At 48.2% G+C, this 288,358-nt stretch overlaps 2 protein-coding genes, 1 long non-coding RNA gene, 1 other non-coding gene and 1 pseudogene across 9 annotated transcripts; 2 read left to right on the plus strand and 3 right to left on the minus strand.

Moving 5' to 3' along the window:
• Positions 1 to 26,229: 26,229 nt before the first annotated feature.
• Positions 26,230 to 26,814, minus strand: LOC119516395 (ribosome production factor 1-like; the record flags this gene model as incomplete). The annotated part of the gene is made up of 1 exon (XM_037812756.1): positions 26,230 to 26,814. A coding segment is annotated over one exon (585 nt), but the record flags the coding sequence as incomplete, so codon positions are not given.
• Positions 26,815 to 27,006: 192 nt separating this feature from the next.
• On the plus strand, positions 27,007 to 27,579 carry LOC119516396 (annotated as a pseudogene).
• A 46,938-nt stretch (positions 27,580 to 74,517) lies between these two features.
• On the minus strand, positions 74,518 to 182,947 carry CYRIA (CYFIP related Rac1 interactor A). Of its 6 annotated transcripts, none has more exons than XM_037813235.1 (15): positions 182,070 to 182,128; positions 171,210 to 171,343; positions 144,055 to 144,178; positions 141,777 to 141,919; positions 109,849 to 109,928; positions 88,859 to 88,980; positions 87,565 to 87,670; positions 85,514 to 85,650; positions 84,986 to 85,063; positions 84,690 to 84,806; positions 84,515 to 84,594; positions 83,350 to 83,476; positions 79,229 to 79,299; positions 77,713 to 77,820; positions 74,518 to 77,365 (listed from the first exon to the last, which is right to left on the minus strand). In XM_037813235.1, the coding sequence occupies exons 5-14, from the start codon at positions 109,916 to 109,918 to the stop codon at positions 77,757 to 77,759; spliced, it is 972 nt and encodes a 323-aa protein (XP_037669163.1). In that variant the 5' UTR covers positions 109,919 to 109,928; positions 141,777 to 141,919; positions 144,055 to 144,178; positions 171,210 to 171,343; positions 182,070 to 182,128; the 3' UTR covers positions 74,518 to 77,365; positions 77,713 to 77,756. The 6 variants fall into 6 exon arrangements, with proteins under 6 accessions (XP_037669163.1, XP_037669162.1, XP_037669160.1 ...); XM_037813234.1 differs by adding an exon at positions 134,172 to 134,273 and having other exon boundaries at positions 74,518 to 77,820; XM_037813232.1 differs by lacking the exon at positions 182,070 to 182,128 and adding an exon at positions 182,793 to 182,947 and having other exon boundaries at positions 74,518 to 77,820.
• Positions 182,948 to 191,385: 8,438 nt separating this feature from the next.
• On the plus strand, positions 191,386 to 195,640 carry LOC119516781. The gene is made up of 3 exons (XR_005213371.1): positions 191,386 to 191,419; positions 191,541 to 191,637; positions 194,558 to 195,640. It is a non-coding gene; the product is annotated as an uncharacterized LOC119516781 (long non-coding RNA).
• A 24,462-nt stretch (positions 195,641 to 220,102) lies between these two features.
• On the minus strand, positions 220,103 to 220,181 carry TRNAI-GAU. The gene has a single exon. It is a non-coding gene; the product is annotated as a tRNA-Ile (tRNA).
• Between the last annotated feature and the right edge of the window lie 68,177 nt (positions 220,182 to 288,358).

The raw sequence follows: 288,358 nt of genomic DNA on the forward strand, positions 1-288,358 counted from the left end.
AGTCTTCTTTTCTGTTTTTTGTTTTTGTTTTTGTTTTTAATCAACTGAAGAAATGTTCTGTTTGGTTACAAATTTCAACCGATCTTTTTGGGTTATAAAACTCTGGAAATGGATTCTGGGTCATATTCGGGAATTAATATTTACATTTCATAAACAGCGAGTGAATGTCCTCCTCCTCACTGGCCCTGAGGACCCTGAGTTATTAAACTGCTCTCCTGATCACTCCCTCCAGGGGGCCAGGATGCAATTTGCTAGTAAATTGGAATCAGAATTGGGTTTTTAAAGAGAACCTTCCCACAGTTGTAAACATCCTTAATTTTTACAGCAATACATTGACTTCAAACCGGACTCCTAATTATTGCAATACTTCCTTTAAAAGCCTGCCTTGTCGCTCCGGTGAGGTTCAGACATCTGCTTCAAATCCAGAAGTTTCTTTGCTTTCTCAAAGGTTGCCCTCCTCCAATTAGCCCCTCCAGAGCCGCACGGGCAGGCGCAGCCCCACAGCTGGGTTCGGGTTTACGGGGTGCATTCCGGCCTCACCCGCATCTCCACACGCCCCGTAACAGCTGCTCTGCCTGCTGGGGCCACCACCAAACGGCTTTTGAAGTAAAAAGATAAGCCCTGAGTCTTTTAAAAATGTCCTCTTGCAAATCATTGATTTATCATAAATGCATGCAGTTTACCTAAAAACACATTCCTGGTGTTTCTATTTTGAGTATTGGGCACAAGTTTTAAGCATGGGAGAGAGAATATTCTTGTTGTTGCTGAGTGGAGTTGGTGGGGCCTCTCTTTGCCCACCTGAAACACAACATTCTGGCAGCTGCTTGGCTGGCGTTGGTGGCTGGAGGCAACGACTGTTATTATCCAAAACCAGGGGCGGTGATGGTGATGGTGATGACAGCTGACACTTAAATCCGCCTTTCATCCCCGATCATTTCAAAGCTCACAATATAAGGCCTCAGTTAGATGCCAGCATGGTTACATGAGTTACTCCAGCTTCAATCTACCTTCTCCAAGAAGCTTCTGCTAAAAACTCATCACTTTGGGCTCCAGAAAAAAAAGGCACGTTTAGATCCCTTTTCTAGTACTTACTATGAATGACCTTGGTGAGACCTTCACCCTCTGAGCCCCAGGGCTTGCATTTCCCTTTCTGTAAAGTGGAGCTTATTTGAGTTTTAAGGGTCAGTATTCATTGTGCCTCTTTTATCAGGTGATCTCCAAGTTTGGAACATATTTGCAGATCGGTGGAGGTGCTAAATGGGTTTTGAGAATGAGGCTCAAGGACAGCCTGTTCATTAACAGCTGTCGTGGGGGGGTTAGGTGTGTGTCTGGAGTCCAGGAGAAGTCTGGGCTGGCCAGAAGACCTGCTGGGGAAACCCTTGTAATGGAAGCCAGGGGCGGAAATGAGGTCATGCGGGCAGGGCTCAGGCCGAGAGGAGACGACAGTGACCAGAGAGGCAGAGTCGTCACCAGGCTCACCCCTCTGGCCTCCAGGTCACAGGAGCTGCACCACTGCGGACGTGCTCTGGCTGGGAGGTGCCATTTGAAAGCAAACCCGCCTCCCTGCTCAGTCCGCTGGCAGCTTTCTTTGGACTCAGGGGCAAGATCAGGAACTCTGCCCAGCTTTGACGAGGGCTATGGTCTGGCTTGCAGATCCCCTGCCTGTACCCACTCCCTCTCACACAGTGTTTGAGCCTGGTTATCAGTAAGCTCCCGCACTGAATAATGTTGGCTCTTTCCACTGCACTTCTCCTATGACAGTTTTCTTTCAATGGCCCAGTTTGCTTGGACTTTGTTGTGCACTCCAGTAACAGCAGTTCTGAGCTCTCCCAGGGTTGGCCCGAGCCTTTGCTGCCCAGCTCCCCACCAGCCTCCACTCAAGCCTTCTTCCTTCTGCCTTCGCCCACTGCAGCCTTTCCTAACGAGCTATCATTGGCTGACTGTACCACCTCTGACAAGTTTCTAAGCCTCAGTGCCCTCCTCTGTAAAACGGACATAATACCTCAGGTGATTAAGCATAAGTGAAACTGACAGAATAAGGCCTACAAATAGTATATAAGTAATAACTCTTTACTTTCATCTTTGTCCCTTCCCCTTTTTTCTCTCTTTCCCTCTTGCACATCCATAACATGGAAATATTTTTTATTTAATTGTATTCTAAATCTTACAGGAAATGAAGAGTAGAGTTACATAGTATGGGTAGAGTAGAGTTACATACTGTTGCGTTTTGCATTTGCCAATGTAATTACCGTTATTGGATATCTTCATTTTTTCATTCTGCTCCAAGCTATAATCTGTCCTTTCCTTTCAACTGGAAAAACTCCCTTTGCCATTTCTTACAGGCCAATTCTCTTGGTGATTAACACTCAGTTTTTGTTTAACCGTGAATGTCTCCCTCGTTTTTATTTTGTTAATGTTAGTTTGCTTTCTCCCTCATTTCTGAAGGACAGTTTTACTGGATAAAGAATTTGGGGCTGGCAATTTTCATCTTTCAGTACCTTAAATATGTCACAGCACTGCCTTCTTGCCTTCATGGTTTATGATGGGAAACTGGTGCTTAGTCTTATAAAGATCCTTGTATGTGATAATCACTTTTTTTTGCTGCCTTCAGTATTCTCTCCTTATCATTGGCATTTGACATTTTGATTAGTGTATGTCTTGGAGTAGTATGTCAATAGGGTTTATTGTGTTTGGACTTTGTCACATTTCTTGGGCATGCATGTTTATGTCTTTTGTAGGATTTGGGAAATTTTTGATCATTCTTTCTTCAAATATTCTTTCTGCCTTTTTTCCTTCTCCTCTCCTTCTGAAAATCCCATTATGTATATTTTGGCACACTTCATTTTGTCCCACAAGTCCTTTAGGCTCTGCTCACTTGTTTTCATACTATTCTCTATCTGCTCTCTCACTATGTGATTTCAATTATCTTGTCTTCTAGTTCTCTGATTCTTTCTTCTGCTTGTTCAAATCTGTTGTTGAATGCCTCTACTGCAAATTTTTAATGTCCGTTATTGTGTTTTTCATCCCCAAAAGTTCTGTTATGTTACTTTTTAAACTTTCTAATTCTTTTAATTTACACGTAGTCTTCTTTATATCCATTGACTTTCTATCCAAATTTAGTTTATTTCATCCATGTTTTCCTTTAGCTCCTTGAATTGATATAGGAGATTTGACTGAATTTCTTTGATTAGTTGTTCCAATATCTGTGTTCCCTCTGGAGTTGTAATTTATTTCCTTGAAAGAGCCATCTCCTCCTGTTTCTTTGTATGGCTTGTGATCCCTTGTCGATGTCTGAGCGTGTGATTACTATATTGTGCTACCTCTGGAAGTCGGTTTCTCTCTCTTGCCTAGGGTTTTAGTGTAGATGGGCTGTGTGTTAAGGCTCTTCTTCAGTGCTTGGCCAGTTTATGCTGAACCTTTGGAGCAGCCCCTGTTTAACTGTTCAGATTTTCTCAGGTCTTTCTGTACCTACCCCTTGCCCTGGGCAAGCACATTAACTTCTAAGATTATTTTAGTATGTAACCTTCCAGGAGAGGATTTATTTTCCTCTGTTCTTCCTCCAGGAGTCCTGAGCTGTTCTCTTTGTTTTTACGCACATTTTCCTCCCCAGCAGCTATGATTTATTCAACTCCACTCCCATGCCTTGTGCCGCCTTTTCACTCCAGTCTTCAGTCCTGAGTCCACTGCCTTTTTGTGTGGCTTTTCTGCCTCCAGGAACTTCATCCTTAGGGGATGCAGATCTAAAGGGTCAGATGAGGTTGATGTTAAAAACACCCAACTTTTTCATTTAGTGACCAGCAATTAGGGACCAGGCTGGGAGTGTGCACAGCTTGCTACTGGTTCTGCTGCATGCAGCTTGGTTTCTGGGGGGCGACTTGGTATGTGCACGTATGCCAACTGCTCAGGCCCTGCCTGGATCTGTGGCCTTGGGCCCCTGTGCCTGAATGTGCAGGGGTCTCTGAGTTGCCCTGTGGTCTGCGGCCGTGGCAGGAGGTGTCCAGGCCAGACACTGCTTCTGCGTCTCTCTCTCTTTTTAACTTTTTGCTCTGAAATAATTTCAAACATACAGGGCAGTTTCAAAAATAATACAAGCCCCATACAGAGAATTGCAACATATCCCCATTCCCCCCAGAAACCCAGATCTACCAGTTTTAACATTTTCCCACCTTGCTGTATCCCTATCTATCATCTATCTATCTATCTATCTATCTGAGAGCAGGTTGCACACATCATACTCCTTGAACACATACTACTTCCTTGTACATTTCCTGCAAACAAAGATACTCACTCATGTAATCACCTTAAGTGGCAATGTCAAGTTCAAGACATTTTATGTTGATATAAAGCTTATATTCTATATTCCAACTTTTCTTGTATCCCAGTAATGTTCTTTTGAAACTCTTCTCCTCCATCCTTAGATTCCACACAGTATAATGTACTGCATTTAATTGTCATTATCTCTTCAGTTTTGTCTTTATATACAACATAAATCTTTCCACCCAACCCCTCTCAAGAATACCTTCAGTGGGATTAATCACGTTCATCATGTTGCAGTGCCCTCACCACCATCCATTACTAGAACTTTCCCTTCACCACAAACAGAAACTTCCCACTCACCTTAATTAAATTCCCATTACCTTTTCCCTCCACCTCTGGTAACTTGTATTCTACTTTCTGTTTCTACGAGTTTGCATATTCTTTGGCATTTTCTTTGTGGTTGCCATAGGGCTTAAATTTAATATCCTAAATGTATAACAATCTCATTTTCTTCAATACCAATATAACAGCTTCAAAAACATAGATAAACTATGTTTCTATAACCCTCTGTGCCTCCATCTTTATGTAGTTCTTATCACAAATGGAATATTTATATATTATGGATCCAAAACAATTGATTTATCATTACTTTTTTTTTATTAGAGAAATTGTGGGTTTACAGAACAATTATGCATATAAAACAGGATTCCCATATACCACCCCACCACCAACACTCTGCATTGGTGTGGAACATTTGTTACAATTGATGATAATACATTTTAATAATTGTACTATTAATTCAAATCCATGGTTTAATGTCAGGATCACTGTTTGTGTAGTGCAGTTCCATGGATTTTGTTTTAAATTTTTATTCTACTACTATATATACAATCTAACCTTTCTCCTTTTAATCATATTCATATATATATTTCAGTTTTGGTTGATTGCATACACGATATTGTGCTACCATTACCACCATCCATTGCCAAAAATTCCCATCATTCCAAATAGGAGTCCTATATATTTTAAGCCTTACAATCTGTTCTAGTTTGCTAAAGCTGCTGAAATGCAAAACACCAGGAATGGATTGGCTTTTATAAAGGGGGTTTATTTGGTTACACGGTTACAGTCTTAAGGCCATAAAGTGTCCAAGGTAACACATCAGGAATCAGGTACCTTCACTGGAGAATGGCCAGTGGTGTCTGGAAAACCTCTGTTAGCTGGGAAGGCACGTGGCTGGTGTCTGCTCCAAAGTTCTGGTTTCAAAATGGCTTTCTCCCAGGACATTCCTCTCTAGGCTTCAGTTCCTCAAAAATGTCACTCTTAGTTGCACTTGGGATATTTGTCCTCTCTCAGCTTCTCTGGAGCAAGAGTCTGCTTTCAATGGCCGTCTTCAAATTGTCTCTCATCTGCAGCTCCTGTGCTTTCTTCAAAGTGTCCCTCTTGGCCGTAGCTCCTCTTCAAAACAGACTCACAGCTGCACTGAATTCCTTCTGTTATGTCAGCTCATTTATATGGCTCCACTGATCAACTTAGACCCACCCCAAATGTGCGGAGCAACACCTCCATGGAAATTATTCAATCAGAGTCATCATCCACAGCTGGGTGGGGCACATTCCAAAGAAACACTCAAAGAATTACAATCTAATCAACACTGATAACATCTGCCCACACAAGATTACATCAAAGATAATGTTGTTTGGGGGTACACCTTCCCATTCCCTATCCTATCCCTACCCCTGTTAACCTATATCCTAGATTCTGAGTCTGTGATTTTGCTTATTCTAATTGTTTCAAATCAGTGAGATCATACAACATCTGTCCCTTTGTATATGGCTTATTTCACTCAACATATCTTCAGGGTTCATCTATGTTGACACATGTCAGGACTTCATTCCCTTTTAAGGCTGAATAATATTTCATTGTATGTATATATCAAGTTCTATCTATCCATTGATCTATTGATGGAAACTTGGGTTGCTTTCATCTTTTGGCAATTGTGAATAATGTGGCTATGGACATTGGTGTGCAAATATCTGGTCGAGCCCCTGCTTTCAATTCTTTTGGGTGTTATACCCAGTAGTGCATTTGCCAGGTCATATGGTTGTGCTACACTTAGCTTTCTGAGGAACTACCAAACTGTCTTCTACAGTGACTGCGTTTTTTTCATTGCCACCAGCAATGAATGAGTGTTCCCGTTTCCAATGAATTAGGGAGCGTTCCATTTTTTGGAAGAGTTTGAACAGAATTCTAGTTAAGTCTTCTTGGTGTGAGAATTAAGTTTAGCTTTCACACAGGGTGGGGACAGATCAGGGGAATGGCAGAGGGTCAAGAAGCCAAGCTATAATCAGTGTCTGGTCCTCCTGTTTATCCACCCACTGTCCTTGCAAGGTGGAGACTGAGGGGGGGGGGGGTAGAGGTTCCTAAAATAGCTTCATAAGTTGTTACCAAACTAGCTCAGACTGGTTCTGCAGTTAAAGAACAAATGAAAGGGGGGTGGAGACTTGTTTCAAATGTTTCAAGTTTGAGCAGGAAACTTTTTCTCAAATGTTTCCAATTTGGGCAGGATGCATGTTTCAAATTTGCATGGGCTAGTTAGGCTTGTGGAATAAAATGTAACCTCTGGAGTATCCAACCACTGGAGAAACAGGGGAGGGACTTGCAGTTAGGCCTAGGGAATAAATACTGCTAAGTCTATTGTTCTGTGCACCAACCCCCCACATTTTGGTTGGATGCCCATTCTTGCAAGATCGTGAATAAATTCTTTTCTTCTCCACAATCAGGTGAGCGTTTAATTCCTTTTTAGGAAAAGCAGCATAAAGAAACACAGTGCTCGTTTCTCACTTTGGAATGTTTGGTAGAATTCCCCTGTGAAACTGTTCAGTCCTGGGCTTTACTTTATTGGATACTTTTAATTACCGATTCATTCTCTTTACTAGTAATTGGTTTGTTGGGATCTTCTGTTTCTTCCTGAGTCAATGTAAGTAGCTTGTGTGTTTCTTAGAATTTATTCATTTCATCTAGGCTATATAATTTATTGGCATTCAGTTGTTCATAGTGTCCGTTTATTGTCCTTTTTATGTCAGCAGGGTCAGTAGTAATGTCTCCCTTTTCATTTCTGATTTTCATTATTCATATTCTCTCTTTTTTTGCTTTATCAATCTAACTGAAGTTTTGTCAATTTTGTTGATCTTTTCAAAGAACCAGCTTTTGGTTTTGTTGATTTTCTCTATTGTTGTTGTTGTTTTCCTATCTATTTCATTCACCTCCACTCTAATCTTCATTTCCTTCCTTCTGCCTGCTTTGGGTTCAGTTTGTTCTTCTTTTTCTAGATCTTCCAGTTTTGAGGTAAGGTCTCTGATTTAAAGTGTTTCTTCTTTTTTAGTGTAAGCATTCAGAACTATAAATTTCCCTCTCAGCACTGCCTTCGCTGCATCAATAAGTTTTGGTATGTTGTATTTTCATTTTCATTTACTTCAAGATCCTTCCAAATTTTGCTTCAGATTTCCCCTTTAACCCTTTGGTTGTTTAAGAATATGTTGCTTAATTTCCACATATTTGTGGTTTCCCTTTCTCCCTCTGTTATTGATGTCTAGCTTCATTCCATCGTGAGCAGAGATGTATGATTTCAATATTTTTGAATTTATTGAGACTAGTTTTGTCACCCAACATATGATCGATCCTGGAGAATGACCCATACACACTCAAGAAGAATGTGTGTTCTGTTTTCTTTGGGTGTAGTGTTCTATATGTGTCTGTTAGGTCTAGTTGGTTTACTGCATCATTCAACTCCTGTATTTCCTTATTGATCTTCTATCCATTATTGAGAGTGGTGTGTTAAAGTCTCTTACTATTAACATAGAACCATCAGTTTTTCCCTTTAAAACTGTCAGTAATTGCTTCATATATTTTGGGGCTCTGTTGTTAGGTGCTTATGTATTTATAATTGTTACATCTTCCTATTGAATTGACCCCTTTATCAGTATATAATAACCACCTTTGTCCCTCATAACTGTTTTGGACTTAAAGACTCTTTATTAAAGTCTATTTTGTCTGACATTAGTATAGCCATCCCCAGTCTCTTTTGGGTACCACTTGCATGGTATACTTTTTCTATCCTTTCACCCTCAACCTACTTATATCTTTGACTTTAAGGAGAGTCTCTTGCAGACAGCATATATTTGGGTCATGCTTTTTATCCATTCTGCCAATCTCTGCCTTTTGACTCCATAGTTTAATCCATTTACATTTAAAATCACACTGATAATACAGGTCCTTTTTCTGCCATTTTGCTATCTAGCCTTTGAAAGTCTTACACCTTTTTTGTCCCTTACTTCTGTTAAAACCTGCTTTTATAGGCTTTATTTATTTGCTTTCTTGTGTTGTACATGTTGACCACCTTCTCATTTCTATCTGGATATATTTTTCATCTGTTTTCCTTGTGGTTACCATGTGGTTAGAACTTAACATCCTAAATATATAACAAACATATTTAATTTGATACCAACTCAATTTCAATAGCACGCACGTTTACTTTTCCTATACCCCTCTGTTCCACCATTTTTTTGTACTTGTTACCACTTATATCTTTGTACATTGCATGTCTAAAAACCTAGATTTATCATCACTTTTTATGCATTTGCATTTTAGCATCTGTAGGAAGTGAGAAGTGGAGTTTCATACTAAACAATACAATAATACTGACATTTATAATTACCCAAAATGGTTACTTTTATTTCCAGTCTTTATTTCTTTATGCTGCTTTCAACCATTGTCTATTGTCTTTTCATTTCAGTTTGAAGAACTCTCTTCAGCATTGCTTGTAGAGCAGGTCTAGTGGCAATGAATTCCCTCAGCATTTGTTTATCTGAGAATATCTTAATCTCTCCATTATTTGTGAAAGAGAGTCTTGTCGGATGTAAAATTCTTGGATGGCAGTTGTTTTCCTTCAGCACTTTAAGTATTCCAGCCCATTGTCTTCTTGCCTCTGTGATTTCTGAAGAGAAATCAGCACTCACTCTAACCGTGACTCTCTTGTACATAACACTTTGCTTTTCTCTTGCAGCTTTAGGAACTCTCTCCTTGTCCTTTGGATTTGATAAATATATGATGAGGTGTATTTTTCTTCATATTTATTCTCTTTGGTGTTTTCTGAGTTTCTCATATGTGCATATGCATGTCTTTTGCTAAGTTTTTCATTTCAGTTGTTGTGGACTTCAACTCCAGTAGTTTCATTTGGTTCCTTTTAAAAATTTCTCTCTCTTTACTTAGACTCTCATATTGCTTATTCATTGTTTTCCTGATATCCTTTAGTTCTTTCTTGTACTTTCCTTCATTTCCTTGAGCATTTTTAGCATCAATTTTTTAAAGGCTTTCTTCAGTATGTTTACATTCTCAGCTTCTTCACTGGTATTTTCCATATCTTCATCCTCTTCCTTTGGATGGGCCATCATTTCCTGTTGCTTTATTTGTTTTTGAATTCTTCTGCTGCAGGCTGTACATTTTAACAATTTCAAATATCAACTCTGGGATTTACTGCCTAGTATGTCTGTTTCTTGGTTTTGTAACCGCCTGGTGATAAGACAGAGATTTTCTTGTTCTTCTGCCCCCCTATCAGGAAGGTCTGCCAAGAAGAATGCAGTGTCCAGGGTTTCCTGTCTTTCTGGGCCTGTGTCTTGTCCTGGGCTTTTGCTTGTTAGTTGTTTTGGAGTTCCCCTGTTTACAGGAGTTTGGACGTCCCCTCTGTTTCCCAGGAGACAGCCCTCCTTCTCCCGCGTATTTGACACTGACAGGTCTTTGGTCCAGACCTTCGCCTCTGCAGTTTTTTACACTACTTTAGTTGTCTCGGCTGTTTTGCCTGGAAGGAAAATTCTGGGAGGAGAGTCACTCTGGGCATGATTTTCCCAATTTGGTCTTTCTCAGCCAAAACAGGGTCAAGGACCCATGAGATCAGCACAGACCAGCCCCAAGGGGCCTGGTAGAGGGGGTCAGGATGGGCACCAAACTCTCCTCCAATGGCTCCCCAAAACTGAGCTTTCCCTGTCTGCCCAGTAAATGCAGCCTTCCAGCTAACTGTATCCCACAGCCATGAGGATGCCCTGCATCTTTAAATCTCCACTGCCTCCTCCCTGCCCTCAGAGGCTGCCACCACCTCTGTCCAGGGCAGTTGAAATAACAGCTGCCCTCAGAGCTGGGACCCAGCAATCCAAATGCTTTGGATCAGTGATCGGCTATGCACATCCCTGTTCTTGGAGAAGAGGAGTTTTCTGTCCCTTTCTGTCAGCTGCAACTAGCAGGGACTAGACCCCACAGCAGCCTGTCCCAAGAGCAGGCAATGGGCACTGGTAACTGCTGCATGGAAAGAGCAGTTTTGAGTTCTTTATGGTAATTGATCAGCCACTTCCTCCTGCTCTCCCCAGGATGCTGTAGTGTTCTTCTGGCCTCTGGTATTTCAAAATAGCTGTTTCAGACAGTTCCTTCCTGCTTAATAGCTATTTTGGTGGAAGGACTGAGTCCTGGAGCTCCCTATTCCACCATCTTCCCTGGGAGCCCAGCTCCTCTTGTTTATACTTTTGCAAAAGTCTTCCAGGTGTTTTTCCTTTTCTAGTCTCCCACTTCTGCTCCATTCTTTGATCCACCCTCACTGCCCATTCATTGTCCACACTAGCGCCAGAATGATCCTCCTAAAACACAGATATCAGCAGTTTACTCCTCAGTTTAAAACATTTCAGTGGCTTCCCATGTTCCCAGGAGGAAGCTCAAGTCTCCTAACAACCAGCAAAGCCCTGCCCTGGATTTTCAGGTCCTGCCACATTCCCCTGCAGATTCCATTCTCCACATATATTACATTCTCCAAATACACTTAGCTCTTTCAAACCTCAGTCCTTTGAGATATGTTTGCCTGGAAAACCCTTTGCCCATACTCTTACACTTAACTGATGCCTCTGCCAGATATGCATCATGCCAGGGAAGTGCCCTCTCTGAGTCCAAAGGAGTCTATATAAATATATAGTCCTATTAGAGGATTTGTCACCTTCTGTTGCAGTGATCAGTCTCGAATCCTGTCTTCCCCACTGAAGCTCCTGGAGGATATGAATCAACTCTTCCATGTCTACATACCCTAAGAGGCTTAAGTGGTCCCAGACATGTACTATGTATTTAGTAAATGGAATGAAAGAATAAATAAAGTAAGCAGTGAAAAAGAATTCTATGCTCTGGACTGGCTCTTTGGTGAAACTATATTACTTGGCCTTTTAAGTTCTCCTATATGAGTAGTCATTATCTCCCTAAGTTTTATAGATATTAGAAAGCTGAGAAGAGTGTGTGTGTGTGTGTGCGCTTGCACAGTTGCCAGTGTAACGGTGTACCTTAGTCTGTGTTGATCATGGACATTATCTGGGGCATGTTCTTTTTTTTTTTTAGGAAACAAAACTGTTTAAATTTTGTTTTCAAAGTCTAATTTTAATTTCAGACTGAACAAACAAGCAGAAAAGTGAGAAAGCTAACTGTATTAGCAGACAAATGTACCAAATGTAAAACAGTGGATTATTAACAGAACTATTTACATGCATATTTACAAGCAATCCGTTTTTACATAAGTTTTCTTTTAGTTAGTTGGAAAAAGATTTTTGACAGTAAGTAAAAATATTAATTAAATAGGGCCGAGGTGAAACCACATTATAGTAAACATATTAGAAAAGTGACCCTCAAGGTGTATAAATCATAAAGCAGATGAAAACTTGAGTGACAAAGATCTAGTAAAATTCTCTAGTAAAAAAGTCAATGCAACTCATGCTACCAAACAAAAATTAGGAAGCCATGTAGAGCAGTTCTTTTGAAAGAAAGCATGTGCTTTTGATGGCATGCTTAGGAAACAGAAGTGAACGTGTCTTGGGACAAGAGCGCTTCCTTTGGAAATGTGGCTGTTTCTATGGAATGCGATCTCATTCAAGAACAGCAGATTCAGGATGAAGACTTTCGATTTGTAAACTGAATCCATTGATGAATGTGATTCTGATCTGCAAAGTGGCATCAATTCGCAGCTTTGATTAGACCAGGTCTGCCCTGTTATGTGAATTAATATTTAGGCTCCCAGGGTGACGTCTCCAATACCGTATATTTAACAATTCAATTAGTCATTCCCAAGTGAAGCATTCTAATTGATTGTTTTTCAGTCTCTGTTGGTGATAAAAATAATGGATGTTTTGTGGAGTAAATTGGCTTCCTTGCTTAATATCTCTTTCTTGATGTCATTGCCCAGCAAATAAATGTTGAAGTGTGTTGCTATAAATAGCTCAATGGCTGGCAGAAGAAAAAAATAGCTGTGTTTCCTGACAGTGCACATTTCACACTGTTTTAATTACCACAAACATTCACTCCTATCTCAGAGAGCTGGGCAGGAAGCTGGGAATAACTGAATGTTTGTAGACCCTGCGGGAACGGCGGGCCTGGGAGACGGCCTCCACCAGTGTGGCCAGGGACACGGTGATGTTCTCTGGGCCCTCAAACTCTGGGGGCAATATGGGCCCTCAGGAGTTAACCAGGTGAACTGGGAAATGTGTCTGCCATCTGTGCTGTAGCTGCTTTTTGGAAAGGGAGAGACACCTGTCTCCCTAAAATAAACTATTTAAATTTGAAAAAAAAACCCACAAAAAAGCAAGAAACAAAATCCATGCAGAGTGCTGGAATTTTGCTATTGAAGCAAACACCTACACACATTCGCAGTTGACGATCCAGGCAGCGTTAGAGAAGTGACTAGGATGCAGGTACCTCAAGCAGTTTTCTGACAGCGCGACTCTCTGTCTGCCTCCACCGAGCAGCAAGGCCCCGTCTCCTCCCACTGACTGGACAGCACCCAGGCTGCCCGTCCACTTTCCCCGGACCCTGCCCACTGCCCGACTCTCCCGAAATCCTGCCTCCACAGGAGAACGGTGTGAAAGCGTGTTTGCTCCAGCCCGACAGATCCTACTCTTGGGCCTGCCGCTGCTTTTCTATTTAGGGTGAGAAAGCGCTGACCTCAGGCCCCAGGATCTCTGCAATACTTTTTAGCAACAGAAAAAGCATTGGTCCAGACATGTATAATTTACTTCAACCTCCCTTTCAGTTTTTCAAGTATGACTTTAAATCTTATTGGATTCAGATCCAATCAAATTGAAAACAACAGCATCTCATAATCACTCAGAGAGATTTCAAGGCTTAGGTTTGTGGTATAGAAGGGAAAATCTCCATTTCGTGTAGCGGTAACGGTGTAATTTCTTTACAAGAATAGAGGACGGTAGGTCTTCCAGGTTTAGAGAAGCCCAGGAGGGGATGGCAAGGGCCAAAGGGGCAGCCGGTGCAGCGGCTCCACTGACGGAGGGGAAGGGCCTCCCTGGCCCGGCACAGAACAGGTGTTGAATGAAGATTAATTGATTGAATAAATGAATGTCCAAACTAAACGACTGCCACCAAAGCGTGCAGCATGGATTAAAAACAATCTTCTGGAAGTTTTCATTGAAAGTAAGCTGAATAAAAGTCACCAATGTGACATGACATAAACCATGATATCAGGCTTTAGGGCCACAGAAGTGTCCCAACCGAGGAGCATGCTCTGTGATCCTACTCAGCTCTGTGCTCAACAATAAATGAGGAGAAGACAGGTTCTAAGTGTTCTCAGAGATAAGCTCTAAGACCACCTTGGTGGAAATTGCAGTCAGATGTCAGCTTGACATAAAGAATTGCATATGGAAGCTGAGAAGTCGCAGGGTATCAATTTATTGTCCCCTAACTCCAAATTCCCCCTTTTGCCTACTCTGTAAAAAAGGAGCTGAGCCCTTTAAATGTTTTCTTCTTTGTCAGCTGACCAGGAAGATGGATGTTTAGCTTTGTCATGAGGGGCACTGGGGAAACACTGCAGGGGAATGTCTTTTGCTCCCTGGTTGCAGGGGGCTTGCTCTCTTCTCCAGCTTCTGGTCTCCTGCAGCACAAGCAGCTTCTCGAGAGCTGGGCTCCGCAGACCCTGGCCTTCTGGGTCCCAGACCCTGCGGTGCATGTGGCATCCTGTGCTTGACGCCGCCACCCGTGCAGTTTCACAGCTTCGCCAGGGCCCAGCTCCAGCAGTGCGTGGAGGACAGCAGCACCCCGGGGCTGGCACCCCTGGCACACCCAGCCTGGGTGGTTTTGCAGTAAAGTGCCTCTGGCGGATGTCTCCCCAGGAACGGCTTTCCCTGGCACCCTAGAGGGTGGGTTTCCAGCAGGTTCTGCTGGTGCAGCTCCACGGTGACTTCACTGTGGCCATGACCTTGGCTGTGTCCTCCAGTGAGGTCTGGATCTCAGCCCTGGGGGGCACTTCCTCTGCCTGCACCCTAAGAAGTGGCTGCTCCTTATGTCCACTCTCCCTGTATTCTACGGAGTTCTCTTCACCTCTTACTGATCATGTCTCATTAATCATTCCCGACATTAGGTTTCCCTGTTCAAATTCCTGGGTGGTTTCTCTCCTGATTGGACCACATTAGACACATCCAGCAAACGCTCTGGGCCTGAGGGATGAGCAGAATGCAGGTCAGCACAGAGGAAGGAGAATATATTCCAGACAGAATGAAAGGATTAAAGTACGGATTTTCTTTGTCAGTACTACTTCTTTAAGTATGAAAGACTAGTGATAAATATACCTAATCTGATTATACGCTCCTTGAGGCAAGCACCATGTCTGATTCTCCTGTCTCCACGGCCTTCCAGAAGACACGTGTTGTACAAGTACTTGGTGAAACAACTAAATCTTCTGGTCTTTGACTGGTCAATTGATTTCTCCATTACTGAGACCTCGGGAGAGAGGTCAGTCCTCATTGCAACACTTTGGAAATAATAATGATATCAATAATAAAAATTAATAATGTTAGATAAAACGTATTGGGTAATTACCATGTGCCAGGCTTTACAGCAATAAGTTCATAAGTAAGGCTCCTCAAAACCTCTATGAGGTAAATATTATTGTAACACCTGAAACACACAGAGGCCACATGTCTTGTCCAAGTTCATGCAGCAGATCAGTGGCCAGGCCAGGATTTAAACCAGAGCTCCTGCCCTTGATCACTATCCAATACTTCCCAGCTGTGTTTGCGATTGTGATTGTACGCCTCAACAAAAAAGACCTTTCCCTTCAATATGCTAGGAAAGCAGTTGACGGTCTTGATATATTAAGGCAGGGGCCTTTTTCTTTGAAAATCTAGATGCTTTCCCCTGAGAATAAGGAAGAGGAAGCATTTCAGAACTCTCCTGCTTCAAGTGCTGGGGAATGAAATGCTGTGTACATTAATTAATTCACTTTCATGGCAGGAGTTGTACAGTCCTGGGCTCCTACCCTCCACAGTGCTTCCATTTTTATTCTCATCCATAAGGAGCTGTGGCTTTAAACGTTTGCTTCCTAAAGGAGATGCAGAGGGCAATGGGCAGAGCAAAGGGTCTTTCCAGACCCCTTAAAATGACCTCTTCTAATGGCACTGAAGTCCTGCCTGACTTCCTTGTCAAATGACGAAGTTGTTGGAAACCCATGCTAGTCCACAGCCAATTTTTCCATCTCTGAACAATGCATTTTTATTCTGGAGAATTTGGAATCGAGGACCCGTCTTCTTGAGTCCACAGGACCCCACTTTGGCTAAAAACACTTTTGAATGACGTGCACGTATTGCTTCTTCCACCTGGAGCCCTTCACTTCGTGTTTCCCCGTCTTCTCACCCTACATGACCCACTGAAATAGGATATATTTTATGAGGCCTTTTCCAGCCCCACGGAAGAATCAGAGTTCTCTGAAGTGTTCCAGAACACTTGACACATATCTCTCGGTTATGCCTTATCATATTATACAGGGATTGACACATGCCTGCCTCCCTCCAGATCGGAAGCTCCGGAAAGGTAGCAGACCATGTCGCAGCCATATGTGCTTCCCCAGGGCCTGACGTTATGACGAGGACAGAGTGCGTGCCCTATAAATATTTGTTGCTTAAATAAATGAGTGAATGTGTGAATGGATTTGTGGCCTTTCCCAGTCCATACAGGATTTGCAGACTTGGAAAAATCATGTCACTCCCTATAACCTTAGCTTAAAATGAAACAATGTGATGAGATACATCTAAGTCTCTTCAAATTCTGGATTTTATGGATATGTGATTCAGTAACCTTTACATATCCAAAGGCTGTTATTACTCCAAATGTTCTATACAACTTCAACTCCAAATCTTTCAGATAGAACAGTTAAGTTCATCTGCACTTCAGAAGACACACGGGCTCCAATGCTCATAAAACCCTCTGTACCGTGACAAAACTCCTCTGGGTAGTATAAGAGAAAAGTCACCATTAACTAGTTAGTCACCTTTGGGGTATCTAGTCCCATCAGTCACTGCTCTGGAACTTCTGACTCCAACCTGGAAGTCTGAGATCAGGGATGGAACCGGCTCCTTGGATCCTGTTATAAATACCTACAGCCTGTCCTCCTCGCTCTCACTGAGAAGTTTGGAGAGGGACCAGCTGCTCACTTGCTGTCCTTATATAAGTGGTTGGGGTAGAATCTCTATCCCTCTATCTCTCTATCTCTCTCTCTATCTCTCTATCCCTCTATATCTATCTATCTATCTATCTATCATCTTTTTGTCAGAGTCTGAGCCTGAGAGACTGGAGAGGAGAAGTCATTCCTAGTTGCTGTAGGTTTGAGACATTTGCATACAGAACAAATTCCAGTTTCATGCAGAAGCCATCAGAAGGGGGCTGCACTCCGGGGGACTTCTCTCTGTCATCCCCGCAGCAGGCAGCCCAGACCCCTTGACATCCCGGGATCCTGACACAATCGGGATCACATCCTTGAAGATTTTCTGTCTGTGAGAGAAGCCATTTTGGTCCCTTCCTGAATTTAGACCAGTTATTGCATTATTTTCATTTTAACCTCTTCAAACTATGAAATCAGCCATTGGATCAAGAAATGGCACAGTTCACAATAAAGCCCCACTCTCTGGAGGGCTCTCTCTGCTTGGACTGCGGCCGCGGAGACGGCCTCCCCCTGTCCCGCAGAGGCGCGATGCCCACCGCAGGCCATTGCCAAGGATGCCCGGGGGCAGCACCCCCACCCGACCACACGGGAGAGGCCGGAGAGCAGGTGGAGGTGAGTGCGTCCTTCACTTCGGGGAGGAAGGGACAGGCGTGGAGAGGGCCAGCGGCAGTTCAGTCACCAAGCCGGGACCCCACTTCCAAAGTCGCGCTGTTCTGCATGTGCATGTCCGTATTTAAAACAGCAACTCCTAGCCATTACTCTGTTCAAGTCCACTGCTTTTGAAAAAGGGGAAATGGAGGCGAAGCCTGCCCTGTACCGGCTGGTCAGCAGCGGGGGCGCAGCCCGTGTCCCTCGGGTCTCGGCGTCTGGGTCCCTGGCTTGTGGGGCTGGGTCCGGGGCGCCACTCCTCCAGCCCTGATTTTACATCTCGGTTTTGCCAGGGAGGGAATGAGGCTCGGAGACAGTGACACTCCACACGCACTTTACAAAGATTATGTGAGACAATGTATGTTGCGGGGCCGGTGGATTAGGGGCTCAGCTAGTCTTATCTCCCTCCGTCCTTACACAGGGCCGTGCTTTTACTTTAGATTATTATTATCATCATAAAACTAAGCCATGCACATGGCAAAAATTTTTAAAAGATCCATAAAGTTAATGGAAGGAAAAGGCAACTGTCCCTCCAAATCTCCTCCCCAGGGATAATCGTTTTAACCATTTCTTATTCCTGTTATGCTGGTAGTTAGCCCTGTCATTCTAAATACTGGTTCTTTCCCTTTTTTTAACCATTTGGTTACTTTATTCTTAAACTTTTGTTTCTTATTCTGTCAGCTATTGGTGGAGTCTCTTCCCTCTTAGGACAGGGTGAGAAAATCGTCTCCTTTATCCCTCATCCATTCACATTATCCCCCAGGGAAATATGGCAGCCCTGGAATAACTTTTACATTGTCAGGGTTTGCAACATAACTGTATTCTGTTATGTTACTATTATCAGGTTTTTCACTTTTTGTCTGTAGTTTGAGTCTATAAATGGAAACCAATACATAGAATTTTAAATTTTGATTATATGAATGTTATTCACTCTTAGACCAAGTAGTATATCTGGACCAATAAAGAAAAATACTGGCATCTCTTGTCACTAAAGCTGTATGGTTAAGAGAATGATCCAAACAACACGTTCGGAGCGATTCTTTATTTTTTGTTTTATTAAATACTCCCAATTTTTCCATGTTTTAATTTGCTTTATTTTTTGTTCTTAAATTTAAATTTATAGTAGTTTTATGTTTCTCTTGTTTCCAATTGCTTTTTTTCCTTGATTACTGAAGAAATATAGACTTTCTTTGCTGTATCTCTAATAATACCCATAGGTTTAATCAATCATATTAATTATATAATGGCCTCTGTTGGACTGATTCTTTTCCAACCTGTCACATTATGGTCTGACTGGATTTTTTTTTTTTTTTCCACAATCCTAGTGTAAGTCATTTCACTGTCCCTTGAATCTCATGTTTTCCTTTTTAGGATATTTGTATGTGCTTGTTATTGATACCATCTATCTTCTGTTGCAATATACCCTGAAGTACTTTATCTCCAGAAATGATGGAAAGTAACTTTCTGAGTAGTTGCATAAATGAAAATGCCTTTATTCTAAAAATTTCAAAGACTTTTCCATTTTCCTCTGTCTAACGTTGCTGATGAGAAGTCTGACGACAATCTGATTCTCATTTTACTGTTGTTGTAGTTTGTTTAATTTTCTTAGGTTTTGGTTGCCCTTTGTCTCTCTTTCTGTTCCTTTATGCATCTAAGTTTGTCTTTTCACTCAATGTGGTGCACTTTCATGAGGATGCATGTGTAGTAATGTGAGTCATGTTTCATTCATTCTGCTTCTGGACCTTTGGTAGACCTTGCAACTTACAGACTGGAAGTCTTCAGCTCTGGAAAATTTTATTCTCTTATTTATTTGATAATTTTTCCCCTATGTTCACTGTGCTCTTTTGTTTTTCTGAAACATCTGTTATTTCCATCATTTCATTTCTATTATTTCTGGATTGTGGATACCCTGAACTGGTCTTCCTTGTCTTTTGATTTTCCTCTTTCATTTCCCTCTCCTTGAGTTTTTTTTGACACTCTGGGAGATCTCTCTGATTTTCAAATGACTTTTTCTTCTTCTCCAAGGGTTCCTCTTTTAGTCATTTAAGAAATAATCTCAATATTATCTAAAATCCCTCCACTGATAATAATTATACTTTTGCATTCTCTTTTGTTCCTTGGATTATATCTATTTTTGATGAAGTGAGTTTTTCTCATTTCTTAGTTATTTTTACCCCCTCAAATACAGGGCAAATCTTAGTTGTCCATTCATATTTATGAATAAAGAATTACTAGACTGGTGTAGATAGCTGTCATGGGTTTCTTCCAAAATTGTGTTGGTTTGCTTCCCCAGCAAACCTTTCTGCTGAGCCATGTGTGCATGTGTGTGTGTCTGCTGGGCTGGCAGGACGTGGAGGGGATTCCGGGAGCAGGCGGCCTTGCTGCAGCTCCCACCCAGTCAGGCTGCCAAAGAAGGAGGCCCTGCCCCGGGCCTGCTCTTACACGGGGCAATCGTGAGGTCCCCTGTCAGATGTTCAGTCCCTCCAGAAGGGAGCATTCTCCTCCTGGGGGCGAGGAACCGCAGGTGGCTCTGTGTGGGGAGAAAGGCTGAGTAGCTCAGGTACTCCACGGAGCCCTTTTATGAAATGGCACAGAAACTGCTCTAAGGTCCTTGGCTTCACGAGCCCAAAGACTCCAAGTCGGGGGCCTGTTCGGGCCTCAGTAATTAAAACAGCTCGTGCTTCCTCCTTGGCCTTCTCCTCTCCATCTTCAGCAACCTCTCTCTCCACTCTGGATTAGCCATTAGTTAACATTTAATCTGCTTTCCATCTTCCAGAAATTTGTTAAGTTTCTAGGTATGCTGGTGGCCAATTTCTGTTCTCTAGGTTGCTGTGGTTACACACCCTGTTGTTTATTTTTGTTGTTATTTCAGTGGAAACCAAGGAGGAAGAGGAGGTGAACATGCATGCTCAGTCCTCCATTACAAACCAGAATCCTTCATCTATTTTAAAATTACAGTAAAATTTTGAAGGGATTACATAAAGTCTTGGCATTTTCTCTGAGACCTGTAACCAGTCTATCATGATGAAAGGGAAATTAAAAATATGGGCTACATTATTTAATCCCAAAGTAATATTACACTTGGATAAGATCTAAAATGTAGTACCCAAAGCATCTCTGAGCATTAACTACTGAAACTAATTTAACCTGTGATTTACAAAAATGGAAAACAAGACAAGGAACTCAGCACTGGAGGACGGATGGACACAGACACGCACTCACAAGCTTCACGTGTGCACATGTGCTACACACACACTCCTCTTTCCCCATGGGGACAGGATCCTCTAAACCAGTGCCCTCAGCTTCTGGCCACACACAGTAGTAGTCAGGACTTGCTGGGCCTTATCTTGTTGGCAAGGGCAAATGGGAATTAAAATAGCATTGACAGCCTTCTGATCTGCCTCCACATAATAGAAAACTCAGATGAAGGGACGATTGTGCTAACAGGGGAGATGGTCTTGGGTGGGAGGGGCTTTGTAACGATGGCTTGTTCGGTTATCAGCTGACATGTAATTTCTGTGGTGCAATATCCTGCTTAATGGGCTTTTCTTGATTATCTCCAGTGACGGGAAACTTGTAACCTCCAGAGGTAGCATTTATATCTTTGGACAGCACTGCTCAAAGGACCTTTAAATGTAATTTCAACGGAGCGCTGTGCACCTCCCAGTTGTATTCACCCGATGTGCTCTCTCTGACAATGAGTGCAAATCTAAACCACTGTCATAGGAGAGGAGTTGGATATTTAGTGTTTAACAAGACAGGTAAGAAAGAGATCTTTTTAACATGAGGGGCAGTTGTCACTCCCTATCTAGAGATGCGTGCATTCCTCAAGCAAGTCTTTACAAAAAGTAAGCCTGTTATGTAAAGGCTGTAAAAATAATTCCATTACCTGCCTTACAAAGACAGAGTGACAGCTGATCATTAGAAGAAGAAAGTCTTCACAGATGACGCCCAACTTGCAAAAGAGACCATTTCACCCATTATAAAAGGGAATGTATGATAAATTCCTATCAAGACAAGCTGTGTTTCCCAGGGTAACAGATCATTCTGTCGCTTCCCATTATAGATGAGATCCATTGCAAGGCCCCCTCACACTGTTAAAGAAGGTCTGTGGCCACAGGGAATTTGGGGGTCTTGAAATACCTAGAAATCCAGCCATCTCCCTGACTGCTGGTGAAGAGGCTATTGGGAAGTTCAGGAACATGGAGAGCCAGTGCCGCAGTTCCTGGCACAGATGTGCACCAAAGGCTAGTGTTCCATGTTCTGCCCCAGGGGTGAGCCTGTGACGACAGACACCCCTCCCCGAGGATCAGCATGAGCCAGGTCCACGCAGTGCAGAATGGGGAGGCCCTTGGAGACATTCTCTCCAATTTCCTCATCATGTCTGTACTTGGCAAGACTGAGACCCAGAGAGGGGAAAGTACAGGCCTGGAGTCATTAGAAAGTCAGCAGCAGTGAAAATACTGGAATCTGAGGTTTTCCAGGCAAGGATTGCTTTTTCCCTCTGTACGATACTCTCCTATTGTAGCCTCAGGTCTCCATGACCTTGACCCAGCCCCCTCACTGGCTTCCTTCCCTGTCGCTCTCCTTGCTCATTTTCTCCCACCACACTGGCGTTCCTGCGATTCTTGAAGCAGCCCAAGCAGGCTCCCACCCCAGGGCCTTTGCATGTCCACTCTGTCCACCAGAGCACGCTTCTCCCTCATCGCTGCATGGACCCTCCCTGACCCAACGTCACCTCCTCAGAGAGGCCCTCTCGGCTTCTTTCATCTAAGACAGTCACTCTCCATCTCCCTTTTCCTTCTGTAGGTTTCTTCATAACATTTATCGTTATCCTAACATTATATTAGATATCTAAATAGTTATTTATTTCTGTCTCACACCAATGAATGTGAGTTCCAGGAAGACAGGGACTTTTTGAGTTTAAATAAATATTTCTGAAGGAGTAATGCAGTAAGATCTTTGAAAGCATTCACTGCTTATGGGGTGAGTTAATTGACAGTGCCAATGGCACAGACCCCACCCCCCACTACTGGGGCCTCCATTCGGAGCCCGCATCCTCCCCAAAGATGAGGTGGAAAGCTTAGTGCCTCCTGGTCTTGGGTCTCCTACTCTAATTCCCAGTTCAACTCAAATTGTTGATGAGTCCCCATCCTGGTTGGTAACTGTTCACGCCACTGGGAAATCAGGGTTTAAGGAGACCCAATGCTTGCCCTTTAGTTCAAAGTCCATTGGAGACGAATATATAAAAAGAGGACATTATAAATCACTTGTAGGTTCAGAGGTGGAGAATTAAAAATGAATTAAGGCAGATGGAGACACTGGGGAAAGGAACAACCTGGCCGCAAATGGTCTCCTGATGGAGAGGAGGAAAAGGTAGCCGAGAGAGGGGGTGAGGACGTTTGGAAGTGCCAGAACCATTTGAAGAAACTCGGAGGCAGAAGCAACTAAAAGAGGGCAGAGGAGGGGGAAACTTCTGTGCAGATAGTTATGTATGGACGCTTAGAGGCTGGGAAAAGCCTTGCCCGGGAGGCAGAGGAGCTGCGGCCCAGCTCTCTTCGTTCCCACTCCATCGCCCAAGACCCCAAAACCCCATAAACCCACAGGGCCCCCAAAAACTCAACAAATGTTCTTAAAATTAAGTAGTGACTACAGGACATGATGTAAACGGACCATTTTAGTAGAAGTAGCCCAGCGGATGGGGCATCAGGGCACCTGGCCCCTGCTCCACCACCCGCTGCAACGGTTTAGGCAGATCCCTTCCCCTATCTTCACCTTCAATTAATCATCAAATAAACAGTAAAGGGGGGGATACAGATCAGTTCAAAGGGCTTTTCCAACTCTGACATCCTAGAATAACATGAAATATACTCTTAGGCTATTTTCTTCTTGCAACTGGCTAGTGTTAATTGATTTTAGAAGTACCACTGTATCTGAAATCCTCCAGGGAATTCATTCTCTACCACAGAGCTGGCCAAGACCCTTTCAGGTAGCCACAATTAGACCCGTTTATCCACAGGCCCATTTCCCAGCAATCTGACTCATTTAGGACCTTTTGATCTTGAACCCTTCAAAGAGCCCCCTAGAAACCCACAATCAGAAAATTCCAGCATTAAAGTTTTTGTGCATTGCCCCGTGTCCTCTTTGAAAGCCTTATAGAGTCTAAATTCTTGTTTCCATTAATGACTCAAGCACACTGGTTCCTCTGCTGGCAGTGTCTCCCCTATCTGTTCATCCTGGTAAATATGTTATTTGAAACCCAGCTCAGATTTCCACTGCCCCTGAGATGCCAGTCCACCCACCTACTGCCTGCAGAGTTGGTTGTTCCAACATCTTCTATGTACTCACGCCAATACCTGCTGGCTTTCATTACAGCCTTTACCATCCTGTACTATGGTCATGCTGGTTGAGAGTTTAAACTTGTCAAGGCTAGTGCCATGCTTTACCTACCCTAGTCCCTAAAAAACCTTAAACGGGGCCTCTCATCCAGGAGTGTGCAGGGAATGTATTCTGGGGACTACTAGTGATCTGCTTTCCCGGACCTTTTTGAAAGGAGAACCATACTCCAAAAAGAATAGCAGAGAAAGCATTCGTGAGGGGCAGATACATGAGCCCTAAGCACAATCACAGGTGAAGCCGCTCGACTGAGACGGGAGACAGACAAACTAGAACAGAGACAGAACTGCAGCTCAGCTGAGGACGCTGACGCCTCGTTAGAATGACATCCCGGAGGGATTTTGAAACTATATAGTTGTGTTTGGCAGGTGGGAATTGAGAATTTCCGGAAGCGTTAAATGCATTTCAGAAAGATGTTTATTAAAAAGGGATTACTATACTTGCTTGATGCTTGACAGGCTAAACTTCAGTTTTCTGGGAAAGGCCAAGATGCCAGATGAACCAGGCATTTCCTCAAAACAAACTAACAAGATTTTATCAAACACTATCATGCGTTCAGCATTATACAAAGTGCACAATGCAGAATCAAAGACTGGATTCTTGAAGAATCCAGAAGATGATGCTGAGACAGCTAAAATGGTCAGACAACAAGTTACCTGCACAGCCCCCTAGAGGAGGGAGAGGCCAGGTGGGCTGGAACGGATTGGGAAGGGAGGGCTTCCTGCCGGAGGTGTGGCTTGGGCCAACCCTTGCCTACTCATAAGATTGAGATCAGAAGAGGTGGAGAGAGGGCTCTCCAGCTCATAGAGACCTCTCAAGCAAAGGCCCTGGGAAAGCGAGACCAGCAGAGCTGAGTGGAGTAGCAGATAGGATAGGTTATCTCATTGTTTAGCAGATCTTGAGTTCTACTGACAGTGGGCAGAAGTACTTGGCTCTGCTCTAGTTTAAGGAGGCAAGACAAGGAAACTCATCAGCTGACAGGTGAGTAGGGCAACTTGTCTGCTCTAATTCCCACTCCACAGTCCAGTCACAAAGCGACCTGGTTATGTTGCTGGGCAGGGAGGACAAAGGTGCCTAAGGCAGAGTCTCCCTGCTTCTCTGTGTCCTCTCCCTCCGCCGTGCCTGGGAAGCAGGTAGCGGCGGCACAGACGGCACCGCAGAGACTAACTGGCTCTGCTCTCCACCCTGGGGTCCTGCCTGGAATGACTCATCTAAGAAAGGTCCAACTCGCTCCTTTTACAGATGGAGAAACCGAGGCTTAGAGAAACAAAGTGATTAACCCAAGGCTATTCAGCCCTCGTGGAACCCAAAATGCGGTCTCCTGGTCTCCTGACTCCCAGTCCGGGCCCATTTCTATGGATCCATTCCTCTTTGTAGTGCCAGCAATCTACCTAGATCCCAGCAGGAAACAGGTAAATGCTATTTACCTAAGTGTAAGCAGGGTGAAGGGCATCGAAAAGGGAAGACTGTCAACCTCTGGAGGCCTTTACCATCCCTAGGCCCGAGAGTGCACTAGAGGAGGAGCTGTTTCCGGAATGTGGTGAGAGCTGCAGCTTTAGGAGGGGGCCGCTGGGGCTGAGGGTGAAGGACCCCAGCCATTGCGAACCTGAGGTAGGTGTTGGGGCAAACACTCTGATTTCTCCTCCTGCTCACTAATTTCCTGGCAAACCCAACTGGAAGCTGGAGGGCAAGGGAGTCAAATAGAGCACGAGCCAGGGCACGGGGCAGGGAGAAGAAGGACGAAGGACGGGTGTGGAGGAGCAGGGGAGAGGATTCCCTCTGTGTTCTGTGACTGTGCCTCCCAACCTCCTCCACCATTCCCACGTCTCGCTTCCCAAGACTGAGAGTAATCTCTCCCTTCCCGTCTTCCTCTGATAAAGTAGAGGCCTGGGCACAGGAGAGAACAGGGGCCCTGTAGGGTTCTCATAAAAGGCTTGTTGAACTAAATTGATTGGCCAATGGGGGATATATGAAAAATTTATTAATTTCTCCAAGATTCAAGGACCCGGAAGCACTGACAGAGAACAGTAGACTTATGGATTAGTATAAGACGTGTCAAAATGCTAGAAAATGTATCAGTGCCGTATCTACCTTCCCAAGTGAATAAACAATGCAAGCAATAGCAGTGGAGACAGTGACCCGTGGGGCCCACAGCCATGAAACAGCATTCCGGGGCTTTGGCACTGGGACAAAAGGTCCAGGTCTTCCCAGCCTCTCCCATTCCTCACAGCCCGATGACTTTTAATTGTATTTGCCATCAATAAACAGTGGCAACTCATGGCACTTTATAATTTGTCCAGACAGGGAAGAAGGTTTATGAAAACAGTAAATGCCATTTGGAAAAGGATCTTCTTTCAAAACTAATTCACAATAGTCCTTTTAGCAAAATCCAATACTATTTCCTCAGTACTTTATAAATGGAATTTTCTTCTACTTGTATCCATTTCCCGAGGCTTATGCACCCATTCATATTCTCCAAATTTAGAATCAAAGGTTCCTTTCAGAAGAGATCTTAATTTTAAGGTAAAACATGATCCAAGCTCCTGAATTCCTACTTTCTTTTCACTCTTGAATATGTATCTGTGAAATCTGAAGAAGACATAATCCTGCTGACTGTGGAATGTAGCAACCTGCCGTCGGATAAACTGAGGATTATGGGGAAACAGAGATGCAAACATACGTCCAATAGAATGGCCCAGTCGTGTTGTAAAATTACTCAGAATTATTTCAGGAATGTGCTCTGTGGGGTCCTTACCTCTTCTCTTGATTTCTTTATGCAGATGAACACTACTTATTCTAAAATGAGCTATTGGACCATCTGGCAAGTGACTCAAAATAAGTCCATTTGGTATTTTATTATCTTCATTAATAACGATCAGATCTGTGAAATCTCTAGAGATGCACTGTGGAATAATTTTTTTCTGAGCCAGTCCTCTTCTGCAATAAACATGTGAGTTTGATGTAACTGTAGAGAGCTGTTCGCAGAGCAGCCGAAATTTTGCTCTGCCAGAAACTTTGAGGTCAGAGGACAAGACCAGTCAAAGGGCACCTGAGCTGTGTAACAGACGTGCACAGAGCCCTGCTCTTCAGAGGAGACTCTGGAGGCCTCCGGGGCCACCTGCCCGGTGAGGAGGGAGCCGCTGTGCTGCAGTGGGGTCCCGAGGATTTGGGGGTGGGTGGGTAGGGGAAGTGTCAAGGGCGATCAGAAGGAAGAGCAGGCTGGCAACACCCTGGTGAAGGTGGAGGATAAGAGCAGGGGCAATGGGAAGAAAGGCCTGAAATGGAAAGCCGCTTCCGAAGAATCTCAAGAGGCTGCAGTCACTGGGCATGGGGCGGCGGAAAGCGGGGTTCAACCCCCGAGAGCGGCTGCCTTCTCTCCAGGCTTCAGCATTTCAGAGATTAAGAATCAGCAGCGGCAACTCTTAATGTTCACACAGTGGAAACAGCAGCAGCGGGAGTAAAAGTTAGCAGCTAAGAAAAAACTTAAAAAGGAGAGAGAGGCTCCTCGTGATCAGGCTCCACAAAAGCCTACACCCAAGACCATCGGCAATCAGCGAGTACAGGATGAAACCGTCGTAGACCCTAATGACGAAGAGGCTGGTTATGATGAAGCTACAGATGAATTTGCTTCTTACTTCAACAGACAGACTTCTCCCAAAATTCTCATCACAACATCAGACAGACCTCGTGGGAGAATAATACAGCTCAAAGTTTCTGGGAGCCACCCTCAACAGCATTCCAAGACAAGGATGGGTCCTTAAAAGGGAGACTGACAACCACTCAACTCATCTGGAATAAAACAAGAATTTGTGGGAATCTCAGGAGCTCACATAGTCTTTTGCTTCTTTCCAAAACCTCTTTGTGGGTCAGCAAAAAGGTTTCTCTCTGGCCTGTAGAGAGAAAAGGGATCTCTCCTCTCAGATCTTATTGAGGACCCCTACCAAGGCCTGGGGCGACAGTTGTCCCATGCCTCTCACTCAAGGTTGGCAGGAACAGCTCACCAGCAGGAGGTCTGCAGGCTCCTTGCCAAGGCTATGGTGCTGTGCAGCCTTGGGCTTGAGTATTGATCCCAATTTTTTTTACAGGCTAAAGCCTTGTCAACTCATTGCATCTCAATAACACTGAGGAGGTGACATTTTCTTTCTGCCGTGACAGTCTGCTGTCTGGGCAGGGACTGGGAAGTGCTTTTGAGATAAACCAAAGACCACGCAGAGGCACCATTTGTCTCCCTGAAGTCCTCTGCTCCTTTCAGCATTTCCTACTGGAAAGACACTCATGGAATATCTCTTCAATAATCAGCTTCCAGACAGATCTGGTGTCTCCATTGCTGTATTCTTCTGACTCAGGGCTTTTTTAAAAAATGAAATACATTTATTATCTCACAGTTTCTGTGGATCAGGAATCTGAGCACTGCCTAACTGGCTCCTGTTTCAGAGCCCCTCCCCAGGCTGTGATCAAGGTTGCGAGTTCCCATAGTTGTTGGAGGAATCAATTTCCTCCAATGTGGCTGGGCTGAGGGTCTCCGTTCCTTGTTGGTTGGGGTCTCAGGCCCACTTGTGTGAGCAGCTCCTCAAGGATGCTCACTCCATCCAACCAGGAAGGGAAGACCACGTGCCAGCCAGGAGGAAGCCACAGTCTTTTGTAACCTGAAGTGACGTCCTGTTACCTGTGCCATATTCTATCCCATCCTATTCTCGCTCTCTCAGTTCAACCTTGGAGTCCTCCTTTCTCTCTCTCACCCATCAGCACTTCTTGGCATCTGTTCTAGTTTGCTAATGCTGCCGGAATGCAAAACACCAGAGATGGCTTGGCTTTTATAAAAGGGGGTTTATTCGGTTACACAGTTACAGTCTTAAGGCCATAAAGTGTCCAAGGTAACACATCAGTAATCGGGTACCTTCACTGGAGGATGGCCAATGGCGTCCGGAAAACCTCTGTTAGCTGGGAAGGCACATGGCTGGTGTCTGCTCCAAAGTTCTGGTTTCAAAATGGCTTTCTCCCAGGATGTTCCTCTCTAGGCTGCAGTTCCTTAAAAATGTCACTGTTAGTTGCATTTAGGGTATTTGTCCTCTCTGAGCTTCTCTGGAGCAAGAGTCTGCTTTCAATGGCCATCTTCAAACTGTCTCTCATCTGCAGCTCCTGTGCCTTCTTCAAAGTGTCCCTCTGGGCTGTAGCTCCTCTTCAAAAGTTCACTCTCTGTTGCACCGAGTTCCTTCTGTTTGTCAGCCCATTTATATGGCTCCACTGATCAAGGCCCACCCTGAATGGGTGGGGCCATGCCTCCATGGAAATTATCTCATCAGAGTCATCACCCACAGTTGGGTGGGGCACATTCCATGGAAACACTCAAAGAATTACAATCTAATTAACACTGATAAGTCTGCCCACACAAGATTACACCAAAGATAATGGCGTTTGGGGGACCTAATACATTCAAACTTGCACAGCAGCTGTCTTTTTAAATCACAGCCCCAGACCAATCATTTTCCACACTGTCCTTAGCAGAAACCATCATTTCTCCCCTAGATCGTTGCAGCCAGGCCCTAACAGGTCTACACTCTTCCACCTTTGTCCTGATTCCATCTAGAACACATTGTGCTTTTTGAAACTCCATCCAGGGGCCTCCCATCTTGGTGCAGGGCTCTGCATGAGCGGCACCTCCCTCCTGCCCCCGTCCTCCCTGCATAGCCTCCACGCTGCTCCTGGAGCACCCCGAGCACCCGCCACCCCAGGGAGTTTCACTTGCTGGCTTTTTTTTTTTTTTTTTTTTTTTTCCTCTGCTTGGAATTTGTTTATCCCAGATATGCACATAATTTATTTCCTCTTTTCTTTTCAGTTTTGGTCAAATATCATATTATCAGAAAGGACACCTCTAGCCGTCCCATGTCAATAGCACCTCCATGGAACTCTGTATCCCTCTTATGCTGATTCCTTTTTTTGTCCTAGCACTTATCATCAGCTGATGCTTTATATATTTGTTTATCTGTTTACTGTCTTTCTCTGCCCCCCTGACCTCCCACCCAACTCCTGAATGTTGGTTTTTCAAGTAAACTGAGATTCTACTTTTCACCACCATTTTCCTGGTGCTTAGAATGATGCCTGGCACATAAAAGGATTCAATGAATATTTGAATATTTGTTGTTGTACGAGTGAGTCAAGAAAACATTTGTGAACCCATAGAAGGTTTCAAGAGACCCAAGAAATCATGTCCAATGTTATGTGTTATATATATTTTTCCAAATGGTTCCCCCAAATTTTAGCAGATTCTCCAAAGGGTCTATGACCAACAATTTTAAAGAGCTATACAGGACTCAAGCAGACAGCAAGAGACCTGCACTCTTCTGCTGGCTATGGGACTGTACCCACCCCAGGCTCAGTTTCTTTCATCTGTAAAATGGGCATAGTAATACTTACTTCATTTCCATTACTTTTGCCAGGCCCCAAGTTGTGTTCTTTTGGATTATTTCATGAATCCTGCCATGAGGATAGTGCCAGGGTCAGATAATGAGCAAGATGCCCACCCTTCAAGGAACTCACAGTTGAGACCATGTACAGGGGAAACTGGGAGAGCTACTGAGATCCCGGGTAAGGATTCTCACTCAGGACCACTCAACCACAAAGAAGGTCTTCATAAAAGGGGAATTCTTGTCCATCCCAGCCACACCCCTCCATATTCTGGAGGAAGTTTCCAGGGCCCCAAATAGCGACCAAGCAGGCATTTGTCACTGCTGCCGTCCTTAGCTGAACCTCAGCATGGAGTATTTACACAGTGAGGACACACATCGGGTCCTCTGGGGCTACCTGATAGGGGTCATATGATCATTAAACGACATGAGCCCCATACAGGGCTCAGTACAGTGCCAGAAACACAAGTATTACTGTCATTTTAAACCCACTAAATTTTTACTAATGGTGGAGATGATGTTTAAGTGGCAACACAAAGAACATGGAAAGACAGAAAGAAAGGAAAAATACATATTGTCTGTTTCAACTGCAAACAAGCTTTGTGTATTTAATCAATCAGGTTTTCACTGAGCACCTCTGGAGATCATAGAGATGTGCAGGACCCAGACCCTGCTGTTGAGCTATGGTTTAGAAGGAGTAACTCAGCTGTGTGTGTACGAGCTTGGAGCAAGGAGATGCCGAAGGCAGGAAAACGAGGCAGGCGTTGGCTGCAGTAGTTCCGTGAGGAATTGTATGGGCTTAAGAAGGTGGTTATAGTAGGATAGTGAAGCAATGATAGGGTTTGCTGGCTCTAGTTAAGTGTGCATTCATTCAGCACCTTTTCCTGAGCTCTTTCTCAGTGCCAGGCCCTGCAGTGTCTCGGGACTTGGAGGACACAGGTGTCATGGTGGGCTGCATTTGTTTTCGCCTCCCAGGAGTCAGGCACGGATTAGGATGTCTACTCTGCATCATGACGGTTAATGCTGAGAATATTCCTGAAAGTGGATATGGTGATTCCCACTCGGCACCTATGGAATCTGGAGCTCAGAGATGGAGGATAAACAAGGTGTTCAATCTGCATGGCCAGGCCAAGCTGGGACTGAAACCAGGTTTGTGGGGTCTGAGCCTGTGCTCTCTCTACAGCATCAGAAATGACGGGGGTGTGGCTCCGTCACCGAAGAGGCCTGAGTCTAACGAGGGGAGGTGGGGGACAACGAATGAAAGGCTGTGACAGGAGCAGGCGCACAGCATCTGGAAATGGAAGCATTGAAGGGGAGGAAAATCCCAAGATGCCTAATCTGCTGGTGCCAAAGAGCTCTGCCTTGTCGCTGGCTCCACGAGAAGGCACGGGGCCGTCTGGGAAGGGTCCGGGGCTGTGCCTCTGAAGGTCATGGGGCTCACCCTGGCTCCACCGCTGCCCACCGCTGCCCTTCCACTCGGCCTGGGTTTTCTCACCTGCCTGTAAATCTGAACAAGGGGCCCCACAGTCCCTTCCATCTGGAATCTGGTGGTGGCACGTGGGAAACTGAATTCCACAGAGGAACAATGAGGCACATGCTGAGCAATGAGAAGGGGCCAGGGGAGGATTCAGCTAGCCTGTTGAGTCTTTTCCTTTTCTCCATCCAGTTCATCCCTAAAATGGTGGGGACCCTGGAAGGATGTCTGAGGGGATTTCATGGGGAAGCTGAGAGAGGCCCTGGACTGGGCCTTTTCCTCTGGGGTCCCTGACATGACTCTGAGGTTTGGGGATCAGAACGCCCCACTGGCATCTGACTGGAGCGGCAGGGTCGTGGAGGACAGAACACCCATGAACAGCTGAGCTCCTCTAGACGACAGCCTGCCCCCCGCCTCGGTGCTGAGAACGGGGAACAGACAAGCGTATGTGGGGGACACTCACGTCTCCCCGCTGTCACCCTGGGCCTTTCAGCCAGTGCTCCGTGTCTGTGAATGGGAAAGGAGAATACCTGCCGCAGCTGAAGGCTGAGACGGTGCCCACACCTGGGCAGGGGCAACCCGGGGCTGTCCCGGCCGGCGGGACGTTCAACGGAGGCTCCGAGTCCTGTGAGGGAGGAATGGTATGGGACAAGAGACGCGAGGAACGACAGCAAGACAGGTTTCTGATCAAGCTGCAAAACTTTATTGAAGAGGCAGGGTATATATACCCTAAGGTAGAGGGAGTGGCTAGTACGAACGGGTGGCGGCCTAGGATTGGTGGCTGCAAAGGCGGGTGGCGGCCTAGGATTGGCTGCTGCTGTTGCTAGGGCGGATGGCAGATGTAAGGCTAGCACAGGATTGGTGGCTACTGTTGCTGGGGTAGACGGCAGGTAGTAAAGCTAGCACTCTAGGCGCGAATCTTAGGCGCAAACGGCTATCACTTCCGTAGAAGGCTGAGGGCAACTTAAACTGTTGTTACATCAGCCCTAGCGGTCATGTTGCATATCTCCGGCATCGCTGAGGGTGGATTTTATACATGCTACCTTAATCGTCCCCAACACGGGGCCTCGAACGGACTTCTGTTCAGACAGGAATTTCAGACGGTTTGGCGCCTGCACTGAAAGTTTCTGTTGGCACAAAGAAACCCAACCTGTCCTTACACTCTCCTCCCACCTCCTTTCTTCGTCTAGCTCCTTCCTTATACTTGACTGAACTATATCAAGAAAGAGTATGTATTTTACCCAGTTGCCAGAGCAAGTATATCAGCCTCTTGGCAGTGGTGTGCTGAAGCCAGCTCTTCAGCTGATTGCTGCATTTTCAGGAATTTTGCTAGCTGGTTGTTAAACACAGCCATTACTAAAATTAAATTATATAGTTTACAACTCAATAAATTGTGGTAAAGACAATAGCAATATGTTTAAAATCCATCACTCACTAATGATTTTGCTATATTTCATGATTACCTGAGCTCTTGAGGTTATGTCTATCGTATCTGTCTTATGAGAAGGGTGCACACAGCCCTTCCCTGCTTTGTGTTCCGATAAGTCAGCTTAGTAGACTGAAACTGGTCAGGATTGAAGGAATTTACACCACAGGGATCTGCAAGCATTACAGATCAGGATTTGATTTATTGATTTGTGCATTGTCTAGACTTAAGGAAGGTATGGATCCAATGTTAGTAATGCAAATTAAGAGTAAAATGTGCCATGTCTGGAGCAGATATGTTGTGAATAACACAATAATTGAGGAAATATTATTTAAGTATTTAAAAGATTACTGAGTCAGCAAAGAGGCTGCTCCCATCATTGGTGAATGAGTGAGAGTCCAGCACGCATCATCACAGTTAGACTTTCATCTTACTTGTTGACTGAAATGAAAATATCAAGGAATATTCATGTGTAAACTACATTCACTGCTCATCAACAGCAACCGTGGGTTGGCAGTAGGTAAAAGAGTGTGGTGAAAGTCAATGAAAGTATCTGTGAGAATCAATTAGCTATATGGAATTTACAATAAAGAATGTTGCAGATTTTATTATTATAGATTGTATACTGTGCATCCTTTATATTAGTATAATTTCTAATCAACTTATGTACAAATATATACATACTTTTTTCTTTTTTTCAGAGAGCTGGTTGGTAGATCTCTACTAGAATGCCACTGGATGTTGGGTCATCACTTCAGTGGGGAAAGGGAGGTTGTACCCTGGTCTCTGTTTGGGATATTGAGCCTGGACAGCCTTGGGCCCAGAGTACAGTGACTTGGCAACTATCAAAGTCTATACTGTTATACATTCTATCATTGTTAGCTCCTGTGTTTTCCATTGACTTCTTAAGATAGTCATTCATTCCTAATATCCAAATAAAAATCTCAGACCTCAATCTTTGATGTGGGGAATCCTATGAGGACAGAAATACGACAGTGAGCTGGTGAGTTGGAGCCAGGAAGCAGAGCTCAGCCAGGGGAGAGAAGGCTGGGAGAAAAAGCCTAAAGGGTAAGCTCTCGCTTGCTCACTTGAAAGCTGGGAGTCCTGGGAGTGAGAGTCTACACCCAAACAAGCAGGGGGACACTGCTAAAGTCTAGGTTCCTGGTGACCCACTTGCACTGAACTATTTTACCTCTATCTGGGTATACAGTAAGCACTTTATAAATGCAGAGTCAACCAGGAGTCAACCCAAGACTGATCAACCCAAAGCAGTTACTCTTTATCAAGAACTATCTATTATGCCCTGCTCAGTGCTTGGTGCTTCCTACGCACTCACATTCACCCCTAAATAGCTCTCTTCATCCCATCTATGGATAAACAAACCGAGGGGCAGAAATGTGAAGTAGCTTTTACAGCTAATATTTGCCAGATCCAGTTATTAGTTGGCCTTTGTCTATGGGTCTCTCCGACTCCAATCCCTATCTTTTTACCCCTGTCCCATCATAAAGGGAGCGGTCCACGGGGAGGGAAGGCGACTGTATATTCTGTGGTCCGCGTGTAGATAGGAAGGGGAAGGACAGAGCCTGCGTTGCTAGAGGCTGTCCTCAGAGATGGCACTCCGACCAGCTTCCCTGTCCTACAGAAACAGAAGTGACTAGAGAGAAGCCCGGTGGCCTGTGAGCCTCAGTTGCTGCGCTTTGAGAAGCGAGGGTGCCCCGCGGCTGCGTCCCAGGTGGGTCTCCCAGCTTGCTTCTTCAATGAACTTTTTAGGAGACAAGAATAACAATAAAAATAATAATAGCAAATATTTATGTAGTGTCAGTCGTGAACTAGCCACCATTCTAAGTGCTTTACAGATATTAAAATAATCGCATCCTGAAAACAACAATACGACACAGATAATTGTGACAGAGCCTTTCAGCTGTTTCCTGAAATCCACTCTCCTCTCCTTTCTGGGCACGCAGCTAGGACAGTTCCCCGGCCTCCCCGGGCAGGTGGGGCACGTGGATGAGCCTGGCGAAGGGACTGTGAGTGGCTCCCCTGTGCTCCCCCCACACTCTCCTCTCCCAGGTGTCTTTGGAAATCAAGGTTTACAGTCGGTAGAGCAACTGTCAGCCTGAGTGTCCCAAATTCCTGAATGACTAGAACAGAATCCCCTGTTCACCTGAAACTGCCGAGGACTATTTTGTGAGTGAGAAATGAACTTATATGTGGATCAAAAGCCTGTTTGCTTCCCACATCTAACCTGCTGCAACCAAACATTATCCTGTTAGTGACATCCCCATTGTGCAGATAAGGAAACTGAGGCACGGGTAACTTGCCCCAGGTCACATGTCTAGACTGCGGCCCAGCTGGGGTTTACACTGGGCGGTCGGCTCCAGAGTTCATGCTCCTTCCAGCACAGCTGTGCCCTTAACTGGATGGAAGAGGGGGTTCTGGGCAGACATGGACCGGAGTGGGGGGCTGGCCGCCACAGGGTCTCGCCTGCGCCAGTAAGCAACTGAGTTATCAAGAAGGCTGGCTTCCCCAAGCTTCCTGGACAGGCTGGTCAGTAGGGAGGGCTGGGATCCGGGCCTCCTGACCCACTCTCTCTGCGGCAACCTTTAGCCCGGCTGATAAACCACCGGCATTACCTACCACACAGGTGCAGGGTCCCCTAGTGACGGAGCCTTCTTTTGACCTCCCTCTTGCAGATGGGGGGAACAGAGGCTTGGAGGCAGGAATTAACCTACCTAAGGCCACTCATTTCGTAAGCCCTGTAGGGCCAAGGTTCAAATCCAGTGCGACTGCAGAGCTGTTATTTTTAACCAGCACCCACTGCTGCGTGACAGATCAGAAGTATGAAGGGGAAAGCTGGGCAGACCGATCCTGCAAATTCAAAGTAAAATAATGTGAGTCTTGAAGGGGCTTTAAAGTCGAGCTCCACCATCCTCATTTAGGGGTGATCACGTTCCCCGCAGTCCTGTGGTTTTCGAGGGCACTTTCAAGCTTTCCCTTCTCTGGGGCCCCTCCTGTCCCCCCTCTCTCCATGTGCGCCCCTGAAGCACCTCCTCCAGGCCGGCCACCCGCGGGCCGCCTCAGGGCCAGGCCGCGCCTCCCTCTCCGGGAAGCCCCCCGGGCCCGCGCTGTTGGAGAGCCTGAGCAGGAAGCGCTGGCTGCTCGTGGAAACCACCCCGGGGGGCAGAGGTCAGTCCCCCTGTTACAGGTGGGGGGCCAGCCCCAGGGGGCCGAAGCTGCCGCCCCTTTCCGGCCCTGGGCCCAGGAGAGGCGCGCGCCAGAGGCCCCTGGGCCGGCGAGAGGCCCGAGGATGCTTCCAGAAGAGCCGCTGCAGCAGGGGATGCTGTGGAGGAGCCCCTGGGACCCCCGGCGCTCTGCCTCTGTCCGGGTCCCACAGAGCCAGTGCCTGCCCGCGGCAGCAGCATCCAGGGCCCCTGGGGCCGCCCCCGCTCCCCGCCCTCATGCCCTCTGCACCTCTCATCCCCAGGCGCGTCCCAGGCCCTGAGAGGGTTGAATAACCTGTATCCAGGCGCGCAGCGTCGCCGGCAGAGACAGGGATCCAAACCCTGCGCCTCTACGCCCCGAAGTGCGCGCTCAAGCTGAGCCCCTTGGACGCGCTGCCTGGGGGGGCGCAGGGGCTCCTCGTGGCCAGGGAAGGGCCGGCGCCTCGCTTGGTTCTTCCCTGTGCTCTGCTGGGTGATCTCAGCAGACCTCGGGGCCTCTCCGAGCCTCAGGGGTTTCACTTCACTTTCAGGATCCTCCGAGGCCCCCCTTTCCCCCAGGCAGATGCGTGTGTGTCAGCCACGGGAAAGCGCCTAAGTCAGAATTCAGTGCGAGCAGGTCAGTGGGATCCTGTGAGTCACCGAGAGGATCGAGAAGAACGGGACTCTGAGAAAAGGGCTGGCCCCATAAACTTGCCAAATTATTGTTCCCACAAACCCGGAGCTCCATGTCCCGGCAGGCCCTGGCTTGGGGCCTGCAGCCCAGTCATTATCTCCATTTTACAGCTGAGAAAATTGAGGCACAAAGGGACGTAGGTGTTTCCTCAGAGCCTTGGTCCGGGGTGAGCTGAGCCTGACCTCACCGCCGGCCACCCTGCTCCCCCGCCCCGGGGCTGGGGCTTCCCGCAGAGGGCTCTGGATGGCCTGGAAGCAGCCGGAGCCTCCACTGAAGGGGGCTCCCCAAGTTAGGTCACGGCAGGAGGAAGGAAGGGAGTGCTGGGCCTGGGGTGGGGGGGAGGTCCCTCGGGAACAGGAAGGCTGCCTCTGAGGCGCAGAAGAGCTGACAGTGGAGAAAGGATGTGTGGGTGGACGGCGAGGGAGCGGCAGAAGCGAGAAGGTGAAGCCTGCTGCCACGTGGCCAGCGTGGTCATCTCTCCCCGACACTGGCTGGGTCATCCTCCCATTTCCCCGCGGCCAGTGGCACAGGCTCCCTCGATGACCGCGTTTATCCTGCGCTCCAAGGCACCCTCCAAGGCACCCTGAAAAGAGACCCGTGGCCGCCAAGACCAAGTGCGGGACTGGTGACAACTCAGGGCAGGTTTGGGTTGAGACTCAGGCCAGCCCAGGCCTCCTTGGGAACCGCTGAGCCGGTGACTTGTACGGCCCCCCCAGTCCATGTCGGTGCTAACCAGCCCCTCACGGGCAGCGAGCGGGAGTCTGTTTCCCAGAGCCTAAGGAAAGCAGAGCCACTCGCATTTGTCCTTTCTCTGAACCACGACCTGGGTCACACTGTAAAGGGGTCTTGGGCTTTCACTTCTCTGCCCTACATACCCCCAAGTTCTCCCCTGGCACAAAGCCCACAAGGAGCCACGGTTTTCTAGAAATACTGTTGAAGTGATAGCAATATTCTTATTGCCTTTTTTAAAAAAGTCAATTTTATTGAGATATATTCACATGCCATACAATCATCCAAAGTGTATACTCAGTTGTTCACAGTACCATCACCATAATCAACTTTTGAACATTTTCATTACCACAAAAAAAATTAAAAATTAAAGTAAAAGAGAATATCCAAAACATCCCATCTCCCCATCCCTCCCGATTATTCATTTACTTTTTGTCCCCATCTTTCTACTCATCTGTTCGTACACTGTATAAAGGGAGTGGGAGCCACAAGGTTTTCACAATCACATGGGTACACTGTGTAAGCTATATTGTTATACAGTCATCTTCAAGAATCAAGGCTTGCAGTTGCAGTTCAACAGTTTCAGTATTTCCTTCTAGTTGTTCCAATACAGTAAAAACTAAAAAAGGGATATCTATAGAATGCATAAGAATAACCTCCAGAATGTCCTCTCGATGGTATTTGAAATCTCTCAGCCCCTGAAACTGTATTTTGTTTCATTTCTCTTCCCCCTTTTGGTCCAGAAGGATTTCTCAATCCCAAGATGCCAGGTCCAGATTGATCTCTGGGAGTCATGTCCCACATTGCCAGGCAGATTTACACCCCTGGGAGTCATGTCTCACGTAGGGGGGAGGGCAGTGAGTTCACCTGCACAGTTGGCTTAGAGAGGCCACATCTGAGCAACAAAGGAGGTTCTCTGGGGGTAACTCTTAGGCACAATTATAAGTAGACTCAGCCTGTTCTTTGAAGTAACAAGCTTCATAAGGGCAAGCCCCAAGATCAAGGGCTCGGCCTTCCAAATTGGTAGTCCCCAATGCTTGTGAGAATATCAGTAATTCCCCAGGTGGGGAGATTAGTATTTCTACATTTTCCCCCAATCTTTGAAGGGGTTTTTGCAAAGACATTTTTATTCTCTGCTGAAATTACTCTGGGATGTATCAGGGCTTCACACTAACCTGTACAAACCAACCAGCTCTCACTCCCTATTCAAAGTTCCATGTAATTATGGTGTTTGAATAAACTGATCATACAAGTTAAATTATATAGTATGCTACAGAAAACATAGATTTTGCACCAAATAAACTTCTCTTTCTTTAGTCTCACACAGAAGTAGAAGTTCTAAAACACTGTCAATGTCATCCTTTACCCTTTAATCTGATTTACCTTAGTCCTAACCAATTCCTTTCATTCATATATCTAATTGTAAGTCTGATCTCTTTCAGCTTCCTTAACATTTGCTGTATGGGGTAATGCTGGCATTCATAGCTGCCAAACTCTGGCTCTGAGTTTCAGTTGTCACACAGATACCTGAAGTTCCAGGGACTGAACAAGTTATACACAAGGAGCTCAGGATTTCAGAATTTAGATATAGCCATTACGACTCAGAAATAGATGTAACTGATGTAAGAACTTACAATCTGGGAACCTTTACCATAAGCCTTTCCCTGATAACCTGTGCTCTCAGATTCAATTCTCAGAGTTTGCACATTATAGTTAGTTCATATTAGTGAAGCATTATATTATTTGTCTTTTCACTTCTGGTTTATTTCACTCAACATACTTTCCTCAAGGTCCATTCACTTAGTTGCATACCTCACAACTTCAATCCTTCTTGTAGTCACTCAGTATTCCACTGTATGTATACAAATTTCAACATCCCGTTCATCAGTCAATGTACCCTTAGGCCACCTCCATCCATTGTGAATCATGAATGCTGCCACCATAAACCCCACTGTGCAAATGTCCATTCATGTCCCTGCTCTCGGTTCTTCCAAATATATACCCAATAACAGGGTTGCAGGACCGTATGGCAACCCCATACTTAGCTTCCTGTGGAACCAGCACACTGCCCTCCAGATGGGCTGTAACATTCTACTTCCCCACAAATGGTGTTTACGTACATCCCTCTCTCCACATTTTCTCCAGCATTTGTATCCCTCTGTTTATTTTTTAAAGTTTTATTCGCACACCATAAATTCTCTCCTAAGTAAACAATCACAAGTTCCTGGTATAATCATATAGTTATGAATTAGCCACCACAATCAATATGAGGACATTTCCATTTCTTCCACGAAGAAAGAGGAAGCGCAGAAAAAAAGAAAAAAGAAAGAAAAAAATGACTTTAAAAAGAGGAAAAAATAAAATAAAAATAAAATAAAATACAAAAAAAGGTCAGACAACAACACCAACACGAAGAATCCCATACCCCTCCTTTATATCCCCCTCTTATACATATTTAGCTTTGGTATGTTGCCTTTGTTACAATTAATGGAAGAATATCACAATGTTCCTGTTAACTATAGGCTCTGGTTTGCATTGATTGTATTTTTCCCCAATACCACCACATATTTAACACCTTGCAAAGTTGACATTCATTTATTCTCCCTCATGTTAAAACATTCTTATATTTGTACATTTAATTACCATCATTGACCACTCTAGGTTTCACTAAGTTATACAGTCCCAATCTTTATCTTCTTTCCTTCTATTGTCATACATACACCTAACCTGCGTATTTCAACCATGATCACAGTCATCTTTGTTCAGTGCACTTACAGTATTGTGCTACCATCACACAGTATTATGCTATCCATTTCTGGATCTATACAATCAATCCTCCTGAACATTCTATACTCCTTCAGTACCAAATGCCCAATCTCTACCCTCTTTCTGACTCCTGATATTTTAGGTCTCCTGTTCATGAACTCTCTCACTCTCTGTTTATCTGTAAATATTTTAAACTCTCTCTCATTTTTGAAGGACAGTTTTGCCAGATATAGGATTCTTGGTTGGCAGTTCTTCTCTTTCAGTGTCTTGAATATATCATACCATTGCCTTCTCGCCTCCATGGTTTCTGCTGAGAGATTTGCACTTAGCCTTATCTAGCTTCCCTTGTATGTAATGGATTGCTTTACTCTTCCTGCTTTCAGAATTCTCTTTGTCTTTGTCATTTGACAATCTGATTAGTAAGTGTCTTGGAGTAGGTCTATTTGGATCAATTCTGTTTGGAGTATGCAGCACTGTAATTTTATGTCTTTCACTAGAGTTGGGAAATTTTTATTGATTATTTCCTCTATTATTCTCTCTGCCCCCTTTCCCTTCTCTTCCCCTTCTGGGGCACCTATAACACATAGATTCATGCACTTCATGTTGTCATTCAGTTCCCTAAGACCTTGTTCATATTTTTCCACTCTTTTCCCTGTCTATTCTTTTGTGCGTAGGATTTCAGATGTCTTGTCCTCTAATCCTTTCTTTTGCCTCTCCAAGTCTGCTGTTGTATGTCTCCATTGTGTTTTTCATCCCTTCTTTTGTGCCTTTCATTCCCATAAGTTCTGCCATTTGTTTTTTCAAGCTATTAAAGTTCTTCTTTATAAACACCCAGTGTCTTCTTTATAGCCTTCATCTTTTTGTCAGTTTTCTTTCAACTAGTTGATTTGATTTAGAAGATTTGTTTGAACATCTTTAAGTAGTTGTTTCAAGTCTTGAATCTCAGTTGAAGTGTCAGTTCCTTTGACTGGGCTGTATCTTCATGTGTCCTGGTGTGGCTCATGATATTTTGCTGTTTAGGCATCTGATTTTTTTCATTAGCTTATTCTGGAGGTGGTTTTCTCTCTTTTGCCTAGGCTGATCTTGTTGGTTGTCTTTGATTTCTATCTTTTCTTTGTTTCTCTTTCTGCTCAGTTGTCAGATTGGCTCCACCCCTCAGTTTTTCCCCCCAAATCAGGTGCCCACCGTGGCCTGCCACAAGGAGGCGAGTAGGCACTGGGCACCCCAGCAAGTTCACTGTATGTGGTAATACAAATCTGCTGGCTTCCAGTGGTGCTCTGTTTTCCACTCCAGAAAGACCTGGGTTTGTTTCAGAGCCCTGCAGTATCAGTTGGGTCTTCTGTATTTCTCAGCCCAAACAGAGCTGGCTTTCCACACAGGGTGTGCAGACCAGCTTCTGTGGTCTTAAGGGTCTGAAGCATCTTTTTAAAAGTGTTTCAATTCCCTTGCACCTCTGGACTGTTCAGCAGATGGTGCTGTTTGGTAACTTAATTGTCCTCAGAAGATGCTTTGCCTCCAAGCACAGGCTGTGTCTACACAGGTGAGTGAAACTGTAGGAATCCTATGCCCTCACTTTGCCAACAAAAATCTGGCTCGATGTGGGGCTCCACCTGTGACAAAGTACTCCCTCAGATGACCCAGTACTCCAGCCATCCCCAGGGTAAGGAAGCAGCCACTGGCTGCTGCTTCCCTCAAGAGTGGGGGAAGGGTTTTCAGACCCAGAACTGGAAAAAGTCTCTGTCCATGTTTTCTCAATCTGTTTGTCCGTCACTGGCCTGGGCCTTGAGATGTCCTCCCCTGTCCCCCAGGTCTTCAAATGGTGGGGGCATGTCTCACTGCTATATCCCTGGTGGGGGTGGGGGGGTCCCACCTGCAGATTCTGTGCCTTTCCCACACTGAGAGTGAGTGCAGGGGAGGGGTGCAGACTGGCTGGTATGGAATGGAAGATTCCTACCTGATATTTCTTCTCTTTCTATAATTTGGCATTTGTAGCACTGTTTTCCAGCCTCTATCCTCCTCCACAATTTCAAACAATTCAGAATTGTCCTTTTCTCCATTAAATCTCTGGAGAGAAGGTCTCAGGAGCTGTTTATGTCACCATGTTGACGACGTCACCCTCTTATTGGGTTTTAACCCCTTCCTCCTATCTAAAGTCTCTCCAAGGCTCACTGTCACAAACTTTGCTGGACGCTATGCTCAACCCAGATCATACCTGACGCATTCTCCCAACACACCTGCACAGCACATGGTATTGACTCTTCTATGCATGTGCCTGATGAGGACTGTTTCACCAGTGTGGGAGTGGATCCAGTCTAATATTGCCAATTGTTTCCAATTAATTATCAAGTCCCATTTGCCCAACTTAGCAGGAAGTTCTTTATCTCCCTCTTAGTCCAACTTCTACCCCATCTCCAGTTGTCTACCACTGGATACCACTGTGTCAAGAATTTTTAGGTCTTACTCAATCCAAAGGGATCAGATGAAGAAAAAGCGGGAGTCTGATGAGTACTATAGTGGACTTCAGGGGAAAATGGTCTTGGAGAGACTGAGAAGTCCCCATCCACTGTTTCTATGTTGTCCTTACTGGCCTGGTTCCTTCTGGGATTTCAGCTCACAGGCTCAGTCATGAAGTGCCATCTTCTGGGTTACGAAGTCTTGGTCTGGAGGGGTCCCCACTGGTCCTCGGTCACGTATGCTATAAGACCCCCACTCTCCTTCCTAACATGTCCAGTGGGAGGCCTGGGTCTCTTGGCTACCCTGGGTCTCTGGGCCTCCTGATAGTGAAGTGCAGAAGGGGCTTTCCCAGCCCACCAGAAAGGGTCTGATAAAAGTGTACCTCAAAAGAGAAAAGCTTAGGGTCCTAGCCTGTTCCTTTCCAGAAGGTTCCTTGACCTACTGCTTTATCATGAATCAACTCTGCTGACCATGGGTATCCAGAGATGCCAGCTTTGTTAGGGCCAGAAAAAGTCCCATAGCTCCCTTCTCCCAGAGTGGTGGGTAACCATGTACCTTATTTTTACCTATTTGCCTGAAGAGAGCTGCTGGGCCTTTAGATAGAGAAGAACTGCAGCTCCTCTCACCAAAATAAGTAAACAAGCAAACAAATAAGCAGTTCTGCTTCACCAGGTGCCTTGCCATAGCGGATGGGGCAGCTGTCGGTCAGCAAGGCCGGGTGCCTAGCACGAGCTCATGCAGCTAGTATGTGGGAGAGCTCAGATTCAAATCCAGGTCTGCTTAGCCTGAAAATGTGTGTTTTTTCTAATCATTATTCTTTCTGTTGGGGATATTCTGCTGTCTGGAGCCACAATTGCAGCCTGCTGGAGAGCTGGTGTTTTTACTGCCAGTACTATTTAAGGGACAGCTTCCTGCCTGCCCAACCCCCAATCTCTGGTTGAAGTGTCTTGGAGCCCTGGGCCTCTTTTTGCTCTCTGACCCCCCAAGGAAAGCCTGCAGCCTGTGGTGGGCATTGCATCACACTGGCGGAATAAGGTTTACCAGGACGGTACCTTAGCCGGACCTGAGCCCAGAGTAGGCGTCCGTGTGAACCCGACGTGGCTCTGGACCTTCCTCTCCATGCACAGACAGTCTAGTGGGGGGACTTGTCCGGTTTCTTCTTTGGACCGTGTGTGTCCACCTCTCTGTGGGGTGAGTGGTAAAAACGTGCTGGGCCTTGTCAATAATGAGAAATGAGCAGGGACAGAGGGTCACAAGCCGTCAGAGGGAGAGGAGTCCCCACAAGGCTTGTGGATCGTCCCTTTCGTTACACCGTTGGAAAGACCCAAGGAGGGCCGTGATTCCATTACAGCCACAAAGCAAGGCTTCGCTCACAGAAGTGAGCATCACAGAGCCTCTTTGGTTACGCACTATCCTCTCTGGATGTTGTCTTTTAAAGACGGTATCACGGAGACGTACGCAGGTGCAGAGTCGCAGCACTAATTTGTAAGTGAGAAGCCTGGGGCTCAGGCAATGCAGTGTCCTCCTCAGGTCACCTGTCAGTAGTGGAGCCAGGACTCTCTGTCCCTTGGGAGAAAAGAGGAGGGCTATTTTGGGGCTATTTCAAAGGAGCTGAGCTGCAGAAGCCCACATTGCCCCACGCCCCATACCCACTTGCCTTTGGTCTGTAGATGACAAGGGATAAAGAGCTCAGGCTTGGTGCCAGAGAGGCTTAGCATAAACCCCGACTCCATTTCTTGCCAGTGGCATGATTCTTCAAACTGAGCATTGTTTCCAGTTCCTGGCGGCAAATAAACACGTTTGCTCCTTGGCTTCTGTTGCTTTGTCCCTGTCACATTGTCCATGTACCTGTTTTTAGGCCTGGGGTCTGACGCCATCCCTCCAAGTTGCCTCCCAATGGGCATGAAGCTTTTGGGCCAGCAGGTGCCAAGCCAGGTTGGCAGTGGCCCTGTCTGATTGTCACACTGGGCCCAGGGGACCCTTGGTTCTGCCTGCTGATGAATGGACCAGGCCATCGGCCCTTTAGCAGTTGTCAAGAGGCACGTTAGCTAGTCCAAACTCAAGATGATTGCTCAGTGGCTTCCAGGTCCATGGCCACAGGTGGACCTGGGCCCTTTTAGAGGCCAGCGGCCCAGAGACAAAGCCCAGGTGGGGTGGAGGGCACCGGCAGAATGCTCACTCAGTGCTAGGTCATCTGTCACTCATGACATCTATTATTTTTCTTCCTTTAACCTTATTCTACAAACCAGCATCCGTACAAGGGTTCAGATTGTGCCTGAAGAGGAGAGAAGAGCTGGGGAGCTGCCTCTACAGGGTTTAGGGGCTGGGAACATGGCCAAGAGATCTCTGTCCTCTTGTCCCAGGTTATTGCCCAGTGCACACACTTCCTGCTGCATGCCAGGGGCAACACCCTGTCTTCTAAATGCCTCCTTCTGTTCACACTTTGGGTATAGTGGAGTCTGAGGAGGTCAGCCCTGGGAACACCCTTCAGGTTAAACTAGTGAAAAATCCTCCCTCTATGGAAAGCAACCAAAGCCCAGGGAGGGTCAGCAACTTGCCCAAGGTGGCCCAGCTCACCTTACTGCCAGCGTCCTGCCTCCTGGTTAGTTCTCTTTTCTCCAAAGCACACCAGAGGGAGGGCTCAAGGGATCTTCAGAACCCCACTGGCAAAGTAAAATACTGAACCGAATAAAGGTGAGTAGCTTGTGTTAGTTCATAGAGTGACCAAGTCACTTAGTGGCACCGTGGTCCCTCTCTAGGAAGGAAGACCCAGGCAGAGGCTTTAGCTTATGTCCACTGCCGTCTGCCACTGACGTTTTGGTCTCCTGCTCATGAGCATATTAAGAGCAGGAAGGAGAGAGAAAAACCAGATATGAGTAAGTGTATTTCCAATAGACTCAAGGAATCGTATAAAACAGAACATTTCCTTGCTCCTTCTGCTTCTACTTTGTGAATGGAGAATCAGAAGAGTTAAGAGCAGAAAGGTGGGGACACTGATCCCTTCCCCTCAGCTCACTACCCCACTCCCCTCGGCTCACTGCCCGCCCCCCTCTGCTCGCTGTCCCCTTCCCCTCGGCTCCACCGCCTGCTTCTCCTAGCTGAGGGGGAAGGAGAGTTCGGGAGAGCAGAGCCGAGGCCCACGTGAGGAACATGTTGTTTGGTGGATGTTGGCTACCAAAGAAAGAAGGTGTCAGGAATGCCAGAGCCATCAGACTTTTGAAAGAGATCCAGGGTATTTTATTCACAATGGCATAGAAAGAATAAAATTATCTGGGGATAACTTTAACAAAAGAAGTGCAATACTTACGCTGTAAAATTTATAAAGCTTGGCTAAGGGAAATTAAAGAGGGTCTAAGCAAATGAAGAGACATTCCATGTTCGTGGATCAGACGACTCAATATTGTTCAGCCAAATCGACCTATAGATTCCAACAATCCCTACGAAAATTTCATGAGACTCTTTTGCAGAGATTGACAAGTAGGTCCTGAAATTTAGGTTGAAATGCAAACACCTAGGATAGCCAAGACAACTTTGAAAGAGAAAAAAAAAAATCAGGAGAACTTTCATGACTCAATTTCAAAACTTATTAGAAAGACACAGTAATAAAGGCAGTGGGTGCCGGCAAGTACTGGCATAAGACTCAATGTAGATCCGTGGACCAGAATTGAGAGTCCGGGAAGAAAGCGGGACAGAGGGAACACCGGAATTGTGCATCTTGCGGTGGTTTCCATCTTCCCCTCAAGCATCGAGGTCAATGAAATGAAAGCCACCATAACAATGACAGACGGCAAACATACGGCGCTTACTGTGTGTCAGCATGTCAGGCATGGCTCAGAGTGCTTTCTATGTATTATGCCACTTCATTTTTTTTTTTTTGTCACTTAATCTTTGCAACAGAAAGGACAGTTTGTTCAACAGGTGGAACCAGGACAAGGGGATGTCCCCATGCAAAAAAGTGACAACACACCCTCACCTCATACTATACACAAAACTAACACAAATTGGATCAAAGACTTAGAGGTAAGAGTTAAAATGATAAAAACTTTCAGAAGAAAACCTGGGGGAAAAATCTTTGAGACGTTCGGTTAGGCAGAGATTTCTAGATGTGATATCAAAAGCACAGCCCAGCCAAGAAAGTTTGATAAATTGGACCTCATCAAAATGAAAAACTTTTACACATCAAAAACATAATTAAGACAAACATAAAAAGGCAAGCAACAGGCTGGGAGAAAATATTTGCAAAATACATATCCCACAGAGGACTTGTATCGAGGATTTACAAAGACCTCTTACAACTTAATGATGAGAAGACAAATAATCCAATCACAGGTGGGTGAAAGAGAAAACAGACTTTTCAACAAAGAAGATATGTGAATGGCTGATAAGCACATGGAAATTTGCTCAACATGGATAGTCATTAGAGGAATGCAAATTAAGACCACAATGAGATACCACTTCACACACGCTAGAATAGCTACACTAAATAAGAAAGACAATGAAAAGAAATGAAAAGATCTAGGGCACATTAGAAGGAACTACTCTACATTAGCTTGGAGGAAACCAGGGCGAGAACAAAGAGTGACTGAAACCTAGTGATTCATGAAAAAAGAATGACACGGTACTTAGTTTCTTTTTTTTCAACTTTGTACTATAGTGTCTCCATAATTAAGGGCCTCTAAAAATACCATGCTTAGCTTATTGTTTAAAAATCCACTTTTTATTTTAAAGAAAAATAAGTGTTAATTCTTTTGTTCTGATCTAAATCTCAAATGAATGCATGGGCCTTGTGGTTGCCCATTAAAACAGGTGCAAGGTTTGCCCAAAGGAGCTTGCGAAGATGAGCACCTAAGCTCGCTATCGAAATGTCACTAGTTTGTTTCCTAAACACCTCCAAGTATGATTTTTTAAATGGGACTGGAGGAGAGGCTGCAGTGTCTGTGAAATACACTAGGTGGGGCGAGATTCTTGCAGGAGCACCAGGGATCAGAGAAGAATAGTCAGTAATATCTTTGGAGAAGGTCAGCCTTTCTTAACTCAAGTGAAAATGCGATGACCTGATTCTGGGTGTCAGGGCAAGAAAGTCTTGGCTGAGCCTCGGTCCCTCTTGAGCAAGTCAGGGTGTGCGAACTTCCAACACGCCTGGTGCCCTGTCGTGTTTGTCCCTCCACTGATTGTCCAGAAGTGAGTTTGATGAAGACAGGATGTCTCCTGTAAACGGATCATTATCCCTGATCAAGGAAGTGTGAACAGAACCTGGTCTGGGAAGCAGGCTCTTTGTTTCTCCCCAGCACAGACAAGCAAAACGCGGGGCTCTGGGGATTTGCTGGAGTCTGGAGTCGATAATGGAACCTCCTGGAGCACAGGGGAAGGCCCAAAACTGGGGAGGATGAAAGCTTCAACAGTATCTTCAGCATTAGATCTTATTCCCCAAATTGGAAAGATGGAATTAAAGCAAGAATAGGTAAGCTTACTTTAAAAAAATCTTAAAATGCTGATAGATAAAGGGTCAGAATTATATCATAAAAGCATTTACTACAAAAATATTTTAAATTATAAGTTCCAGAAAGTACGGAGTGGGATTCAATTTACTTAAAAAATTAACATTTTTCTCTCTCTATGCCCTTAGACAAATCATTAAAATGTTTTATTCTTCATCTTTAGTACACGCTCTATTTACTTATTAGGATTTGTCTTGTTCGATGAAAATAAAACTGCTTTGACAATTATGAGGTGCCAGGTAAATATAAAGGGGTTATATTTATGCCACGTCTTGCACATAGTAGGTGCTTAGTCAGTGATTGCTCTTGGAATGTTAGTTAATTATCGTGGCCGCCATCATTCTCATCGTTTAATTACCTCTGGGTAAAGTGACGGATGTACATACATTCTGATTATTAATGGAATAATGGCCACCTCTTATTGATGGGGAGCTATGTGTCAAGTCCTTGAGCTTCACATGCAAGTGAACATCTCCGTTATCTCCAGAACCCCAGAGAAGGACATCGTTAGCATCACTCTACTGAGGCTCAGACAGGTCACACGTGAACCCAGTCTGCAGGGCCTCCGAAGGCGCCAGGGTTCAAAGCTGGTTCCATCTGACACTGCTCCCCTCCTACATTTGCTATTCTGCATCTCCTGTTTGGGAGATGCTGAGGGCACATTTTGAATTATTCAAGTCCCCCCACCCAAATGTCTGCCATTCATACCCAACTGTCAAGCCTGCTGCCATCTTGGGCCAGCGTCCTTCCTGAAGTCCCTGTAAGTTTAGGGAGGTCTCTTCGGAAAGCTCCAGATGCTTGTTGCCATGTCCTCATCCTGTGCTCACCTCCTTGGTCCCTGCTCCAGCACTAACGGGTCCTCAAGTCTCCCCTCCAGAAGTGGCCACCAATTGCCCGCAGCTCCAAGCTCCACTTTGGAGGAGGGAGCCGGGCATGGGTGGGACATGGCAGATGTGCCTTCTGTGTGTCCAACGCCAGGAAGTGGCTGCCCATCAGTTCACACGCAGCAAAGTGCTCCATGGATACACTTGAACACCCCCAATACTGAGAAGCTCACTACCTCCCAGGGAGCCCATTCCATGAGTGAAAAGCTTGGTTGGTTTGGAAGCTGTATGTAAGTGTTTCCTTACCAAAATTAAGGGAACACAAAATAATACATCATTTATGGAAGACAATTTATCAATATATATCAAGAGCTTTAAAATTATTGCTACTTTTCAATCAGCTAATTCTGCTCCTGGAAATTCATGCTACAAAAAGAATCCAAATTAGAGGAAAAAATGTTATAGGTATTAAAATTACAGCATTATTTATAGTGGCTTACATATTAATGAACACATGCATAATTAAGGATTTCAGTTGTCTTAATTCTTGCTCAGACAACATTGTATCTAAACACTTAAACTGGACTTTCTCAAGTGGTATTTCTTCACCTTAACCACCTGATAGAATGTCCCAGACCAATTAGTTCAGAAACTCTGGGGATGAACCCTGGCACCGATATTTTTCCGAGCTGCCCAGGTAGTTCTGGTGTGTGACCATGGTTAAGAACCATGTTCTAGAAGGGGTTTTGTAGTCATCAGAATGGCTCGTTAAGATGTATTAGCTCATATTCTCCAGAAAGGCAGGCCGGAGCAGAAGGCAGGGCCAGCTCCTCTCCACGGGGCTGGGTGAGACGTGAGTGCCCTCCCGGTGAGGAGACCCAGCAGCTGGTGTTCTCACTGGACCCCGCGCACACCGGCCACCACAGCCCCCCGTGCTGGGCCCCGCAGAGGGACGGTTTGAGGAGCAGGTCCAGGCCCCCGGGGCGGCTCTCCTCACCTGCTCTGCAGTTCTGCAGGTGTCGCTTCCAGACTCGATGTGCTGTGAAGGAAGGAGAGGGTGGGGACGGAGCCACTTTTGCTCTGTACACGATAAAGTGGCTTCCACAGCCACAGGCAGTTGGCTGGAGCAGAGAGAGGGAGGAACGGTGCATTCCCCGTCCCGAGGGCCAGGCCGTGCTGCACTAGTCCGGTGGGCCCTTGTCGGCGGCTGGACCCCTCTTCCCCTGGCGGAGACCCTGTGCCTTCCTTCCCACGCCCACATCGGAGCCCATCCTCCCCGTCCCAGGTATCGTGCTCTCTCTCACGTCAGACGCAGGGGATCCAATTCCCAGTGATATCCCCTTGGGTAATTTTCTTGCACAATTTGGAAAATGCTTCCACAGGGAAACCCACTAGCACCCCTCCCCCACCCCAGTAAAGCTCTGGACCTTCGCCACAGCTCGAGGCATCACTCCATTTCTGTCCCTTCAGCTTCTGCGTCCCTCCAAGTGGCACCAGGAGACCAAAGTGTGACATGGGGGAGCATGTCTGAGCCTTGCTGATCTAGAGCATCTGCACACTCACACACACACACACACGCACACACACAGTGTAGGTCACTTTATGCCCCCTCACCGGGCAGTCTCAGGCACCTGGGAGCATTCTCGGTGGGCACCTGGGTCGAGTCAGAGGACAGAGAATGGGGAGGAGAAGGCAGAGACTCGTGCTGATCTGACACTTGCTCAGCACCACCGCCCCCACCCCGTCCAGGCCGTGGTTCTCTCCCCCGATGGCCGCTGAGCCCCTACCGCCTCCTCCCGCTCCCACTCCCCAGGCTGGTCTCCACCAAGAATCCAGGGTGCTCTTGAAAAATGCGGTTGACATGTCGCCCCTCTGCTCAGAAGCCCGCAGTGACTCCCCACGCCCCGAGAGGGAAAGCGCCCATCCCTGCTCCCGGCTCCTGACCCCGGGGCTCTGCCGCCCTGCTCATCCCCAAGCACGGCGGGCTCCTCCTGCCTCCAGGCTCCGCGTCCCTGTGGTGAGGCCGGTTACGGCTGTGGAGTGAGCGAGGCCTGAGGTCTGGCCTGTGAGGAAGCGGCTCACCAGGGATGTCCTGCTCTGCTTTTACCTGCACCCAGGCACCTGGCTGGGGTGTGAAAGAGGCAGACGTGCCTTTGGGGGCTGCTGGCGGTGGGTGCCGGCCGAGGCCCGCCATGTGCTGGCTGGTGTCATCTTCGCTTGTCATCCTTGGGTTAAGGTTCAGTTACTTTGAATTCAGCAAGCATCCGTTTACACCAGCTCTTTGCCAGACCTGTGCTGGGGGCAGGGGATGAAGAGGTTAAGGTTCCCACCACCAAGGACCACCGGCCTAGAGGAAGGGACAGGTGCAGTCACAGGTCATTTTCCCCAGTGCACAAAGGACTCCAGAATGGAGCCCAGGGGCTGCCTTCTAGGGCGCGCCCCAGAGCCGAGTCGGGGTCCTCGGTGAACCAGGGCTGCCGAGGTGGCCTCTGTCCGGCAATGAGCCGCAGCCTAAAGCTGCCTTGTTTAATCTGCCCACGTTAGGGTGGAGGGTGAGGAGAAGAATTTGAGAGCCAAGGTGTAGGGGCCATGCCGGTCTCAGCCAATGGCAGTGTCCACGTGTTATTAAAATAAAAAAGCAACTTCTTTGTATTTGAAAGCTCAGTGTAACCCATGGGCTAATCCAAATCAGGAGTTTTACCTTTTCTGAAAAGAGACCCTTCCGCTGCTCTCTCTACTCAGCATTTAAGACTCAGACCAGGTGCCCCCGCCCTCCTCTGTCTGTGAGGGTGAGGGTCACCTTGAACTACGAGGTCCCCTCTCACCAGCCAAGCTGCGCCATGGCCCCTATGGCACCACGCCCTGGCTCTCCAGATCCGGGAGGCCACACAGCCCGGATGGAAGTGGAGGTCCTGCTCTGGACAGTGGGGATCTCACATTTTTCACACCCGGGTGTGGTGCCATCTCTAGACCCTCTGGGGAGAGAATACAAGGACCCTCAGTGCCTGGGATGGGGGAGAGCAGGGAGGGGGATTGCCTGGGGCAGGTAGTGCCAAGCCTTTGGCTTTCCATCCGAAGGGGCACAGGAGACATGAGACAGACGTTTTCTGGCATACAACGTCCTGCCCTCAATCCATACACCACGCAGCTGGATTTCAGGCCAGGAAGAGCCCCCCCTCCCCACCCACCCCAGCTTTGTCGTGCTCCTTCTATTAACGCCATAATGGTTTTAGTTTTGGTTTTGCCTCTTGCCTCCTCTTTCTTTCTTCCTCATTCCCTTTTCCTCCCTGCCTTCTTCCTTTTCCTTTCTACTTACCCATTTCCGTTTCCATGGCTTGAAAAGGCCTGGGCCCCAAGAGACAAAGAGGAACTGAGAAGGGGCTGGGGGGAAGGGCTGGCCTTGTTGCACGCACAGTGGGCCTCGGGCTGAGTGGTGTCCAGGCACTGTCCCACCAGAGGCTCATTGCCACTCTGTCGGGTCAACTTGTTTCCAATGAGAATCCCTTTTTAGAAATTAAGACTCCTGGAAACAGAGGAGCCAGGCCTTCTGTGGTATAGGGACTGCTCATAATAATTATTTTATAAGACACTAGAAAAAATGATGATGGTCCCAGACACATGGACCACTGCCCTTTGGCCCTTCAGGTGACCACTGTCCTCCATTTCCACTCCCTGCAAGGTAGCTTTGCACAGGAAAAGAGATAGGAACTGGAAAACAACACAGGCAGTTCTGCCCCCGTCCGCTCTGGGCAGGGTCTCCTTCCGGGTTCCGTGAAGTCTTTGGCCATGGCGGTTTGCTAGCCGCGTGGGCCCGTCTCTCTGCTGGGGAGGAAGAGGCAGGACTCTGGGCTCAGGCCGGAGCTCTTCCCGCTGCACACGCTGCCACGCGACGATCTCAGAAAGCCGTGCCCCGGGTCTGTCTGCATCTAGAACCCGGGTTCAGTGCTGAGGTGGTGCTTCCGCTGCCTGCAAACTCTGGGGCTGCGGGTGGCCGAGCCTCTCTTGGTGGCCGCATCTGTGAGACACTGCGTGGCTCTGCCCCTCCCAGCTCAGGGCCTCTCCCCGAGCACATCCCCTGTGTCCAGGTTCAGGTTAGAGTCCGGAGGCCGCAAAGAGGGTCCTGACTTAGTCTGTCTGGGCAGGCACTGGCACCGCAGAACCAGCCCAACTCACACCGAACCTGCTCAACAGCCGGATGTGCTCCTTTGGCCACAAACTCACTCCTGCACTGTGGGCAAAGCTGTGCAAACCTTGTCTTGCCCACGGGGACCTGGGGCTGCTCCTGGGCTCCTCCCTCCCACCCCACCTGCAGTCAATCCCAGGTCTCCAGATTAGTCTGTGCCCCCTGCCCCCAGCCCTGCCTGCATCCAGCCCTGGGCTCTTGCCTGACTGCCTGGCCTGCCTCAGTTTCCCTTCCTGCTCAGTCTCTACTCCGTGGCCAGAGCTTGGTTCGTGGCATTGCCTCCATAAAGCCCGTCAGTGCCTCTCCGTCTCCCCCTGGGTCAAGCCTGCCCAGCTGTCTGGAAATCAGACGCTGACCCTGGTACAAGCTCATGGAAATCAACTGGATGCTTCCCTCTTCCCTGGATCCATTTTCCTGGGCCTCCCCTTTCCTCCAGAGCTGCGTCATTCTGCCCAGAGGGTATCTCCGTTTGCGTCTAGTACCTCACCCGAGCACGACGCCACTGCCTACATGCAGCCTTCCCTGACTTCCAGTCTGAAAGGATCTCTTGTTTCCCTAAATCTCTCTAAGGCATCTGCAGGAGCATCATGGATAGAGCGGAGGCTTTAGACGAGACAGGCTGGACCTCAAAGTTCTATTAAGATGCTGAATAGCCACATGCTCTTAGGGAGCTACTCAACATCTCAGAGCCTTAGTTTTTGTTTAGTTTTTGGTTTTTAACCTATGAAATGGGGAATGGGCATCCCTTTGGCATTTATTGTGAGGATTAAGGATAATAATATATGCAAAGCTCTGAGCCTGCCGCACACAGTAGGTCTCGACTGTGGGTAGGTGGCACTCTTGTTCTTATTCGTCTGTGCCCATAATTCTGGGACATCTTTCAATTGGGGCCTTGGCCAAGGCTCGTGGCCCTGGGCTCTGAGTCCCCCACAGGGTGGCCGCCCCAGGGACCCCCCGGCGGTGACGGGTGAAGGGTGATGGCCGCTCTGGGCTGCCGCGGGCACGGGGCGGTCACAGGAGGCAGCCAGCCAGGGCCGACGTATCAAAGACCCGAGGCCCCATGAGCGTCAGCTTGTTCCAGTGAAACAAAGGGAAGGGTTTCCTTGAAAATCCCACTTTTTCCTCCCCCAGATTTCCTTCTTGCTGCTTCTGTGGCCACACATGTTTCCGATGAATCCACATTCAAATGAATTTCGGCTGACAAATAACTCGATACAGCTCTTTGGTGGGAGAGAATTCCTTCGGGATGAGGTCATGGTTTGGCTACAGTAAAATTAAAAATAACCTGGGCCCCCTCCCCACCACCGCCAGCACCGTGCATTTGGGAACCATTATCGGGTTTATCGGGGCAGCGTATTGCAGAAAACCTGCTTCTGTTTATCGACCATTTTATTATTCCGTTTTGACATTTCCCTTTTTTCTCCAACCCTTTTTCCCCTTAAGCAAATATCTATTAGACTGAGCTGAAATGTGATCCCACCAAATATACTCTTTTTCAACTCCAGGCTAAAGCGGGTCTGACTAGAAGCAGAAACGCTTAAGTAAAAAGTTATGATTTACTTTCTTTCTAAAGGGAAACAGTGTCAGCAGGAGAATTTTATGTGGCCGGGAACTCCTGGTGTGCAGTGCGGGGCCAGCGGCGGGCACAGACCCCCCAGGGAAAGCTGGGTGCAGGTCTGCCGAGCGTGGTCGGGGGCAGTCCGGGACGGTGCCCAGGCCACACCGGAATTGGCTTTAAAAATGACGGAGCCCTCGGATGGCATTGCAGGCCTGCGGCTGGTCAGATGGGATGAATCTGATGAATCTGAGATCATGTCCTCCTGCACCCCCTTATGTTACTGTTGGGTAAACTGAGGCCCATGCGTCTGCCATGGTTTGCCCGAGGTGACTGGGCTGAGGCCTGGGCTGGCCTTAGGCTGGAACTCAGAAGACTGGTGCTTGAGGACCAGCTCTGCCACCTTCTAGCTGTGGATCTTCCCCGAGAGACTCGGCCCTTTGGTGCCTTAGGTCCAGCGACTAAAAACAGGCATAGCCGTGTGATCCACACCTGGGTCAGACAGTTAGGGAGGCTCAGATGAAGGAACATCTCATCTAATGCACGCTCACTGAGCACTTTCTGTGTGCCACCCACGTACCATTTGAAGCCTCTGCATAACTCACTCTCCTCCCAGCAGGTCTGCAGATTCGCTCCAACAACAATCCCCAATTTGATGACGAGGGACTGAGGCATGGGGGGCTACTGCACTCCTTGGAAGATGCTGGACTGTTGATTTGAATCTAGAGCGCCTGATGCTGGAGCCTGGCTCTTCCCCACGGCATTCTCTGGTCTTGCGGCCAGTCCGATCGGAATCCAGGTGCCACGGTGAAAGTGAGACCCAGGCTGAGCCAGAACAGGGATCCTGATTTTGTTCTGGGCTCTGAACGGTCCCAGCTTCTGGAGGTGGAGGCGGTCCAGGCTGCTTTCCTGCCCTTTCCGTCAGGCCCGGAGCAACTGGTTAAACTATGAAATGGAGAGTTGGTTTGAGTTCTCTTTGAATGCATCAAAGTACAGGCTCGAAAGGAATGTGGGCTGGGGGGAGGCATGGGGGAGAGGCCGAGCCTTCCGCGAAGCAGCACAGCAGTCTGTGAGCGCGCCCATCGCCGGATCAGCCTCCTGGCATCACATCTGCTGCCCTCCCTTTCCCTCCTTTCTCTGCTGCTGATGGTTTGAGGCATGACCATCCCCCAGCATCATCTCGTCACTGTCCCTCTTGATCATGCCGCACGTACTGCTCTGTCTCCATGTTCACTCTTCTGCTCTCTGTGCTCCAAGTGCACTACTATGTGTATATGTGTGTGTGCACATGTGTGTATCTGTACGTATGTGGTATGTGTACAAATATGTACTTGTGTATGCATATGTGTTTGTGTGTGTGCACAGGTCTGTGGGTATACATGTGTGTGCATGGGCAGGTATGTGCATGTATCCCTGTATATGTGTGTGCGTGTGTGTGTTTATGTGCATCTGTATCGGTATGTGTATGTATGTGTGTGTCTGCCTGTATTCGTGTGTACGTGTATAGGTACATATGTGTATGTGTGTATGCATGTGTGTACATGTGTGTGTGCATGTGTGTGTATCTGTACATATGTGTGTATGTGTATAAATATGTATGTGTCCATGCATATGTGTTTGTGTGTGTGCACAGGTCTGTGGGTATATGTGCATGTGCATGGGCAGGTATGTGCATGCATCCCTGTATATATGTGTGCATGTGTGTGTTTTTGTGCATATGTATCGGTATGTATATGTATGTGCGTGTCTGCCTGTATTCATGTGTACGTGTGTATGCATATGTGTTTGTGTGTGTGCACAGGTCTGTGGGTATACGTGTATGTGCATGGGCAGGTATGTGCATGTATCCCTGTATATATGTGTGTGTATGTGTGTGTTTATGTGCATATGTATCAGTATGTGTATGTATGTGCACGTGTGCCTGTATTCGTGTGTACGTGTATAGGTACATATGTGTATTGTGTGTGCATGTGTGTGTGCGTGTGTGTGCACATGTGTGTGTGTTGTTGCTGTTGTGTTTGTTTGAACTCCTTGAATGTACCAACCTCCTGGCTTCCTCGGGGCTGGTGCCCAGAGTGCTGCATCCTCTGCTCTTTGCCCAGCTAACGCCAACTCACCCTCAGGCCTTGGTGCAAACGTCCTTCCTCATACACACCCCACGTGATCCCCAGTCTTACTTAATTTCTCCCCTCCATCCCACCATTTCTCTCACAGAGCCCATTTCTTGCCTGAGCCCTCCTTATGCTTTGCACTCATTTACGTTTTTGCTTCTCTCCCATCCCTTCCTCTAGACCAGGGACCAGCAGACGGTTATCATCACTATGATGAACCGGTTATCACAGCCTGCACGGCCCATTGGCTAGGAGTGGCTTTTGCATGTTCAATGGTTACATTTCAAACAGTTATATATGACCCCACATCACATCCTGGGTTTTGCTTCTCGGCCCTGCAAACCTGGAATGGTCATTGTCCCTTCAGGATAAAGACTGTAAGCTCGGCGAGGGCAGAGGCCGGTGCCCGACTGAGTGGCTGGGACATCGTGGGTGCTCAGTAGATAAGGGTCCCCTGGGGTAATCAACGACTTCTCCCTCTTTCTGCTCCCCCCGAGGGCAGGCAGGAAGTTCAGCAGGGAGAGCTCGTGCTGCATCCGAAACTCTATTTGAACTCCAGTCGGCTTCCGTGTGTGGACTCCAGCTCTGCTGTCTGCTCGTGGTGGGACCCTGGATAAGTCACATTCCGTGAACCTCAGCTTCCTCATCCTGTAAACCAAGCTAACAATTGGAGGGTCAAATAATAAACGTAAGGGTCTTTGACAAACTGTGAAGGCTATACGAAACGTTAATGGTTACCACAATTGGTGCCGTTGTGCGGAACATCGCCGCATTGCCCCGAGCGTCAGCTCCCCTCCCTGCACGCCTGGCCGTCGTGGAGCTGCCTCCCCGTCAGCGCGCACCGCGTCTGGCTGTCCCGGTAGAGGGCGCTGGAGGGACGCGGCTGGAGGAAGGGCCTCCTGTCTAGTGTGTGTTTTCTTGCTCCTTCCATCTGCACATTTGGGGGGACAGTCCCATGGAGCTCTGGCAGCCCTTCTGTGGATGGCAGCCCATCCAGTTTCTGTGGGACCCTGTGGGCAGATTCCTAGTGAATCTCACAGGCTCTCGGTGGCCGGCAGCCTGGGAGGGTGTTTCCAGCATCCAGGCAAGGCTGGGGTCTCCTGCGTCTGGCTTTGGGTCATCAGCACCCCCGGGGGCAATTTTCTGCTTGCCCACCCTGGCTGTGGGTCCCTGTCCACCAGCCTCAGCCTACCTGTACCTGGGAGGAGAGTTTCCTGTTCACCTGTGTCGGCCATAGTTCTCCGTCCACCAGCCTCAGCCTGTTGGCTGTGGACCAGCTCTGGTTGGGGACAGCCCAGGGAATTTTCTGCCATCTGACAGACTGCAAACCGCACATTTTCCAATGAAGTGAATCCTAGGCTTGGGGATATGGCCTCTGTCTTCCAAGTTTGCTTCTTTCTTTGATGCTCTCCTTCAGCCTCAAGGAAGTCTTTAGAGTACTCTTTACCCCCTTCTAGTTAATCTTTGCTAGATTAAATTTTCCCTGTTCAAAGGACCCATTTCCCCATTTGTGTCTCCTGCTTGGCCCCTGAGTGATGTAGAATTGGTCCTGGGAGTGGTCTCAGGAGATGGACACAGAGAAATGGGATTTGGAGACAGGTTTGGTTATGCTGTTGACCTTAAGTGTAGTGTTGTTTCTTGCCGATGGGCAGTGGGATCCTAGTAATCCATGGCCTGCTCTGGATTGACTAATCAAGTCATCACCTGTGGTTGAATGTGATGAAATGTCAACGGAAGCAAGTGCCTTGGGAGCTTGAGTGGCTACAGCATTGGACTGCTAGGACAGTGATGACGAGTATAGAGACTGTGGTGTGGAGTGGACTTTCCTGGTGGCACTTGAGTAATTTCAGAAAGAAAATGTCAAATCTTGGTCCTTTAACTAGAAGCTTAAGTCACAGATTGAGAATCAGAGAGCCTCCACAATAGCCCTAAAATATGTTCTTATTTCTTACAACCACAGGACTGATGTTGTTGAAAGTCAAACACAAAATTTCTAGTGCAAGTTGTTGAGTTACAATGGCAGCTGAATTCAGAGTCTTGCCAAGTTTCTTACATGGAAATTAAGATATTTACTGGGAAAGATTAGGATATTGTAACTTGGAATGAGAACACCTGGTTGGACCCAGATGAAACTGACAATCTTTAATCTCCAAGTCGCTCTGAGTTCCCCATGCCCCTGGCCTTAGCTTGCCCTGCAGTGTCTGAGGAGACCAGGCTTCCTTTGACTAAAAACCTTAAGGTAACCTTTCCTGGAGAAGATGATGCCTCAGTAGCGGATGATCAATCTCCTCAAAACCCACATGACTATCCCCGGTTGCCACCAGATGCGTAACTAGGTTCACTTCTTGGCAGCTGCAGAGATTCAGTACACAGTAGGACCTGGTGGAAAAAGCTTACACCAAAAGGGATTGCAGAATTTTGCTAATATATATTGGCAGAAACCTGGGGAACATGAGTAGGAACGGATTCTATGGGTGCTAGACCAAGGAGGATGGAATATAACCCTAGATGGGATTCCAGATTCAATGTGTGAGGCCACGCAGCTGGAGGCGGCTCTAACAGCTGACTTGGTTTGTTGACTGAAACTTGGTCTCAGTAGTGTCCTTCATTGGGGATTGGTAAACTATGGTCTGGAGGCCAGCTGCCTGCATTTGTAAATAAAGTTTTATTGGAACCTGGGGATGAGAGAAGCGGTTAATTCCACCACTAAAGATTTGAAAGCAGCAGAGCTGGTGTTAGCTACTGCATGCCCGTTAAACTCGGTAGTTTGGCCTCTGCAGAAGTCAGGATCTTGGAGAATAACTGGATTATCGCAAAATTAATCAGCTGGCAACTGGCATTTTAGATGCTGTCCCAATTGTATATCACTATTATAGTAAATCAAAACAGCCCCTAGCAATTGGTATAAAGCTGCTTACCTAGATCATGTCTTTACCTCCACATCAATTTTTAGGGATCACTAACACCCACTAGTTTTCACCTGGTGCTGCCAATAGTACAGCATCCCAGGCTTGCCTCAGTGCTACACAAATTCTCCATTGCCCATGGAGTCATTTAACCTCCAACAAGACGTGATACCAATCCACCGCATTGGCAACATTACTTTGATTGGATCTGTTGAACAGTAAATAACAAGTACCATAGATGCATTTAGTAGGACATAAATTAATTAATGGGGGGACATATCCTCCATAAAATTTCAGGGGCCTACCACCCTAGACTCAGTGATCTCTGGATGTTTAATAATCCAGCCCTTGTGAAAACATCACCTCCTCAGTAAAAGACAAGTTGATGCACTTCAAACCACCTACTACAAAAAAAGAGGTGCAAAACTTGGTAGGTCATTTTGGGTATTGGAGGCAACACATACCACAGTTGACTGTGCCGCTTTGACCCGTCTTTGGAGTCGCCTGGATCACCGCCAGCGGAACAGAGCAATAGAAGGCTCTGCAGCAAGCTCAGGGTGCAGGACCAGCTGACTTACCACTTGCTCCTTGTGATCCAGCAGATCCAAGGATTCTTGAAACGTCCATGGAAAACGGACATTTATGGAGGCTGTGGAAGGCACCCATAGGAAAATCACAGCATGGACTTCTAGAATTTGGGAGCAAATCTTTGCTTGCTACTGCAGATAACTGTTCTCCTTTTTGAGAAACAGCTTCAGGCTTGCTGGGATTTGGTAGGGACTGAATCCCTGGCCATGGTACAGGGGACCCATGAGATCCTAAACTAGGTGTTATCTATAGGCGTACTCATTAGATTGGGCTTGTGCAGCAGCAGTCTAGCAACATTGCAAGCCGTATAGAATATAAAAGCCTGAGCAGGTCTAGAAGGTGCACATGGGTTGCATGAGCAGGTGACTCAGACTCTGGCAATGACTCCTGTCCTATAGTGTCCTGCCCCTCAATCCATGCCCACGGCCACCTGGGATGTGGTTTATGATCTACTGACTGATGAAGTGGAGAACTCAAGCCTGGTTCTTTCCAGGGGCTAGGGAAAGAGGGGAATGGGAGTGACAGCTTAATAGGTTTGGGGTTTCCTTTTGGGGTGATGAAAGTTCTGGAACTAGATATTGGTGATGATTGAACAACATTGTGAATATACCCAGTGCCACTGAATTGCGCACTTTAGAGTGGCTGTGTGTATTTTACCATGAGGAAACGTCAATGTTAAATCATTAATTTACCAGGGTTCCCCCAGAGGCATGAACTCCCCCTCTGGGGTGTGTAGACATCAGTAGGGTGCTCCGCCCCTGGGAAGGAAATAAAGGGCAGTTCAGAACTGCAGAGAACCGGGAAGCACATGGCGAGCCGTTGCTATCTGGATTTAGGATGACCAACCACGAGACGGATGTATGGTGGCCGCCCGGGGCTGCGTCACTTCACTTACTACAGCACGGAAAGGGGCACTTCCTCTACTCGTGGGCTCATCTCTGAATTTCATGGATATTACAACTCTGATCTCTCAGTACCTTAAGAATTTTTTTTAAGTAAAGTACCAACTTATGAAAAGAAATGAGAAGAGAGAGAAAGCTGGATGGCTGCCACAAGGTTAAATTGGATATGTCATGAATGATAAAATAAAGATGAAATATCTTATTATTTGCAAATTTTAACTAAATCTATTAGAAATATTTGATTACAGCTATAAAAGTTGTCATCAGAATGGCTTACCCTCATATGAACATAAAAAGACTAGACAAATGAAATCTTCATTAGTTAATTAAAATTTCTTAATTTAGTGACGTGTCATTCTGATAGATTAAGTTAAATAAATATGGTATGCCCTGTAGTTTACAAATCAAACTCTGAAAATAAAAACAGTTTAAAAGAATACCAATCTTTTTGTTTCGTTTTGTTCATTCATTCATTCATTCAATATGAAACCCTCATTTGAGTTAAATACAGCTTGCATGCTGTCAGATGTCTGAGCTGGAAGGACGTAGGGAAATGGATGGAACTCCATAAACGTTTTTGCGTGAACAGATGGAGATCGTCTACTCCAGTGCTCAACCACGGCACACCCAGAGCAAGAAACACTGTGCTGAAAGGACTTGCGTTTTACTAAGGATGAAGGGTTCCATTGAGAAGGGTCTGGGTCTAATGGCCACATTACAGACATCATCAGAGATATTTGGAGGAATCGCTTGGTGTAGATGCCCGTGACTCTGTGCTAGTTTGAGCCTGGGGTGAAAGAATGAGATGACTGATACGCCCGTCTCCCTCTACTGTGAGATAATCATCTCTCACAGATTGGCTGAGTGAGTTAAGAACATTCATTAACCAATGCAAGTCCCAGCCCAGGGTTTGCTGCCGGTGATACAACAGCACTGGCTCCTGTGGGAAAGCAGTAACCTCAGGAAGCCGGTAAGAGGCAGGCTTCTAACCTTGGGACACGTGCTGTGCTAACCAGCTGCCACATCCAGATCCACGTGGGGAAGGAATCTCTGTCCCCCTCCCACACAAACCCATACTTTGTGTGACGTGATGGGTGTACATCTATCCACCTGAGCACCTCTCTATTCTAGAGCCAACCTTCCAACATCAGAAGTTGGCTGAAGTCACCCGGTCACCAGTTCCTGACTGTCCAGTCACATCTCCTCACCGTCTCATGAAGGGCTCTCTTTCCCTGATTCTATAACATCCCAATCTCCAGCCTGTGATGACCCCAAATTCCAAGTTTGGGATTACTTTGGGCCATAGTATCAGTTAAAGATAGACTGTTGAGGAGAACACAAGAGATGTGTGATGAGAACCATGAAGAACTGGAGACTCAGAGAAAGCAGATGACCCCATTCCCACTCCCCTTCAGCACTGGAGTTTTTGGTCACTGAAGCCCCTCAAGGCGGAGCGCTTCCAACTTTAAACTTTCATGCATATTAGTCTTTAAGACTCCCTTGTTGAAAACACTACCCATGTGTCCATTCGAGTTTATAGATCACGGCTCTAGAAAGATGGCCACACAATTCCATTTTCACTTCACCGACTTTTCCTAAATGCCTCCAGCTTTTTTTTTTAAAGGGAGTTAGAACCTCAGAATTGCTGGGAAGGGCCCATAACCTCTGAACCACTGGTTTTCAAAATATGAAGTTCACTATCTTCACCCTTGGGTGTTCCATGGAAACTGCTGGCAGACAGGATGGGACATCAGCAATTAGATGCCCAGGCCCTTCACACCCACCAGATGCACTTTTATCTGTTCACCTGCTGGGATTCTAGGTGAGCTTTTGTTTCAATAAAAGTATCTTGAGGCAGAAATGTGGAAAAAGATATTTCTTGATGGAAATCATGTAGGCATGTGTTAACAATGCAGATTCCTTGACTCACTGCAGAGAAATTCTGATTGATGAGGTCTGGAATAGGGCCAAGAAACACACTTCACAGGAAGTTGTCCAGGTGGCTTCAACATGGACATTTCAAGGATTCATTTACAAACAGACACACCCTGTCCCATAGGACTTTCTGCCAGGATGGAAATGATCTCTCTATGCTCCATTCTAGTAGCTACTACATGTGGCTATTGAGCATTTGAAATGTGGTCAGTGTGACAGACAAACTAAGTTTTAAATTTTAATTAATTTTACCTAATTAAAATTTAAATAGGCATATATGCTCAGTGACTACCGTCTTAGATGATGCAAGAGCAGTGTTTTCTCTGTGTACGAGTCTGCCCTATGGCGTCTCTGACAGGCAGTCACAGCTCCTGAATTTTTTTTTTTTTTTTTTTTTACTGTTGTTGTTCAAAGTCTCCTTTGCCCATGCTGGACACTAATCTCAGGGTTCGTGTCATTAGGGCACACATTTATCTCACATTTAGTATGTGTCTGGGAATATATAGATACATAAATCAGGGTCTCTTTCTCAAAAAACTCACAGTTCATTGGGGAAGATAAGCAAGGAAATGGGCAATTCCAGACACATCAAAGGCAGATTTATTGTAATTTATTCTGGACCCTTCAGCTTCTAAGTTCCATAATGGTTTGATATCAAACAAGTTTCTACTTGAGAAGTTAGAGCCACTGTGGAATTCCAGGAAAACTTCCTGATGGGGCAAAGCACAGAGCAGCTGAAAGAATAGGCTCTGGAATGAGAGCACTTGGCTCCAAATCCTCTCTCTGGCCTGTGTTAGCCGGGTGCCTCAATTTTTCATCAGTAAAGTGGGGATGATTCTATTACCCACTGCCAGCCATTGTGGTGAGGAGAAATCGGGATAAAGCACACTAAGGGCCCGACATACCTGCTCTGCGGAGAGAACTTTCAGCTGCCTTCAAATTCGAGTTCATATTGCAAGTGGTGGTGAGCACGGGGCTCAGCTGCCTGGCTTAGGATCTCAGATCTGCCACATCCAGTTCTGAGACTGGGGAATTTACTTGTCTCTGCACCTCAGTTTCTCCTCTATGCAAATAAGATTTGCTGAACAGTAGTGATCCTAGACAGGCTCATATACATAATTCACTTAAACAAAGCCTGGGTCCTGGTAAGTTCTGGATAAACGTTTCCTTTTGCCCTGACCCCTGGTTTCCCGTCTTCAATCCATATTTTCCAGTCATCCCTTCCCCTGTAAGGCACAATTGGACCATGTCTCATCTCAGATAAAAGCCTTTCAATTTCTTCTTCCACCCCCAGGATTCCCAGTCCCTTTGCCCAGCAGGCGAGTTTCTTCACCGCACCCCTTGATGTCTCTATCCAACCTCCTCTCTCTCTGGGTTCCCCTAATATATACCCTGATCACTCCCCTTTGTTGCCTCTAACTATCACTGTACCCCGGCCACACAGACTCCCTGCGAGTGCCGTGCCTCCTTCTCTTGCACACGCTACTGCCTGCATCTGGAGATGTCTGCCCTCATCCCACGACCCCTACATGTCTCTCTACACCTTCAAACTGGAGCTCGGCTGAGGAGCCAGGAAGACTTCCTTGGCTGCCCACCCCCGACTCAGAGCAGGCTCGGTTCCCACATCCATCCTACTACATGACTTTGTGTTTATCACTGGTAATAATGGTCAAATTAAATCATATTTGTGTGCCGATCCATCCCCAGCCCCCAACTAGAATGTGACTCCTTTGGCTTTCATCACCGCATTCTTAGCAACTAGCACTTGGTCTTATGCTCAGTAGAAGCAACACAGAAACTGCAAAATGAGCACATGTGGGTGAGTGGGGTCCGGAGGAGAGAAGGGGGCTTTCCCTGAGACCTGCCTCCTGTCCCCCCGGGTTCGTGGTCTTCACTTACAACCACAGAAATTCAGAGATGCTAATCCGACAACCCTGTGAAAACACATGGTGTACAGATACCTCTAATTCCACGGGCCTGGCCTAACAATCCTGAGGACACCAAATGAGTTAGTAGCAGGTAGTTTAACTCAACCTCTGGGCATGGCTGCTTCTCAAACAATTCAACTCCATCTAAGGCTAGAAGGGGACATGTATTAAAAACACTGGCAAAGTCTGTCAAGTGAGAACCTTGCCTATCCATAATTCCTACCATCTGTAACATCTTATGTTACATCAGATCCCCAATTACCAGTAGCAGTGTTAATCCATCATCTGTCCCAAATATGTTTAGATGTTCTTTATATACTCTACTTAGCTTCCTTTTCTGTTTTCATAAGTGTTATGTTCATTACCTACCACAATTAATTTTATACTGAATTTATCATATTGTAGGACCATCTGAAATCTTTTGGGAATGATTTTTCAGAACTAGTATAGGGTTTAATAATTCATGTTGTCACCAAAAAAAAATTATAAGTCTATTAGTTAAGAAAAGGCAATCAAGTATTTCCCTCTCATCTTACAATATTGCAAATATAACTTTTGGGTTTTTTTTCCAACTTGGATAAGAAGTCACTTCAAGGTTAGTGTTATTATTTGTAATATTAGGAAAGAAGACAGTATTTTGGGGGAAATCACTGAAGCTAAAGATTTTGGAATGCATCTATTCTCTCCTCAATTAACACTGGAGTTATTTACACTTCAAGCTCAAGTTCTACATTCTAAAACCTCATAGACAAATAAATAAGATAGATTGTTTGTTAAAGAAGAATTTTAGAACTGTACTCCTAGTTATTTCAAAGTGGTAAAATACTATTATATTTTCCTAAATAGAATTGACTACCTTGTCAGGTAAAATATAATAGTATTTTACCACTTCCCCAGCACCCAGGGCTTCAAAGCCACAGTTCTGGAGCTCTCTACATGGTTCTCAGAGGGTCGTGAGAGGCCTGAGCTCTCAGCAGTGACTCGCTCAGGGGTGTATCCGTTACCAAGTCTTCCTACTTCCCAGAGTCCTGCTCTCTGCTTTCCTGCCCCTTTCTGAGCTCACCTCCCAAAGAAACAGCCCATGCTGGATCCCGGTGCCAGGCTCTCCTTAGGTGGCAAAGAAAACCTTGGGGAGTTCCAAAATGGTAGCGATGGTAGCGATAGTATCGATCACACATTCTGATCATGATACAATAATACTTGATATTATTAACAAAGTTATCATACAAATCTCAACAAAATCCTCAACTAAGTGGATATTTGGAATCACTCCTAAGTAATGGTTGGATTGAAGGTTATCCACTGACTATAAAACAGCCTAGTACAAATGATAATGAGGTACAGCTAAAGGCATTGTCATGGATGAATGCATTTCCTGAAATATTTTTCCGTGAAACCAGAGGAAAAAGCACAAAGTATTCCCTATAAGAAGTTATAAAAATAATAAGAAAGTTAAACTAAGAATGTAGTAAAATAATAGGGATTAAAATTACTACTCCAGAAAATAGAAAACCAGTAGACATGTTAGTATTTATAATTTACAATTACTGATTGGTTATTATATGGGAGGCTCTTTGTTAGGTTTTTATAATTAGTATCATTTTCCAGATGATAAAATTGAGGCACAGATGAAGGTTGTCTAAGATTACACATTAAGTCAGTAACGAGACCTGGATGAAAACCCAGGATGTCTGGATTTAGAAAGCCTCCCTCTCCACCATCAACCATTGACAGCTATTAAAGAGCTGCTTCTTCCAACACACACACACACACAAATTCATGTACACATGCAAGTTGATAAATTACATTTGTCTAATCAAGATGAAATGACAGGAAAACACAAATTTAAAGTTATTAGTTATGAAGAGGATATAACCACAGGTAAGGAGAAAATAATAAAAATTCAGAGAACATTGTAAAAGTTTTTGGTAAAATATTCTAGAAGTGAATAAAATGGATCATTTTATATGAAAATATAAACTACTAAAATTCAAAATAAATGTGTCACCACATGAATGAACCTCACAATATGAGGGAAATAGAGAGCGTTGGCTAAGTGTTTCCTTAAGAAATAGCAGGTTGATATAGTTTCTTAAGCAACTTGTTTCAGATGTTCAAATTACATATAATTCTTTAGTTCTGTAAAGTTCTAGGAGACAGAACTCAAATTTGTCTGATTCTCTTATAGAAGCCAGCATAGACCCTGTAACAAAGATCACATACCTGCACATGAACGTACAACTGGGTTATAGCACTATTCATACTGATAAAAATCCTAAATAAAACTAAACCAAAGAGAAGACAGAAGTATATTCTATTACACTATAAAAAGTACACAGTATGACTATGTAACATTCATCGCAGTCTGTATGAAAGCTACAATATTAAGAAATTGGCTATTGTTCTTGATGACATTTTATCTCAAGAGGAAAAAAAGAGCAATTTTCCCATTAGATGTAAAAGAACATTAATTCACTTAACAAAGAAGTTTTTCAGGCCTACTAAAGGCAAAACATTTCATTACACAGTAGAGTGGTGAGCAAGACAGAGAAGGACCCTATTTCATGAAGCTTATAGTCTAGTAGAGAAAATGAATAATAATAAAGCAACTATATGAATGATGTGTGTTATGAAAGGAGAAAGTATAGTGGGTTAAGGAAACATATACCTAGGTTGGATTGAAAAATCTGAGGATTCAGTATGGGTCTTCCCCAAAGAGTGATGGATAAGTTCATATGAGAAGATTGGGAAGGACTTAGCTAGGCCAAGGAGTTTGCAGGAGAATGAACATCATTCAAAGTCTTCCAGAAAACTGAAAAGGAAGGAAAACTTCTCAATTCATTCTATGAAGCCAGCATTACTCTGATACTAAAACCAAGCAAAGACATTACGATAAAGACATACCACAGACCAATATCCCTCATGAAAATAATGGTAAAAATTACTGAAAATAATTTTAGCAAGTCACATCCAACAATATGTAAAAAGGATAATATCACGAGCTATGGGATTTACCTCTGTAATGCAAGTCTGGTTTAACATTCAAAAATCAATCAATGTAATTCACCACAGTAATAGACTAACAGAAAAATGAAATGCTTATCTTAATAAATGCAGACAAGTCATTTGATGCAATTCAAATTCATTCCTGATAAAAATTCTCAGCAAATGAGTAGTAGAAGGGATGTTCCCAACCTGATAAAGGGCACACACATGAAATCTACAGCTAACATCAATCTTGATGAAAGACTGAATGCTTCTCACCCTATGATCAAGAACAAATAGGGATGTCTGTTCTCACTACTTATATTCAACAGTGTTGGAAGTTTTAGCTAGTATAATAGCACAAGAGAAAGAAATAAAAGGGATTCAAATTGACAAGAAGAAAGTAAAAGTGTCTGTATTGTCAGATGACATGACAGTCTGTGGAACATCCTATGGAATTAAGGAAGACCTAAATAAATGGAGATATGTACTACATTCACAGGCCAGAAGACTCAATATTGTTAGGAAGCCGATTCTTTCAAAACTAATCTAAAGATTCAATACAATTCCAATATGTCAGCAGGGTTTTTTTTTTATTTGGTAGAAGTCAGCAAGCTGATTCTAAGATTCATATGGAAATGCAAAAGATCTACAATTGTCAAACTACTTTGAAAAGAAGAACAAAAGTTGGAGGATTTGCCTTATCTGAATTCATGATTTATTATAAAGCTATAGTAATTGGGACAGAATAGTATTTGTGCTAAGTTAGACAGTTAGATCTATGGACTTGAATGGAGGTCAGAATTTATTCACACATATGTGGGCAATTTGTGTTTGGCAGAGGTGCAAATGCAATTCACTGAATAAAGGACAGTCCTGTCAACAAATGATGCAGGAACTATTGGACATTCATATGGAAATGGTGAAGTCCAAACCATACCTCACATCATATACAGACACTAACTCAAACTAAACATAGATCTAAATACAAAACTAATAATTATAAAACTTTTACAATAAAAACAAGGAGCATATCTTTGTGACTTTGGGTTAGGCAAAATTTTCTTGGGTATATACCAAAAGTGCAAGCCATAAAAGAAAAAAGATTGATAAATTGGAAATGATCAAAATGAAGAGGCTCTGCTTTACCAAAGACACTGTAAAGAGCAAGTTGGGTAGTGCCACTGGGGTCAGTGATGTAACCTTGTAGCTAGGTCCCATTTCCCTCCCTTGTCCAAAGGTGTCATTGAAAAATAACCCATATATGCAGTCTCTTTAGTTTGAGAGTCTTGGGAAAATGTCTTATGTGACTGTCCTATCATAGATTCTGAGGGGATTGATCTGAGAGTAGCAGAGCGATGGAGAGCCAGACACACTGGCAGAAGTGGCAGGGATCCCATGGTTTCTGGAAGGCCTGTAGCAAGGCTGTTACAGGTCATTCTCAGCACTCTGAGGAAACAAAAGGTGTTCCTTCCTCCAGGCCGATGCAGCCCATGCGAGGATCCATGGCTTGGAGAACAAAGCCAGAGCTTGGCTACAGTCCTCATTGCCATGGCATCTATTTCATATCACACATAACACCTGGGAACAGAGTTCTTGGCAAAATGAAGCCCCACCCAGAGAGAGACCAGTTAGGCAGAGTTGCATTTGTGTGAAAGCATGTGAGTCCACCCTGCTTTGAGGGGTGGTATGGCCTGGGCTTCAGCCTGGGATGACATGAGAGAATTAATTTTAAAGTGCACCAAGCACATAATAAGTGCCCAGGCATTCAGCTAGGTCATGTAAGTAGAGAGATAAAGTAGACACTGCCTTCAAGAAATCCACTGTCCAGTGAGAAAAAGATGTCTCCAAGTCCTATCATTGAAAACTTTAGCTTGTGAGTGGCTTAGGAATGGTTAATAAAATGCACCTCCCAATTTGAAACAAAACCATTCTGATGAGCAAACAACCTAATGTGTATGTGTGTGTATATGAGACAGAGAGAGAGAGAGAGAGAGAGAGAGAGAGAGAGAGAGAGAGAGAGAGAGAATGGGGAGTGTCCCCCCAGAGTGATTACTCTGCTTGGGTGGGACATGGAAAATTTCAAAAAGGAAATGACATCTGAACAATGTCTTGAAGGGTGAATAGGATTTCTCCAGGCAGATGAGGGAAAATGGAATTTCAGGCCAAAGGATCAGCATTATCAGAGATAAATATGAAAAAATAGATAACGTGTTCAGAAAACTGTGGACAGTTTGGTAGCATGGGGAAATGGGATGCATGTTTGAGAGATGGTGAGTGAGATGGGAGGACTAAGTGCAGCACAACTCATGGAAAGGCCTTATATCCCAAGCAATTGGGCTTGACTTATCTTATTGACAGTATTTCTTCATAATTCTAATGTCTGTGAGAATGTATAGATGTTGTATGAAATATAAACGAGTTTCTGTAGACAAATGCATTTGAGAATTGCTATTTAATATATGCCCTGACTTCCTATGGAGATTTACAATGTATGCAAAAATTTGGTAGCAATATGAGCAAGGAAAGAAAGTAATTTCTTTAAACTTGTTTCAAAAGTAATTGAAAATTGATTTTTTTTTCATGAACACCAATTAACATCTCTGATAAAATATTTTAGGAAGCAAAACTAAAGGCAATAGTGTGCCACTGACATGGTCAGATATATGTCTCGGAAAGGTGAGCAGTGGCTGTGTGGAGAATGGATTGGAGAATGGAGAATAAAGGCTGGTGATCTTCATTCTAGAGAAGAAATGATGAGGCTTGGAGTAAATAAAGCAAACACAGTGGAGAGAATGAAAGATTCTGAGAGCTCTTTAGAAAGGTTATTTTTAAAGATTTGATGATTGACTGGAGGCACGGAAGTAGTGAGGAAGAAGGAATAGCCCTTCCTATGAGTTTGGCTTGACTCTTAAAACACCATAAATATGAAACCTCAAGATGATTCTTGAGCTTTTCCAAAACTACCTTCTGCCCATCTTATGTAATATTCGTAAGTCCCAGGACAAAGAAAAATGCTTTCCAAGCTACCTAGTAACTTTATTTTTAGAAGGAACATATTATTTTTGATAACTGGAGTTCTAGAGAGGAAGTTGATTCAACCAATAGGGTTTGTAGATTCCAGCATAAAAGGCTGTAAACTGTTAAGACATCAATGCTCCTGGGTTGCTATCCAAGGTGCTGAACCAATTTGTTCTGTTGCCTTTCTGCTTCTGACTGCCTTTAACTCAGCTGACCTAGTAGTAGCCATGCCCCAGACCAAGCAAAAACAAATCTGACTAGCATGTTGGCCGACTGCCCTTGCCAGGATTATCTGACTCTGATTTTTTATCAAGACCACAGCCTGATTCCTCAGCTGGACTTCCGGCAGTTCAGCCTTAATCTGGCAGTTCAGCCTTAATCTGGCAGTTCAGCTCTCTGTGTCCACAGAGGTTAAACAGTATTCCTGATAGGTAAGTAAATATTTCCTCCAGGAATAAAACTGGTCAGCCCAGGGAGCAGATTATCTGCTACTGAGGATGCTTGGTGAGCTGTAGAAATTAATTCACGCATTTCATTTCAGCACACTAAGGTTTCCAGACTCTGAAATTTCCCTTTTGCAGGCAGTTTCTATTGCTCACTGGCCTGTGTTGACCTTGGTCATCTGAGGGACATTCTGTGCCCTCAAGAACATAAAATCTGGTGGAAAGAACAATCATAGAATTTAAAATACTGTGCAGTGGACAATACTTAGTCCTACATAAATTAAGTACATCAGGGACCCAGCAGAGAAGAGAGAGGGATTGGCGTGGGCTAGGGTATTTAGGGAAAGCTGCTTGAAGGTGTTGGAGGATGATCTAGACCTTGACATTTGGAAGAAAATAATTTGAAATACTCTCCCAAACCCTTCTGACATTTTCTAGATGCATGCCTCTTCAAAGCGTAAAGAGCCTCTTACAATTATTTGTCTTTAAGTCCTATCATTGAAAAACTTAGCTTGTAGGTAGCTTAGGAGTGGTTAATAAAATGCAGTTCCCAAGCTGAAACAAAGCCTATCATGGCACAAACAAGGGAAATTAAGAAATGATCGGGAAGTTCAAGCAGGGTGGAGGAAGAATCTGGAAGTGTGTAATTTGATGGGGAAAACTGGAATATTTCATACAGAAAATATTTTCTTAAATGAGTGTGTAAAAACTTTCTGCCTAAAGTTGAAACTTTTCAACAAAACTATGGGATTTCTCTAAAATACTATTTATCATAATTTCAGAGGGCATTTTGATGGAGATATTTTGCAAAAGATATTTGCAGAGTATCCACTTCCAACATTCACAGGAATTCCAGACACTGCCTTCTGAGACAACAGACACAAGAAAAGCTAGAGCAGTAAAAATACAGTTTCTGGAATTTGATGTAACCAAGGCAGAAAAGCTCCGTTCTTAGGAATCTGACCCTTGAGCTAAAGCAAACTGAGTGGCTGAGATCTACTTTCATTTACTATTTGGTTGTGATCAGCTGGGTGTTAGACTAATGGAGACCAATATTTTGGTATTGGATAGATTAATATACTTAACAACTATAAATACATTAATCAATATTAATTAGTATTATTTAATCAATTACTTACAGTGTGATGACCAAATACACGAAAAACCTTTCCAACAGCAAATGACAAATTCTACTTATTTATAAGCCAAAAGGTGAAATCAGGCATGAATACACATTGCAAATATTCACCAGATTTAATGAATGTGGCCATTTACCCCCACCCTTTCCAGGAGAACCCTAAACAACAACTGACTTTCTGACTGTTGTGAAGGTTATTATGAATCACATCCCTCAAGTCTCCATTATCTGTATTCCTCTTGACAATCATACGCAAACTCTGCTCCCCATTTTCCATAGCTTTTGCCTCAACAGTCATTGAGTCAAAGACACACACACACTCACACATGCACACAAGCCCCTTTTTTAAGGGCCTTTTCTTCTCTCTTTCCAGCATTTGTCCATTTACAATTTGTTCATTTGCCAATTTAAGGAAGTTTTCTCTTACTCCTTTCTCTCTGCTAACCTACGAGCACTGAATAGTCCCAGTTACCGTGCCTTTCTCTTTTGAACAGGGCAGTGTGGACGTCTCTCTTGGGGACTCTGACCCATTGAAAGCATGACAACTAGATTTCAGGCAATCGGCTTAAAAGCTGCAGGAATTCCAAGTAATGTTCTAGAGCAACTGCAGTGTTCAATAGTCAAAAGAATTGTTTTAGTGCTTAAATTGTCTGAAAGATGTTCTCTGTGGAATAGGTTATTGCTATTCTGCCAAATCCACAGAGTGTTACTGCACTCAAAAGAAAGAATTCCAGAGCTTTTCCTAGTCACCTTTGATCAGAAACATGGATTGTAGCAGGGGTTGATTAATAATTTTTACATCATCCTCAAAATTCAGATCATATAACCCAATATATTCATATTTAATAGTAATTCATAAAGGCTTATTCTCTTTAAATGTGTCTAAATGTTTTTAAACTATTTCTAGAGCACTTTGCTGAGAAACTGATTACCTATTTATATGCAGGTATATAGTAATTGATAGCCTATTTATATGCATTTATGTGCAGATGAATAAACAGCATTGCTATCTAATTTCATACACTTACCCCTTTCAAACTCCAAAAGGGGTGTGTGTGTGCACATGTGCGTGCTTTACTGGGTGCAGGTTGTAGGGTGGAGTTTCTTAGCATCCCTGAGCAAATACATCTCCTGTATCTCTAGTTATCCATGACGTTTGTTTATTTTCTGCCTTTTTTTCATAATGATGAGCCTTTGCTGACATTAGTAAAACACAACCAGGCACCAAGAGTAGTATGTTTGGATACTTGTTGCTGTATTTGAGGAAACTGAGGCCTGGAGAGGTGAAGGGGACATGGTGTGATTTCCTGGTCCCCAGAGCAGGTGCCAAGCAAATATCTACGTGGAATACTGATCACGTGCTTCTCACCCACTCAACCTTGAGTGGAATATCCAATAGAACTGTTTTTTTAAAATATATGTACCAAACTTTAATTTTCATTTCATACTCAAAACTTCTGTACAAAAGAAGAGGCAAAGCAGGCAAAAGAAATTACATGACTTGAGCAAACAACACGTGACACCTTTAAAACAGCTTTGTTTGTGCAACAGCCTTTATAGATGCAGCAGGGAAAACAGGTTCCAAAGTTTTTGGTTCTTTTAAGATAAAATCCCAATGTTTATCATTGACATCTAGAGCAATTAGTAGCTGTCTAGGACGCAAGATTCAATGAGAAATCTCTGAATTCCATTGCACATTTGGGTCCTAAGATTGAGCAAGCTTCATTTTTGAAAGAGCAAAAACTATTTTTACTTAAATGTAATGATGTGTCAAAAGCCTCAGTATACCATTAATATCTCGATACAATGGTGGTGACTGACAGCAAATGTTAATGAAGCATGAGATTAGCTGATCGCTGGAAGATAATATCCAAGACTTTCTTTCTGGTTGTTACTCAGCACCTCAGTCCTAATGGATCAGCACAATTCAAAACATCCGTTCCCACTTGTTTTTTTTATTACTGATTATTAATGGCACATGAAAGATTTCTGTGAACAACATTATAATTCCAAAGTAGCAGTGCATCTGAGAAATGTAATTTTCACCTTGTTGCTTGCCCAAAATAAATATCTGAGCCATGGCAAACACTCTTTATTTGAAAACTGTGAGACACCGAATATGAAATATGGTTAACGCCGACACTGACAACAAATATAGCACTTTCCCCCAACCCACCCACAGGTCCTAGACCTGTGCATGCAGCACACAAAAAATCTGTGATTGTTCAAGGACTCCTGATGCCTGGCGGACAGTCCATTAAAAGAATCTGTCTCCCACAACAGCTCTGGTGTGGACCCAAGGCCCACCACCTGCTAGTGATCACAGACATTCGATTAACCTGTCCTAGCGCCAGTCAGGCTCGGGGTTTTCAGAATCCATGTGTTGGTGCCTCCTGGCCAGGAGACATGGTGGCCTGGCTAACGCGGTGCAGTCCAGCAGCCTCTCCCGTACGTTTGGTCCCATTTGATAGGTGTTAATTATAAATTATAAATGCACTCAACTATTTACTCTGCTATATCTTTTTTCATTTTAAAAAAATTGACAGATAATCCTAACATTTCCTCATTCAACCAGTTGAGAGGCAGCTGTGGTGTAGACAAACGACTTGGGTTTAAGTCCTGGGTCTGTGCCACATGAGTTCTGTGATGGTTGACAAGTCCTTTCCTCTCTCCAAGACGGAATTTTCCTACCCAATAAAGGAGGGAAATGGACCCAATGAGAGTAAACACTAGACACCTCCATGATTCTGGTCTTGACAATTGATTGCCCAAGCATAACATGTGACTGCCAAACAGAAGAACACTCCTTAAACTGAATATTTAACAAATTTGCACACCTGGAGTTATCCCATTTTCTGGCTTCCTCTAGGGTTTTAGAATCCTTAAGTTTGAAAAGGTCTTGAAGGCCATCTCATGTAGCTCTGTTCTGATAAAAGAACCCCCAAACAAGCAGCTGTACTTGTTCAGCTTGAAAAGCTCCAAGGAAAGAGGCCTTGCTTCTCTCTGTTGACTGACATTTAGCTATAGACCAGGGAATCTATAGAAAAGTACCATCTTGACACTCAACAGCATTTCCTTGTTCAAACAAAACAACAAAAAGTGTTTTTCCCCTTTTCTTGGAGGACTCAAGGGAATGCCAGCTGGCCACTAAGTCTGGAAAGCAATGGTATCTGACAGCTCATACTTTGGGATGAAGCTAATGACATCAAACACTGATAGGCCAGACCTAACTTCTGAACTCTCATAAATTGACTGTTTGTGCTCTTCTTTTCTTCCAGCAGAAACAGACAAATAATTATATAGGCCAGATTGAGGATGCACTAGAGGGGCCCAGCCTTGCCCTGTGTTCTGTATCCGTAGGCCACAGGGAGGGAAAGAGCCTGAAGTCAGGAGTGAGGCATCCTGGGTTCTGGACCCACAGGGTGGGAGAGCCACTGGAGATTGGAATAGAAGATTCCTAGATCCCATTCTCATCTACACCTGGGCTCTCCCATCTACAGACAGAAAAATGACTAGGGACCTTGCACCCTAGTTGATCCTCAAGGTAAGGTGAGGGGCGCTTCCTGGACTCTACTTACTGAGGACAGTAGGTGGAGTCAATCATTACGTTGGCTCATGGCCCTAAAAGGGCTCTTGGAGATGATATGTTTTAAGTGTCCATTGTAAAGATAAGGAGGATGAGATGCAGACAGTTGGAGCAAATTTCCCAAGAATGCACTGTGGATTGTTTCTAGGGCTAGGGCTGTGCCAGGTACTCGCAGGCCACAGCTTTACCTGTTCCAACAGGCTGGGGGGAGGGGCTCTAGGGTGTTAGAATCCCTAAGTTTGAAAAGGTCTTGAACTACAGGTGAGCAGGAATCCAATTCCCCCATTCTCTGGTGACCAGTGACAGGCCCTGCACCCCTGTCCCCGTCCAAAGGGGCTACAGAGCACAACGCTCCTGTTAGGAGGGGCTGTCACCAGAGCTCCAGGAAAACCAGGTCAAGGAACTTGCCCATGGCTTCAGGGTCCTGTCCCCAAAGACTGGGGGTTGAAGCAGAGACGGCAGTTGCCTGCCCCTCCTGACGCCCACCTCCACCTGCGTCTGCACGCCGGTGGCCGCACAGCTACCCATTCCTGCTGTTGTCTCAGCGATGCGGTAAAACGCAGGCTGATTTTCCTCTTGCAAAATTAGAAGCAAACGTCGGAGGGCTACAAATCCAGACAGAAAAGGGCATATGCTGATAAATAAAACACGTGCAAACGGAAAACGTGCACGTCTGGCTCGCAGTCTGAGGAAAGAGGGGGCGCGATGAATCCCAAATGCTTCGGTTGGACACCCCACACGTGTGTTTTCCTTCGTTTCCTCCCGCTCTCCAGGGATAGCGGGTGCATTTCTTGTAGCTGAAATGACACAGGAAATCAAATGCTTTGTGTCTATAACACTATGTCCTGGAGAGAAAACACATCTAGAATTAAAACACTACCAGAGACAATGTGCGATTTCTGATTGTTATAGGTATGGTTAAAGGATGCCAATGACAAAGACGAAAGTCTCCAAATTTGGCCTTTGGGAGCAGGGTTTTGTTTCAGACATCAAAGGTGAGGCTCTCCAGTTAATTTACGCTGTGCTGGGCTGAGTCCGTCAGGATACAAATTAAGGTCCATATATTTTCAGTGACAAGAAGGAAATGGTTATGTAAATACACAAGTATTAACATCAATCTGTATTAAATTATGTAAACATGTACATCTTCTGAGGTCAGCACACAGATCCTCTTCTTGGAGCAGAGCTCTACTGAAGCATTGCTCGAATCTGTTTGGAAGTTGACTCATCATTCAAGTGCTTTGTAGTGAACCTGAGTGGAGAGAGAACGATGGAAGTCAGTGGGTGCGGGCACTTAGCGAACGCGTCAGCTATGGCGTGCCAGCCCTTCTCTACCGTGGGACACACATTGATATTTAGAAAGCAGACCCTGGCTTGGTTCTCTAGATAAAGAGACACGCTGTGGGGTCCAGCGTATTCTCAGATTTAATTTTGTTTTTTCCTTCCAAAGGAATTTTGTATTATGGTTATTAAACAAGTAGCTCACTGAATTGGATGCTTACACAGAGGAGAAATAAGCAATCTCGTTTTCCAGGGGAGACTTGGCATGACTACGTGCAGCAAACCGACCATCTCTGCTTCCCCTGCTGAGACTCAAATTTCAGAAAATGGATTTGCCCACCACCATTACCCAAAACATAAATGTGTATGGTTTCCTCCTTTCCTGGCAATTCTTATCCTCACTGCCACCACAAGGGGGCACAACGCAGGGAAACGAACAAAAAAGCAAGGCAGTTGCTATGGAAACATACTGAAAAGAAGGGAAAGGGGAATTCACTTGCAACAAAACCTTGGCCATGCTTGGGACTTCCTAAGTTTTCATCTAAATCCTCACAAGTTATACACCTTTGCAGGAGAGGTTACTGCCTCCATTTTACAGATGAGGAAACTGAGGTTCTGGGAAGTTAAAATGACCCACTCCCGATCGCACAGCTAACGATTTGTGTTTTGTGAACAATGTGGATTTCTGATTTAAACCTAGGTCTGGCTGCCTCAAAAGCCCACTCATTTTGCTTTGTCAGTGTCTACAGGAGACGCAGATGCCAAGCCCCGGTGGAGCCTGTGGCCTCGCTGTCCCTCGTTCCTGAAGCGGATCAGGTCACATGCACCTGTGGGGATGCCCGGGCAATCCTCATTACAGTGAGGAGCCGTGACAAGCCACGCAGGGTCCCACGGTGCATGGCCAGGTTCCAGGAGCCGCTGCACGTGGGATCTACCAGGGAGCTCCAGACCAAGAACGCATCCCTGACCCCACCCAGAGATTCTGACTCATTCAGTCTGGGTTGGAGAATTCACCTCACATCTAATTCTCACATGCAGTCAAGGCTGGGAACATGGGCAAGGGAAGAAATGTAACCCAGAAAATCTCTTCTTCCAAAAAGTGTCCCCCTAATCACAAAGCAGTGGCTGGGAGCTGCTCCTGACCTGGGGGTTAAGTCTTAGCTTGGTCATTTACTGGGTGACTTTTGGCAAGTTACTGGATTTCTATAAAACTCAGCTTCTCCCATCAGTGAAATGGGACGATAGATACAGTGCCGACCTCATCAGGTTGCTGGGAAGATTAAATGTGCTAAAATATGCACGGAGTTGAGCCCTCGATCCCAAACGTCTGCTGCTTCTGCAACAGCTCTGAAGGGGGGCTGCTGCCCAGATGGGCTCACCTGAGGGCGTTCAGCAGCCCCTCCACGCTGTCGGGGGCCTGCTCCTTCAACACCTTTATGCAGCCTTTCATCTAGGAGAAAGCACAGGGACTCATCAGTGTCCATAATGACTTCTGTCCATAACATGTTATTTCTTTCCATGGAAATCAAACACAGGGATGAACACAGACGTTTCCGACCCCTGAGGCAGGTGGGGAGCAGCTCCTCTGACTTCTACAGGATTCTGTGCTGAGTCGTGCCACTGTTGGCACTGTACTGCAACTGTACATTTTACTGGCCTGGCATTTGGGGACAAAGACTTGAGATGATTTTCTTGTCTTTATACTCCAGGGGCGAAGTGTAGGCTTTCCCTGTAGTAGGTGCTCAGTTAATATTTACTGAATGAATTTAAACCCTGACAACTTTATACCATCCCTCTGCCCAGAATTTTCCGCTCCCTTGACTCTTTGGCAAACCTGTAACAATTTTTCAGGATTTCGTCAAAGTTCCCTGATTCTAGGAAGCCTTTCCTGACCTCGTTATCCTCACCTCTTTGTGCTCACAATTGTCCTCTGGCACCTGTCAGAGAACCACAGAGGTTTTGGTGCCCAGACTAATTTGCCCCCTCACCAGGTGCCGAGCTCCTGGAGGTATAGGACTATGTCTTCGCCATAGTTCAGGGGCTTAGGTGAAGGACACTTGCTAAGAACGCAAACCACAGGGGACGGAAGGCCTGGTTTCATCCAGACTTGGTGGGTCAGTATCTGCATGAACCTAAGCTCGTTTCATAGCTTTGCATGCCTTTGGAACACAATTTACTCGTAATTTGAGAAGGGCATGAAAACTAAATTTATACAAGTCACATTATATTATGCATATCCTGGGATGTTTTCTGGCAAAAGAAGAATCTTTCTGCAAAGAAGATGGTCAATCATTTTTAACTCAGGGGCTTGTGCCCTGCATCGGATCTGCTCATACTAAGGGCCCCTTTTATAATGATCACTTCTAAACATTTTCTGCGGGTCTGCTTTTGGACTCCCAAAGGTTTTATCTCGGAGGCCTGATGGACCCAGACAGACTGACGGAGGCAGTGGGAGCACAGGGCTGAGAACCAACTGTGGGTCATGGTCAGGCCCATCAGGAATGTCACGGTCAATTAGGGACGCCTGTCCCGGGAGATGATGTGGCCCTGTCAGGGACGTGCCATCGCAGGTCGGCTCAGCACAGGGGTGGGGTCAGGCTAAGGGAGGCAGATTTGGTCCCTCCCACAGAGGGGCTCATGTCTAGTGGAGAAAAGAGATGAGCAGCTCGGTTCTGAAGGGTGATGATGTTCTTGTAGAGCAAGTTTCAGGGGCAGTAGGAACAGAGTGGAAAAGGGGTGGCAGAGGAGTGGGTGCACGCTGGATTTCTGGTTCTGCTTCAGGACTGGAGCAGCAGCCAGGGAAGCAGTCGGGGCCAGAGCACGTGAGGACTTCACGTCATGCTAAAGAGTCTGGGGTCTTGGCTGGTACAAACTGGAGAATTCAGGGTAGCTCTTGATAAACCATAGTGCAAGTGATCGATACGGAAAGGATCAGAAAGAAACAAGAGTGGAGAAAGGAGGCCAGGTGGGGCCCAGTGAGAGCCCCTGGGGGCAGGGCAGTGGGAGCAGCAGTGGGGAGAGAAGGGGAGGCGGCGGGTGGATCTGTGGCAGTGTGCACGATCTGAAGGCTGGCAGGGAGGACACGGGGGCGGCGCAGGGGAGGAGCGCGGGTGGGTCCCAGCCCCCAGCGGAGAAGCGTGCGTGATGGTGGGGAGAGGCCTGGGGCAGACATCCAGGAGGAAGAGCAGGTCTGGGGCCAGGAGAACCTCCAGTTTGCAGATCTTGTTTTGGGTGTTGGGAGGGTGCGAGGTCTGGACTTGGGTGGGATTGGGGGTGATGGCTGGTGGGTCACCTAAGGAAATCAGCTGAAAACTGATTCGGGTGCCCGGCACCCCACACCATCACCCATCCTCGCGGCGCCTTCCCCCAGGGGCCGGAGAGCTTTGCTCCCAGGAGGGTCTCACCTGGAAGAGTCCTTCCCTCGCCCATCTGGGGAAGTCCCACACCTTCCTCAAGGGCCACCTCCAGCCTCACCTCTGGCCCTGTCCCTGCCTCTAAGCAGAAGGGGCTCCTTCCTCCTCTGGGTTTGGAGGGGGGTGCACACAGCTCTTTTGCACCCCAGGGCCTGTTCCTGTAAGTGCACCCTCCAGTACCTATTCCAGATCTTGCAAATAAGTACCGATTATCCACCGGTGATTTACACCCTGAGGATTTAGACTCGGGGCTTGTAACCGCCGGCCAAGAGGCAGACGAGGACCTGGGGAAGCCCTTGAGGCATCAGAGAAAACGGCCCATTGGAACACAGTTGTCCTCAGTAAACCCAGAACTTTCTTAGAGACACAGGCAGACGTCAGTAGGAACAAACCTTTCTTAGCGAGACCTGCGTGAACAAACAGACTCGATGGAAACCCTGTGTGATTCGATTTACCATTAAACGCCGGCCATGCACTCAGCAAGTAACGTGGAAAGCCAAGCTTACTAAAGATGAGGGCAGCAAGACATGATTGCACCCTGTATTTTTAGTTGCTGACTGTGAAAAGTGAAAAAATAACTATGATCAGAATGTCCTATGGGTACCAGATACCGAAGTCAATCTACACTCAAGTGATATTTCTGGAGTTAGTCATAGTTATTCATACTCAATCTACAGTCTAGAGATGTTAAAGCTGCACAGACAGTACAGCAAAAATGCCTATTGATGGAAAAATGTCCATAATGTACTATTATGTGAACAAAATAAGTTTTAAAATAGCGTGTAGAGCATGGTCCCGACATATTATGTGGGTACATGCACGCACACAAACATCCACATAAAGAACGGACATACGTGCGCTGATATTTTCACAGTGGACATCTGCGGAGGGAGGAGTTCTTACAGATACATTTAATTTTCTGTATTTTGATTTTCCAAATTTGCCAATTTTTTATAGTCTATATTTATTCTCTTGGTAGGTAATAGATATTTATATTACAATACAAAAGTGATGGGGACTCCCTGAGGAGCCACGACCAGCTGTGCCAGGAACCCAGAACACCAACGTGAGTGCCCAGGTGGTGTTTCTCCTCGACACTCAGACCCCTGGCCACTGGCCAGGGCTGCCCCTCTGCGCAGTGCGGGAGCACGGGGGACGCTGTTCCCTGCGGGTGAATGAATTGAGGCCGAGTCAGAACACGTCAGCGCAGGGGGGGCCTAGTCTGCACTGAAGGGCTTTAAATTCCCCCCAGGGTACACTGTGGGTGCCGGGGCTGCTGGCAGAAGCTGGGCTAAGGGGAGGCGCGCCTCACGCCACAATCAACCGTAAACCACCACGCACCCAAATCCTGTATTTTCCAATTCTACTCATTCATTCCTTCACTCACTCATTCGCTCAGCACCTCCTGTGGGCCGTCCCTGACGTGCCGGGTGTCAGGCCAGGGGGTAGAGCAGACATCAGGCTTAGGGGCCATGGGCTCTGCCCGGTAAGGACCTCCTGAGCTTCGTACCGTGAGGGAGCCGGAGAGTCCAGAAGGAAGGTGTCGGGAACCAGAGGAGAGGGTCGGCTCTGCCCCATGTGGGCCAGGAAATGTGTTCCAGAGACGCTGACGTCTGAGGAGCGTCTTAAAGGCAATCTCCCCACAGAGGGGAGGAGGAGGGCACCCCGGGGCGGGGAAAGGCTTGAGCCTGTTCCAGGGACAGCAAAAGGCACGGGAATTTGGGTGGGGCAATAAGCAGGGGGTGGCAGGAGAGAAGTGGGATCTGAAGATGGTGTCTCGTACCCAGTTTGTCCCACCTCTTTTCACAGTAAGGCTTGTACAGAAAATAAAGAATATGCTGCGTGAAGGGGCAGTGTGGAGCCCAGTGACCTTTCCTCAGCTCAGCTCCACCCAGGGCTGAGGGGATCCCCTCGGCATCTGGGCCTGCTACCTTTCCGAGGTGGGGGGGGGGTTGTTTCAAGCCTGGGGAAGAGACTGGACTCGGCACCATGAGGACAGCCACCACGTAGGGGTGTATTTGGAAAGATCACTGTCAGCGGGCGGTGGAGCCGGGAGGGTTGGAACGCGCGTTCCGTGGCCAGCTTACATCGATCTTGGACGTCTTGCAGAAGGCTCCCACGGGGTGGACGTGGTCGTAGAGGATGATAACACCCACCATGACCCTCATGCAGAACATCAGCGTTTCTTCACTCGTGAACCTGCTCCTGTACTCCCTGGAAGACAGGACAAGGCCACGGCCTTACTCCTTGGCAGAGCTTAGCACGCTCATCTTTGGGCTCCACAACTGACCACTTCAGAGTCCTGCAGCCCTCTCCAGAGAACAATCCTGACCTGCAACCACCAGGTTAATATGCTCTTTAAGAAACCCACGATGATAATTCTCCTTGAATCTATCCAACTGGCAATTCAGTGCAAAAATAAGGTAAATTTAGAGGGTAGTAAATTCTCTTCTCATCTGCCCTTCAGCAGGTCAGCCCATCATGTACATCACTTCTCTGCACATCAATCTTGAATATTTTATAGCAGGTCCCTCTGGCTGTCCAAGATTATAGAGAATAATGGCTTCATTACAAAGAAAAAGAATCAGGCTCATTTCTACGAAGCAGCTATCATGTCTCCAGCCAGAGTAACTTCCTTTGTTAAGACATAGGCTGCAGATCGAATTGGATTGGCAAAGAGATCTAAAAGAAATCATGCACCATTCATTTGTGGAGTTTTAATTTTGTGCCCTTCTCTCGATAGGGTCCCTGATGTTCGGGTGAGTCAGGCCGATCCCCAGGGTCCTCTTAGCACTCGTTCTATTGTGAATTGGCCCTACCAGGAAGATGATGACTTTCTGTTTGGGATGAATCCTGAACTTTGACATGAATGAAATATTTGAAATTAATACCATCTTACACTTGAGCAGAGCATCAAATTGCGAGAAGCACTGTGATGCCTTCGGCACTTCCAAATACTCTGCCACATCAGTGGCGCTGTGGGTGCCCCCTGGGTAAGGAGACTAAGGCTCGCGGAGGTCAGGCCACCCGTCCACAGGCATGGGGTGGGGTGGGGGTGGGTCACAGCCGCAGGCCGAGCTCAGGCCTGGGCACGCAGACTTCCCCATCCCTGCGCCACCTCGTCCTCAGTAACTTCAAGCCTTTTGTTTAAAGCGAGTTGGCATGGGGACAAACTACTAAAAGAGAGAGAGACAGAGAGAGGCCCTGGCTGGGTGACTGTGGACAGCGAGTTACATTTCTGAACTCACTTACGGAGTTTCCAGCATCACTTTGCAGACACTTGTCATGGTACTGAGGCAGTCCGTGGTGTTCTCTATGGGCAGGGTTTTGTTCTAAACGGGAGACACAAACGCGCATTAGTCCTGTTTTCCACTTTTACGTGCCAGTAGGAAAAAAGCTCCTCGTGTAGTGGCTCAGCCTCACTTACTTCGGACACAAAATGCATTGTGGCATTGCTGAGGGTTTTCAGCATGGGTGTGGCTTCTGCATAGAAGAGGGACATTCGGTTGGCCATTTCATTATTGACTTCATTCTCAATGTCTAGCTGAATGAGAAGAAAAAGAGAAGGTACAATTTGTAAGGAGATGGCTAAAATCCCAAAAGAACGCCCTCTGGGAACGGAGTGACGGACATGTGCTCAGTCTTCTCCTTGTGCCCTTCCAGAAGCAGAAGACAAAAGAGCCCCGGAGAAGGGGGCACAGGCCCAGAAAACCCACGGCTCACGTGCATGTTGTTGATCCTATTGCGGCTGATTGTCCTCCTGTAGTAGCTGAAGTCGTTCTGAATGGCTGGGTTCCGCATCTGCAACCCAGAGAGGAAGAGGGTCACTGCTCCCCACCAAGCCTGGGTGCTGGATGCTGTAACTACCCCAAGACTCCTCTTTGTAATACAAGAGCCAAAGCAACCTCTGGTTAAAACAAAAGCATGTATGTAGCTTCATTATTGTAAAATATGCCCTGTTTTTACAGTGGGCCAGAGTCTAGGGAAAGTGTATTTTTCTCAATGAGGAATGACACTTGTAGAGGCTTTTCTTACCCCATTTGGCAGATTTTGGATTTCCATGTACAAGCCACTCTCTTAAGTTACCTTAACTCCATGGAATGTAGATTTTACCACATTTGATACATATTTCCAGGGCTGGATCGAGGCCTTCCTCATCTCCGCATCCCCCCAACCCCCCAGCACTAGCCCACATGCCGTAGTACTCAGGGAAGGCTCGTTGTTAAGTTTTCAGAATGTTTTGATCCTAACCTTCAGTTCATCAAATCGGAGGGTGAAATGTAGTATTTCTGCAAACTCCTTCGCCAGGGCCTGCTCCCGCTCCAGGTGCTGGGTTGGTGTGTACGGCGGACAGGTCAGAGAGTCTAGTAAACTCTGAAGAGCTTTTTCTGCAAGTCAAAGGGACAAAAGAGCCTACAGAAATCCTTCAAGAGCATCACTCTCAGCCCCACTGATGACCTGCAGACACCCTGCATGGAGCCTTCTCTCCGCTTCTTTCCCAGTAACTGTGAGTTGGGTGGGGACAAGAAGGGGGGGGGGGGAAGAAGAGGAGATGGAGGAGAAGGAGGACAAGGAGGAGAAGGAAGAGATGGAGGAGAGGGAGGATGAGGAGGAGAAGGAGGAGAACAAGGAGGAGAAAGAGGACAAAGAGGAGGGGAAGGAGTGCTCCAGATGCCTGAGCCGGCTGCCTCCCCTGCAAATGTCTCTCTCAGCTCTGCTTATTTAGTGATCAATAGCAATTCCTACAACCCTCAGAAAGCCACAGATCCGTGCTTGCGGATCATGTGAGAGAGTGAGCCCTCCACGGCGCAGGATGAGATGAGGCAGCAGCCCTGAACACGCGTGTCAGATTGTCCGCTTGGCAGGAAAGACTCCTGGTCCTGGTCTCTGCCTCTAACGCTAACCTGATCCCAGGACTATTTTTCTACACATCCATTGGCAAACTTTCCTCCACTCTTGTCCTTGCAGCAGTCTCATCACCCCCACTTGTCCATTTCAAACCCTCCCTTCAGTTTTCTCTTCAATATACTTCTCACGGCACTGAGTCATTTAGCCAGGCCTCTACATCAGGGGTTGGCAAACTGGCCCACAGGCCAAATCCAGCCCACTGCCTGTTTTTTTTTTTTTTTTTTTTTTTTTTAAATAAAATTTTATTGGAACCCAGCCATGCTCCTTTGTTTAGAGACTGCTAATGGCTGCTTTGGTGTTACAAAGACAGAGTTGAGAAGTTTTAAAAAAGATAGTATGGCCCATAGTGCCTAAAATATTTGCACTTCCCAAAAAAGTTTGCTGGTACCTGCTGTATATGGTCCTTAAATGCTTTCCAGAGCATCTGCACAAGAGAAACTTCTAGTCTTTGTTAAACATTTCTATCTCTGGGATCTCACTGTACTCTCCTTGGCCTGCTCTGACCTGATGAATCTTTTTCCTTCTCTTGAGCTAAACTTGACTCATAAAGGTCTTAGTTTTTGGGCCCTAGAACTACACTTTGAGGACACAGAGAAAGAAGTCAATCCCCTCTTCTACCAGAGAGGCTTCAGAAGCCCTCTCCTTCTGGAAAACTGGCTCAGTTCACTCAGCTCCTCCCCTTGGATGTGATGTCCTGTCAACATCACAGCCATTACTCCCCCAAAGTATTTCAACTCATCTGTTTTCTTCTTAAAATATGGGCACTCATTTTATGGCAAAAGCAGAGAAGAACATGACTCTCTGCTCCCTTATTCTCCATCTACCACAGTGACTCACATAACCTGATGGAGCTTTCCCGCTGGGGAGGACAGTTATAGCACGCTGATCGTCATGTTGAGCCTGCTGTCAACCAGACTTTGCTTTACTCTTGCTTTTGCAAAGCCATCCTCTACCTATACAGATTTTTTAAGCATAAGCAGAACTTCATGTTTGCTTTTTTTGTGTATTTCTTTATATTAAGTTGATCACATGACTCCAGGCAACCAAGTTCTTTTGGGGTCTAGCAGGTAACTTGGTCCTCCAACTTCTCTGTCCTACAGAAAAGTCATCAGCCCACAGTGAAAGTGTCAAGAGTTGGACATACCTGAGAACAAGACCAAAGGGACGTCAAGCAGTCGAGACACTCTAAAAGTGCCATTAATTTTAGGGGAGGAAACTCTGGGGAAGATTGAAAGAAATGAAAGTGACAGGCACTGCTGTCCATGAACGCCTCTCCTACTGCCCAGCAGGTGGAGGTGGGGTCATTTGTCGGTACATCAAGCCCTCCGGCTACCTTCCCAGACACAAGACAGAGCTGCACAGGTGGGGTCTGAGAAGTGCAAACACATACTCACCGAGCCTTATGGAAAACTCATAAAATCTTTTTAGTCTCACAACCAGAGGACACACCGCATTCCAAGCTTTCTCTTGAAGCTGAATGTCATTGGGATTTTGAATTGCCTACAAAAACATGATAGAATTGCATGTTTAAAAAGAAGCAAAAGCTCCACATTAAAATGCCCCAAGACTGAGCAATGATTTTAGTGAAAAATACAATTCCCACTGTACTTTGTTAACGTGGACTACTTAAATCAGTAACAGTTCATCAGACTGTCCTCCAAGGTGCTCCATTAAGATGGAGATATTAGCACTCGAGCATAATGAAATTGGCTCTACAATTAGGTGTCATGCACCTCACTCATTTCTGTTATCCAGAATGGAAAACTGAAAAAAAACAAAAAAACCCTGCATATCTAAATTGGAGGCAATTTGCCCCTCACCATCACCATTTGATTCAAGCAGAGCTTCATGCTCATTATGAAGTGCAAATTCTGTAGATATTTCCTTTCTCTATAATATGTATGACATTCCTGCTAATCTGCGATGTTATCTAAATTGTCTAAATTAAATGGTGACCCCTAAGTAGAAACATAACCTCTTCATAGGCTGCTGCTTTCTTAGAAATACTGTCTTGCCTGGGTTTCAGCAGCTGGGTGCTACGATGGGAGCAGTGTTCTTTTCAAACGAGTGCCAGAGTGGTGGTGTGTGTGTGTGTGTGTGTGTGAGTTTGTTAATATTTCTACAAAACTAACTTTTTCAAATAAAGAGCTTGTGAAGCTTCTTGCCTTTAAAGGCATTATTACAAAGGCTCAAAAGTCAAACTGGCAGTTTCCTTTTTTTTTTTTTTTTTTGGTTGCTATTACTTATTTAGTCTCATATTACAAGATGACAGACCTGCATGCTACTTAGAGCAAGGCCGTTTTGGCTTGTGACACGGGTGGGACCTGCCAACATTATTATAGTACATTGGAAAGTGCATGCAAGGCCAGACCTCACAACTCATATTTCAACGCTGCTCAGAGACTTTCTGTGTACGTTTCCCTTTCTGGAAGTAATATATTGGCAAATTATTGTCTACATGTGAGCCCTGCATTATCCAATGTATGTCCAAGGAGAGAACGGATACATTTGACATGGCCTACAGCAGTGTGGGCTGAGATGAATGCAGGGCATAGAAGGGGCCTTTTGCCCATGTCCTTAAGGCCACACTCCCCTCCTTGTTCTCCCAGCGCTCTAGGAAATATGAGGGCATGACTCGATCTCGCTGCGTGTACGTGGGCTCCCCGTCCTCCCCTGTGGCTGGCGTACGTCTCGGATCTCCGGGCCGGCGCCCTTGTAGGCCTGCAGGTCGGCGAGGATGCTCTCAGAGTCCTGGAGGACCGTGCTGATCTGGTTCCACGTCTCCCTCTCCCCCTCGGTGGGCTGGGCATCTGCGTGGCAGGGAGACCAAGCACACGGGGGCTCAGGGTTACGGGCAGAGCGGAAGAGAGCAGCGTTCCGTCCTACCTGAGACGACGCTGTGTTCCCGTGCGCTTTATATTTACGCTTTACCATAAACTGCTGGGAAGGGAAACGAAACTTCTGCCCATTCCTCCATTCAAAATATTCACCACTCTTTCTGCACTCACTAAACTGAGCATGCTGGATTGGCAGCAGCCACTCATTCATTTGTGCAGAACACAATTTTTGCACACCTACTATGTGACAAACTGCAAACTAGGCAATAAAAGGAATAAGCGTTGTCTTTTAGGATCCACTTTTAATAGGAAAAGTCATTGACTATTTCAATTATGACGGAAAATCTGTGAATCTGAGCATAAATGGGGGAAAAATCGCCCTCATATTTCCTTACAAAAATAACCTTAAAATTGGATAATTAATCTGTGGGATCCATGGCCCAGAAGTATCTTGTGGGACACACCAGTCCATGGAAAGCACCGAGACTTCTCACCGGACATGAGCTCTTGCCCAAGAGTTTGGCAAAGAAGTGCAGGGAGTTCATGTCAGAGACTTGTTCTGTTCACTTTCAGTGCTGATCATGTTACCCACAGAAGAAAATGACACCTGGAAACTGACACGAATGAAGAAAATATTCTAACAGCCACAGAAGAGACTCCTCCCAGCTCTTCAGTGAGATGCCACTCGCTGACGTCCCCACAGTCCCCACAGCAGTCCGCGGGGGCTGGGAGGAAGGGGCGAGGGGTTACTTGCCTGGGCTGGTAAGGAGTCAGCCCCCCCGATACAAAACAAAGGCCCTGCTAATGGAGAAAGGGGATGGATGTCATAAAATTCCATTTTTAAAATCCAAATCTAAGGCACAGAAGTCTCTCAGCAGAGGGCGGAAAAGTTAGACCTGGTCTAACACTTCCCAGACCATATCCCAGCTTTGACTCATCTTTGTGGGAGAATAGAGGGGTAAGAGTTTACTGGTGTAACTATGGGAATATAATATAGATGAGTAGAACAGACACAAAGACAGACAGACGGATGGACGGAAGACAGAACATATCACAGAACAGATGAGGTCTAAGCAAGGCACTGCCGTGCAGACTGGGTCACAAGAAACAAGCCTTCTCCAGAAGGGCTTTCAGAGTCGTAACTAGGGCAGACGTGGCTTGTCCTGTTTCTAGCAACACCTGCTGGACCACAGAATTCCAAGGCCAGGCCCTTGAGCAGAGATGCTCTAGAGATCTTTAGAACACTTTACTTAGCACATCCTGCCTCAGACTAAGAAACTGGCAGAGCTACTTGAGAAGTGAAGGGCACACTGCACTGTTACATGGTAATTTCCCCTCAAAAAAGCACAGGCACTCACAGGTTATCCAGAAACCCTGTGAACTACCTTCCAGGAACGAGACAGATTTCAGCCAGGGAATAAGCAAGTACCGAGGGGCACGTGCAGCAGGGTTCGGAGAAGGAAAAGTGAGTGTGGCCTTTGAGTGAGAGTGAGGAAAAGGGGGGCGTGGAAAAAGCTTAATGTAAGCGATGGGACTTGAGCTGGGAGATGGAGGCCTGAGCAAATGCTTCCCCAAAGAGACTGCAACATGCAGAAAGTTCGGCAGATGGATACAGGAAAGCAGGGCCCGGAAGAGGAAAGGGACTTGCAGGTTAAGGCTAGGGTCTAGCCTGGGAAGCAGGAAGGAGAAAGGAACCCTATTACTTTATGCCCCTTTCTAACTTCCATTGTTTCCCACATTTGGGAAGTTTCTTCAGGTACTCTGTAACTCTCAGTAACGATGCATGTCACATTTTATCTGTCCCTGCTTTCCCAAAGTGTTCTCAAAGTGCTATGGGTGTCTTCCACAGAAACCCATAACCATGGAAGCTTGAAGACCATACTGGAGAAAGCATTTCAGTAGAACAGAACTCCAGGTTAAGGCAGGTAGTTTCCCAGTCAGAATAAAGTCAGGGGAGAGAACAAAGAGAAACGTGCAAAGCAAAGATCCAGGGAAACCGAGGGCCCTCTGAGGCAGGGAAGGCAGTCTTCCAATATGGCTCCATCTTAGCAAGTCACCACTTGATGAGCTCTAGACAAAACAGAATCAAAACCAAGTGGGTCGGGAAGGAGAGCTGCAAACGCAGCACCACTCTTCTGATGACTACTTGAACACAAAAGGAAAACTTTCAAAGTCAGTTTTTAAAAACAGAGGCCTTCAAAAATAAAACCGCTTCCAACAGGGTGGTCGAAAAGAGGCAGTGGCCAGAGAGAGAGGCAGCTCCTCCAGCCATCCCAGGTGAAGTGACGCACCCTAACACATCTCAGTACTGACCTGCCCGTCTCACAAAGGGTCCCCTGGCCCCGGAGCGTGGGGGGCGGGGCTGCTCCCACCCAGAGCCGGCAGAGTTGAAGGGCTGTGGCGTACACTTTCCAGGAGGCAGGGACTCCTTCCTGGCACACCCGGTGACTGTGATACCGTGTCCTCAGCCCCCAGCCTCCCTCTCTGGGGAGCGGTTTCTTTTGGCAGGGTTCCTGGGGTCAGGTTAGGAAGGTTTCTCGTGAGGCCTGGTTTAGTGGCGCTGGGGTAGAGTGGGGGAAATCCAATCCCTCATCCCTCCTTTCATCTGGGCTTAGGAATCTGTTGGCTCATTTTCCTCCATAATTCGTTAGTCTCACTGGACACCATTTCTTCCTCCTTCCCCAGTCTTGGAAACTGAAGCCGCCACCCCTTCCAGCTAACAATTAGGCTCTTGGGGCCAGAAGCACGAGCCCTGGGAGCCAGAGGTGAAAGCCCAGATTCTCAAAGGACTCAAATCACCAGTGGCATCAGCTTCCAGGCCGGAGAGTGCTGGTTGGGAGAAGCTCTAGTCTGTCCGTCTGTCTGTCTGTCTTCCTTTTCAAATGGGAAGAGGACTGTGAATGGGAAATGGACATTTAACATTGACCCGACTCTCCATGGAAGTCCACAATCTATCCTACTTTCATCACCAGACTGTCAGGACAAGTTAATGAGACTCGTCTCCCCTGGACAGTAGTTCTCTGGCCGTATCTGTTCACTTGACCTTGTATTTCCAAGGTCTACCACAGTGCCAGGCACCTAGAAGGGATCGAGGAAATAATGTTGAATAAATAGTTGGAAGAATGACTTACATATACTTCTCACACTATGTTTTGTGATGGTTTATCTGCTTGTCTGAATTCTAGGATCTTTGGAGACGGTGTCTCCATTCTTGTCCGCAGTGTCCCATACGAGGCCCCCCACGTGGGCGAGAGCTGTCAAACCAAAGTGCCCTTGTCTTTGTGAGTCAGCTCAGGACTCACTCTGCCTCCAAATGCACCAGGAACACACCTGCCCCCTCCCAACAGCCTATTTAGGGTTCTACAGGAAATTAACAGAGAACCAAACAAATTAACCTAAGATACTGAATAAATGAGGAAAGGGACTAGGCGAGAGAGAATGTCAGGGGAAGGGAAGCACTATTCTTGATCCTCTCCTCTGTCTCTTCTCCCCAAATGGCTTTTGTGTTATTACGTCTCTCACTGTTACAAACAAGATATATGTATCTGTCTACAAAATGTGGCTATTCCACTTTCAGTAATACTTGTTTTTTAAAATCATCCATTATTTATCTGTGGCGTCAATGTCTCCTCAGTATGGTTGGCACTAACACGGGGTGTGCTGTCTGGCAGAGTGAAAAACTGCAGTATGTTGACTCTTTCGATCCTATGGCTGTTATTCTGCTTTGAAAATATCCCTTTAAGAGGCTTTGGAGTCTAGAGTTTGGCATTTTCCAAATCGGATCCATTGGTGACAGAGTTTTTAGTGTTTATCGTGTTTCCAGATGTCAAGGAAGGTATCCAGAGACCTCAAAGAACTGGTGATGGAAAAGGTTACCAAACTTAACCTGTTAGCAACCCCCTAAAGTATTTGCTGAGCAAACAGGAACTCTGGACTATGGGTTGGTTTTCTGCTCTTACACAAAGATTGACTTTTAGTCAAAGACACACACTCCTGTGCACACACTGATCACCTTACGGATGGAGATGGGTCCCGATTCCCAGTTGTGGCCAGTGAATTCTTTGGTCATGTTTCTTGTAAGAGGCATTTTCTAAACTTCTAACCGTTAATAATTATTTCATTGAAATTGAGGAGAATGGTTACAAGAAGCTGGGGCTGCTCCTGCCTCACGATGAAGCTGTTAAAAATCCCCGTGATTTACGCGGGCAATTTCAGAAACCAATACTTGTGGGCGCCCTGGAACAAGCCTACACAGGCCATTATGTAGGTGATGATTTAAACCCTCTTCCGGATCAGCTGCTGAGGAAAGGATGAAAATGTATCATGTGCACTGAGACCTTGCAAACATGTATTTACCGTCAGGGAACTCACCAAATTCCAAGCACTTAGAATTCTTAATGGGAAAAAAGTCATCACTTATCAATTAATATAGTTGACCAGGATTAACTGTATTTGCAGGGGACATATTTGTCCTACTTTGGCTCAATTTGCTAGTGATGCTGAATATTAACGTCCACATGATGGTGTCACCAGAATGAGACCTGCGGATTTCCTTGGGAGCCACAGTGATATTTATCTAAAGCAGCGTGGTTAGCATTCCACTGCTTGAAGGAGAGAAGGTGGTGATGTGCTCTGTTTCTCAGGAATGTCTTTGATGAACCTACTACCGGACACAACTGCAGGCTCAAGCTGGAGAAGGGCTGTCAAATCAAAGTGCTCTTATCTCTGTAAATCAGCCAAGGGCTCACTCTGTCTCCAAATACACCAGGAACACACAGGCCTCGTCCTAACAAGCTATTTAGGATCGTGTGGAAAATTTGACAGACAATCAAACAAATTAACCTAAGATAATGTGTGTAGAAGACAATTTATTTGGAGTTGTCTCTGGTTACGAAGGAAGCGATGGCATTTCATCAATAGGATATATAGCCATCGCTGCACCCCGACGACGGCTGTATAAACACTGAAGAAAGGTACAGCAAAAAAGGATCTGCTAAAGTCATAAATTAAATCTATAGCTCTTCTTTCCCGCCCACTTCCTCACTCCTCCATCCCTTCTCCCCTTCAAGATAAACTAAGAAATATAAATAACCATCTATTATTAACATTCGGAGATGTAAAACGGTAATGATTTATAACACAATATTAACTGCTTACAGACACAACATAAAATTGCGAAGGTCCATTGGAAAATATAAGTGTGACTGGGCTGACATATTTATTTTTACAGGAGCATTAGTCACCCCACACTAGCGAGCAGAGCTGTTTCCTACGGAGCAGTCGGACAAGGGGCTGGAACGAACTGGAAGGATTAAGGTACTGGAAGGGTTGCCCATTTCTTTCCCATTCAGTGGGATCCCTGTGGTGTCATGAGGGCAGAAGTGGGAGCCCGGGCTGGGGGGTTGGGGTTGGGGAGTGGTTGGGGGTTGGGAGACTGGGTCCCACCCCATTTATCACTCACTGACCACAGGAGCTGAGGCAAACCAAGTAACCTCTCTGGGCCTCAGATTAGTTCCTGTTAAACGGGAAGAAAGCTAGCAATGGCCTGTCTCTTCATTATCAGGTAGGGTCATACTGAAAATGTTGGCATTAAAGACTTAGCATCTGAGAAACAGAAGAACTAAAATTTACGGGATCATTGTGACTTAACTCCCTGAGTTTCCATAAATGAAGTGTTCCCCAAGCCTGATCTGTTGTTTTCACTTATAAAGTGAGGCCACTAGATCAAAATACTTCTCTTATTTTCTCTGTTTCTCCTTTCCCAAAATCATCTTGCTTCCTCTGAACACCTTAACAGATAAAACAATTCCAGAGAAGGAGAGATGAAAGAAGAAACCAGCAGTGGCAGGAAAAAACAAATCCCAGATGATGGGCTAATCTGACTCAGTCCCTATGGTTTAATGAGGAAACCGTAGTTCTGAAAGAAGATTGTCAAAATGCTCAGAGCTTTTCAGAGAGTACAATGATTTGGAGGCTTTAAAATTTCCTTCTTTACCCCTCTTACCTCCCTTTGGTGTTCAGAAAGATTCTGCCCATAAGGATAGATTTGTCTTTTAAGAAACCATTTCTGAGCCACTATCTTCCAAGAAGCGTTTCTCCCCAGACCAGTGTCTGGACATCTGGCTAGCTCTTTCCTACCCTCTGTTCTAACAATGGAGGATACTTCTCTCCTATCTGCACTGCTGTCTCAACTCTTCCGTGTGCTTGCATCTCACCTGCCCAATAAAATTATATACTCCCTGAACAGCAGATCATGCTCTTCTAACGTCCCTATACTCATGTGCCCTGTCCCACCAGCTGACACCTCCCTCTCCCGACAAGGACAGCCCCTCCCTATGCTTGGAACGAAGGAGCCGCTCTGCATGCAGTTACTCAACAGCTAGCATCAGTCAAACCCAATGGTCCAGCCCCATGCTGGGCACTGGAAAAGACACCCAATAATATGACTGTAAGATGCCACCTACATGCTCACCCCAGGAGGTGAACACTAATAGGAGGATACAAATACACACTTGCAGAATAAAGCTAACAGCGTGTGACCACGGGCAGTTTTCCGGAGAGCAGATGATTAAGTGGTACTGGCTAAGAGACTGACCTCTGTCTGCAGTTGTAACTCTAACAACTGACCAAATAGTCTACTTTTCCAAAATAGTACTCAGACAAGGTACAAAAGGAAGAAAAAATCCAGAATTGAAAAGAGGGAGCAGAAGATTATAAGCTAATAGGAAACCTACCAAACATATTTTTTGAGCATCTATGTGTTAACGACAGAAACAAGCAGTTTTGGAAGGTACAGGGCCAAATATACAGTTCTTGTTCTCAAGAACCATAGGAAGGCAGAATCAGGATCATTTGGTTCAGGAAATATATACTGAATAACTCTGTATGTGCTTGCTATAGTGACAGATAACCAGGAAGATGAAGCAATTAAGAACACAGGACTGCTATTCTTGAGAAAAGTTAAACAAATGTACAAAAGATCAATAACAGTTTAATACAACAGCACAAATAAAGTCATCGTGCAGGCTGCGTTGCGGGTTCGGTGGCCGTGACGCGTTTCTGTCTGCGGAGAAGATTGCTTGCGCCATAGCTTTGAGTCGTGGAGTTGCTTGAGCTGTAGGCCGTCGGGAGCGGTCGGGAAGGCCGCAGCCTTTCGGTGCTGTTTGCGGCGTTTTGGATAGAGGCTCGTTATGTTGCTGCTGTGCCGTTTCGTCTGTGAATTCTTTTGAACTGCGGTGGGAGCTCAGCCTCGTCCAGTAGCCGGTAACAAAAAGAAATAGTGGTTCATCTTCACTCAGCACCTCCCAACCAAGAACCTGGTCCATTCCAAAGAAGTAAGAATTCCTATATCAAACTCTCCTTCAAAGAACTTGGCCAGACTGAAGAAAGTAGGTAGAAAGCCAGGAACTGCGTGGACTGGACACCACAGAGCAATCTGTCTTTGGGCATACTTCATACAACACTCATGAAAATGTTGAACTGCTGAGATCAGCGAAATCTACTGGGAGCCTCCCTACACAGCCCAGCAGCCCAGAACTTCCCTGAGGGGACGGCACTCACCTGTGACATAGCACAGTCATCCTCAACAGAGGACCCGGGGTGCACAGCCTGGAAGAGGGGCCCACTTGCAAGTCTCAGGAGCCATACGCCAATACCAAGGACTTGTGGGTCAGTGGCAGAGACAAACTGTGGCAGGACTGAACTGAAGGATTAGACTATTGCAGCAGCTTTAAAACTCTAGGATCACCAGGGAGATTTGATTGTTAGGGCCACCCCCCCCTCCCCGACTGCCCAGAAACACGCCCCACATACAGGGCAGGCAACACCAACTACACACACAAGCTTGGTACACCAATTGGGCCCCACAAGACTCACTCCCCCACTCACCAAAAAGGCTAAGCAGGGGAGAACTGGCTTGTGGAGAACAGGTGGCTCGTGGACGCCACCTGCTGGTTAGTTAGAGAAAGTGTACTCCACGAAGCTGTAGATCTGATAAATTAGAGATAAAGACTTCAATAGGTCTACAAACCCTAAAAGAACCCTATCAAGTTCAGCAAATGCCACGAGGCCAAAAACAACAGAAAATTATAAAGCATATGAAAAAGCCAGACGATATGGATAACCCAAGCCCAAGCACCCAAATCAAAAGACCAGAAGAGACACAGCACCTAGAGCAGCTACTCAAAGAACTAAAGATGAACAATGAGACCATAGTACGGGATATGAAGGAAATCAAGAAGACTCTAGAAGAGCATAAAGAAGACATTGCAAGACTAAATAAAAAAATGGATGATCTTATGGAAATTAAAGAAACTGTTGACCAAATTAAAAAGATTCTGGACACTCATAGTACAAGACTAGAGGAAGTTGAACAACGAATCAGTGACCTCGAAGATGACAGAATGGAAAATGAAAGCATAAAAGAAAGAATGGGGAAAAAATTGAAAAAATCGAAATGGACTTCAGGGATATGATAGATAATATGAAACGTCCAAATATAAGACTCATTGGTGTCCCAGAAGGGGAAGAAAAGGGTAAAGGTCTAGGAAGAGTATTCAAAGAAATTGATGGGGAAAACTTCCCAAATCTTCTAAACAACATAAATACAGAAATCATAAATGCTCAGCGAACTCCAAATAGAATAAATCCAAATAAACCCACTCCAAGACATATATTGATCACACTATCAAACACAGAAGAGAAGGAGCAAGTTCTGAAAGCAGCAAGAGAAAAGCAATTCACCACATACAAAGGAAACAGCATAAGACTAAGTAGTGACTACTCAGCAGCCACCATGGAGGCGAGAAGGCAGTGGCACGATATATTTAAAATTCTGAGTGAGAAAAATTTCCAGCCACGAATACTATATCCAGCAAAGCTCTCCTTCAAATTTGAGGGAGAGCTTAAATTTTTCACAGACAAACAAATGCTGAGAGAATTTGCTAACGAGAGACCTGCCCTACTGGAGATACTCAAGGGAGCCCTACAGACAGAGAAACAAAGAAAGGACAGAGAGACTTGGAGAAAGGTTCAGTACTAAAGAGATTCGGTATGGGTACAATAAAGGATATTAATAGACAGAGGGGAAAAATATGACAAACATAAACCAAAGGATAAGATGGCTGATTCAAGAAATGCCTTCACGGTTATAACGTTGAATGTAAATGGATTAAACTCCCCAATTAAAAGATATAGATTCGCAGAATGGATCAAAAAAAATTAACCATCAATATGTTGCATACAAGAGACTCATCTTAGACACAGGGACACAAAGAAACTGAAAGTGAAAGGATGGAAAAAAATATTTCATGCAAGCTACAGCCAAAAGAAAGCAGGTGTAGCAATATTAATCTCAGATAAAATAGACTTCAAATGCAGGGATGTTTTGAGAGACAAAGAAGGCCACTACGTACTAATAAAGGGGCAATTCAGCAAGAAGAAATAACAATCGTAAATGTCTATGCACCCAACCAAGGTGCCACAAAATACATGAAAGAAACACTGGCAAAACTAAAGGAAGCAATTGATGTTTCCACAATAATTGGGGGAGACTTCAACACATCACTCTCTCCTATAGATAGATCAACCAGACAGAAGACCAATAAGGAAATTGAAAACCTAAACAATCTGATAAATGAATTAGATTTAACAGACATATACAGGACATTACATCCCAAATCACCAGGATACACATACTTTTCTAGTGCTCATGGAACTTTCTCCAGAATAGGTCATATGCTGGGACATATAACAAGCCTCAATAAATTTGAAAAGATTGAAATTATTCAAAGCACATTCTCTGACCACAATGGAATACAACTAGAAGTCAATAACCATCAGAGACTTAGAAAATTCACAAATACCTGGAGGTTAAACAACACACTGCTAAACAATCAGTGGGTTAAAGAAGAAATAGCAAGAGAAATTGCTAAATATATAGAGACGAATGAAAATGAGAACACAACATACCAAAACCTATGGGATGCAGCAAAAGCAGTGCTAAGGGGGAAATTTATAGCACTAAACGCATATATTAAAAAGGAAGAAAGAGCCAAAATCAAAGAACTAATGGATCAACTGAAGAAGCTAGAAAATGAACAGCAAACCAATCCTAAACCAAGTACAAGAAAAGAAATAACAAGGATTAAAGCAGAAATAAATGACATAGAGAACAAAAAAACAATAGAGAGGATCAATATCACCAAAAGTTGGTTCTTTGAGAAGATCAACAAGATTGACAAGCCCCTAGCTAGACTGACAAAATCAAAAAGAGAGAAGACCCATATAAACAAAATAACGAATGAAAAAGGTGACATAACTGCAGATCCTGAAGAAATTAAAAAAATTATAAGAGGATACTATGAACAACTGTATGGCAACAAACTGGATAATGTAGAGGAAATGGACAATTTCCTGGAAACATATGAACAACCTAGACTGACCAGAGAAGAAATAGAAGACCTCAACCAACCCATCACAAGCAAAGAGATCCAATCAGTCATCAAAAATCTTCCCAAAAATAAATGCCCAGGGCCAGATGGCTTCACAGGGGAATTCTACCAAACTTTCCAGAAAGAACTGACACCAATCTTGCTCAAACTCTTTCAAAACATTGAAGAAAATGGAACACTACCTAACTCATTTTATGAAGCTAACATCAATCTAATACCAAAACCAGGCAAAGATGTTACAAAAAAGGAAAACTAACGGCTAATCTCCCTAATGAATATAGATGCAAAAATCCTCAACAAAATACTTGCAAATCGAATCCAAAGACACATTAAAAAAATCATACACCATGACCAAGTGGGGTTTATTCCAGGCATGCAAGGATGGTTCAACATAAGAAAATCAATCAATGTAATACAACACATTAACAAGTCAAAAGGGAAAAATCAATTGATCATCTCAATAGATGCTGAAAAAGCATTTGACAAAATCCAACATCCCTTTTTGATAAAAACACTTCAAAAGGTAGGAATTGAAGGAAACTTCCTCAACATGATAAAGAGCATATATAAAAAACCCACAGCCAGCATAGTACTCAATGGAGAGAGACTGAAAGCCTTCCCTCTAAGATCAGGAACAAGACAAGGATGCCCGCTGTCACCACTGTTATTCAACATTGTGCTGGAAGTGCTAGCCAGGGCAATGCGGCAAGACAAAGAAATAAAAGGCATCCAAATTGGAAAATAAAAAAAAAAAAAAAAAAAAGTCATCGTGCAATGAAAGATAAGTGAAAATGAATGTATAGACCTTTCGGATGAGCAAACAGTGTGGGCTAAGAAAGTTTCCCATAAAAGAAGGCATTTAATGTGTCTTAGATCATTGAAGCTATAACATTACCCATTCTTGGAAGCCTTCCCAGTGTGGTGGTTTGAAACTGCACATGCTCAGAAAATCACGTTCTTAAAGCTAATCCATTCCTGTGGGTGTAAACCCATTGTAAGCAGGACTTTTGATGAAGTTACTTCAGTTGAGGTATGGCCCAGGATGAGTCCTTTATAAAGGGGATGGAGAGAGAGAGAGATGGGGAGAGAGAGAGAGAGAAGCAAGAAGCTGAAAGCAACAAAACCCAGAAGAGAAGGGAGAGACCAGCAGATACCGCCGTGTGCCTTGCCACGTAGTGGAGGAGCCAAGGGTCAGCAACATCCCCTCTATGGGAAGAAAGCATCATTTGATGAAGTCTTGATCTGGACATTTTCACAGCTTCAACACCGTAAGCTTGTCAGCTAATAGATTCCCATGGTTAAAGCCCACACATTTCATGCTATCTGCTTGAGCAGGTTAGCAAACTAAAGCAGCAGGCCTGTCCTTCCCCAACCCTCTTCTATCTTAACTCAGATCTAATTACTCTCTCCTGTGAGTCTTATAACATGGGATGTGTCCCTGTTAAAGCATTTATCAACGCTGAATTGCAGATGTTGCCTCACCACACAGACTGAGAGCTCTGCAAGTAGGCCAAGTGTTAGCCACACCACAGCTACACAGTGCCTAGCATATTGGAAACCCTCCATGACAAACTGGAAAATGGAATCAAAAGCACTGCGGCCAGGAGTTCTCTTTCCATCTAAGATGTGTGAAAGATCACAAAGCATCTTGATCTCACTCTAACGAAGAGTGCAAGTTAGATAGCCTACAAAATCCTTGTCAATTTTAACCTAAAGAGAACTGAGGTTGAAAAATACCTCAATGAACTAAAATCCAAAAGGTGGCTGGCCTTTCCTAGGAGATTTGAGGCCACAGGTACTTTCAGGTTTGGCAGAACAGTGGGAGGGAGAGAGATGCCGTAAGTGAGGTAAGAAGAAACTAGCTGCAATTTTAGCACAATTTAAAGGAGGAGTGTGGGCTAGCGTGATTGCTTAAAGACGGAGAGCCCCAGATGGAAGAGGAGTCTGCATCTACCTGCCAACTCATTCCCACTGAACCTCATCGGTGCTAACAGGAACTGTGGGCGGGGAAGGACAATGGGTCTGCTACAGCCTGAAGGTGCACAAGGTAGAGCAGAGAAACTCTCCGACACGTGGGGTCCTAGACAAGTGTCAGGCGGTGGCCAGCTCCTACCAGAGGTGAGGAAAGAGTGCAAGGCACAGGCATGTGGCAGACAAAGAGGAAGGGGGAGAAACCCACCAGCACCCCGATTCCCTTCCGCTGGCGAGGAACAGGAGGGCTCAGGGAATGGAAACTGCTGGAATTTGAAGATAGAGCAGGAGAACTGAGACAAACTCTACATATCCAAAGCTCTCCTAAAGCGACTGCTCTGGCCCCTCCATCAGTGATCCGAGGCTTATGGGAAACAAATTCAAGCAGCAGCGAAGCCCAGATCCAGACGGGACTAGCTCAACCCCTCCTGCTAAAGCCTGCAGAAGAAAGGGCACACCCTTTTCTGGGATAGAAGTGTCATTTATGTCAGTCACTACACTTCCTCAGTACACAATATCTGGCATTCAATAATAATAATTTTAAAAAGGCTAAACAAACAGAAAGCAAGAAAATACCATCAAGACAGTAAAGAGTCAATAGAACCAGACCTAGAGATGACCCTGCTGCTGATTTAGCAGATGAGGATTCTTAAATAACTATGATAAATACATTCAAGGATCTAGTGGAAAAAGTGAACAATATATGTGTACATCTGGGAAATTTCAGCAAATCTGTCACAGCTATTAAAAAGTGGAAACGCTAAAATGAAAATTTCTATATCATAAATGCTAAAATATTTTAATGGGCTTATCATCAGGGGAATGTGTCAGTAAACTTGAAGACAAATAAAATTGTCCAAACTGCAACATGAAGAGAAAAAAGGAATTTTTTAAAAAACTGAACAGCTCAATGAGATCTGTGAGACAATATCAACTAGTACTACATATAGTCTTACATGCATGCAATTGGTGTCCAAAAAGAAGAGAAAAAGAATGGGGCAAAATAAATATGTGAGAAGATAATGGTCAAGAATTTCCCAATTGAAAGCCAGTAACTCACAGACCCCATAGCTCTGAGAATCTCAACACAGGTTAAATAGAAAGAAAATATACCCAGGCACATCATAGTCAAACTGCAGTAAAACAACAATAAAGAGCAGATCTTGACACCAATTAGAGAAAAAAGGTACATTGCATTAAAGGAAACAACAATAAGAATTATGACTCACTTCTCATCAGAAACAATGTAGAAGATAATGGAGTAATATCTTTAAAGTGTTGAAATTAAAAAAAAAAAAAAAAGGCACCCCAGAACTCCTTATCTAAAAATAAGTATCCTTTAAAAGTGAAACTGAAATAAATACCTTTTCAGACAGTTAGAAACACATGGAATTAGTCTCCAATAGATTTCAACTAAAAGAAAAAGTAAAAGCTCTTCAGGCTAAAATGAAATGACACCAAACAGAGTCAGAGTTATGTAAAAAGAGTGAAGAACACCAGAATAAGTAAATATGTCAGTAAATATAAAGGATCTACTAAAATTACACATACACACATGCTTAAAAAATTACTGACAGTTTAAAGGCAAAATAAGAACAAAACAAGGAAATTATAGGTAGTTGCAACATAGACAACAAGAAAAGCCAAAGACTAGAGAGGTGGTAACTGGAAGTACAGTGTGATAGGGTCTTAAATTGCTTCCAAGGTAAAAAAAAAAAAAACATTTGAGGGTACATTGTGATAAGTTAAAGATGCATATTATAATCTCCAAAGAAAGCACTAAGAATCATAACTAAAAAATCAATAGAAAAGACAAAAAGAATGCCAAAAGTTAATTGATTTATGCAAAAGTTTTAAGAAAAGATCAAGAGAGAGCAAATACCACAAATAGAAATCAATACCACGATAGACTCAAATACAAACATTAATTAAATATATATACAATTGTCAATTAAAAAACTAAACACTGATTAAAAGGCAGCTATATCAGGCTGTATGAAAAAGCTAGGCCCAATTGTATGTTGCTTAAGAGAAACACATTTTAAAGACAAAGACACAGATAGGATGAAAGTAAAAGAATAGAAAACCACATGCCATGCAAACACTAAGCATAAATTAAAGCTGATGTGGTCCAAATATGAAACGTTTATGGCTATATTTAAGAAAAGATATGCCAGCCCTCTACACCGAAAACACTGCTGAGCGAAATTAAACATACCTAAATAAATGGAAAGATATACTATGCTCATGGGCTGGAAAAATCAATCTTGTTAAGATGCCAATTTCCCAATTGATTTACAGATACAATGCAATTGTAATCAATGTAACAGAAGGCTTTTTTTTTTTTTTTTTTTTTTGGTAGAAATTGAGAGCGGAACATAAAATTTATTTAGAAAAGTAAAGAAGCTAGGATGGCCAAAACAATCTTGAAAAAGAACTACAAAGTTAAAGGACTTACTCTTCTTGACTTTGAGACTTATTACGAAGCTATAGTAATTAAGAGAGTGTCTACTGGTGAAAAGATCAGAGAACAATGAGAGAGAACTCAGTCCAGAAACAGTCCCACACGTTACACTTTAATGATTTATGATAAAATTATTAAAGCAATCCACCTGTACTAGAGCAACTGCACATCATGTTAGAAAACAACAAACCCTATGCTTATCTGACCATATGCAAAAATTAGTTTATGATTAATCATTGGGCCAAATATAAAGGCTAAAACTACAAAGCCTCCAGAAGGAAACATGGTAGAATATTTTGATGACCTTGGGGTAGACAATGATTTCTTAAAAAGGATAGAGGAAGCACTTAGCATAAAAGGGGGAAAAAGATAAAATGCAGTCCAACAAAATTAAAAACTTCAGTTCATGAAAACACATCATTAAGAAAATAAATAGGCAAGCCACTGACATGGTGAAAGTATTTGCGACACATCAGTATCTCACTAAGTACAGGTATGGTAATATACCAAGAGCATTCTACAATTTAGCAATACAAAGAAAAACAACCTAATTAAAAATGGGCAAAAAACTTGAGCAGACATTTTCTTAAAAATATATGCAAATAGCCATTAAGTACATAAAACATTAACATCACTATTTATCATGGAAATGCAAATTAAAACCATGTACTCATTTACAGTCCCTCTCCGTTTCCCCCCAACACCTCCAGCCCTAGAAAATCACTAATCAACTTTCTGTCTCTATAGGGGCACCTTTTCCAGACACTTCATTTCAATAGAGTTACACAGTATGTGGTCTTTTGCCACTGACTTCTTACACTTGCCAGAATGTTTTCAAGGTTTAACCGTGGGGAAGCACGTATGGGCAGCACCTCGCTTCTTTTTGTTGCTGAGTAATATATCGTGGTATGAATACTTCACATTTTATTTATCCAGGCATCAGTTGATGGACTTTGGGGTTGTTTCCACTTTAAGGATAGTATAAATAATGCTGCTACGGATGCTCATGTTCAAGTTTTTGTGTGGACACGTGTTTTAGTTTCTCTGGGGTATACACCAAGCAGTGGAGCTCCTGGGTCATATGTTTACCCTTTTGAGGCCCTGCCAGACTATTTCCAGAGAAGCTGCACCATTTTACCTTCCCACCAGCAGTGTAAAGGGCTCCAATTTCTCCACATCCTCACCCAACACTTGTCACTCTCTGCCTCTTTTGATTACGGCTCTCCTAGTGGTTGTGCAGTGGTATCTCATTGTGGTTTTGATTTGCATTTCTCTGATGGTGACTGATGTCCAGCAGAACATCTTTTCATGTGTTTATTGGCCATCTGTTCATGCTCTCTGGAGAAATGACTATTCAGATAAAAGCAGAGCTTTGGGAGGCACGTGAATAGATCTTAATCTACCTGAACTTCTACCTATCTCAGGAGCTCCACTGCCAGGCAGACAGGGTATGAAGGCCTGAGGAACTGGACACTTCAGGGTTAAAGCTCTAACAGAATGTTATGTGACCTGCCAGCAAGGGAAAATGGGAAAGAACCAAGACAGGCTCCCTGTGACCCATTCTGGAGACCCCCAGCTCTGGATCTTGGAATTCCAAGAGCTGCCTGGCTTAGCTGCCCCTTCAAACAGCAGGGGGCCAGTGTTTCACTGGATGCATTAGTTAAGCCTGATCCCCACACCGGGCTGCTCATCATTTGGGAGAAAGCAGATCCTTAGGTCCAGACCACTGAATTAGAATGTTTGGGTGCAACCCAGACAACTATATCAAAACAACATTCATTAGCTGTGTCTAAGGATCACTTTGCTCTGTGAACCACAGGGACGACTTCGCTGCAGGGTTATCCTGCGCCCGCTGCGGTGCCCCAGTGGACAGAAGTGACTGAACTGTCATCAGCAGAGCCTCGAGCTTCCTTCTTCCCATTCACTGTCCCTAAAACCACAACTCCTGAAAGATCAGGGGGCTGCTTTAACCTCTTCTTCCTCCCCTGTCTTTCAGCTTTCAAAGAGGAAATGGAGACACGGGGAGGAGGTAGAGAGAGAAAACGAAAAAAAAACAGCGGGATGAAAAAACAACAATGAAAAAGACGTTAAGTGGTTACATAGAAATGTGAGCATAGGTATAGAAGTCTCCACAAAGGTCGAACAAGAATTTAAATCACATCTAGGCAACTAGGAAACCTAACCACAGATGTGTCTAATTTTGTATTATGTTTTGACCCAGCTTAATTATATCTATTTGACCCAGTTCAATTAAGTTCCATCGCCTACTTCAAAGAGAATATTTAACACTCAAGCTAGACGTGACAAATTCATTTAAGACATTCCTGCACCCTGTCCAGCCTTCTTTGCACCCTCTTCTCCTCACTCCTTGACTCTTTGCAACCCAGCCTGTGGACTCGAAGCAATAAATCCTGAACCTGTTCTCTGCGTGGTCCATGGTGGCTGGACGGCTCACTGCCCAATTCGTCGTTGCCTTTTCAAGCCTTTTCCTCTTTGCCGCTCTGCAGCATTGGGCTCTGTTAACACTCCCTCCTTCCTGAGGGTCTGTCCCCTCCCGGCTGCCTGGAGCTACCCGGCTCCACTCGCTTCCTTCAGGAAGCAGCACCCGGTGCTCAACACCCCAAGCTCCACACGGGGCCGAGCACTGGGTCACAAAACTGACCTGCCCTCCAGAACCTAAATTCAGCAAGTTTTCTTCCTTCCTCCCCAACGACCCTCTCCTGAAGTTTCTTTCTCTTCATACTCTCTTTAGTCACAAGACTCCTAAAGCCCGTGTTGACTCAGCCCTGTGTGCTCTCTGGTTCTTTTGGAGGTGACCCCCCATTACAGACCTCAGCCTGGCACCTGCACCTGCCGCGGCCCAACCCCAGCCAGCCTTCGGTTTCGACCTCCATTTCTTTTCGACGACTATTTGGTGCTCTGTGTGAATCAGGCCTCTTGCTGTTCGTCAAACATGACGGCTGACCACTGTCTCCATCTCGTGGGGGACACCTCTCCCCATCTGTGCCCAGAGAAATCTTGGTCACCCTTTAAAGCCCATCCACGTGCCACCGCTCGGAGGACCTCCCTGTGCCTCTGTGTCCCTCCATTTCCAGAACCGGATGTGCACACTCCTCTCTCCTCCTGTGGCACACTGTACACCTCCTGAGTCCTTTATTTTGTCCTGACCATGTGTCCCTTTTGCCCTCCACCCCAGCCTGTGATTGACCGGGCAGTGCCCGCTCCTGCTCAGCCCTGTATCCCTGACGGCACATGGCCGAGGCCTCGCTCAGAACCATACTCAACACGTCCTCGCTGGCTTCTGCGGAAACATGCAGACTGGGGGAAAACTGTGACCACGCTTCCCCACCCTCCCAGGCCATCCTCAGTCCTTCCTGAAAATCACTTTTAGGAAATATGGTTTCCAGGATCAAGACACGAAAAATCAGTCTTTTCCCCTGAGATGTGGACTACTAAGACGTCGTTCTCTGGCCAGGCACTGAATGGCAGATGCCGCACCCCGAGGAAGCTGCTGGTGACCAGCTCTTACGGGGGCAAAGCACGGGGAGGACCCTCGAGAGCCAAGGAGAGCTGGCGCCCACCGCAGCTCCCCACCTGTCCCCGAGTGACGCAGCCAGCCATTTGCCTTCTCCGAGTCTTGTTTTCCCGCTGCAGAAGAAAGATGGCCTACTCCTGGGGATTTATGGGGAAATGAAGAGGGCCTTACAGATCTTATGAATTTATATTTTTATATTTTCCTAACGCTACAGTGCTAGTCCTAGTAACGAGCCACCAGCCACAGGAGTTTAGTCCACACTTTGTCTTCTTAAAGAAATTGTAGTCGATCTGCAAATGGAGTTTGGCACCATAAACCATTATCGAAATTCAAGATTTTTCAACTTTCTCTTCGGCCGCCATAACCTTCCCTTAAGTAAAACGCTGGGAAAATGTCTAATGCACCATGTTGAGCAGACTGGGGCACTCTGGCTCTCGGGAGAGGGGGAACCGAACGCACCCACAGGCTTCCCTGAACCCATCCCGGCCTGCTTCGGAGGGGGGCTGGGGGGCCTCTGAGCAGAGCCGCAGAAACCCGCTGCTCCAGAGAACACTTCTGGAAACCACGGCTTTCAATCCCTGCAGATTTTCTTTTCCCACTTTAAAGGCTTTAAAGATTAGTCCTGACAAATAACTCAACACCTGTCAGTCCTTGTGGAAACATGGAAAGCCAAGAAGCTAGGAACGGCTAATAGGCAAACGTGGTCTCAGATTTCTGGGAGTGCTGGGAGCATGCGCAGCCGGGTGGGATTCAGGGCTTCCGGGACAAGGACAGGGACCCTCACCACCCCGTGGGCCTCCGCGAGCCCGCAGCGTCGGGGACAGGGACCCTCACCACCCCGTGGGCCTCCGCGAGCCCGCAGCGTCGGGGACAGGGACCCTCACCACCCCGTGGGCCTCCGCGAGCCCACAGTGTCGGGGACAGGGACCCTCACCACCCCGTGGGCCTCCGCGAGCCCGCAGTGTCGGGGACAGGGACCCTCACCACCCCGTGGGCCTCCGCGAGCCCGCAGTGTCGGGGACAGGGACCCTCACCACCCCGTGGGCCCTGCTACCGAGGGAACACAGCAGCGTGAAGTGCACACAAGAAGGGGGCGGGGGCAATTAAAAATGTAAATGGCAAAATTAGGGTGGTAGGGTAAGAACAAATTTGCTTCTACAAATTCTCTGAAGTTATTAATAGGTCATCATTTAACCACAGCACCACAAGTTACATTTTAGACGAGTGGCAAAACCTACACCAGTGAGAAAGCACATTCCAGTTAAAGTCTCAGATCAGTCTGGCTTTTGAGCTCCCAGCAGCTCCCCTTACCAAACCAACCAAACCAAACCAACCAAACCAAACAACAGCACCATCAACAACAAACTGAGTTAAATCAGAAGGAAGGTCTCTTTCACTGAATATAATCTAGATTTTTTTTTTTCAGAATACATGAGCTTTAAGGGGCACTTTCTCTTTTCAAGTAGCTTTTCAAAACACACTTAAGAACATGAAAAGACACATCTAGGGGGCTTTCACCCTTTGGATTAGCGTCCCTTGGAAGGGTCTTCTAGCATTTATTCTAAAAATCACTTTGTTAGAATGTTTAACTTATGTGTAAGGAAGTTCCAATTATTATTTTTAATATAGATAAAAATTCCTTCTGAGAAATGAAAGTTTAAAGCAGAATAAAGTTTGCAACTGATAGTATATACTAAGGAAAAAACCCATTTACCTGTGGCTGCTATTGTGGAACTATAAATCATGGAAAGGAGGGTATCCAAGTGAGGGTGGAAATAGCTTTTTCTGATGAAACGAGAATGTATTACTCATTTGTAAATATATTCAGTCAATAAACAAGATAAAAAAGAATACTTGTATTTACTCTATCATGATTCTGCAGCCATTTTATCTTTAGAAAAAATCTCAAAGTTTTTGATTAGACACATAATTTTTCAGATTGAAGGAGTATACCTCAGAATCCTGAAATAGTGTTGTACAAATAATGATGACTCAAAGAATAAATCATCTGAAAACTTTACTTTTGGTTTTGGTCATTTTTTCTTTTCATGTCTAGTTGATACTCATTTTAAATTAATATGCATAAATTACAATGCTTATTTTTTTCCTTTGGAATGTGACACAGTGATTCATGAAAATTATTAGGAAAATATATGCTGATGATTTACACTAGACCTACAAAAGCTGGTCATTTCTAAAATCAAAGAAGACCATGGGACACATTAAAAAGATTTTCCACTGAGTTTTTAGCAAGAAGAAAGAAGGAAAATGATTTTCATTTGAAGACTCAAAGAAATGCAGAGTGATAACTGGATTTGGTTCAAATATCATATAAAACCTTTAAGTTAAAATCTTCTCATTAACAAGCTATAAAGAAAGTGAAACGTTTCCATCATTGTCTTGAAATTTTTGGAACTTACTTTCAAAATCCAGGAAAAAATGTGGATAGTTTTCAATTTCCCTGGTAAGGACTTTGAGCAGGTTCCCCATCCCAGCAAACCTAGGGAAGGCAACACAAAATCAGACACCATCAGCAGCTGAAAACAGACTTGTTCAGGGGTTGCACATACCTGACTGATGCACAGGAAACCACTGAGCCCACCCACAGCTGCCTCTGAAGACTAGGTACGAGGGTCTCCGCACTGCGGGACGAGCAGTGAGTCAGCCACCTGTCCACTAAGTGGTGAACGTCTCTAAGGTGTCAGGTACCTGAAACTTAGGACATTGACTTAAATTGTACAAATGATGACAACGAGAGAAGTGTCATAAGCTCTCTCTGGCGAATACACTTGCACACTTATCTCATTCACTATAAAAATTAACCAACAGACATTCTACCGCAGGCATTGAGGGTTTCAGTTACAGGTGTATGTTCTCTCACCTTTTCCTCCTTCACTAACCCTCTGTCTCCTTACACCTAGTATTTCGGCTTGCTTTGCCTCCTTTCCGTTGACGTGGAAGTGTACCATATCAATGGATAAGCACAGCAAAGAGGGTGTTACTAAAATAACTGTTTAGGAAGGTGAGTTTCTTAATGCTCCTCAGCAATGGAGCTGAGGAAACACTGATGCAGAGTCCCAGGGGCTCCTCCTGGCCTGGATTTTCTGGACCCTGGAGCCGGAGCCTCTGGACAGGTCAAAGGCCCGGGAATCTGCCGAGTCAATGGCCATTTGACTGAGTATTTCATGAATCAGAAAAATGGAAAGGCATAATATTCAGAAAGTCATTCTCAATGAAACTGTGGCCTAGAAAGTTTCCAAGGGTGTGTTAAATCAAGAGATAAATACAACTTTGTTCCATATCTGTAGGTTTTTTTGTTTTTTTTCCAAAGGATAGGGAGAATGCAGTTATTATTAAACAGCAAAATTTCTATTGCTCTCAGCTCTAGAAGTTGCACTATCTTCTTGAGGAGACCAGCCGTGAATTCATTCATTCAACACACATTTGTAGGGCAGCAGCTGGATGCCAGGCTCCGTGCTCTCTGGAAAGCCTTCCTCTCACTGGGGCAGTGACTTCGCGTGACTCAGATACTTCAGTTAGTGAGGATCAAGTTGAAAAATCACTGGACAAGTAAAAGAGAACTACAGGGCTGCAGTTCCCTAGGCACCCGGCTTCTGGCCATCTGTTTATGGAGATATGAGGGGTCTTTAAGCTGCACCATCATAAGGAAGAAGTGATGGGATCAGAATGCCCTAAAGGATGACTCTGCATCTGAGACTACAGAGTGGGCAGTTCTCTGGGGTGCAGAGGTGGGATAATGTGGTGTCTGTAATTCTGAGACCAGATTACTGAAAAACCGTACTCATGCGCTTGCCAAGATGACCCTGTGACTCAGCATCACCCCTACGTGAAGCTAGAAAACCGCTTGGGGGGCCCTGTCGAGGCAGCTGCCTGACTGCACTCCCAGCGCTACTGTCCTACGAAAGCTGCTTCATCTCTCCAGACCTCAGTTTCCTCGTCTGTAAAATGAATTTTTGAAAATCAATTTATTGGGAGGATTAATGTGATAAAAATGCAACCTGCTTAGCCTAGCACTTCTAGGATGTCCTCAAAAAAATGCCACATGCTGTTACCTTTAGGAGGAGGAGGAGGAGGATGATGATGATATCATTATCATCATCATCATCATCAGTAGCTCCTAATGTCCTTCAGGTAAATATTTAGGATCACTCTATGGGGGAAGGAGGACTGATGAGGGAATAACAAGGAAAATCTTCATTCAATGTCAGGGAAAACTTTTTAACAATTGGAGTTGCCTCAATATTATGTGATTAATTTTGTGCAACAGTTGAGCTTCCTGTCACTGGTGGTGTTTAAATAGGGATATGTTATATCTGCATTTAACAAAGTTGGCAAGATGAGTTATGTGTTGGACAGAAGGTAGTACTAGGTACTTCTTGGATCTCTCCCACCTCGGGGTATAGGAATATTTGGACACACAGATACACACACACACACAGACAAACACCGTATTCCTTTCTTTCAAAAGAACCTTCCTTGTCCTTTTTGTCTTTCCTCCTTCCCCCTGCTGCCTTTATGCATATTTCCTTCTAAGATGTTTCGAGCAAAGCCCTGCATGAGGTAGGTTCTGACATATAAAAACACAGAGCCCACACAGCCCACCCCTGCTGCTGGGCAGCTTCACATCACCACCGACCCCTCGCTCTGCCCCGGGGTCCCTAGGAAAGAATCTGTTTCCAGCCTAATGAGCATTTTCATCTCATACCCAGAGGCGCTTTTTGTAGGAATATGATTCTATTTAGTAGCAGCCCCAACTTCCATACAAAATGCCTTAAAGGAAGTTAAATATGCTTAATATCTCCAGTTTTCTACTATTACTGCATCACAAGAGAACTGCATGGATTTAGCTTCTTCTTAAAATTCTGCCCTGTGCGTGATTTTACTGTCATAGTTCCTGGGTGGGAAATACATCAAGCCTTTAAAATTTGTTAACAGAATGAAGAGAACACATGTGGCAATGCCTCCGAACATTAGCTGCAGAATGCTCTCTCTCTCTACAAGGTCATTTGAGGTGATTGGCTGATCTGGTCAACTATTTTGGAACATGATTCTAACATTAACAAAGATCAATTACCAAGAATTCCTAGTGTTCTAGACATGGTGTCTGATTCCAAATAGGAATTGTCTGCAACAATGACTGTGGGGCATTATGTAGCATTAGGGGTCAAGCCTAGCCCCATTGAACCTAGAAAACGTGTTTCAAACGCAACACAAGCTTCATTCCTAAATAATTGCAGAAAGATTTCATCTCATCTCCAGGATGGCAAAAGGATGTGCTGCTTTCTGCCCCCTCCAAGGTCGTTAAGAATTCATGGGCATATATTCTGGCTCGAGAAGACCTATGAAGGGAGCTGACAACACACAACGGCACCAAGAGGAGTCCACAGTTGTTTTTCACCCGACCAGCACCGCACGTGGAATCCACCCTTCAGCCACAGCCACGGAGATGTCCACCTCTTCAGACATCCCCGAAGCGAACTCAAAACACATTGCTATGCTCCACATTACTAGTGAGATGGCTTAAAGATATACAGATTTTTAAAAATACCTTATCTTGTTCAACAAACAAATTTAAGATAGTTTATTATGCACGATTAGAGCATGCAAATATTTAAATAATGAAAGTTGGGGGAAGAGAAGAAGAAAAGCAGAATGAACAGTAAGATGAAGGCAGAGATGCACATAGGGCATGAACCCCAGGCCACACAGCAGAGGCTCTTCCCGTTCCCCGGAGACGGCTGATCAAGCTGGATCCCGGCTTCCGACAAACACCAAAGCAAAGGAGCAAAAACAGCCCCTGACCAGACTCAGAGCTCAGAAAACAAAAGCAAACAGGTTACAATGGAGAAGTAAAGCTTCTCTTGATAACCAGGAAAAGAAAAAGTGATCTTGGCTCTGAGATAGTCAAGGTGAAGAGAAAGCTCCTCCAGCTGACCACGTGGGGCTGCAGCACTGGGAAGTCAGGAGTGCTCCTGCTGAGCCTCAGTGCTCCATGCGGCAGAGGGGCCCGGTTGGCAGTCCATGGGTGTGTGCCAGCCCACAGGTGTGCTCCAGTCCACGGGCATGCCCCAGCCCATGGCTGTGCTCCAGAAAGCCAGGGATCTGGTTTGCACGTTCTGGGAGACTCCATGGCTACAATCCTGATGTGACCTGCTGCTGGGTATGCCCCAGTGCAAGGCAGCTACTGGCCCCTCCCTTACATCGGGCGGAACACGGCAACCCAGCAGGGGTTCTGAGCCCCCAGGGCAACCTTGGCCTGACGCCCTCAAAGCGCTGATGGAGTGAGAAGCTGCTGTGCAATTCCAGGGGGTATGAAAGGTCTCTCCAACAACAAAGGAGAAGGAGATCCACGTGCAGAAGGAAAGTGAGGCAAAAAGTAGAGACACACAAATACCAAGATATAAGAATGAGGATTCCCAAGTTAGAATGGTAAGAGGTATTCTAGGCCTAAAATGGTTCAAGTAACAATTTGTAGAGCAGGTTTATTATTTAAAACTAGTATCTTATCTGTATTATAAAGCTTAGGCTTACTTTAAACACACACACATACAACAGTGACTCCCCTGTCATCTTCAGAGATCGATCTGAAAGGACAAGTCCTTCTCCTACAATGGTGTGGCTGCCTGTGCCGACATCTAAGTGCATCCCCGACAGGAGGATACGGTAGGGGTGGAGCAGGGAAGACGGCACCAGGTCTCCTCTCCAGATGAGGATGCGGGGCAGGAAGCATGTGCTGGATGAGTGCCCCTGAGGGGTGGGGCCCTGCAGAGAGAGCCCCTGACCACCTTACTGGGAAAGTTTCCTGCTTCGGTGAATGGCATTGGAAGGGGGTATTCCTTTCACCACTGCCACTCCAGATGGCCGTTTGCTCTGACAAACATCGTTCTTCCCCCATGAGTGGCTCTCCCAGGACACTGGCTGCTTCTCCACCAAGGTGAAGAGGTAGGAGCATCTGGGTTACTGGGCACCAGCAGGATGGGCCTGATTTCCCACGACACTGCAAGCTGGGACTCAGCCATAACAATGAAGACACAGCCTGGAGGATCCCAAGTACAGAGGAGGCCAAAAGAACAATATGGCCAAGTGATGTTCTCAGAGGATTTATATAGTGTATGTAGTAGATGGACGAGATCCCAGAGAAGAGAGTTTTAAGAGCTGGACAAACATCAGGCACCCCCCACTGTTCCGGCGAATGTCACTTCGCTGTGAGTCTTGGGCTCCTCGTCTGCACCGTAGTCATACAATGACGTCCCCTGCCCAGGACACTGTGAGGACTGAAGATGAGTGGACAAGCACTGTCAACACGTAAAACACTGTGCAAATACTAGCATTAATTATTCAACATTACAGCCCATTTTACGGTTTAAGACAATCAGGGAATCAAAGAAATGCACATAAAATCCCCAGAATCATATAATTTGCCTTTTTATTTATCGTTCAGGTCCTGTCTCCTAAGATCCATGATCCTTGGTGCACATGCCCTTCACACCAAGTTACCACCAGGTACATGCTCGTAGGTGTCGATGGCCAGCAGGAGAGGAGAGATTTCCAGGTGCCATGCACAGTATTTTAGATACACTTTCTGATTTCACCCTCAAAATATATGAAGGAGGAAGACATATTTCAGGGATTAGAAAATTTAGGCTTATGAAAATCAAGGGTAGAAGCTGACTGAAAAATCTAAATCCTTATTAAAGAAAACTATCCTTTTAAAATAAAACCTAAAGTAAGATTCATATAGGTGTGTGATCATTAGATGGTTATCTATTAGCTAATGATTAGAAGCTTGGGTCTTCAAATACCTATATATAGACTAGGTCTCATTTTTCAAGTGAAAATTCTAAGCATAAACAAATGTTTTTAAATATATGAATAGTGAGGATACCTTTAGTAAATGCTTGAAAAATTAAACAAGAGTTGCATCTATGTTTACCACATTTCATAAACACAGCATAAATTCCAAGGAAAATACAAATATCAAAAGAAGAAAACCCCACCTAAATGGCCCCTGGAACACCCTATTACAAAGGAATGAAATGCCAAAGGACAAAGGATTGTCATGTGTTCAGCAGCGAACCAAAGAAGATGCGTTTGAACTTACCGCCTGCTCTGGTCCCAGGAAACCTGATTTATGAGTGAGTCACCTTCCTGAGCACTGGATCTCTTGGTGACCAAGACCTATCTTTAAAAAAAAAGGGGAAAGCACCCCCTACCAAATGGAAAAGGCACTCTGAGACCAGTTTGTTGGCAAATGTCTTCTCCTTTTGTCTTCTATAATTTAAAACCATTAAATTAAAAACCATGCTTTTAATATCTACCTTGAGAGAATTAATCAACCATTTACAACACCCTCAATAAACAGGGGAGGTGACGCTGAGGGAACGTCTCAAAGACGGAACGCGTGGCCTCTGTGCTCAGGTGATACAAACTCTTTTTAGAGAGAGAAGACAAATTTAAATGGAAGAATTTAAGAATGTAACGTACCTGAAAGCACATAACAAAGTTCTAATAAATGGCAAGTGCTCAAAAATGTTAGCCGAATGTGAAAATGACAGTACCAAACAGGGATTATAATAATAATAATTATTATTATATGAGAGACGAGAACGTGGACATTTCTGAGAGCCCACGGGGTGCCTGTGCTATATCTGGAGCTCTCGCACATGTTATTTAATTCAAACCTTCCAGCAGCCCTTCAGGTAGCTATAACTACCTTCATGCTGACTTGAAGAAACAGAGGCTCTGAACGGTTAAGGAACATTCCCAGGATCTCAAGCTAATAAAGAACCAGGTCTCGTTTGGCTTTGATAGTCTGTGAATTCAAAGCCTCGGCTCTTTCCTGCAGGAGAGAAGTGGGGCTCCTGACCTCTGGGAGGTCCTTGGGCTCCCGAGCCACGTGCCCCGAGGGCACCTGCAGAACACTGCCTGGATGTGCTTGTTCCCTGGGGACAGGCTCCGCAGCCTCCCCCAGTCCCCAGGGGCCTGAACGGGGAGGAGGCCGCTCTCAGGGGCTCCGAGGAGAGAGGAAAGTAGAGGAGCGAAGGCCCCAGGGAAGGCTGCTCTTTAGAGGGAGCAAGCTGCCAGCGGGACACGACAGGTGCTGGGAACCGAGGCTGCGAGGAGCCTTCACCTGGGGGAAGACCGGGAGAGCAAACGGGACAGAAGACTCGAGTTGGGCGACCTGTCGGGTCTTCCCCAAAACAAATGGGTCCTTTCCATTTCTTCCCTAAATAGTCTAGAAAAAGAGTGTTCCTCAGACTACTTCAGGAGGGCCAGTAGAGCGACTAAAGCCTGTTTCCGAGCCCCTGCCCAGGGAGAAACGCACCTCGTGGGGTGACAGATTGGGATACACCCACAGTATTTTACAGATCACTCTGGGCTCAAAACCACCTCCACGGGCAGTGGCTATAGAGCAAAACAGGGATGCTCTCAGGGAAATACTCTCCTGGAAATAGTTCTCTGGTAACATTTCCAGTTTTGAAAAAGAGGGGAGAATTATTTTTTAAAAATTGATTTATCTCTATATATGAATCTTCTTTGGAACTGTTTTTGTTGGAAGAAAATAATGAAATGATCACACTAGCTGTATTCCCAGGGTATAAACCAAAAAAATCAACCAGGGCTTTTTTTTTTTTAATGTCATCGTACTTTATGAGGAAATTTATTTGTTTTCTATAAATAAGACAACAAAGGACTGAGGCCCGGGGTGCAGGGCAAGGCAAACAGTGACCTTTGCGTGCATGTGCCAAAATTTCGTTTCTTAATTTTTGTGATTTGAGAGCAAGTGCTTTTAGAAGATTCCATTATTAGCTATGACTATTCCAAAGGAAAGTTCCTAAGCCAATACCTCTTCTTATCAATAAAGGTCAGGAACGGAGAAAAATAAATAAACAAAGTAGTGACTCTACGAGGGTTTCATTTTATAGACTGTTTTGTAAGGTCTGGGTTGATGAACGCGCAAGGCCTCCATCGGGGCGGTCGGTGCTGCTGGCACTTCGCATGAGCCGATACCTTCCCCGGTACCCGTGGTGCAAAAACTTCAAGGAATCCAAGACACACATTCTCTATCTACAACTCAGTCACGTGGAGATGAAGATGACCTGGCAGATCCACATACTTTTTGGCAACACAGTTAGCACAGAAACCCCAGACGGTTCATGGATACGGTGATGGCTTACATTTATGTGGCGCCACGTCTTTGTCAAAGTCACGTCTGGCTGCATTTATCCTCAGCAGGAGACTGTGTCAAAGGTAGGGCAGATGTTATGACCCCTGTTTATAGGGTAAGTGTCCTTCCCAAAGTCTTCCAGAAGGATCCTGGACTTCCTGCTTGGGATCCCACTGAATTCCCAAATTTCATCATTTCAAACCTCTTATTTTACAAAGAAGGACTTGCCTAAGAATCCACAGCACATTCTGGGCAAAGAAGCCAGGAGATGTCCTGGCTCTCGATCGCATGCTCTATTCACCAGCACAAATTGTCAAGGGGACCTCAAATCCATTCTCTAAGACATAAAAGTATAAGGCTCAGTGTACTGCTGTCAGAAGACTTCTGCTCCACTTTGTAGGGTCTTGCCAGAGCTTGCCGGACTCAGAAGGCTCATTGCTAACCAACAAGGACATCCCTGCTTGTGGCTGAGGCCAGCTATGTGCACTTCTCTCCACCCCACCTCTATCACCCTAATTCAGATCCTCCCCATGTGTCCTCCTGAGTCCAGCCTTGTCTCCTCCCATTTACTTCCACCCCCTGGCAGAGCCATCTTTGTGAATGCAAATCAGATTACGTTACTTCCTTGCTTAGCATGCTTCCGTGGCTCCCACCCAGAGCCTGCAGGATAAAATCCACCCAGCTGCGGAGAGAGCCTGCCCTCTGACCCTACCCTCCAGCCCCATGCACCACCTGCGTTCTCTGAAGGACCTCACTCTTCCTTCCACCGCCTCAGAAGCACATGTTGCTACTTCTGCTTAAAAGCAGACTGACAACTCTCATTTTTTAATATGGAAGACAGAGTGATGAGAGCATTTCACGTACTGTCGTATTTTAATGTCCACAACCACCATATAAAGCGGGAACTGTGCTTATCCCGATTTTGGAGAAGAAACCGTCTTACATCTGGGCTGTAGGCACTGACTCTGGTAACTGCCTCCCCGGCAATCCTTGTCAAGTCTTAGTGTGGAAATCAGGTACCCTGGCAGGACGCCCGGCTCTTGCCTGCCCTTCCACGCCACCCCCAGCTAAACACCACCTGCTCCCCCGAGAGAGCCGGTCTCTCCCCTTGGCAGGCTGAGCTTACCGCGTGAAGGGCGTCTCAGAGCGCACGGGGATCATAAGCCTGTTCATGGCCTCTCTGGACGTCAGGTTTTCCTGGGCAGGGCTGTTTTTACACCTCATTACATTCCCAGCGTTAACCACAGGGTCTGGCACGAAGTAAGTGCTGGGAAAGAAATCCCTGAGATGAGTCTGTCCGCGGTTCCCAAGCATCAGTCGGTCCAAGGCAAAATGAGGAAAACTGATGCTATGTCACGAGCATTTCAGAGAGGTATTCAAGTGCGTTTGTTTTTATTTATTTTAAAAAATGATGGTGGTAGTTGCATCCTACATACCCCAAGTTTATTTCAATGTTTACCGGTTTAAGAAATCCAAAAGTCTAGAAACTACCACCCTAGTTGGTGACTTGCCGAGCTCGGGAGCAGAGCCACACCTGGTCTCATGTCCCAGGCCAGTGCCCTCAGCTGCCCCTTGCTTCGGGGCTTCCTTAGTTCTCCTCCAAGTCTGACCTCCTAACTGCGATGGTGCCCCTAGAGATCCCCCAGGAGAATGGGTGAAGGCAGGCCAGCTGTGGCTCGGGAAAAGTTTCTGGGGACTAGATGAGATTTCAGGAGGGCTATTAGAACAACCTGATCAACAATGTCCAGAATTGCAAAACTCCTGAGGGGCAGCCAAACAGCTGGGAGCTGCTCTCGGCCACCCCCTGCCCCAGGCCCCAGACGTGAGATTCACCCAGCCAAAGATGCTCATAGGCACTTCCTTCTGGAACCCCGGAACCCCCGTGCCTAGCATCCATGTTGCTTGATTATTTTGAATTCCACGTTTTCGCTTTATAAACAAAACACAATACCAACTTCCAATTAACCATCAGTCTATAATATGTCAGATGCAAAACAGCTGGCATTAAAAAAATACTGCCCAACTAAAGTAAAGGTACATTTCTAAAATGACATAAGCAGCTGTTTTGTCTGGGGGTGGCGGCAGCGGGTGGAATGAAGTACGGTAGTTCAGCTAATAAATTCCGGGAGCCTGGATTTGCTAAACCTGGTGAGCAGCGTTAGAGAGCTGGGCTGGGCTGCACATCCCTTCCCCGCCCGCCCCTTCTGCAATGAAGTCATGAGGTTTTCTGTTCCACGGCCGAATGGGTGGCCAAGAATCCAACAGAGGTTTTCATTCCAAGACGAAGGAGGAAAACTGAAGTGCAGTGAGTCTATTAAGCACTTTCATCTGACAATAAAAATGAGTTAATGGCTAAAATGTGTTTTCGAAACGTTTTAACACCACAAGTAATGGCACTCAAATGGGAAAACGTCTTGAATGCTCTCACTGATCATCAATAGCATGGTGCCCCTCAAAAGGGCTTGGCACCCCATGCAATACAAGCTGCTGGAGTCCAGTCGTAAGGCAATCATGGGAATTCTCAAAAAAAAATAACAAAAGACCATTATGGAATTGAACAATTAAGTGCAGGTTTAAAATAGCCCTTTTGACATCTGAGTTCAGTTCCTCTAAAATAGTCTATTACCTCATCATAGCGAATTTTTCCCATAAACATCAATATTACAGCAACAAAATGTCTCCAAGAAGTGAGTGCAAAATTAGACTCTTTTCTGAAGGAAAGAAAGCCAATGTGTTCCCCAATTTCCAATGTCAGTGAGTATGGGAGCAATCAGACTGCGGCTCAGCTTTGGCTCTGGCTGCCACCTCCCACCCCCCTGTGGGAAGTCATTAGTGAATTTGTTCCCTTTCACGTGTGAAATCAAGAACAAGGTCATGAGGAAACAGCTCCGTGAGCCTACCCCTCACTCGCAAGGAGGGCTGCCAGTCTCGGCCCACCCAGGCCAGAGCGGGCGAGTTTACAGGGAGAGCGGCCAGGGACCCGAGAAGCAGCCCTGGACGTGCCTTTGGCCTGAGGCGTCATGCTGGGCACGACTGTTCACCTGTCTCAGATGCCTCAACTTCACAGTCTATAAAATGAAAGGCAACACCGAGAAGTTCCCCAAATCTGGGGTTCTTCTCACAGGCAGTGACTTAAGTGTCGACTGTCAGTTCTCATGGCTTACAAACCACCTTTCTCCAGAGTTCCTTATCAGGCAACTAAGCAAAGAGCTCCTCTTCTTCAGCTGGAGGCTGCAGAGGCTTGCCACATGCCCTTCGGATCAAACCCTCCTCCCTTCTGCGCTCTTCTCCCCTCTCCGGATGGCCCTTCTTAAATTCAGCTTTCTCCATCCGACCTTCAAACATTGGTCTCCAGGTTTCTCATTCTCCCAAGTGAGACTGTCCTGACTGATTTTAACCAAGAGGCAGACAACTGGTCAACCTCTCCCCCCAAATTAGACCACCTCCTCAGCAGCAGGCCCATAAATCTAACCATAGCATTTAGGGAGGAGCATAATCCCCTCACCTTTTGCCCCCCAAGCACCCTCCTTCTACCTAATTCAGTGAAAGACATCATCATCAACATCCATCTAATTAGATAAGCCAGAAACCTGTGCAGCATCCGAGATTTCTCCATCTACTGTACCCCTTAGATCCAACTTTCATCAAACTTTCCACATCTTGTGGTGCTGTTCTCTTCTCCATGTCCTTCTCCTCACTGCAATCTCTTCTTATCACCTCCAGTCGGTGGCTGCACCTTTCTCTCTCCTCCCACCAATCCAACACCTGACATCCCCCCACCCCAAAAACTCACCCATCTCTGAACACGTGACAGGAAATGCCACATGCAAAATGAACGCTAGTGCATTAAATCTCTTCCTTGTATGTTATCTTACAATATAACTTAAAACAACATCAGCAGGCTTTCTCCTGTCTCTGCCTGGCTTTCACATCTGGGCTTCGCGTTTCTCTGCCAGGTGATGAAATACGACCTAACAGTTCAAGGTAACGAGAGGATCTGCACCACTGAAAGGAGCCCTTCTGTGAAGTAAGAGCCCCCAAAGAATTCAAACAGCCCCAGTGCCAGGAATCGACTTGATTTGTAGGTCCAGGGTTCATACGCGGAGTTTTCTGAAACTGGGACTTGCCTGTGTTCCGAAGGTGGCTCTGCAATTTCCACACCAGAGCAGGGGAGGAATTAGTTCCAAGGTCAAATTTATTTTGGGGGGAGTGGAGGGTGTCAAAAAGGATTTAAGAACAAAGATGGCTAACAAAGCCATTTCACACAGTGAAAGCCTGAAGAACCTGAGGCCCAGGGGTCTCGGCATGCACCGTTAAACTTCCAGTAAAAGCACCGTCCAAAGGGCCACAGCCTGACTTCGTGATCTCCTCAGAGGCAGCAGGGCTCTGCCTTTGCTTCCAAAGGGAAGAACAACAGTCCTGATTCCCAAATGGTCTTCACTGCAAAAAACCACCATGACTTTATAAATGAAATCCCTGGCTTGAATGCTGTTCTAGTTTGCTAATGCTACAGAATGCAAAACACCAGAGACAGATTGGCTTTTATAAAAAGGGGGTTTATTTGGCTAAACAGTTACAGTCTTAAGGCCATAAAGTGTCCAAGGTAACACATCAGTAATCAGGTACCTTCACTGGAGAATGGCCAATGGCATCCGGAAAACGTCTGTTAGCTGGGAAGGCATGTGGCTGGCTTCTGCTCCAAAGTTCTGGTTTCCAAATGGCTTTCTCCCAGGATGTTCCTCTCTAGCAAGCTTGCTCCTCTTCAAAACGTCACTCACAGCTGCACTGAGTTCCTTCTCTTTGAGTCACCTCATTTATATGGTTCCACTGATCAAGTCCCACCCTGAATGGGTGAGGCCATGCCTCCATGGGAATATCTCATCAGAGTCATCACCCACAGCTGGGTGGGGCACATTCCAAGCAAATCTAATCAGCACCAAAACGTCTGCCCCACAAGACTACATCAAAGATAATGGCGTTTGGGGGACACAATACATTCAAACTGGCACAAACGCCAAGTAGATGGCAGAGACCATCATTCCGAGCCTGGGACGGAGAAGTGGACGAAGTGAGCGTTTGCAGAGTGTGCAGGTGAGAAGGGCTTTCTGGGACAGATGCCACAAGGGCAGGTCCGCGGGTGGAGCCAGCCGGGTAGGACAAAGGCATGTTCTAATAGAAACGCTTTCCACGTGGGCTGTCAAAAAATAGTGGGTCCGATTTTTTCCATGGTCTTCAGGGCCATAAGACCTGCCCCCAGTCTCTCTTTTGAGATCCAATTCCTCTTGTGGCGCTCCTCCAAGCACTGCTTAGTTGCACCAGAATATTCTCAGTGGGCCAAGGAGCCTGCCTTACTCTTGCTTCTTGCTTTTTGCTGACGCTGTTTGCTTTCCCTGGAACAGCCTTTCCTTCTTCTCTAAGGATGTTCTGTCTGTCCTCCAGGGCCCAAGCCAAACAGCATCTCCCCTTGCCCCAGAAAATCCCTCCCAACTCCCAAGCAGAAGTGACGGATGAGTTACTGGGAATTCTTCCAGGGGCTACGCCGTATCCATGTGCATTGTGTTGCCCATCAGTGGCTCGTCCCCACTTGTCCACACCCAAGTATCAAGCAGAGGACATGTAGGAGGGGCACTCTTCCTACGGTCCCCAAATGCATCGGAAGTGTTAAAAGTCAGCACACGGCAACGCAACAGAGATGTCACCTGCAAGCCAGCTGAGCAGAGAGCCAACAGGCCAGAAAAAATAAACATTTTCAAAAATACAAATATTTCTGGTTGTTTGACGTTATTTTAGGATCACAAACTACTTTGAGAGATGAAAATCAGCCTTCTTCTCAGAAAGATGCACACACATAGAGCCACATACTTTCCTGTACGGTTCCTGGAGGCTCAGTAAACCCATTGAAGCCTGGGAAAGGAGAGTCATCATCTATTTTAAATCACAAATTTCAGTTTAGAGACAGCCAAGCAGAAGGAGGACGGCGTTTCCCAGTGTGTGGCCCACAGACCAAGTCTCTCTAGAAATGACAGAGGACCATTTAATGGAAATGGCGCGGGTTCTGGAGACACAGGGATCCCGGACAAGTCACTCTACCCGCCCTCATTTGATTCCCAGCCCTCACTCCGCAGAGCTGTTGGTAAGCAAGGTGTGCAGGCAGGCTCCCTGGCGCATACCTGTCATGAAGCAGGCCGTGACCACAGACACCGGTTATCCACCCCTCCTGGGCTGCAGTGAAAGAACTGCAACCCCAACGCCAGCAAGCCACTTCCCTTTTCGTAATAAATTCTGCACCGTTGCTTTGGAGAGAGGGAAGAGAGCAGACACGGACCACCACCTCGGCCAAGAGGTAGAGCGGGTGCTGGGCGGCTGCCGGGGTGGAGCCGGTGCTGGGCGGCTGCAGGGGGCTCATTCACCGGCCACTGGCCATAAAGGGCCCATTTAGGACACACGCAGGTCACTCCCTCCGCAGGACGAGGCACCCGAGCCCCACAATCCAATGAAAACAGAGCACTGTGGGTGATGCGGGTGCAGCCAAGGGCACACACTGCGGACATTGTGAGGCTGTTTGCACAACCCCGCGGTGCTCCTCGCGGATTTCCTGTCGAGGAGACGTTTAGCTCTCACAAGCCCACAGCAGACATTTGCTCATTCAACATGGCTCTGGGCCGCGCTGCGGAAAGCCACGCGCACACTGGCCTCTGCTGGCCGCGCCTGGAACTGCAGGCCAGGGGTGCCAGCTCGGCCGCTGGCTCCCAGCCGTTCTCGAGGAGTGCAGGGAAATCAGCCTGAGCTCCCAGCTCTGCAAAGCCTGCGTGTCAATCTCAGCGGTAACCACAGCACCTTGGAGGGCATCTCACCCCTCGGACCTTGGTTATCTACACGGCCTCCACACAGCTCACCTGTCCGTGGCAGGGTCACCCATGAGCAGATGCTGCCAACCTGCTCCGCCTGCCTCCAGATCAGGGGGGTGGGAGCTGCCACTGGACTTCTGGAGTGAGGAAAGGAAAGGGACAAGAGCCTCTCAGCAACCGCTGGAGATGGCAGCCAGCATTCCAGCAGAACTGTGACCCATCTTCCCGATGGTACTGGTGCCTGCTCTAGCTCTTCCCAGGCAGCTCTCCCTTGCTTTACACCTGGGTGGTCCCTGAGTCCTGGGAGTTGGCATGGCCAGGTATCCCTACCTGGACCACTGCACTTGGCATTGGGACAGGCTAACCATGGGATGGGCTGGCAGAAATTCTCAGCTAACGTGTCGTTTTCAAAACAGAGGAAAGGCCACTCCACTGATCCTGCGATCTGGTGAACTTTGGAGTCAGGAAGACATGGGTTTGGATCTCAGCTCAGCCATTTATTAGCTGGGTGGCCTTAACCAATGTAGCTAACAACCTTTATTGATCCTCCCTAAGCCTGACTTTAATCATGAATAAGAAAGGATTTTTCTATAAAAAATGGGCCAACATATGTAGCCTTTGCCTGCCACATAAATGGTAGTTGAATAATCACCATGACTAATGCTATTCCACCCACGTTCTCAGTTCCACCCCCCGACCTCCTTCCCCCACAGCTACAACCATCTATGAGGGCTTTAAGAGCCGTCCTACAGCGTGCATGTTGATGATCTCCTAATTTAAAACTCACTTTGCCCCTCTTCCTCGAACTCCAGATTCATATGCAGCTGACTACTGATTTCTAACGGGCACACCCAAAACTGAAGTCTTGGTTTCTCCCCTCGAGATCTACCTGTTCCTGTCTTCTCCACCTTAGGAAACAAGTAAATGGCAACACTTAAGTTTTCAGAGGCTCAGTCCAAAAATACTGATGTCCTCCTTGACCTCTCTCTTCCTCTCTCCCTTAGCCAAGCTCTACTTTCAGCTCTACTCTTAGGAGGTATCATGAATTCAACCATTTCTCACACCCTCCATCACCACTACCCTTGACCAAGGCACAAGTCACCGTCTTCTCTCACCCTAAGCATCATCTAGCTCCTACACAGATTCCCTGGTTCCACGTTTGCCCACCCTCCCACCACCCAGTCAGTTCCCCATCCAGCAGCTAGAGGGATGCTTTGAAAGTAGGATCATGCATTCCACTGCTTAGATCCCTTCAAGGACCTCCCCTTTCACTCAGCAAAATCCAAGGTCTTTATCGCAGTCAGCACTGGCCTACATTCAGCTCCAAGGACTCCTTCCTCCTTCTCTCTGCTCCAGCTACCCCAGCGTCTTCCCTATTTCTTGAATTTGTCACTTGTTTCTGCCATAAGGCCTTTGCACTTGCAAGTTTCTCAGCCTGGAAGGCTTTCTGCATGGGTTTTCTTTTGGTCTCTGTTCAGATTTTACTCCCAAGTTGAGCCCAACTTATACAAATAGTACCCCATCCCCATATTGCTGTCCTTATTTTTCTTTTTAAGAGATATTTCCACTCGACATATGTATTTCCAACTCCTAGAAATGGCCTGACACGTAACAGGAACTTCATATGTGTATGTTGAATGAATGAAGACAACACCCACGATCCCCTTGTAGCTTCTCCTTTTTAAACAAAACATCAAGTTTCTTCTTCCAAATCACATGAAAGGGGAGATTCTCAGGTCATTCTGCTGTTCAGTCACTGTCTTGCAGACACACCCTCACTGGTTGAGGCACCCAGTACTGCAGAGTATCCAGAACCTTCTCCACACCTCCACGCACGGCCTGACCAACAGGACTCTGCCCTCCTTTCCTCAACACCACCTTCCTTGATGCCACCAAGCTGGAATGGAGGAATTTGGGCAGAACCAGCTTACGGCCAATAGGTGGTGATTTACAGTCAACCAAACAGGAAACTGCCTATGGAACTGGGTGAAATACTAGCTGCCATGCAGTGCGCATACGTTCTGTGCTAGGTATCACACTAAATACTTGACATACACTGTCTCATTTAATCCACAGTATAACCGCACGGGGAAGCACTACCATTACGCCCGTTTTACAGATGACAACACTAAACCCAGTTGAGTCCCCCGAGGTCACTGGGGTAATCACCAGCAGAACTGGGATTGGCATACGGGACCTGGAAACTCACACTAAGTCACTCTGTTACCCACCTGTCTGACACTCCACAGCTATTCCCAGATGTTTCTGAGAAATGGAAAGTGGCTTAAGTCATGGCGTGTGGCCCCTGGTCAGCACAGGAGGGTGGGGTTGCAGATCCCACACCCAAGGAACTATCAACTATCGCGAGGGCGATAAATCGTGAGCAAATCGGTGCAGGCTGGGGATGACAGAGAACACTTCCGGGGGGGGGCAGAGGAGGGACTGGGCTTTCTGAAGTAACAGGAAGAGCATTTGGATAAGAACGGGGAGAGGACATGCATGACCAATAAGCATGGCTTTTATAAGGGATGGAGCAAAACAATGAATTAGAAGGCAAAGGAAAACTGCTGAGGACTGATTATATAGGATTAAATGGGAGCTTTACTGAGCAGAAATCTAGCTTGGGCCTCTACTGTTCCAATGGTCTGAAGGCCATGATAGAACCCTGGGCCTGAAGGACAAAGAAGATGCACCAGGGACTGAAACGCCACCGTAAGGCCACGAGTGGACAAGGAGTCACGGGCTCTTGTGTCCTCATCTCATTTCAGTCTTGGACAAGCTCACTCCCTGCGCTGAGCTTCATCCTTACCGTATGAACACCAACAGATCTGGTCTCGATGACGTGGGCAACCCTGTCCTGTTCCAGCATTCTGTGGTTTTCAACAATGAAAACTTTCAAAAATTCCCAAATCTGTGATCATGCAACCTAATGCCAAACCATGAGCTCGGTTACTTAGAAGTGAGATGCAACCTGGTAGAAGATGCAGAATTGCACACTGAAAATGCTTCCACGAAGCATCACTTGATCTCGTTCCCTGAAGACCTTTGGATTTCAAGTTATTAAAAAACACGACAACCACAGAGTCACAGCCATTTCAGGGGGACTGTGTTACATCAAAATTGGCCACTGCTTGGATCAGGGAATGCTACAGAGTTTATCCCTGTGAAAACATAGCCATTCAGAAATCAGGTGGAATGTTCAACCTACAGAACAGAAATTGCTTTCAAGCTCTTTTGTATTTTTGAAAAATCAAGTATCATGAAATGCACTGATATGCTTATTACAAGTCATGTTCACATAGTAAAGTACATATAGTGGGCAATGCTTGGTCAGCCTGGTCTAATCTGTCACATTTTCAAAGGGCTACTACTGTGTTTCGCTAATTCAGAGTCTTTCCCTTCAGAATTTGGAAGCAGGTGAGCACCTGCCATGTTCCCGGCCCTGGGAGCCCAAATCAGGTCTTGCTGCAACTACACCAACAGTAGAGTTACAACATTAAGGTGCTAGGTTGGGACATCTGTAAACACCAACGCGATATCCACTGGCTTTCAAAAACACTCCATGAGATGAGTATACAAGGCTATTAAAAAAGACCCCAAGACCTGGAAAGTCTAACTTAAATTGCCCAGGAAATGGTAGCATTTAATTATGATAAGATACCAATGTTTTCAAAGTTTCTAGAAATTATATGGATGACCCCAAATTCTGGTCGGTTAGCAAAAGCTTATTTGCTCTGCCCAGATAACTACCCATGTTCAGTTCAACTCAACTGACACACCACTCCCACCCAAATCCCCCAGCCCCCCTCTTGCCTCCAGGTAGAGCCTTCCTAAGGCCCCAGTACACCCTGCCTATCCCATGTACATTCCCACACACATACGATCCTGCACACGACAGCCTGGGCTCCCGGAGGCCGCATCCTCACCACGGCTCCTCCTCCACCCAGCACGGTCCCCACCACGGTGCAGGGGGTTGGCGAAGAGTCAAAGGAACAAACGCAGAACACCTGCTCCTCTGAGAGAGTGGTGCCAAATAAAACACAGCCCCTGCAACCTGGGAGCACAACCCAGCAAGGGCAAGAAGCCATTTCAAAGGCAAGTTTAAGAGACAGATTCTGGGGAAAGGCAAAGCGTTGGGAAGGGATGACATGGAGGAGGTGACTAACGCGAGCTAGAATAAGCTGAGAAGGCTTCCTGCAGGAGGAGGCCATGGAGCGAGATGAAGGAGGGAACGGAAGCCCGCGAACTCGAGACTGTCAGAGAACCCTGCAGCTGGTGAGGGCGGGAGCCGCGGATGTGACTCTGGGCTCTGCTGAAATCACACACAGCGGGAGAGGGGGTCTCAGAGCTGCCGCGGCCTCGGCTTTGAGTTCCTTTGGCAGATCCTGACTGCTGGTTCCGACAAAGTGGTGAGACCAGTTTTCCTGTGTGGCTTTGACCCTGTTCTGAAGGTAATTCTCTGCCAGGCAAACTCACATCCCTCAGGGGCCCCGGCCTCTTCTGAGAAGCCCACGCAGCCCTGGAGGAGCAACTCCCTGCCCTCCAGTCTCCTGCTTACCCGTCTGCCCCTCCTGCTAGAAGGGGAACATCACCAGGGCAGGAACCGGGCCTTACCCGTATGTGGATCCATATGCATGTGTGCATGTGTGTATGCATGTGTGTGCGTGTGTGTGCGTGTGTGCACGCGCCCAGAGCCTGGCACAAAATAAGAACTCAATCTGTGTTTGTTGCAAAACTGAAAGAATGAATGAGCAAGTGATGGAGTGAATGCTCCATGTGTACCCAAGAACCTCCTGCCTGAGCCCTACCATGTACTTAGAAGAAAAAAAGAGAGAACGAAGAGACGGTGGGAGGGAAGGAGGGTGGGAGGCAAAAGGAGTGAGAGGGAGGGAGGAAGGAAAGGAGGGAGGGAGGGAGGAAGCAAGAAAGGGAGAGCAATCGTTTCACCATTTTCACATCTAGTTTAATAAAGAGAACCGGTTTCAGGCACATGAAGAAGCAGATGGGGAACCCATGCTACGCTTGAAAGTTGAAAGAAAATATTGAGTCATCAGAAAAGCGAAACATGGCCTCAGTGATGCACGACTTAGCTTAGCTTCCGGGAACAGGTGGGGCAGGGGGCACAGCCACCTCCACGGCCGGTAACCCTTTCACAGCAGGGAGCGGGTGCAGGGTAGCGGGCGGGGGTTCGGGGGTCCTGGCCAAGTGGGTGAAGCCGCATTTTGTGGGTGCCCCCAGAACCAAGATTGGCTCAGGGCCCAGCGGCCCAGCAGGGGTCCACAGGGGCTCGGGTGCTGCCTCGGGCAGGGGGGCTGGCTGCCAGGACTCCCTCACAGGTAAGGCCAGTAGGCAGAGCTGATGCAGAAACTGCCCTCCAGGAGAGCCTCGGGGCATCCTTCCTTCACCCCCGCTTCCAGGTAGCCCCCTTAAATAAAACTCTCATGAGCATGTGAAAAGGGCAGCCATCGCCTGCTGTAGGCGCTGGGCTAAGCACTGCACCCAAAGTATCTCAGCTAATTTTCACACTAACTCTCGAAAGTGAGTAATATTTTCTCCATTTAAATAAGGAAACAGAATTCTGAAGAAATTAAATGATTCACCCAAATTCAAACCAGCAGCAAAGCCCATATTCTCCCTACCGTATTATCACACGTATAAGCTCCTGTCTTACTCGTGAGCTCAGTCCTCAGGAATGAGCACTTCAGAAATTTCTCTTAATTACACAAATTAATGTCTAATGCAAATTACAAAATGAGAAACATTTCCCTTAATCCTTAAATTAAGCTTTGTTCCTGGATATTTGTCTTTCACTGAAACGTGGTCAAAGCCAGTTTCTTCTTCCCTTGAATCAAAAAATAAAACAATTGTTTCAGAAATGGTCATGCCAGGAGAGCTACTTCCTGTACTAATTTGAAGATTTTATTTTCACCATTATGTACTAGGATGTGTTTAATTTAAATTTTACACTGTTTTTTAATTGGTACTATATTAACATACTACAAGCTCAAAAGATACAAGAGGGTTCACAGTGAAAAGTCTCTTTCCCACGTCCCTCCCCCCGCCATCCAATTCCATGCTTAGGATTTTCTTGTGTATAATTCCAGAAATATTTTCGCATATAAAATCAAACTCACCTCTATATGTATGTGCATGTATTCTTTTTGAAATCCAATAAGGCCATATTCTATTTAATATCCCGAGCATTACATTTTACCTGTAACAAATAGTTTTGAAGATTATACTGTCACAGCACAAGAAGAATATCTTCATTCTTTTTAATGGCTGCATAGTATTCCACAGCATAACAATGCCAGTAGTACTTAGCCAATTCTCCATGGAAGGAATCACATCCTTTTATAAACTATAGTCTTACAATACTGTTTTGCTACTTTTTCAAATTTTTGTTCTCTTTTTTTACTAATTGCATCAAAAACATAATTTTAAACACTTCTCCCAGCAGTAGTTTTAGAAAAGATAACAGACTTCAATTAGACATGCTGGCTAAATCTTGTATAATCTGAATGCAAGGGTTCCTCTAGTTATATCTATTGTAAAATCTGTATCTTTATCTCTTGCCAAGACCAAAACACTAACATTTTTATAAGGGTCTTTCTTTGTAAACTAGTTTAAACTTATACCTTCCAACTTTAAAATGAAATGCAGCATTTAAAAAGTTAAAAGCATTTGAAAAGTTAAATTATATTGAATTTGGAAAATGTCAAACTGATTAAACCCAATTCGACTGTATCTTTAAATCCAAATCCAACCAATGCTGTTTTCTGATAAGAGGGCGGAGAGGATTTTTTTTAAGAGGTGGGGCAGTGTGAACTAGAAGCGTTTTCTCTCTTTGGTCCCACCTCTGTTGGGAGCAGCTCTGTGTGTTCACTGATGTGCTGGATTCCCCCCCGGAGACCCCATGTGGTTCCCGGGGGCTGTGCCTCCGGGGTCGGCTCTGCTCGCACGTCCCCCCAGGCACCAGCCCTCCTCTGGGTCCTGCACCAAAGGCGCAGGACTGAAAAGCACCCTGTCCCCGTCTCAGATGACCTCTCTCGTGTCCCTCACAACTGCCTGATACCCGTCCAACCCTGCTCCTTCAGGAACCCCCAGCTCGGCCTCCCCTGGCTGAGTAAGAGACGAAGCCTGAGCTTTGACTCTGGTTCAGTGGGTCTGTACTTTCCAAGCACTTTAAAAACCAGTCTAGAGTGCATTTCCCAAGGGAAATGCCCCTGAAGTTCTCCTGAGGGGACCACTGAGTGATGTGACGGACAGGGAAGGCAGCGGCTGCCCAGCCAGCAGACGCAACGGGGAGTTCTAAAGACATCTTTTAAAATCGGCCAGCAGCAAAATACAAAGCATAGGTTTTTTTGTTTTTTTTTTTTGAATTAGAGAGTTCATAGGTTTACAGAAAAACCATGCAGAAAACACAGAGTTCCCATATTCTCCCTCTATTATTAACACCTTGTATTAGTGTGGCATGTTAGTTACAATTCATGAAAGAATATTATTATAACTGCATAATTGACTAAGTCCACAGTTTGTATTGGCATTCCCTGTTTATGGTGTACAGTCCTATGTTGATTTTTTAAAATTTTTATTCCAATGACATAACATATATACAACTTAAAATTTCCCTTTAACCACATTCAAATATATAATTCAGTGCTGTTAATTACATTTATAATGTTGTGCTATCATCACCATCTACTACCCAAAATTTCCATCATCTCACATAGAAACCCTGTACAATTTAAAATTGTGTATTTATACTAAAGCAGAGAGCTTCTCTCGTGGCAGGTGTCAGAGCTTGCAGCTGAGGGCTTAATCCACTAAGGGGCACTGTCACCCCACACTTTAACACCAGGCCCCGCAGGCTGGGTTCTTGGAGCGAGGTATATACCTTTGTGTGAAGGACACGGACTCGAGTCCACGGCCTGCGTATGTTCTCAGCTTCCTTCCCCACCAGCCGCAAAGAGTCATGCTCCCAGCTGTGGCGACAAAGCTCCCTCAGTGTAGTAATTCACTTAATCCCTGCTTCAAGGTCATTTCAAAAACATGAGTCTTGGCTAGTTTGCCAGAAATGGAGCCATGACATTTGGGAAAGAAAAATTAACAGACACAGCCATTTGGCTTAGTAATCAGCCTCCCTGCCCCTTCCGCTAATTTCTTAAATCATGTTTTCCACGAAGGGAAACATCTGCCTGTGGATGAATCAACTTGACTGAAGTCACATGCTATAGAGGGTAAAAATAAAAATAAAAGATAAACAAATAAAAAGGCTGAAATTCTATCACAAGCTTATCAAAAGGAGTTTCTGTATCTCACTTGGGTGAAACTCCCATTGAGAATTTTACTTGACTCTGGTTCAGATAACTGGAAAATACTTTGGACATGCAAGGTGAAGGAGCTGGACAGCCTCAAGGAGTGATCTTTCCTGCAGACGTCGCTTTTGCAGACAGCAGGCAGTGCGTTCACAGAGGATGCCCAGCAGGAAACTGCCAAGTATACAGAAGAAGGCAGGGAAGTCACCGTGGAGCTTCTGTTTAGTTTGATAAACCAAGACCACAATTAGACCAAACAAACAAACGCACACAGTGTATCTGGAAGCTCATGGCTCGCCCAGCCCTGCCCTGCGATGTCTCAAATGCCCGCTGTCCTGCCTCCACCCTGCAGCCGCGTCCTCGGCCGGTGTCCCGGACACAAACAGGCTGAGTTTGGAAAGCTCTGCTGCTAAAGCAGAGCGTGCAGCCCCTACGGACAGATCGAGTAATGTGCCGGCTATTTTTAAATTCCACTGAAAGATAGCAAGCTGTTATTCAGACGCTATGTCTGGAGCGTCCCCTCAGATCCTGCCCTCTGAGGACCCAGCTCGCCACAAAATCACCTAAGGCCACTGGGTGCCCTGCGGCGTCTGGGAAGCAGTGAGGACAGGTGTCGAGTGGCCTGACTTCCACCTGAGCCTTGTGGCTCCGCAGCTTCCCTTTCTGGAGGGCCCACTTGGTGCCAGGCTCCTGGCTAGGCTCTTTCTAATCCCCAAAATCACTCTACAGAGTGCTTGTGACTAATCCTAAATTTTCAGATAAGCAAACTGAGTTACATCGCACAGCAGAGCTTCGTCAAGACGACCCTGCTGTGTGGCTCACGAAGGTGTCCTGGCAAGGCACACTCCAGAATTTATTTATTTTCCAATCGTGATATAAAGTTGTGGGGTTTTTTGTTTCTTTGGTTTGTTTTTTTGGTTTTCTACAATCTTGCTCCTCAAAGTGTGTTCCCTGCCGCAGCAGCACACCCCTGGGAGCCTGCTGGAATGCAGAGTTCCCAGGCCCCTCACTTTAACGACACTCCCGGGGGATTCAAGTTTGCAAACCACTGCACTAGACTAAGGATCCGAAGTGCCAGGGTCAAATCCCCTCTGTATCCCGAATCTCACAAGTAAACGGTAGTTTTAGGACTGGCAGCTAAATTAGAAGTTCTTCCCATACTACACTATTTGGAGATTTTTGTCTTTATAAGATGCTATTTATTTACTGATCCCACAAGGCACAAACAACAAAAAATACCACTCACTGAGCCAGCACTGAAGGCCTGCCTGGCCGTGTGCTCAGCGCTTTGCACACACGATCGCAATCCCTCGGTGCACCTGCACGGCTACAGGGGTCCCCTCTGTGTTACCAGCAGCCTCCCACCCACCCGGCCTCGCTGCCCTCACCTGGCAACGGCGTCAGGCAGGAGCCAGCTAGACCAGGCGGTCTCCCAGATGCTGCCACTGAAAGCCTCCACGAAGTTTTCAAGAAAAAACTATAAATATTTCCTAAAACAGAAAACCCAGGTGAGTTGAATGCAATACTTATTTGTTTAATTAAAAAAAGGAAAGAAAACAACGCATCTATTGTTTGCAGCAATTAATTACTCCGGCCCCCTAAGGTTTCTCGGGGGTCGGGCGGCTCCCAGGGCTCAGCCACGCTGGACGCTGGACGGGACGTCCCGGGAGGGAGTGAGCGCACGGCCACCTCCCACCTCCCGGCCCTGCGCGTGGAGAGGGCCGGCATAGTGACGCCTGAGCGCACCTTCCCATGGCGCCTCTCCTCCCTCTCTCTCTGCCGTCACCGTGTCAGATCTCGCCCCAGGAGGACACAGAAATCCCGAGGGCGCGGAGGGCCGGCAGGGAGAACAGGGCGGCTTTGTCGGGCCCTGGGGAGACAAGGCCCCGGCCGGGCGCTCAGGCCCACGCCCGGGAAGGCCCACGCTGCTCGCCCGGAGAGGACCGGCCAGCTCCGTCCCCCTGACGGGCCCTTCCACTCGCCGGCCCCACGTCCTCTCCCCACCACACCATGGCCTCGGCCTGGGGACTGAGGCCCCTCCAGCTGGAGAAAGCTTCCACGGAACATGTCACCCACACCCACCCCAAGAAAGGAAATCTCAAACCATTTCCTCTCTCCGTTTCCTTTGTCAGCTCCGCTGTCTTCTCTCAGCCCACCGTCCCCACCAGAGGCCCCCGCTTCCACCACTCTGCGGCAGGTGGAGTCTTGCAGCCCAGAAAACACGGGTGCCTGTCTTACTCCATCCCTGGGTGTGAACCCACTGTGATGGGGCCTGCTGAAGATGTGATTTCATCGTGGGTTACTTCTGCCTATTTTTGGCGTGGCCCAACTGAAGGAGGTCGGGTCTGCACCACCCCACTGGAGGCTTTAGGAGGGGAAAGCCATGGGGACGAGCAGAAGCCAGAAATCCACAGAACCTGAAGAGTAAGGCGCGGACGTCACCTCGTCCAGCGCCCTGTGACGGACAAGCCAAGCACCCAGAAATCCACCATCTTGGGGGAGAAACCATCACCTTGCTTTCGATTTTGGACTCTAGCCTCAAAACCATGAGCCAATCATTTCCGGCTGCTTAAGCCACTCACCGTGAGGTCCTTGTGACCCTGGTGACCTTGGTGACCGTGTGACCCTGGGACACTAAGATGCACCCATTGCCCCCCTCCCTCTCTGGACCCCACCACCTCCTGAGCAGCCTCCTTGTTCAGGGAGTGCTCCTGCCCCAGCCTCCTGAAATACTCTGCTTGCTCTGATGGCACAGATGATCTCCGTAGTTACGAGCTCTGACTGTGAGCTCACTTCTTCCATGGGCTCCCGTGTCCAGCCTTGTCCCTCCAGTGTCGGGGACTCTTCCTGGCACACAGGAGGTGCCCAGTAAGTGGCCACTGAATGACCGAACCCACAGCATCCCTGCCTCTTAGGGAACATTCACCTGCATGAGCACCTAGAGCCGTGGCTGGAAGGCAGCCCTCTCCGGGCTCACCTGCGTTAACTCACTTCAACACCACGCAAACCCGACGAGGCAGGTGCTCTCAACCTCCTCATTTCACAGGTGAGGACACTGCTGGACAGAAATGTGGGATGACTTGCCACAGGTCACCCAGCTAGGAAGGGCAGAGGAGGGTTCAAACCCAGGCAGGTGGCTCAGAGTCCACCACCCTAAACCACAGCCCTACACGGAATTACCCGACGATGACAGTGCACGAGAGCCAGTCTCCCCTCAAGTCCCCTGTTATGCACAATATTGTTGTGCGGGATTCCTTAAAACCAGCTTCACGTGCCTCTGCAAACATCAAACTGCCAGCTCCTCATACCCACCCTGTGGCAACTGAAGAGAATTGACAGACGACTATCCTTTCGGCTTCCAGGCCCCAGGCCGGCCGAGGAGAGAGGCTGACCTGCTGGGAAGGGGGCCCCGTGAGGGTCACCATTGGCCACGCTGGGATCTTTGGAGGAAGCATTCCCAGGACTTCTTCTGAACCTTCCCGCCAACAGTTCCTCACACTTCATGTGCCCGTGCAGCTGCACCCCAGGCCTCCACATCCCCCTGCTCCCCAGCTCAGATGACGTCTCCACACGCCACAGAAGGGCAAAGAGGCCCGGGCTGGGGGCTTACGAGTCCCACACAGAGAAAGGCACGCTCCCCGTCAGGGCTCAGGCAAACCCCCACACGCTGACGCTCCTGTTCTCCAACCCCGAGAAGCAACAAAGTCGGAGGCGCACAAAGGTGGGTGCCACACACGGGCCCCGAGCGCACGGCCGGGCGGGGAGATGCAGGCAGAGGCTCCTCACCCTTCAGACCGGGCCAGCGGCTGGGGGCTCGGGGTGGGGAGGGGTGCCAGGACAAGGTGGGGTCTGCTCTCTCGCCGTCTGGCAGGTACCCGCTGTGCTCTCTCGCCGTCTGGCAGGTACCCGCTGCAGACCCACGCTGGGGCGGCCTGGCGCCTGCCGGGCCACGCGGGAATGCAGAAGGGCTCCAGAGCTCTCCCTGGGGCTGGGCATCGGGGCATCGGGGCACAGGCCAGAGATGGGAGGCCCTGGACGGTAGGCCCGGGGGCCTCATCTGACCACAGGGAAGGAACAGTGGGAGGGGACGGGGACAGGAGTTGACTGAGGTCAAACAGGACTCAGTGCCTGCGGTGGTGCTAGGACTCAAGTTTACTCCAGATGCCACTGTCTTTTTTTCTTTCTTTCTTATTCCTCCCACTGCTACACAGAAAAGTGCCCCCGAGGGGCAGCGCAGCGGAGTTTGGGGAGGGAAGGGCTTCCCAGCTGGACTGTCGAGGAGGCTTCCTCGGGGAGGTGGAATTGAAAAGCTATCGGATGACAGCCGGTCGGTTCAGGACGAGTGGGCATTTTACCTGGAGGCACAGCCAGAAGACGGGGGCAGGAGGGCATGGGGGGTGGGGGGCAAATCCCAGGCCACCCCTAAAGAGAGCTGTTTCACAAATGGCATGCTACTCCAAAAGGGAGTTTTGCCCCTTACTCTCAACTGCTTCCTCTTCCTAGAATCTTCCTGAACATCACCTTGTATCTGTTAATGGCCCTGGAAGGAAACACTCACTCTCCCTGAGTAGAGCCAGGGATTTTGTGAGAAGAGGGTCAGGCAAGGTCTCTGTCGAGGTTTTCCCTAGAGGGGGAAAGACGAAACCCAGGGAATAGGCCTTTCCCCTGCCCACCCCATCAAGAAGAACAAATGGGTTCCCCAAGAGTGAGACACAAGAAAGCCCTGGCAACTGGCTCCCCAAAAGAAATGGAGAGGCAGCAAGTCATGGGGCTGCCTGCGTCTCCAGAGGATCCGGTCAGGGCACAGCATCCATCCTTCATGGGATGTTCATGCCAATGAGAAACGAGACATGGTTCAGCTCCTTGATGGCTCTGACAGGAGAAAAGGGGGCTCAATGACTGGAGCTAGAACAGGCTGCCTTTTAAGGTAGTGAGATCCCCATCCACAAAAGTGTGCAAGCAGAAACTTTCAGGGCAAGACGCACAAGGTGCTGGAACTGGGCAGGCCCTTAGAGGACTTCCAGGCACAGGCACCCCTGGTTCCTGGTTCCTCAGAGCGAATGTCACCCACTGCTCTGCCCAGCTCTGCATTTTGGAGCGCTAGGGGAGGCGATGGCTGAAGATGGCTCTTGGTTGCTGAATCTCCTCCTTGGTCTGCCAGAAGCTCCACCTATTACAGAGGGGGTGACCACAGCACGTGCAGTGGAAGGGGGACAATTAGGAAAGAGCTGGAATCCCTACCACCTAACAGCTGTGGACTTTGGAGAAGCCGCTTGTCCCTTAGCTTCAGTTTCCTCCGTGTGAAACGGCACCGCTGCTCCCCGCTGGTATCTTCAAACATGGAATCCCAGGGCGTGCACAGACCCCGCAGCTTGCGGGAAGCACAAGTCTCAGGTCTGCTCTAACCCGAGAAGGGAGACTAAAGACTGTCTGGACGAGGCTCTGTGCCAGGTTCTAGAATAAACTCTCCACAATCCATCCATGAATGCATATGCACAACACACACACACTCAGGCATCTTTTTCCAAGAGGAAGGCAGGACAGATGCAGTTTAAAAAATCCGTTCTAGCTTTCCCTACTAAGGAGCAGCACCAGTTCTCTGTGAAGCTGAACATCACCCCCGAGAGCTACGGTGCACCCTGTGTTGTTGTATCAGTTTCTGGGTGATGGACATGCTGAATGTTCTTCCTCCTCCTCGTTCTATTTCTTTTCTTGGTCCCCCTTTTCTGTTCACTAACACCTCCTCGAGGTCAGAAGAGAACAAATCAAATTAGTCAATTTTCTGCTTTATAGTCACTTTTGGGAACAAGGTAGGAGGATGAGGAGGTGGCGACTAATGGCTTTTTAAAGAGAGAGCAGAGGCATTATCTGTGCGTGACAATGACGCTGGCTATTTCCTCCCCACCACATCACAAAGTCCAGTGTTGGTCTCTATTTTATGGAGGGCTGCTCTGTGTCAGGGACATCTTTCTCCCAGCTCCCAACTCCTACTCATCCTCCAATGCCCAGCCCATCAGGCCCCTCTTGAAGCCTTCCCTGACTTCTCTGAGCAGAGGGGATACGCTCTCTTCTGAGCCCACTCCACTCTGCTTGTGCCAGGCTCCTCCCAGGACCGGACCCGCTGCCTCTGTCACATGTCACGACCCCTTGAGGGGCTCCTGGGACTGATTTTTTCAAGGTTCCCAGGCTTGGCGCAGAGTCTGGCACATGGCAAGTACCCAGGTATTAGCGGTGGAATGAATGCGCACATTTCTGAACAGAACACCCTGATTTTATATCGAATGAGACCCGCTAGGAGACGGCTAGCAGCCAGTCATTCCTGACTAGAAAAAAATGCAGCAAGGCCTCAATTCTATCCCTTCCACCAGGGGCTGCTGCCGGGTCCTCGGTCCTTGCAGGAACCCAGCATGTGTCCCACCATTTCCCAGCAGTCTCCCTGCGTGTACCAACACGCATAAGAAACTGTCAGTGCGAGCATTCAGCAAAGGCACGTGGAGGTGGAAATTCACCCACCAAGAGCCCTCTTGTTCAGCTGAGCTGTGTTAACCTACTGGACAGCTGAGAAAGCCATGATCTTATAGTAGGAAAAGGAGAGGGTGTGAAATAGGGACCAGGGGTCAAATGAAACGAGGCCCTTCGCTTTATAAAACTCAGATCTTGCCAGGTTACCAGTCTCTGCTTGAAAGCTGTTAACATGCCGAGTGGTCCTCGGACAGTCTCCAATTCCTGGGCCCGGCGTCTGCTGCCCCCAAGAAGACCGTCAGCCGCCCTGCCTCAGCCTCCAGGCACACGTCCCCTCACTCTCCGCGCCCCGGCTGCTGTCGACGACGTACCCACGGCTCCTCCGAGGCCACGGCTCCACTCCCCGAGCCCCTCTCACTGGGTGGTCCCCCACTCCTCCCTGGTGTTTCCCCCTCCCCCTTCTCACCTGCCTAACTGCGTCTCTGGCACTGAGTGGGGGCATCTCCCCAGGGAGTTGCCCGGTTCTGTCCCTCAGTCTGGGGAAGGGCCCCGTCTGACTCCCCGAACGCCCCATCCTTACCACGACACTGATGAGTACGTGTTGTCAGGTCACTGGGATGTCTTCCCAGTAAAACCATACACACCGCGGGGCTGGGGGCTGCATCTGAGCCATCGCCCGTCTCCAGGGCCCTACAGCCGCCCTGACATGCAACAGCCCCTCGAACGTTCGCTGGGTGGCTCGATTCTGCCCTCTCCACCCTGAAGAGCCAGCTCGGTAGCAGTCTGCGTACAGACGAATTCCAGGAGACTTGGTGGAAGGGACCTAGGGGAGGCCTTCTGTGGCAAATCTCCACTCTGGAAAACTGTTTCCGCAATGACTAAATTAGAACAGCTGTTTACTTCCATCTGACGTTCCACTGAAACTCCCCCGAGCGGCCTGAGCTGGCCCTGATCTCCGGGCTCCCAAAGGACGGGCGGAGCTGCCTTTATCTCCAGATCCGGAGAACTAAAATCTACTGGGCGAGAGCATCCATTCCTCCATGCAGGCCTGCAGCCGCGATGGGTCTTTGAGATGCTCTGGGGGGAGACAGAGACAGTCCAAGAAAGGCAGGTGGAAGGTCTCAGGACAAGCCCCGGTCTGCCCTACCCCGCTGTGATCTGCCTCCTTCCACGTGTCCCCTCCGTCCTTCCGCTTCAATCCTCCCGGCACTTGCATTTCCTTAAAACCCTAGCCCATTTCCATCTCTGGCTAGTCCCTCTTGCCACGCTTCCTCACCGCCTTCAAGTCCCGCCCCAACGCTGCTTCATCAGAGAGACCTTCCCTCTCCAGTATATGGAAGAGCAACGTCCATTTCCCCCAGCGCCGCTTCTCCCTGGCTCTGCTTCCTCACCTGCTTTCTTGCTTTATTTCGTTACTTACTTGCTTTATTTTTCCCCACAGCACTCAAAGCTGCCTGGCATGATACACGTATGTTTACCTGTTGACGATCGCCCTATTCCACTAGAATGCACATGCCATGAGAGTGGGGACTTGGTTTTGTTGGGTGCTGTATCCCCAGCAGTGAGAACGGCACCTGCCACATGTGTGTGCTCAGTGAGTACTCGTGGGCCGGATGGACGCAGATGACTGACCACCCAGCGAGCCAACGGGTCAGGAAGAAACACGCCCAAGTGCTCTGCAGAGGGCAAGACCAGGAGCGCTGCCCCCAAACCAGCTGGCCCAGTTGCCGGGATATTCTGCTCTCCTGGTCTGAGTGACAAGCCACTGGGAGGGAGTTTGTTTTCACTAAGAGTCATGGGTTGGGCAAGTGATGAAGAACGGAGTGGAGGGACTGGGTCAGGAGCAGGTGAGAAAGGTAACGAGAGAGAACAGAGTGCCGGCGGTGAGGGGGAGGGCAGGGGAACGCAGCTGCCGCTCGGGCACCAGAAGAGCTCTTGGATGACAATGTGATGAGCTGAGTTTATCACTAAAATGCTTTAGCAGGTGGGATGACAGCCAGGCATCCTGACATGAGACTTCAGTTCTCCCCTGTGTGGATTCTCCCCGTGCTCCCCTAAGGCTGGGCTGGGGATGCCCAGAAAGAAAGTCGAGTGTACTTAATCTCAAATGGATCCTGCGAGGAAAAGCAGCTGAAAACGATAGCTCTAAAGACAAAATAAAGCAACAAGGAAATGGCATCTCTAATCTCTCCCCCTGCACGTAGTTCTAAGCTACTCACTCTATTTCATGCCTGAACATCCAAAAGATTTAAGATAGCAACAGACCCCACTCAGAACGCAGCTATAGGACCCAGGGGCCTTCAACCACTTCAAAATTCCAGCCAGGTTAAAATGCGTGCCAATTATCAATTATGCCCTTTCTTATTCTTTTCACATATGTGGGGTTAGGGGGAATAGCATCAATCAAAGTGACTGGCAAGGTGAAACGAACATCCCTAATACTTTCAGGTACCCTATGAGCGTGCGTGTTACACACCCAAGTATTGGCTACCCTGTGCTGTCTGCTCTAGCCACAGCCAGTCGTTCCTCACCTGGAGATCTCTCCTGCGGTTCCGGCTCAACAATCCAGGATGGACCGGCCGAGCCGCTGTCTGGCTGAGGCAAGCCTGTGCCCACGTCAGGACCGTGGCCCCCGGGAGTCCTGCAGCTTCTCTGGCCTTTAATCGCTGATAATCTGGTAAAAGGGAATGCAAGTCATATCACTCTAAGAGCAATTTCCTGTTCTCTTCCAGCAACAATATACATTTTTAAGAAGGGTAAAAAGAGTCACAGAATCACAGGTTACCAGCGCTGGAAGAAATCTGTGAGATAACCCTGTCCAATTCTTTCATTTTGTAGTTGGGGAAACTGAGGCTCAGAGAGGATAGGTCTCGTTCAAGGACTTGCCACGTGGGGCTAGAATCCCGAACAGATCACGGATCTGCCGCCCTGTCCTCGGGGATGTCTTGAAAAGCAGCCCCACAGCCAGGCTGACTCTCAAGCAAGTGGTCACTGACCCTGAACGGGAAGTATTTTTTAACCAGATTTTTTTTAAAAGGGAGGGGCACTCTGTTTTCGCAGTTCTGCCCCTGGGAACGAAAGTAGTAAAACAGGCACCTCAGCCACGTGGTCGGGAGGGTTCTCCCCGTTTCCCATTAGAAAAACAGTGTTCTGGAACACCATGTCCCCTGAGAACAGTGGAGGGCTCTGTTTTAGTGACAGGCACATGCACCCAGTCAGGGTCTGTCTCTGTCTCTCCACATCTCTGTCTCCGTCTCTCCATATCTCTCCATCTCTGTGTCTCTCCCTCTCTCTGTCTCTATCTCTCCATGTCTGTCTCTGTCTCTCCATATCTCTCCATCTGTGTCTCTCCCTCTGTCTCTATCTCTCCATTTCTCTCTGTCTCTGTGTCTTTCCCTGTCTCTGTCTCTGCATGTCTGTCTCCGTCTCTCCCTGTCTCTCCATCTCTGTGTCTCTCCATGTCTCTCTGTCTCCGTCTCCCCATGTCTCTCCATCTCCATGTCCGAGAGTCTCTGTCTTTCCATGTCTCTCTGTCTCTGTGTCTCTCCCTGTCTCTCCATGTCTCTGTCTCTCTGTCTCCGTCTCCCCATGTCTCTCAATCTCCATGTCTCTCCCTGTCCGAGAGTCTCTGTCTCTGTCCACGTCTCTGTCTCCGTCTCTCTATCTCTCCATCTCTGTGTCTCTCCCTCTCTCTGTCTCTCTCTCTCCATGTCTCTCTGTCTCCATCTCTCTCTGTCTCCGTCTCTCCCTGTCTCTCCATCTCTGTGTCTCTCCCTGTCTCTCTGTCTCCATCTCCCTATGTCTCTCCATCTCCATGTCGGAGAGTTTCTCTGTCTCTGTCTCTCCACGTCTGTCTCTGTGTCTCTCCGTCTCTTCGTGTCTCTGTCTCTCTGTCTCTCCCTGTCTGTCTCTCTCTTCATGTCTCAGAGAAGCACACTGATAATGGACATGGAGGGCCCGGCCCGGGTGTCACCTGTTGGGTGATTTTCCTGGCTACCGTGCATTTGAACGGTCACTCCCCCGTGCAGAGAACCAAATCAGAGACACGGAGACGGGCACTCGCCTTAGGAAGTGGGTAACACCCTCCAGGCACACCACGGATACATGATCGATACATTTTCCCAGGCTGTCCTCAAAAACTCCCCGTGAGCTGTCACGAACCCCATTTCCCAAGGAGTTAGGAAACCAAGTGGTTGACAGCACGAGTGAGCTGAAGGCGGGGAAGGGAATTCAGAGCAGACCAGGGAGGGACACAGGCCTGTCCAGTCCTAACTCTGTTTCTTTCCCCATCAAACTGGACCCGGGCGACCAGGCCCAAACACCAGTGGGAGCGGCTTGTGGTCCCAGCGAGCCGGCTCGTGTGCACGGAAGGTTCTCTGGAGACTGCGAGCTGCTGCAGGGATGTGAAGAACCACTCTCGCTCGGTTCTGTCTCGGACAGGGGGGTTCTAGGGCTGCGGCTTCCTGCTGGGCTCCGGCCCGAGCCCCCACACCCCAGCCCCGACCCCCGAGAGGGCCTGTCAGGAAACCATGGTGCTCAACGCTACGCGCTGTGTTCCTGTTCTCAGACAACAAGGGACAGAGCCCAGCAGTGAGGTGGGGGTGGGGAAAGGGGAAGAGAAAACAGGAAGTGAGGGGGTGGGTGGGAAGGAGACGATAGAGAAAACACAGCAACTACGAGAAGTGCGGGCCTGATGAGAAAGTGCTTTCTGGCCCGACGGCATTTTGGGAAACTGGGCCCTGATGGTAATGGGGGACAGAGGGCTGGTTCCCCCAGACTCAGAGCTGGGCCGCAGACCCCACTGCCCACCTGGAGCTGGCCTGGGGCCGCCGCAGGTGCACTCGGGCTCAGACGACGTGGCAGTGACGCTCCGGAGAAGGACCAGTCCTCTCACCTCTTAGCTGGGGCTGGAGGCCGTGCGTCCCAAGCAGATCTGGAAATGAGACAGAAGCCGATGAAGGGATCAGGGTCCAGGGGACGCAGCCCATCCCCACTGCTTTACTCTCCACAAATGCTCTCACAACCGTCACACACTTTCCAGTGTGCGTGAGTGGGGCTGGGCTCACAGGACTGGGCCCCGAGCCCCCCGCTGTGGACGCCCCTCAGAGGAGGGATTCCGTCTTGGGGGGGCCGGTCACTCCACTCCAGACCCCCTCACCTGACGTTCAAGTCAAAGCACCGCACAATTAGATGGGGCACTGACAGCCATTAAAATGGACAGTCAAACAAATGCTGTAAGATTCCACTTACAGGAAATACCTAGAACAGGCAAATTCACAGAGCCTGAAAGTGGCCTGGAGGCTCCCGGGGTGCCGCGGCAGGGAGCAGCTACTGCTCAATGGGGAGGAGTCTCTGCTGGGTGTGATGAGAAGGTTTTGGTCATGGATGCCAGTGATGGTTGCACAACATGTGGCTGTCATTAAGGCCACTCAATTGTACATTTAAAAATGCTAAAATGGCAAATTTTATGTTATGTATATATACATTTTACCACAGTATAATTTAAAAATAAATGAATTAAAAAAAAAAAAAAAAACTTCCTCCCTTCTAGCATAAAACAGAGTCAATCCGGCAGATCACGGCGTCTCCTCCAGGCCATGACTCCAGGGTACTTCCGGAATCTTCCTGTCCACTTTGTCCATTTTGGTTTATAGATGCTACGAAAGCCCCCACTCCAGGCGCACATCACAGAGGCCGGCAGCCACCTGCCCAGGGGAGTGACCCTGCGGACAGACCACCGAAAGGGCACCGTGCAGCCCCCGGTGGCCACCAGGCGGGGGGAGGTGGCAGAGCAGCCGAGGAGGCCAGCCCGCACGGTCCTGTGCCCCCCACTCCAGGGGTCCCCCAAACTGGCTGTGCATCTAGGGAGGCTAAAAAAAGTACGAGCCCCGCTCAGAGCAGGGGCCAGGAATCCTCGGCAGCTCCAAAGCTTCCGGGAGGGCCGGATGTCGCCAGTCGGGCTCTGCTCCCCACACGAGCATCTGGATGAGGTGCATCCAGTCACCCCTCATCCGCCTGTGCCCACCCTGCCCCGATGACAGACAAGCCCCGAGCCCCAAAAGGAGGAGTTTCCACCGGCCCCACAGCTCCTAGCCTCCAGGGATCTGCCCTGGTTCTGTAAATGATTTCCACATCCAAAGAAACCCAGAGCAACAAAACACAGGCACGCCTTTGACAGGAGGCCAAGGTTTTCTGAGCGAGGGCTGGCGGTTTATGCACCAGTCACCCTCGGGCCCAACACCCACGAGGGAGACGGGTCAAGCCACAGAAGAGACCGGAAACCCCCACCCCACACACAGTACAACCTCATGCTACCCACCCATGTGCAGGGGCAGGGGCAGGCAGTGGTGACAGCCAGAGCTGCCTCCACAGGGCCCCACGCCACGCCCGAAGACACAGACCCTGAGAACATGGACCCCACAGACACGGACCCCAAAGACATGGACCCCGAACACACAGACCCCAGAGACACGGACCCCAAAAACATGGACCCCGAAGACATGGACCTGAAGACACAGACCCCACGGACACGGACCCGGAGACACGGACCCCATGGACATGGACACGGAGACACGGACCCCAGAGACACGGACCCCACGGACATGGACCCGGAGACACGGACCCCGGAGACACGGACCCCACAGACATGGACCCGAAGACACAGACCCCACGGACATGGACCCGGAGACACGGACCCCAGAGACACGGACCCCACGGACACGGACCCCGAAGACATGGACCCGAAGACACAGACCCCACGGACACGGACCCGGAGACACGGACCCCGGAGACACGGACCCCACGGACATGGACCCGAAGACACGGACCCCGGAGACACGGACCCCACGGACATGGACCCGAAGACACAGACCCCACGGACATGGACCCGGAGACACGGACCCCAGAGACACGGACCCCACGGACACGGACCCCGAAGACATGGACCCGAAGACACAGACCCCACGGACACGGACCCGGAGACACGGACCCCGGAGACACGGACCCCACGGACACGGACCCCGAAGACATGGACCCGAAGACCCAGACCCCACGGACACGGACCCGGAGACACGGACCCCAGAGACACGGACCCCACGGACATGGACCCGGAGACACGGACCCCGGAGACACGGACCCCACGGACATGGACCCGAAGACACAGACCCCACGGACATGGACCCGGAGACACGGACCCCAGAGACACGGACCCCACGGACACGGACCCCGAAGACATGGACCCGAAGACACAGACCCCACGGACACGGACCCGGAGACACGGACCCCGGAGACACGGACCCCATGGACATGGACCCGAAGACACAGACCCCACGGACATGGACCCGGAGACACGGACCCCAGAGACATGGACCCCACGGACACGGACCCCGAAGACATGGACCCGAAGACACAGACCCCACGGACATGGACCCGGAGACATGGACCCCAGAGACACGGACCCCACGGACACGGACCCCGAAGACATGGACCCGAAGACCCAGACCCCACGGACATGGACCCGGAGACACGGACCCCGGAGACACGGACCCCACGGACATGGACCCAAAAACATGGACCCCAAAGACAGACCCCACGGACATGGACCCGGAGACATGGACCCCAGAGACACAGACCCCACGGACATGGACCCGGAGACACGGACCCCGGAGACACAGACCCCATGGACATGGACCCGGAGACACGGACCCCGAAAACATGGTCCCAGAGACATGGACCCCGGAGACACGGACCCTGGAGACATGGACCCCACAGACATGGACCCGGAGACATGGACCCCGGAGACACGGACCCCGAAGACATGGACCCGGAGACACGGACCCTGTGGACAGACCGGGGCCTGCACTGGGGGCCACCTGGCCCCACAAAGGGCTGCCTGAGGCTGGTCCTTGCAGGCTGTTTTGGGAAAGGAACAAAGCGAAGGAGTGGTCACCCCCTTTTCAAAATGGGGGCGCTGAAGTCCCTGCATGTGAAATGACCCAACCGAAGCCACAGACAGAACCAGGCGCACACCTGGGGACTCCGACTTCCAGGCATCTTGTGCCTCCCAAACCTCCACCTGGGTGCAGAGACAAAAGAATAGCCTAGAACATTCCCATCTTCTGTTGAGTGTTTCTGGAAGCAGAGGCCAGAGCAAGGACAAATGGGGGCGCGGGCGACACAGACGTGAGGCTCGAAGGCCCGGAAGGCCCCGGAAGGCCCCATGCCAACCTCCGGCTTCGCGGACACGGAGCCCGGAGCCCTGAGTGGGGGGCGGCTCCCCCAGAGTCCACGGAGGACGCCGAGCGAGTCCTGCCCCCAACACGGAGCTCTGACCAACACCGAGAAGGAAGAGGGCTTGAGATGATGAAATCGCTGCCCTATACCAGCTTTCAACCCGCTCTGTCCGGCTCGTCACTCCCCGAGACGTCACGGAAGCCTGTGCCCTCACTGCCCCTTCTTACAGTGGAGGAAACTGAGGCACCGAGTGGGTAGGACGCTTGTCCGAAGTTCTCCACTGTCGAATGGGAGAGCCCAGACCTGGATTCAGGCAGCCCGACTCAGTTCCACCCTTATCACCGTGTCACACGCCCTCTCGATGCAGATCCAAACACAGGAGGACGGGGAGAGGCACGGGAGGGAGAAGAGTGGAAAGAAACAGAAATGCAGCAAGTCCACGAGGAACACATGACACCTTCGTTCAGCAGTCAGAGGCGGTGGTGTGGGGTCTCGGGCCGGAAGCATCAAGAGGCTGTGCAGGCAGGATGAGGGGCTTGGTCCGCGGACCCCTGGACAGCGGCCCACTGCTCACCAGGGCCAGCCAGAGCCAAGCGAGCCGGGCCCCGGCCTGGGCGTCCAGCAGCTCCGTCCCCAGGAAGCGACGGTGGCCGGGGCAGGAGGCGTTGCGGTGGTGGGAGGGACGACGCCTTGGAATCCACCTCCCGCGTCGCAGGGTGACGGGTCAGCCGAGCAGGCAGACGAGCCGTTCTCTGCCTCTGTCCTGGCACAGGCAGTGCCCACGCTCTGGGGACTCGGGGCTGTGGGCGGTGCTGCTGGGTCCAGCCCCAGGGAGCTGCCAAGGGGCAGGGCAGGGGTGACCACTGGCCATCCCACGGACGGAGACACTACAGCCAAAACAGCACTGGGGGGAGTGAGGTCAATAACAATCAAATGAGGAGGAAGGAAATAAGCACGATCCCTCATAGAGATCATTGAATAATCCCACCAACTCTCTGAAGTCCGTACGATCATCCTAACTTATAACTGCAGTAAGCTAAATGATGTCCTCAAGGCCGCAAAGCCGATGGCCGGGAATGAGGCTCTGACCCATGTTGACTGGACCCGGGGCCCCGGTCATGCTGGACTGCGCTGGGCCATGAGACAGTGCCCAGACCTACAGGCTGTTCGAGGTAGTGCCCAGACCTGGATGCGGGACAGGGCAAGGGGGCCTGAGGGGCAGCGTCACTGGGGTGGCGGGCATCAGCCGGGACGGTCCCAGGCACAGAGGCACGGCGTCACCCCAGCGTGGCCCTCCCTCGGCCCCGGGGCGTCACCTAGAGCCGTGCCCAGGTGTGTTGGTAGAACCCGTTCCCAGCCACCCCACCCTCCACTCCAGGCAAGCTCACCCCTTTGCAACCACCCCTTCTCCCTTCACTCGCGGGCTGTTTCCAGAGCAGTTGTGCACACAGGCCTCAGACCTAAGACAGTGGACACAACTCGAATGCAAAGAAGCCACACCGTGAGCGAGATGTCAGGTTGTGATGAGGGTCAGGGATACATTTTTAAAGGACTGGTGGGCTTCCTGTGCCCAGCTGCCAGCCTCCGAAGGCTCCACCGGCCTGGTAGCCAGCTAGCCCCTGAGAGCGGGCCCTGTGGCTCTCCTGTTGGGGGCAAAGGGCTGGCAACCGCACAGGGCTGGCTGTGGCCGCTGCTTCTGCTGAGACCCTCCGCAGAAACTGCCGAAAGGATGCAAGGCCCAGTTTCCTCAGGGGCCAGCATGGGCTGGGCCAAGGCCCGGCCGTCCCCCACCACCACAGCACCCACCCCCTGGAGAGGAAAGCGGCAGTGCTTGAAGCTGCCTTCATCTTACTCTTTCCAAGAATCTGCCTGCATGAGAATCTCCAGCCAAGAGGAAGGCGAATCTGCTGATCTTTCCAAACCAGGAAATCAGCCTTCAATCGAACTCACACATCGAGACAGGTGCGTGAAATGCTAACAAGAGAAAAGCAGCCGCTTTTAATGCAGGGCTGTGAGGCTGGGGTCTTCGGGCCTGTGCTGGAGCAGCCGGGGGTCCCGGGGGGGGGGGCTCAGCATCCCGAGGGGCCCGGACCACCAGGGCTCTCCCCACCCTGCGGGACGAGGCTGGCTCTGCACAGGGGCTTCTGCAAGTGACTGCTTTTGGCGAACAGGTAAGATAATTAAAGAGCAAACCCAGAAGCCTGGGCTTCCGCGTGGGAGGCAGCTCAGCCTGGTGGGTGAAAGCGCAGATTCCAGAAGCAGGCCGCCCAAAGCGCCGGGTATATAATAAGCCCCAAGTGGCTGTTAGCTGTTGTCATCATCATTATTATTAAACGTTACTCGGGGCACTGAGGCCTAAGGAGGGAAGGAACTGGCCGAATGCCCCCAGCACGAGGTGAAAAGCAGGGACTAGAGAACACGGTTCTCCGGGCTCACTGGCAGGGTCCTGTGTCTGCACGGCCTCAGGGAGGAGAAAGAACAGCGGGGACACAGACCCGAGGCTGTCGGACCTCCAGGGGCCTAGATGAGGCTGGTGGCAGAGGAGCACCCACTGGCCTTCCCTGAGTGCCAGCTACACGTCGGGCTCGGTGCCAAATGCCCACGTGACGCTCCCCGAGCCTCACACCACACCCTGCTCAGTCCCCGTCCATGTCCCAGAGGAGGAGCTGGAGGGAGGCTGGGCCAGCCCTGGGCTCAGACCAGGAGGCGGGCAGGCGGGCATTGGAGCCGGGTCTGGCTGACGCCCCCTGCTCTAACCCTTTACAAAGGGGCGGGGGGGGGGGGGGTCTGCTTCCATTATTCACAGATAGGGTAAGTGAGGCAGGCGCAGCAGGGCCACTCGAGCCAGGCCGTCCCACCTCCCAGGGTTGTGGACCAGCATCTCCCCGTGGCCTCTGTCACGCCCAAGGAGCCACCCAGGTGACGGCCTCTGTGTGGGCACCCGACAAATGGGCCAGGGCCTCTGGAAAGCCCCCCCCAAATTCAGAGTCCACACTCCCCAAGGAAAGCCACCGGGTGGGGGCCGGGTCTCCTTCTCTTTGAGAAAGAGTTGACAGTGCAGGGTGGCTCCGGGTGCTTCTGGGGGTTGTGAGGGGTGGGAGATGCATTACAGACGCAGCGAGGTCAGCCTCCTCCCCTCTCTGATGTACCCCAGCGACAGCACAGTGAAGCCCCAGCAGGAGGGCATTTCCACATCCCCTCCCTCCCCTTGAGGCTGTAACCACAGGAGATCCCCTTTGGGTGGGCCCAGGTAAGAGGCTCTGCCTAAATCAGACTAGAAGGTCACAACGGACACCTGCCTTCTTCCCCAGTGCGGGGCAGTGGGAACGACAGGGACACTTGGTGCAGACGGGGAGGCTGGGAGGACACCCTGGCGTGGCATGGATGTTCTCCAGGGGTGCAGAAAGCTGGCTCTGTCCACCTCCCCAGCTTGGGCTTGTCAGTGCTGTGTGGCCTTTAGCTAGTCACGTCACCTCCAGATCTGCAGACGCAGCTTCTGTTAAATGCAGATATATGGAGACCTGTGCAAGCTAATGTCCATGGGTTATTTTGAAGATCAAATGAGTTTCTCTTCTAAGCAGTCATGGCTATTTGTGCTCATATTTTATCTCTGTGGAAAGTTCTTCAAGAGGGGACCCAGGCCTTGCTCATCTTTACAGACTAGAGCCCTGCCCATGAGAAGGGTTGATTCTGGAATCTGTAAAATGTCATTTCCTGAAGGCAGAGAGCAGCTCAGTGTAGCTGGGAAGGGAGGAGAGCAGTGGCAGGAGACAGAGTAGAGAAAGGCGCTGTTGTTGGCTGTAAAGGACCCGATTGCACCTCCACTTTTGACTGTGCACACTGCAGCTGAGAGTGCACCAGTGTAACAAATGCTTGAAGTCTTAGAGGAGAACAAGGCTGTGGAAAGACCCAGGGCCCTGCAGCCCGACAGCTGTGACCCCGGTCCCAGCTCTGTGAGATTGTAAGACCTTTGAGCTCTGGCTTCTCCATCTGTAAAATGAGAATTATAGCTCCTCTCAGGGTTGTCAGGCTACCTACCATGTGGCCTTAAACACAACCAGGACAGTGATGGCAGCACAACATTGTGAACTTAATTAACAGCGATGAAATTTACATCCGAGTGTGGTTAAAGGGGAAATGTTAGGTTGTATATATGGTAATTGAACAAAACATTTAAAAAATCTCCATGTAACTGAGCCACACAGTGAACCCTAAGTTAAACCATGAACAACTATTAAAATGTGCTTTCGTCAACTAAAAACGTTCCACACCAATGCAAGGTATTAACAATAGCGTGGCGTATGGGAATCCTGCATTTCATGCATGATTGTTCCGTAAACCCACAACTTCTCTAATAAAGAAAACTCACGGTGCAGGCCTTGGCAGCTCTTGGCCTTTAGCACACGCGGCCGCCCCTCGGGGCACTGGCCAAAGCTGCCCTGTAGGGTCAGATGTGAGTGAGGGCTACAGAGGTTCAAGGACTGAGCTGGCCCAGAGGAAAAGACCAAGAAATGGTGCAAGGCTCTGCGAGCACAATCTCAGAGCCCACCTGGCCAGAACCATTCACTGTCCAAGTTTCCAACCACTCTGGTTTTCTCTGAACCCAGGAGATCCACCTTGAATCAAACCCACACCTGGAGACAAGCATATCGTGCATCACCTGCACCACCCATGCAATAAAAAGCCGCTCTGGGCCTTGTGGCAAACGCAACCTGAGTCCCACAGACACCTCTGAACTCCCCAGGGGCCCCAGGTCGACAGCATCATCAGCAACAGGCGCCTTCTGGGTGGGGTGTGCTGGGCGTTCCGTAGAGAACCCACTCACTCGGTGAGGCTGCAGTGGAAGGCATGGCATCCCGGTTGAGGAGCAGGAGATACGGGATATCATTTCAGCTCCGACCCTAAATCGCTCTCAGACACTGGGGCAAGTCACTGGCTGCCGTGTGTCTCATGAAGGGGTCCCTGGCTGAGCCATTTGGAATCTGGGACCCTTGATGCCTAGAACAGCCCATCAGCGGAGGGTTAAAGAGCTTAACTATGATGTGTACTGCATTTGAGAAAGTTATTTCTTACGAGGCAGATCTCTGCTGAAAAAAATAGCATGAAAAAGGAGCTCTGCTCCAGAATGTACCAATCCCAACTGCACAGAACTGGCTTGGGCCATAAGGGGCCTGGTGACCTTGGGCAGGTCATTTTACCCCTTGGGGGAGGTAATAACATCTGCCTCAAGCCTTTTCCCAGCAAACTGCTTCCTAGCACTTTACAGAAAGTACAAATTTCATCTCACACAGACACCCGTGGGCTGGTCATCCTGCACCCTCCGGATGGAGCCAGATGCACTTCTGCAAGGCAGTCCTGGGGAAAATGCCCCTCATCAGCAGCAAGAGTCCAGGCAGCGGGCCCAGGTGGCCGAGAGGGTGCCCGCGCCAGCTCATCCACAGGCTGACAAAGGTCACCCTACTCTGCACACAACCCCGGCCACTGCGCTCACACAACAGCACAGCCACTCCTGTCCCCAGCTTCCTGCTGCAGTGAATCAGGAGTCACCAAGATGCACGGGTCCTGCCTTCACCCAGGGCATGTTGGCAGGAGGTGACTGCAGGTGCTTATCGGGGCCCAGCACCCACAGCTTGCCGTGGAGAAGGGCAGGGGGCACAGCGGCCATTAGGGAAATGGCTGGGGTAAGATCCCCAAAACCAACTTCCCATGTGAGAACCACCACTTTCCTAAACTAAGTGTCAATCTCTCCATAATACGGGTCCATAGGAATAAAGTAAATAAAACTGAGGCCCATCCTTCATAGAAACAGCTTAAGCGCAAACACAATTTACTGCATCTTCACACTTTCTTGCTTTATTTGGCAGCACAGACTTTCAGCTCCATCCTCTCCACCGTCTTTTGAGCAGCCGTCTCACCTCCTTCAGGAAGCCTTCTCTGATACTCCTGATTCCCCAGTCCACCCTGACCTCTCCCTTGTCTGAACTCTCCTAGCACTTTCCATCTGTACCACTCGGCATTTAGCACCTTGCGGGCTGCCTCGCATTTTTGCCGGATGGCTGCACCAACCTCCTGCCTGGTTTCATCCTGCTTGGAGTGGTCTCCACAGACTTGTGGAAAGAACTTTCTAAAGCAGAGATCTGACGGGTCTTCCCTGCTGGAAATCCTGCAAGGACCTCCCAGCACCTTCAGGATTAAATCTAAGTGCCACCCCCTGCTCCCGCCTCTCCCCGGGGGTTGCCCACATTCCAGTCGGCATCACTCTGCTTCCCAACGTTATAGGAGGTGCTGCCAAGGCAGGAGGGGACCCGGGTCTGCTGACACCCAGCTGAGGTGCATCCCACAGCCCCAGGCCCTCCCAGGGCTAATGCTGGGCCCCAGGTGTGATGGCTACGAGCACAGGGCACAAACCACGTCCAGGTGAAAAAGTCAAGACAGAAAAATCCTTAGACTCGCTGCGCTGACAATACAGTGACAGCCGGCCATCAGCCAGGTGGACTAGCGGGCATCCGGGGCTCAGGGAGGCTGTAAGGCTTCAGGTGCTCTCAGGTGTAACCTGCAGGTCTGTAGAAATCCGAGGTCAGAGCACCTTCGTCTTCCTGAGCATTGTGCCACCCTCCAGCTGCCTGCAGGTCGAGCAATAGGGAGTTACTCTTAAGGCTTCCGGAGCACGCATCCTGATGTGCAGACCCTTCTGAGCCCAGAGACCTCTCAGGTCACCTTGGCAGCTGGATCCCTGATGGCAATAACCGGACCAGAGGAGGTGAGACTGTGAAAGGAGCCCAGGAAGTATCTGGGTGGAACAGAAGGAGAGAAACCAACACAGGCCTGTCCATCTGTCCTCCCCGTTCAGCTCGGCTGGGTGGGAGACACTGAATGGTCGTCCGCACAGGACACTTCATTAGCCCTTTCTATCAACAGTGAACGGGTTTATTTCTCTTTTCCCAGGTGAGACATGAAGGCTCAGTCGTCCCAGCTCATTTCTAGGTTGAAATCCCAGCCAGGGCCCTTCTCCTCCGCTCCAGCAGCCCGTCACCCATCGTTGCCTTGAAACCTCCAAGCACCTCACGCTCAGCCTGTCGAGGGCGGAGGACAGCGCCCAGCATCGGCCAGGGTGGGCTGGCTCTGCCCGAGGGTCCTGCTCCCTGGCTGCTGCCCAGAGACCAGAGCGTCTCCCGGCTCCCACAGCCACTCAGCCTGAAATGCCACAAGAAGAGAAGGAAAACTCCGCCTCACAGCCCTGTAACTACCCAGCGAGGCAAAGCTCCTGAAATGGAGCATGACAGTGACGAGTGTGTCCTGGGGATGAGGGTGGGGAGGGCGTGCTGTCCAGAAGAGCAGGCTGGTGTTTGCACAGAAGCACCCGCAGATCCAGGGGTCCCCCCGCAGGGGCGCCCCAGCTCCCCAGAGCCAACACCACGCCTCCCTTCCCAACGCACATTCATGCAGTCACGTGAGTAGCTGGAACTTAGCCAAGGTGGGAGTATTTACACCAAGAAAACCGGCAAACGCTCCAAGTCAGGGCTTTTTTTTAAAGAGAGCCGGTGATTAACCGTGGAGCAGCACCCCCTGCGTGGATCCGTGGGGAGCACGCTGGGCTGGAAAGACGAGAGAATGTACTGGAGCCGTCCCTCTGCCCAGCTCACTCTCTTCTGGGGCCTCCAGCCCCTTATCGTAACAGAGGAGCAAAGAGCCTTGCTTTCCTTCCACAAAACGATGGCATGAAGCCAGTGGATGTAAGGACACTTTGGAAAATGTAGAGCAGTGCAGACATCTGGCAATGCCAACAGACATTTCTGGGTGTCACAACTCGGGGAGGGGTATGTGTTGCTGTTGGCGACTGGTGGGCAGAGGACAGGGATGCTGCCCAGAATCCTAAAAAGCTCAGGGCAGCCCCCCGTGGTGAAGACAATTCTGCCCTGAACGTCACTAGAGCCAAGGTTGGGAAACCCTGCTGGAAAGATGTTCAAACCCAGCGGCCCGCTCGGGTGCCCTGAAGACACACAACAGCACCCAGAAGAAAAGGCACTGGGTCCGCTTGCAGGCACCCCGGAGGCCGCTGGGTGCGAGCAGGGTGAAGGGTGCCTCGGGGCGGTACCTGGCAGGCGGCAGGTGCGCCAAGATGCCTCGTGGGAAAGCCAGCGGAGGAGGGAGGCACAGCGGCTCCCCGGCCGGCCCCCACCAGTGTGTGCCCCCTGACGGTGACGCCAGGGAGAAGAGATGACAAACGCCATCTGCTCCCTCTGGGGCTGCAGTGGGAAGGGACAGAGTCAAGTCCCAGCCCTGGAGACCCGGGCAGGATGACGATCAGTGGCCTGACTATCCACCGCAGCGACGGTCGGAAGGGCCATCTTATTTAAGTCTCTTTCTAAGGCGGGTTGAAACATCAGAAAGGTGAGATTTTCAAACTCTCCTCTGGGGAGGTGACTGGCTAAAACAAACAGCGGGCAGCCTTGCTTCTGACACATTCAAAAACCATCCTTTTATCCCCTGCACCACTTGGGATTGAAAACGCATTGAGCCCAAACCACCAAAGTGCCACAGCATTGCACAAGAAACGCTGCGGATGCTGGCACGGAGCGAGCAGCAGCCAGAATCTGAGGAGGCCGCAGGGTGCAGGAAGGCACAAGGAGAGCGGGGACAGCCTGTCCCTGAGCCTCGGCAGCTCGCGTGAGCGAAGTGGTGGAGGGACGCTCAGCCACAGGCTTCCGGAAGGCCCCCCTGGCCAGTCCGTGCACCGGAAAGGAGCCAGTTTCTAGGAAAGGAGACGAAGCCCTGTGTCTGCCCGTGCACCAGCTGAGTCACCGAGCCCCGAATCAAAAGCGAGTTAACTCAGAAGCCGCAGGCCCCACCGGCCTCTCGGGCTCCAGGACTGAGAGTGGAATAAGGAGAATAATTCAGCCCTTTGTGTCTGTGAGTGACTCACGCAGCTGCACACGAGGCCCGTGGGGTGCCAGGGCTGGACGCTGCCCGAGCTGCCATGTCGGCCGCCCTGCCCTTCCCGGGCCAAGGCTGGGAGAAGAGACGGTGGCCCCAGGCCTGGACGGGGTGCTGACCGTGAGGCCGGGGCCGCATGTCACTGCCTAAGCTGAGTCGCGTCTCCAGCCAGAGAGAAGGCTCTTGTTCGGGCCACACACGCCTTCCCCGAGGTTTTCTTGTCGTAAGGAACTAGGCGGTCAGCACCCAGCAGGGCCCGGGCTGCTGGAGGAAGGACGGCGGCTGCAGGCAGAGGGATTTCCTCAGTGGCACTTCCCGAGCTCGGCCCCCCTTCCCTCCTCACGGTTCATGCTTCGTGTCCACACCCTGATGGGGACGAGGAAAGGCGGTCGAGTGAAGGAAAGAGCTCCTGAGGCCAAGGTGCTGACAGACTGCGGTGACCCCTATGCACATGTCTTAAACATTTTCTCTACTTTCTTTTAAGCTGTAATATTTAAAGTAAAACAACTTCTTCAGTAATTGAAAATCATTTTGTTATATTATTTATAATCCCGTGATTCATTGGACTGAAAGCTTGAGTTTTTTCGTACGAACATGAAAAATACTAAAATATTTGTGAGTATCCCTTATGTACCAAGGCCTTTAACAAAATGATCTCTAATTATCAAAATAACTCCACTGAGCATCTACCTCACTCGCTTTAGGGCTGCAGAAAGCAAGACCCGGAGCCTGTGTGCTCTTCCTGAGCTCACGCAGCCAGCCCGAGGCAGAAGCGGGCGTCTCGGGCAGGGCCGTCGGTTCTGAAACCTGCTCCGTGCGACCGTCAGCCCTGCTCCGTCCCTCCTGGAAGCCGTGGTGGCGGACGTGCCGCGGGCTCTCGACACCAGCCTCCTCCTCACGCATGGCCGGGGTCATGGTACCAAGGGGTGGGGTCCGCGGGGATGGTGGGGAGCCCCAGTCGGGACCCCCTCTCGGGTCCAGCTGCAGCCACACACCCGGAGGAGCCACAGGACATCACCTAACCTGCCACCTGGGCTGCCTCCTCGTCGGGGGGCATCCAGACGGGGACGGGAACCCTGAGGAGGAAGGTGCTCCCCAGTGTCTTGAGTTTCTTCCACCTCCAGAAAATTCTGCGTGCAAAGCTGGGCATCTAGCTCTTACTCGCTGGGCGCTCCTGGGCTGTCAGAGATGACAAGCACGTGGCGTGAGGGCACAGGCTCAGGCGGAAGCCCTGGGCGGCCCCTGGCCCCTCCAGCGTGGTGGGGACCCGGTGAGGAGAGGCCTCCTGCAGGGGCAGTGCCTGGGCAAGTCCTGGGGGGACACGAGGACCAGAGCGGGGCCGGCAGGGGCAGAGGCAGCGCGCACTGGGCAGTGACAGCGGAGAGGAGCAAGGCAGCGGCGCGGGAAGGGGCTGCCCGGAGCGGAGCGCAGTGTGGCTGGAGCACAGCAAAGAGGTGGGGACAGAGGGAGCCAGGCTCTCAGGAAGTGAGCCGGGGGCTGCGGCAGGCCACAGAGGGCTGGCAAACCCCCCTCCAAATGGGAGGCTGTATCATGGTTTTTATCCTTCGTCAGGGATAGGGAGATGTGGTCAGATTCGCACTTTATATGCTATATGTGTGTCTAGCAGGGATGACCTGGGCCGGTCCTACATCTCCAGTCTGGCTGTCAATTAATTTATCTCTGATAGGTGCCTTCCATGCCCCACAAGCATCGTAAGAATAAAGTGAGATCTTACTAAAGATCAAATAGGAATCTTCTGGAAGGAGTGGCACCTGGCTTCTCTCCCAGGCGCTTACAGGAGAACTCTTCAAGGTAGGCACTTGGAATAGCGGGTGGAGATAGAGAGCAGGGCCCATGACGCAGGCCGCACCCCACAGCCACAGCCGCTGCTGCCTGCCAGGCCCTCCCCGCACTGTCCCCGGCCAGTCTCATCCTGGGCCCGTGGGTTCTGGGCCTCCTCCTTGGTCCATGCGGGACAGGGAAGCAGAGGAAGCAAACACAAAGCAGAAAAAGAATAAAACCAAAATGCCTTTCCTATACGTCCCATCAGTGTTTCCAATTTCAGACAAAATAATTATTTTCACGAACATCGTGCACATTTCTTAAATCCCGGAGAATGGTGGGTGAAGTGTGGTTAATACTCAGATGAAATGACAAGGTTGTCCTCAAAGGGCAGGCACAGGAATGCCACGTGTACGTCCGTTTCCCTGAGGCAGCCCTCACTCTATGGCGTCTTTGGCTCCCACTGAAAGGAGGCAGGACAGAGCCGGGCCAGCTGTGGCCTGGGGACCCGGCGTGCGGGCACAGCGGCGGGGATAAGAGCCTGCACGCAGAGGGGAACCATTTCCAACCACTGCACGGTTACCTTTATTAGCATAACATCTTGTTGTGCATTTTGTAAAACCCTTTCCTCTCCATCTCAGGGAGAGCAGAGCAACAGAGATTGCTGCCACTGGGGAAAAAGCCTGCAAAATTTAAACTGTGGGACATTTGTTCAAGCCTCCCGGGTAATGATGTTCCTTGATGTATAATTCATGATGGCTTTACAGCGTGGCCCACTTCTGACAAAGAGATCATATATTTTGGAGACATCAGGAAGGCGGAGGGAGAAAAATCACTTTTAAATGATTTCACTGTACCTCGCCTTTTGAGGACAGCCAGGGAAGGTTTTGGACCACTCCTTTTTCCACCATGAGAGCGTCCCTGTAAAAGCTTTTTGATTTTTTTCCCCTCTCTGAAATTAAAGAGGCAGCATATCATCCAGTTTCAGTTTTATCTTCTGTAACACCAGATAAAAGACGAGGCTGAATCCATCTGTTAGCACATACAGGCTGCAAAGTGTGTGAAAGCAGGCACGCCCGCGCACGCACACTCATAGATCCTTGCAAAAGGGGGAAAAATCCACACTTTTAAATGATTTATCATCAGCAATCCTACCCAATGCCAACCAGATAGCAGCACTTTTATCCTTTTATGGGCAGACTCAGGAGGAAGCCAGCCTGGCCGCCGAGGCTGCCCTCTCCCGACACCAGCCACACGACCCAGGATGCTGGGCCTGGCTGCAGGCAGCCCCTCCCCAAGCCCCTGGGTGCCCTCCCCTGCCACGTCACAGCCCACCGGGCGGGCGGCTAAGAGAACCGCATGGCAGGCAAGAGGGGGCCGTGCTCTGGGGCAACAGAAGACGAGCAGGGGGGCTGCACGTGGGGGTCACTGGCATTTTCTGTCCACGGCCGATGGGGGTGGTTCCGTGCGTCCCCCTTCTGGTCCTCGAGAGCTGCTTTTGCTCAAAATTCCCTGAAACGCAGAGTGCGACAGATCAGGGCGAAGCTCATGCACTCATGGGTTCAGAGGCGACGGGGTGGGGGTGAGGGTGGCAAGCGTGAGGCCTTCAGGAGGCAGGGCCCTGAGCCCCAGCCACGCAGGAGCTGCCCTCCGATCCCCAGAGCCGGGTCCCGGGCTTCTGCTTCTGGACTGTTGCATCCACTGCCTCCTCTTTATTCCCGCTGCCGCTGCCCTATTTAGGCCCTATTATCTTTCTCCTGACCTGCTTTGCACACACAGCTATTATTGCATCACTCCATGGCTCCAAAACATTCCATCATTTCCCCACTGCCTAAGAATTAGAGCCCAAGCGCTAATTTCCAAGGCCTTCTTTCCTTGGGTCCCTAGCCAAAATTCTAGTCTCTCCCTCCCATCCAGCTCAGGCCCCCTTCCCACCCATATACTCTTAACAATTCTATGTCCCTCACCCTAAAATACTTTCCAACTCCAACTCCTCCATTCCAAATCCTATTCATCCTCCAGGACCAAATTAAAAGCCACTTCAGCCACAGAGTCAATCTTATTTCCCACGAAAATTCCAATGTCCTTTGAACCCCCATAGATTTACTATACTTTGATCAACTTCTTGTGTTATAACAGATTCTATACACCTTGCTCTTCTCTTTAGACTGTAGCATCCTTGAGGCAAGAAGTGTGCCCAATTTACCTTCACATACCCATTGGATCCAGCATAATTCCTGATACACAGCAGGTACTGCCTAACATTACGTAAGTAAACTAGTGGCTGTGGCTCCAGAATTGCAGAAATAAAGCCATTCTGAGGGAGACACAGCTATATAAATGGACCACGTCAAAACAGCAAGCCTCAGAGATGTTGCAGGCTCAGTTCCAGACCACCACAGGAAAACAAATAGTGCAAAAAGGAGAGTCACGAGAAGTTTTTGCTTCCCGGTGCACATAAAAGTTATGTTTATGCTATACTGTCATCTATTAAGTGTGCAATAGCATTATGTCTAAAAAAAAAAAAAACACAATGTACAGACCTTAATTAAAATGTGACAGAGACATGAAGTGAGCACAGGCTGTTGGAAAAATGGTGCTGACACTTGCTCGATGCAGGGTTGCTACCAACCTTCAATTTATAAAAACCACAACAGCTGTGAAGCGCAATGAAGCAAAGCGCAATAAAATGAGGTATGCGTGTTCAGCGTAGAAGAGCCTCGCTAGAGGAACATACAGAATGCACTGGAAAAGTACTGGGTGGGATCAGGGCCTGAAGGAGGACACCGCTGGCCCCCATGTTGCTAAACCCAACAGCCAATTCCCAGTCCTCATCTTTACCAGACCAATCAGCACCCTTTCTAGACTTTATTACTGGACCTGTGGGAGGTCATGGTCTCTTAATTTCTCTTCCAGTTAATGACCGTGCTTTCTCAGTCTCTTTTGCTGGTTCCTATTCCTTTTCCAAAATTCTTAAAACTGGCATTCCTTTGGAATCAGCCCTTAGACTTCTCCACCAGGACCCATTCCTTTGTCGAGCTCTCCTAGTTTCAGGGCTTTTCATATCATCTATATTTTGATATTTCCAGCTCTGACCTCTCCCTTGCCTGCAATAACCGACAGCCGACTCGGACCCCACGCTTGGGTGTCTAACTCAAACTCACCGTGGCCCACGGCTGAGCACCTGGTCTCCCTTCCCGAGCTGGCTTCGCCCACATTCTTTCTCATCGCAGTTAACGACATTTCCATTCTTCCCGTTCCTCGGGACAACACTGAGTCATCCTTGCCTCCTCTTTATTTCACATCCCTCATCCAATCCTCCAGGAAATCCTTTTGGCTTTACCTGTAACACAGATCCCGCCTCCATCCACATCCCCCATTACTCAGCCCAGCTGAAGGGCTGCAGGCGCTTCCCAGGGGGTCTCCCCACTTCTACCCCTGTCCCCCGAAGGCCGTCTGCCCACACGGCGGCCAGACTAACGCTACTCCAACATGGTCTGATCGCACCCCTGCTCTGCTCCCAACCCACCACGCCTCCCCTCTCACTCGGACTAAGGGCCACAGTCGTCACACTGCCCTCACGTCCCCACCCGACAGCCTCGGAGGTCACCGGCACTGCCCCCTCCTCCGGAGCTCTGGGCTCCACCACACCGGCCTCTCCTTTTCCCTCTCATCCATCAGCCACACTCTGCTGGCCTTTCCCACCCCCGGAACCCGTTTCTCCATGTAGGTGTATGCTCCTATTTTTTTTTGGAATATCTTGCTCGAATGTCCCCGTTTCCATGAAATCTGTGCTGACCACCCTTTGTAGCTGGAACCCACCTCCAGCGTGCAAATCCCTTTTGCTCCACTCCATTTCTCCCCCTTGTTCTTCTGACCTTCTAACTCACTAGAAGGCAAGATACGTTACTTTATTACCTTCACTTTAAAGGTATCATATTATTTTATTGCCAACTTTTCTTTTTTCACTGAAGTATCATATCCCTAGTGCCTGGAACTCTGACTCACGGCAGGAAAGAATGACTTGGGCAGTGGTCTCTGAACTGGGGCTTAAATGATGAACAGAATGTCGCTCGTCTTCATTTGGAGAAAGGCTGCCGGACGGCACTCGTAGGCTGGGGGAGCCACCGAGCCAAGACGGAAGGGATAACCTCTTCACCACCTTAAGAGGAAGGTTTCTTTATTCAGCCCTACTTTATAACAGCTGCCCTGGACTGTATGATAACTCTAAAAGGACACAGTTGGGCAGCTTCTGACTTGCCCAAAGAAAAGCAAGGGGCTTCAATGTACAGCTATTTTTTTAACACACAAGTTGGAAATGAAACATACCAGAGTTGGTAAGTACTTACATATGAGCATTCCCTCTACAACTCTGTTTAAATTATATATTTTTACTTTTTATGCTAAAGTATTACCATGATAAATATCCCAAATTCCGTCCATATTAGCCCATAATTAGACGTCCTATTAAGTCTGTTCAGGGCCAGGTCAATGTCAGTCTTGTTCTGACATTGACCCACATATGTTAAGCGTCTTTAAATCATCTGTTCAAGGAATGAAGAAATGAATGATGCCTTCTGAAGGCCCCTGTTGGGAGCAACTCCAGGATATAGGAATGTGCTCTGAGTACACCACCGGACTAGTCCTGGAGGCGGAAAAGCATTCGCCATCACTCTTCTCCCAGAGCCTGGCACCGTGTCCAGCTTCGATGCACTCGATAAGTATTTGCTGGCTAAAAGCTGACTCCATCTCTCTGCAGGCTGGGAGGGTTAAAGGGTACACCCCATGTCCTGGCTCCCTGAAGCAGCATCTCGGGGTTCTTTACCCTGTTGGTTGGCTCCAAGGCAGGGAGCTGACATGGGGTGACGGTGGACACCCACCAAGCTGCCGATACACCCCGTCACCCAGGGAGGCTGGCCCTGAGACCAGAAAGGCTCCAGCCTGAGATCACTTGAGTGGCTGCACTGAGTCACTGGAGTCTAAAACAAGGGCGTCACCAGGCCAGGGTGGCTCCAGGGCCCGCTGGCGAGGACGCGGCAGCTGCTTTGAAGTGTGACCTCACTCTGTTCCAGCTACAGTGGCCATTTCTTCTTCGGACACCCCCTGGCATGTGTCCGAAGATATAAGAAAAAAAAAAGGCCACATGGCAAAGGCCCTGTCCTCAGATGATTTAAATCTAGTTGGGAAAATGGGAAAAGTCCATGTACACACACACACACACACACACACACACAGCAGCTGTTCTTAATGCTTTGTGACAAATGCCAGATGAATAAGAATTCAGAGTGGCCAAAATGGTAAGGCCGGCTGTGTTCAGGAAGGCCTCAAAGAAGTCACCATGTAGCTCCGTTTTTCTCTCTGAGCCTCAGTGTCCCATCTGTGAAGTAAATGCTTGGTCTAAATCAGATTTTTCCAACCACATGGCAAAGCTGTGCTGATCTATGTCTCCAGTGGGGGGGGGAGCAGCTGGTGGGTTCGGGGTGACCAGAGCCCTGGGCCACTCCCTTCTGACCACAATGGTGTCATCCACTTCCCCCACGTGCTGGACAAGTAAAACCACTTTCCACGCAGCCAGGTCCACGACACGCTGAATACCCCTAGTCCAGACAGCTGCCACGAGGGGCATCTGTGAGGGGGACCTTCAGTGTTGCCCTGGAAACAGAGAGGGTCCGAACTGGCCAAAACCACGTGCTACAGAGCCTCAGCCGCTTCCCCCCAGCTCGCCCCGGCCACTCGCGGCCACCCTCACTCCTGTCCGGACGCCCTGCCCTCTCCTCCATCTCTGAATCTGCCAAGGACTCTGGCCTCAGCTCTCTCCACTTTCTTTCCCTTCTGCTTTGAACACCCGCACGCTTCCTTCGGGTGTGGACAGAGCCCACCCCTCAGTCTGCTGTCCCTGAATAACCCACTATCCAGCTTTACTGTTTCCTCATAGTACTCAGCACTGCCCAACATTAATATGCAAATATATATGCAAATATAAATGCAAATATATACGTATGCATCAAAGTGATAAAAGCACGAGGTTTGTTTGGTTCAATGCCAGAAACACAGTCAGTTGTCAATAAATATCTGTTGACCAAATGAAAGGATGGATGGATGGATGGATGGACAGATGGACGGACGGATGGACGGATGGACGGACGGATGGACGGATGGACCAGGCCCAGTCATCCCAGCCCCAACGCTGCCGTGCGTGTCCCGAGGGAGGAGTAGCGAGCTGGTCTTGGGGAGAAGTGACTGTGGGTGTGTGTGTGGGGGGGTGGGAAGGCCTCACACGGGAGCCTGAGCTCCCCCCACTCTGCACACAAGCTGCAGGGCTGGGGGGTGGGGAGGGTCAGTGCGGTAGGGGGTCACCCCTCTGGCCAGCAGGGCTACCTTCACACGGCCACCTTGAGCCACCTGTCGTGTTTTCATTAATACAAATCTTGGTCCACTTCGGCCCCCGGCGGCCAGGACATACAGCGTCCTCAGGAACCCAAGTTGGGCCCGGCCAGGCTTCATGCCCGTCCACCAGCCACACCACCAAGTCTGCAGAGCACCCAGAGCCTCGGCTCCCTCCTCCACAAAAGGGGCAGAAATAACAAGCCGTGGTTCGCAGAACTGCTGGGAAGACCCAGGGGTTGCCACGGGGGCAGGCCGCCCGCAAATCCAGGCAACTGCCCCAGACTGGATCCTGGGAGCTGCACACAGACCGCGTCAGCCCACGAGCACCAGCAAAGGGGAGTGAGTAACATGTAAATAATGGTTGTATTTTCACTGTTATTACTAAAACATGCCATTTTAAACGTGCCATTTTGTCTTGCAAAAAGCTATTAATCCTGGTGACAAAAGAATTCGATGTCAGAGTGGATGCTGAAATGTCTAGACGCTCAGGATGAGACTATTTAAGTGTATTGGAGAAAAGGTAAATCTCAATTATAGAATATAAAGTAGACTGGTGTTTTATTATTTTCAGGCTCATATTGTCGTTCGCACTGGTCTCGCAGAGCGGGATCAAATCGGGGTTTCAGGGAGAAATAGAGAACGACGGTTTGCCATGACCCCCCAGGGAATATTCTATGTGAACGAGGCGTCTCCAACCGCATGCGTTCCCTGGTAAGAGGGATGTCTGTCCCTCAACCCCCCCGCCACCTCGCCTCTCGGGCCCTCTCCCCGTAACCTGGCCCTGAAGGTGTTTCCTGAGCTGTTTTCACAGCGAGGCCTCAGACTTGCATGCTGCCTGAGCACACCTGAGCCAGCCACACACAGACGCACCTGGAGGCCCCAGGTATGTGCAGGCAAGGGCTCAGGGCGCCCGCTGAGCCTCACTGGGCATTCCTCAGGAGCCCCTGCCACGTCCCCACAGTGGTGAGAAGCCCATGGCCACATCCAGAACAGACATGGACTCTCCCGAGTGTGACCACAAGGCCGCTGGCCCAGCAAGCCCACCCAGCCCCTCAGCTGCAACTCTCACAGCCCAGCCTTGCCCAGACCTCATTCCTGACATTTGCTCTCCCTTTCCAAAGGACTAGAGACACAGAGAATCGTTCCCAATGAGTAGCCGTGGCCTGAGGCGTGTCTAGGCTCAGGAGAGGCCTGCGCTCTCACTGGGCAGGCACGGCTCTCACGCTTTTTGTGTGCCCCTCATTAAGTCATCCGGCGACTCTCTGGGGAAGTCCTGATGACTATCATCCACGTTTTGCAGGTGTGAGCGTGAGGCACAGAGACACTGAGCGACTTGCCCAAAGCCACACAGCAAGAGCGAAGGGATGGCGGCTCACGGGTGCAGCTGTCTGGGAGAAGAGCCACCGAAAGCTATGACTTCCGCCACACGCACCACATGGCCCTTGGCCCTTCCTCCAATCGTGGTGCCTGGTTTTCTCCAAATTTAGGAGCCTCCCACTGCTCCTGGAAGAGCAGAGTGTGGGGGGGAAGCGAGAGAGGGGAGAGAGAGGGAGGGAGGGAGGGAGAGGGAGGGAGGGAGGGAGGGGGAGAGAAAGGGAGGGAGAGAGCACGTGCAAGCAATGAGGAAAGACAAATGTATTGAACCGTCCCAGAGAATGATGCCACCAAGGTCAAACACGGCGTTACTCCTGTCCCGGCCAAGGCTGTCATCCCTGCTGGGCCCGGGGTCAGGTGCGCCACGAGGGTCTCTGCTGTGAGGACACAAGGTCCAACATAAGGAAAGAAAAAAGGCTTCAGAGATGCGATTTTATTTGAATTTAAGAAATAAATCTAGAAAATCTGTTTCTCTCTCTAGCACACAGTTATAATATATGCTTTGCCAAATATTCTAGTCTTAAATAGACTAGCAGGGAACATTAATTATATCTGACTTTCTTGGGTTCCCAGAGAATTGGCATAGCTGGGACTTCATGTATGTATTCAGAGCAACCAGCATTACTGAATACTGACTGCGTACCAGGCTTTCAGGATACGGGGGTAAGGGACACAGCATTCCCTCCATTTCTGTGTAGTGTGCCTCACCAAGACACCAGTAACACCAGGTCTAAGCTCAATTCCTAGGATACCATCAAAGGTTATTCTGCCAAGAACATGAGAGACACAAGTTCTCCAGGTTTTGGGGGCAGGAGGGGACCCCACTCCTTCCCCAGCTACTGTGCAGCCTGCACACCCCCTCCTCCAGGGGTGGGGGAGGCGGCCGATATGGGGCTTGGACAGACAACCCATTGAGCGAACCGAATGTGAGTAGCATAAAGAACGCCACTTGCCAGCAGAAACTTCAGGAAGTATTTCAAGGTTCTGCCACCTGGCTCACCTTCCCCTCCGTCGGGAGAACAGCACGTCCCGAGAAGCAGCTGCTCTGTCAGCACTGGTTCCAGGATGAGAAGAAACGCGGAGAGCAGCACAGAAGCCAACCTGCAGCCCCGGAGTGTGGCCTAAGCCAGATGTTTGTGGCTTTCGACCATGGAGATCTGGGGGTTATTTCTTACCACAGCAAAACTGCCTAACACACTGTATCTTCCCAGATTAAATCATTTCATCTTCTCAGGTATTATGTTGAAGTCAGCAAAGAAGGGATTCTGTCCATTTTATGGAGATAGTCCCTATGACCTGAGACTCGTGACATGTTTGCCCAGAAGCAAACAGCAAAGGGAAGACAGTGAAAGGAACAAAATTGTATATTTTATCACAGCAGACGGTGATTAAAAGCAAGACCGGTTCATCTTTAAGGTAACAATCCCTTCTGCAAATGGCAGATCTACTAAGATGCTGGCAAGTCATAAGAGTCACTGCTCTGTGCACCAGTTCCCGAGCTCAGGGATGATGCCCCAAAGGGCACATGTCATCCAATGAAGAAAAGCAGAAGTGAAGGGCAGAGCTTCCAGCCCCATCACACTAGCTGGGCTCCTGGCCTCAGCTCTTCCTCCCCAAGGCCGAGGGGCTCTGCCGGGTTCCAGGAGAGTCTCTGGGGAGATGGGCTGCCGTCCCCCTGCATGGGCAGGCTTCCCAAGCGGGACAGACAAGCTTTGGAGCATCCACCTGGCAAACCACCCCAGAAGGCCCCAGAAGGCACGGAACCGGCCCGGAGAAAGGCAACTGTGGAAGGGCATGGAATTGCACCAGGAAAACAGATTTAAAGGGCCCTGGCCTGGATACCCAAGCAGCAAGCCTGCCGTCCAGGGCAGAGGCTCACAGCGACAGATACAAACACTGAGTGACTGATTCGATTTTCTTGTCCCATTGTTTTAAATTCAAACCGTGGTGTTCTTTTTCCTTTGAAGTATTCTCTTCTTTTTCTCTAACTTTCTCCTTTTAAAAAAGCTTTTATTTCCACAGGGGCGAGTGAATCACCTTAATCATTTATTTAGACACATTTCAGGCTGGCTCTATCAGCTGCGTCCCGGCATGCTGACATATATGGAAGGCTCTCTGCAGCAGCTAAGCTTTTCACCAGAAAACTCAACTTGCAACAGTTATTTTTGGAGGGTCTGGGGGTGTTGGCACCCTGAGTGTGGCTTCCCACGACAATTCACAGTGTTGGTTTCCTACCCTGGCCCAAGCCGGGCTGCCTCTCGCCACCTCCCACCACCTCCTGCCCCCACGTGTCCGCAGGGTGGGTTTCGGGTAGCACCCAAGCCCCCTGTCGCCTGGGCTCCGGCCTCGGCTCCTCCTCCACCGTGTTACATCCACCAGCCAGAGCAGGGGGCCCCCCCCAAGGTACACATGCCGTTTTTGAAGCAGCACCCCGAAACACAGAAACCAAGCACTACATCTAAAATCAGGAAAAGCAATTTGGAAAGCTGGATGGACGCCCAGGCCGGCGGTCGGACACAAACCAGAAGCAGTGTGTGTAAAACACGAGCTGTGAACAAAAGTTCAACTTCGTCCAGAACCTTTCACCAGACACCACTTGAAAACAGAGGTCCCACGTGTGATTAACACCTTGCAAACTGTACAGCGCTTTTAACTTGCATTCAAAGCCTGTTACTTCAGGGTGACCCTGAGATTGGGGGTGGGGTGGGGAGCAGGAACCACCACTGCCCATCTGTGGACAAGGTGAGGGGATCCTGGCGGGGGGCGGGTGTGGCTGGCGATGAGACTCAGGTCCTCGGCAGGGACAGAATTAACCCTCCTTCTTTTAATGTCAGATTTGTGAAATCTTTCCTCCTTTAAAAACAGCAAGACGTCTGGGAGATCAGGAAGACCAAGTCTTCCCATCTCAAGCGGTGAAGAAAGTTCCTTCAAACCAGGCACATCAGCCTGGCAGCTCCACGTGGGCAGCACACATCGGCTGTGTCCACCTGAGCACCTGAAACAAAACCTGCCAGAGGATATCCTCAGTCCGTATTTGCTGAATTGTTAAAAGGCAAGCCTTTTCTTTTCCCTTGTTTTTAAAAATTTTAACACTCTACCACCTGACACCCAGCTGGAAGGGCTGACTGCCCCTCAACTGTCTTCAGTGAACACATCTGCAAGTTTATAACCGTGTTGTACACTCACTGCCACGCACCTCCTCTTGGGCGAAGACCCCGTCTCAGCACTCTCATCAGAATTCCCCAACATTGTCCCACAAACTGCAGGATGTCCTCCAGCTCCAGCTTCCACTCCCCAGCCCACAACGTGCTGACTGAGGGGTGTGGGGTTCCCAAGGGCGGTGGCTCTGCCACTGAAGGGGAGGGACACACTGCGAGGCCACTGCCCGACGGGTCTCCAGATGCCACCTGCTTTGGCTCGGCTCTGCCCTCTTTGCTCCCCTGGCTGAACCCAACTGCAGTCCCTGTGGTTTTTTTTCCCTGCCTCGGAAGAAACCCAAGCTGCTCAGAGAGCAGAGTTCTGCTCTGTGAGGGGAAATTCCCTGCCAGGGGAGAATGCTCTTTTTTCAGAAAGGTCTCCAGGGACAAAAGCCTTCCCCTCGGGTCCCCAGGGCTCTCCTGCTACCCTCTGAGTCAGCACAGCGGTGAGCGGAAAGTCCTGGCCTGACACACTCGGAGGGTTTCTCGAGGGCTCCTCGTTCTAGCCTGTGGTCACTTCCTACACACGACTCCCTGCAGGGAGAGGGCGGCCTGAGAGTCCCCGGGGCTTTCTAGAGAACTCCCTTCCGCTTGGCTCCAGTTAACACTCTCCTCTCCACGGCTCTCACTTCCTGCTTTTTCCTGGCGCCAGGTTCTGCCCCTACCTTGTCCAAAGGCATCCCAGAAAATAACTGGCGGTTTGGGGTTCAGAGCCGGCGTCCGTCCCAAATTGCCTCTTTCATCAAAAGAATTGCAAATACCCTTCAACCAGGCCTCGAAGAAGCCAGTTATCCCTAAAGCAGACCTGCCCCAGGCCACATCAGGCCTACAGAAGCACGGACCTCCCGCACGGGCTGGGGGCCTTCTCTACAGGGTGCGCGGGCCAGCGCTGGGGGACACCAGTGCACTGGAGACGGCAAAATGCAGCCAGGTTCTCAGCTGGGGGGCCCAGCGGGGCACTGGGATCGTGGGCCTGCCCCCCATCCACTTGTCCACTCATTTAGCCTCCTGGCCGTTCCTAGAGCATGCCAGGTACACCCCACGCCAGGCATCTGCACTTGCTGGGCCTTGGCCGGAACACGTTTGCCCTAGTTAGCTGCATGGCTCGTTTTCTCACCTCCTCCAGCTCTCACGCAAGTGTCACTTCCTCGTGTGGTCTTCTCCGACCACCTGATTTAAAACAGCGACTCTTTCCCCAAACGCCCCCTACGCACCCTCACCTGGACACCCGTCTCTGCTTCTGTTTCCCTCTTGGGACCACGCGTTCCATACCTTACTTGTTTACGTGTGGACAGCCCGTATTTCTCTGAGAGAAGATATGCTTCATGGAGGCAGGGAGTTTTGTCTGTTTAGTTCACTGGGGTGACCCCAGAAACAGATCCAGAGAAGAAGCTTGGCTCACTGTGGGCTCTCAATATCTACTGAATAAATGGACAGCCGGATGGATGGATGGATGGATGGACCAATGTGGAGCAGGGGTGGGAGCATGACTAGGAGGATATAACACAGAGCTGAGTCTCAGAGGGTGCACCTTTTGTGTGATGATGGGGAAACCATATTGCAGTTTTCTTTTCTGTAATATGCAGCTAATGCACGATATCTGTATGTCTGTGACGAGCCATGAAACTAACAAGGGAGTTGGGGCCGAGTAAAATGAGCCAGGGATGGTGCAGGCTGGGGCAGGGCGGGACGCGGCAGGAGAAGCAGCCTTTCTGCACAGCCAGCAGACGCAGTGAGGGCCGCGGAGGGCAGCAGTGGGAGCCCAGCGCCAGGACGTGCAGCGGGGGCCCCGGGCAAAATCCGGACGGCAGAGCATACTGTACGCTGTGCACTGTTAGGTCACAAAGCAAGTCACAGGGCTTCCTGTGCTCCCTGCCTCTGGGTAAACAACTGCTGCTCTCTGAGTCTCAATTTTGATCTCCAAAAAATGAACATGATCACCTCTTCTCCCATTTAATGACGCATGTGCAAGTTTCTAGAACAGTATCCGGCACTTTGGAAATGCAAAGAGAGAGTGTGTGAAATGGAAATAGAGTATATTCTCTGCATGGAGCTTACCTCAGGGCAGGGAGGACTCTGGGACTCCAGGAGGCAAAGGAATCAGGCGAGGACGACTTTTCTGAGACACACGTGGAATCGTGACAGGGAAGGGAGTTTATTCTCCTCCTTTGTGGTCTGGCAGCACTGCGGGCCTGTGGAAGGCAAAGCGTGGGACTTGGAGGGCTGGGCAGACTTGAGCTGAAACTCTGGCTCCCATTTAGTCAAACACCTTAAAACAAGCTGCTGTTTGTTTGTTTTTAACCCTTCTTAGCTTCTGTAACTTTATCTTCAAAACAGGACTAAAAACACTAACCTGATAAGTTTGTAGGATGAGAAATATATACAAAGGGGCTGGCAAAATAGTTAGAATTAACAGGTGCTAAATGCATGTGGGATAGTGGGGTTCATTATTATTAATATAATTTAAAACTTAGGAATATCTTGGAAATAGAGGTACTGTGATAGTAGCGGGTACCCCACAAATCACTAGGTAAAAAAAATAATCCACACGTGCCTACCATGAGATAGGAAGTGCGCTGGAGCTATTTTAGTTTGCATGAGCCACTCAAGCTGTTTCCTGAATTTGAAATTTAAGATAAATTTGCACAACCCACAGCCTTCCCAGCAGGCTCCTGAGTGCACAGATAGAGAGGGAGGCGAGGGCTGGAGCCTGACACCCAGGGGTCAAAGGGAGGGGGCATGGGCGATGCACAGGGCTGCCCACTCACCCCTTCATGTGGGGGGATGCGCCGCTGGCCCAGAGGGACAGGGCTCTCAGTTCCAGCGGCCACAGCCTCGCATCTCTTCCCAGCCCCAAGGGCTCCGGGCCGGAGGCTGCAGCCGGGCCCAGCCAACCCAGGAGCTGCCTGAGACCTCGTCTAGGCGGACGTGCTCTTTGGAGGTGGGGGAACTGAGGCTGGGAGAGGGAAGGGGCTTCCAGAAGTGAGGCAGTGTGCTGCTAGCAGCTGGGCTGCAGGCCCAGGAGCTCCTCGAGGCCTTTCCCGGTGCCGAGGAGGCAGTGTCCTGCAGACCCTCACACACTTCTGCTCCCCTGGCCCGGGGCCCCGGCATCCTCCCGAGCCCTGCTCCAGCCTGACCCAGAGGAAGGTGAGCATGGCGTCCACACGGAGCCAGGGCAGTCACGCTGTCACCGGGGCCCAGGCCACCTCACAGCTTCTCCTGCCGGTTTCTCCTCTCCCTCGCCTTCTTTTCCCTTCCAGAATCTTCTCCTGCCTTCCCCCAACTGACTATTCAGAAAACAGAAATATACTCTTTATCTGTTATTTTTTAAACCTGCGTTAGGTTTTACCTTGGTTTCTTTTTTACTCTTGTTTAAGTGTTATGTTCAAATGAGTTGAAACTTTTCAGAAATGCACAGGATAAGAGCTTACAAGTGTCTGTGTTTCTGAAGCAGAAGGATGAGACATTTCTCCCCAAGGAAACATAATTTAGCTGCGTCCTGCCTGTCACCCCCACTGCCTGTCCTGGTGGCCACTGGCCCCTGGAAGAGGAGATTCCCCACCCCAAGGGGCACGTCAGGAGGCGGCTCCTTCCACAGGTGCCCCAGAAGCCGGAGCCAGGGGAGAGGCAGCCGTGGGGCCCTGACGGGGAGGGAGCAGCTCAGCCACCCTGGGGGGGCCTCGGCGGACGGGCCAGAAGCCCCAGACGCACACACACACACGCACACACACACACGCACACATACACACAGGCCCATGCCATACTCACAACACAGACACATGCACCCCACACCCTCACCACACACACACACACACACACGCACACACACGCACACACAGGCCCATACCCTACTCACAACACACACACACACATGTACACAGACACATGCACCCCACACCCTCACCACACACACACACACGCACACACACGCGTGCACACACACAGGCCCATACCCTACTCACAACACAGACACATGCACCCCACACCTTCACCACACACACACACACATGCACACACACGCACACACAGGCCCATACCCTACTCACAACACACACACACACACACACAGGCACATTCACCCCACACCTTCACCACACACACACACACACCACTTACAACACACACACACAACCCTGCACTTTCACCACACACACACACACAGCAGACACACATGCACACAGCCACACACACATGCATACACCCCACACCTATATCCCACACACACCACTCACCACACACTCACACTCACACCCACTGCTATACCACACCCCCCACACCCACACACACATTCTCACACGCTCACACACACTCAAGCACTCACGTAGACTCACACACTAGCACACTCTCACACGCACTTGCACACCAGCCCGGGCCTCTGACACAGAAGGACCAGCCGTCCCCAGAGCAGCTCCCACCACCATGCGCCCTCCGGGAGCCACGTTTACAACCCCCCGGTGTCCCCAGCAGTCTGCGCAGACCCAGGCCTCCGGATCCTAAAACCTAGTGCCGCCTCCCCATCACGGACACCACCTGCAGCGGCCAGGCCCCTGTGCCTGCCATGACGTCCTGCTCCAGGTGGGCAGGTGAGGGCCTCGACAGAGGCAGAGCCATAAGCTTCTAAAACCCATCAGATTCTGAAAGAAATGCTAAACGTTCAGCCTGACAAAAGTCATAATTATAGTACATTAAGCATAAACTCAGGAAGAAAGCACGAGAGAGAGGAGGGTGGGAGGGAGGGAGGAAGGAGTGCGGGCAGCCCCCATCCCCGTCACCCAGCTCTGTCGTGCCACAGACGCCATTCCCACGAAGTCCTCCCCGGTCACATCCGGGCCCGGCCTCAGCTCTCCAGTAGGGAGCTCCCACCCTCCTTCCTGACAGCCCCTCCTGGCCCAGCACTCGCAGCGGGGGTCACCAGGGCCGTGAGGGCAGCAGAGGTGCTGGGGCCCGGGGAATCCCACACGACCGAGCGGAGACTATCCCAAGGTCAGCGGTGCTCAGGGAGCCTCTCCCTCCCCCCAATAGTGTGCGGGCAGGAGGGGCCCCAAGGATGCGGCCCAGTGGGCACAGGGTCATGGCCCCTGGGCACCCGCAGGGCTTCCCCCGGGGCACGGTGGTCTCTTTTGGAGCCCTGGCCGCCACTCCTAGAACCTCAGAGAGAGGAATAAACCATTTGCCAAGAAACTGAAGGCCCAGAGAAGGGAAGTCAGTCAGCAAGATAAGGGCAGACCCAAAATAAGAAGCAAGACCATCTTACACTCTGCTCAGGGCTTTTTCACTTCCCCATACTCACTCCCCAAACCCTGCTTCCTGCTCAGGAGGCTAAAAAGATGAACAGGATTTAAAAATTCCCTCTGTCCATCCCCTGGCCCCAAGGCCAGTGATGAAACTTCATCATGACACACACTAGATCGAAAATTCCCAGCTTATTTTTACTTCTAAGGATTTTTTAGAAATGACTTTGTCCCAATGTCACTTTGGAACCCACGCTTTAAAAAGGGAGTTTTGTTTTGGGGTACCATGCACAGTCATTTAATGTTTCCTTTTTTGTAACTGATAAACTATAAAACTGGCCATTATGTTTTTGATAAGTGTGAATGACCCCACCCACCTGACATCCCAAGGTGGGACAGTCGAAGGCGTCACGCACACCTTCCCACCCCAGGGTGCTTCTACTTCCCTCAGGCTTTTCAAACAGAGGCCCACAAACCCTCCTTCAAAAGCCACTGCTCAGACGCGCTTCCAAACTCAGAAGGTTCTGGATTTCACAAAGGTCAAGAGAGTGTGTGCATCTCCGCGTGTTCTGTACGTCCCCGTAGGGTCTGGGAACTCATCTTTCTGCAGCCAAACGGTTTCACCCTGCGTGTGATAAATAAAAACTAGGAGCAGCCTCATGTCAAAACAGGTCAGTTTCTGCCTCCAAATGAGTTATTACAAACTTTCCATTTTCAGAGTTTTTTGGATTTTGGGCTTGTAAATAAGGGAATGCATACCTGTCAGAGAAATAGCTTACAGACCCCATTTACTAGTTTGAACTCGTGACACTACAGAAAAAAAATACGCTTTGAAAATAAGAAAACAGCTTAGGGTGGGAGAACACTCAGCAGGTCTGACACTTGATCCTGTGGGAATCGGCATCTGCGGCCCCCCAGGAAACAGACCCCAGCTGGGCTCATTTCCAGCGGACGTTTGGGGACTCCGTCAGGGGGAAATTCAAGCGTGTGTCTGCCAGAGAAAGAAGAAGCTCCAAGGCCATTTTCCACCCAAAATAACAAATAAAGAGGAACCTGAGGAAGCAGCAGAAACTTTTCAAATAAATTTTCTTCAAAGATCATGTAAAAAGAGATACTGACGTTTAAGTTATTTAATCCTCACAATATCCTTGAGATACAAACATTATTCATCTTTGAAAACTTGGAGAGGTTAAGGAATCTCTCCAAGGGAAGAGCCAGGGATCCAACCCCGGTGTGTTTGGTTCCAGAGGCATGTCCACCCCCAAGCTCTGGAACATTCTAAAAGAGCTTCTGGGTGCACACTGAGCTCTCTGGAACCCCAGGGGCTGTGGTGGCCAAGTTCTCATCTCAGCCTTGGAGAAGCCATCACCCCCTGCCTCCCTCTCTCTTTCTAGACTTCAGTTCCGGAAGCTAAAGGAATTCAACTAGAGGTGCCCATCCAGCTCTGACAACACTGTCAACCTGTAAGCTGAGAACACGCTTCTCTTGTGTTGCCACAACCTCGAGCTGTCCCAGCGAGCAGCCTGAAAAGTAAGTTACACAAAACCTGCCTCCGTTGGGCGGGATCCACAGCCCAGCAAGACCATATGCTGCACACACGGGAGGCTCAGCTCACTGCTGCAGCCCTGAAGCAGCGGGCTGAGCAGCGGACAGCCGTGAAGGGCATCCGTCAAACACACACGTAAAGTCACGGGGACGCGCTTAAATCACCAGCTGCATTTTTGTTTCCAGTGGTAAGGTGTGAAGGCACAACCGGCTGGCAAGAATTTACTAACTCTTTGAGCTATTTTTTCCAAGACACGTGCATATCGGTTCCATGCTCTACACATAGGCACAGCTCTTATTTACGGTGCAGGTGACAGAGAGATTTGAAGGTTCAAATACCAGCAGTGCAACCTTCCTAACGAACTGACGACATGCACGTTCCTTCTCCAGCCTTAATTTCCTCATCCACAGAATGGGGATAATATGTTTCAAAAGCTGTTCAGAAGGTTGCTAAAGTGGATATTAATTGTTTATTATTATCCACATTGATAATTCCCACATCGTTCTGGAAGATGCTGCTCCTGCCCTTTCCTGCGGGGACATGAGACTCTGAGAGATGAAACGACTTGCCAAAGCTCAGGTTGCCTGAGAGCGGGCAGTGTGGCCACAGCACGCGGCTTCCCTGCCAGCCCAGTCAGCTCCCCGAACCAGCCTCCTATGTGTCCCTGGGAGGGCCTGTGTTTGCCTGCCAGTAGGAGTAAGAGAACTCAGTGGTGTGTTGCGTAGTTGTGAGTTCTCGAGCCTGGAAACCATCAAACCATTAAAAACACACACACATTAACTTAAAACAGACAAGCACACTGGCAGTCACCAAAACACCTCTGAGGTCCCACTCCCTCCGTCTCTGTGTTGGTGGAGACCCTGGGACACTGGGGACGTTTGTGAACGTCCTCCCCTGCCTCTGGCTCCACTGAGCTCCCGTGTCTCTCCTTGCCTCTTCCCCCGTCACTGGCCTTGACTCTCATTTATCAGGACACTCCGGCAGAAAGCGGCTCCCTTTCCGGGAGGGAGAGCAAGGCTTTGAAAATACGTTTGGCTCTCGCCCGCCCCAGCTCCCCAGCTCTCGGCAACCTTGCTAGCTGGGGCTGCCAGGTTTTGCTTCTTCACCTGTCGCCCAGGGAACAGAGCCCAAGGCTTGTTAGATCATCATGCTGGATGTAGAAGGACCCTCTTAAGCCACCCCATCTCCACAACAGTGAAACCGAAGCAAACAGACCCACCCTCGCCTACTTTTCTGATTCATGCTGCCTCTTCGTGCAAACCAGCAAGTGGAAGTCAGGTGTTCCACAGGCAACATTCCATGGCGAGAAAAATGGGCTTGGGTGCAACAGTTCAAACGACTACATTACCCTCTTCCCACGGTGCACTGCACTAGACGTGACTCTCGCCAAGCTCCGCTGGGACACACATTTACTCCTCCGACTCCCTTGTGGAGCGAAGGCTGCCTGAGGGCAGGGACAACTCTAAACTGCTCACTTTATCCACAACATCTAGTGCAGCCTAAGGCCAGAACCCAGCACACATTTGTTGAATGAATGAGCAATTCTATTTTTATGCTGGGCCCATCATAAAACTGCAATTAAACTCTTCGGGGCACTCCATTTCTCTGGTTTCATTTTAAAAATCTAATTATCTATGCCATACAGGATTTTTATTAGAAAGTGAAGTCATTAAGCAAGCAGACAGCAGCCTCAGGCCCGGAGACAACTGCAAACAGAGACTCGTCTGTCTGTAGAGCTAAGCTGGGCCCGGGAAACACCCAGCTGGCGAACATGGCACCCGGGTCCAACTCTTGGAGTCTCTGGGCCGTGGGGTCCTTAAGCCAAGAAAATTAGGCTTCTAAACTACCCAAGGAAGTTTAGTGGGCAATTCTACAATTGCTTTTCCAATACCTCCATTTTTCTAGAATGAGTGATACTGACAGACTGAATCCAAAGCAGCCTTGCACTTGGAGAGCCGTCAACATTTTACAACCTTGGATGCTTCTCCTGCCTCTAGATTTCTGAGCTGCAACCTTCATGTTTTCCATTCCCAAGTTCAGCTTAAAATCTTGGCCTGTCCAAGGGTTCTCTGTATGACAATGACGAACCAGCAGCCCATTCTTGGGCAAAGGAATCAACCTCTAGTGCCATGAAGCACATTTTCCTAACTCAGACACATCAAACTCCCCTTCTGTCCATCACTTAGAAGAGTATAATATCCACCAACTGCAGAAAGCCTTGTTAATGCCGTGCTGAGAGCAAAACTCTAATAAGGTCTCTAAATATTTACTATGAGTCTGAGTTACACCCCTGACCAGGTCCACCCTCATTAAAATCTGCTCATGTTGTCCAAGTGCAATTCTTGGAGGTCACTGACATGCCAGCCAAAGACAAGACAAGACTGTGCCACATGTGCAAAGAGCAGGCGGGACCCAGCTTTAAAGTCTGGCCCTGCCACTTACTAGCTGGCAGCTGCTGTTAAGTGACTTCACCTTTCTCAGTTTCCTTAACTATATAATGGGCATAATAATACTGTGCCATGCTGTCGTCACAATTTGAGAAAATGTTTATATGTGTATATGGTAACTTAAAACAAAAGGAAGCTAAACATGCCCAGGATGAAAAATATGAGACATTCATTTTAAGGGATTCTTGCAGGTAGTCACGTGTTTCTGAAAGTCAGGCATTTGTTGCCATTTTAAACTTGTCCCTTGGAGAAAAACAAAGGGTCACTTGATACCCAGTGTTGGTAATTCTGGCAGCTTATCCAGTTAGAGGTAACTCCAAGATTAAACCTCAGTGCTGGGAACCCGAGCCTGTGTAAGTTTTAACCCTCACAGATAATGAATGGACCCTGAAACCCAGAATTAGTCCAAGAGCTCCCCGCCAAGCTTCCGGAGGACCCACTGAGAGCGCTTCTTTAATCAATATAACTAAATAACAGCAAGTCTACCGAGAGGCAGGCACAGTGCTAGACCCCATAAATACATAACCTCACTTAATTCTTACAAGGCCAGCAGGAATATCCCCATTTAACAGATAAAAGAATTGAGGCTCAGAGAAGTTAGAGAACTCCTGCAGGATTCCACAGCTAGGAAGCAGCAGGAGAGGAATTTTAACTCATCTGACTCCAAAATACATTTTCTTTCCAATCATCATGTTGCCCTTCTCAGGCAATTCACACAGCCCCTGAGAAAGGATTTTTTTAGCCAAGATGAGATGGGAGCTAGAGGTTACTAGGAGTGGATCAGTTCAGCCTCAGAGAGGAAGGCTGGACAGGTGTCTCCTGCCCCGGCCCCCCAGGGCTGACTCGGGGGCTCTCCGGCCATCACCCCATAGCTGTGAGGGCTGCACTAAGGGCTTCCGAAGTGGACAGTGGTGGGACAAAGCACAGCCACTGGCTCAGCCGAAAGGCGACCCAGCCAGGCCCCGGCCTCTGAGCCCCCCTCACCCTGCCCTCCCTCATATCCACCCCGGCTGCCTGACGGGGAGCTCACCACGCCAGTCTTCACTGCAGGACTGTATTCTTTAAAAACAGAAAGACGGTCCATTTTGTATGCTGCAGTTCCCATTCCCCAGACTGTGTGTGGTACAGAGCAGCTGCTCAGTGATGCAAGACGCACCCAGGGGAAACGCAGTTGCCTTCAGGGAATCCCTCCAGCCAAGACACGTCCTGTCTTACTCATTCCTAAGCCAGGCCCCAGTCTCTGGGCAGCGGCTCAGTGGTCTCTGTAACACTGATCTCCCAACATTCTAGAACATCACAGACCCTGCAGGCCTTTAGCCTTTCAACCACTGCCCGAAGCTGTTGCGTTTCATCCAAAAAGAGCAACAGGTCGATGGTGCTGATCCCATTTTAAATACTGTGAGACTGAGGCCCACGCAGAACCAGCTTTCCCAAGGCCACGTCCGACAATGGGGCTGCTGCTTTACCCACTTACTATTAACAAAACTAGCTCATGGGCAGTGTGAGGAAAATAGGGGAGAGGGGGAGAGGGGAAAGGAGGAGAGTTTGAGATCAAGGGAAAAAGAAAAAAGGGAAGGGAGGGTGCAGCTTCACACGAGAGAGCTACTGGGGAGCTGACAGTCAGTGACCCCACCCTGGTCAGCTCTGGCCGCCTCCCCGAGGGTCTGCTCTGCTCTGAGTCCCCGGCTCATCCGGTTGCATCTAGGCCCTGAGTGGAGAGTAAAAGCAAACAAAATTCTTCTTGGTGCTGCGTGAAAACAGGAAGTCACAAGTGGCTTGGCTCTCCTCTCAGCTCGGTCCCTAACAGTTCAGGTCAAGGGTGCACCATGAGCTCGCCCCCAGAGGAGGGGTGGGAAACTGGGGAGCACTTTCCAGTGAGCCTTTCTGGAGCCCGGGTTTAGGGGGATGGGCTAAGGGAGGCTCTCATGTCCCTCTGGGACCAGAAAGCCTAGCAGGGTGAAAACAGAGGGAAGTCCACTTTTATAATCCAACCCCAACGCTTTCCCAGTCAGGCAACAGAAGCCATGGGGTGACTATGTGCTGGCCATCAGCGCAGCCTTGGGAACATAACTCAATCTCTCTGAGCTTAGTTTCCACATCTGCAAAGTGGGGGGCAGCCCCAGCCCCATGGAATTGTGAAGACGAAAAAAGGAAAGAACGTCGGAGAGGCCCCTCCACCAGGCTGCCTATTATTAGCCAGAGGCAGTGGACCACCTCCTGTGCCTGGGGGTGACACTGCCTCCTTCCCAGACCCCAGAGCAGGAGGCAGTGTGGGCAGGCCCCCCCACCCCCAGGAGCCCAGGGCAGGGGCTGAAGCCCTGCCAGCCCCCAGCCTGGGCCAAGCCCCATGTGGATGACTGTTGATTTCAGAGCAAGTAGCCAGGAGAAATTAGAGCCATAAAAGACAGGACAACAGACCAATAAAAACGAGCTCCCAGAAGAGTCAGAAGGAGGAAGAGAGGCAAAACTGTCACCATAGCAACAGGAGACAGTCAGAAACATGCAGGAAAAACAGCCCCTGCTCTGCCCCCTATCTTCATGCAAAGCGAGACCTCAGACCCCCCTGGGGGCACTGTGAAAGCCTCTGATCGCCCCTAAAACCCGTGGCCCCCTGGTCCATGCATCCAGCCTGGCCTGGCTCACGGCCACCGCCTCGAGCTGCCCCAGCACGGTCCCGGCCCTCTGCAGTCCCAGACCAGCCCTCTGTGCTCTGGGGACATGAGGCTGTGCAGATGGCCCCGGCCCTACCCAGAGGAGCCAGTGAATGGTGAGAGGGGGAAAGTTTCTGACAGAAAGAGGGGAGAGCTCCCGAGGGGTGGGGAGACCGAGGCCGCCAGGACCAGCCCCACATCCCCATCCCGGGCTCCCTGGGTGGTGGGTGGGGAAACACGGCTCAGGGGAAGAGACCCTGGCCCAGACCGTGGTCCCCATCAGTACCAGCCCCTCAGCCCCCAGCCCAGAGGCTCGGGGTGATTCTGGGGTCTGGGGGTGGGATTGGCAAATAGCCCTGGGCTCTGTGGACGCTGGCCAGCAAGCCAGGGCAGTGTGGAGGAGGACCTAAGAAGCGGCTGGCCCATTTGACAGAGGCGTTCTTGGTCCTACAGCTGGCGGGTGAGACAGGTGTCACCACCAAAAAAGCATGGCTGGCCTGGGCCCAGCCTTTGGGAAAGTGGGTCAAATTGTTCCCAAAGCTCAGGACCCAAAAAGTCCCTTTGGCCAGACTCAGGTCCTGGGAAGGAGCCGGGTGTTGGCACGGAGGGCTGGGTCCTAGGGACAGCAGCTTGCTGGCTGGCAGGTGGAGCAGAAGGGCCCAGGTGTGCAGGGGCTGGGGGAGGGGTCCTCCCCGCCTCTGGGGCTGGAGAGACTGATGGGGAGCTCTGCTGGTGGGAAGGGGGAAGCAGGGAGCTGGGGGCTCCTGGAAGAATGGGCTTTGGAGCTGGAGCGAGCGGTTGCGGTGAGCGGGTTGATGGGGAGAGGAACAGAGAGAAGGGGCAGGGGGCACAGAGACTGGACCCTCCCCCGCTTCTTCCCGCTCCCTGAGGCTCGCGGGGCTGGCATCGGGGCTGGGGGCGCTGGGCGGGCTCGCCGGGGCCCCCGTCCCGCCCTGCTGCGGCCGGCACCTCCCGAGCCCCGCTCTCTGCAGACCCCCGCCTCCCGCGCTCCCCGCGCTCCCCGCGCTCCCCGCCGCGCTCACCCGCAGCCGCCGCCGCCCGCTTCGCCGCTGCGCGAACCGCCGCCACCGCCGTGGCCGCCTCTCCCGGCCGCCGCTGCCGCCTGCCGGCCCCGGAGCCCCGCCCCGCCCCGGCCCGGCCCCGCCCCTCCCAGCCCAGCTCGGCCCCGCCCCTGAGCCCCGCCCCGCCACGGCTCGGCCCCGCCCTTCCCAGCCCCGCCCCGCCCCTGAGCCCCGCCCAGCCATGGCCCGGCCCCGCCCCTCCCAGCCCAGCTCGGCCCCGCCCCGCCCCTGAGCCTGCGCCGTCCCCTGAGCCCGCCCCGCCCCTAAGCCCGCCCCGCACGGCTCGGCCCCGCCCCTCCCAGCCCAGCCCTTTCCCGCCCCGCCCCTGAGCCTGCGCCGTCCCTGAGCCCGCCCCGCCCCCGAGTCCGGCCCCGCCCCGCGGCCCCGCCCCGCCCCGCCCCCGGGTCCGGCCCCGCCCCCCGGCGCGCAGGCCGTCAGTCCAGCTCGCCCGCCCCGCCCCCGGCGCCGGCCCCTGCGGGAGGAGGCCTGGGCCCCTTCTGCGCGCACCGCCGCATTCCTCCAGCCCCCTACTTCCTTCTAGAAAACAGGTGGGGGCGGGGCTAGACGACGTCTCGCGCCCCCGCGCACGGCCACCCTGCGGCTAGCGCGCCCCCCTCAGCCATGCCCGGCCCGGCCCGGCCCGGCCCGCAGCCGCGCCCCGCCCCTCCCGAGGGCCGCGGTTACCTCGTGGGACCCCCAAAATCGTCTTCCCAATGCTTCGTCCGAAAGGCGATTACCCCAAGGAGACTCCCTGCAAAGCACTTTTTAAAGATCCTGTGACGCAGAATGCAAGGGGAAAGTAAGGGTTTTCACCGCCTCAGGGTCATCATCATTGTTTTAGAACATCTGCCCGGGAGCTGGCGTTGGAGAGAGGGAGAGTCAGGAAACCTGCGGTGCGGACAGGCTGTGAGTCACCGCCCCTGTGGGGTCGCTCCTGCGGGCCCCAGCGCCGCTGCTTCCTCAGGAAACGTGGCGCTGCGGCCACGGGAGGGCCTGGGCTGTGAGCACAGGGGAGCAAGGCACCGCGCGCGAGTGTCGGGAGCCGCGGGAGAACCTGCTCAAGTCCCCCACCTCCGAGATTCAGCGTCCGGGTGGCTTGGTGCTGCGCGAGCTTCCCCGGCTCCCGCAGTCTGCACATGGGACGGGTTTCCGTGAACCGCCTAGAACAACGACGGCTCTGGCTTTTGGCGGGAATTCCGGGACAGGCGACAGGAGGACAGAGCAGCTTGTCATGAGCAGGAGGGGTCTTCAGGATCAGAATGAGCATGTCCTGTTCCTCCATCCAGGCTGCCATGCTCTGGTCCAGCCTCTGTTGAACCCTCCAGAGGGTAGCGCTACAGAAAATCATTCTTGCCATGAGCTAAACTACCATACACACACGCACATGGAAATTTCTGATTTGTTCTGTCCGCCTTGAACCTGGCCAGGCTTTGTGAAGAACAGGAAATGCGTCAGATACAGACTCCATCCATCCCCATAGAACATGGCCTGTTCAGACTGTTTATACCCTTCTGTCTTTACTACCCAGCTTACCTTGGTGAGAAGAGACTATTTGGTGGATGACATCTCGCTTCCATGCCTTTAAAGGCGGCCTCTGTTTTCGTAATCAAGGGATACCTGCATGGAATTGCCTCACCCATTATGAAATAACCGGGTTTTCAGTGTGGCATTTAATAATTAGGTATTTCCTAAGAACAATAATCAGATGAAATGGTCTTTCGACTTTATCAGCAATCCTAATAACAAGCTTGCAGGTTACTACAACAAAGATTACAGTGAAATCCAACTGTCCTTCGGGGGACAGGTAAGTGGGGGTTGAATATTAGATGGTTTTCATTCACAATATTCAGCTTGCTAAAATGAACCTTAATATAGTAATTAAACTAAATTTAAATGGGACTGTCCTAGTTTCGAGGACATCCTCTCCAGGTATTTACCTTTTAAAGAGATTTATTGGGCACTGACAAGGAGCCAAACAGTGTACTGAATGATGGGGTAAGGACATGTGTCCTGGCCTCAAGGAGGGCCCAGACAGGCTGGCAGCCCAGTCAAGGACAAAGCACAATAGAAACAGGCTAAAACAGGGGCATTTGCTCTGTGGGCCCAGAAAAAGCAGGAATTCATTCGGTTGGGGGAAACGGAGACCACATTCTTGAAGAGAATAGCTCTTACACAGATCCCTGTGGGATGAGCCGGCTTTGATGGGCAGAAAATGGGGTCAGGTGCATTCCAGGGGGAGGGAAAAGGGGAGATGCTGGTGGGAGTCGGCCCATGCGGCCGCGCAACGTGAGGCTGGAGAGCGGCGAGGCAGGCCATCCACCTGAGCAGGCAGGACTCCATCCCAGGGGCTCTCAGGATCTGGGTGGCCATGACCAGCCGCTAGTCAAGTAGACGTGATGGGTCCTTGGGGACGGCACATGGAGAAGGAAAAGGTGGCAGCGGCAAGGGTGCTAAGGAGAAAACCACCAGCATTGCCCAGGGGCTTTGCACTGCCCTCCAAAGCTCTGCTCCCTCGTATTTGAAAACTCACTCCCTGGAAAATCCCTAGCACTGGGAGCAGAGTTGGCACATGCAGGTGCCCAGTAATAGTTACTGAATGAATGACAGGGTTGCAGAAGGTGGACATCCTCCCTGGAGACAAGGCCACAAGATCTAACCCCGTGCAGGGTTCCTTTCCATCCCAGGACAGATGGCTCATTCCCTCTTAGTCTCTCCACAAATTACAATTCCCTTTCTCAGTGTGACTCCCTTGTTCTTTCTGCTTCTGAGCCTTTGCTGTTTTCTCCACCTGGGATGACTTTTTCTCCTCTGTCTCCAGCTGTGAAAGATCTACTCCTTCTAATGCTAATGAGGCATTGGTGATGGAGGAGTAAGGGCTCAGACTCCTTTCTCTCCTCTGAAATCTACGAAACTGACAGTCTGAACCACTAACCCCTCTGCAGAATCTCCTGCTGCCTTCGTTTACCACTTGCGTTGGTAACTTTTCACATATGCAAGTTTGTTGTGGATGGGTGCCTTTTCCAAGATACAGATAGAGCCCTCACTACATCTGGAGTGAAAGCTGAGCATGTATCTTGTTTTCGCCACTTACCAGCTGTGTGAACTAAGTTATATAATCCTTTGGCGTTTGGCTTTTCTCTTCTATAAAATGGGAGTAATAAAACTCCTTCAAAAGGTTGACGTGAAAGCTAATGTAAAATGCTTCATAGCTGTGAAAGAAAAGCTGTGTAAAATGTATGTGTGCATGGGTGTGTGTTGTCCCACAGAGCCTTGAATACTGCTGGGTATACAGTAAGTGCTCACTTCAAATTCCTGGTTGAGGAGCTGATTCACAGATGAGGTGGAGTCCAGCAGGGATGCTGTATCATGGAGTCCTATAGTGCCTGCTACCCTACAAGGAAGGACTCTTTATTTTTCTCTCCTGGTTCACTTACCTCACGGCAGGAATTAGGGAGAGCTTCCCCTCGGATGCTCCTATAACAGCTTCTAAGGGTGATGGGTTTTCTGGCCAAGTACTGGCCAAGGGCCCCTTTCTGTAACCAGTGGTTTCTACGGAAACATGGCCCAGACTTCAGAGGGAGCATAATAGATTTGATTATGAACATTGAGCCAATTTTCACAGCTGATGCTGCACCCTTCCTTGTCGCAGAAATCGCAACCCCAACTATATAGAGAAACTTGGAATGGCTGGAAATCCTTGGCTGTGTAGGAGCAGAGGACTTAAGAGTCTGACTTCGTTCCTTTCAGAAGAAGGAGCCTGTCCGCCTCTTAGCCCTGCCTGCCTTTGCTGGGCTTCCCCTGCCTTGAATAACCTTCCCTTCTGGTTCCCTCATGGAGCTCATTGTTGTAAAACCCAGCACAGAAACAGCCTCCACCTCTCCAAGGCAGAATCGGGTGCTCTTCCTGGTTTGCTTTAGCAGCATTTCATTCTCACCTGTACAGTAGCACTCGCCAGGCTGTGTTGAGAGCTTGCGCTTGTATGCGTGCCTCTCGACGAGAACATGAACTCCTTGAAGACAGTGTCTGTGTTTTACTGCCCTTTGGATCTCCTCGGTACCTTGAAGAACATCAAGTACATAAAACATTAAGGCTGAATAAATGCCGACTGAATGAGAGAACCATTCAGTCCAGTCTTGCTTCTCTTTAGGGATTTCCCCAACAATTTATTAACTTACATTAATAAGGCAGCAAGGATGTCTCTGGTTTTTTTTTTTTGTTTGTTTGTTTGTTTTTTTTTTGGTTATCTGAGGAGAGCCCTGAACTTTGGGCTCAGGGAACATTCCATATAAAATAGATCTCTCGTATGTGGCATAATACAGATGCTGGCTTCCAAGATTGATAAAGGATTATAAACACCACACCCGCCTCTCCCAAGAAGAAACTATGGAACAATAAATTCTTAGAATCTGGAAAAAATAGAACTAAATGATGACCAACAATGGAGAAAAAATTCATAGCCCAGACACAGAAAGTGGACCCTGCAGATGAAATACTGATTGGTAATAGGAAAGGAAAGTGGACGCCCTAAGGCAGGGGCATCAGGGGGACAGCACCAGAGCCTTGCAATAAGGTCAGGATTGAAACCGGACCCCTCCCTCCCTGCCCCCACCCAGACAGCAGAATGCCTTTGGGTAGATTATCCCACCTCGCTCAGCACTGGGGCTCCCACATAGGAAATGGTGATGTAAGGACTCACCTGGCAGGGTTGTTGAGGCAGCTGACATTTATGGAGTGCTCACTGTGCCCCAGAGAGAAACGAGAATGAGACAAGGAACCAGAACCCAGCACGGTGCCTGGCCCAACCCAGATACCAGATTTCTAGGGCGATTACAATTATTTGCACCAATACATTTATTTCTGCTCTCATTACCTCCCTCCCTCTCCTCTCTCTTTCTCTCCCCAGTTTGCAAAGTTTTGATTCCTGGTTTCTATTCTCTTCTAAGTCCGGGCAGGTCCTTTGATACATTTTTCATAAGTCAGTTGATCCCAATCTTAGCCTGGCAAGGTAAATTCAGAAATTGTTGATTGCATCAATTTTCAGCACTTTTGATAGAATGAGTCAGACCCTCTAGAGGACTCAACTTCCCCTATCGCAAAGCTCTGACAGTCTCCAAAATCACCACCAACAAAGTAATGCCACGTACGTAGGGGCCTTTTAGCAAAGGCTCAGCACGTTTTGCAGGCCTACCCTAGTCATCTAAGCAGTGTCACAATGAGGCAAGTAGAGGGCACTTTTGACTGTACCCATTTTATAGTCTGGGAAAGTAAGGCTTGATGTAACTTGTTCAATCATCCTCCAAGTCAAAGCAACAGTCAAGAAAATAAAATACAGATGTCATGACTCATGGTTTAGGATCAAGCCTTGAATTCCTTGGATAGTCAAGTTTTCTTTTCCTTTATAAATAGTCTCTTTGCTTTTCAGGAAAGATAAAAGTGAGCAAGTAGACAGTTTTGATTCAGACATAAGCCAGAAGTCTCTCTTTTTACAGGAAGTTCTATCTATCACAGATTTGGTCCAATTTAGGGAGCCGAACAACACAATTTGGGTACCAAGAAAAAGTTAAAAAGTCCCACAAGAAAGAATGGTTGACTCTCCACAGCTTCTTTACAAGCCCTGCTAATTGTATATGAATGCTTCATGTTTAAACGCTCTATAACTACTATGTGTGAAAACCACATAAATGGCAACTTTAATGGTTTCCAAACTTTAACCACTTGAGAAATGCTTTAGAATAGTGATGCTAGTGGAAACTTTGCTATATTAAGAACCCATGTTTATTGAGCGACTGCAAGAAGGAGTGAAGCTGTGAAACACACAACCAGGTGAATGGATCCTGTACACAGTATTTGAGTGAAGTACACCAGAAATAAAGGCAAACACTTTAATGCCTCACCAATATGGACTAACTACAATGTGTAAACTCAGAATTGAATCTTAGAACATAGCCTAACATGGACATAATTATTGTAATAGTCCCTAGATTGTAAGCTTTTACAGCAGTTAGCTCTATCCCTGAATTGTAATGCCTATCTCTAAACTTTGAGATGCTGATCCCTTAGTGTATAACCTGATTGGTCTCTGGAACAATGCGTATCTGTGAGATACCTGAAACTCAGAGCTAGAGCTCGGCAGATATGAATGTCAGTATTAGTGCATACAGCCACTGTTTAAAAAAAAAAAAAGGCTGAAAAAGAGCCCAGACTTCAATTAGTGATATGAATGAAGCAGGTCTGGTTAAGACCAGGGCAAGCCAGGCCAAAGGGTAAAGGTTGAAACTGATTGTGTTTTAAAACTTCAACTTCCATATGAGACCAAGGGAAGAGATATGTATTTGGTACAGGATCTAAATTTTCTAAACGGTACAACTCTACAGTCGATTTGTTCAGACACCACAATTGCATGGAACTTGGAATAGGAAGTGAGATACGGTAGGTTAGTATAGGCTGGAGTGAAATAGTGACACATCCCAGAGTAATGTAGGCAGATAATAAAAAATATATTTACAGCCTCCCCCTCCCTAGCCCTGAGGATCTAGGGGAAGGTGCGGAAGTGTTGGACATCCTCACCTGGACTGGTGCTGATGTTGTCACAAACATTGGGACTGGCAGTTTGATGTGCTGAGCCCTCGATCATGGGACATGCCCTTATGGGGCTCGTTGCTGCAAGGGAGAGGCTAAACTTGCATATAATTGTGCCTGAGAGTCTCCCCCTGAGTGCCTCTTTGTTGCTCAGACGTGGCCCTCTCTCTCTCTAACTGAGCCATCTCGGCAGGTGAACTCGCTGCCCTCCCCCCTACGTGGGACCCGACTCCCAGGGTTGTAAATCTCCCTGGCAATGCAGAATATGACTCCGGGGATGAATCTGGACCCGGCATCTCGTGGGACTGAGAGTATCTTCTTGACCAAAAGGGGGATGCAGAATGAGATGAAATAGTTTCAGTGGCTGAGAGATTTCAAATGGAGTCGAGAGGTCGCTCTGGTGGACATTCTTATGCACTATATAGATAACACCTCTTAGGCTTTAATGTATTGGAATAGCTAGAAGTAAATACCTGAAACTACCAAACTCCAACCCAGCAGTCTGGACTCCTGAAGACAATTATATAATGTAGATTACAAGGGGTGACAGTGTGATTGTGAAGACCTTGTGGATCACACCCCCTTTATCTAGTGTATGGATGAATGGAGGAATGGGGATAAAAACTAAAGGACAAATGGGGTGGGATGGGGGGATGATTTGGGTGTTCTTTTTTCACTTTTATTTTTTATTCTTGTTCTGGTTCTTTCTGATGTAAGGAAAATGTTCAGAGATAGATTGTGGTGATGAACGCATAACTATGTTATCATACTGTGGGCAGTGGATTGTATACCATGGATGATTGTATGGTGTGTGAATGTATTTCAATAAAACTGAATTTAATAAAAAAAAAAAAAAAGAACCCATGTTTATCTCCTGTTTATCCTTCCCTCAGCCACTGCACAGATCAACCCCGTATCAGCTGCCATCCGAATTATTTCAGCAGCTTGCTAATTGGTCTCTTTGGTTTCATGTTGAGCCCAACTAATTGCCACCTTGCAGTTCAAGGGATCTTTCTAGAAGAGATACCTGGCCAGCGCAGTCCCCTTGGTCAAGCCCGTCAGTGGACGCCCCAGCTCGGGGAGAAAGGCTGGCATTCTTCAGGATCCTACGGCGGCTCATCGTCTGCCCTTCGCTTGTCCTTTCAGCTGCATTTCTAAAGTCAGCATTCCTGAACTCAGAATTCTGCGCCCCGCTTCCCTGCCTTTGGCCCTGCGCTTCCTTCTTCCTGGAATGCCTTCCTCGCCATCGTCAAATGGTCAAATCCCAAATTACCCTTCCACGCAGCTCAGATACCTTCCAAAGAATTCTTTCCTGAACTCTGTGATCCCTGGAAGCCATCGCCCCAGGCCGTGTGACTCACGCCCTCTATCTCACAGTTTTGTTTCTTTTTAAATTTATATATGTATATGTTTCTGCCCCACACTCATTGAGCTCCTAGAATTTAGGAATCACACATATATTCTTTTCTCACATCTGTGTTTCTCACCTCTAATGTGCACTTAATAAATATCCACTTAGTTGATCTGAGTTGAATTGAACCAAACTCCCAAGATCCAGAGATTAGAGAAATTGCCCTTTCAAATTATTTCTGAAAAAATAAAGTATATTAGAATCCTTTTTGATAGAAGAGAGATGGGGGGGGTACAATTTTTTTTTTTGATGAACAAAACAAAACTCCCACCATGTGTTTTTCTAGTTGTATGATCTTAAAATAAAATGCACATTAGTGATTATTAATCAAATCCAACAAATAGTTCTTAGCTTCTGATGTCTAAACATTTCTTTTCCTCACATGCCAACACCTCTCCCTTTTTTTCTTTTAAGTATCTAAGACTCTTTTTGTTCTTTCTGGGACATTTGCCTGAGAGGCTAAGGCAAGCTATAAATAATAGTCATCATAATTACAAGAAATATTATTTACACAGACTATTTTTAGAGCTGAAGATGAAATCACAAGCATGCCGATTACCAGCCGGCCAGAGCAGCAGTGGTTTCTTGAGGAGCATCTTGGGCTCTTGGATATTTCACCTGTTTCGTTCGTGTCACTCGTGGGGCCTGGCTGCTAAGACGGCAGCTGCTTCACCTGATAAACTCCATCAAACTGCTTCCCCTCTGCTAGTGGGAGAGGAAATGGAAGATCTTAAAAATTTGGTGATTTTCATGTTTTTATACATAAATTCCATTATTTTTCTGATTTCCACATTTCATCTATAGCTAGGATTCAACAAAGCTATTCAATATGCTTTATTTTTGAAGAAAGAGATGTACCATTAACTGTTTAAACCTATTTAAGCATTTTTAAGCAGAAGGGATCTTAAAGATAATTGAACTAAATTTATACATTTGACCAGTGGGGAAACTAAAGAAGTCCAAAGAGGGAAAGTAAAAAATTTCCCAAGTCATATGGCAATTAAATGACAGAGCTGGTATTCAAAAGGCAATGTGCTAGTTCCAAGCTAGTTCTTGTTTGTCTTCCTGATGCTGAACAAATACTCACCCCACCTTCTTCTCCGAGCACAGTAGTTCTCAGCTCATTGCCTATCTAGCGTGCTAGTCCTGTCTACATGAATTCTCCAGTGACGTCCCCCCACCATTTCTCACAGGTCCCTAAACTCTTCTGCTGGCTGCATTGAGCTCTGCCTCTGAGAGGGTAAGTATAGGGAGAAGAATGCCAGACCAACTGGGAGGAGAAGAATCTGTGACTGTCCCGCAGAGCAGGTGGAGTTAACAGGTGGGAAAAGCTTGTAGTCCCAGGGCCTGGGTTCCAGAAATGACTCTGCTTTATAATTTTCCCATGATTTGGGGCAAGTTAGCAAGGGTCTCCTGTCTCGATGTTTTCGTTTGCTTATTAGGGATAATAAATGCTTGCCCTGACTGCCTTATGGGAATTTGGGGAGAAGCAAATGAAATGGCAGGTGCTAGAAGACTTGAACAGCTAAACACAAAAAGGTTAGTTCATGTAGCCTCAAAAACACAGCAAACTATTTTATTTCTTTTATGGCCAAAGTGACATCCATGCTAATTTTATGCTAATTTCCTGCAGGGAGTCAGGGTTTCTTGGGCCCTTATTTTTCTACTATCCAGTACCACTGAAGTTTGAAAGAATTTTGTACTTTAGTATATTTAAGAAATTATTTAGTACTTACTATATGCCAGGCATTCTGCTAAGTGCTAGGGTATAAGAGAAAAGGATCTAATTATTTTCCTGCAAGGGAAACCATTTGTTTTCCCTTCCCTTTCCCCCTTTGTTTCCTTATACCTCTTCTAACATAGTTCAAGCTCCCTTATGTGTTTGGTTTTTTTAATTAATATAGGCAGAACTTATGTATACATGATATTATGTCTTTCCCTCTATGGACACAGCCTATCACTTTATTGCTCTTCTTTTAAACCACAAATAATTTTTGGTAATATTGTTTGTAATTCTGTCACTTGTTTTCTTTAGATTTATTTTAGGTATTTTATAGTTGTTACTGCTATTGTGCATGGGATCTATTTGTTATCAAAGATGCAGGCTTTCTAATTACTTTTTTCCAAAATGCAAATGAAGCTATTGATTTTTGTATTTTGATCTCATTTCCAGCAGCCCTGATGAAATTCTTTATATATAAAGGATTCATTCTTAATTCTAAGTTTTTGTCTTTAGATTCACTTGTTTTGCTCTCTAGATCAGAGGTTGGAAAACTATGGCCTGTGGCCTGTGGATTAAATCTGGTTCACCAACTTTATTTGTAAAGTTTTATTGGAACACAGTCACATTCATTTTTTGTATATCATCTGTAGCTGCTTTCATACTTCAATGGCAGAGTTGAGAAGTTGCAACAGGGACCAAAGTATTTACTCGCTGGCCCTTTGCAGAAAAAAACTGCCAACCCCTGACGTACGCACTCACATCAATTGCAGCCAAGAGTGGTTGTGATTAACAATTTCACAGCATTTAGCTTCATATTTCTTTTTCTTATTGTATTGCATGGGCTAAGACCATTAGGAAAATGTTGAATGGTGGTACATAAATTGGGAATCCTTGATCCATTCCTGAGTAGAATTGGAATGCTTTTAAATTTTCAGCATTAATTTTTGTGGTTCAATCAGTTCTTGATACCATACTTTATCAAAGTAAGAGCATCTTCTATTCCTTGTTTCCTAAGGGTCTTTCTTATTCATGATAGTAAATTCTATCTAATGCTTTTTCTACATCTCCTATAGGGTTTCTCTTTTAATCCCTTTAATGTGACAAAATATACCGGTAGATTTTCTGTTTTGAACTGCTTTTGAAATCTTGACAGAAAACTTAATTGAAACTGCAGATTTGAAGTGCTTGCATTTTTATTTAAGATTTTTGCATCTATGTTTATAAATAATATTGATATAAATTTTCTTTTCTTCTACTGTCTTTGTGTATCAAAATTATAATAATCACAGAAAATTATTCTGGCATCTTTCCCTTTTTCTGTTCCTAGAAACAGTTTTTTTTCCCCTTAATAAGAATAAGATAGAGATTATCTGTTTCTTAAAAGTAAAACTCACTTGTGAAACCATTTAAGTGAGATGTCCCCTCAGCAAGGGGCAATTTTTAATTATCTATTCAATTTCTTGAATGTTATCAATGTATTCAGAGTTGCAATTTTCTGTGAGTCAATTTTGGTATTTTATATTCCTCAAGAAAATAATTTTATCTAAAGTTCAAATATATTGACATAAAATTTTGCAATGCATTATCATGTATTTTAAAAGTTTCTAGTCTCTCTATAATTACTTTATACATATTTCTAAAAATTTTAACTTATACATATTATTTCTAAAAATATACTTGATATTTTCCTTTTTTCTTTCTGGTCTTCCTTAGTCATGGTAGGGTTTATGTATTTTGTTAATCATTCTAGAAAGTAAGCTTTTGATTTTACTGATAATCATGAATGAATTTCTGTGTGTTTGTTTCCTTTATTTATATTTCAGTTATTAAGAATTGAGCTTCTCATACTCCATGGTTCCTATGTTTCATTTTCAATTTTATTAATTTAACTCTCATCATTTTTATTTCTTATTTCCTACTTTTTGGGAATGTATTATGCTTTTCTTTTACTAGTTCTTGAATAGGAATATTAGCTCACTTTTATTTTGTCTTTTTAAATTTCTGAGTACATGGATTTTATACTACAAGTTATTCTCTAATTTCTGCTTGAGCTACATCCCAGAATTTGTGACATGTGAGTAACCTAAAAGTTGTGCTATGTGGATTTTCATTGCTAATTGGATCCTAAATGTTTGTAGTTTCCAGTTGCCTTTTTTTACAATGATTGTGTATGTAGTGTATAACTTTGAACTTTCTAAAATTATTTTTGTATATTTTATTTTTTCTTGCATTGTGGTCAAAGAACACATTTCATTTGTGTCTTGATACGTTTAATGGCTCCAGTGTGTTTGAAAGAATGTATGGTCTCCATGTCTGGGATGTCATAAGGTTTTTTAATTGAACATATATTTCTAAAATTTGTTTTCTTCTATTGACCTTTTTTTTTTTACTTTGTGATTTGTATTTACTCTTTTACTTTTGCAAACATTTAAAAATATTTATTTTTAGAGTCTTTTAAAAGTTATACTACTATGTCTAGGGTTATTTGCTTTTCCTCATGATTGTTCCCCCTGGTCATTCATCTTCTTATATGGTTTATAATTTTGGCTCTGAGCTCGGTGTCAGTGAGGCTATTCTCCATGGGAAACCTGTGTGACTTGCTTTGGGTGGGGGCTTCCGGTTTGTTTCTGGAAAACTTGATGGGTTTAACTGCTCTGCACCGATGTTTAGGCTAATGGATTTCTATGGATTTCTGAACTACTCAAGTAGCTTAAATTTGAGTCTGGTTTCTTATAGGTGTGTCTGTCCACAGCCCCAGGATGGGGAGCTTCATTGCAGATTTCTCAGAGTGGGGGGGCAGAGATATTCTGACTAATGGCAACGCTGGCGGCTGCAGAAGCTTCTCGGGCCACTCGGTTTCAGAACCCACCCACACGGGGCTGCTGGCTGCGTTCCATCCTCGGCTGAAAGCCTAGTTCCCCCGCTTAAGGCTTCTAACAGGTTGCAATTCCCCTATAACACTTTTCGGTTTTAACTCTCACTCTTTTGAGTTCCCTCTTATTTTCTCAATTTGAGAACTTTTCCTCCTTGGCCTCAAGTTGGACTATGTTTTTTACATTTGCTGGTTGCTGGTTTTCCCATTGTTCGTCCATGATTTCTATGGTGTTTTGAATAAGGGTGGCATCTTCCACATCACCTCTGTCTGCCCTGCTCTCCGGAGGGCAGCAAGCACGTGCGTCCCGAAGGAACCTGTAAAACCTCAGCAGAAAAGAATGGCTCTCGGGCAGGCTGGGCCCTCCATAGGTACATGGGTGACGCTGGGCTGAGCTGGCTTATTTTCGGCTCTCAGATCATTCTACATGACGCTTCAATGTGGAAAAGTGAGCCCTGCTTGGCAACCCGACTGACACTTCCACTCCACTGCCTCTCTTTTGACTGCTGACGGCACTGAGCGCCTGCCCGAGCCTCCCGGATCAGCTCGGCTCCGATTCCCAGCTGGAACGGGCTTCTCAGCCACCCATGTGGAAGGCTCCGTCCATCCCCACGGCAGACACGGCGTCCCCGCTTCGAGCTGTTGCCGCTGGAACACCCAAATATCCACGTGTTCAGAATCAATGTCCTCTTTCTCACCACTTGGTCGGTGGCTGGACTTAATCACTTTAACTAGAATACGAGATTGAAGTTAAAGGTATATGAAGATGTAAAAGACTTACAAAAATTATCAGAGATGTTGTGGGTTTACGGACCAATCATGCATAAAATACAGGATTCCCATACACCACCCCTGGCACTGGTGTGGGACAGTTGCTGTAATTGATGATAGCACTTTTTAATAATTGTACTTTTTTTATGCAATTTATTCCGATATATTCACACATCATACACGTACTGTTTTTTTTTAACAGCAATTACCTTTGTTACAATTGAAGAAAAATTATTAAAATAGTCCTATCGTTCATAGTTTACTTTAGGTGTATGTTTTCCCATATACCACCCTAGTATTAACACCTTGTACTAGGGTTATGTGTTTGTTAAAATTCATGAAAGAACATTCTTATATTTGTATTATTAACTATCATCCATTGCCTATGATAGGGTTCCCTGTGTTATATACAGTCCAGTTTTAGCTTTTGATTTTTATTCTGGTCTTTTATTTTCTGTCTCAAAATTCACAACTTTGAAAAAAATTGTCACTATAGTTTGATGATCTCAGGATTTTGAGGAACTGCCTCCCTTAGCCCACATTTTACAAATTTGTTTAAAGAAAATTATGCAAACCCTGAGGTTACTAAGTAATGAAAATAACACTGTGAGCTCATTAGTTTCTAATATAATTTTTCTCTTTTTTTCCCAATCAGGGAAGCTTTTTCAAATGATTTATTTCAGAGGCTGCAGAGAAGGAATTATGATTAGTTTCCTCATGGCTATTATCAACCATCAGAGACAAATTCAGCTACTTTGCAATTTTCAAAGGAGTTCAGAGATTACTTTGCTAATGTCTATTCAGTACATTTTCTATTTGGGGAATTGAAAATTTGAGTGTGGTTGCCGAGAAATGACGGGGAAAGCTTAAATCGCAATATGGTGGTGTTGCTCCATCTGCAGAACTTCTCTGAAGTTGTTTGTACTAAATGTGAGAATGTGAGTAAGGCCTGTGGCCTAGTCCCCTAGAGCTGCACACTTAACCTAAATGAAGGCTTCTGGGAAAAATCACTATTGTCACCAAAAAAGCATTTATCAGGTGGCCATCTGTGCACAGTCCTTTACGATGGCTGAGAATAAACACAAGTTCAGTAAGAGAGAGTACAAATATGTTGATGCTATTAAAGATAAACAGGGGTGATTATGTTACTCAGAAGACACACAGACACCTGAACAGGTAAATAATTTACAAGAAGAACAGGTGCACTGAAATTCCATATGGGCACTGGGGGTGTGATGGGAAGAGCTGATATGGGAGTCCGGAGACCTGTGTTTCAAGCCTGACTTGATAGCACTTGACTGAGGGAACTTGGGAATCCCCAGCCTCCCTGGGCTTCAATTTCCTCACGTGAAGTTAGACAAAATCAGGAAATTAGAAAGTCAGACAAAATTTATTCACCAAAAAGTCAAATCAATTTACTTTACATATGAGCAGTAGAATACGAGCCCCTACCTCCAAAAACAGTCTTTTCAAGAAAAAAACAGAGTCCCAAGTGAAGTGTCTGAAACCGTGGCAATGGTGGCGTATCTGGCTTATGTCGCTGGAAAGCTGTGGAGCTAGAAGTTGGAGAAGTTTGGGTTCGGGAGGTGAGGCCTCCAGAGGGGGATCCCGGGGAAGGTGTCTGTAAAGACACTCTGTTCCTATGAACAGTAGGAGAAGTAATGCGGATTGGATGATGACATGAACGAAGGCCCAAAGGGAGAACGTCTGGAGCTCAGGTGGGGCTGTGGTAAGCTAGAATCCACCTCAGTCCACCTCAGGGTCTGAGCCTGAGGATGGGGCTGCGGGGAGAGAGGGAAACGGGCTCTCCAGGGTGGCCCTGGGGGACAGCATCTTGGCTAGAGACGGTGATTCTGGGGTGTCCTGGTCCTGAAACTGCACTGACGTGCGATGTGACCTTGGGCAGTTCATTCACACATTTCTGGCCCAGGAATTCCACAAGGCCCTTTTTACTTCTACAAGTATTTACTTTTGAGAACTTCCTGTTAAAGCTGAAAGCTGGGGAGAGACAGTGTCGTCAGGAGTGACAGGACTCGTTCAGCATTTGCAGCCGGGGTGCACGCCTTTCGCTGAGGCTGATGGGTTTAATGAGAAGGGCTGGTGTGCAGAGGCGCTGCGTACCCTTGAACCCAGGTCTGAGAATTGCTGCTGGCAGCAGCCGGAGGATCCAAAGCCGGGGAGCAGCCATGGCTGGGAGACGCTGCGGTGCCTGAGCTGGCAGGATGGGGACAGTCAGGGCGGGTTCTGGTGAGCACCTGACAGGAGAACAGAACCACCAGCCAGGACCTCACGGTAGGGGCAAGCGGGGCGGACAATGGGGCTCTTCCTGGACGGGGGAGAGAGACTCCACCAGGGCCACCGCTACCCAGGGACCACGAGCTCTTCTGTCCCTGCCAAGTTCCCTGGGAGGTGGGACACGAGCACAGGCTTATGATTCAACTCTGCCCACTTTTGCAGATGCTGTGAAAGCAGTTTGGGGCATTGCTGTGTGGGCATGGATGTGGGTGCCTGGCCCTGGCCATCCAGGGCCCTGCAGCAGGACAGCGTCCCCAGAGCCAGCCAGAGCACACGGCCCAGGGGCAAGGCCCAAACCCGAGAGAGGAGCAGGCTGTTTCAATACTGCCAATTTGGTGTGTCCCTTTGAACCTCCTTCCTGATGCCAACCCCCCACCCCAAACATTCCCTGAGGGCTCAGGAATGAGTGGTCTTCAGGGAGACAAGAAACGGAAGGACAGGCCATTCCTCAGTCAGGAAAATAACTTAAAATCCAATGGCTTTTGAAATAGCCATGTTACAGCCACCACATTAATACTCTCGGAAATCTCAAGAACCGCTTCACCATCGTCAGGACAACAAACAGCAGAGCCAGACAAGAGTAAACCCGGTTCTCTGGGGGCTCAGGAGAAAGAAAGGATTGGGGACGAAAGGGGATGGTTTGGGCAGCACATTGGATAGCCCGCAGCACCAGCTGGCGCAGGTTTTATTTCACAATAATTCAAGGGTGTTCCAGGGAACACACCACCAGCCTAGCAGTTTGCCGTGGCCACAGTGCCGTCCATGCCATGCCAGCTCCTTCTGGCCCGTGTGTGCACACGAGAGCCCCTTGGTTGCACATTTACACACTTGCCTTGCAATGGCTCATCTTGCCAGCTGGACTTTCCACCAGGCCGGCATGCCGCAGCAAGAGGGCACTGGAGGGCCGCCGAGGGGGTGTAATAATGGAAGTTCTGCATTAGGTACCCTTTGATTTCGTCTCCTCCTGAAGCCTGACCCCGAGGCTGGCGAGAGCCGCACAGCTGACAAGGCCAGAGGCCACCGGGGCCGGGTTCTGGAGGTCCGGAAACAGGACCCAGCAGGAGCTACTTCCTCAACTCCCAGCAGTGACTGTCACCTCCTGAGGCCTTGTTTTTGGTCACTTGTAGAGATTTCCTTTTGTTCGTTTCTGTTCCCTGTTCCCATTGGATCTCCAGGTCTATGGCAACCTGCTGCTCTGGCTGCTCCCCTGCCTCTTTCCGGCAGCATCGTATGTGCCCACGGAGGCTCGGCCTTGGTCCTCAAGCAGGGAAGGGACGGTGGTTGGAGAGGACGGCAGACAGCACGAGGGGTCAGGAGTGAGAACAACTTGCTCATCAACCCACTGTGGTGCGTTTCCACACAGGCCCGATTTTGGAAGACCTTTGCCTTGGGTAGGGGCTGGGTAAACTAAAGAAGGAAATGGGGCATACTATTTCAAGGTAGGTTGGGACAGATCACTGAGTCGTTGGATGTCAGGATTTTATCCCGGTTTCCTTCTCCTGGTTTCTTCTCCTTCCCACTCGTGTTCTCGTCTCTGCTGTTTATTGAAAGTCTACTGCCAGAGGAGAGCACAAGTTTAACTCTTAAAACAAATTGGATTTGCTGGGAATATGGCAATTTTTAAAAATTATTTTTTAGTAACTAAATGGCCTTGCTCCCAAATCTCCACATATGGGTTAAGAACAATGTAACACACATACACACACACACACACACACACACACACACCCTTATAAAATAAAACAAAAAACTACCAAATCTTACATTTCAGTCTGGTATCAAGCTTAGTCTTATCTGATAATTTAACTTCCCTCGAAGCCTTTGTCACTCTCTCATTGGATACAAACTGCTCAGTCACCACGTTCCTCTCCCTAAAATATCTGGGTATATGGGAGGGGGAGTTGGGGCTGCCTCCCGGCCTTGGGAGAGCAGAGGACCACATCACTTCCTTTACATACCCAGGTCCCATCCTTTGGGTCAGAACCGTGTCCACTGCCCACCTGGCAACCAGGTACCCTCCGGAGCTTGGTGCCAGATTTGCCCCTGGGGGCTGGCTGTGCTTGTGGCTTCAGCAATGCTCCCGGAGGGCAATGGACACCCCCTTTGCAGAATCAGCTTTCCCTGGCACTCACGGGCAGCAGACCATGGCCCTCGGCCTTGTCCTCTCTCTAGGCTTTGGTCCCGCTACCCTGCTCACTCCCCAATTCCTTCTGGGTTCAATATTTTCTGCCATCGTGAGCCCTGGAATCTGGAGCTGTCAGCATCCAGGGACAGCCCGGGAAGGCTAAACTGGAAGGTGTCCTGGTCTGGGCTGGGCCATGCTCCCAGCTCACCCAGGTGCGGCTGTCTGTGCCCAGGTGGACAGGGGCAGCCTGTGTGCCCCGCAGCCCGCCCTGCTCGCCTCACCCCTTCCCCACCCCGGCCCAGAGTCCAGGGCCAAACCTGAAACACGCGATGCTCTCAGGTCCCCTCTCCTCCTCTGCCTGTCCCCTGGGCCTGAAAGGGTGAGGCCTTTCCCCCAGCTCCTGCCTCCTGACCGCAGCGGAATTTCCGGGTGGAAGATGTGTTTTCCTCTGCACTTCCTATGAAACCACAAGTTCAGTTGCCCACATTTGGGTCTCAGTGTGCCAAAGTGGAAGGAAAGCACACTTGCAACACTTCCCATAGGACGTAGTCTGGACGTCTAGGCTCTTGTCTTGCTCGTCTCATAATTCTGTTCTTCTTGCATTTTTGCCTTCCTTCTGCTGCAAACCTCAACTTCCAAGCTGCGCTCTCTCTCTCTCTCTCTCTTTCTTTCTCTCTCTCTCTCTCTCACACACACACACACACACACACACACTCTCACACACTCACACGCATGGATCCTGCAACCACACTACAGTAAACGTCTAGAATAGCCCCACGGGCGCTCATGGGGCCTGAGCCCGCAGCCCCCTCTGCGCTGCGGGAAGGGGGTGGTCTCCTCCTTAGAGGCTGAAGGCCGCTGGGCACCTGGAGGGCCGCAGGGCTGCGCAGGGGCTGTCAGGCTGAGGGAGGGGGAGTCAGAGGATATGAAAAGGCGGATGGTGTTTAGGGCCCCTGGAGGCCCCGCGTGGGATTTTAGATCTAACGCTCTTGCTTCAAAATAGGTAAAGCGAAAACAGACAGAAACTACATAGGAAACAGGCAAACACATTCACGGGGAGCATGTTTCATGGCCTTTCTCTGAAATCAGCAGAGCAAGGAGACAATAAAAAGCACTGCAGCACTGAGTGGCCCAACCCTTCCCCGAGGCTGATCTGGAAATAAAGGAAATAAAGCAGTAACGCTCTAACCCTAAGAATGATTCGTGTCCCATTTGCTTTCATGAATCTGGCAGTTCCTATGTTTTACGAACTGTTCTGGAGCACGGAAAAAGATGACACTTCACAGCCTATTTAATGATGTCCTGATATGTGTATATGTGTGCCCTGAGCGCACACACGCTCACAACTCTCGGCCCATCTCACAAACATACATGCAAAATCCTGAAGGAACACACTAACAGATTGAATTTTGTAGTGGATTAAAATAATAGTGCATATGAATAGCCAAGGTTTCCCCCTCCCACCCCTGCCACATAATAATGGTTCATCATCAGGAAAACAAGTATTGAGATACACTGTTTAGCACAGAAAAGAAAAAGAGCCACAGAATCACCCTAATAGATGCCAGAAGGCATTCCTTATTGAATACACACACACGCACACAATCCTTAGTAAGCTAACGTAGGAGACTTCCTCATTCCAGTAAAGTCTCTCTATGCAAATTAGATAACTCCATCTATGAAATTAATTAAATCAAAGAATAAGAGGCCTGAATGTTAGAAAATTTTAAAAATCTTATTTGCAGATCGTTCAATTATTTAGACAACAAACCATAGCACATTAGAATAAAGTAATTTTGTTATGTGGCAGGACTTGAGACAAGATGAATTCAATGGAACCCAGGAGAGAAGGGAGAGACCAGGAGGTGCCCCGCTGTGCCCTGTCCCCTGAGCAGGTGAGGACCAAGGACGGCTGGCAGCCATGGGCAGAAGCCATCGCCTTGAGGATGCCTGTATCTGGACTTATCTTAGCCTCAAAGCCCCGAGCCAATAAATCCCCATTGGTTAAGCAAAACAAGTGTATGATATTTGCTTGGGCTGCCCAGGAAAATAAACTAATGTTGAAAAAATACATCCTTGTTTAAAATTCAATCCGTTATTTATGTCCTTTATATGGTTTCTTTATATTGATTAAGATTAAATTATTAAAATTTATATTTTTATGTATTTTTGCCATTGGGCTCATGAATTCCATTATGTTTTCTAAACTAGTATTTCTGGTATATATAAAACATGCTGTATTAAGTCTTTTACTTTGATCTAACAATCTTACTGAATTCTCATAAATTTGAAGAATTTTTCAGACTATTTATAATTTTCTGAATAATTATTAATATTTTCTACAGATGTTTATGATTTTCCTCTTTTATTACTTTCACCATTTCTTTGCTTATTGCTTGTTATGACTTGGGTGGCTAGAAATCTTAGAAAAATATAGAAAATTCTAATGGAGTTGGTATTCTTGTTTTATTTCTGTTTTCAATAGAATGGCTTCTAATCATTCACTATTAGATAAAATGTTTGTTCTCTATTATGAGTGCAAGCACATGTCATTTAGAAGTATCCTGTCTCCAATGTGAAAGGTTGTTTTCTTTATTTAATTAGGAATGTATTTTAATTCATTAAATTACTTCTTGTTTCCTACAGAAATTGTCATATAGTTTTTCCCTAGCTGTCTTGTTAACACATTACATTACTTTGATAGATTTCCCATCAAAGGAACTATCTTCATATTACTAAAATGAATCCTATTTGTTCGCATTGCTAAAATCGCTAGTTAACCTTATAGAGTTGCGCCATTTTTTGATATGGCAATATAGGGTTTGGTTTGCTAATATTCAATTTATTCATATTCATGCAGTTTATTTTTCAAAGGTATTTATTTTATTTATTTATTAGGCCTTTGTTTTATTTTTGAGGACTACCGTTATAACATTTTGATATTAGCATTAAGCTATAAAAAATAATTGGGGCAATTTCCATCTCTTTCTAAAGTGCTTTAAACAAATTAAATAACATAGGAATTATTAATCCTTAATGGTCTACTTAAAAAAAAACATATTCTAGTTAAAGTTCTACTTTTAAAAATGTTTGGCCCTAGTGCCATTTTACAGCTAGTTCTTTAAATTTTAAGTGCTTTTCAAAGTAGTCGATACATTCAGGTTTTCTTTTCCTTCATGCCAATTTTGGAAGTTTGAATTTTCGTTAAAATCAAAGAGATTTTCAAGTGCATTAGTATTTGGTTGTACGTAGAATTCTCTTATAATTTGAAAATCTCCTTTAAAGATCTGCTTACATGATCTTTTATGGTTTCTTTCTTTAATTTTACTGGTTTTTCTTATTTTAAAATATTTTTGTTGTTTTGTAATTCACAGCATATTCTAGTTTTATCTTTATGAATTTGTTGTCAGTTTGTTTTGTTTCCTCTCATTTAACTTTTTCAGCTGGATACTTGCTTCCTTTATTCTCAAGCTTTCTTATTTAGTGAGGAAAGATCTTTAAGATTGTGGATTTCCCTTAAATCAGTAAACTGCTTTAGTTTTGTTATGTTGTTTTTATTATAGTTAATTTACTAATAACTAGTAATGTCAATGTTTATTTTCTCTTTGAACTAATGTTTATTTAAAGAGTGAAATTTTTTAATTCTTTTTAATTTGTTATTTTTTGCTAGTAATTTCCTGTATAATTGCAGTGTGGTCATCATATGGTCTGTAAATTTCTATTCTGGGTACTTTTTTCTTAGTTGAGATGTACATGGTCAATTTTCTGAGTACATTAGAAAAAAATGGTTATGTATTTAAGCTTGTTTGGTGTATAATTAATCTATCAAGTTTTGTCACCTGTTACAGCAAATTCTGAGGGATCTTTGTTAAATCTGACTATACCATGATTTTGCCCAATTCTTCTTGTATTTCTAAATGTTTTTCCTTTATGTATCTTGGAATTATTTTTGGTTTTCAACTTTTAAGGGTTCATAAGTGTTTTAAATTCATTGTGGATTATGCATTTCAGTAATCTGTAATATTCCATTTAATGCTTTATACTTTGAATTGCAATTTGTCATTATGATGTGGCCACTACAATTTGTATTTGTTTTTCATTTGGCTACATTTTAGTCTGTTGTTATATTTTAAACTGCTCACATTTTTATGGAGAATGGATCTCCTGGTCTCATTCTTGTCATGCTATTTTATGCTTTCTGTTGGTTGTGCTCTTTATTATTTCCCTTCTTGTCTTTACTATATTGATTTGGAAATTATTGATCCTATTTTGCACTTTCTTGTAACTGCTTTATGTTAAAAAATGTCCCTGGCTGTCCGCACATGCATGTTTAAACCCCTATGATGGGCCTGTTGCCCCTGGTGGCTTCCGTTACAGAACAGTGTTCCTCTCCGACCTACTCCGTGCTCTGTCCTTGTCTCCTGTCCTGGAATATTCCATGGGATGTTGTGAGCTGGGGAGAAGCTGGGGGGACAGGAGTGGTCCACTGCATTTACTGAACGGCCTCCCAGGGCTGCACCTCACATGCGCTGATGGCTGCTCCCCCCGAGTGGAGACTGGGAACGGGCGTGGGGACTTGGGAGGGGGCAGACGCAGGGGACATCCTGACCCCAGAAGCCCTGCTTAGTGCTTTGCGGTATATTATCCGTGTCCCTGCCTCGGGCTCCTCACCGGCCTACAGGAGAGTGATTGAGCATCACCTCCCTGTGAGGAGCCGCTCAGGGCTTTCGTTTAAGGGGTGCTCAGATCACTGGTTGATCGAGTGCTCGTTCAGCGCGGTTGCATTCGTCTCCGTGTTTGCACACTTGCAAGCTTCTCTGGGGCTGGACACATCTCAGGCTGAGTTCTCCAGCAGCAGACTGTGAGAGGGAAATCTGTGTGCAAGTGGGCTGCCAGGAGAAAGCAGGAAGAGAGTGAAGCAGCTCGGGGCCGAGGGGGAGGCGGAAACCAAGCAAGGACGAAATGGCGAGCAAAGCCCCCGCCTCACCCGGAGCCCCCAGGGGCGCTGTGTGGTGAAACCGACGCCTCAGAGATAGTCTCCCCTTGAGTTTCCTGAAGTCCCTCAGACCACAGCAGTGCCATTGGGCAGCGGCCTGGGGGGATGGCAGAGTGGCGGGTGTGCAGGATAAGAGAGCAGGGGAGACCCCCAGGCCTTTCTGGTTCTTTGTGCCCTCAGGCCAAGGGGCTCCAGAACCTCAGGGAAGAGGGTCTCGGGTGAGGCTATTCCAAAGAAAGCCAGAGGGACAAGCAGTGTCTCCCGCAGACATCCGACTATTTTATTAACTTGATGTGCTGCTTCCCTGGGTGTCACCCGTTCTGCCGTGTGTGCCGGCCGCTCAGAGACCCCCTTCCCTGCAAGCAGAGGCAGAAGCAGCCACTGCAGCAAAGGGACGGGCCCGTTGCTATTTCGCTTGAATTGGGACTTGGATTTGGAAAACGGAGACTTAATGTGATCAAATTAGAAAAAAACCGTACAAAATGTGTAGTGGATCAACTACACTGTGTGATGTAAGTATTAAAATAAATGGTAATTATTACTGAGTTTCATTCAATTCCACAGACTGTCCTGGAATCCCTATTACACGTCAATCACAGTGATGGGGAAAGAAAGGAAAATAGTTGAGAAGGATGTACCATTTTTTACTTCTTTGTAAAAAAAAAACTTTGTTTTGTGGTAACATATACAAAACTTAAAATTTCCCATTTAAACCACTTCCAGGTGCACCGTTCAGTGGTATTAATTATATTCACAATGTTGTGCTACCTTCGCCGACATCCATTACAAAATCTTTTTCATCCTCCCAGAGACTCTGCACCCCTGACGCAATGCCACCCCCTTCTCCTCGCCTGCCACCCTCTCACCCCGTATTACTCTTGAGGATTTTGCGGGACAGGAGTGGGGGCAGGCTTGTGTGGAAGGGAATGGAGATGGAATATTCCATAGATGGCGGTGCTTCTGCAACCTGACTGCATGTCAGGTCATCTAGGGTGATGAAAAGAGTAACATTAGCTACTAGCATGAGAGACTGCAAGGAGAGATTGTGGAAGTCTTTTGAGCCATGATCAGAATTTTGGATTTGAAGCTTTGGGAGGTCATTGACATCTTAAACGATGACTCCTATCAACTGCGTACTCAGAAAGCTTTAGCAGCATCGTGGGCAGTGGGTAAGGAGAGTCAGTCCTGTCGAGGTGGGGACTAGTCAGGAGTCCTTGCAACAGTCTTGGAAAAGTGACAAGTGTCTTTACAGTGGGAGTGGCAGGGGGACGGGACTAGAGAAAGCCCAGACCCGGAAGATAAGCAGAAGACAGAGTGAAAATACAAGGCCAAAGGGGGCTGGTTGTAAAATGAGCTGGAAGAAAGCTCATTCCCAGGTTTCTGGTTTGATTGATTTAGTCTATGGGCTTTTTAGCAAAGTTCCCACAAATTTTAACCATGGAAGGCCATTATTGTACGACAAGCACATTTTCAAATAATCTTTTCCAAAATGTTCTATGAGGCAGCAAATTCATGAAATTAACAAAAGAGAATAAATGAAATAAGAATCCAAATAAAGATTTATAAAAAGAAGAGTACAAGCAAACTTAAATAAAGAAAAGAAAATAATATGGTAAAAGGAATCACTGAGAATTGGAAGACAGAGAAAAGGAGGTTTGTTGAATAAATCCAAGAAATACTTTTTTAAATGTCAGTAAAATAGGTAAATTGATTATGAACCAACTAAAAAGTGAGATAGTAAAGAAATATAAAATTTGAAATAAATGGTTAAAATAATACATATAGAAAATATTTGAAATTTAAAATAGAATATTTTCTGTTAATTAAAGTATCAATAGATTTTAATTGGTCTATTCAATATTGAATCAAGAAATAGAAAATCTATATAGAAAAATAAGCATGACATATGTTAAAGATTTATTAAATATACCTTTAATAAAAGTACTAGGAAACATTAGCTTTACACAGGATTAATTTCAAACTTAAAAAAAAAAATTCCCATGATTGATAAACTTCTCTGGAACATAGCTGAATATGGCAAATCTCTGAATTAATTTATGAAGCTGTACTAATCCTGATTTTTTTAAAAGAAAAACTGACTGGAATGATACCAAAACAGGAAACCACAGACCTCTCTCACATGTTAGGTATGGATGGAAAATTCCCAAATATGATGTCAGCCAAGCAGCATCAGTACTGACTACATTAAAAAAGCGCAATAACTTTGACAATTCTCTCAGTCAGTTTTCATCATTTATGTTTTTTTCTAAAAAGTTGTCCATTTTATCTGAGTTCAAATTATCAGCACATTGTTATTCCTATTCTCCTGTAATGAAAAATCTCTGCAACTCCTACAAGATGTAATTAATTTCTTTGTAATATTATTTTTGGCCATCAAACTTTTTTTAAAATGGGTTTCAATTGTGTTATTAGGCTTTGGGAAAGAAAACCTTTGGAAAGAATAACGGTTCCTGATATTTTGTTTGTTTGTTTTGTATCACTGTTTTGTTTGTTTAAACTTCTTTTTACTCTAACTGTCGCCTTGTTATTTTGCTGTTCTTCATTGGTGATTCATTTGTTTCAGTTTTTTTTGTTTTCTAATAAGTGCATTTGACATCATATTTCTATATACTTCTTTATAGCTCACAAGTTTAAGGTGTAGTATATTCTGTTTATTTGTGAATATTAAGTACATTCTGGTTTTATTTCTCTTTAACCCATGAATTATTTTCAAATGAGTTAATAGTATAATATTCATGTACTTTTTTCATTTAGTTTTAATTTGAATAATCACAAACAATAAAATTTAGATGACTAATTATTTTGTCCATGTCTTCATTCTGCTTCTTTCTGGCTTTCATTGTCTTTTTGCTGAATTCAATTCATTATCATATGAATCATTTAGTATATGTTATTATTTAGAAATGCTTTGCTTTACCTTTCACATTTAGGTAAACAATTCACCTGAACTTGATGCTTGTATCTGGTAGAGTCAAGATTCCCGTTTTCCAAAGTAGAAATCCATCTGACCTAGAACCATTTATTGAAAAGACAAACATTTCCCCACTGCTCTGCAGAACAACTTATCAAAAATAAATTCTCCATATTTGAGGGTCTGTCTATAAATCCTCTATTATCTTCTACTAGCTCTTTGGTCCTTAAGTCAATGGCTCTTGATTACTGTAGCTTTATAATAACTCTTGATATCTGATGGGGCAATTTCTCCAGTTTTATTTTATTCTTCAAGATTGTCATGACTTTTTGGTACTTTGCATCTCCATTTTAATTTCAGTATCTGCTTTTCAATTCTCTCGGGGGGAGAAAAACAATACAAACCAAAGAAGCCAAAAAAAAATCTACTGGTGTTTTGATAGGAATCACAGTGAATCACTAAATCAGTCTGGGGAGAAGTGCCCTCTTTGTAATCCTGGATCTTCCTATCTATCAGCTCCATTTACTTGTCTTTTTAAATTCATCGCATAGTGTTTTATAGCATTCTGTATAGAGTCCTTTTTATTTTCTAGATTTTTTCTTTCTGAAAATTTCCCACTATATTTTCATTCTATCTGATTCCTATATTATTATATTTTCACTTCCTTAATTGTTCTCTTAGAACATTTCAAATGTCCTTGATTAAATTCTCTTCTTGGGACAAAAAGTCCCTTCTCTGTTGCAACTGCTGATCGTATCACACAGCAGTTTCTTCATGTGGTTCGTTTTTCACATGAGTCTTGGTTTGATTTATGGAGATTTCACTACGGTGGTTAGCTGGAACCAGGCAACTTTTTACAGTCGCTCCCCAGCAGGAGATTTCACACCTTGTAAAAAATGTTCATTGGGGCTTCACGAGGGTGCCCTTTGCAGTCTTAGAGTTCTGATTTCTTTCTGGAGATTCGGTCTCTGTCTCCTTGGCTGGGTCAATCTGATTCTTGTCCACCAGTTTCAGGCCACGGGCAGTGAAGGCTGTGGAGCTCTGGGCTTTAAGAACCTGCTAGAACCCCTTCAAACACTTGACCATAGACTTTATTTTCCCCCACGGGTATTAAAATCTTAGCCCCTCAGTCGAATACAGATATTCCTAGAAATTTACCTGGACTTACACTTTTACCCACAGCTGTGAAAATTTAAGTTTCTCTTTTTCCTTTTTTATGCTGCATGGAGGTGGGAGAATGCAGCTTATCAGTCTACCATCTTGCCTGAATGTTGGGGGTATAAATTAATAAGCATTCATTTATAAATGTATTTCTCTTCTCCCATTTACAAAATACATCTGTTTTTTATATTGCAAATGGGTGAGTTAACTAATGGGTAGCTCAGTCCCTGAACGAGGTAATGAAATTGTTTTCATCAATACAATGATAGTTTATTCGGTACTTAGTACTTTTAGTGCTTCAGATCCACGGCAATAAAAGGAATCAAAGCAAGTTCAGACTGGCAGTGCCTTCCTGAGTCACTTGTCCCATTAGAGCTCAGAGAAAAGTACTTTGAAGTGAAAATTGATGGTGATTTTGTTTCTGGATGTTTAAAATCAGATGCTCCAAGAAACCTTCCCTAAGTTGAAGGAGTAAAAGGAGCTTTTCTTTTCTGAGCCCTACTTCTGAAATGCATTTTGCATCTGCCCTGGTTAGAGCGTCCTGGCCCCAGGTCTCGGTTCTCTCTGGGATCCTCCTGTGCTCCCTGCGTTATTTAGGGTCAGGGCACACCGTGCAGACTATTAGTCGATGTCATCAGGCTCTGGGGAGACATCAGTTTGCCCCATATCCCAGGAAAAGCTGTCTGGAGTCCGAGGGATTGGCTTTTAATGTGGGGAAACCAGAATCAATAAGTCAGCCAGGTTGCGTTTCCTCTCTTCGAAGTGTGTGAGTGTGTGTGTGTGTGTGTGTGTGTGTGTGTGCGCACACGCAGGGACGCGTGCTTGCTGCACCAGGTGCTTGAAGAGAGTCGGCTTCTGCAAAGACGTCAGAGCCTCCTGGTCGAAGCACGCCCCACCATGGTTTATCCAAGGGCAGGTCTGTCTCAGAGGCTTCACTGGACACGGTGGCTCCTCACACGGGGAATGACCGAGAAACCCTCCGGTTTATCAACTCATTATACAGAGCGGGGCTGAGGAACAGAGCTGGGGAAGAACCGCCTCAGGTCACGGGGATCAAAAATCTAAGTCTGGCTGTTCTGAAAGAAAAGGAAACAGAGGGCCTTTCCAGGCACATGGACTCTGCTTTGGACGTGCGATAGGAAGGGTCCTCGGAAAGATTCGTCAGCGACCTTTGTCTTTATGGCTCTCCTCCTCTCCTCAGCACTCACTCAGTGAGAGACCACCCCGATGACGGCTTCTCACCTTGCAAGGAGACCCTTTCAAAAACTGCCTCATGTGGACGTTGCATGTGGCCTCGGGATCTGGGTTCAGAGACCCCCCCATCACCCGCATGTGCTGTACTAAGGGACTCACATGTTCTACAAGAGAACAATTTCCATGTTCCTAGGAGAGTACCCCAGACAGAGAGGAAATGCTGACTTCTGAGTGACTGAAAGGGGCACCACACAGACAGTCGATTTTGGTACAGGGAAGGGGGAGAACCCCTGAGAGCACAGAGCACCAGGGGCTGTGGCTCGGCTCGTCGGGTGGCAATGTCCCAGGGGATCCCACCCAGCCCCTCGTTGCTTGCACCGGTGAGCACCTTAACCATCTCCATATTTAATTTATATTTTGTTCCTCTGTTCAGGCCACTCTCCGACTTCTGACCCCACTGCCCCTTCACCCCCCGCCCCAGGCCCTGGACCTTGCTCCAGCGCCTTCCCTTCCCGCTTGGAAACGCTGTTCTTTGGCTGCGCTCAGCAGCTCCGGGCAGCTCCTTCCCCGGGATGTCAGTGCCCGGATTCCCCTCTGCGATCCCAGGGACCAGGGTGTGAGGCTCCCCGAGTGGGTAAGTGGGAACGACTCAGGAAACCCTCAGGACAGAAGGAGCAGCTGGAACCTCGGGTGGTTCCTCTCTTGCGTCATCAGATGCACTTGGGGGTGCGGGGGTGTGGGATCAGCGACCCTGCCCTCGCAGGGAAGCTTGTGGAGGGTGGCGGCCTCTCACCTTTTATTTCTTCTCTCTCCCAGGAGAACACAGCGCTTCCTCGAAGAATCTCCGCATTGTTACAGTGAACCGAATTATCTTAGCCCTGCTTCCTGTTTTGTAGAATTGGAATCACAACAATGCTTTTGCCCGGTTTTATGGGTGATGGTGAACTTGTGAGACACATTTTCCCACAAGGTCCTGGCACGTAGTAGGCACTTGGTAAACATTTCTTTTTTCAAATGCACAGAATTAAATTACGAAGACCGTGCCTCTCTCTCTCCTTTGGCTGGAAGGCATCCACGGTGCAAACAACTGTTCCAGCCCCCGCAGCTGCCGGATACCCCCGTTCCCAGGCAGAAGCACGGACGTTTCCAAACCCAACAGTCTCAGACCTGGTAATTCAGGTCACTAATGAAATTTCCAGGCTCTATTTCTGCTGCCCCAGCATTTTTTCTCATACTGAGGCTTACAAGACTTAAGCTGCGGTCCCTACATCGTGAGGGATGGTAGCGGCTGCTGGATTGGAGAGAATCCTGAGGCTGTGCAGCAACTGTGTTCTAGAACAGGCCAAAACCAGGCTACAACAAGGAATTGCCACTATAACGAGCCGATTGAAGAATCAAAGCTAACATTACATTATTGATGCTGAAATGCAGCCACCATGCAAAATTTCAACAACATAGTATAAACAGTCAAAAGCAAAAGGCCAACACATACTCAAAAATGTTCTCAAACCACTCTGTTCCCCAAGGTAACCAACTTAACTGTTTGGTAGTAGCCTTCTCAAACTTCTGCTTCACGTTTACACATGAATACCTGTGCATATGCAGATAAGTTGATATTCAGTATTTCAATGTGATTATGTTATATGTAATGCTCTATAACTTGCTTTTTATTTCATATATTAGAGATGTTTTCATGTTAGTACATATAGATGCACCTAAATACCTAAATATTTTTAAATGTTACATTTTATTCTATGATACAGATTTATCACTCACAGTTTAACCAATTTTTTAAGACAGATTAGGTCTGTTTTCAATGTGCCGTACTGCAAAAAATGCTGCAGAGAATATATATATATATATATATATTTCTTTGTGCAATTATGTTTTTCTCTAGAATACTATTTTCATTATAATTGCTGTTTAATAAATTACCACACAGCTCTGCAGCTGCAAACAATGATTTTACTAAACTCACTGATTCTGAGGGTTTGGAATTTGGTATGTGCAAACCTAGGACAGCTTGTCTGTTCCACTATATCTGGGGCTGGACGTTGGAATTATGTGGCAACTCCTGCGGTAGACATTTCCCACGTATACTTCCAGATCCTTGGCACTCCTCATCACCGAGATGTGTTCAGGTAAAGCTATGAACTTGGTGTAAAAAATCAAAACCACTTTAATTTTGGATGATGTATTTTTTTCAGATGCCTTCAGTTGCTTTTCAGGGCTTATATTTCCTCTTCTTATTTCAATATTTTCTTTGGTAATTTATCTTTGGTTATAGAGGCAGCATGATCTAGAGGAAATAACATGGGTTCAGAGTAAATCCTAAGAACAACCCTTGGCTCCTGTCCTGCCTACAGGGTTGCCTAATGTTTCTGAGTATCAGTTGCCCCAATTAAAAAAAAAAGGAATAATAATTCCTGCCTTGTGGGGTTATTGTGAGAATTAAGTAAAATAATGTACGTAAAAAGACAGCCGAGTGAGAAGTGTGCTTTCTTCTCTGCACAGCTCACTGGACTGCAACCCTGTCTCTGCTTGTTCCCAATTCCTCCCAGACTCCAAAAATATCTGTGCAGATGGCTGTTTCAGAACCTGGGGAAACATATAGGCATTTGCAGTGGTAGGTCCAGCTACTGGATGATGTTTAGATAAAAATAACCCTACTGAAAATCAGATTTATTACTTGAATTAATAAAAGAGAGGCATTTCTGCAAGTTCTAAAAATATTACACAGAAATCATGCCCTTTCAGACTCCCAATGCTGAGTAAGGTAAACCCAGCCTCTCGGTTTAATAGGCTACCGGTAAGTCCCTTATGCCAATGGGAAACTTAGCTGGTGCTGAGATATTTTTAACTGGTCCGAGCAAGCACATCTTCATTTGCATCCAGCAACATGTAACCTTGGCAACAGCTTGTATCTTTGGAGTCCTGTTCATTTAACGCAAATGAAGCTCCAGTGATGCACCAGGAATCTGACGACAGAGCTCAGCGTGACCAAGTGTGCGTCTGAGGCCTCCAGGCCCCTTGCCAGCCCACCAGGATTCTGATTTTCCTGTCATCAGCACCAATCGGAATGGCACAAGCAAATTATTCTAGAGCATTGATTTTTCATGTTTAAATACTTTTAAGTAACATTTAACTGCCACTCTCTTATAAATGGCCTGATGTCTGTGGGAAGCTTTAGAGTGTTGTGTTAAGAGCTTAGGTTTCATATTTCGACAGAGTGAAAAATGTGGCCGAACTTCTTTTGAACTAGGACCTCAGGGCAGTTACCTGCTACCTCTGAGCCACAGCGTCCTCTGCTACAGAGATGCAATCATTACGTTGATGATTTTCCTCCTTGCAAAGTTGCATTAAATAACATAAAACTTGAAATTGAGTTTAAAGAGATATGAGATACACTCATTAGAGAGAATGCATTTACAGTTTGCTGCCCCCCAACCCCCACCTGGTCTGCCTGCCTCGTGCCTGGCGTGTTCTGAACTGACCCCGAGTTCCTCCGATGGGGATGGAGATAGAGGTGGGGAGATCGAGCTCCCTGAAGGCTGGGGCCTGCCACCCTTTGCAGGTAGCATGTGGTTCGTATCGCTGTTCTCGAGCAATTTACAGATGTGCATATGTGGACTTGTTTGCAGATGTGGGTGAGCAAGAAATTGTCCTTTTCCCCCAAAAGTAGAGCAACACAACACAGCAAAACCTGAGTGACAGAGGGCTCTATGAGTCCTGTTTGAATGGTTGAAGCTCCCCCAGGACTTTTTTCTCTGCCGTTCGCCTCCCCCTGCCACGGCCATGGCTAAGCCTTGTTTGCCTATAGTGTGTGAATAAGTGAATCCGTGAGTAGATTTTGCCATTGGGTACAGATTCCTGGCCATGGGCTCACACTTGGTTAAAATGGTATGTAAACTATGGATTGGAACAGATGGCTCAAGGATAGAAATGGCAGCAGGCATGAGCATCTCTGAGTCTGTCTGTCTATCTGGGTCCAGGAGTCCGGGCACATAACCTTGTGGACTAAAGTTTGTGGCAGGTATGGAAGTTGTGAGTTCAGATGACTGTGTCTGTATATGTGTGTGCTAGTACATTTTTGTTGCGCCATTTCTGTGTGCTTGCTGTTGGGTAAGAGGACGGGAGCAGCTGAGAATTAGGCGATCGTGTATTCACTTGTCGCAGAGACTGGGGCCGAGCAGGCCAGGCTTTGGGTCTGCGGGGGCCGGTTGGGTCAGCGGCCGATGACTCCAGGCAGGACGGGCCCACACTGGCCTTGCCCGTGTGCTGTGAGCAGGGCTGTGGCAGCTCCCCTGGCCGTGGTCCTCAGGGGGCAGCTCGCCTGGTCTCATGGCCGCACACCTTCAGTCGCAGAGGCTGCTGCCTGTCTCCATCACATCGTCTACGCGGTTCCCCTCTGGTGCCTGTCCATGTCCTTTCGTCCCACCCGGGAGGGCACCGACCGGGTGTGCTCCTCCTGGCACAGTTTAGTGGGCACATCCCTGTCCGACTGGTAATGTTTCTGTGCTCTGGAATGTCCACAGGGGATTGGGAGACCGTTTCCCTCCAGCCGGCTCACATCACACGGGAGGGCCGCACACCCCAGGACGGAGCCCTGGCCTGCCCCAGGCCCCTCGGGAGTGGGGAGCCCGGGGATCCCAGGTCTCCCGGCCCAGGAGCTTTCAAAGGCCCCCTCCTCCGCGAAGCCTCCCTGACCTGCCTCTCTGTGCTCCTGGAGCACATCGGGCCTCACTCTGCGGTTTGCAGAACGCTTTAACGAGCACACTTACACTCGTGCCCACATGTGCCCCGCGTGGTGGTTTCTCAGCTTCTCCGAGGACCGACCCCAAGGCTGCGGGGGGTGGGAGCAGGTGGAGCCAGAGGCTCAGCTCGAGGTCCGTCCTGACCCCAGGCTTGTTAATTCTCACATGCAGCCCCCGGCAGACTCGGAGCTCCTTGAGGGCGGAAGCCACCGCCGGCGCCTCGGCGCATCCTCACCTGGTGCTCGGCCGGGCCTGGGGTCTGGGGGTCTCGGGGGGTGGCCTTGGCAGTGCACTGTGCCAGGGGGCTGAGTGTGCAGGTGGCTTACTGGGGTGCACCCTCGGAATGGACTCCTGTGGAGAATGAAGGACACGGGATTAGGCCGGGGGACGTGAACCACCTCGTAGTGGCAGGAGAGGCCTCAGCTGACCCAGGGCGTCCTGGGGGCAAGTAGCCCCCCAGGGTTGTTTTAAAGAGAGTAGAGGGGATGGGGTCTCTCCACCCTGTGGCTGAGCGGTCGGTGGATGTGGCTGCTGCCAGGAGCCCTGTGGCCTCGCGTGGGGTCCCCTAGGGTGAGGCCACTTGGGGAGAGGAAGGCAACTGGGCCTGCTACCAGCGCTCCCAGCTGCTGGCGGGAGCGACTCGGCAGGGTGGAGGGTCTGGACACCCTGCAGAGTGGCCGGTCAGTGGCAGTGAAGTGGACTGTCCCTGCAGCATGCTTTCCTGCCCCCTGCCCAGGGCCTTGGGCAGCCTGGGTTCCGTTTGCCCTGCACGGGCAGCCCTCTGTGCCCACTTCCTACTCTGAAAGCTGCCTCAGTGTGTGTGTGTGCGAGTGTGAGCGTGTGTGTGCGCCCATGGGTATTAAGGCTCATTTTTGTGTTTGTTGCTCAGGTTGGGGCTCAGCAGTTCCTGGCTGCCCCTGGCTGCCAGGTGAAGCAGTGGCTCAGGGCAGGGGGCTCTGGTCACAGCGACACTGGGGTGTCTGTCTTTGCTGATTCTGTGCTCAATGCATTTCTGGGCCCCAGAGTTGTCGCCAGAGGGCAGAGCATCCAGCCAAGGAGGCCTCCTGGCAGCCCTCTGGGACCTCGAATAAGGGGGTCCCCAGCTCAGATGGGGAGCAGACTGGGGGTGGGGAGTGCAGTCACTTTGCATGAGAATTTCAGAGGAAATGAATGAAATGAGAGCCCCTCTCCGTCTCTGAGCCCCTGAATTCAGACCGTGTAGCTTGCCGAGCTCCCCCCAAGGCTCTATCGTTGCCCAGACCCCTTCCACTTTTGTAGCAATGATGAAGAGGGTCTGGTGTGAAAGAGCTTTGCTCCCCAAGGCTGGTCCTTGAGCTCTGGCTGCAGGACACACTTTCTTACCCGGGCTCTGACCCTGCGCCCACTGCCCACCGGACACCTGTCGTGGAGTCCAGCCACCTTCTGAGGTCACCTTCCAGGCTGCTGTGCTGGAGGGGGTGCAAGGTGCAGCTCACTTGGGCACTTTGGGGGCTACAGAAAGAGTCTCTGGCTCCTCCACCCCCAACTCCTGCCTCTGCTTTCCCCACTTGACCCCAGAAGTCCCCTGTAGCATTTCTCAGCATTTTTCAAAGACAGCTCAGGTGCAGAAATGTCGGTGAGGGTGGGTGCGGGCAGAGGGTTGGAATTTAGTTTTGGAGACCCCAGGTGAGGGGCTTGGCCCTTCCTGGAGCTGGAAGCTGCATGTATCGGGGCTAGAGGGAGAAGGACTGAGAGCTAGGGGGATGCAAGACCCTGTCTCGGGGGACGCTGTGGAATGGCACAGAGACAAACATTACTGAGTTTGCCCTTTGTCCACGCAGTCTCGATCTGGCTGGCACATGGCCACAAGAAGGTTGACTGGAGAGAACATTGACATAATCTCACAGATGGCCAAGTGTGGTCCCCTTGTGGCCCGGGCCCCCGTGCCGTGTCGCCTCGTCCTCACAGCAGCGGTGCCGTGCGTGTCCGGGGAACTGGCTCAGAGACACAATTTGGACTCCTATTTGTAAAATGGATCCCCTTTCCCAGAGCCAACAAAGCCTTGCAGAGCAGGTAGACCTGCTCAGAAAGTTCCAAAGAGGAGGACACCAAGGCAAAGACAGAGGACTCAGAGAAAGATAAACACGCAGATGTTGCGTTCTTTGACTATAAAAGATGGTTTTATTTCATAGACTTCATTTATTTTTTTCTGGCTAGAGTTGGAAACCACCTAGGAAGGGGTGCAGAGAGGAGCAGCTGGAGCATTTGCTGGTCCTTGACAGACACTTCGTTCGGCTTTCACAAAGGGACCGAACTGGGAGGCGGCCCCTGGGCCGCGGCCACTCGCCTGTGTGGCTTCCCGGCAGCCCCTTGGGCCCACTGTGTAATTTTGGGCAAACCCCTCACCTTCCGTGGGTCTCACTGTGCAAAGTTGTAAACTGAAAGGTGCCTTTAAATCCTGACACTCTGTGGATCTATTTTTAACAAAAATCACACGTTCTCCCACACTGTGCACTTCCCATAATGACATTTGTAGCTACACAAACTTCCCAGCATCAGAAAGAAATAGCATTTGTGAAATGTCAGCTCATCAGAATGACTGGCATCCAGCGGGTTCCAAGCCCATCCCCAAAACCTGCTCCACGATGTGTGCACGGCCCTGCAGAGCAGGCGGCCTTTGGGGTGCTGCTGTCTCCCGGGGCCGCGTTCTCGCTGAGGGCACTGCACATTGCTAGGAACAGAGAGCTACAGAAATAGACTCCGTCTGTCACACAGCAAGTGGCTCCTGGCAGGATGCTGGGGGTGCTTATTTTTTATTTAATTATTTTTTGAGGGGGTCAGTTAATTCTCTGCCACAGGAAATGATTTCTGAAGCTGAGGGTGGGGGAGCCCTGCAAAGCTGTCGATGACTCCCTGTTAGACAAGTCACTTATCACAGCATCTTGGCGTCACCAGCTAGAGGCCGTGCCAGGAATTCTCAGCACACATCCTGCAGGGATGTCACAGGCTCCGTGGAGAGGGCACATAGATCTGTACAGTGTAAAACTCCACTGCCTTGCAAAGTGTGGCCAGATTAATAGGATGCATGAACTGCCTTTTCCATGTCTTCAGTTCAGGATCCCCATGGGCTAATCTGGCCGCCCTGAGCTCCTGCCATCGTCCTCCGAGCAGAGCCGGCTGCGCTCTGAGCTCCCCCCTTCCGTCACCTGCTTGGCGCGGGGCTCCTCACCTCACGCCCTCTGAGCGGGGGCACCAGGCTGCCTGATGCAGCATGTGGCGTCCACACGGTGGATTGTCGCGTGTCCTAGCACGAATTCACTGTTGGGACTGTCGGCAGCCCGAGGACTCCGGAGAGGAGGGAGAATCGGGATATTGGGGCTGAGATCCCCGTGCACCCCAGGAAGCTGTTCAACCTTGGGTGGACATGCTGGACCCCTCTGTGTTGGTGTCGTCTGTGACCCGGGGTCATGCTTATCATTGGAGATGTGCCATCAGGATGTTTTAAGCCCTGGCCGAGCTGAGCCAGAGCCCGTCAGTGTCCTCCACGAGGCCCAGAGCCGGGCAGGTTCCTGCCCGAGGTCCTCCAGCCGAGAAGAGGACTGAGCCTGGTGCCCAGAGGACAACGGCCGGGCAGGAGTCAGGAATCGGAGCCCAGGACACAGGAACCTGAGAGAGCAGAGGGCACGAAAGTCACCTGAAGGGATTCCATCGGCGCCTGCCTCCCCCGGGAAGCCCTTTCGGACACCCCTCCGCCGAGGGTTTCTCCCCTCGGGGGCCTTTTCCTCCAGCGGCGGGCAGGTCCTTGAGCGAGAGGCTGGCAGGGTGGCCATGCTCTGCCCTGAGGACAGGCCGGCTGAGCTCGCCGGGGCCTCTCACAGGGTCCCAGGGCCCCTTCAGAGCTGCTTCTCTGCCTCTCGCCTGCCCTGGGCACCTGGCTGGGGGGTCTTGGCCCACAGATGCCCCCTCGGCCCTCCTTTCACCCTCCACTGAGGGGCCAGAGCCTCCGTTTGCTGCCAGCTGTTCACACCTTCACCCAAGCCCCTCATTTCTTGCTCTTTCAGGAAGAATCGGTGCAGGTGAGACTGGGGCAGGTGCTGTGGGGAGCTCAGGGAGGGTCTTGGAAGTCTCCTAACCACACGAGAGCCTCCGGACCTCGGGGGTCCGCCCAGCTCAGGCTGAGCTGAGGACGCAGGACGCTGCATCTCCACCCGGTGCTCCTCCCTCCGTCCACCCAGCCGCTGCCATGGGGCGTTTCACCCCCATTTTCCTTCTAAGGAAATGGGCCCAGAGAGAGCTTGTGAAGGGCAGAGCCAGGATTAGAAAGAACATCTTCTAACCCCAGATGCTTTATGCTCCTAAGACACAAAGGTGCATTTTGGGGATGGGAATGGAGAAAAGCGAGCCAAAATGGTTCTGGTTCTTCCTGGGATCAAAAATTATTCAATCAATGAACATGAGCCAGTGGGGAGGCAGCATTTTCTCCTTGGAAAACAGTGTGTAATTCTGCAATTAGAGGTTCCAGTAAAAGTGGGCGGGCAGCCCCTCGAAATATAAATCACAGCCAATCAGCAAAGATGAGCAGCTGTAGCTGCACAGGCTGGAGGCCCAACAAGTTCGGGAACTTTATGTTTTATGTCATGACCACCTTGGACCCCACCCATCCCCACTTTGGCCACAGATCTCTAATTGGAATCCCTTCTTCTATTTTGCTTCTACATTCCCCCCCCCAGCCATGTGATGTGGGGAGCCGCTTTCCGGGTTAGGGCCTAGTGGACACGCCGCGACCTGCTCCAGAGTAGCCCCCGCCCATCGTTTGAGCCAAGATGGCGCCCGTATCCTGCTTCCGCATATGACGCATGAGGCAGCGGTTGCTGCTAGCCTATTGTACACGCTTGCGTACTGCCAGCACATTGGTTGTAACTGTTGTATATAAGAAATTACCCGGGCTAGCCTCGGGGAGACAGCCCACAGGGAGCCGTGCCTGACGGCCGCATAGAGGTTGTTCTCCCACGGGGTATAGGGCCTCGTGTGGAATATGTAACAGAGAAAATTTTCTTCCTGGCTCCAGTAAAAGGCTTGCATTCACTGCCATTGCGTACCTCAAGTGTCAGTTTGTCTGCGTCTCTCCCTCTTTCCCTCTGTTCTCCTTGCCGGCCGAGGACAGGACGCGCGGGACCGAGCGAGAAGGCGCCGGACAAGTGGTGGCCCGTACGGGGCTCGAACCCGCGACCTTGGCGTTATCAGCACCAAGCTCTAACCAACTGAGCTAACCGTACGGGGCACATACCTTTCGCCTCGCTCCTTTTTCACTGCAGCGGACTTCCCGCGCCTGATCAGCGCGAGAAGGTGAGTGTTTCTTTTACGTGAGAGTCAGGGCCCGTGGGTTTTCAGGTGACCCCGGGGGACTCGGAAGAGCTCTCCGAGTGACTGAAGTATAGTGCCGACTGCAATCATGGGGCAGTCCGGAAGTTCACCTCTCTTAGCTCCCTTAAAGAACCTTTTGAAACAACGGGGTATCTCGGTCAGGAAAAGCTCCCTTCAGCGTTTTCTTGATGATGTTGATACTTTTGCCCCTTGGTTTGCCTGCACCGGCAGCCTTAGCCTACCCTCTTGGATGAAGCTCGGTCGCGACATAGACCGAGCGCGCCAGACGGGCGTGTGTATGGACCCGATTCTAGTACCCATATGGGAGACCGTCCGTGCGGTCCTTGAACTAGAATCGGCTGCCGGCCTAAGCCCGTCCTCTGCCTTGCAAGAAGCACGGTGCGCGCTCCAAGAAACCCAGTCAGTTTCGTCAGCGGACGGCTCCTATAAGGGCAAACCGCCGGAGTCCAGTGACTCTGACTCAGAGTCAGATAGCGATACTGGCGAGGAGGCGGAAGCATCCCCGCTACTTGAGTGGGAGGAGCCTCCCGCCACACCCGTGCGGCCTTCCGCCCCGCCAATGTCTACCGCTGCACCCCCAGGGACACCCCAGCTCCCAACTGACGCCTTGGGCGGTCCCACCAAAGGACCTCGCCGAGAGCTCCCTCTAGTGGCCATGCCCAGTAAATGTAATTATCCTTTGCTGCCAGACCCGGAAACCCCGATGGGCCGGTCAGGGGAGGGGCAACCTTTGCCGTACCCCCCGCCCGAGTACACAGGCCCTGACCCGGTGCTCAGCTGGGCCAGAGGCTCTGTTTGTGTTTTTCCCCAGGAACCAGGACGTCAACCAGTGTGGGTTCCGGAAAGACTGGTGAGAACCGTGACATCACCTGAAGAAGCCAAGGAACAGCTGTCAGAAACGCCAACGAATATACAACCTGAACCATTAGACCAAGCCTCCGACCCTGCTGATGATGGCGACGACCGACAAGACGATAATAGTAGGACTGACCACCCCGCGGTTGCCCAAAAAAGAGGATCGGTAACTCTGTTCTTTGCTCTCCTATAGCAATCCTTCTAATCTGCCTTTTTCTTTTTTTAGTGGAACTGTGGTAGCGCAGGAGAGTGGTCTTTGGGGCCTGTGGCATCATCCCCCGACCCTGGCCCCATTCTCTGCTGGGTCTCCCGCCTCTCCTGTGTTTTTCACTCGTACCCTGTCTCTAGGTCTCCACCACCTGCCTTCTGCCACAAGCTTCAACGAGTCCTTCCCCCTCACCAATGACACACTGATCCTCTCTTTTGCTAACCTCTCTGTCAAGGTTGTCAACACCACAGTTGCGGCGAATGCTACTTGTGAAACTGGTAATGGCGAGTTAAGTAAGGGAGTCTTGCTTGAATTTCTTAACGTTACAGGGAAGAGCCGCCAGTCTTGTGAAGGGATCTTGAGTAAAAATGAGACTCAAAGGTGCCTTTTCCTTCCGGGGTTTGCTCCTACAGTCTGCAACCGTTCCAAAGACCCGGATGCCTCGCCGCCCCGCTATCCTAGTGTATCGCCCAAGTTATGTCTGGCTCCCCGTCAAGGCAACCGACTGGGTTGGCCCTGTTTCTCAAGTTGTTTCACTTAACAATATCCCCTTCTCTAAGTCTAGGCGTCCAAGAGGCATACCTTACCCGAGACGTGCTACGCCGCCACAATCAGATGCTGAACTTAAATTTCCAGGCCATTCAGAAACTCCTAGCGGAGATAGATGAACTTGGACTAGAAATAGATGGACTCTGGAGAGTTCTCCAGCAGACGTGTGATACCCGATGGTTATTCGGGAGGCTTTGTGTCACCCCGGTTAGGGTGAACTTGACAGAGGAGCAGCAAGATGTCGCCGAGTGGCTCAAGGACACTTATCTCCCCAACTTCACCAATCTCTCCGACCAAGTGAAATCCGACCTTCAGGGACTTGAGAACATTAGGAAATTGAAGCCTGTTAGTTTCGACCTTTCCACACTGGGCGAGACTGTAAAAAATCTGTGGGACCAAGTCACCTCTTGGTTCTCTTGGCCCAATTTGACTAATTGGATTCTCTTGATGGTGGGACCATTGGTGGGATTAGTCATTGTTAAATCTTTGCTAGAACGCCTGTTTCAAGCACAGCAGCAACTGCGCGTTACCACTATGATGGCTATGTCTTCAACCTGTAGTACTTCTGACAGTAGCTTCTATACTGATCGATCCCCGTCCCGGCCACTCGGGGTGGGGCGCTCTGGGGCCAGGTTCGCGGCAAGGTCCATGGCCGTATCCCGGATATAACATATAACTCCAGCAGTCTTAATTTTTGTCTCAGGCGAGTCTCTTAGGCGGAGTCCCAGTTGTGGCCAGACTGGACTCTGGCCATTGCACAGAGACGCCTAGTGACGCCTTTGACGCTGGTTGCCACTCTCCTGCCCCAACCGTCTTTCCCCAGTTATGAGGCAAAGTACTGTAGGGAGAGTCACGTTGTTTCCAGCTCACGGGCTCTCCGGTCTCTATATGAGGTAAGCATTCTGGTCGGTGCCAGAGGTTCCGCCGTAAAATGGCAGGGGCCTAGTCCAGACTCCCCAAAGCACCAAAACATGTAGTGGGTCACTCAGGCCCACGGGAGTACACTCATCAATGGAGACACTGGGTTGAAATATATAAAAAAGGGGGAGATGTGGGGAGCCGCTTTCCGGGTTAGGGCCTAGTGGACACGCCGCGACCTGCTCCAGAGTAGCCCCCGCCCATCGTTTGAGCCAAGATGGCGCCCGTATCCTGCTTCCGCATATGACGCATGAGGCAGCGGTTGCTGCTAGCCTATTGTACACGCTTGCGTACTGCCAGCACATTGGTTGTAACTATTGTATATAAGAAATTACCCGGGCTAGCCTCGGGGAGACAGCCCACAGGGAGCCGTGCCTGACGGCCGCATAGAGGTTGTTCTCCCACGGGGTATAGGGCCTCGTGTGGAATATGTAACAGAGAAAATTTTCTTCCTGGCTCCAGTAAAAGGCTTGCATTCACTGCCATTGCGTACCTCAAGTGTCAGTTTGTCTGCGTCTCTCCCTCTTTCCCTCTGTTCTCCTTGCCGGCCGAGGACAGGACGCGCGGGACCGAGCGAGAAGGCGCCGGACAATGTGAGTAATATTTACTTTTAAATAATTATATACAATAAGCATATAATATGTATAACATATAATATATAATAAAAGTTATATATTTTATGTGCATATGTATGTTTATATCTATAAAACCTGTCACTTCCCTTATTAAAATCACTCATTGGTTTACTAGCGCTACAAGGTAGAATTTAAACTTAAGTATGGCTTACAGGGTTGTCTAAGTTTGGGTTCTTCCCACAGCAGATGCTGAGGCGAAGTCTTGGATTCAAAGATTGCCCCAAAGAGAGGGAGGAAAGCTGAGGGTGTGTTGACCACGCCGGCCCCCCCTGGGTGAGGGCTGCACCTCCCATGCTGCCCCCGTAGCCAGCACACTCCTGGGGGAGAGAGAGCTCGGGCGAGGGGCAGGTGCAGGGCAGGACGCCATTGGCACCTGGGGAACAGTCCGGGAAGCTGCCGGCCACCTCCCGGGGTGAGAGCGTGGCATGAGTCTCCTGGCGTCCCCCTTCTGTCCTGTACGTGGCCCGGGTTCCACAGCAGTGACAGCCCATGAGTAACGCAGATGACACATGGGGTGGAACCTCATTACGAAAGGGTTATCTGAAGTCTTTTGGTAGTAGACTGACCACGTTGTAAATCTGAGACTCTTTTATTTTTAATATAAGGTCTGCTACCTTCAATTAACAGGCGTGAGAAACAACCAAATGCAATGGAAAGAAAAAAAAAAAAAAAAAACTCATAACATCAAAAGCACAACTCCCTGAGGACAGCCTGGGCTCCCCCACATTTATCTTCTCCCGGGGCCTGCACAGAAAGACCCAGGGAGTGTCCTCAAGTCTCGTGCAGTCTGCACTACAGAGGAGCAATTTTGGGGTCTTCTTTAGCCTCTCCTTAACGGGCAGAACTGAGGACACAAGCAGGTGCACAGGAATTTGACTTGAGTTTCTGATCAGATGAAATTTGAAAGTTGTTCCACAATCCGCGGTATTTCCTCAGATGCCCGTCTTTGCACGGGAGTGTCCATCTGCCGTGGCTGCTTTCCCTGTTTGTCCGTCTCCACCCCTATGGATTCTTCTCTGAGCAGCCCATGCCAACTTATTCTCCCCACCTTTGCCTCTTCTTGTACCTTCTAAATACTTTCTGATGACTGTTGATTTCATTTACCCCTTTTGGGACCTCATTTTCTTTATATGTAAAATAAAGTGTTCACAATAACAAGCTTTGAGGCCTAACATTTTGAATCTTCTATAATTTATAAATATGATTTTTAAGAGTAAAGCCATGTAATTTTGGGGGGATTCTGCATATTTTTCTATCCTTTTCTTTAAAAAAGTTCTATTTCAATTGACTGCCATAAAAATTCCTTGATTCCACAGCATTTATAAATGTCTTCTATGTGCCAGGCCCAGTGGGACACACCTACAATTTTTTGTCCCTATCCTTGAGAAGCGTATTATCCTGCTAAGAAGTTGACATAGAAGCCCAGGAAGTCACTGGAAGGTTATTCCAGTCACTTGGCGAAGCAGGCAGGAATTCAGACCACGGGGAAGCCCACCGTCAGCTGGCGATGTATCCAAGCCGAGGAACTGAACTCAGCCTTGGGATCTGAGATTTCTAATGACACTGAATCAGTGCGGGATGGGGTGTGCAGAGCCCCAGGGGGTTAAGCCGGGTCTGCGGCTGAGGGAGATGAGGAGGGCAGCGCCAGGGAGGCTGGAGTGGAGCTGACGATGCGGTGGACGGGGAGAAGAGTCCAGACCGGGGCGGCCTGGGGTACCCATCGACGGAAGCCAACGTGAAGTGTCCAGTGTTTACGAGCCGGGGACGTTGAGGCATCTGAGGGTGGTTGCTGCGGCAGCTGTGTGGACGGTGGACTGGGCGAGGACGGGAGGCAGATCAAGAGGAGACGAGAGGCAGGACGAGGTCCTCAGGGGAACGGCCGAGTGAGGCGGGGAGAGGAGAACGCCAGGCCTGTCTGCTGGGACGTTGTATCTGGAGAGCAAGAAAGAGGAAGGATGCAGCCACGAGGACGGCCAGGCTTGACTCGTGGAGAGGAGAATGGGGAGTGGGGGAAAGGGACCCAAACGGGTCAACCCAGTTAAAGCCACATGGGGAGGTATAGCGGGGGGCACCAAGGGAGTTTTGGTGTGAGAGGAAACAGAAGTAGGGAAGGAGACGCGGCCTCAGAGATACGAAGTCGAGCCCAAGTCTTCGCATGCACTTTGGTTTCTTACTTACTACTTGAGCCACTCTCTGGCGCACGCAGGGGCCCTGACGTCCCAGGGCACTGATAATGCAACCTGGAAGCCTTCAGCCTGACCCTGAATACGGACACTGGGACAGGGGCACAAGATACTGGAGAAATTCCTCCTTTATCACTGTAGTTACAAACAGTATGGTGTTAGGGATGTGGTGCGGCATTTGCTACTTGACCTTTTAACCAGGGACCGCACAGTTTCCATATACTTTCTGTTTGGTTAATGGTGCTACTTTGTTTCATTTGTGGATAAAAACATAGCCATTCGTAGCCTATACAGAAACACATTCATTGATGTTTTGCAGAGGAATCACTTGAGCTCCGTGGCTCTCAAGAGCTGTCTCATTATCCCAGCACCCCTGAGGGGTAGACTACACTCAGATCAATAAAAGAGAATTAATTCCTAGGTCACCGGTGGGGGGTACAGTCTGGCCCTTGGTGAGAGAAGGGGAGGACCTGAGTGGGAATCTGAGGAAGGGAGAGCAGGAAGATCATCAGGTGATTCTGGTACAGCCCAGGAGGCAGGTGGTCCACTGAGACCTTCTGTCTTAGAGTTCAAACAATGGCATGTTCTGCCCTGCTCCCCATCCTTCTAATCCTAAAACAAACCTCAACCCTCCCACACCCCTCCAGACCTGGTTTTTAGTTTTCTGTTCATCTGGGTAACCACCCCTTCCTCTCACAGCTGAAGAAATCCGGCCCTTCCGTTCAGTCTCGGTTCATCTGTCTTTCTCCTGTACTAGACTGAGCTCCTCGAGGGTAGGTATGCTGTTTTATTCATCTCTGCATCCCTAGCATCTAGCATAATGCTTGGCACAGGATAGGCAAATAGTAAAATTTACAGATTGAATGAATGAATGAATGAAGTAGTGGGATAAAAATATCTTTCCAGCCATGTGGTTTATGATTCCATGACACGTGAGCCACTGCAAACTGTTGTAGTTTTCAACTACATGAATATGGAGCATTTAACTCCAAACTCTTTTAACTCTCCATGTGTTTGGAGCATTTAAAAATTCCCAGCCTTCACATGGCCTCACTGCACGCTGGGAGGTTAGCAGGGAAGTTCTCATCATTCTCTTCATACTCAAGACAACCGAGGTCACAAATCAGCAGGTGGGGGCGTTGGGACTGGCGCCCAGGCACGGTGACTCCAAGTTTGAGTTTTTTCTACCACATCACATTTTCTCATTCCGGTCAGTTTGCATTCTCTTTCTGCCTTCTGGGATTTGTCCTTCTGTCACAGCTGAGCGGGGACACAGGGACGGATACGTGACCCCTGCTGATTCTGATTCCATCTGGGAGGAGCCCACTCCCTGGCTGGGAAATCGAGGCAGGCTCTGCTCCTTCTGAGGGGCCCCATGTCTGCTCGCTCCTGCCCCCCATTTCCTGGTTCTCTGCTACAGGTCATGCTGGCCCGGAGGATTCTGGAGCCTCCTTTGGAGGCTGAAGCAAGACTGACTGGAAAGCATTGTTTAGAATCCATCTTCTTAAAATAGAGCACAAGGATAGATGTGGTTCTATTATTTAAAGTCTCCTTCTCCTCCCCCTTTGTCTCTTTGTCCTCCTCCTTCTTGCCTGTCTATTCTTTGAAGCATTTTACAGCTCCTCACAGATTTGGGCAATTAAGCCTCTTAACCAAATCATGCAGGGCTCTATCATAATGAAAACTGATGCACAATTTTTTTCTGCAAAAGCTTGCTAGACCCCCTGGCTAGGCTACAGGAAACGTGAATTCTAGTTATCTGGCATCAGTCACTGGCTTTGTGACTTCAGGTAAGCCATGTCCCCTTTCAGTCCTCTGGTTGATCGCACAGTGTTCTCCATTATTTATTTGTGATTTTGCCTTCCCTGCTGGACTGTGAACAGCCAGGAGTCAGGGGCAATATCTTGTTCATGTCTGTATTCTCAACACTTAGAACTGTTTCTAGCAAATATTCGTCGAATTGAGCAGACGACTCAATACCAGGGAGAGGATGGGAAGTGATCAGCTGCAGAAAGGGGACACTAGGAAGCCCGACAGGTTTGTCTACTGCTTTCCCCAATGCTTGAGAAGGAAGGCAGCAGGGCCAAAGGGGGTAGAAGGTGTGGAGTGTGTGTGTGAGGGAGTGTGCGTGTGTGTGTGCAGAGAGCTGCTGGAAGCAGAGGGAGCCACGAGTGACACAAACTCAGACCAGAGAGTGGATCATTAAGCACCAAGACCTGGCATGACCGGAGCAAGCTGGTCACAATTCCCTAATCAAATACCCATGATCTCAGCAACACTCCATGGCAATGGGTAACTTCAGAAAGCTCTTCATCCTTTCTGGACTTGAGCCTCTGTCTGTCAAAGGAAGGGACTGAACAAACGATCTATAGGGATCCTTTCATTTGGCCTTCCAAATTTCCATGATGGCAGAAGGCAATGAGAGTTGTCAGCTGGGCACTGGAGGATGCAGAAATGCACATGGGTTGGTGACTGTATCATGCCATTTTCTGGGAAGATAGAAGCTAAAATTTGCTAGTTCTGGAATTGCTCCATGTTGGTAAGTACAACATTGCCAAGGCAAAGGCTCTATACTGCCAGAAAACCAACTCTTAGTACATAGGATTGTTATTCCAGAAAACAGGAATTTTATTCTCAGAGAAACATACGTGAAATATATATGAGGGTAAGGAAGGGGATAGAGTGACCGCACACAATTAGTATAATTGGGACTGAGATATTATAGACAAGGCAATCCTGCTCAATTATTTAAAAGCACAAGAGATACCACAACTGAATCCTAGGAGAGCACTCAACCCAGTAGCTTGGAAAGGGGACTGGGAGGAGAGGAAAGTATTTTCACAATGGGAAGAGGCTAGCAGAATGTATTTGATCAGACTAAGACTGCTTCACATATCGTATTCTTCTTGGGGAGTAAGTTCAACGTTGGATTGATTTTTTAAGACAATACAAATAAAGACATTTAAATAAGAAAATACTAAGCATGAAAAGGTCCACATTCTCAGTCATCTTTGCAATCCTTATGTATTCTGGGATTGGAAATTAAACAATTTCCTTGGAATTAAGTGATCGTCTGTCTACCCATTCACAAATGTTCTTCCCATTATGATGTCCGAGAAACCTAAGACGCACATCTCCATCCTTATACTGGGATTTGGGCCACTTCGGCAACTCAGCTCTCTGTGTTCCATCCTCTCAAAGTACTTTTGTTTTAATCATTTTTCCTTCTGGAACAAGGTAAAAAAAAAATGACGAAAACAAACAGCACACCTTCTTGTGAAATTTTACCCTATCAGTACATAACAAAACTGTAAATGCTTTTCTCTGAGCCTCGAGGTAACTTTTCCATAAAATCTAAGGTTCTGTTTGTTTTTTCTTAAACTTCAGGAGCAGGTTCTTCCTGTTAGGCTACTGAGAGGATAGAGGTGGCAGAGGGGCCCGTCACCTGTGCAGTCTCTTGCTGGGGAGCACTCAGTTCTACCCAGTGTAGAGTCCTTACTACTGGGTCTCAGCAGATTTCACTCTGAGAGGACACTCCATTTGGGGGGTCACTATTTGACTCTGAGGGTACAGGGCAGAGTGATGCCATGATCCATTCTGGGTCTACATCATTGCAAAAGGTGACTCTTTTGCGTGCAGCCACCTTTCTCACCACATAAGAGAATTATAAACATGGAAGCCAGGCTCAATCGCAGGCCTCCCGGGGAGCACGGACTTGCCAGCGCCCCGGCCTGCCCCCTGCCATCTCTGCCTGAGACCCCGCTGAGGAGGGACTGGCCCTGAAGTCCACACCCCGCACTTCTAGACTTCAGTGTTCCAGGATCACAACCTCCTCTTGGAGCCGTCAGGAGTCCTGGCTTCTCACTGTGTGTGACCTGGGCAGTTTCCTTCTCTCTTGGCCACAATTTATTCATCTGAATTTTGAGGCATCAAATAAGATACTGCATTTGAAAGCAGAAAACAGGCTTCAAGTTAAAGGATTTATCAGGTTGATTTTCTAAGCGCAGGGAAATAGGTTGTGTATGCATGTTTTTTGCTGAAACGCTGACAGTCTTCATCTACTGAAAAAAAGCCCCCTTCCTACCCAAGAGCCCCTTCCTGTCCCCTCTGGGTTGAGACAGCCTCTCCTTCAGCAAGAGAGTTCTGCAAGGCTATTTAGAATAAGATTTACTTGTGCCTCATTTAGTATGACTCTCATCCCTGTCACTCGCATAAAATATTATATCTCAGGCCATCACCAGAGGAAATTCCAAGGCTGCTAAATGCCTTCCGGTCCATGACCAGGGGAGCAGCTAACGCTGGCGCCTGCCTCGCTTTCCAGCCTCACTCCCAGCTGCTCCCCACGTGCCCCCCGCGCTCCAGTTGCTTGTAGTTTTCCATTGTTCCGTGTTCTGAAGGGCCTCCGAGCTTGTGCATGCTGGTCCCCGAATCTTATGCCTTATTTATTTAACCCAACTAATTGTACATTATTAAAGCAGCTTAATGTGGTGAATGTTTTTATATTTATCTGTGTGCTTAGCAGTGTCCTCGTTAACTTTTCCATCTTTCTTCCCCAAATCTCCTTCTGGGATTATTGCCCTTTCTCTGAGGAACTGGATATGTAATTCTAGGCTCGGAGTTATTTTTTCCCCAGAACTTTGAAGATGCTTTTCCAATTTTCATTGTTGTATTTGAAAAGTCAGATCCGATCTGAGACTTTTTTTTAACTAATCTGGCTTTTCTTCTTGCCTCCTTTTAAGATTTTCTGTTTGCTTTGTTGTTCTATGATTTGAACAGGATCTGGATGTGGATTTCTTCTTACTTATCTGCTTGGGATTTATGACATTTCTTGCATCTGAGGATTTGCCTCTGCTATCGGTTCTGGAAAATTCCCAGCCATTTTTTTCCTCAAGCATTGTTTCCACCTCAGCCTCTCCACCTTGAGGAATCTAGTCAGACCTGTGCTACAGCTTCTCCCTCTATCGTCCCTGTCCTTGAACTTTTCTTAGGTCTTTCCTGCCATTTGTCTCTTTGGGGTACATTCTGGATCTTTCTTCAGGGGGTCTTCCAACTCACGAATTCTCTCTTGAATTCACTCTGCAGTTAAACTCAGCCATTTTGGTTTCAACGTGCATGGATATCTATTTTATTTAAGTTCTAGAAGTTGTATTTGTTTATTTTTCCCTATTTTGCATTTGCTTGATCAGTTTTGATAATATTTTATTTCTTCATTGTACTTTCAATCCCTCCTTTATTTTTAAAAAACAGTAAACGTATTTGTTTCCTGTTCTGTTCATTATCATTGACACACCTGCAGCCTCTTCTGGTCTGATTTTATAGTTTATTTTTATGCCGACTCTGACGCTGCCATTTCTCCTTGTTGATTTAGTGAGTTTTGACTGTGAGCTCATGTTCTTTGGATCTTTATCTGTGGGAATTCTTTGAGGCCTTGGTTGAAAATATATTTCTTCAGGGAGGATTTGTCTTTCAAGTTTAGGAAATTTAAGAGAAGTATTTTTTCCTCTTTTATTTTTTCCCATCCTTATCAAACTTGACCTCATTGTATCCCTCTGTAGGATGGGGTTTTTCGTTTTGTTTTCCCACTCGAAATGCTGGTCCTCAAAGGCTTCTGGCTTTCATGGCTATCTTTGACTTTGTCATCCCTGACATGGGCCCATGCTTTGTCTCCTGTCACATTTTTTGCTCATTAAAGCCAGGTCCTCAGCTCCGAGAAACCAGCCCATCCTCCAGAGCACTCCTGCCCCAGCCCTGCTTTACTGCCTCAGGTGTCCTTGTCATGCATGGCTCCTGAGGAATCCCCTTAACCTCCGCCTCAGCCAGGCATCAAAAAGTGTTTTTAATATTTTAGCTGCATTTAAGTGGTGCTGTACTGGAGATTTTTCTATAAATACCCAATCTACCATATTTTCAGAAGTAGAATCCCTACCCTGGAAATTCTTCAGTCTTAGCACTCACCACAACAATTGTTACAGTTGGTTTACCCGTCTCATTCTCTCTGGGAGCTTCTTTAAGGAAAGACTGTGATTTCTTTATCTTTTAATTCCAGTGCCCACTATAAGAGCAGGAATTCAATCTAAGTTGTTTGCATGAATGAAATAATAAATTTTTAAAGTGGACAATGCGCTAACCAGAGATTTCCCTACACCAGCTGAATCAGTTTACCCGGCTTGGCTAACCTGAACCTCCAGGCTGACTCAGCCTGTTCTGTAAATGTGAAGTGATGACAGTCTTCTTCTCTCAGAAAGTCTGACAGTGCCAGCAGATTCCAGGGGCCCAAAACCTCTCAGTGCTGCAGAGTTAATTGGTTTCAGTGTCACAGGCTGAACGACGTTGGCCAAGGGTGGGGAAGGGTGAGCCCAGGGAGCTGCAGGCCCCAGGCTCACGTGCTGCTAGATGGGTGCTCTTAGCCTGTGATGCAGTCCCAACAGGGGCTGGGAGCCGAAGGGGGGCCCTCGTTGGACCCAGGCCATCCTGTCGGTGGGGCCTCGAGATGGTCAACGTCCTGCTCCTGCCACTTGCACTGTCCCCTCTTTAAACAGCCCCCAGAGGACCCAGGGCTGGCAGGATTGGCTTGAGGACACTGCCATGGTGGCTTTAACCCAAGACAAGTTGGATGTCAAAGGCCCTGAATGCAGCCACAAGCCCCTTCCTCTGGCTTCCCAATGGAAATGACCAGAAATAGCCCTCCACTCTCCACCAGCCACCCATTGTCCCAACAAAGCAGCTGAAAACTTTGAAGGGAATGACTATTTCTGTGCTCCGCTCCTTCATCCCGGTTGAACGGGTGCACAGAATGCTGGGGTGATCCCTGGCCATGCCCTCTGTCAGCATTTCCCTTGCTGCTACCTGCTGGGGGACACTGTCCACTCATGCCCCCACAGGGACCACGGTCTCCTGCACCATGGGGAGGGCTTAGAAAGTTCTTGAGCATCTTCCTAGAGGAATGAGTCCAAGAGTCTGTGTTGAGAACTTTTTACTTCCTAATTTCACTCTGATTTATCTCCTCCTATGGAAACTGACAACATGGTTTCTAGTAAGGCATTCAGGACCCCCAGTTCCCCAACCCAAGTAGTGCAGGTGCACCTCCCGGGTCTGCAGTTCTGTAGTGTCCTGCAGACTCACTGGTGAGGGAAGACGCTCAGCACTGGTGATTTATTCCAGGAATCACCCATTTGAGAAACCACCTCACAATTAAAACCTGTCACCCATTTACCCGTCCTTCCTGTGGATTTATCAAGCCCATGCCCTCAGTCTTCCAGGCTTGCCTCAGGAATCCTGCATTTTCAACAACTGATTCTTCTGTAGGATCACAGTATGCAGCTGTTTATTGAGGTGAGGCCCAGGAACAGAGCTCACCGGGCTGCCGCTGAGTGTGGAGCCTTCCAATGGGCTCGGCCCCCCCCTTCAGCTCTCTCAGCCCTCTGGGGTGGAGATTTAGCCACACAGACTGGATTCCTAGGCCTCGCTGTCCCACTCCCCTCACAGGCACTGAGGCAGCTTCCCCTCCCTGCCAATGCCCCGATGGCCCGGTGCCCCCACACGCCCAGTGCCCCCACACTCCCAGTGCTGAGGTGGGCATCGGGGATGGCACGAGGGCAGGTCCAGAGAGGCTCGTGGTCTGAGGAAAGCAGGGTGAGGGGCTGGGGCTACGTGTGACCCTCAAGGGGCCTGAGCAGTTTTGCTTTCCACCATAAAAATAATTAAATGATATTTAACAACCACATTGGTGCAAAGAACACAGGGTTGGCTGGACTTGCTGTTACGTAGTCTCTATTATGTTTGTTTATTTTTCTGATTTTAAAAGAAATTAAGACCTTTCTGAGGGGCTCTGAAAGTCTCACAGGCCCTCGTCACTGTGTAAGGCCCCTGGTGGGTCAATCAGCCCTGGGGGTCAGTCAGCCCTGGCGGGCTCGGGGTGGTGGACAAGGACAAAGGCAGCGGCATGGGGAGCAGTGCGCCTCGGGGCCCGGGCAGGCCCTCCTCATGCCGTGAGGGCCGGGGCGATGGGAAGGGCTGCGGGGTGACGACAGGTAAGAGGGCAGCCTCCGCCAGGTACTGAAGGTTGAGCAGGAATTAACCAAAGAGCTGGGAAGGTCTTTGGTCACCTTGGGCAGAGGAGACAACTTAAGAAACGCAAAGGTAAGACATGAGGGTGCGTGTGCCGGGACCCAGGGCTGTTGGGTGCTGGAGCAGTGCGTCCCCCAGGGCTGCTTGGGGAAGGGGCTGCCGTGGTGGGGGGGGGGGCTCTGGCTGGTGAAGGACCCGAGGGCAGCTTCGTAGTCCCGACCTCATCCTGCTGAACAGCAGGGAATGACGGACGCACTTCACAGCAAGGGAATGACATTATCAGATTTTCCTGTTAGAAAGCGTGAACTACACAGGGGAGGAAGTGTGTGTGCACGTGTGCATGTGTGTGCGTGTGTGTGCTCATGTCACGAGAAGCTGAAGGCACCGTCAGCTCCACCGGGGCCTCTTCAAAGGCCAGCAGACTTTCTCCACGGGTGAAACAGGTGCGAAAGGTCAGTCCCAGGAGCAGAGGCTGCAAGCACAGTCTCCAAACTCCTTGAGAAAAATACAAAGTTAAAGAAAGCTTTATCCAGTGACAGCGTATGTGGCCGTGTTTGGTACAGTTCTCCAGAGAGAGACAGAGAGAACGCCCACTCAGCGGCCCCCTCTTTCCACCGCTGCAGCCTCACATTCCTGAGTGGCTCCGCTCTGTCCACCCCCCTGTGCACGCGCTGACCCTGCACCCAGAGCACCCTCTGCCCTCCCTCCTCCCCGCGCCTGGAGAACCCCGGGGGCCCTGCAGCTACGTCACCAGCACCTCCTTCTCTGTGGTGTTTCCACAGCTGTGTCCCGATTCCACCCCTGACTGGCTTTGGCCCATGTGAACACACTGGGCCTTCCCCAAAGGGCAGGTCGCTGAGGGCAGGGGCTCTGCAAGGATGGCCCCGAGAGCTGACCCCAGCTGCCCGCAGGAGCCGGCTCACCTTGAGCCTGTGGGGCTCCTATTTTGAACCTTGAGGCTTACTTCCCTTTCCGGAGGTGTGATCACTGCACCTGGATTCAGGCAGGGCACCCACCGCTGAGCAACACCACAGAAGCACATCTTTCCAACCTTCAGCTGTATTGCAATTCCTTTTACAGAGCTGTGTATGATTCAATCCTTCGTTTTTACAGCATTAGCTCACTTAGAGAAGTCATGTGCGTCTCACCAATGGGGACCAGAAGCATCACCATGGGGTGCTGTGTGTGTGTAAAATAGTCTCAGGCTCACAGCTCATGTCAATGCCTGCTACTACAGAGGCTTCTCTGATGGAACGGAATGGAATCCTGCACATGCTTAATTAGGGTTCTGTTTTCCAGGTTGATTTCCAGCCTTACACAGAGGAAGGCGTTTAGCAATGTGCTGAGTGCCCAGGATTCACGTGTGGACCTGTGGAGCATGTGTCCAGAGCCCCCAGAGGAAAGCGAGGTGACATGGTACACATGGGGCCCTCCCAAGTTCAAGGCTCTCCCGTTTGCTGGGGAGGAGGTGAGAGCAGCTGGCTGTGTCTGCCCGTGGTGGTGCCCCCAAGGCCCCGAGCCCTCCTCTGGCCAGCAGACCTCCAGAGCCAGAGCAGAGGGGTCCAGCTGGGCGACGAGGGGGCCAGGATAGACAAGGCCACTCAGGCGTGACTGCCGCCGTCTGCTGAGCAAGGCCTGTGCCAGGCGCCGTGCCAGGACTCGGCAGACGTGGCCTCCTCCGACCCTCGCCGATCATTCGGTCCATCGGTGGTTAATCCACGTCGTCCAGGCACCACCGAGGCAGTGGGGACGTAAGGGTTATGATTAAAGCAGTTAAAACAACCAAGGCCCAGAGCCTCACAGAGTCCACAGCCAACAATTAAGGCTACAAACAAACCAACAGATAAATATTGAGCGTTAGTAAGTACAATGAAGGCAGTAAACAGGGGAAGGAGGTTGTGTGAGAGCAGGTGTATGGTATTTCGTATAAGATGATCAGGGAAGCCCTTCTGATTGGATGGTGCTTTAGCAGCATCTGAAATGAGAGAGTGAGTTGCACGGACAAATGGGGACGTAGGTCTCAGGCAGAGGGACCGGCCAGTGCAAAGGCTCTGAGGCAAGACTCCATATAACACGTTTGAAAAGGAACAATCACCCTGCAAAGTGGTTATTATTTTTCTCATTCGTTAGATAACACACCCGAGGCTCTGAAACGCAGAGCCACCTGCCCGAGTCCCAGAACTGGGAAGTAGAGCTGTAATTTTTGCTTGAGTCGTTCTGACTCCAAAGCCTTTGTTCTTTCCATCACTGTCATCTTTAAAGGCAGTTCTTGGTGACATGATAAAAGGGTGTGGGAGGACGCCCCGAACCCGTCATCCTGCCTCTCCCTCCCAGGGGTGCTCCCTGGGTCCTCCTTCCAACAGAGACGGAGCAGTGAGTGCTGACCGAGCACCTACCACATGCTCCCCAGGGCGGGGACCGAGGAGCCACCTGATCACCTCCCCCAGGAGACAGCTCGCAGAGGACAGAAGTGCAGCCTGGAGAAGTCACAGAGGCTGAGCTCCCTTCCAGCCTGGGGGGCCGTGGAGTCTTCCTGGGGGATGGAGGGGACTGGGCCAGACTTTGAAGACAGCTTCCCGGTTGGTGGCTGCTCAGCTTTCCCACCGTCCTCACCTGTGGCAGGTAGTGTTGTTTGTTCACGATTCTTCCTTTCCCTCTTTCCCGCGCCAAGGCCTCGCTGTGGGCAGAATGTTCTCTGTCAACTGACTTTGACCTTGGTCACGTGACTCACACTGGTTAATGGAATGTGTGTGGAATTGCAGGTGCCTGCTTTGATTTGAGGCTTTAGGAGTCATGGCTGAGCCCTGCCAGCCCTCTTTTACTCCTGCACTTCTCCGAGTGCACCCAGTCCACTGCTGGTCCAGGGTGAGTAGAACAGACTGAAAAACAACCCACTGCAGGAGCTCGGCTCGCCAAGTCCAGCCAACTCCGCCCAGCCCGGCAGGTCCCAGCAGCCTCACAGCTGACCCTGTGACCTGCACGTGTGATACAGATACTTGATTTTATAAGCCAGTGAGATTTGGGGGATTACAAGTTACCTAACATTACTACACCAATAGCTGGATAATGCACCTTTGCGCCCACAGGTGATCTCAGGTGGGCCTCTTAATTTCTCCAGGGGAGGGAAACACAGCGTGGAAACCAGTGTGGCAATCTAGCAAGTGCTCGGGTTCAAAGACTGTACAGTTCAAGGTTCTGTCTCTGACTCTACAGGGAGCCCAATGATGGTGGCTTTATTCCCACTCTCTTCAAACTTCCCATCTAGATTGTGCATAGCTCAGTTCATGGGTAATAGCCCCCCTACCTCCCCACCCCCCAAAAAAAGTTGATTCCTGGGTCCCAATAACTCTTTGTTCCTTACCAGGTGGCTTTTAACTTGTGCCCTGTGGAGCCCTAGAGCACTGCAGAGGATGCTCAGGAGCCTGCCAGGGTGGAGGAAAGCCACGGGACCACGGCCTCTAGCTTCCTGTCCCAGCTGCAACTCAAGGCCCCCATTGTTATGTGCTGTGCGCAGTCAGATTCCTTATAAAAGGGCTTGTTGGAAGTTGAGACCTACTACCTAAAAACATGTGCAATCACTTGGCATGAAAAGCCCAAACTCCACACCCTAAAACCCAAAGGCTGCCATAACCTGGCCCTGCTCTTTCATCCAAGCTAAAGCTCATTTCTCCCTTGGCCGTAACATATTGCCTGTCCCTGTGGGCTGTGCCCCCCATTTGCCTTTCCCGTGCATTCTCAGGTCCCTCGGATTTGTCCTCTCTTTCTGCAATATCCAGCTGCATCACTATCTGCCAAGTCACAGTCTGTTCCTCAGGGCCCAGCAACAGTGACAGGACAAGGCCCCTAGAGAGCACGCGGTGCCTCCTGGCTTAACTGCTAGGGTGAACGTTCCAGCATCAGCTGTGTGCTTGCTAAAGGCAGGCACTGCTGAGCGCTGTACACGAATTAGCTCACTGAGCCCCTCAACACCATTTTGAGCCAAAATGCTGTCATTCTTTCCTCTTTATAGTTGAGGAAACTGAAGCCCAGAGAGGTTAAGGCCAAGGCCACACGGTTGGATAGTACATTGTCAGGGTCTGCATTTACACAGGCGCCAGAGCCTGCATTTTCACCCTTTCAGAGCATTGCTCCCTCCACTTATAGACGAAGAAATGGCAGCCTTGAGTGGGAAGGCCTTGCAGCTGCCCGATGGCTGCTCGGGCCAGTGCCTGGAGGCTCTGCCAGTCCCTGGTTGTGCCCACGCTGGAGGTGTGGACCGGGCCAGAACCAAAGCAGTGCCGGGATGCCGAGCATCCCTGCCCGGTGCCTCCTGCCAGCTGGCCACAGCTGTGCGTGGTCCACGAGGGCATTCCCTCTTGATGGCATCCTCGTGGAGTTACCACTCAGAGCTGGAAGGCAGCTGGAACACCTATGGGCCGTTGGCTTTCATCCTGAAAACCCTTTAAAATCACCTGGGAAAGTTCACGAAGCACAGTGGAGCGCCACTGTCAGGGACTGATGTTGTGGTACTGGGGGTGGGCAGGACATTGGCATTTTTTATGCATCCCCAGAGGTTCTGATGAGCAGTGAGATTGAGATTCTCTGCTCTAATGTGACATCCACTCCACCATCACTGCCCCACCTCGTGGAAGGAGAAATGTCCTGTGCACACTCTCAGGGGGTCTGAAGGAAGCAAAGCTCTCTGGTTCCAAGGCTCACACTTTCCACGGGATGGGACGTCCCTGTGACCATCATGGGCACTGGCGTTCTCCCTCTTCCTATGGCCTGTGAGTCTACGGCCCAGCAGAATGAGTGGAGCTACAAAAATCCCGCCTGGCTAGAGAAAAAAGATTTGGGCGTAGAATCTAGGAAGTCACTGCGCCTGTTTTGGGGGCCAAGTCAAATTCATGGGGTCAGGAATCCTAAGCACCATCAGCTTTCTCCACTGTCCTTTGTTTCAGGTTTCCTGACTCACCCAGGCTCCCATCTCCCCTCTCCCAACCCCGCCTGGCCCTTGGGGGTCACAGCTCTGTCCACATCAGTGGGGTGTGAGCTGAGCCAGGCCGGGGTCTGGCAACCATCTTCCCACCAGTCACAACCCCCACCCCAGCCTTTCAGACATTATATCCAAAACACTGATTTTTAAATATAGTCCTAAGGAATGACCTAAATGCACAAGCTTTTATCTTTTATTCTGGATTCAAAGCTTTTACAATCTGACATGCCACTTCAAAAAAAGTCACATGAGGTGGGCACGTCAGTTTAACTGGGGGTTAAAACCATCACCATCCTCACAGCCTCTCACTATGCAGCTTTTCCGTGGTTACTTTTCTGCCTCTGTCTCCACAGAGACTACTCCGGGCCTAGTAACCATGGTGATATGAGAAGATGTGAGCAGATGGGGGCTCTACTTCCAGAACTGAGACATTCTCGTGTTGTGGGGAGGTGCAGTGGGAATGAGCAAAGAAGAAAGAGAGCTAAGAGCAGAAGGAGAAGTTACAAAAACCTTAACCTAGGCATGGATTGCAAAATTGAGGACAGATAATAAGGCATGTTTTTCTGTGGTCAAGCCAAGCTCTTCTCCTTGACCTCAATAATCATTTATCCCCCCCCTTGTTGCCTCGTTAGCAGGCCCTCCTCGACAATAGCATTCCCTGGGACATGGAAGCAAAAGGTTTCTGTAACATGCAGAGTTGGAGGCATTTTTAAACACTGAAGCATATTGCAACCACATCTTTTTAAAGAATGCTTTATTCAATCCAGAAAACGGGTCCAACATGGTGTCAATTTAGCTCCAGTCTAGTTGGGGGCTTTGGGAAGAACACGGCTCGGGAGCTGTGAGATCTGTGCTGTGTGCTCCGCTCCATTCCTCACCTCCTGGGCAACCTTGGGCAGGTGTGCCCTGCTCCCGGAGACTTGGTCTATGTCTCCAAGGATCTCTAAGGTATCTGCTAGCTCTGAAATTGTGTGGAAAAAAAAATCTTAGCAGGAGGTTAAACTGTGACTTTCTGTCTCAGTTTCTGCTGAGGCCTCACAGGCTGGCAGGAAAACGCAGGAGGCGGGCAGGGCAGGAGAAGATTCAAGGGCGGTTTTTAAGCCTTTAGCCCAAGAGAAAGTGGAAGAGTGGACAGAGAGTCCTGTGGAGAAAGTTTCTGTTTCCCCTAGGAGAGAGAAGGGGGCCGTTCCCACGCTTTCCAGCCAGAGGACAGATGGAGGCATCACCTGCGAGGACAGTTTGGCACATGACTCTCTGGGATTTGGGGAGACAGGAAATCATACCCACCTCAGAATGAGGGTTGTGTGCAGATGTAGCTGCCTGAGGCAGCAGCAGGAGAAGATGGTGATTGGGGAGATGCTGGAAGGAGGAGGAAAGGAGAAGAGAGGGGGAGAGCAACTCTACACTGGTCCAAAAGTCTGGGAGCTTTGATTTTAGCTGAAATGGACTTTTTACTATTGAGGGAGCCTGGAAAAGCTCTGAGCCTGTAACTTCGTCACAAGTGGTGGTGGGACGGCGTCTCCACGGAGAGCATTTAATGAGGGAGGAGGAGAAAGAACGAGGTGGCTCTCTGCCTGCACCCTACAGTCCAGCTCATTCAGTTAACTGGCTGCTGGGTGTGATTATTTGGGGGCTCCAGTTGCCTTTGTCATTGGCCTGGAGAGAGGCAAGTCTCCCTAAGGCTTTCTGCAAACATATTCGTTCTCAAGTCTGAAAAAGTCATCTGAGGTTTCGCTGCTTCTCTATCCTTCCCAACTCCTTCCTCACATGCCCTCTTGCCCCAGAGTTTGTTACATCTCTCGTTGACCTTCACAGGGACTTCTGGTGTTTCTTCTGGATCTCAGGACAGGAAGTCAACACCAGGGCAGGTCGTCTCTGTAGGGGAATCCATGAGCTGTCTGTGCAGCTGTAGTTCAGGATGGATGGACAAGCTGTGGCTGCCAAGCCTGACCAAAACCAAAGCCCCTGCCGCTTGCTCACCAATTCTGAAGCTGCTTTCCCTAGAGTTAACTGCATGCCCGTCCCTGATGTGCAGCTGGAAGGAGCTGCAGAGGCTACTCCGGCCGTCAGCGTTACGTCCAGCACAGGATTCCATGCATTCACCTACCCATTCATCTAACAGCCTCTAATGAACCCATGAAATGGAGAGAGATATGCAGATAATGAGATTTCCATTTTTCCATGAGCTTTCCCAAAGTACTCCTTTCTAGGTCCAAAGGAGGCTTTTAAAGGGAAAGAAACTTCCGGTGGCGGGGGGGGGGGGGACCCGCACCCCCCTGTGGCTGACGATGAGGCTTGGTCTCGGCAATTGCACTGACATCTCCCAGGTCAAACAAGGCCCTGTGCTGAGGGGTCCAAGGAGGACCAAATCTAGAGCCCTGGGTGCAGCAGGAGAGCAGAACCCCTCCCCAGGCTGCACTGCCTCCGGCCACGCTGCTCAGCAATGCAGAGATGTACAGATCCTCAGGATCAGTCATTCTTGGTGCCCAGTTGCAAGCTGGGCACCCCTTCTCTGAATGTCTGCTCTTGCCAGGCCCTACACCAGGAAGGTTTCTTTATTGCCCTGGTGTAACGCAGCAACCCGGTGAGGCTGGCTGTAGCACTGCTGTGCTGATTTGAAACTATTATGGACACTGGTAAAGCCAGGATCTTTTAATCCAATCTAATTGGGTGAAACCTCTTGATTAGAATGTTTCCATGGAGATGTGACTCACCCAACTTGTGGGTGGGACATTTGATTAAATTATTTCCATGGATATGTGACCCTGCCCATTCAGGGTGGATCTTAATTGATCACTGGAGTCCTTAAGAGAGCTCAAAAACACAGGGAGCTCAGAGGAGCTGAGAGACACATTTTGGAAAGAAGCTAAGAGCCAACACAGACATGCTTGGAGACGCAGACAGAAGGATGTTTGGAGATGCTAAGCTAAGACATGAAGCAGACAATTTGCCCCAGAGAAGCTAAGAGAGGACCCCCAGATTCTTGGAGAGAAATGCCCTGGGAGAACAATTCAAGGATGCACAGAGGGTGAGAGACAGAAACCCAGAGATATTTTGGAGAAAGTCATTTTGAAACACAACCTGGCAGCAAGGGCCCAGCAGACACCAGCCACCTGCCTTCCCAGCTGATGAGGTGTCCAGATGCCATCGGCCTTTCCTCAGTGAAGGTATCCTGTTGTTGATGCCTTAGTATGGACAATTTTATGGCCTTCAAACTATAAATCTGTAACCTAATAACCCCCCTTTATAAAAGCCAATCCATTTCTGATATTTTGCACAATGGCAGCATTAGCAAACCAGAACCACCACCCAAGCATAGAGGCAGAAAATGGTGTTTGGAGAGGACAAGGAATTGGTCCAAAGCTACCTAGTGAGTTTCAAATAGCACAAGACAAACCAGAATATCCTTGTATTGTGATGCTAAGAACAGTGCCATTTCAGGGATCCTGGGGCTGTTTAATGATTCAGAAATTTGCTCACTCACAAGTCCTCAGAGAGAGGGTCACACGCTGAGAAGAGCAAAATGATAACAAACCTCCAAACACCTGCAGTTCACCCTTTTGCATGGCCGTCCACACGCTCGGCTGCTCTCTGAGAGCCTGGTGTGCACCACATTGGCACCTGGAAGGCTCTCTGGTCATCTGGCACAGCGTGAGCCCCTCAGGCCACCTCCTTGCTGCCTCTGATTCCCTGGAGCAAAAAGCAATCCTAGTCCGACCCCGGGAAAGCAGGTCCTGCCTGAGCCCAGCTGGAAGTCAATCAGATGGAGATGGGCGATCATTTCCCATCTGTGGCCTGAGCGGCCTGCAGATCCCTCCAGAGGACCTGGCTCCCAGAATAAAGATGGGCTTTGGCTCCACATGGAGGCTGAGTGCATACGAGTGTTGGGCTCTGGAATGGGTCTCAGGAATGAGAAATTGCGAGCAGGCACTTAGAGCCATTCCATCCGCTTGCTGTCCCGCTCACAGGATGGACGGGGTGGGGCTGACATCTTCTCAGCTGTCTGGGCCCCTTCTCCCAGTGGGTCCCGCTTGGGTGAGTCCAGCTAAACCCTTGTATCAATCAGCTAAACCCACACCTCTTACCTGTATCTTCCTTTCCTGAGCGTGGAGTCCGTGAGTCCCCTGCCCTCTCCATGATGGGCCCACCTCTCGGGGATTCTCTTATCCCACCTACCATCCTACCTCCACTCTCCTGCTAGACTTTTTCACTTCACCCTCTAGGACTAGTGATCTATGGGAAACAATTCCCCCGACCCTCAGAATCTTCATCGAATATTCCATATCCTGTGGGTGTAAGCCTGATGGCCTGTGAGGACACTTCTCCAGCCACCAGCTCTTGTGACAGCTGCTGATTATGCCTGAGCCTGTGTATATAGGGTTGGAGGTGGGGTTGCATCTGGGCTGGAGGGTGTTGGTGCCCTGCCCAGATCCCTTTCACCAGCCTGGGCAAGAGTCCCCTAAATGATGTACATCTATCTGGCTGCCCACTTCTCACAGCTGCCTCTTCTTCTGGGGAACTGCCCAAGTGGGAGCCACTTGGGGTCAGAGCCAGCAGATGAGCGGCACGGGGTGCAAAAGGCTGGCCCTGGCCTCGGGGTGGGACCAACTCTGACCAAAGCTCCCTCAGGTCAGGCCAAAGCTACTCTCCAGCTGAGCCCAGACCCTTGCTTGGCTTCCTTCCCCTGCCCTGTCCTGCTTCCCTCACTCCCTTTCTCCTGGGAGGGCCTCTCCGTAAACCACTTTCACAGGAATCCTTCTCTCAGGCTCTGCTTTCGGGGAACCCAGTGTGAGACAGCATTTTTGCTGCTCCTTGGAGCAGCACTTTGTCACACTTGGATATTGCCATCATCTGGAACTGCTCCCTCAGATTCTGAAATTCAGAGTTCTCTGCCCACAGCCTCCTGTGCTCCTGGCTGCCTACATTTTCTCCTTACCCTTTGTGTCCATCAAAACTACCAGCGCCTTCCTACTCTACTCTCTTCTTTGCCAATGTCCCTAGCTCCCCTCCCTGTTATCATTTTGCTGCATTTTTCTTAGAAATCCCCAACTCTGCATGGATGTAACTGCCTCTGAGCCTCACCGGACTCTCGAGGACCTTCAGAGAAAGGTCTGCTGCAGGCTGCCATCTCCTACCATTTGTGGTTTCCAGCCCTGCCGAAGCCAAGCAAGTCTGCTGTTTCAACTCTTATCCGCAGTAGTTATTTAAAACCTTCTTGACAATTCTCAAACTTCCCACCCACCACTTCCCAGTCCTTCCCAGCAGATAACCTTATCTTCTACTCCGAGAAAAAATAGATGGCATCAGAGAGCATCTTCCTCTACTTCCCGCATTCACACCCACCAACTACTTCCCCTTCCTTATCCTTTAAATACTCCTTCTCTGCAGCTAAGAGAGAGCTGTGTTCTTTCTGGGATCTAACTCTAAATCTCTGTCCTGATCCCCTTACTTTTGCACTTTCTCAAAGATCTTGCCCCACGACTGTGCTCTCCTTCGCTTGCCTTTTCATCCTTTCCCTTGCTGGATTCTTCTGTCTTTCCTCACCTCTACCACAGCCCCATATTTCTCATTGCCTTCCTAATCAAACCCGATGAAAAAATTGTGCATGCCATCTGGATTCCACCCAGAACTCTTGTCTGAAACTGTGCCCACTAATGTCCCTGAACTTTTCTATGACGCTAAATCCTGCAGACAACTCAGAAGACTCCTGCCACCCGGCACAGGCCATGCCCTCCTCTCCTCGCCCTCCATCTTCCTTCGCGTGACGACCCTGGCTGGGCTCAGGCCACGTGGACCATTTCTTCTCACCTTTAAAATGGGGGAGATAGTGGCAACACCATGGGTTGCTAAGAAAGTTGAAGGAGGCGATACATGGAAAACACCTAAAATGGGGCCTGGAGCAAAAGAGCCAGCTCTCCTGACCACCAGCTGCCCAGCAGGATCTCGGCAGGAAGCAGTGTCTTAGCTCCCTCCCCCTGGACTTGCCCCACACCCACGGGGGGTCATCTTTCCAAAAAGCAAATATTTCCCTGTCCCTCTCCTACTCACATTGTTTCAGGATAAGCTCTAGCCTCCTTATCATGGTCTGCAAGGTTCTTCATGATGTCGTTCTGGTTTCTCTCTCCACGTCTCCTCTCCCCACGCATGACTCACACTCCAAGCATGCTGTACCCCTCTGGTTTTCAGGATGCCTCATGCCCTCTCGCCCTGGGCCTTAACCCACCCCTTCTCTCTGCTCAGAGCATTCCTCCCACTCTCCCTCCCTCCCTAACAGCTGCCTTACACTTGAGAGGCCAGCAAGGGCTTCCCAAAGGCAGAACTCAACCAGGGCCACGCCGTCTCCCTGACTACTCAGGACGGGGTGAGGCGCCTCTTCTTTGGGCCACTGCCTCCTGGGTCTCCCTCGGTCATCACCCTCGTCCACTGCACTGTAATCACCTGTTTACTTGTCTGGGTTTTCAGGCTCCGGGAAGCCATGGAAAGCTTCAGGTTCTCAGAGCTTTTCTAACAGTTAGCTCACTGCCTGGCCTACGCTTTGACTCCCAATGACTATTTGTTAAAGGATTTCATTCATCGAATACTTCCTACATATAGTCCTGACACCAGGGCCTAAAACACTGCATTGAGCAGGGAAACACCAACTGCCACAACAGACAAATCTGAAATCTCAGTGGCTTCATACGGAAGTTTATTTGCTACTCCTGTGACAGTCAACTGGTGGGTGGGGTGGGATGTGGGGAGCTCTGCTCCATGACGTTTTCAGGGAATCATGCTGACGGACGTTCCGCCATCTTCAATTCTTGGCTTCCAGGGTTGCTCTGACTCCTGACCTCCTGTGGGCAGAAGGGGACAGAGTGAGGATGGAGGGTCACCTGGGGGGACTCCGGGTGTGCACATGGCATCCCCCCTTATTCTGGTGACTGGAACTTGGCACATGGTCCTGCCACAGTGAGAAAGAGGCTGAAAATGGAACCCTCTTGGGCTTCCGCTTTCAGAAACACACCCTTGGGGTCAGTCAAACATCTCACCACATGCCCTTTGACCCTGCAAGGAGGATGGCATTGGCCTCTTCTACAGAGGAGGAAACTGAGGCTCAGGGATGTGAAGGAACCCATTCAGAGTCACTCGGTCTATGCGGTTGAGCCACACGAAGACCACCTGTGTATAACTTGGCCCAGTGGGTTTCCGCCACACTGTGGCATCTCTACTTGGGACACAGCTCACCAAGGTTGTGTGGCAGTTTCCCTGCTGCTCTCCTGGTGGTGTCCACTGGATCACCAGTGCCCAGTTGCCCTGGGTGTCTCAGGCCCTCACTGCCAAGGGGAGATTTGGGAACTGGCTAGAGTGAGCACTGAGGGGCCCTGGCTCCTTCTGGAATCTTCTTCAGGGTTCTGAAATCCAGTCACAAGACCATTACACAGCTCACCCCTGGGATAGACTCAGGACTATCCTGCCCCCAGTTTCCCTGAAAAAGAATGAGAAGGACTGTTGGCAGAGGGCCTTGGGAGTTCACTGAGCTCTGAGTTGGCACCTAAGCTAGGAGTCATGGCTTGCTATCTTTATAAAAATGAATTTCTTAGCTGGACTCTTACTCCCTCGGTTTTTTCCTGCATGTGGAAGTGCATTCTGATGTAGAGGCTCTTGGGATTCATGTCACCTGCCTGTTTCTGGCAAAGGTGGGCTGTGGTGCTAAATTTCTAACATGGTCTTTAAGGCCCTTTGTGATCTGGACTTGGCCTAAAATTCCAGGCTCAGTTTCTCCCTCACCTTCCCTTCCCCCCTCATCAGTTTCTCAACTCTAGGATCCCTCTTGTTCCCTGTCTGCATCTGCTGCTTCCCCTCCAGCCGTATCTCACCTGGCGTGTGCCAGGATCCCACTCACCCCGTGTGGCCGTGCCTGGAGGCTGCCCCTTCCGTGACCCTCTGCAGGACAGGAGCCCTCCCTTCCCGCAGGGCCCGCCGTGCTTTGTACACTGCACTGGACGTGCATCAGCTTCCAGCCCCCTCTTCTGTGCATCTGGGCCTCCCGCCCTGGCTGCAGCACCGTGGGGGCTGGAGCCCACGCTCTCTGGTTTGAACCCTCCGCTCTCCACCCAGCAGTCTCGCTAACTCAGGAAATGAAGATGCTGCTGATGGAATCAGTCTCTGTCCCCTTAGGGAACTTCGGGGCTGTCCAGCAAAGCACTCTGCTACCATGGGGGGTGAAGAGCAACAGAAGAGGGGTCTGTGTTGCTGGTTGGCAATGAATTCTGGGCACCGGCTGACTGTCCCGACTTCCAGTCCCTGACAAGGACAGCCCTGGGTTGCGAGCTGACTCCAGTCGGTCTTTCAAAGACTATGACACCCTCTTCTTGCCACTGAGTGTTTTGGGGGGCTTTTCAGGGGTGTGTTGCCTGTGGACACCGTAGGCTCCCACCAAGAACAGAGCCCTGCATGGCTAGACTCCCTGCATTAGGGGGCAAGCTTCCCTGCATTGGGGGGCTGCTAAGGGCCAGACTCCTCACATTGGGAAACTAGACTCCCCACGTTACAGGCTAAGCTCCTCACCTTGGGTGGCTAGATTCCGTGCCTTGTGGGGTAGAATCCCCACATTGAGGTGGCTAAGACTCCCCACATTAGGGTGCTAGACTCCCCACATTATGGGCTAGATTCCCTGCATTGGGAGCTAGACTCAGTGCTTCCCCACTTCCTGAGCTGTGGACGGCCACGTACGATGAGCTGCAGAGGCAGGGAGCACTGCCCATCCCTGCTTGAGGCCGGGCACGGCCTTCCCCGGGGTAGTGCTGCTGGAAGTGCATGGGTGACCCAGAGCCTGGTCTTGTAAAGGACTCAGGGAGCAGATGGGCTCTGCAGATGCAACACAATGGGCAACGGGAATTGGAAAGAGCCTTTCTCAACCGCCCAACACTTGGCTTGTCCACCCTCCACCCTGTGTCCCTCCGGAGTCAGAGCTGCCTCTGGGCAGAGGCTGTGTGGGTGGGGAAAGGGGGTGATTTTTGCTGCTTGGAGACCTGATCCAAAGAGTAAGTAAAAACAACTGTGGTGGCACCCACACTGCTTAATACTCACTTTTTTTTTCTGCCTTTTGATTCTGGCTCTATCTCATCTGTTTGGTTTTGATGCTTCATTGAGCTATTCCCAAGAAATGGGAAATGACGCTGCAGATGTAGCTGAGATTTGGACAATGCCATGACATATCAAACTTGGGATTTGCAAACAATTTCATCAGAAAGAAATCAGTGAACAAAGAAAGAGGATGACAAGCTCTTCAAACAGCCTCCACTGTTGGTCAGGGAAAATACATGCTGATTTACACACAAATTACATCTTGAGGCTTTCTCTCCCATGGCTTTATTAAAAGGATGATTTTTGACCAAAACAAAGCTTAATTTTCTTTGGCAGCTTCTGCTGCCAGCAGTGATGACTCTTCCCTCTTCTCCTCCGAGTTGCCTCCTTTCTGTCCCCGTGGCCAGGGCCCAAGTCGAGCTTCATTGTGTCCCTGCAAGTCTCCTGACTCGTCTACCCCTGACCCGTCTCACCCCGCGCCGCAGCCGGGGTCAGTGTCCTAAAGCCTGTGCCAGCAGCTCTCCTGTGCACAGCGGGCAGGTGACCCCGGGCTCCGTGGGGCGACACCCCAGCCTTCCAGGTCGCACCGCTGCCTTCTCCGACAGCCCAGGGCCGGCTCCACCAAGATGCCCAGGCTCGCTGCGCCCTCGGTTCCTTCTGCCTGGAACGCTTGTCCTCGCGTCTCACCTTCAGGCCTCAGCACCCGGGCCCGCGTCCCCTCCCCTGCCAGCGCCCTCCGCGTGTGGCCCGGCGTCCGGCTGGGGACGTCCGTCCCCTCTGCTGCCCTGGGGCCCGCGTGACCGAAGGCAGGGCCGGCGCAGAGGAGGGCTCAGGGCCAAGGGTCGCGGGGGACGCGGTCCCCTCCGGCCCGGGCCTGCCTGGGCCTCGCCGAGGGACAGCTGCGCTGGCCTGTGCGCTCCAAAAAGGCGGATTGCGCCATCCTGGGGGCCTCGAGGTCCGGCCGCGGAGGAGGCTGCGCGGGGGCCGGCGGGGAGGGGCTTGGGGGCGCGGGGACCCCGGGCAGGCTGAGCCCGGAGGGAGCGCCCCGGGCCCGCCGCCCTGCGGAGAGCGCGCCGCGCCGCAGCCCCGTCCCCGCGCCCCGAGACGCGCCCGGCCCGGCGCCCCCGCGGAGCCGCACCCGCGCGCCGGGCTTCCGCGGCCCCCGCGCCCCGGGCGGCCGGACCCTCCCCCGGAGCGCGGCGCCACCTGGCGGCCGAGGGCGCGACTCCGCCGTCTGCGCCCGAGGGGCGGGGGCCGGGGCGTCGGGGGTCCGGGGTCCGGGGTCCGGGGTCCGGGGGAGGCCCGCGGTCCTGAGACCTGTGCTCAGCCGCACCAGGGAGCAGGGCGCGTTTCCACGCTGGGAGCGAACTCGCCGCGCAGGGGCTTATCCTGGTCTGAGAGCTGACGGGGGCGAGAGGGCCATCGCTTCCAGCCAGTCCTTTCTCAGACGGGGAATCTGAGGCCTCTGGAGGGGGAGGGAGACCCCCACAGTCATGCCCTACATTGGCTTAAGATTCAGGACAAGACTCTCCGGGAAGTCTGCTCTGAGCATCCGGAAATTTCTCTGCCGAAGCTCCAGAGTCAGCCGGTTGTTCTCCTGATACTTGCCGAGGGCCTGGCCTAGACCCCGGGAATGCAGTGCAATGGGTGGAGTCCTGCACCCGGGAACTTACAGTCCCGGAGAGAAGACAAGCAGGGGATGGGGGGGGCGAGGGGGGGAAGGAAGGGAAAGGAGAGAGAGACAACAGAACAGAGGGAGAAGATAGAGATGATAAATGGATGATAGAAATAGATGATGGTAGATAGATACAGAGAGATCGACGGTAAATAGATGGAGCTGGTTGGAGGTAGAAAGGTAGATACGTAGGTGGGTAGATGTCAGACAGATGAACAGATGATCGTTTCAGGAACTAGTAAGTGCTTTGATGATGATAAATAGGGCAGCATGACAAAGAACAACTCCGAGTGCGGCCACTTGGGCTGGCGTGCTCAGGGCAGGTCTGTCTGGAGATGGCTCAGCTGCGAAGGAGGACGAAAAGGACGCAGCCGTGAGGGAGGCGCTTTCCAAGCAGGAGGAGAGAAAGTGTGAGGGGCTCGAGTCTGGAGGAAGATCCGCAGGCCCAGGACACAGGGAATTACTTTTGTTTTGTTTTTTAACTTGCAATGGGAAGCTATCAGAGGATTTAAACAGGGAAGCACTGCTCTGTTTTTTATACCCCCGCTGGTTCTCAGGAACATCAGTGCGGAGCTCCTGCTGTCACACGTCCTCTTTCCTCACTCACCGAGCTGGTTGGTGACCTTCCTCTGGGCCCAGAGTTAACACCTTCCTGTCTCTAGCACTGTGCCTACCACCTTGTTTTAGAATTAACTGTTTGTGTGTCTCTCTGCCCTACTAGGAGGTAAGTTCCATATTTTGACACCTGTGAAGAGTCCAGATCTAGGACAACCTGCCTAAGTGCAAAGACTGGCTCTGCCACTCAGTGGCACTGTGGCACTGGACAATTCATTGAATGTCTTTATGCCTCCATTCCTTTATCTGAAAATGAGGATAACAGTACATGCTTGTGATAGTTCCACGTGTCAGTTTCTCTAGGTTCAGGTGCCCGGTTGTTCAGTCAAGCAGGCACCAGTCTGATTGTTACTGTGAGGGTATTTTGTGGATTTAAATCATTTTGAATCAGTTGAATTAATGGCTGATGATATCTACAATCAACAAAGGAGACTGCGTTCAGCAGTGAGAGAAGTCTCCTCATCCAATCAATTGAAGGCCTTATAAGGAGAACTGATGACTTCAGTAGTCGGAAAGAAGAATTCCTATCACTACTCCAGAAAACCAGCTTCTACTGGGAAAGTCATTGTCACTTTCAAGTTTCCAACTTGTGGCCAGCCCCGTGGAATTAGGATTTACCAGTCTCCATGATTGCATGAGCCAATTCCTATAATAAATCTCTTAATATTTACATATATATAGCCTGTTATGTTTCTGGAGAACCCTAACTAGTACAATACTATATAGAATTGTTGCTATAATTAAATAATATATGCAAAAAATCTCATAACAATGGCAGGCCTAAAGCTACCACTCAATAAATATTAGAGCTTGTCCCTGGGTGTTTTCTCAGGCCTGCCACTAAGGAGGGTGTTCCCATCACCCCTTAGAATGCTGGGGTGGTGTGCACGGCCCATCGAATGGGGAGACCCTGCAGGAAAGAGGCCGGGTCAGAGACTGAAGGTAGCGAGGCTAGAGGAAGGGTGAATGAAGGAAGAAGATGCTCTGTGATTTGTTTAGTCCTTTAGGCATCCTGGAATTCCTTCTTGATACCAAGTGTCTCAGATACAGAAGTCAGTAAGACAATATGTCTTACCACTTTTCAGGTCCTTGGGCTACCTGTCTACAAAATGGGAACAGTGGCCTCCACATTGAATGTCTCAAAGAGCTGTTAAAGTTTCCAATATTATAAAAGGGGATATCATATCATATCATATCATGTCATTTCATGTCGTATCATATCATATTATATTATAAAGGGATGAATATTATAAGAGGCTGTCACCTCTGCTTTCCCTGGGATCCCTTTGGCTGTTGTGTGTGGTATAACCAGCTCGGGCTGCAGGCCCAGGCTTAAACACACACCACACCTGTACACATCTATTTCTGACTCTGCCAGAGAAGAAATAAATCCTTTCCAAGCAGCCTGGATCCTGAGTCCTGTACTGAAAGGGTTTGCCTTATACCTTGGAGTTCTATGTGACATTTATCTTTGGTAAATAAGAAATCCAGTTGGATTCTAGCACCTAAATATCCAGCAAATCCCTTTCTCTTTCTCTCCCACTATTCCACCTCCCTAATTTGAGGGCTCCTCAATCCTCTCTGGTTTCCTCCCTTCAATCTGCCCTTTCTGGGCCATCCTCCTTTAGCAGCACCAAATAAATCATATTCACCCCATCATAAGTTCCCCTTTAGAGTGGTCACCCCAGCAGCCCTGCTCTGGGCACAGCTGCACCTGCTAAGGCCTGAGCCCCCGTACGGCTCGGGTAACAGAGCTGTCCCCAGCCCTTGCCTTTCTGCCCTTCGTGCCACATGCTTTACCAGCAGGGCAGGTGCTTCCCTGCGGCCTGGGTGATAAGAGCGGATCATTCTGTGCCACCTGGGTGATAAGAGCTGTCCTCAGCTTCTCCACGGGCCCTTTTGCTTCTGCTTCAGCACCATAGGGTTTGAGGCTTCCCATCCCCAGCATCTGCGGGAAAGCCCTGCACTCCCTTCTGGGTCACAGTAAAGAGACAGGACCCACATGTGGCCCTCTCCCCCTCCAGAGACGCCTGTGGGAGCCTAGGTGAGGTCAGCCTTGCCTCGCCACCACCCTCCCTGTCCCCTCTCACCCTCCAGGCCCTCTGATCTAACGAAGCTTTCCTTCCACGCATCCTTGGCTGGCTGGCTGTGTGTATTCAGGCCTCACTACCTGGAGAACTTCCACTCAACACCCCAACCCCTGCACATGACTGCCAGTAGAACCTTTCCAAAATGGCAATGTGACGGTGTTCTCAGTCCTCCTTACGACTCTTCTTCAAAGGCTCCCTGTGGTGCACACAAGGAAAATGAAGCTGTCCTGGCAGGCTTCTCCTGAATCCAGACTCAGATCCACCTTCCAACTCTCTCCCACCCACCCTCCACGTTCCAGCCCCCCTGATGGCTCCCTGACTTGAACTCATGGTCCACTTTACTGCATATGTGGTGGAGAGCAGGTTCTGTGCCGAGCCTGTGCCTGCTGTTTGATGCATTTGTTCCTGAAATACCCCAAGCAAGTGTCATTATCCTAATTTTATTGACTAGAAAGGCTAATCGAAGCTATCCGAGGCTCTCAGGCATCCTGCTTCTCACTAAAAGCAGCACAGATGGAGCGGTCCGGAGCCAGGCTTCAAAACCCGCTCACCTTCACCCCAGACCCTTTGGCAGCTTTGGATTCTGCTGAGTAGACGTGGTCTCCTCGTGTTTGTTGACAGAAGAGAATCACTGATTCCAGTGACTGACTCAAACATCCCTTCAGGATCTCCCTGGGCTCCCACCCAGTTTGCTGACACTGATTTCAGGCAGCACCATGGTCTGCAGGCACTGTGGCCTGAGCCTCCTGCATCAGCCTGAGCTTAGCCAGGAAAAGAGCTGCTGCAAGTTGAGGGGAGCCCGGGGGTGTTACATGCCTGTGGGAGGCCTTGAGGAGGGGGCAGCCTGCAGAGCCGCGGGCAGAGCACTGGGGAAACAGCCGGGCAGCGGAGCAGGTGGAGACGGCGGTGCCTCCCGGGGTGGCGGGGGAGTCACCAAACCTAAAGACCAAGTGGGAGCTCACGAAGCCCCTGGGTCTGACCACCACGTCCTCCCTAAATGACGGCCCCACTGCACCTTCCTGCTCCAAATCTCACCTCAGTTCCTTTCATTGCCGAACTCTGACACTGAACCCTATGGAGAAGGCAGAGAGGCGGAGGGGTGGGCCAACAACGGGCATTGGCGCTCACCTCCCGGGCACAGCGGCGGCAGGGACGGCTTCCATCTTCTTTTACAGGGACGCTCAGAGGGGCAGTGCGGGAGATGGCCCGGGAGGCCGTGAGAACCCAGGAATTCAGACACAGGCCCTCTTGACTCTAGAAGCCAGGCATCCTTCTGGGTCTGCATGATGGTTCTGATTTGATTTTAACCCTTGACCCATGCCCCGGTAACGGCGGACCTTACACATATGCAACTTTGTGGTCCTAAATGATCACGCTGGTGCCTGACATCCCATCCCAAGTACTGCCTTAGGCTTAACTGGCTCCCTGGGGGCACCCGTGAGAGTTTCGTGCTCTGGGTGACACCACCATAAAAAAGGAGTAATGGTGCCTTCCTGGGGCCCCTGACGGCAAAGCAGAGGTTCCGTCCCCTCTACCCTCCCACGGTGGGTGCACGGAAGCTTCACTTGGTGATCGGGCAGGCTCTGCTGGACTCTCCCGGGGGGAAAGGACCCGAGGATGTGATGGGGATTAACACCAAAAAAGGGAAGCGGCATTTGGAAATGAAATATTTTCAGAAACAGATTGAAAACTGAAGTTCACCTGTAATTTTGTCGAGCAGGTTCTTCCTTAGGCTCAAATTAGAGGTCACCTAAACTTTCCTTATTTGTAATTTGCCTCCTTTCAAAACTACAAGCTGCAAACACAAGACTGGTGTCCGTGGGGGTGGGGGTGGCAGGTGCAGTGGCTGCGAGCATGGGGCGGGCGTCTCCGGGGCTGGCTGTGCACCCTGGCTCTCCACTTACTGGCTCTGTGACTTACTTCAGGTTTTAACTCTCTGCCCTATTTCCTCTCTGTGAGATGAAGAGAGTCACAGCACCTGCCTCCCGGGGCGAGATTGGCCCACAGGTGAGTGGTGGTGGTGCTTGTGGTTATCACCCCAAAGAGAGATTTGAAACCTTATTAAGAAAGAGGAGAACATTATTTCAGGAGCTCAGGGCAAAAGAGTTAACTGCAGTAGAGCCCCATATTTGATTTTAAATGAAAACAAAACAAACATAAAACAACAGTCAAAACAGCAACAACAACAGCAAGCAAATCAAGAGGAAGCCAACTACTGATGTGGTTCTTATGGTTAGGGTCAAGCACTCAGCCTATTTGCTAGAAGAGTTGATCTTTATGGTCTTGCAACAAGCAAACTGGAAACCCTAGGAGTGAAGCCCCGTTGGTGACATAGCGCGTGTCCCCGTCGCTCCTGATCCTGAGTCCTGCCGGCTGCGTGGCTCTACCTTCAGAGCAGAGCCCGAGGCCGCCCCTTCTCACCGCCCCCAATTCTGCCATCACTCTGCAGCCTCAGCCTCCTAACTGGTCTCCCTGCCTCCACCTCGCCTCCTCACAGTCTGTTCACCGTCATCCGAGTGATCAGTTTAGGACCCGAGCCACATGCTACAGCGTTCTCCTCCACGCTGAGTGAAATCCCAGGTCCTCACCGCGGCCCGTGAGACCCATGTCGTCTGACCCCAGGGTCTGCTCTGACTTCTTCCTGCTTTCCTCCTTACTCCCAGCTCCCACCCCACTGGTCTCCTGTGCTCTTTCCCCAGAGATGCTCACAGCAGCCTCCTCCACCTCCTTCAGGGTTTGCTCAGTGGTCATTTTCTCAGTAAGGCCCCCCTTGACCACCTACTGACAAGTACAAACTGTCCTCTCATGCTCCACACTCTACCCAGGACCCCGTCACTCCCAAACCCCTTTTCCTGCTCTATTTTTATTTTACTTTCTAGGGCACTTGTCACCACCTGAAATACAATATAATTTATTCATTTATTAAGTTTATTATCCCTTTTCCACCTCTGCAATGCTAGAATGTAAACTCCAAGAAGAGAGAGCATTTTGCCTTTTCCATTTGGATGTGTGGACATAGTCCAGGAACTTAGAACAGTGTCTGGTGCATAACAGGGACCTCCTGTTAGAAACAGAGGTCTTAGTAGACTGTGTCTTTAGTTCAGCCTTCTTTCCCAAAGACCAGGGCCAGGGCCAGGATCAGGGGGTTTCAAGTGAGTGTCCAGGGTGAAAAATTTAAGGACGCACATACCCTCAGTGTTGTACACATATCTCTAAATTTTCTGCCCTCAGTGCCTCACTCTTCTTACACAAGTCCTGGCTCTGTTACCATTGGTAGAGAGCCACCAACTGGATATCTTCACTTAGACGTCCATTGGTAGAGAGCCACCAACCAGATATCTCCACTTCGATGGCCATCAGTAAAGAGCCACCAACTGGATATCTCCACTTAGATGCCCATCGGTAGAGAGCCACCAACTGGATATCTCCACTTAGATGTCCATCGGTAGAGAGCCACCAACTGGATATCTCCACTTAGATGTCCATCGGTAGAGAGCCACCAACTGGATATCTCCACTTAGATGTCCATCAGTAGAGAGCCACCAACAGGATATCTCTACTTTGATGTCCATCAGTAGAGAGCCACCAACTGGGTGTCTCCATTTAGATGTCCATTGGTAGAGAGCCAACAACTGCACTCTCCACTTAGATGTCCATCAGTAGAGAGCCACCAACTGAAATCTCAACTTATATGTTCATCGCAGAGAGCCACCAACTGCACTCTCCACTTAGATGTCCATTGGTAGAGCGCCACCAACTGGATATCTCCACTTAGGTGTCCATCAGTAGAGAGCCACCAACTGGATAGTGCCACTTTGATGTCCTTCATGTGCCGCTAACTCAACAGAACTAATTTCATAAGCTTTTATGTCTGAACCTGCCTTCTTCCCACATTTTCTCCCATGACGAATGCCACCACTTATGAAGTTTCTCAAGCCAGAAATGTTGAAAAGCCTTAAAAGAGCTGAGAATCCCTTGAAGACGAGTAAATTCCATCTGTGGACAGCAGCTTCAGGCCTGCCCTTCCTGAGGGCCTGACCTGCGAACCTCAGACGTGCCTGACCAGGCCCCACAATTGCATCAGCCAGTTCCTTGCAACAAATCTCCTAATATATGTGTTCTACTGGCTCTGCTTCTCTGGTTGAACCCTGATTGATATAGAGTTTGGCACCAGAAGTGGTTCTAGAGGAACATAATCCTTGTTTTTTAAACCTGGAGAGCCCTTCCCGTTCAGGGGAGACCACAACCCCAGGCCCAGAGGGGTGTTGTCTCCCCTCATGGTCAAACGGGACGATCACAGCAGAGAGCCTCAGGTCAGCGGAGGCTCAGGCTCCTCAGCAAGGCTGGTTCTTTGTTGTGTGAAACTGTCCCAGCATTATTTTTCAAATTTTTATAAATGAACACCTCCCTTATTACCAAGGTTTGGAAATACTCTTAACAGTATTCTGTGTTCTTAATTATGTTTAGTTCTATAATAATCAAAGTATGTCAATTAATATTAATTTGAAACTGGGTGTTAAACACTCCACCCTAGACTAAATGCAAACTGTCTGACCTGGTCAAACAGAATTTAATTAAAGCCGAGAGTGGGAACCTAATTAGCTGTCACACTTAGGTCCCAGGAGGCCCCAGTGATGTGTAACCGACACTGCCAGGTGTCCTGCTAGTGCTTGAATCAATTAGTGATCATTACTGCAGCTGGATATAATTAATTACATAGTTTTGAGTTGTTCAAGTCTAATTTCACTAAATCACACCATAAAACTGGGGCACTTGCAGGCTTCTCGCAGAAGGGAAACAAGCGTGAATAATATTTCAATGTTAAAGTCTCTGCACGTATTCATAGAATAAACTCGGACCCTTACAGCTGACCACTGTCGGTGAAGAAAATGCCCTGAGGCCGCCTCCATGCAGCTGCTGAGCAGGGCCCACCATTAAACAAACATGGCTGCCCTTGATCCAAATAATAAGTCTACTATGGTACAATGTGCACTAATATCAGGTGCATCAATCATATAAACTAATTGTCCATTCCTTAGGATGAAACTGCGACAACTCACCTGTGGTATGTGGTGGGTTATCTGGGTTTTAGCCACGACCAACGCCTTGAGCATGAAGGATGATTCCAGAGGCCAGGTCCAAACACATAAAACTAGTAAAATACTTGGGAACTCTTGTCTCAAGTCTCCTCCTCTGGAGATATGATCTCAAGTTACAACTGAGACAAAACAGCAAGAAAATTCAGTAGTGTTTCTCAGCATCTATATTGGATATCTAATGTCACAATTAAGCTGTGTAATAAATTACTCCAATGCTGACATCTTAAAATAACACTTCTCATTCATGATTGCACCTGAGTCTACAGGTCGACAGAGCGGTTTGGTTCTGCTGACATTGGTGAGCTCATTTGGGCAGTTCTTCTCATTTGAACTAAGGCCCATCTGCATGTCCAAAGGGTGGTAGACTGTCAACTAATGTGGGATGGCTTCAGCTGAGACAACTGGCCCATGTCAGGGCATGTTCTTGTGGTGATCTCAGGAGCCTGAGAGGGAGCAGAAGTTGGCAAGCCCTCTGGGGTGCAAGGCTCAGAAACGGTGCAGCAGCACTGTCCCCACAGTCCTCTGACCAGAAGGAGACAAAGACCAGTGTGGATTAGAGGGGTCAGGAAACAGCCTCTACCTCTGGAAAGAAGGAGCTGCAAGGTCACAATGCAAAGGAAGGGCTGGGGAATTGGGTCCATTTCCCAATCAATTGACCGCAGCACCCCAAATGGAAGGGTTTATTCAGGTTTGCATTCAGAAAATACATACATGGGAAACTTGCTCTGCATCAAGCTCCAGGGATACAGAAATGCACGAGACTAGCCCTGCCCTCAAGGAGCTCACAGCATGCTAGGGGGTCTGAAGCAGATCAAAAGAAATGACAGTCCAGGCTCCTAAGGGCTCATGTTCTGGAAGGAGAAAACATTGTGGGGACACGGAAGTGACCTCCAATTCGACCTTCGTCCCAGCCGTGGCTCAGGGCCACGCTCTGACTCTTCTTTGGCTTTGTCATCCTGGTGACTCTTGCTCCCAGCGCAGCAGCTGGCAGGCTCAAGGGGAAGGTGGAGTCTGGGGGTCGGGGTGGGGGTGATGGGGTGGGTTTCTGCTAACTTTGTCTCTAAAGGGGGTGATTTCGCTTTGGACCAAGTGTGCTCCGGGTGGAGGCTCAGACCAAATGCAGCTCTGCGGGTGTCACTGTCTCCACTGAACTCAGGTCCTTTACTTTTCAGCAGTGGGTGACACGCAGAGAACAGGACTGCACATTGAAATCTCCGTCTGCTCGCGGCTGCCCGACCGGCATGCACTGAAACAAGCACAGCTCCCGACTTCCAGGGGCCTCTTCTGCAAGCGGAGCCTGGATCTCCCCAAGCAAAATAGTGACTGGACTGGGAAGTGACAGAGCTCAGGTCTCCAAAAGAGGAGGGATTGCTGCCAGCTGGGACATCTGGGAGGGGTCGGGGCCTCCTGGGCTCTGCAAACGCACCCGGCCGGCTCCTGCCCTGGGCCTGGCTGACGGCCGGGACCCCGGAGAGGGGCGCGTTCTGCTTGCTCAGCTCCTGCAAGTCTTTGCTTAAATGTCACCATGTCCACCTTCCCCCGTTACCCCCTCCTCTCAGCCCCCCTCACGCTCCCTGGGGCTTGTTTCTCCTGTAGCACTTGCTAACTTGTAATGTGCGATACAAGTTTCTTGTTTATCAGCTTTATTGCTTATGTTCTAATAGCATGAGGGCAGATGTTTGTGTCAGTTTTATTCATGGAGCTGTCCCAAGTGCCCAGAAGTGTCTCGTGTCCCGAGGGCCAAGCGCGTAGCGGGAACTCAATAGAACCCAGCACATAGTTTTGAAGGATTAATTGAATGACTGTATTTTATATAAAATGCATAATGAATTACTGAAGTTATCAAGTACATAACAACAATAAATAGACATGTTGGGATATAGACTTTTTCTTCCTTCATAAAGTGCTGCTGGTGGAAGCCGCTGGCTGAGATGTGCAGAGCATGATGAGTTTGGGTCATTTTAAGGTGTTTCTAGCTGTGCCCAGGAGATGGCGACCCTTCCCAACAAGTCATGCAAAGCAGGTGCAGGTGCTGGGTGTCCAGTGTTCTCCATGCTCTCGGGGTCCTGCCCCTTCTGCCATGTGAGTCATCACGGGTGGCCCTGGGACATCGCATGGCTGGACCCTCGGCGTTCTCTCTCCTGCCCCACAGAGAGGAATTGTGAACTGGCTCGGCATCAGGGGACATCAGCTGCCCAGGGCCTCGTGGACCCAGTAGGGACCTGTGGAACCACAGTGTGCGTGCTGGTGGGGGTTCGCAGAGCCCGGCTGCCCTCCAGCCCCTGCCGTGGGAAGCCTCTCCCCAGTGCCGTCCACGGGGCTTCCCAGCGCGCTCTCTGCCAGGAAGACTCGTCCTCCCCACGGCGGCTGTCCCCAAGCCCCGGGTGCTGGGGCAGAGTGGCCCCTCAGAAACATAGCCCAGGCCCTTGCCACAGGTCTTTAGAGCCCCACTTTACAAAGGAGGGATCAAGATTTCAAAAGAGTCTCAGCGAGTGGTGGGGAAGAAATTTGGGTCCAGGAGGCCAAACAGAAAGCCCCTGTGCTGTTCTTTCCCTCAAACATGGAGTCCAAATAACTCAGTCCAGGGATCCACAAATTCCCTGCCCTCCAGGAGCCCACAGTCTAGAGGGGAGGAGGGGGAGGCAGAAGGGGAGGAGCGGGGGAGGAGAGGGGAGGGAGAAGGGAGGGGGAGGAGAGAGAGATTGAGGAGCGAGGCACCAATTAAAGGCAGACAGTGAAGCACAAATGGGTAACGTGCCCAAGGGGAACGTCATTAAGCACTTGTTTCCATATTTTTTTGTGAATAGAAACATTTGTTCCCAACTCCTCCTGTGGGATTCCCACAGCAGGGCTTTTCAGTCTGTAATGGGGATCTTGTTAAAAATGCAGATCTTGCTTGCGTGGGCCTGGGATGCTGAATTTCTAGTACCTGCCTGGGGATGCTAGCACTGCATCAAAGCAGAGTTGGCCTGTGAACCAAGAATGATTTTACATTCTTAAAATATTTACTGTCTGGCCCTTTATGGAAAAATTTTACCAGCCCAGGGCTCAAGTAACTCTGCTGCCCTTTTCTAATCCGCACGGAGGAGCAAATCATCTCAGCAGCAGCTCGGCAGGAAGAACTGAACTGCGTGTGCTCGACCGCACCCCTTCGTCCCTCTCCCTCTGGAATCGGCCTGCAGGGAGCGTCGAGTCTGGGGACAGCATGTTCAGGGTCTCTGCTGAGCAGCCAAGGCCCCTGAGGTCAAGTAGCTATTGCAGGCACCCAAGGGGCCAGCCTGTCTAAGCTGGGCGGGAAGTACCGGTGAGCCCCCTTTCCGTGGATCTAGGCCAAACCGCACAACCCGCATTATCAGAAGTACAGGAGATCCTTGCATCTCCGTCTGCTTGATTCTGTCTGTATCTCAGCAGTTCTGAGGTTGAAGCTGGGGAGGAGCTTCCCTCTCTCTGTGTTTCCTCCGGGCATCAGCCGCCTCTCCTTGCAGGGCTGCAGGACAGGCACCTGTGCAAAGACAGGGCTCGCGGTCCCTCCACGGTTGCCGAATGCCAGGTGCCGGGGCTGGCTGTCCGTGGTGCTACCGGATGGGCCTGCTACCCCACAGCCTGCCCTCCCTGGGCCATGTGTCCTCAGAGGCTCCCTGCAGCTCCTAGGCCTGCAGGGGCTCTCCAACACCGAGTTCAGTCGGTCCTAGGAAGCTTCTGTGTGTCCTGCACCACGTACGGCCCCCCACCACCTCCTCCATCCCTGGGCAGCAGTCTGCAGCAGGGGCCAGGACCCTGGCAAGGCAGAGCTGATTGGACAAGAGCAGCAGCCATATGTTTTGCTCTTGGAGCGGTAACCATGGCGATGAGATCAGATGAAAAACTGTTTCTTAATGCAGGCACGTGACAGATTAGGATACTGGAGATGGGGTTTAATTTTAGAATCTGCACCCCGCTTTGGGGAACAAGGAGCATTGGAACCACGGGCCTGTCACAGTCCTCCCCTTCTGCTGCTTCCAAAGCCTCAAGACCCCACAGTCAGCTGAGTTTGCATCGTCCGCTGTGATATTTGTTTTGCTTGTGACATTTTTCTACCTCTGTGGTTATGGAAACAGGTGTGAACCACTAGGAGGTAGCTCAGTACTGCAATTCCCAGGATTTGGGGAATTTTTTGTGTCCTCCTAAAAGAACTCAAGAAAATATGGCCGTTCCCATCAGGCCATATTCCAAGGGGGTGCTTTACAACCGTGAGCTCATAGAGCCTCACTGGAAACCCTGTGAGGCAGGGGCCGCCCCCATCCCCTCCTAACAGGTGAAGGAATTGACTGGGAGGTTCAGTGACCCACCCAGAGGTCACGGCGGGAGAAACTGGTGGCGGCCTTTGACCCCGTGTTCTTGTGCGGAGCCTGGACCCTTAGCCAGCACGTCGTAGCCGTGCATTGCAGCATTGGACCTGGCGGGCCCACGGAGAGGACAAAGCTTTGCTGGCAGAGATGCAAGAGCAGCCCTTTAGGAACCTGTAGGCCGGTCCTTGGGCCAGGCATGCTGAGGGGCACAAATGCAGAGAGCAGGTGTCTCCCCGCCCGGAGTTGCAGGGCTGCAGGAAAGCAGGTGAGGACGTTCCAGGCCCTGCAGGGCTGGGGGCTGGGTAAAATCCGTATCTCTTCTCTAAAAGCAATTCTCCAATATTCGATAAGATCCTTCAGATGTCCCTATGTGTCAGTTCACTAATTCAATTTCTATAGAATCTTCCAAGGGAATAACCAAAGTTAAGACTTTTTCTAACAATATGCACATCACAGCTTTATTTGTAACAAGAAAATTTCAAAAGAGCCTATGTGGTCAACAATTAAGGATTGAGTAAATAGTAAAGCTATAGAGTGGATCAGTCTATTGCCATTAAAATTTTGACCTCAAAAAATGTTTCACGATGTGGGAAATATTTGTGATGCAATGCTGTATGGAAAATCGGGAAACAAAATTACAAATCAGCAAGAACTCATAAATGTGTGCATAGATCGGTTCATATATAATAATTGAAGAAATGAACACATATTTCAGAGAGATGGGATTGGGGGAGCTCTTTAATTTTCTTCCCTATATTTTTCTAATCTTCATAACAAGCAAAAACTCTTGTAAATGTCAACATGTTTGTTCGCAGCAGAAATAATAATAAAAATAATAACTGCTACTATCTGTTAAGTGCCTATGATGCCTGGTGACATAAGTAAGAGATTTACATATCTGTAAAGTACTGACTCCTCATCCAGCCTGGCAAGACTGGTGTTACGCCTGTTTTACTGAAAAAGAAACTGAATGAATTATGAAAGATCACAAATTGTTGACATTTGTGGCATGCCCACAAAATAGGGAGCAGTCAATTTAGCTGCAAGATAGAGTTGAGGGGATCGGGTGGTGAGGAGTGAGAGGAGGTGGGACTGGATCTGGGGAGCCTTGAATGACACACTTAGGAGGGGAATCAACCCTCCAGACAGTGTGGGGCCAGCTGCACAAATAAGAAAGAAAATCATAGGGATGTGTGTGTGCATGTGTGTGTTAGTGAGAGAGACAGACAGTCCTCCCAAGGAGCCAACTCAGAAAGATTCGCTAACGGAGCATATCAGTCTAGTCTTCATTAGGCATCACATCTCCACACACTCACTCCAACACAAACGTCACTGAATTTTGGAGCGTGCTCTAAGAGTTTCCCTGGACTGAAAAGTCAGAGGTAGCCTAGCCCTGCAGAGAAGCTGGAAGCAAAGAAACTCAACGAACATGGAATTATCTTTAAAATCCTCCTCCTCTGCTCCCTCTTTGATGCCATCCTTAAGTCAAGTCATGGCACCTCTTGTGCCCCGGGGGCTCTCTTGTCCTGTCTTACCAATTCTATCCCTATCTCAGACTCTAAGGTTTGGTCCCTGCTACAAAGTCCATGCTGCAAACCTAGTTTTACTTGGCACCTGCTCTCCACTGGAGGGATGCTGGTTCCCAAGCCTGCACGCTCCTGTGGAGTCATCACTATTTGCACCACATGGGCCCCTCCCTGTATCATGAAGGCCCCCACTTCTCATTCTGCACCTGCCATGCTTCCCCGGGTTCTCAGCTGTGCAAACCTTCTGATTGGAATATTACTTGCGTAGTCCACAATCCTGTTCAGTTTTACCATGACTGTTCATTAGATTTAATGAGGTTTTAATAATTTACTTTTTATTTGCATGTGTCTATAAATATCTCATACCTGCATAGCACTTACTTGGGGTCAGGTGTGCATATAAGGAGACACCAGTAATCCTCAGGTTAACTATTTGAGATAGGAACGATCCTCACTGAAGAGGTTCAATGACTTGCGTGCAGTCAGCATGAGGTCACAGGTTAATTAGGGGCAGCCAGAGCCTGAACCCCCAAAGGTTGGGTTTCAAAGTCAGCTCTCTGAGGCATGCTGCTACTTACATTCCAAATGCACCTGTCCTTGAAGCAGCGACATAGAAAACATTATTACAATGTAGTCACAGTTAACAACGGATTCTCTACCATGGTGCCTTGACTTTGAAGGTTTCAATGTAAAATTCAGACTTATTTTAGACAGACATGTACCTGGTATGTCATTAGCTGCTCTATGTAGTCCTCATGCCCCCCTTTTTTATTTTTTATTTTATTTTTATTTTTTTATTTATTTTTTAAATTAAATTCAGTTTTATTGAAATATATTCAATACCATACAATCAACCATGGTATACAATCAACTGTTCACAGTACCATCATATAGTTATGCATTCATCCCCCCAATCTATTTTTGAACATGTTCCTTACACCAGAAAGAATCAGAATAAGAATAAAAAATAAAAGTAAAAAAGAACACCCAAATCATCCACCCTGTCTCATCCAATTTTTCATTTAGTTTTTTGCCCCCATTTCTCTACTCATCCATCCATACACTGGATAAAGGGAGTGTCACTCCCTCTTTTTACTCTCCTCTGCTACTTCAAAGGGCCTGTCATTCCTCTTGTCTCTTTTGATAACTTCTTTCTTTCCTGGTGATATCACACTTACACTCGGCTTCACCACCCATCCCCTTGTTGGGTTTCCCTTCCAGCCTCCAACTTTCCCCACATTCTAGATCTTAATGACCAACATCATGCCAGACAATTCCTGTGGGATGTTGCACAGAGACCTCAAACTCAAGAAATCCCACACCAGGCTCACTGCCTCACTCTCCTGACATGGCCGATGGCACCCCTGTCACCCTGACAAGTTAGAAAGCTGAGTCAGCCTTGACTCCTGCCTTCTGTGCTCCAGCATCTGGTAAGCAGCTCCTCCTGTTTCATTTTTACCACTTTCTTGGATCAGACACCTTGCGCTGGTACATCCTTTTTCTGGATAGTCTCCTGGATCTGGGTTACGGTGGAAGACCCCAAGATTATGGGCTTGCCTAAAACATTGTACTCCACCTTCCCTTTCAGGCTAATTTTCTTAAAAATTTCTATAAAGAGGGCTCCAGAGACTTACAGAGTATAGAACAGCTCAACAAAGCCTGGGCACCCATTTAGTTATGGAGAAATAAGGGCTGGTGGGTAGATTTTCAACCTCAGAACCAGAATCCTCACTTCCAGCCAAGGCAAAGGTTGGTAGTGTCCTGATGTCGTAACTTCGTTCAGCCATCTGAGCACATACAGTTCCCAGCTGTTCTTCAAGTTTCAGATTAACTGTCACCTCTTTTATGAAGCTTTTCCTGTTGTACCCCATGAGAAGTAACTTCTGGCTTTCTAGATTACTTGAGTAACTTATTAACCAGTTCACATGATACTTTCTATTTAAGAGATTGTCAGTGATTTTCTGTGCTTATCTTTCCTGCTAGATTGCAAACTCTAGATCAAAATTTCACTTTTTTTCAGTTAATAATAAGTTGCTACGAAGGTACTCATTCTCAGTTGATGGAGTAAATGAATAAATGATTATCGTCTAACATAAACAGTGGGTTAGATATGTGAAAAAAGTGGGTGCAATAATTCCCCTCACTGTATCCATGCTCGTGGGTGGTTTTCACCACACTGACACTGGGTTTAGCCATGAGACTTGCCCTGGTCTTTGGAATAAGAGTGAGTGTGAGGCAAGCAGAGAGGTGATGATGCTTACTCATTGGCACTTTCTCTCTCTTGTGACACTGGTACTCAGGGACAACCATGGCATTAGCCAAAGTCACATGCCGAATGGCTAAACAAAGAATCGATACACCCCAATCTGTCACTGACCCAGGCATGAGAACTCATCCAGCTGAGGTCAGCTGAGCTGATCCACACAGCCCAAGAACCAACCAGCTGGCCCACAGAATCCTGAGCTGAATAAAAAATTCTAGTTTCAAGCTACTTAGTTTTAGGGTGGATTTTCATGCCACAAAAGCTAACTGGTGGAGGTGGGGAAAGATGGTGGCATAGGGAGGTGTGGAATTCAGTTAGTCCTCTGGAACAACTAGCATATAATCAGGAACAACTAGTAAATAGTCTGGAACAACTGTTGGGGGACATCTGTGACCAGATAAACATTGTACACCAGTCTGAAATGGATGCAACAGCTGAGATCACAGCATAAGAACTGTAAATAAAGTCCCCAAACAGTGGAACTGGTGCCCCTCCCCCAGTGGCATGGCAGACTGAGTAGGAAGACTTCCTTGTGGGAAAAAGAAGCAGTCTACTAGGAGGAAAGGTAGGTAGCTCAACCTAGCTCCAACTGCAGTTTTAATTAACAAATTTGGACTACTGAATACAAGCTATGAGCACAGAAAAACCCAGAGCAAGCAGGAAAGGAACCCGGAGGTTTTTCCCAGTGGAGAGGAGTCAGGGCTGATGAAAAAAAAAAAAACATAGATAAATGAAAACAGGATTTTGGAATAGGCTGTGCTCAGAATTGGAAAGGGGCTGTGTCCCAAGAAAAGGGGCACATAGAACTGGACACCAACTCCAGTTCTTGACTAGTAACTGGGGAGCTGGGGACTGGATCTGAAAAGGGGATTTCTTTCTTTTTTCCTTTCTTTTTCTCTCATTCCAAGTAGCTCATTAGAGAAAGCCTCAGGCATTTTCAATTGTCTTGCTGATTCAGGCAAGGGTAGAGTTAAGATAGTTGGAGAGTTGAAGGAAGAAGTCAAGTGTAGAAGATAAATCCCTAAAGGGCTTATCTTCCCTAAGAAAAGGGGGAGGTGGTACCCAGTTCAAGTGGCTGCCCTCTGTCAGAGAACTCAGACCCCAGGGCCTGGGGGGGGGGGGGGACAAAACAAAACAAAACAAAAAACAGAAACAGCTTAAGCTTGGCTTCTGACACTCTCAGCCCCTGGCAGGGACAGGGTCTACTGAAAATTAAAGTCAATGCACCTCTTTACACTGGCAGGGAGCTGCAGGCAGATAAGCACCACCTGCTGGGCAGGAGAGGAAAAGCATAGACTCTAGAGGCCTCACAGGGAAGTCTGACAATCTTCTGGGTCTAATCCTCAGGGAAACCTGATACTGATTATCTCCTCCTGAGACCTGGGCCTGCCTGCTCTGGAAAAATCTGATTGAGATAATCAAGGAAACCAGATGCTTAGACAACAAAAAATTACAAATTACACTAGGAAAAACAATGATATGGCCCAAAGGAACAAACTTACACTTCAAGTGAGATAGAGAAGTTGAAACAATGAATTAAAGATCTTCTAAAAAAATATGCTAAATCAAATCAACTTCTTGAGGGAAGGTATAGCAAAAGAGATGAATGATATAGAGAAGACACTGAGTGAACATAAGGAAGAACTTGAAAGTTTGAAAAAATAAACAATTAGCTGAACTTATGGGAATGAAAGGCACAACAGAAGAGATGAAAAACACAATGGAGACATAAAACAGCAGAACTGAAGAGGCAAAAGAAAGGATTCAGAAACTAGAGGACAGAATATCTGAAATCTTGGATGAAAAGAACAGATAGTGAAAAGAATGGAAAAATATGAGCAGGGTCACAGGGAATTGAATGACAACATGAAACACACAAATATACATGTCATGGGTGTCCCAGAAGTTGAAGAGAAGGGGAAAGATGCAGAAAGAATCATGGAGGAAATAATCACTGAAAATTTCCCATCTCTTAAGAAAGACATAAAATTGCAGATCCAAGAAGTGCAGGGTACCCCAAACAGAATAGATCCAAAGAGACCTACACCAAGACACATAATAATCAGATTATCAAATGTCAAAGGCAAAGAGAGAATTCTGAAAGCAGCAAGAGAAAAGTGATCCATCACACAAAGAAAGCTCGATAAGACTGTGTGGATTTCTCTGCAGAAACCATGGAGGTGAGAAGGCAGTGGCATGATGTATTTAAGACAATGAAAGAAAAACTGCCAACCAAGAATTCTATATCCAGCAAAACTGCTCTTCAAAAATGAGGAAGAACTTAAAATATTTTCATACAAGCAGACACTCAGAGAGTTTGCAAACAAGAGATTTGCTCTACAAAAAATACTAAAGGGAGAACTACAGGCAGATAGGAAAAGATAGGAGAAAGAAGTTTGAAGAAGAGTGTAGAAATGAAGATTACTGGAAAGAGTAAAGAGAGAGAGAGAGAAAAATAAAAATATATGTCATATAAAATCCAAAAGACAAAACGGTAAACAGTAGACATTACATTGAATGAAATTAGCCAGAAACGAAAGTACGGGTACTCTATGGACTCACCAATATGAACTAACAATTCTGAGCAAAATTTGAGAGTTAAGGTTGAGAACATAGGTTGTCAGGAGATAGAAAGAAATTAGAAAATGGGCATTTAATGCTGAAGGAGAATATAAGGTTCAACAAGATTGAGTGTATAGATCCAAAAATGGATAGCATAATACCGTATGATGGTGGCACAATATTTTAATTACTCTCAACAAAGATGAGCGTGAGTACAGTTGAAAAAGGAAGGCCAGTGGCATGTGTGACATGAGAAGGAAAGATCGAAGATAAAGACTAGGATTGTATAACTTAGCAAAACCTGGAGTGGTCAATGATGGTGATTAAATGTACAAATATAAGAATGTTTTTAAAGAGGGAGAACAAACGAATGTCAACATTGCAAGGTGTTGAAAGTTGGATGGTATAGGGGAAAAATACATCAATGCAAATTAGAGTCTATAGTTAATGGTAATATTGTAAAATGCTTCCATTAATTGTAACAAAGGCAATATACCAAAGCTAAGTGGTGGCGTTGTCAGACCTTTTCATAATATTTTATGTTATTTTTATTTTTCTCCTATCTTTTATATTTTTATTCTTCATTTGTTCCTCCTTTTCCTCTTTCTTTGCAGAAGAAATGGAAATGTCCTCATATAGATTATGGTGGTAAAAGCATAACTATGTGATTATACCAGGAATCATTGATTATTTACTTAGAATGGATTGCACAGTGTGTGAATAAAACTGTTAAAAAAATAAACAGATGGATACAAGTGCTGGAGAAAATGTGGAGACAGGGATGTGCCTATTCCCTGTTGGTGGGAGAGTAGAATGGGGTAGCCCAGCTGGAGGGCAGTGGGGTAGTTCCAAGGATCCTAACTATGGGGTTGCCATATGGTCCTGAAACCTTTTATTGGGTATATACCTAGAAGAACTGAGATCCAGGACATGAATGGACATTGCACACTGGCATTTATGGTGACAGTAGTCACGATTCACAATGGATGGAGGTGGCATGAGGGTATACCGACCAATAAATGGAATTCTGGTGTATACATACAATGGAATATTGAGTGGCGGCAAGAAGAAATGAAGTTGTGAGGTGTGCAACTAGGTGAATGAACTTTGAGGACAGTAGGTTGAGTGAAATAAGCCAGAATTAAAAAGACAAACACTAATATGGGCTAACTATAATGTGCAAACTCTGAACTGAATCTGAGAGCACAGGTTATCAGGGGAAGGCTTATGGTAAAGTTTCCAAAATTGTCAGCTCTTACAGCAGTCACATCTATTCATGAGTTGTAATGGTTATTTCTAAATTCGGAGATGCTGAGCTGTTTGTATATAACCTAGTCAGTCCTGGAAATTTGGGCATCTGTGTGACACCTGAGACTCAGAGCCAGAGTTCGGCAACTATGAATTTCAGCATTGCCCCATACAGCAAATGTTAAAGAAGCTGAAAAAGAGATCAGACTTCAATTAGAGCTATGAATGAAATGGACTTGGTTAGAACTAAGGTAAACCAGACTAAAGGGGAAAAGATGATATTGGTTGCATTTTAAAACTTTGAATTCTGTGTGAGACCAAAGGAAGAGATGTTTATTTGTTGGAAAATCTGTATTTTCTTTAGCACGCTATATAATTTAACTTGTTTGGTCAGTTTACTCAAACACCATAACTACATGGAACCTTGAATAGGGGGTGAGAGCTGGTTGGTTTGAACAGGTTAGCATGAAACCCCGATAGATCCCAGAGTAATTTGGGCAGAGAATAAAAAGTATTTGCAAAGCCCTCTTGAGGGACTGGGGAAAAATTGGAAATATTAAACTACCTCACTTGAGGAATTCCTGATATTCTCACAAGCATTGGGGAATACCACTGTAGTAGGCCAATTCCTCAATCTTGGGGCTTGCCTTTATGAAGCTCATTACTGCAAAGGAGAGGCTAAGTCTACTTATAATTGTACTTAAGTCACCCCCAGAGAACCTTTTTCATTGCTCAGATATGGCCTCTCTCTCTCTAAGCCAACGCTGCAGGTAAACTCATTGCCCTCCCCCTATGTGGGCCATGACCCCCAGGGATGTAAATCTCCCTGGCAACATGGGACATGACTCCTGGGGGTGAGCTGGACCCAGCATCATGGGACTGAGAAAGTCTTCTTGACCAAAAGGGGGAAGAGAAAGGAAACAAAATAAAATTTCAGTGACTGAGAGATCTCAAATGGAGTCAAGAGGTCATTCTGGAGGTCATTCTTATGCATTATATAGACATCCCTTTTCAGTTATTAGTGTATTAGAATAGCTATAAGGAAATACCTGAAACTGTTGAACTGCAATCCAGTATCCTTGATTCTTGAAGATCGTATAACTATATAGCTTATACAGGATGACTGTGTGATTGTGAAAACCTTGTGGTTTACACTCCCTTCATCCAGTATATGTACATACAACTAGAAAAAAGGGGGACAAAAAGTAAATAAATAATGGGGGGAGGAGTATGTTTTGGGTGTTCTTTTTTACTTTTAATTTTATATTTATTGTAAGTTAATATTTATTTATTTTTATTTATTTATATTTATTTTTACTTTTTAGAGTAATGAAAATGTTCAAAAAATTTATTGCGGTGAGGAATGCACAACTATATAATGATTCTGTAAACAACTGATTGTGCACTTTGGATGATTTTACGGTGTATGGATATATCTCCATAAAATTGCATTAAAAAAAAGTCCACTGGTTTGCCGATTTTCAGAAAATTGGAGTGCAGTCAAATAACCAGCACTAAATAATTACACTGAACATCTTTCGCAGCTGGTATAATGGAAAAAGCACAGACCTTCTAGTCAAACAGCTTCCTCACTAGCTGTGTGACGGTGAGCATGGTACTTTGCCTCTCGGATAAAGGCACCTACTTTTCAGGGTTTTGAAAGAAGTTAATGGAATGATGTTTCTAAAGTAGCTAGTGCAGACTACTCATAGTACATGGTTGATGTACGTTGTCTATTTTTGTTGGCCGTGCTATGACTTGACACTGTATATCCGACTCTCTTCCTAGAGGCAGACACCTCTCTTCTGCCGTTTTCTCTTTTTTCTATTTAAATGTATTTACTAAACTGACTAATCCAGTTAATACCAAATTCCCCCAAATTAAGTTCCAGACTGGTTTCTGAGGGTAAATTACTTATGCAAGTGCACGAACAGTCCTGGAATTTTCTAAACCAATAAGCACTCCTGCTCCACTAATACTTCACATCCCCGAGACCAGCAAATAAATAAAATACTAACCAGATTCGGAGGACAATCTCGTTGCTCTGAATCTCTTCCTGTAACATGCTCTGGATGTGAAAATCTGAGACGAAAGCCTTCGGGTGTCTATTCCTGATTCTTCCTCCCTTGTAAGTCTCAGGCCATGTGGGGCCCCTGAGTTGGACCATTTCTGGGGTACTGGCTGCAGCATTTCAACAGCTTTTATTGGTGGATAGACACAGTGTGCCCTCGTATTGCTCATAATCCAGGCGTAACTAGTAGGTACAGCAACTTCTGCTCTGGGCTGGCTGTGGTGAGGTTACACAGGGGAATATCCTGAAACGAGGGAGAACATAATGTGTTGTTGGCAATGGGCTAAGCAGGCAATGCCTTTTAGGGACTCAGGGAGTTTAAAAATAGCTCAAATGTCATTGCTAAAGAGAGCTTCCCTGACCACCTTGTCTAAAACAGATTCCCCAGACGCCCCCACAGTCACCCTGTGGCCTCCTCTGCTTTCCCTTCTGCTTGCCACGTATGGCTCCTGGGATTATATCTGTTTGCTTCCTTTGTAGCTGTCAGCCCCCGCGCCAGGACATATGTTCCTCAGTGGGCTCTCGATGGGCAGTTGTTGAATTACGGAGTGGGTAGTAGAGCCATGAGCAAGGGGTTTTCTCTGTCTTTCACCAGATAGACTGTGACTCTCTCCAGGGCTGGGACTGTATCCCCTCCGTAACCTGGACACCCAGTGCTGCACCACCAGGGACACCGGATGGGTCAGGAAACGCCACTGGAAAACAGCAGCGTCCCCTGCAAATTAGTATTGACTGATATCTGAGTTTCCCAAAACATAGAAGGGACTTGGCAATTAAGTACTCTTGGATGGACGTATTTTAAATAGTAATTGACTAATTCTCTTCTCCTGAAGCACTATGTGAAATGTGTCTTTTTATTTATCTATTTAATTCTGCAAATGATTAAGTTAGCCTTGCTAACTCAGGGCTGCTGCTGGAAATGCCACTGTCAGGCATTATCATATCCTGTTGTGTTCAGTGGCAGCTCTTGCTTCCTCAGGAGACCTGGGTCTTTGGAAGTAAATGCTACAGTGAGGAAATGACCGGCTGGACAAACGTCCCTTACCGCGACGGCCTCCCGGACACCTTAGCCTTTGGCTAGCTGACCCTGCGCTCATTAGCTCCAGATTATTATCTCTTTTTAATTGTCAAGTCCCCATCAGATGATTTTTCTTGCTTTTCCCTTGATGATTCCAATTGTATCTCGTTTCTGTTCAGTCTGCTTGCCTGCTACGAGGAATGATCAAAATATTTGGTAGCTTTTCCTGTGATAGTATCTTTTTCCTGCTTCTTATCTCTTGTGGGTAGGGGACAAGGAGCACAAATGTGTTTGCGTTTGTGGCAGATTAAATATAGCTGAGAGCTCTCCGACACGCCTCACATCAAGAACTGGGTCTGCAGCCCCAGCCATGAAATGGGTCATATCTGTGTCCTTTGTAGCCATAGCACACGGGGGACCCGCCTCTGCCAGTTTCTGGGCTCAGGATGGAGAGACCGGCAGCACCCACTCCCCATGGCTCAGGGACTCTCTCTCAGAGCCGTGAGTTCTCGTTTAGGAAGACCTCCTGCCTGGCTGGGGAGACGCACAGAGACCCCCGGGGCGACAGGAGATGGAGAGGGTCGCAGCTGTGCCTGGCTCATCAGCTGGATGGCCAGGGCACCAGGCTAGAGAATGAAGCATCCAGGACCTCCACACAGAGCAGCTTCCAGTGAGAGCTGCCCAGGGGACCTGGCCAGTGCCCAGGGGACGGGAGAGCCGACCAGTGCCCAAGGGACCGGGTCAGTGCCCAGTGGACGGGAGAGCCGGCCAGTGCCCTGGGACCCAGCCAGTGCCCAGTGGACAGGAGAGCTGACCAGTGCCCAGTGGACGGGAGAGCTGACCAGTGCCCAGGGGACCCGGGCAGTGCCCAGTGGACGGGAGAGCTGACCAGTGCCCAGGGGACCCTGCCAGTGCCCAGTGGACGGGAGAGCTGACCAGTGCCCAGGGGACCCTGCCAGTGCCCAGTGGACGGGAGAGCTGACCAGTGCCCAGGGGACCCGGGCAGTGCCCAGTGGACGGGAGAGCTGACCAGTGCCCAGGGGACCCGGCCGGTGCCCAGGGGACGGGAGAGCTGGCAGCCACGCCCTGCCGGGAGGCCCTCCCCATAAACCCCTTCAGTGCAACAGCAGAGGGGTTGTTCTCAGTCGCTAAGTTTGCGGGTTGTTTATTACGCCAAATAGAAAAGCATCACTGCACTATTTCTAAAATAAGATGGAATGATTCTCAAACAAGTGTTTAAATACAATGCTCTGTGCGAGGGGCACGGGATACTTGATCCACATTGTCGTTAGTTTCCTCCCTGATGCTCTGCTGTGTCAGAAGTGGGGGCCCTGCTTGGAACCTAAACCTACTGTTTAGAAGTGAATAAAAGCAAAGACCTTGGCATCAAAACGTGCACGAGCCAAACCAAAATGCTTTTATGGAATGCCTCCACGGTATTGTTTTGAGAACTCAGAATAAATCAAGTAAAGACACTATAGCACAGACTTTCAATTTACTAAATATTTATTGCATTTCTAACATGTACAAGATCTCAGAACACTAGATCTCAGACAGTCAGGGGTACGGAGACAAATAACAGAGACTTCTCCGACTTAGACCTGTGGTGGCTTGGACATCCCCAAACATTTGTATACAGAACATGCTATTTGATCCTTACAAGAGCCCTGCAGTTTTCTCAAGGCAGGCAACGAGTTCCCACTTTATAGATTTACCAACAAAGGGCTGGAACATGAAGAGGTCTACCCCTAAGTCCCTCCAATTATTAGTTGTGGGGTGGAGACTGGATCCCAGACGCCTGGGCGCCTGCCGCAGCCTCTTTCCCACCTGCTCCGTCACTAGCCATGCAGCCCTGGACAACTTATTCACCTTTCTGTGCTGCGGCTTCAGTAAAATTGCAGTGAAGCTTGTGCCTACCCAAAGGGTATAGGGAGGGTTCAGTGGCCCTCGCAGGGAGTCCTGGGTTGGGAGAGAACGAATGCTATTCTCCAGCAGGAGCCCCAGGAAATGTGGTTGAAGACCACGGATGTGAACGCTGCACCGAAGGGAGTGTTTCTTTCCTCGTGCAGCTGAAGTGTTCAATTTTGCAGCAAAATCTCTCTTGCAGATCAGCTATGGAATCTGTGACTGTTTGCAGGGGTGGAAACTGTTCTGCATCTATGTCACTGTCACCAAATGAAATGCAAGTGCCCATGCAGACCCACTGTGGCCCAGGGAGGCTGGCGGGGCACCTGTGATTGGTGCAGCGCTGTCCGGGTCAGCAGGGAGCCGGCGCTGAGGCTGAGCTCCGGGCTGCAGGCCATTCTCATGTGCCCTGGGATGCCAGGCCAGGGTGACCTGTGCCCTCTCCATTACCCCGTGGCTTCCCCAGGGCAGCTTCTTCCTCTGTCACGAGCTGTCAGGACCCGACGAAGAGGTTCTCAGCCCCCAGGCAGCCTGAAGGGGGTTTGACAGCCTCCCTGAACCTGGGACTTCAGCCCCCAAGCTGGGAGAGGCAAGCCAGGGAAGCAGGAAGCAGCGCCTGTCTGTGCCCCCTGGGAGGGCAGAGCCAGCCCTCTCCTCGCTGTGGCTTTTCTCTTCTGAAACGAATCCCCATGCTCCTGAGAGCGCAGCAGCGACAGGAGCCCCAAGAGCCCAGCGGGCCCAGTGGGGGGTGGCCACCCTCTCAGTGGTCAAAGCAGGTTCAGGTTAAAATCTGTGAAACACCCTCTCAGAAAACACATTCTTCAGAATGAAAGAGCACAGCATTCTGTCTTCTGGTGATTCTTTATTTTTTTTTTTTTTTGTTTATTAAAAATCAAGATTATCAAACCTAATCTTTTTCTCATAAATAAAAAAAAAGTCCCCCAGGAGAGCTCCCGGGGCCCAGCCTGCATGCCCGGGCCCTTTGGTGTTCAGAGGGGCCTTGAGTGCCAGGCTCAAGGTTTAGGCTGCATTTAAGTCCCATCAGTCACCCCTGCCGCGAGCCAGCACTTCCTACTCACATTCGTGTATTCACTCGATGCGTGTTTAAGGATTACTCTGAGCCAGAAGCTGTGCTGAGCCCAAGGATATGAAAACTAAAAAGCGTGAGTCTCTACCTACCAAGTGAGTTATAGCTTGCTCAAAAGATAACAGTGATTATTACGATGTTTGGTTGGCCTTCTACAGCATGCCTTCGCAGATACCTCATTTATGGAGGGTTTTCCCCAAAATGCTGGACGGTGCGGATGTGAGCTGCCAGAGGCTGCTCCCCACCTGGGCTGTGGAGGTCCCCTGCCTGGGAGGCGAGGGTACACCCCAGGTCACCTCTGAAATTCGGAGCAGCCGGCAGCCTGGGGGGTGTGTACAGAGGGGCCGCTGGGGGGTGAGCTCCCCAGAAGATGCAGATGTCCTGGAGGAGCAGCTCTCTCCTGGAGCACAGCTCTGCTGTGCACTCGGCTTCCAGCTGCATGGGGGAGAGTGGGGAGAGGGGAGAAGGGACTGAGAGGGTGGGACGGAGAGGGAAGGGAAGGGGGGAAGACAGACCAAGGGGGAGAGATAGAGGGAGGGAGAGAGAGAGAGAGAGAGAATATTCCAGGGCCCAAGCGAGCACCAGGGCTGGGATGGAGGAAGGCGGGAGAGGCCACTCCCTGGAGAGCCCCTGCATAGCCTTAAGGAATCTTCCAATGAAGTTGTAGTTACCCGCTTACTTTTTTTCCTATTGCAGGCTTATAATAACAATCTCTGCAGAATGTAAGCCCTATTTACTCATCACTTATAAATACCGTTTTACATAAGAGAATAATCTGGGTAGACAGAGTCTGGGGACAGGGCTTCCCATGTAATGAGCACTGCATTGCGAGTGAAGGATTTATGAAGATACCCACAAGGCTTTAACAAGGACACCACAGAAATAACTATTCCTCCCTGCTAACCCAGCTGGTGAGACACAGTCGCTCGCCCCAGGAGCTCACAGTCTGGTGCTGAGAAGGGATGTGCTTTCGTGTGCAAGGGGCAAGGGCTGGGAGCCTGGGTACCCGGGCAGCATGCGGGACAGGCAGCGATGCCCGAGCTGACAGTTGTCCAAGGAAACACCGCAGGGCTGGGCCAGGGTCTGCTCCAGAACTGCCAGTACAATGGGGGATGGGGTGGGGGTAAAAACAGAGGGAAGGGCCAGAAGACAGGAGGCCTGGCACACTCAACCTCCTTCTGGGAGCCCTCACTGAGCACCCTATGAAAAATTTCCTCACAATTGGCGAGCTCTTCTCAGGGGTGCTTGATCTCCCTCCCTTCCCTTTGTCCTTCCTTCTTTCGTTCCGCTAAGGTTTTGCCCCATTTATTTGCCCCATTTGTTCCAGGAAAACGCATCAAAGGAGGCCACCAGCTGGTGGCAGTGAGGGTAACGGGTCCCACAGCCAGAAGCCAGGAACTCCAGCCCAGCTCTGCTGCTCAAGCCTTCTGGGACCTCCCCAGGCCACTTCTTCCCCTGGTCCTCAGTTCCCCAGCATGTGACCCAGGGGAGGGAGGGCTGCATACATTTGCTCAAATTGGCCTTTAGACCCAAATGTTCTCTATTTCTACCATTAGAACTTAGATCTGAGAAAGGAGGACTCAGGCCTCAGAGAGGGTTGGGTGAGGATTTATTACATGACTCCTGACCTGTTGGGAGCCTCACCTAGAACAGGATGGTGCTGGGGGACAAATCTGGTCCCCACTTTCCTTGTGACTGGGAGGCTTCTGGGGCCCTGTGTGCCCCAAGAGCCACATCTGTCAGAACATCCCTGTGCTGGTTTGGATGTATTATGTAAGCCAAAACATTATGGTCTTTAATGAAATCTTGTGGGGAGATGTATTTATGGCTGTTAGGTTGGAAACTTTTGATTGAGTGTTTCCATGGAGATGTGACCCACCCAGCTGTGAGTGACACCTTTGATTAGGGTGTGACCTCTTTCTTGATTGAATGTTTCCATGGAATTTTGGCCCTGCCCATTCAGCGTGGGTCTTGATTTAATCACTGGAGTCCTATAAAGGAGCTCACAAACAGAAGGACTTCAGAGCAGCTGCAGCCAAGAGATACATTTTGAAGGCAGCCATTGAAAGCAGACTTTTGCTGACACTTTGCTCTGCAGAAGCTAAGAGGAGACACAACACTCCAAGAGCAACATTTTTAAGAACACACAGGAGCTGAGAGAGGAGCAAGAACACAACCTGGGAGCAAAGGAAGAAGACACCAGCCACGTGCCTTCCCAGCTGACAGAGGTGCTCCAGACGCCATTGGCCATTCTTCTGTGAAAGTACCCTATTGTTGACGCCTTAGCTTGGACACTTTTATGGCCTTAAGACTGTAACTTTGTAACCAAATAAACCCCTTTATAAAAGCAGATCAATTTCTGGTATTTTGCATAATGGCAGGATTAGCAAACTGGAACAATCCCCAATCCAGCCTCAAACACAGGAAAATGGGAAAAAGCCTCCAGAGCCTGCAGAGCTGGCTTCTCCCATGTGTTGAGTTCTTTTACATCTAATCTTCCCATGTATTCTCTCCTTGGTTCTCTCTGAATCATGATGGCTAATTTACAGGCCACACATTGGTTCACGTTCTTGGAATATATGATTGCATTTATTCTACTCAACAGTCCACCAAAGTATGTACTTGCACCCAAATTCTGTACATGAGGAAAGCAGAGTATCACAAAGAGACGAGGCCACTGAACTATATGGAGAGAAACCGGGATTTGAAACCAAATGGGTGCAACTCCAAAGCCTTCAGCCTCTCTACCCTGCAGTCCGTCCTCCCCAAGCAAACACCAGACATCCATAGAGAACCCTTGGCCTTCTCCTGCATGTGGGCTGTCTTAGGCCGGCTGCCCAGGGTTGGGTGCTCAGGGACAGGTGAGGGTGTGGATAGTTTTACTCCCTAGGAGATCTGGGATCCCAGGATCCCATAAGCTTCTGTGGCATTCCAGAGTGCCCTAGTACCACCATCTCTCCAAGCCTCCTCCTAGCACACACAGACACACTTGCATGCACACACATGCACACACACACACACATGCATGCTGGCTAGTCAAGATTTTCATTAACCTTCAATGTGCCACCTCCTCAAGGAAGACCCCTCTGTTAGCTTCTGCCCACACTGCGCTCTCTGCTCTTTGTGGTACCCAGTGTCAGGGCTCTAGAAAGAACCACTGCATTTTCCTCTGATGGCTCCATGGTTTTAACCTGACACCCCCCACTGATCTCTGACTTCCTCATAGAAGGGCACCATGTCTCGTATATCACGAAGCTGGAAAAGCTAAAGCGAGAGCTCTGATGGCAAACTCTGATTCTGTCTTGGCAGGAGCTGTGGGGCTGAGTGAGGGTCCCGGGCCCCTCCCGGCTGCTGCGTGTCCTCCCTGGAATCTCCCCAGAGGCTTTGCTTCCAGCACGTGCCTCTTCTTTACTTGCACCTTCTGCTTAGTTTAGGCTTTCAGGTGGGTCTTCTGTATATTCTGACTTTCTTAGAGCCATTTTATTTTTACTTTCATGTTTTGTAAAGTAGAGAGAATAGTATAATGAACCCCCACCTGCCCATCATCCAACGTCAACAACCATCAGCTTTCTGCCAGTCCTGTTTCATTATTACCTCCCACACCCTGCCTTTGTTTTAGGGGTGGGGGAGTGCTGGAGCATTTTACAGAAAATTCCAGACATTGCATTACCTCACCCACAACTCACTGGAGGACTTAATGATGAGGAAAACTTCCCCATCCCTCAGTGCCAGTATCAGATAAATGATAATTTAATCAATAACTGTGTTCCAGGGTCTTTTAGAACAAAGCTTATTTAATACTTAATGTGACGTGGATACTGTGCTAATGGATACCATTAGCATATGTTACTTCATTTAAGCCTCACGGGCATCTGGTGCATTCCACCACTACCCTCAACGCCAGTCCACGGCGGAGGAAAGAGGCTCTGGAAAGCAAAAGGACATGTCAAACCTCACAGACCTAAGCAACGGCCACTTCACAAGGAAACCCAGATTGTTCTTATTTCACAGCCCGTGCTCCCACTTCTGCACCGTAGGGCAGTGTCACCCTCCTTGAATCTGCAAGTCAGTTCTCTAAAACTCACAGGCACTGAGAGCCACGATCCAGGCCCTGAGGGGCTGAGGGCAGTAAGGTGAGCAGAGGGGGCTCCATCATGTCAAGGTGACAGGACTAGAGAAACAGGTGTTATGAGAAACAGTGAGAAGGAGCTACAGACACGAAGCCGTAGGGACAGAGCTTCTAGGGGCTTGAGAGATTTACTTCATTTGAGGGGGTGAGGGATGGTTCAGTGAACATGGGAGATGTTGAGCAGGGATTGAGGACATGGTTGGATGTTGTGCCGGTTTGAATGTGTTATGTCCCCCAGAGAAAGCCATATTCTTTGATGCAATCTTGTGGGGGCAGACATATTGGTGTTTATTAGATTGGAAACCCTTGAGTGTTTCTGTGGAGATGTGACCCACCCAACTGTAGGTGATAAGTCTGATTAGATAATTTCCATGGAGGTGTGGCCCCGCCCATTCAGCATGGGCCTTGAGCACTAAATAAGCTCAGACAGAAGGACTGAGCTTGCTACAGCCAAGAAGGACACTTTGAAGAACACACAGGAGCTGAGAGAGGAGCTGCAGATGAGAAACAGTTTGAAGAAAGCCGTTGAAAACAGACTCTTGCTCCGGAGAAGCTAAGAGAGTACAAACACCCCAAGAGTAACTAAGAGTGACATTTTGAGGAGGAGCTGCAGCTCAGAGAGGAATGTCCTGGGAGAAAGCCATTTTGAAACCAGAACTTGGAGCAGACGCCAGCCACGTGCCTTCCCAGCTAACAGAGGTTTTCTGGACACCATTGGCCATCCTCCAGTGAAGGTACCCAATTGTTGATGTGTTACCTTGGACACTTTATGGCCTTAAGACTGTAACTGTGTAACCAAATAAACCCCCTTTCATAAAAGCCAATCCATTTCTGGTGTTTGGCATTCCAGCAGCATTAGCAAACTAGAACAGATGTGCACATATGGAGAGGAGAAGGAGGGAGTCAAAGCAAGTTCTGCAGTAGCTTACGAGATGGAAGTAGTAGTAACAGGTACCATTTACTCACAGCTTATCCTGTAATGGATACTGGATTTAAGCACTTTATGTATGTTATCCCTTATTAATTTAATCTCCACAATGGCTTTATAAAGTAGAGAAAATTGATGCCATCATGCATATGAAGAAACTGAAGCCTACCAACTCATCCAGGGTGTCACAGCTAGGGCAGGCAGTGATTTTCACCCAGGTCTTCTCATTACAATGTTTGTGTTCACGCCTCTTAAGTAAAACCCAAAGGGCCCAACATGGGGACCCCATGTCAACAAGACCAAAAAACCTGAGCTAGTTTCTACTTCTGGTAAATGCCCGGCTTGCCCAGAAAACCAAAATTAAATACAGCCTATCAGTTATGGCCTGCTAACTTCCTCATTCCTAAGCAAGCACTCGTTTTCCACTTTGTGAGATACCTCCCCCCCAAGTAAAATGTCAGCCCACTGGAACATCTCACTTGCTTCTGCCTTCGCCCTGTTTGAGCACCTCCTCCCCACCCCTCGGTGGTGCTCCCTGCACCTTCAGAGCACCACACTGCCCCATTCATGAATCAGGAAAGCTGTGAGATCCCACATGGCATGAACAGTTTTTCTTTTATCACTCCACTCTACAATATTGACTCAGTAAAGACTTTTTGAATAAAAAGGTGAGGAAAACACAGCTTTTCCTCTGGGAGCAGCCAGCCTATGGAGCTGCCTGCCCGCATGGCTGAGTTCCAAGTGCAGCCTCCAGGGCAGAGCTCCCGGGGGCCCGTGGTGTCCGGGCCAGCTGGACGGTAGTCTCCTGGCCGCTGTGTTCTGTTATGGAAACTCATCTCCCTTGCTATAGTCAGGACAACAGGGTCACCCAGAGTCCTGGTGACCTCAAAGCCAAGGATGGACCCAAATGAGCCGAGTCCCGTGGAAACCCTGGCCGAGGGAGGAGGGGCCCAAGGTACGGTGGAGGGTGAGGCAGGAAGTGAGACAAGGGGGAATCCAGGATGGGGTCACAGGGCCTGCATTCAAGGTTCCTGTCACCACAGAACTGTTCCACTATCCTATGCAAGATAACTTCTCCCCTGGGAATCAGTTTTCTCTTTGGTGAAGTAACCATAATGACTCATTATCAACATAATCACAGGTTTCTTATGTACATTAAAAGTAAGATAAATATGTGAAAGCAAGTTTTCCTGCTGGATGACAAGCTCTAGAAGAGGGAACCTTCATGGATCGATGGTCTTAGCACAGTCTCAGCTGTGGGGTCTGGAGCAGAACATCGTGGCCGTGACACCCGACGGATGTGTGGCCTCAAGCAAATTATCTAGCCTCACTGAACCGCAGTTTCCTCATCTGTAGAAAGCAGTCAACGATCAAACCGGGGGGGGGGGGGGGCGGGGATCTGCACGGTCCTGGACTGAGTGAAAAGCCCTTGGTCTCTGCTGGGGTGCTCATGACTTCTCAGCAGGCTTGTGGCTTATTTTCAGCACGTGTCCTGCGTGTTCGATATGTTTTTGTCAAGAGGCCACCGACTGGAATTATGCAGCTCCAGGAGCTGGAAGGCATCTAGGAGTAACGCTTTCTTTTACTGGCTGGAAATGAAGGCTCACTGAAGGAAAGGGGCCCCACAGAGTTCCACGATGCTCTGGTGGGTAAGCCCAGGAGACTGGGAAGGGCTTCAGTATTGCTCTGCCGAAGTCACAAAAGCCCACTGGTGTTCATTCTCTTCAGAATTATGCAGAGCCCCGAGGCTCCTTAGTTATCAAATGACAGAGACTGAATTTCAGTGAGGCCTCTCCACTGTGACTTGAACCAATGAATAAAAACGGCGACTAACAGTGGCCTCTGGAGGATCAGGTGGGCCTTAGGATGCAAGCCTCTTCTCTGTGAAGCACTTGGAAGACGGTCGGTGAAAAACAGGGCATCTGCCTGCCACCACGGCCTCAACTTCTTAAACTGAGGTAGTGTCAGGCAATAGAAACAGCTCTAGCTTGAGAGAAAAAAAATAATTTGCTTTGAATCCCAGCTCAACCACTTGTTAGCTGTAGGATCTTGTGCTTACAAATTTTTTAAGGAACAGAAGTTCCTTAAACTTTAAAATATGATTAATGATCTCTGCCTTCCTCACAGAATTTTTGTGGCATTAAATTGAAAAATGACTGCAAAATAATGTATTTGAGGAAATTATCATTTTTGTAGTATACAAAACATTAAAATCTAGTGAATAATTATTATTCTTGTTATTTTTGTGTGTGTGGTAATGAAGGTGTCAGGGATTGATTTTGGTGATGAATGTACAACTATGTAATGGTACTGTGAACAATCGAATGTACGATTTGTTTTGTATGACTGCGTGGTATGTGAATATATCTCAACAAAATGAATAAAAAAAAATCTAGTGAATAAGGGTCCATTTGTCAAAACAGCAAATAAATATAAAGCATAGAATGATAGTGAATATATATTTCATAGTAAATGGTGGCTAGGATGGTAAGCATGCCACAGTTATTAGCCTTGTTTCTTTTTGCATTCAAAAAAGATGTGCCAGGTGCTCAAATATGGGCCTGTAAGGATGCTAACCACCTGAGCACTGAAAGGCAGCAAAGCATTTGATAGTCCTGATCCCTAAATTTTTGCTTCACTCAGGATTGATATTTTTCTACTGGTACCCTCAAAGCAATCATGGAGACAGTACCTAAGCCTCCTGTTTGCCCTGGCACCGCCTGCTTCTCTGTCTGGTCCTCAGGGATCTCATGTAAGACTGTCTTACACTTAGGTGCAGATCAGAGCCATGCACCTGATGCCTTTCCATAATCTAACCACATGGAGTGCCACGGGGGCCCTGTAATGGCTGCCTGTGATCGTCCCGTTGGCTCCTGGGTGCTCACAAATCTCTTTAACAACTTATGAAAGGACCTGAGTGAATGTCAAACTCTAAGGACTATTCTTTGCATTCTGGACGCAATTCTCCTTTTGAACACCCGAATGGCACTTGGCATTTAATTACTATAAAGGGCTTATCTCAGAGGAGATGGCCACAGAATGCTACTCATCCTCTACCTCTTCCATTCCGTGAGCGTTTCAGAGACCTTTTTCTACTGCTCAGCTGTCTCACCTGCCAATCCCCACATTGTCTCAGGAAACCTGACATCTTCCAAAGCAGTCCGAGTCCCACGAAACTCCCCATTCTCATCTTTGGTCTCAAAACTCCATACCCATTTTTGTGGCACTTGAGTCATTTAATGTTGATTTTCCTTTACTGAAAAGGCAATTGAAAAACAGAAGCCAAGTTTTCTACTTTGATCGTATCAAGTCTGGGGTGGCCCATTGCCTGGTGTAAAGGGTTGATGTTGATGGACACAAAGTAAAAGACCTTGGTCAGCCATATCATTTTGTGAAGTATTCCTTCTCTCGGTAATTTTATCATCTGGATTCTATTTTTTATAGATCTCTGTTTTCCTTTCAGATTTGCATTGTGCAATGAATTTCCTATTTCCTATTAGAAATTCCTATGTGCTAGGATTTACACTTCCCTACTCTTCATACACAGCAGTATACACAGGTAATGGCTTCTGAAGTTCAAGTGAAGAGAGGAAGCTGAGAGATTCTTCTGACTTTTAAAATGAAATTTAATAAAATTTAATGAAATTCATACTCAGAGTTTGAACTACAAAATCCATTTATAAAATGAAAGTCATTATTTAATGGCTCCAGAGTATCAAGGCTTTTTTTTTCTTTTTCCTTAAAGTAAGAGTTTAAAAGTCAAGTGGAGGAAACCACAAAAATCAACTCCTGGATGTGTCCTAGGGTCAGCCAACATCATGATTAAAATTGCTGCTGTCAAATGAAAAGTTCTTAATGAGAACCCTGTCTCCCAGCTCTGGAGATCAAAACCTTTCCATCTGGATGCGCTCTCCTCGCCTGCACGTCTCCAGGGCTAGTGGAACAGGCGGGCTCTTCTCCCCTCACCCATGCAGTCGCCTTCTCCTGCAGCAGGAGACATGCAGAACCAGCGCCCGACTCCCCCAAAGCTGCATTTTCTTCAAAATTTATCCATTTCTACAATCTCCTGATCCCTCACTCAGCCACTCATTCTCCCACTAATTAAAAGATTCATTAATTCGTTTTAACTAAGACTGTTTTAAGCATCTACTGCATTTCAGGTACTGCTTAAGGAGAGTACCTGGAGTTATTATGCAGCCTGTGCTCCTGGACAGGGGCGGGGCCTGGCGGCGGGGGCGGGGCGTCGCGATGGGGCGGGGCGTCGCGATGGGGTGGGGCCTCGCGACGGGGCGGGGCCAGGCACCCCGCGCTGCGGGGAGTGGGAAGAGGCGTAGGCCAGGAAGGTGCGGGGCGCTCAGGACACGCTGCCGGGAATCACACGTGGGAGTTCGGGCCGGGAGGGCTGGGAGCGGCGGCCGGGGCCAAGGCATCCGGGAACCTCCACAAGGCGGTGCCGGGAGAGGCCCTGGGCAGGAGCGCGAGGGCCTCCCCGCCAGTCCGCCGGGTTAGGACAAGATTCCACCGCGAAGAGGGAGCAGGTTCACCTCAGGCAGGTACAGGGTGAGGGGTGGCATTTCAGATCCGATAAAAAGAGCACTCGGGCTCCGAATCCTTCCATTCAGAGGCTCTTGCAGTAGTCCGAGGAGAGTTGATGGAAACTCTAAAGTGAGGTGATGCAGCGTGTGAGTGGAGGCAATAGAAAGATTCCAGAGATTTCCAAGAGAGCAGCAGGTCCATAGGACTTGATAATGGACTGTGTATAGGTTTCTCTTTAATTCTCTAATAAGAAAACATAAGATGGCATGAAACAATAATTACAACACTGCATTCTTGGATTCGTAACATATATGTATATAATATATTTTACAATAATACTACAAAGGAAAGGAAAGAGAAATGGAGTTATACTGGAACAAAATTGCTATATTTGACTGGAATTAATTCACTTTTAATCTGAATTAGGTTTTAATAATCTAAGATTCATATTATCAACCCTAAAGCAACCACTTGGAAAATAATCCAAAATTATACTTAAAAAAATCAACAGAAATTTTGGCTTCTGGTCAAGGTGGAGTAATCAGGACCAAATTTTCCCTCCCACCTGAAATTATATATCTATATCTATATCTATCTATCTGTCTATCTATCTATCTATCTATCTATCTATCTATCTATCTATCTATCTATAAATTGAGCTAGCTCTATGAGAGGACAGTTTCCAGGACACTGGATATCATGGAATGAAGGTGAGAAAGAGAGTGACGCTTGAGATATGGGTCAAAGAAGAAAAAAAAAGGTAAATTAGAAACTGAAAGAAAACGGAAACATACTATCTAAAAATTTTTGGCATGCCACTGAAGCAATACTTAAGGGGGGATTTATAGCCTTAAATGCTTATATTAGATAAGAATAAAGGTCTGAAAAATGATCTAATTTTCTCTGTAAACAAGCAAGAAAAAGAAGGGCAAATTAAACCCAATGTAAGCAGAAGAAAAGAAATAATAAAGATCAAAGCAGAAATCAATGTAACAGAAAATAGGAAAAAAGAAAAGAAAAAAAATCAATGAAGCCAAATGCTGATTCTTTCAAAAGTTTACCAGAATTGATAACACTTCAGTAGACCAATTAAAAAAAAAAAGGAAAAAGAAAGCAAGAGAAGACACAAATTACCAAAATCTGGAATGACTACAGGGACGTCACTACTGATCACCAGACATTAAAAGGATTACAAGGGAATATTACAAAAAAATTAGAAAATTTAGATGAAATGGACAAATTCCATTTAAGACACGAACACTCACTTAAGAAGAAACAGATTACCTGGACAGACCCACAAAAAAGCAAAGAAATTGAATTAGTGATTTAAAACTTTCCTTCAGAGTAAACCCAGGCTCAGGTGACTGTCAAATTCTATTAAATATTTAAAGCAGAGTTAGTACCATCCTTCACAAACATTTCAGAAAGTAGAAGCAAGAACACTTCCTAACCCATTACATGAAGCTACTATTACCTAGATATCAAAACCAGACCAATGACATAATAAGGGCATCTATGTTATTAGTCATTAGGGAAATACAGTATAAAACAATAATGAGATACCACTTCATATTTACTAGGATGACTAGACAGACAAAACCAAGGATTGGCAAGGTCTTAGAGAAAGTGGAAGTCTCACACTGCTGGTGGGAATGCAAAATGGTAGAGCCGGTTTGGAAAATAGTTTCATAATTTCTTTTAAAAACTTAAAATCCCTGTATCCCATAAGATCCAACCAATCTACTCTTGGGTGTCCACCCAAGAGAAACAAAAAGTTATGCCTGCACACATATTTGTATGCAAATCTTCATAGCATTTTTCATAATAGTAAAAATTGGAAATAATCCAAATATCCATTAACTGGTGAACAGATAAACAAACATGATACATACATACAATGAAATACTACTCAGAAATAAGAAGGAACAAACAACTATATCATTCTACATTGTAGGAGAACCTCAAAAACATTATGTTAAGTGAAAGATACCAGGCACAGAAGACCATAAGTTGTATCATTGCACTTATATAAATTTTGCAGAAATGGCAAATCTACAGAGTTGCCTGGGCAGAGGGGAGGTGCAGGGAATGACCACAAGTGGGAAAGAGGGAATTTTGAGGGTGATGGGAATGTTTTAAAACTGAGTTGTGATGGTCATTGCACAGCTCTATAAATTTACTGCAACTTAACTGAGCACACATTGAGTGTCATTTACAGTAGGTGCATTCTATGGTATGTAAATTATATGTCAGTAAAGCTGTTTTAAAAAAACAAAAACAGAACCCAAACCAGCCCATTTAATGAAGGTGCCCTTCCACCTGTGTGTTCCTTGATGACACACCACTGATAGGTGTGTTCATGGGCTGTAGAGAAACATTTGCTGAGGATTCTGAGTCCACTTTCTCATCCAATGTTCTCATCTTTCCGTTATTAGCTACTTTAGTCACATTGAAGGTTAATGGTTCAGAAAAGCAGAATTGGCTTCCTCTATTCCATTGCCAAATATTTTTCTTGTTTTCTAACAGAAAGGTTTTCTGTGCAGGAGCCTTCAACAGAGATTTTTATAATAACAAAAAAACTGTTTTTCACGGTGTCCTAACAATTTTTCCCTGTGCAAGAACTAAGCCGTAAAAGCCTGCCAAGGGGGAATAATAGGGACAATTACATTTCTATACTATTTTCCATTATCCAGGAGGGCAGTGGGAGATGAAAGAGAAGAAAACCAGTCTTGTTGACCCTGGGGTTTCTGGGTCCACCGAGCCACCGCGAAATCCCTGATGTCCCACGGAGCAGGCCAGGCTGTAGCTCAGCTAAACTGGCACAGCTGCAGGTTGAGGTGGCTGATACCTTCTGTAGCATGACTCATTCAAGAGGCTTGACAGCTCCACATGCAGTACTCAGTAATTTTGGCAAAATCTCAGCTTTCCAGATAAGAAACCAGAGGCCCTGACACAGCATTGCTCGACATTATTTTGCAGCCCTAGATGGGCTTGAAAACCCAGGAGATTTGGCTTCCTGTCCTGTGATCCAGGCCTTTGGGAATGGATCCCTCAGGAGATCTGCTGAGATCAGCCCGCGGCTGGAAGGCCTTACGAAGGAGAGCCCCCAGGGAAATAAATGCCAGCCCGTCATTCCCCTGGAGTGTGTTTGTAAATCAGAACTCCTAGTTTTATGTTTGCCCTTGACTTTTGGTTCCTGGAAATTTCTTATCATTTCCATTTTTAAAAGTCTGTATATGAGAAATATTTCAAAACATTAAAATAGAGCAAATATGTAGCAACCTTTTATGTACTCACAACAAAGATTGATTAGATGCTAACACTTGGACATTTTTGCTTCAGATAGCTCTCATTAAAATAAATAAAATTAAAATTACAGCTAAAGTCCACACTTCCTGGAAGAAACCTTTCGCCCTCCCTCCCAAGAGATAATAATCCTATATTTGGTATGGTTATGTGTGTGCTTTTTACTTTTAAAACACTCACACACACACATCATATTTACTATTGTCTTTGTTTTAAAATTCTCATAAATGA

Source organism: Choloepus didactylus, chromosome 20 (genome assembly GCF_015220235.1).
Source record: "Choloepus didactylus isolate mChoDid1 chromosome 20, mChoDid1.pri, whole genome shotgun sequence".
Taxonomy (NCBI): Eukaryota; Metazoa; Chordata; class Mammalia; order Pilosa; family Megalonychidae; genus Choloepus; species Choloepus didactylus.

What these genes read in the sequence shown, in the direction of transcription:
- CYRIA (XM_037813232.1), bottom strand. Translation starts at nt 109,918, where the DNA reads ATGGGGAACCTGCTCAAAGTCCTTACCAGGGAAATTGAAAACTATCCA. An exon ending in TGAGTTTTCCATAAGGCTCG is followed by an intron (nt 85,651 to 87,564) that starts GTGAGTATGTGT and finishes TTTGACTTGCAG; the next exon opens with AAAAAGCTCTTCAGAGTTTA. An exon ending in AAAGTGATGCTGGAAACTCC is followed by an intron (nt 83,477 to 84,514) that starts GTAAGTGAGTTC and finishes CCTGTCTTCCAG; the next exon opens with GGAGTACAGGAGCAGGTTCA.